The 216,283-nt window shown below is 40.0% G+C and overlaps 2 protein-coding genes, 2 long non-coding RNA genes and 1 pseudogene across 7 annotated transcripts; 2 read left to right on the forward strand and 3 right to left on the reverse strand.

Annotated features, from left to right (window-relative positions):
- Window positions 1-18,385: 18,385 nt before the first annotated feature.
- LOC126951425 (uncharacterized) lies at window positions 18,386-50,555 on the reverse strand. The gene is made up of 3 exons (XR_007724465.1): window positions 43,191-50,555; window positions 21,585-22,977; window positions 18,386-21,124 (listed from the first exon to the last, which is right to left on the reverse strand). It is a non-coding gene; the product is annotated as an uncharacterized LOC126951425 (long non-coding RNA).
- On the forward strand, window positions 39,675-39,891 carry LOC126951422 (guanine nucleotide-binding protein G(I)/G(S)/G(O) subunit gamma-5-like). Its single transcript, XM_050785497.1, is given in 2 exon segments — window positions 39,675-39,746; window positions 39,748-39,891. Coding segments are annotated over 2 exon segments (216 nt in total).
- A 3,237-nt stretch (window positions 50,556-53,792) lies between the features above and the next one.
- On the reverse strand, window positions 53,793-148,805 carry HERPUD2 (HERPUD family member 2). Of its 4 annotated transcripts, XM_050785485.1 has the most exons (9): window positions 113,852-115,637; window positions 113,235-113,678; window positions 91,910-91,987; window positions 89,086-89,199; window positions 86,354-86,508; window positions 63,115-63,237; window positions 59,841-60,164; window positions 59,018-59,135; window positions 53,793-58,555 (listed from the first exon to the last, which is right to left on the reverse strand). In XM_050785485.1, exons 2-9 carry the CDS (start codon window positions 113,379-113,381, stop codon window positions 58,394-58,396), a joined length of 1,221 nt encoding a protein of 406 aa, XP_050641442.1. In that variant the 5' UTR covers window positions 113,382-113,678; window positions 113,852-115,637; the 3' UTR covers window positions 53,793-58,393. The 4 variants fall into 4 exon arrangements, with proteins under 4 accessions (XP_050641442.1, XP_050641443.1, XP_050641441.1 ...); XM_050785486.1 differs by lacking the exons at window positions 113,235-113,678; window positions 113,852-115,637 and adding an exon at window positions 148,786-148,805; XM_050785484.1 differs by having other exon boundaries at window positions 113,235-115,637.
- LOC126951423 (uncharacterized) lies at window positions 135,197-139,550 on the forward strand. Its single transcript, XR_007724463.1, has 3 exons — window positions 135,197-135,291; window positions 136,283-136,567; window positions 138,777-139,550. It is a non-coding gene; the product is annotated as an uncharacterized LOC126951423 (long non-coding RNA).
- Window positions 148,806-182,299: 33,494 nt separating the features above from the next.
- Window positions 182,300-190,868, reverse strand: LOC126950878 (glycine cleavage system H protein, mitochondrial-like; annotated as a pseudogene).
- Between the last annotated feature and the right edge of the window lie 25,415 nt (window positions 190,869-216,283).

A 216,283-nucleotide genomic window follows, 5' to 3' on the forward strand; every position in this document is an offset into this window, starting at 1 on the left:
TGCACTCGAGCCTGGGAGACAGAGTGAGACTCCATCTCAAAACAACAACAACAACAACAACAACACACAGACCAAAAAAAAAAAAAAAAAAAAAAAAACCCGATACTGGAGAACACAGCCTCCCCCATGGGTAGGTGGGTTCTGAATACTGAGTCTTACAATTAAACAGATGCATTCAGGAGCAGGACTGGCCTGGACAGGGGTTCCCCGGCAGAGTCAATGCCTTCTAGTTGGAGGAATTGAAAGAAATGTGTCCTTCCTGTTCACTCTCCAGAGAAAGGGGAGGGGGGTCTTGGCTGGGCTGTGTCTCACCAATCACATTGTCATTCCTCCTTTCCAGGGTACGGGGAGAGAAAGGCAGAGTCTGGAAGGAAACACAGAGTCAGCAGAAACACTCTATCCCTGCCCAAAGCCTCCAGCCAGGCCAAAGCTGGTGGGATCGCAGATGCCACCTGCCTGCCCTCAGCCTCCAGATAACACTCCCCTGCGACACACTCCCTGCCATTTTTTTTTCAATTGATCCATTGGTCCTGGAGGTCTGAGGCCAAGTCCAGGCCTCCCATCCTCCCTCCACCTGCAGATCTAACAGGAACCATAACAAGGCACAGGTGGGCCCTGTGACCCACTCTCCAGGGCTCTTGCCCCCTCGCATCTCTGCCCTGCTATAGCCAAGCTGCCAGCAGCGTTGTGGTTCTTGGAGGTCCACCTCTTCCTGGCTTCCACACATCTGTGGGAAGCTCACGGTGGGTGTTGGGGGAAGAGTGGGAATTGTGTAAACGTGGCCGTCCTGCAGGCCTGCACACGCCTGCTCTCAAATTGCCAAGGAGAGCCCCTTAGCACAGCACCGGCCTCCAGGAAGCCAGGAGCCAGGGCCTTGGCAAAGCTAACCACCCGGCCCAGGGCACACAGCAAGGGGCAGCAGGGCTGGGCAGGAATGCGGGTCTACCAGGCTCTGTCAGGGGCCCAGCTCCTTGCTCACCCACCATGCTCAGATGCAAATGTGCCAGGAGCACTGGCAATAACCTGCGGTAAAACCTCACTTCAGGCAAACCTCCCACTGCTGGGACTCTGTTTGCTTATTTGTAAAATGGGACTAACACTTTCCTACCAGTGGAAATTATGAGGATTTGGGAAGATGATCATAAGACCATGCAGACTAACATATTCTGGAAATTAAAATGTCATGTCAAATATAAGGGATTATTGTTACCGCTCCCATCATGATGGTCCTGAAACTCACAAAATGAGAATGAGGGAAGTGATTTCTAACCATGCCACTGCCTCCCACTGCAGCCTAGAAAGGCCCAGTGACACCGGGGCCTTACCTAAGGGGTTCACCCTAAGGGGTTCAGGCATTGGCCAGCGACACCCCAGGTACACAGTAGAGCCTCAAGGGGAAGGGAGCTCTGGCCCCCACCTACCTGCAAAAACAGAACTTGTCCCACTTTCCATGTCCTTCATTCCAGAAATAGCCAGGCGCCCTCCGTGGGTTGTGGGGAGCACTGTGGGCTGCTGGGTTTTGATTTTCCCCAGAACTGATCAGAGAAGAGCAGTTCCAGAGCCAGCTGAGCAGGAATGGGGGTCGTGTTGAATTCCCCCCACTTAGCTAAACATTTTCCCTTGGTTAAACTGGCTGAGTCTGGAAAAAGTAAATATTTTTTGAAAGTCAAGCCCAGTGATTTTGTTTTCTAAATCTATGCTGGCATGGTGTCTGGAAAGAAGAAATATGGGTTCCGATGGGGTTTAGGGAACAGAAATTGGTATTTGAACACCAACTGTGTATCAGACACAAAGCTGGGCATGTTCACATTCCTCTCCTTCCTTCTCATAGCAGCCTTGGTAGGAAAGATGTCATGGTCATTTTATTGTAGATGAGGAAGAGAAGCTTGGAGAGGCTGGGCGGCCTGCTACAGACACACAGGTGGCAAGCCACAGAACTGGGTCCAGACTCAGCCTGGCTGTTTACCATGCCCATGCCATTTCCAGGACACCCCGCTCTGCTGATCAATTTAAGATACCCCTTTTTTGCCAGATGGCCAAAGAACAGACAGACTGTAGAATGCCAGTGCCTCTTATTTTCTCTCTTTGTCTGTTCAAAAATATAATTTTTCTTGCAGATTAGAAAAGTAGCCCCTTTGAATTAGCCAGGTATGGTGGTACACGCCTGTATTCCCAGCTACTCAGGAGGCTGAGGCAGGGGAATTGTTTGAACCAGGGAGGTGGAGGTTGCAGTGAGCCGAGATCACACCACTGCACTCTAGCCTGGGTGACAGAGAAAGACCCCATCTCAAAAAAAAAAAAAAAAAAGAAGCCCCTTTGGTGGTGTTGACTTTTCCATCTCACCTAATAAAGACATACCCGAGACTGGGCAATTTATAAAGGAAAGAGGTTTAATTGACTCACAGTTCCACGTGGCCAGGGAGGCCTCACAATCATGGCTGAAGGTGAACAAGGAGCAAAGTCACATCTTACATGGCAGCAGGCAAAAGAGCTTGTGCAGGGGAGCTACCATTTATAAAACCATCAGATCTCTTGAGACATATTAACTACCACAAGAACACTATGGGGGAAACCGCCCCTGTGATTCAATTATCTCCACCTGACCCTGCCCTTGACACATGGGGATTATTACAATTCAAGGTGAGATTTGGGTAGGGACACAGCCCAGTGGTTTCAGTGCAATACCTTTAGAAGCTCGCATAGAGGTCCCTAGGTTGCCCTGATTTCATTTTGTCCTCACTTACTAAATTCCGGCTAGCATGTGATGCTGCTGAAAGGTGGAAGACAGATATCAGGGTGAATCAGCCAATTCAGGTGGTGCATCTGTGCCCTGGCCCAGCCATGGTGATCACCAGACGCTCCCTGGAAGAAGCCAGGCCTCTTCACAACAGCAACAGGCCCAATGGTCTCTGTTCCTACAGCCCAGGGAGTGACAGGGGGTCCCTCTTGCTCAGGGTCGCATGTCCCTTTCCTTGACCCCCTTTCCTTGCTGGGACTTGTAACCCAACATGAGAGGTGCTGGGTCCAGTTTAGACTTGAAATGAAAGGGTAGATTTGAAAAGGTCTGGAAGAAAGTGTTAAACATTGTTAAAGAGATTGAAGATGAGAAAGACACAGAGAGAGAGAGAGAGAGAGAGAGAGAGAGAGAGAGAAAGGAGAGAATAGTCACTTTGACCAGAGAAGGAGGACGCAGTTGAAAAGCAATCAACTCCTTATTTTTGTATGCATCGAAAATCTAAGGACTTTACAATAGAATCTTCTTTATGTCATTGGGCATTTACCACATGGTAGACACTGGTTGCCCACCCTACCCACATTATCTGGAGTAAGGTACTCCTTCCAAATCCATACTGCATATGCATTGATGCTTTAGAGAGAAAACAGAGGAATGACAACAGAGAAGAAGAGGAGGAAAGGGAGGGGCAGAGAGTCCCTGCTGCTGTAAAGGAGTCGAGCACTGGCACACTCTAATCTGTTGAGATCATATTTTCCACTCTAAATTATTAATTTGCTGTGCTGGTTTCTACCCAGTGCTTAGTGCTATGTCTGGCATGTGGTAGGCTCTCAGTAAATATTTGTTGAAGTATATGAATACACAATTTTTTTTTTTTTTTACTTAAAGTTCTGGGATATATGTGCAGAACGTGCAGGTTTGTTACACAGGTATACATGTGCCATGGTGGTTTGCTGCACCTATCAATCCGTCATCTAGGTTTTCAGCCCAACATGCATTAGTATTTGTCCTAATGCTCTCCCTCCCCTTGCCCCCTACCCCTCGACAGGCCCTGGTGTATGATGTTCCCCTCTGTGTGTCCATGTGTCCTCATTGTTCAACTCCCACTTATGAATGAGAACATATGTACACAAATCTTTTTTAGTGTGTCTAGAGATTGAAGTTTCTAGATTTACAAACCTTGACCCCACCTTAGTGGGAGGAGGCTTACCCGAGTGGCCAGCAGCAGCCCAAGATGACACCTATGCCTCTTTGTTAACCATCAACACCACCAGTTTCAACAACACAGCTTTCCCCTAACCAAGAAGCCATTTCTGCAGCTGCACAAGAAATATGGGCCCACCCCTCAGAGAGAAGCTGGAAATCTGGACAAAAGACCCTGTGATCTACAATTGTCCACTTAACCCCACAGGGAATAGTCTAAGAGAAAAGTGTTTCACAAAAGCCAAAGCATGTGGCCAAGCTGTTAGTTCACTGAACTCATGCCTGGTGCCTTGTTGCAAGTATGAGTTCAAGGTCTGGAGAGCATTCATGGAATGTGACTGATGGATGCATTTCTTCTTACACCTAATTCCCTCTAACTGCTGTGAAATAGTTCCCAAGCCTTCATTCACTGGTCTAATTTCAAAGCAGATTCCCTTAGAAGTTTCAAGTGGGCAGAATGAAGAAAAGAGTCAAGCATGAGAAAATCCAAAGCATGGTCAGGAACCAACTACTCAGAAACTACAAATATTAGAAATAATGGCCAGGTGCAGTGGTTCACGCTTGTAATTCCAGCACTTTGGGAGGCCGAGGCGGGTGGATCACCTGAGGTCAGGAGTTCAAGACCAGCCTGCCCAACATGGTGAAACCCCATATCTACTAAAAATACAAAAAATTAGCCAGGCGTGATGGCAGGTGCCTGTAATCCTAGCTGCTTGGGAGGCTGAGGCAGGAGAATTGCTTGAACTCAGGAGGCGGAGGTTGCAGTGAGCCGAGATCATGCCGCTGCACTCCAGCCTGGGTGACAAGAATGAAACTCGATCTCAAAAAAAAAAAAAAAAAAAAAAAAGAAAAATAATATTTTTTGGCTGGGTGCAATGGTTCATGCCTATAATCCCAACAGTTTTGGAAGCCAAGGTGGGAGGACTGCTTGAGCCCAAGAGTTTGAGACCAGCCTGGGCAACATAGGGAGACCCCATCTCTACAAAACTAAAAAAAATTAGTCGGGCATGGTGATACATTCCTGGGGTCCCAGCTACTTGGGAGGCTGAGATGGGTGGATGCTTGGGCCCAGGAAGTTGAGGCTGCAGTGAACCACGTTTGTGCCACTGCACTCCAGCTTGGGCAAGAGAGTGAAATCTTGACTCAAAATATATGTGTGTATATATATTTTTTTAACTACTATTTGCCTATATATTTAGATCTCACCTTCTTCCAATAAAGAGATTTAAGACATATACACATACATGCATAATCTTTCCATGGAAGGAATAGTGAGAAGGAAAGATGTTTGATTTAGGAGCAAGACAGCCTGGATTCACATTCTGTTCTCCCCCTAAATCAGTGTATGACCTTGGACTAATGCCTCTGGCCTCAGTTTCCTCATTTGTAAAATAAGGATAAAAGTAGCACCTCATAGGAATGTTGTGTGGAATGAACTCAACTTGAGGCTCAAAAAGAAATATTAATCACCTCTACTGACCATTTATTAAATACCGAGGCCGGGCGCGGTGGCTCAAGCCTGTAATCCCAGCACTTTGGGAGGCCGAGACGGGCGGATCACGAGGTCAGGAGATCGAGACCATCCTGGCTAACACCGTGAAACCCCGTCTCTACTAAAAATACAAAAAACTAGCCGGGCGAGGTGGCGGGCGCCTGTAGTCCCAGCTACTCGGGAGGCTGAGGCAGGAGAATGGCGTAAACCCGGGAGGCGGAGCTTGCAGTGAGCTGAGATCCGGCCACTGCACTCCAGCCCGGGCTACAGAGCAAGACTCCGTCTCAAAAAAAAAAAAAAAATAAATAAATAAATAAATAAATAAATAAATAAATACCGAGACTGTACTAGATACTCTTTCATACTGAGATTCAATACAACTCACAACAGCCTTATAAAGTAGGTATTACTAGTCACATTTCATACACAAAATACTAGAAGCTCAGAGAGGTTGGTAATTTGACCAAAACAACATAGACAAAGGGAAAGGCTGGTATTTGAATCCTGGTCTTCCCAAATAAAAAAAAAATAAAAAATAAAAAATAAACCAAGGCTGTAGACAACACTGCTTCCCAGATCCTGAGTCATCCCATGATGGTTCCTTATTTTCATAATGAAGGGGATCAACCTGCCCTAAATGCCACCCCTCTGAATTCTCACAATTAAGTAATTTCTACACGTGTGGAAGATAACATTCAAATTTAATGCCTAGGTCTGACTTGTCTACACCTACGATATTAAGAAAGACCACATTGGCAGAAACAGACTTTACACAATGCAAGAAGACCACAACCATCACTGAAAACACCATCTTTCCCACTGCTTAGGGATCGCTTGTGTAGGTTGGCCCGTGTTCCAAAGGCTTTTGTCTGTAACGCCCTCAGTTAATTCACGAGCTAGCACAGTACAAGATCGTGTAATAGTATTCACATGAACTCAGTCAATGATAGGCTTTACTATTCACTCATTTTATCTTCAAAACTACATTATGAGATACTTATCTCCATTTTACAGAAGGGGAACCCAAAACTTAGAGAACAAAGCTACTAAATAGCTGAATTCATTATGTATTGCTGTATTACAAATTACTCCAAAACTTCATAGCTTAAATCAATAATCAACATTTATTGCATCACACAGTCTCTGTGAATCAGGAGTTTGAAAATGCCTTGGGTGGGTGGTTCTAGCTTAGGACTTCTCACGAGGTTGCAGTCAGGACATCGACTGGGACCACAGTCATTGGAAGGCTTGACTGGGGATGAAGGATCTGCTTCCAAAGTGGCTCAGTCACATGGCTGGCGTGCTGACACTGGCTGTTGGTGGGAGGCCTCAGTCATACTCCATATGGGCCACTCCACAGGCTGCTTGAGTATCCTCATATCATGGCAGCTGGCTTCCCTCAGAGTGAGCAATCCAAAATTCAGAGAGCTCAATAGAAGTTTATCCTTTTTAGAACTCAGCCTTGGAAGCCACATAGTGTCACCTCAATCACATTCTATGGTTTAGGAACAAATCATTAAGTCCAGCCCACTCTCAATGGAAGAAGTAGACTCCATTTTTGGGGGGGAAGTACATCAGAGAATTTATGACATATGTTTAAATCACCACAGAGGCAGAACTGGAATTTTCATTTCTCCCTTTCTAACTTAGAACTCCAACTCTTTTCTTGATACCCAAGGCAGGAAAAATGTGGCATCGCCATTTCCACAGTTCACCTCCACCTCCGTAGCAGATGTCATGAGCAACCCCAGAACTCATTCGGCCGCAGCTGGACCTGGCCTCAGAATCTCTCTCACGCTGTCCCCATGGAAGTCACCGCCCATCAGATGGAGCTGGCACACAAGTAGAAATGTAGTGCATCCTGCCCATACCACAGCTATCGAGAAAAACTCACAGGTACGTTAGGTTTCAGTATCTTAGAGCCCCTAATCTTATGGATCGCCTCTGAGACACTCTATAAAACAAGATTTGTAATAATAAACCCCTTTCCCAAAAATTCTCTAAAAAGGAAAATGCTTTAGCAAACCTCACGTTCTAACTTTTAGAAGGTCTTCTCAATTCCAGAACTCCACCGTAATTATGCACTCTCACCCCACCCCAGAAATGTCATTTACGCCTGTAATGACAGGAAGAGAGGCCTGCGGGTGGCATCTGCTATTTTCTTAACTTGATATAGTGTTTGCCACCCACAGGTGCACACTGGCCTGGTCCCCATCCTGGAGACTCCGATGTAACTGATATGAGGCCCGGGGACTTCTCAAGGCTCCCCAGGTGATTCTAATGTTCAGCCAGTCTGAGAACAACTGACTTAGCACCTCATTTTCATTGCCAAATAGGTGATTCTCTGTGCATTCATTAAACTCTGCCACCTTGTAGTTGGTTAAATGAGCATATTAATAGAACTTAGAGAGTGATGAACCCCCAGGCTATATCCAACACTTACGGCTCTTTTTCAAAATGTCAATCTCAATTCGACTTTGGATTATCCTTCCTCAGTAGTTTTTTCCATCTCCATTAAATGCACCAACCCATCTGATTCAATAAAAACCCAGTTGTTTTGCGCATTTATGAGACTTTGACACACTCTTTTCAGAATCACCTTCAGAACTACCTCTGTTTCACACAATGTTCATATCCCTCTATAATTCATCCCAGGTCCACAAAAACATAAGATCACCCTGAAGCAAACGTAAAATTCTGCTGATCTGGGAGTTTATAATAGTTTTTCAGTAAACAGTCCTCTCATACCTACATAGTAAACACTTACTTTCCTAGGTTAATAGCTAGGAATTTTTAAATTAGCTCGATAACCTAAATATCAAAATGCCACTCCTCTTTCAAATATCACATCTGCCCTAAAAGGGAGATTTTTTAATGTGAAAAAAAAGTTTTACTGTTGTTTTGTTATTGCTATTGTTGTTGTTCATATCTTTTAACTTCTCTTGAAATCATACATAAAAACATCTTAAGTTTTTTTTAACTTGTATTATTAAGCCAGGGGTACATAGGCAGGTTTGTTACATAAATAAACATGTGTCATGGGAGTTTGTTGTACAGACTATCTCCTCATCCAGGTATTAAGCCTAGTACCCATTAGTTATTTTTCTGATCCTCTCCCTCCTCCCACCCTCCACCCTCTGAAAGACCCCAGTGTGTGTTGTTTCCCTCTATGGGTCCATGTGCTCGCATCATTAAGCTCCCACTTATAAGTGAGAGCCTGTGGTATTTGGTTTTCTGTTCCTGGGTTAGTTCGCTAAAGATAATGGCCTGCAGCTCCATCCATGTCTGTGCAAAGGACATAAACCCATTCTTTTTATGGCAGCATAGTATTCCATGGTCTATATGTGCCACATTTTCTTTATCCAGTCTGTCATTGATGGACATTTAGGTTGATTCCATGTCACTGCTATTGTGAATAATGCTGCAATGAACATACATGTGCAGGTGTCTTTATAACAGAATGATTTACATCCCTTTGGGTATATACCCAGTAATGAGATTGTTAAGTTGAATGGAATTTCTGTCTTTAGGTCTTTGAGGAATCACCACACTGTCTTCCACAATGGCTGAACTAATTTACACTCCTACCAACAGTGTATAAGCGTTCCGTTTTTTAAAAGGGTGGTATTTCCAACAGAAACATTTTCATCTGTACACCTTAGCCAAGGCAAGGACAGACCATCACCGTATGATATTGAAGACTTCTAGGGGTAGAGGATGGCAGCAGTTCCCTTAACACAGTTCCCACATTTTATCACACCTAGAGATTACCTGGGAAGCTAATAAACGTTCCTTCACCAGGTTGCACCTCATATAGTTTAATCAGAATCACCAGCAGCACAAGACAGGCATTTGTGAATTTTATTGAATTTGTAAAAGTTTCCCAGGTGATGCCTACATACCACAAAGTTTAGAAACTACTGTCTTAACTCTTTATTGCTAAATCTTTACAGATCTGTAAGAAACAATTTTCTACATCCCTAAGCTGTTTTAAGAAAAAAATATCCACTCAGATTTGAGATATTTGCAAATAAAAGTTTATTTACTGGAATAGACTGTGTTACACTGTAAGGCACTTGAGAAATCTAAATGTCTCCTTCTTTCCTAAGTTTTAAAATTAAAACAGAACACATCAGAACATATTCTTCAATAAATTTTTCAGTGAATTATTACCCTTTGGACTTGGAGCCTAAACAAAAGTATACTTTATGGTTTATAAATGGGCTCCTCTTTCTCCCTTTACTGTAGTTAGCTGACTTCTCTAGTTATGACATAAATGTTTCACAATTAAAGATCAAATACGAATTGATACCAAATATCAGATATTTAATCACGAAAAATAAATTGCTTAGATTTCAATTGTAAAGGATAAGCATTTATTAGCTTAACTCACAAAATAACCATCTGCATCACTTTTTGATTTTTTTAATCTTAGGCTACTACCTTGTGATTTAATGCATGTAGCCTCTTTATATAATTTATTCTTGTATAGTATCTTTATTTTTAATGTACATGTGTCTTATCTCACAAAGACCTGTAAGAGAAAGGATCATGTATATCAACGAATATTTATTGAGCATCTGCTATGTGCCTGGATCTATATTAGCCCAGAAAGTTTTCCCACAGCTGTATTATTCAATTTGCAGTTTACAAGTTGTTATTCAGTGGTAAAATCAACTTAGTGGCCTAACCACCTTTTTTGTTAATGACATAGTATAAAATGGAAGCAAATAGGAAGGAGTAGCAAGTAGCAGCCTGCTTCTCGCATAGTGAGAATGAGTTTTGACTGGGTGTTGTGGCTCATGCCTATAATCCCAACACTTTGGGAGCCTAAGGCAGGAAGAATGCTTGAGCCCAGGAGTTCAAGACCAGCCTGGGCAATATAGTGGGACCCTGCCTCCACAAAAAATTAAGAAATTAGCTGGATACGGTGGCATGTGCCTGTCGTCCCAGCTACTCAGGAGGCAGGTTGAGGCAAGAAGAATGCTTGCACCCAGGAGGTTGAGGCTGCAGTGAGCTCTGCTCATGCTACTGCACTCCAGCCTGGGCAACAAAGTAAGGCCATCTTAAAAAAAAAAAAAAAAAAAAGAAAGAAAAAAGAAAAAGAAAAAAAGAAAAGAAAGAAAAGAAAAGAAAACAGAGAGAATGAGTTTCATTTAGCAATATTTTGTTTCGCTAAATGAAACAAAGGGGTGTGTGTGTGTGTGTGTGTGTGTGTGTGTGTAGGTAGGTAGGTAGGTAAAATGGATCTCGATGTAAAATATTTTTCTTCATTAAAAAGGTTTGGAATGTATGCTATGGAACAGTATTCTGTGTGTCATAGCGTTCTGTAAGTATGGATTAAATGGTTAAAGTCAAAATTCTTAGAAATTGAATTTTTGTTCATTTATTTGTTTTAGTTTGTTTAAAAAAAAAAAGCTGGCAGCAGCTTCGCAGGCTAGAAGAACAGAAAGTCACCTTGGAACAGATATTCATTTAGCAACTTTGAGTACTTGAGGAGTCTCTTATCCGTATGTAAACATAAAGAGCTGAGGCCTCCTGTTGGGAGAAAAGAGTTCAAGACCTCTGGCCTGGAGGGCTGAGATTCTCTCTGGTGTACAGAGCTGGTTTGCAGGGAAAGTGTGTCTCTTTGTCTAAGTGCCAAGAAGCCACCTGAGACAGTAAGAGATGGAGCCCTGACTTTCCATCTAGAGGTTCAAAAGGCCTGATACAGACCCAGCCAAGGTCCATGGACAGCAGAGGGGAGTCTGGGCTGGCTTAAAGGCTGTAAGATAGAGATGGCCCCTGCACAGCAACATGGAAGAGGCTTTGACACAGAGAAACTGTGCTTTCTGCTTAGCAGGACTGGCGGGACACCTTAGAAAATCACACAGAAAAAATAATAAAGATATAACAGTGATTAATATTATAAACTTTTTTAAATGCATACCAATTATTTGCAGGACTGAAACTTACACACAATCTGTGATATTCAGGTATATTATAACTTACTAATAGCTACTAATTGTCCATCAAACCCTCATCCCCATGATGTACCATGGGAACTTGTCAGAAGGAGTCATGGCACCATCACAAAAAGACAGACCACCAGATCTTCCGTGCCCCTGATAGAAGAACACAGTGGCACCTGCACAGTGGTTTTGTCAAGCAAAAATCAAACCTGAAACTGATCAAAGCATCAGATCTGACTACTAGATTATAGTAAATGTGGAGGAGAAGGGAACAATGCCACAGGTGCACTCCGCAAAATACAGACTGGGACAGGACAGACAGCCCATCTTCTCCAACAAATACATTGTAGGAAAAGAATAGAAGAGAAGACTCTAGATAAAATGACTCTTAAGAGGCACAGCAACGGATTGCAATACTACTCATATCCTGATTTTAAGAAACCACAAAATATAATTTGAGAAATCAGGAAAATTGGAACACAGATTGGATAATCGTTTAATTATGGTAAGGGACTGTTGATTTTGACAGATTTTATATTAGTACTGTGATTATGTTCATAAAGAGTCTTTTAGAATTACATTCTGAAAAGCTATGAATGTAAATATAGACTTGCATCAAAACATGAGGTGAGGAGAAATATCAATGCAAAAACATTGGCTGTGAGTGGATATTAGTCACAGCTGGACATGGGTACCTGGGATTTTATTATTCTGTTTCTATATGTATATGTTTGGAATTTTTCATTTTCCAAAAGCCATAGGCACCCCAGTCTTTTTTGTAGGCAGTGTGGACCATGTCACTTTGCAGCTTCTGTTCTATCACATCCTCAACTCCATCCCCTTCCAACCTGATGAACAAACTCAAAACAAGTATTTCATTTCATTCAGTGCACTGAAGACTGTACCAGAAACCAGAGACTTAAACAAAGTCTAAGAACTGACAATAGGTGTGAAATTCCCATGATTGTGATCAATGCAGTGATTCATGCTTGCTGATGTGCATATAATACATATACTATACACAATTTATTTACACTTTAAATTCATTCAGTGGCTTCACCTCAACGAAATGAGAGGAATGCAGTCACACTCAAAGTCTACCTAGAGTTCCACACAGTGTTTCAGTAAAACGAATCATTCTGTTTCACTGCAAGGCACACCATTTGAATGCTGAAAAGACATGTATAAATTGATTGAACCCATCAATCTCTGGGTGCTTACAATATGCCAAGCACAAGTAAATAAAATATGATTATTTTACTATGGAATTATAATAAAGTTCTACCTGCATCAGTGGTATGTCACAGGAACCATGAATTGCCACATTGATTCAAGAGTAGAGATTCAAAATGTTGGAATTCAGAGAGGACATTACAGTAATTTACATACATTTTAAAATATTACTTGAAAGTGCAAAATGCTACTGGGCTACAAAGACATTAAAGATAAATTTAAGAATAAGCCACCAACACACTTGACTCATGAAGGTGACAGACTTCAGACAGACTATCTGGTTAACCATTTGCATGAATGTGTGATGATGGATAGAATGTGCAGAAATGTATACAGGAATTGTGTATCTGTTTCTATTATGTTTCTTTCTCAAAATGCTTAGAAGTGGAAGGTTATATTTGGCACACTTGCTTCCTTATTGAGTCACTGCAACATTTTCACATAATTTTCTTTCCAAATCAATATTTACATGCATTTTAATAAAATAACCTGCATTCTCCATCGTTTAAATTGCAATGTGAATGTTCAGTGGCCTTCCCTTATTATTATAAGAGGCAATAATTTGGCAACAGGTTTTATTACTGCAAAGGGAAGAAGTGTCTTTGTGGACTTTTTTTCCCATCTATTTTCTTCCTTTCTGCAAACTATCATTTGACAAACACTTAGACATTCTGTGATAAGCAGGAGCGCTTCCTCAGGAACAGGCTCCACAGGTCTGAAAAGTAGCTTTCTTGTGGAGGAATATTACCTTGTTTTTGAAGATCTGAAGAAGGGTTAGGAGAAAGAATTGACAATCACTTTCTAGGCTAGTTGAATTCCACTTGAAGAACCAACTTTGTTTTCAATCTTTGTGCCTCAAAAGATGGGAAGCTTTATTCTTGCCTGGTATTTTTTTATCTCCCTTCCAGGGATAAGTAAGTAACCAGATACCTGCAGTGCATTGAGCTATTTTACCAATATCTGCTCAGGTGTCTTCTCTGGTTCTTCCAGAGTTTTTTTATTTCTTATAGCTATTGTTTTTCTATGCAGATTATAATAATTATAGAAACTTTTAATATTCTGTAACTAACAATTTGTTTTGAGATCAATGTAAACCATAATCTAAGTTCAACACAGCAGTTTAGTGTACAGGAGTGATACGGTTTGGCTCTGTGTCCCCACTCAAATCTCATGTTGAATTGTAATCCCCAGTGTTGGGGGAGGGGACCTGGTGGGAGGTGATTAGATCACGGGGGCGGTTCCCCCACGCTGTTCTCCGATAGTGAGTGCATTCTCATGAGATCTGATGGTTTAAAGTGTGTGGCACTTCTCCCCTCACTCTTTCTCTCTCTCCTGCTGCCATGGGAAGAAGGTGTTTGCTGCTTCTTCACCTTCCGCCATGACTGTAAGTTCCCTAAGATTTCCCAATCATGCTTTCTGGTAAGCCTGTGGAACTATGAGACAATTAAACCTCTCTTCTTCACAGATTACCCAGTCTCAGGTAGCTCTTTCTAGCAGTGTGAGAACGGAGTCATACAATGAGAAAAAAACCAGGACTGGAAACCAGATGACCTGAATTCAAGTTCCAGCCGTATCACTAGCTACCTGTGTGATCCTGAGCAAGTGAGTTATTTCATCTACAAAATGAAGAACTCAGAAGATGTTTTTACCTCCTTTAGATGTTTAGACCTGTGATGGTTAACATTGGGTGTCAACTTGATTGACTTGAAGGATGCATAGATGGCTGGTAAAGTATTGTTTCTGGGTGTACCTGTGAGGACGTTGCCAGAGGAGATTAACATTTGATTCAGTGGACTGGGAGAGGAAGCCCCACCCTCAGTGTGAGTGGGCACCATCCACTTGTTTGCCAGCCAGGCTAGAACAAAGCAGGTGGAAGAAGGTGGGATGAGCTGGCTTGCTGAGCTCTGGCTTTCATCTTTCTCCCATGCTGGATGCTTCCTCCCATTCCTCCTGCCCTTGGACATCAAACTCCAGGTTCTTTGGCCTTTGGACTCTTGGAGTTACACCAGTGGTTTGCTGGGAGATCTAGGTCCTTTGGCCAGACTGAAGGCTGCACTGTCGGCTTCCCTACTTTTGAGGCTTTTGGACTCAGACTGATCCACTACCAACTTCTTTCTTCCTCAGCTTGCAGATGGCCTATGGTGGGACTTTGCCTTGAGATCATGTGAGCTGATTTTCCTTAATAAACTTCCTTTCATATATACATATATCCCACTAGTTCTGTCCCTCTCGAGAACCTTGACTAATATAAGACCTAAACATTTAGTGCTAAAATTATTGATTTTGGCTTAAAACTGTCTCACAAGACCTTTTGCTATACTTTGTGAACGAGCTATTCACAAACAAGCCACAGGTCCCCCCACAACTTCTCTCTCTTTCTCTCTCTCCTCTTCTCTTCTCTCCTCTCTTCTCCTCTCCTCTCCTCTCCTCTCTCCTCCTCCTCCTCCTCCTCCTTCTTCTTCTTCTTCTTCTTCTGCTGCTTCTTCTTCTTCTTCTTCTTCTTCTTCTTCTTCTTCTTCTTCTTCTTCTTCTTCTTCTTCTTCTGCTTCTGCTTCTGCTTCTGCTTCTGCTTCTGCTTCTCTTCTTCCTCTTCTTCTTCTTCTTCTTCTTCTTCCTTTCTCTCTCTTTCTCTCTCTCTCTCTTTCTCTTTCTCTCTCCTTCCTCAGTGATGGGCTGGAAAGCTAACATTCTTGGTTTTCAGACTCCCTTGTGCTTAAGTGGGATGGCCAAGTTCTTTCTAGCCAGCGACATCAGTTGAAATCTCTTGAAGAAACTTTCAGGAAAGCTTTTTTTTTTTCTTTTTGTAAAAAAAAAAAAAAAAAGACCTGGTGTGACATCCCTTCTCCCTTTCATTTCTTCTTCCATCTTCCTGATTGTGATGTGAACATGAGCCCAAAGCCTCAGCAGCAATCTTTGACCAAGAAACACAAATGCGAGGGCTAAGGCTGGACTCTACTGTGTGTGGAGGGCAAATATGAAAAGAGCCTATTTTACAAATGCACCACTAAACCATCATCCCAGACCCAGCTGGCCTACAATCACTATTCTTGTTGCCTGAAACAAATAACTATCTACCTTTTGAAAGCGCTGTTAATTGGGCTTCCTGCAAGCTGCAAATGAGTGCAGCCCTAACAAACCTCAAACACAGTTATTTTTCCAGGATAGTACCAATTTTAGAAAGACTTCATTACATTTTAAAATGAATCCTACTGCTTGGAATCAGTTTCCATTTCCCTTCACCTTTGTTTCAAGCTTCTATAACTCCCACTCAGTGTTCAAGACCCCACTTATGCCCCTCTGCCCTGACTCCTCCAAGTAGACCCCATCACAACCTCTTTGGTGCCACTTTCACAACTGGCACTCACCTTTATTTTTGTCCCCATCGCATTATACTATGATTTATTTAGTCTACTTTTCATCCTATCTAAACCAAGAGTCTCCAGGGACAGATACATTTTATGTTGCTTTGTTTACCACAAATACAGCTCTGAACCTGTTACATAATAGATGTTCAATAAATGGCAGTTTATTTAATTTTGGATAAGTACATTCACTGACTCATAATCATATAATATCATAATCATTTAGCAAACTCATCACTTATGTGGAAGTGACTGGGGACAACTGAACCTCATGTTGATTGTTCTATCCACAGATCTCAATCTGCATAATTCTATATAGACTCACTGCTCCTGTCATCTACCTCTAAATACATTATACACTTAACTTTTTTTTTCATTTATTTATTTTTTTTCTATAGGTTATGGGTGTACAGGTGGTGCTGGGTTAAATGAGTAAGTTCTTTAGTGGTGATTTGTGAGAGTTTGGTGCACCCACCACCGAGCAGTATTCACTGCACCCTATTTTATCTTTTATCCCTCACCCCCTCTCTCACCCTTCTCCCCAAGTCCCTGAAGTTTAACTTTCAAAAGGAGCTTCTTTACAGTGTAAAAGCTATGCTGAACTCAGCCACCCTCCCACCTTTCTGACGCATTGGAAGCAGCAGTAGGATTGATCCTGGGTTTGTTCATTACTTTAAGGGAAATAAAAGATGTTATGATGGCCCTGAAACTCGTGGGAATGAAAAGTGGAGAGCTTATCACAAACAGTGCTCACTAAACATTTATTATGCCTGGGAGGGATGCATTAGGCCTTCCTGGGACAGTGTATATTACAAATGGAGGACACAGCAAGATACTAATTCTTTCTGATCTATTGATTGCCTTGGAACAACACAGGAAGAAGACATTCGGAATTGCAGGATTGTGTGTATTTAGGCAGGAACTATCCTTAAAATGTCAAATAAGTAATTGGGATGTAATAGGATTGTGTGAGATTACATTAAAGCCTACAGTTATTCAGTTTATTACATTTTGCTATAAACCACTAAAATGTCTATCTATCCAGGCAAATTGAAGCTGATTCAGTTATGTTTAAGAATGCTCAGAAAATTAATATTTTAGTGGCCTCATTACTGAAACTATGGATAAAACATGTTTTCTTTCTCAAGTAAAGTGCTCCTGCCCAGGAAAAGATGCATGGTTGAGAAAAACATTCTGAACGTAATTCACATATAGAATTCACAACTTTGGATACAACTTTTGCCAGTACATGAACTGGTTGCTCTTCTTTTAGAAAGTTACTTTTCTTTTTTCCTTTTCTCTTCAAATAAATTTACTTCAAAAGGAATTGCAAACCTCCTACCACAAAATTAACTAAGTGTTTGTGTGTGTGTGTGTGTGTATGTGTGTGTGTGTGTGTGTGTGTGCACGCGCGCGTATGTATGTTACTGCCAAGACTAGGGTCTGATCCTTCTTTTTTTAAAGTGAGATACAAAAGTGTTAGTTGGCTGGGTGCGGTGGCTCACGCCTGTAATCCCAGCACTCCGGGAGACCCAGGTGGGCAGATCACCTGAAGTAAGGCGTTTGAGACCAGCCTGGCCAACATGGCAAAACCCCATCTACTAAAAAAATAAAATAAAATAAAATAGCCAGGTGCGGTGGTGTGTACCTGTAATCCCAGCGACTTGGGAGGCTGAGGCATGAGAATCACTTGAACCTGGGAGGTAGAGGTTGTGGTGAGCCAAGATCACACCACTGCACTCCAGCCTGGGTGAGAGAGTGAGACTCTGTCTCAGAAAAAAAAAAGAACAAAGAAAAGGTTAGTGAGGTGACAGGTATTAGAAACATACTGGTTCTAACTTGAGACTTTTTCATTGACACAATAATAAAAATAACTTATGTTTTTTCATTATATGATTGAACATTGTGTCCATGTAGCATACCATTGTACTATGAAGTCCCTGTAAATACCATTAGATGTGCACACCCTAAGGCATGAGTGCAGTAGAAAGAGCACAGGTTGGCCTGGTGCAGTGGCTAATGTCTGTAATCCCAGCACTTTGGGAGGTCAAGGTGGGTGGATCACAAGGTCAGGAGTTCAAGATCAGCCTGGCCAATATGGTGAAACCCCATTTCTACTAAAAAATACAAAAATTAGCTGGGTGTTGTGGTGTGCACGTATAATCCCAGCTATTCGGGAGGCTGAGGCAGGAGAATCACTTGAACCTAGGAGGCGGAGGTTGTAGTGAGCTGAGATGGCGCCATTGCACTCCAGCCTGGGTGACAGAGCGAGATTCTGAAGAAGGAAGGAAGGAAGGAAGGAAGGAAGGAAGGAAGGAAGGAAGGAAGGAAGGAAGGAAGGAAGGAAGGGAGGGAGGGAGGGAGGGAGGGAGGGAGGGAGGGAGGGAGGGAGGGAGGGAGGGAGGGAGGGAGGGAAGAAAGAAAGGAAGAAAGAGAGAAAGAAAGAAGGAAAAGAAAGCACAGATTTTGAAGCTAGACAGAGCTGGATATAAACTCTAGCTCCCCCACTTACTGTGTAACCTGGACAAGTTCTCTTATCTCTGCGCTTCAGTTTCCTTATCTGTGAAATAAAATAACGCAGTACCACAACGGCATACAATTACACAGTAGAATGTCATCATTTGCAAAAGCATGCTGAAGTGTAAAGTGTAAAGATGACCATAGTTTGAAACAGTTTAAAATATCAACTTGGCTAGGCTGAGCCATGCTTCCCAGAATTCCTTTCTGGTTCAGGTGGGCCTCAAGAGATGTTTTACATGAGATTTGGAGGGTGAAAGTGAAGTGGCAGCCATTTTGATTTGTATGCTCAGGTTATTATAATAGAAAAATCCAAGTAAAAGCCACTAAACAGATTCTACCCATAAGAATTTAAGCAAACCAAAAGCAATGTCTCATTCCTGGAGGGGCTGTAGAGATTAGTGCCACCATAGGACCTCTGAAAGATCAGAGGTGATGATTCTTACCAATCCCCATTTGACTCACTGATTTGACCTGTGCAGTAAACAGAATGGCAGTGAATAATCAGAAATTTAATCAGATGGTGACTCCAATTATCAGAAATTTAATCAGATGGTGACTCCAATTATCAGAAATTTAATCAGATGGTGACACAATTGCTGTTATGCCAAACATAGTTTCAACTGCATATTCCAAACATAGTTTCAACACATCCCTTAGCACCTGACATGCTGCTATTGGTCTGGCGAATACTCTTTGTTTCTCTACTGTTAGTAGACATCATCAAAAGTAATTTGCTTTCAGCTGAGAAGGCCAGCAATTTTCCTTCACCGTCCTATTGCAGGGATATATCAACTCTCCAGCCCTAGTGTAGAGGATGTTGATCACATTTTTCATGCTGCAGAACATTATTCTGGTCAATTGCATTGATGATGTTATGTTGACTGGATCTGATGAAAAGGAAGAAATGACTTCTAGCTGCATTGGTAAGATATCACCAAAAAATCCACAAATAGCATACAACAGCATACAACAAAAAATCATACTATTATGCTACAAAAAAAAAACAGAAATTTCCTATCTTTGTGAAAAATTGAAGGATTTAATGATCTGAGGCATATTCCTTCCATATTGAAGAGCGTGTTGCTGTATCTGGCCCCTCCTACCACTAAGAAAGAGGCACGACCCCTGGTGAACCTCTCTGGGTTTGGCAGGCAATATATTCCTCATTCAGGCATATTATTCCAACTCATCTACCTAGTGAGCCACAAAGCTTCCAGCGTTGAGTGAGACCCACAAGAGAGAGTTCTGCAACAGGTCCAGGCTGATGTACAGGCTTCTCACTTGGGACATAGAACCCATAAGAACTGACGCTGCTTGAAGGGTCAATGGCAAATAGGGATTCTGCGTGGAGTGTTTGGCAGACCTCTCGAGGCTAAATCACAGTGAAGACTCACAGGATTTGGCGGAAGCTCTGTGGCTCTCTGCTGGTAACTACTCTCCTTTAGAGAAACAGCTTTTAGATTTCTGTTGGGCCTTAGTAGAGACAAAACTGCCCATGGGCCACCCATCACCATATGCCTTAAGCTCCATGTCACGTGTTGGGTGCTTTCTAACCCCCCAAGCCATAAAGTTAAGAATATGAAGCAGTGCTCCATCGTCAAGCAGAAGTGTTATATATGTACTGAGCTCCAGCAGGTGCCTTTGCCCTAGTCCCGGCTACACTGGCCCTCAGAAACCCCGGCCCCCTTCCCTTGCTACACTGCATCCTCTCCCTCAACCCATGTGTATGGCCTCATGAGGATTCCTCTATGATCACTTGACAGGCTTGTTGGACAGGCAGTTCGGCCTGATATCTAGACACCATCTGGGAGTGGGCGGCAGCACTACCACCCCACTTTGAGACAGCTCTGAAAGGCAGTAGTGAAAGGAAACCCTCCCAGTGCGCAGGACTGTGAGTACCGTGCCTGTTCATTTTGCCTTGGAGAGATGGCCAGGGGCAGGGGGCGCACCACTCAGTGAGTCCTCTTCAACTCAGGGTGGCTTTCCTGCACGTGGCTCCCCACAGCTGATTCTGGAGGTTAGCGCCCCCTAGAGGAGACTCCAGTGTCTCATATTCCCTTTTATCAGACATGAGGTTGTCAAGGATTTACATATTTCCTTAATCAATAGACAAGTTCTGTGCCAACTGCCTCCCGCTTAACATAAAGCCAACTTTTAGCTAAATAAAAACTTCTGAATGCTTTTTGAATACAAATAAGAGATCTATGAAAAATCTAGCCATAGCTTTACATGTCACTGATTCCCAGGGACAGAAGTAGTCAGAGCCTGGACTTTAGATGTCATAGTCCCTCCCTGCTCACCTTCCCAAGGACCACCACCAAGGAGAGCTGCACAGAGGGCCACTGAAGCCCATCCTCTAAAGGTCCCCTGGAGGAGACTGCTTTGCTATTTAGAATGTGTCTGAGAAAGCAACCAAGGCTTAGGGATGGGTAAGCATCCCCACCTCTTCCTTTGCTCATGGGAAAGATATCCATTTTATGTCGTATTTGACACACAAACAGTCCCTGGCACTGGGAATGCAAAACAGAAGAAATATGTCAGGATGGGTGGGAAAAGGGGGTCAGGGAGAAGGCTCACCACAGTTCCTCCTTCGACTTAGGCCACACCAATGACTGGTTCTCCTCTTCCCCTAGACAGCCAAGACAGCCAAGGACAGGACTAGGAATCAGAAATGCCCCCTAAAGTTCAGACCTGGCCAGAGGAAGGGTGGTGTATACCCACAGCAACCCTTTCACAGAGTTTGCAACATTATTGCTAAAGCTTGAATAATTCACCTATCAAAGGGACAATTTTTGCTATAATTTCTGCCATGTACTACCAATATTATAACACTTTTATTTAAGTAGATGTGTATAAAAAGTTTCTTTATATCCACTGCCATGCATTTTTAAAATATAAAACATGGGCATATGCAAAAATATAGCCATAAATGATAGATAAGTATAAAATTAAATATAAATTTTAAAATACATGATTCAATTTGAGAGAGATCTTGTGCCTGCAATCATTCTACACCTGAGAAGTGCCCTCTGTGCTGAAAAGTGACACAAGGGAGTGCCAGGGAGACGTGAGAAAGGATAGGCACTGACCTGAGGCCTTCTCCTCCACGCAGTCGGAGAGATCACTGTAAAATCTTCTCACAACCTTCAGAGCTAGTGAGAGCTGGATATAAATTTCAGGTCTGCAATTTCCTGTGTAACTTCTTTCTCTGTGCTTCAGTTCCTTTCCTCATCTGGAAAATGAGCTTAACAAAGGACCACAGTGACATATGGAAATGGAGTACAATGTGCACACGATTTTCAAACGCACGCTGAAATGTCAAGTCATCTATTACTTTGAAATGTTTCAGAGAAAAAAAGAGACAGAGATAGAAGTAAATATAGGAAAATGTCAACTGTTCTATCTAGCAGGTACATATAGGGATGTCCATTGTACTAGTCTTTCAGCGTTTCCTTATGTACCCATGTATGCAATTATGAGAGAGAGGAAGGAGGGAGCTGGATGTGCTGGCCAGTCCCAGAGCATAGGTACTCTTCGCTGAATCTGTCCGGCCATCTCCCAAGGTTCTACGGTTCTGCACTGCTTCCCAGGTGCTGAGGAGGACTCCGGGCTGAACCCTTGGGGTGGCTCTGTGGTACATGTGGAGTGTGACCTTGTGAAGCCGTGGCTACAGGATGGTGCTCAGGGTGCCCTCTGTGCAGCAGCCCTTGGAGAATGTCCTTAGGAAAGTGAGTAGGGAGGTTGCCATGACCCCACCCAACCTGAGCCTGACCTTGACTTCCTCCCCTTCTTGTGAGAGTCTGGGACATGTGCAGCCATATGTAGACTTTTCATACCTTTTTTTCTTTTTTCAGATACATTAATCAGCTGAAATCCAACCTTTCGTTAAAAGAGAGACACAGCTGGAAGAAAAACATGTCCCACTGATTCAGGAGAAATGCAAAACCACGGATAATCTCAGCTCCGACAAAAAGGAGGCTGTGGAGCTAGAATCTTCCTTATAGAGCATTAGCCTTTAGGATGTCAGCAGGAACTTGGAGCCTGCCAGAAAACCCCGAGAACTGAAGAGGGTCAACTTAGTTCCTTAGGAGGACCTGTAGGAAGAGAAGTCCAGGCCCAGAACAAGAGGAGACAGCTGAAGTCAGGGGAAAGGTCCAGTTTCTAGAAGAGGAATTATGAGTCATCCCACAGCAAGTAGCTCTTCCAAACAGAGCCGCTGGTGCACAGCTGGTCCCTCACAGCAAGGGGGGCTCCCTAATTGGAAAACAGAGCTCCCCTCCCCTCTGCTCAGCTTCCGCTTAAGCTGCCAGGTTATGCTCACCTCGCTCCTCCTTCCATCCAAGGAACTGTGTATGATATTTCAAGGCCTCATTTTCCTCCTCCCTCCTTGCCTCTTTCTCTTCCTTTCTCTCCTTCTTCCACACGCCGTGCATGGATGCCACCACTGCCACCACCGTCAAGACCTCCCCCAAACTTCACAGCCTGAAAATAGAAATGTGTGCCTGCAAAATTAATTCAGTCTTCAAACAAATCAACTATTGCACTTCCAAAACTACGCCAGGAAACTTGGAGCTTTCCTTTGTCTTGCTTAGAAAAAAATTTAATCGTGCCTCTCTCCTTATTAGTTTATGCAGCTGCTCCTGCTTAAGAGATTATATTTTTTGCTAGATGAAGCTATAATATCCAGAGATTTATAAATGATAAGTATATCATTTACAAAATGATTATACATATAATTACTTTTTATTTTGCCCTTTCGAGAGTATAAAAACTGTATTTTAATTTTAATTATGTGTCCATTATAACCTCAACAATAATGTGAGTAGTATGAGTATCAGTGAGAGAAAATATTTTTCACTTTAAATGTTGTCTTTGTTTGCCCAAATGCTATATTATAGTTAAAAGGCAAGTGTAAAAATTGTTTCATACCTATATAAATATTGATTGGCTTTAAAAAACAGACACGTGAATTATTTTCTTCAAAACATACCTTTCTAATATTACTCAAAGCAGCTCGCTTACACTCTTAGCATATGTGACAAAATTTATCCATAAAATGAAATTACAAAAGGGAATCTTTGTCCAGATCTGGACCAAATAGCCACAATGTATAAAACACAATATCAAAATGAAATTAAGTTGTAAAGTCTTCAGAATGATTTCTAACAATACTAAATAGTTTATAAATACTTAGTCGATAGTTTACTTATCTGTGAAAAGGAACTAGTAATGGGAACCTCTCATCAAGAGAGTCATTGTATAATTAAATAGAATCGTAAAAATAGATGCTATTTTAAAGCATTTAATCTTATAAAACTTCTTTTAATATTACAAACAAAACAGAAAGAACTAATGTATTAATTAAAATCATAACCTTAGCAACTTTAAGACCTAAGACAAATATTAAATTGAATCAAGAAATAATTTTTGATACCTAGACAATTCCTAAGAACAAGATTCAAAAGACTAAATATAATTTTAATTTACCCTTATTTCTTGAGATGGCTACAAATTAACAGGGTATGCAAATGACTTTTATGATTACCTACATTTGTTTTGCTATCTTAAATTTGCTAAAAATGGCAAAATTTTAAAATAATTCAACAGTTTTCTAGTTTGCTTTTTTGTTTGGGGATAAAAGCAGGTTAATTTGGCTACATATAATAATATAAATGGTTGAGTAGACTAGTGCAATAATTACAGAAAAAAGGAATATGTATATAAGATAATTGATGTGATTTGATTGTTAAAAGCATTACAGTGTATTAAGATAGTATTTTATATGTATATTGTTTTAACAAATATCAACAGGTCAATTATATTTTGAAGTTATAGTTAAAATATTTACATTTATCATTTAATTTTATGCTAATTTATATGCATATATGTAAATACAGCCATGAAGGTTTATTTATCTTTCCCTGCAAATTGTTACATAAATAATATATAAAATTAGTAAAATTAGAAGTAGAGGGTTTGGTTTTCCTTTTTTTTTTTTTTTTTTAAAAAGTGACTGTCATTCAATAAGGTCTGTGCTCCATACAGTATTACTCTTAAGTACAAACTACCTCTACAGTGAAGGCCCAAAATAAACTAGTTAAATGGACTAGTTAATAGGGAATTCATGCTATAGTCAACACTCCCTGTGTCATCAACATATGTACAATTGGAGAGATGGAATAGTCTGTGATTGGACTGAAAGAAAGGGTCATGGCTTAGATCCCTACAGCAGACCCACTTGGACTTTGACTAATGTTTTCATGGCCTGGGGTTAGTCACCTGGGCCCCTGGCCTTGGAAAACTAATGAATAGTCATTTTGTCTTTCATAATTGCCTAGAAACCACTTGACTGATGCATCTTGTACTGAGTCTAAAATACATCACCATTGTCATGTGAGATCACTCAACAACTCATCTGATAACAAATGGAGTAAGAGGTACTAATTTGTCCAAATACAAAGAATGTTCTCTAGACAGTCTCCCAACAGGCAGAATCTCAGTAATGGTGAAAAATCTCAATATCATAGATTAACTACCTGTGGCCTAACTTCATCTGCTGTTGACCAAAAGTAAGAATTACAAGAAAAACGTATCCAAAAGCTGTCAGCTTGCACTAACAGCACGACCATGATGTTCTACTGAAGATAAACAATTTCACAGAACACCTACATCAGATCAATTCAACGTGTGACCATGATAGAGTAGGAAAAAAGTCAAATCCCTCTGAAGTTATGTCTGAATACAAACACGAGAATACTGGAAATACTATAAAAACAATCCAATTTCTTCCTCTCTCAGCTCACGAGTGGCCATTGCCTTTTCGCCAATTACATCTTCAGTTCCATTCCATTTCTCCCACTTCCAAGGTAAAACATTAAGTTGTCCATGCATAGATTTAATTTTACTTCCTGACAGTATCCAACCCAGGAGAGTACCCTGCTTCTTCAGACACCCCCCAAAACCACCTAACAGGTTTAAATCCTGAAATGCTTCCTGATTTCCTCATGGTGTGTGGTCTCCTTTGTTGCAGCAAGTAACACAGGCAAATATGTTCCACTGCAGATGTATTCCTTGGGAGTTTTGACTGACAGGCAATGATACCACCAATGACTCAAACACTGAGTCATCTGATCCAAGAATGACCAAAAGCCAGTCAATACAGAAAAAAAATGAGAAACAGCAATAATAATTTTCACACACCAGACATGTGCCAGAAGGTATTTTCACATTTGCCTTTATCTCATGCATCAATTATATGAAAGCGTTCTCATTAGAGTAATTTTATAGTTCAACACATTAAGCTCAGAGAGTATAAAAGACTTGCTTAAGGTAATTTTCATAACACATCTACATTTGCATATGTTTTATAGCATTTTTAGCTAGGAAATGCTAAGGCTAAAATTCAATTTTAGGTTTCTCCAGCTCTCAAATCTTTCCCTCTATAACCTGATACCTCCAAATACTATTACACTGCTTTAATCAGATTCAAGAACAAATTCTTCTGACTATCTTCGTGGCAGCTTCAACAAAAATCCAAGAGATCTGTTAAATTTACTGGTGGAATTCTGGAGGCTAAGAGTGACAGCTGTTGGTAACAGGAAATACGGTGCTAAAGAGACATGTTTGGGGGTCAGAGGAAATTGAGGAACTATATTAGGAGGTGGATAAAGGAAGGAGGAGCAGCCTGGAGCCATGAAAGGAGAACTAAACTTCCTTCTGCATTAGATGATGTATTTAGGATTAAAACTAATGGGTCATGGAAATGGCCGTAAACCATTCACATATTTTTTTCTTTTTTTTTTTTTTTTTTGGAGATCGAGTCTTGCTCTGTGGCCCAGGCTGGAGTGCAGTGGTGTGATGTTGGCTCACTGCAACCTCCACCCCCAAGTTGAAGTGATTCTCATGCCTCAGCTTCTCAAGTAGCTGGGATTACAGGTGCCTGCCACCACACCTGGCTAATTTTTGTATTTTTAGTAGAAACGAGGTTTCACCATGTTGACCAGCCTGGTCTTGAACTCCTGACCTCAGTTGATCCGTTTGCCTTGGCCTTCCAAAGTGCTGGGATTACAGGTGTGAGCCACTGCGCCTGGTCCCTTTCCTATATTTCAATCCAATAATCCTGACCCTGGAAATTTATCTTAAGTAATAATTTAGCAAATAAAATATACATATATATGTAGAAATGTTCATTGTAACATATATTTGCAAAGATTTGGAAATAGCATACATTTCCAACAATAAGGAAATAAAATAGCACATTTTATGCTTTATACCATGCAATATTATACAACATAAAAATATAATTGTAAATAATATATGAATAGAAAAATGCTTAATGCCTAAGGTTCAGTTACACACAAATCAGAAAACAAATAAGCAGGAAAAAATAAAACATATATGAGAGTCACACACAAAGCTGCTGGAGAAACCTTCCATCTGCTCTAAGAAGTCATTCCCTACCCTCAAGGGAGACATCAGTCACCTGGACTAGATGCTTAGCTGCCACAAGAGGACACCTGGAACCAGCCCCAAGAACTTTGCCTGAGGGCATCTGAAATAAAGATCAGCCACCCTGGTCCTTCCCTGAGGTTGCCAGGGCTCTGGGAGTTGCCTCAGTTGCTACTGAGAAGGTCCCACACCTTACATGCTCAACAGCTAAATAATCTACAGCTTTCCTTTGATGGCCCTCCTTCCTCAAAGGAAGGACCAATTCCACTATACCACACATCCCATTTGCTTCAGTCCTCAGCATAATCAGAGACGTGCTTACCCCACTCTGATCTGTAATGCCCCAACTGGACCTAATCACTTCCTCTCTTCATCGTCCCAAATTAACCACCTCTCATCAGCAAAATCACTTTTAATCTCCAGCCATATCCTAAAAGTTATTATTATTATTATCTTTGAGAGGTCTCCTTCTGTTCACCCAGGCTGGAGTGCAGTGGTGTGATCTTGGCTCACTGCAACCTCTGCCTCTCGGGTCCAAGCAATTCTTCTGCCTAGCCTCCCAAGTAGCTGGGATTACAGGCATGCACCACCATTCCTGGCAAATTTCTGTATTTTTAGTAGAGACAGGTTTCCACCATGTTGGCCAGGCTGGTCTCAAACTCCTGACCTCAGGTGATCTGCCCATCTCAAGATCCCAAAGTGCTGGGATTATAGGTACGAGCCACTACTCCCAGCCTGTTTTCCCTTTTTTCTTCTGAGTGAAACGTGGCTGGCACTGGAGGACATGCTTTACCTGGGCCCCCTTAAAAGATGCACTCCCTGATTTTCATTATGACCCTACAAGCAAGTACCAGTGATGCAGGAATTTTTCAGTGCTGCTTGGCCAGCTGGAGATATCCACAGCCGGCAAAACCCACACCTGAGCCTCACTCAGCCCTGGGCTCACAACAGGAGGCACCCTGGCCACTCGACGAGCCAGGCCACACCTGGTTTGTACTCTGGCTGGATCCCGTGTTCACCACAGGATCCACACTCAGCCCACAGCTGGGCCAGTTTGGGGGTGCCTTGACCTGCCTCCGCCCTGTGCACCAGCATTCCAACAAGGGGAATGTGGTGGTGCTTGAACAGGGATGCCAGTGACCCTGAAGCCCCAAAGGGGATGTTATAGCCTTTTTCATACCCACATTCAGCAGGTCTCAAGTTCTTGTCCCATGTCCAAGAAGAATGAGATTATGCTGATAGTCAAAGGGTGAGCAGGGCAGAGAGTTTTACTGAGTAACAGCTCCCAGCAGAGAGGGGATCAAGAGAAGGCAGCCCCCTACCTGAAGTTGGGTAGCTCCCCCCACCTGAAGGCAGGCAGTCCCCACCAACTGTGGCAGAGTCCAGGGCTTTTATGGGCTCAGAATGGGGGAGTGCATGCTGATTGGTTTATGAGTATGCAAGAAAGGCTAAAACAAAGGCACCAATCAAAGGTGGGTAAGAAACACAGTGCAAGAAACCACTTAGGAAAGGGTAGCTATATGCAAAATAGGTGAAAGGTGGGGATCAATCAGAGGAAAGCATGCCAAACGAGAAGAGAGTTTCTCAGTCTGGTCCATGGATTTATCCAAGACTTGTAGCTTGGCTTTCAGGCTTTGAACTGTCTTTGGTTTGAAGGGGAGTTTCACTGGGGACCCACCCCATCTGCCTAGGCATTTGACTGCCTCCTGCCACTATCAGAAGAGTGAGGTGGACCTCACTTCAAGGGCACTGGAGTTGAGGAAATCAAGCATCTGGAGCAACAGGTTATTGGACTCATAATTTGTGGGCACAGTGAGTTGCCCAAAGTTCTACATGAGCAACCATGTACAGAAAGCCAGTGATCCAAATGCTAAATGCACCGATTCAAGAAGCAGAGTGTGGGGTATTGGAAGGTGTTGAGTAGATGGCTGCAGTGGATAAGAGAAAAGGCTTGATTCTTCAGTCTGAGGTTTTTGAAGATGAAATAGCTTGGAATGTGGCATTGAGGAGCAAGTTGATCTCCATGTCTTGAGGTACCTAGGTTGTTGCAGACAAAGCAGTCAACATATGTGAGTGCAAAGTGAATGCCCACATCTCAGTCCCACTAAATCCATGAACTGGTCTGCATTTGTACCCCATATTCCATTTTCACTGTCTAACAAATATCCCTGAGCAAACCAAAGATAATCCTTCCCCTTGCAGTCTGCACCCCATTCTCTCTTGACTTCTCATTGATAAGTAAAAGGTTCTGCCATTATTCCCTCTCCTTCTGGCATCATCCATTTCTCCCACAGAGAAGAATATTCCCATGAGCCTACAAACATATTGTTTTTAAATCTTTCCTAGATTCCAAGAACAGATACAAATTTTATTTTATTTCTCTGTTCCCTTCAACACAAAATTCCTCAAGAGATTTGTCACCATCTCCTCTTCCTCTTTAACCATTGTAATCATGATTCTGTCCCCACTGCACCACGAAAGCAACTCTTATCAAACATATGGTCAAAGTTAATATCAATTTCTTGTCCCCATCCCACTGACTGCAGTTGACACTTTTTTTTTTTTTTTTTTTTTTTTTTTGAGATGTTTGAGACAGAGTCTCACTCTGTCGCCCAGGCTGGAGTGCAATGGCATGATCTCGGCTCACTGCAACCTCTGCCTCCCAGGTTCAAGCGATTCTCCCACCTCAGCTTCCCAAGTAGCTGGGATTACAAGCACACACCACCAAGCCTGGTTAATTTTTGTATTTTTAGTAGAGATGGGGTTTCACCACATTGGCCAGGCTGGTCTCAAACTCCTGACCTCAGGTGATCGGCCCACCTAGCACCTCCCAAAGTGCAAGCCACCCCGCCCGGCTGACACTTTTGGAATATTTCTTCCTTAGGTTTCTTTGATAGAAAACTCACTAGATATTTTGTCTCACCAGTTGTTCATTTTCTCTCCTTCTCTAGACTCTGCTTCTCTCCCAGAACTTTAAATTATTACATTCCCCAGTTCTTGGTCTTCATTTATCTATCTCTTCTCTCTCTCTCTAAGAAATCTCACCCATTCTCACTGCTTTAGAAATTATCTGTACTCTGGCTCTCAAATCTATATCTCCAAACTAATCCCTCCTGATTTCCAAGCTTGTAAATCCAACTGTTGACTCAGCATCTCCACTTGTCTAATAGACATCTTGCACATAAAAGAAATCTTGGTCCACCCTTCCCCACTCTAACCTATTCCATCCTGTCTTCCCCACCTAAGGAAATGAGGCCACCAACTACTCAGTTGCTCAGCCTGAAAACCTCCAAGTCATCTTTTTTTCCCCACTTCGCCTTATAGTCCATGTCCATCAACACACACTATTAGCTCTCCCCCTACAATACATGTCCCAACTGTGACCCCTTCTCACCACCTCCACTTCTCACACTCAGCCCAGCCACCCTTGGATGCCACCTGCAGTACAGCAATGGCCTCTGGATGTGTCTCGCTATCTCCATCCTGGCCCCCCAGTCCCCTCCCACTGTGCAGTTATCATCTTGTCACAGCTAGAGTGAGCTTTACAAATAGAAAATATATATGTATAATATTGAATTTCTGAAAAGATGTTCAATCTCAGCAAGCAACTAAACATTTTGAAATTAAAATAACACATTGCTCAATGTAGTGCTTGGCACAAAGTGACTTCTCAATGAATATTTATTGTATACATGAAAAACAATTTTTCATTTACAAACTGGCAAAACTTTTTAAGTATAAAGCACAGTGTTAGCAAGGGCTCAGAGAAATGGCACTCTTCACACTTCTGGAGAGACTCTGTTTTTTATCAGGAAATTTGTCTCAAAAGTCTCCAAAGTGCCCATATATTTTGATCAATTACTTTCATATCTAAATTTTCAATTTAAGAATTTGACTAAGGATGTGCACAAAGTTGTAGCCTCTGCATCTTTGATGTAACCAGGTGAAACCTTCAGAAACCAGTTGGTGTCTTGGTGTGTCCATTTGCTCGTTTTGTCTGTCGCTCCAGATGGGTCGGGGGTTAAGAAAAAGGATTTTTGTCATGTGACACAGAAACGTTTTCCAGGCCTTTGTCCTAAGAGAGGCCAATGTTTCACAACCCTGACTTGAGTTCATTAGTTCGGGGTGGGGCCTAGGCAGGATATTTTTAAAGCTCCTTACAGAGTTCTCAGAGTAGTCTACTGAGAAGGATTGACCTGGGTTTTCCTCACCCACAGCAAGAAGGGTTGTTCCCCACACTGCAGTTTTCTGAGAGGAGCCCCCCAAGTGACTTTGCCTGCGATGGGCATGGCTGTGTAGGAACTGAAGGGGCTACATCCTAAGCCCCTCTGACTTGACAGGAGCAACTAAGAATCCTGGTTCAGACAATCTGTCATGAGGGAAAAGCCTCATCCACTCTTCACTTATAGAACAAGCCTCTTTTCCATAAAGCAATATTGTAAAGGGGAAGTTTTTTCAGACTCCATCCAAATTGCCATCCAAAATCTACTACCTAAATTAGTTAGATTTTCTGTGAATATTTTAGAATATTGCCTGTCACATGGTGTTATGAACTGAATCTGTACCCCCAACATTCACATGTTGAAATCCTCACCCCTAATGTGTTGGTGGAGATGACTCTCTTTGAAAGGTAATTAGATCATGAACCTGGAGCCCTCACAAATGGGATTCGTGCCCTTACAGCTCTCTTGATCTGTTTTCACCATGTGAGGACACAGTGAGAAGATGGTCATATGAAAACCAGGAAGAAGGCAACGAATCCGCTGGAACCTTGATCTTGGACTTCCCAGCCTCCAGAACTGTGATAAATACATATTTCTCTTTAGGACCTCCAGTTTGTGGTATATTTGTTATAGCAGCCTGAATGGACTAAGATACATTGTAAAAGTTCACTTTACTCTACTATAAAATGGGTGGAGAGTAAAATGGGATAACAAATTGCAAAGTACCTTATCCTTAGCTGGCAACATTTTTCAGGTTAGAATTCCTAAAAGGTTAAGAGTATGAAATCAAGCTACACAGTTACTCCTCCCCTTGCCTTCTTTTCCCCACTGCCACACCTGCCTTGCATTCATTTTGCAGCCTGAGCTTGCCTGCAGAGATGCAAGGCAGGGCTTTGCACAGCCTGCAGATGTTGCTGGATGAATGGCAGGATGGGGATCCCGAGTCAGCTCCTCCTTTGGATCTTCCCCTGGCCTCTCCCACCATTACCACTTCTCCCCCAAGGACATGCAGGGGTCAATTACAAGAGCAGGGTGACTCGTTGGCAGGAAAAACATGGACACTGTGAATTAGAACAAACATCTTTGCCTGTGGTCCTTTGCTCTCCCTCAGGCTGCTGAGAGGGATCTGGAGAGAGCTTCAGGTGGGCTCTTCTGGGCTCTACAGAGACCTGGGGTGGCAGACAGGCCAGGCTGCCCAGGCACTGGGGCACACTATCTTTTGAACCAATTGCTGACTCTGGGTTCACCTTTCCTTGCCATCAGATGACCAGAGACAAGATCAAGGCAGAACAGATGTTGGACCTTCCTAGAGCCTCTGTTTAAAATCAAAGGGGACTTCCTCTTACTGATCCCATCTATCTCTGTAAGAGAAGGAGCAGCTCATCCTCTCTGCTTCTCAAACATCAGTATTTTGGCTAGAAAAACACCAATTTATATTCAGTAATCCAGGCATTTGAGGTGACAATTTAACTTTCCATGTTCAAGGATGGATTTTTTTTGTTTCATTTATAAAAATTCATTATTGAATAGAAAGAAGCTCTTTGTTGTTTGAAGGGTATATTAATGTCCTGTTACTGCTATAACATTAGCCCCCACTTTGAGGCTTTGAAGGACATAAGTGCATTGTCTTACAATTCTAGAGGCCAGAAGTCAGACATTGATCATCCTGGGCTAAAATCAAGGCGTCAGCAGGACTGTGTCCTCCTGGAGGCTCTAGGAAAGAATCTTTCTCTGCTTTTTCCAGCTCCTTGTGGTCCCTTTCCCCATTTTCAAAGCCAGGGGTGGGGCATCTTCAAATCTCTCTCTCCTTTTGACCTCCTCTTCTGCTTCCCTCTCCCACCTTAAAGACCCTAATAATTACATTAGACTTGCTTCAGTAATCCAAAATAATTTCCCAATCATAAGATCAGTTGATTAGCAACTTAATTCTTTCTGCGACCTTCATTCCCCCTTGCCATGTCACACGATATACTCACAGGTTCAGGGGATTAGGATGTGGACATTGTTGGAGGGTCATCATTCTACCTACCACAGGTAGTATACAACATTTTGGTTTGGCTGCTAAGCAAATGATAACCCCACCTACCTACCTTCAGAAGAGCCTTCAAACTTCAAAAGAGGGCCTCGGGCCCCAGACAAGGAGCAAGACTTCCCAACACTATCAGGCCACTTTCTGGTGACAATAGGCAGAGTGGTTAGGAATCAGCACTGATGATATTTAGGTGACTAAGGTAGCATGATCAGAGCCCAGATAAGTATTTTGTCCTTGGAGAAAAAGTAGGTCTGTGTCTACTCAAAGCAGTCAGGAAGGAGGAGGCCAGAGCTTGAGTTGTGAGGCGATCTGAGTATCAAAGTCGGAAAAACAGTTCAAACACAAAATCTATGTGGCAAAAGTAGGGCTGACACTGAGACCAAATCCCTGGCAGAAGCCAAGGGCAATGAGAGTGAAACTGGAATTTAGCATCCAAAACTAAGCCCACTGAGCTAATGCACTGCTGTGTGCCTATTTGCCAACTGCCCTTATGGTGTCGGGCAGATCAGCCTGGCTTAAGGATACAGGGTTTGGCTGATATCAGTTTTCTCAGAGATGACATTAGAACCACATTATTCTTTTGATTCATTTTTGTTGTCTCCCCAAAATTAAAGAAGCTCACTGGTTAGAAGATGACCATGCCCATTAGTAATCCTGATGTGGCAGTGGCATTTGGACATCCTGGCTGGACTTTCTTCCCCACCGGCTCCAGCATCTTTGCAGGTTACCGAAGTGTTTACAAGCTGAAGAGAAATAAAATAAAAACCTGGCATCTTAATGCATGCCACTCATATCTTTTCAAACAACTTCATATTCCATGGAGTCCCCTTTCATCCAGGTATCAGTGCATTTTCTTCGCTGCAATAACAGACTTACATTGGTGAAGGAAACAGAATACTATCAGAGTGATACAGGAAAATCTCCTTTTTTTCCACTGTGGCTCAGAGAAAAGAGGGTTAGCATTCAGCCTCTGACTAATGTGCTTCCTAGATTTGAGAAGCAACACAAACCTCAGCTGATTTCGTGGTAAAGTGTTATCTAAGTCCATGTCTTTTTTATTGAGGATACAAAGAGCTCTAATATTTAGCCATAATTTCTAAGATGATGCAACCAAGGGAAAATTGAATGGAAGGAAAGCAAACCCAAATAAATACAAGGTATTGTACACCAGATATGAGGCTGTGTGTTTCACGTGCTTTTTCGTGCACCCCTCACGCTAATCCTAGGATATAGTGATTATTCTTCCCATTTTAACTGAGCACTTGAGGCTCACACAGAGTATACATGACTTGCCCACAGTGATTTTTTAAGCACATGCCTACAGGCTTCAAATTCATTTACATTTTAGCTAGTAAGGGGTAAGACAAAAATACACACTTAAATCTCTCTGATCCCCCATAACTTTTCCTCTATTACATAATTCTTCTAAATATTATTAATACTCTGTTAGTTTTCCAAGCAGATTCCACAGCAAAATTCTGAATATCCTCAATGGTGGCTTTAGCGCAGATACAAGAGATGTGTTCAGATTACTGGTGGACTTCCAGAAGGGTAGGGGTTGGCTGGTAGTGAGAGGAAGCCTGGCTCTGAGAAGGAGCGTTGGGGAAACGGGGGAGATTAGGGGTCCTGGTGGGAGAGGGAGAAAGGGGAGCCGTCTGGAGCAGTAGAAGGAGGATTGAACTTGGCCCCGGATTCGATGAGGCATCAGGGACTGAAACAAAAGAATCAATGAAATGGCTTTGTACCTTTTATATTCTGATGCAGCAATTGAAATCCTGGAAATGTATCTATCCTAAAGGATAATTTAGCAAATATATAAGCACACACATATACCCAAAAATGTCCATTGCAACATCTATTTATAAAGATTTGGAAACATCATACAAGTCCAACAGTACAGACATAAATGAGCAAATCTTTATACTTTCCCGTCATGCCATGTTCTATTTTAAATGTATAATTTGTATGTATTTAAATAAAGAAAAATGCTTGTAAGATTCACTTTTAAAAATCAGAAAATAGAGAAGCAGGGACGAAAATCTTCACAAAATATATATATGAAAGAGAGTGTCTTGGGCTGTGGAAAGAATCGGCTTCTGCTGCTGTGTGTCCTTCCTTACCTGCAGAGAGAGACCGATCCCCTGAACCAGCTTCCACAACACAGTACATCTCTCCCAGCCCCAAAGACCAGCAGGCCTGGAAACCTGGCCCAGCATTCCTGAGCTTCCAGCTGAGCAAGACCAGCCACCACCTCCTCTTCCCAGCCACTATACCTCAGGCTCCTGCCTTCTCCAGCTCAGAAAGTGAGGCCACTGCCCACTCAGTTGCTCAGCCTGAAAACCTCCAAGTCATCCTTGATTCCCTTCATAGCTCACACACAATCCATCGGCAAATGCTATTAGCCCAGCCTATGCAATACATCCCAAACCTGACCCCTTCTCACGGTACCCACTTCTCACACTTGCACCACTGCAATGGCCTCTGGACATATCTCTGTCTGCCATTCTGGCCCCCTCCCCCTCCAACCATCCACTCTCACCTCAGCTAGAGTGAGCTATACACAAAAGAACGGAGAGGCCGAGGCGGGTGGATCACTTGAGGTCAGGAGATCGAGGCCATCCTGGCTAACATGGTGAAACCCCGTCTCTACTAAAAATACAAAAAATTAGCCGGGTGTGGTGGCACACATCTGTAGTCCCAACTACTCAGGAGGCTGAGGCAGGAAAATCGCTTGAACCTGGGAGGTGGAGGTTGCAGTGAGCTGAGATCACGCCACTGCATCTCAGCCTGGGCAACAAAGCGAGACTCCGTCTCAAAAAAAAAAAAAAAAGAATTATAATTAGCTACCAAGTATATGAAAATATGCTGAATCTCAATGAAGATCGACACACTTTGAAATTAAAGTAACACTGTCCAATGGAGTAATGGCATATAGAAAACATTCAAGAAATATGTGTTGCACACATGCGAAACTATTTTTCATCTACCAAATGGACAAAGATTTTTAAACTGAAAATTTCCAGAATTGGAAGGGCCCAAATAATCACACCTTTTTCACTTCTAGTGAAATTATGTTTTTTTTTTTAAGTGTCAAAAATATCCTGTAACTTCACATCTAAAATTTTAACCTAAGGATTTAATTAAGGAAGTAAGCAAATGGTATCTTCTTCATCTTTTCAACAACAGGCTTAGACATTAGGGAATTAGTGCCTTGTTTGCTCATTTCTTTATCCTTTCTGGCTGCCTTTGGGAGGAAGGGAAGGACATGCGTATTTTTTTCTCCCAGGAGGCCTTTGTCCTAGGACACTTGATGTGAATCCTGGCTGCATTTAAAATAATCTAGAAATGTGAAACATGTATGTATTACCAGGTTCTATCTCCAGAGATTCCAATTTCATTTGGCCTAGGGTGGGGCCCAGACAGGGTATTTTTTTAAGTCTCTGGGGGATTTTCAGCAGCTAGGCTAAGAGGGACAGGCCTGGGGGCCCCTCCTCCTCCAGGGAAACAGGGCTCCTCCCTTCTGCACATTGCAGGTTTCTGACAGGAGCCTCCCGGAGGTGACCAGACCCTAAATGGACACAGCTGCATGGGACCTAAAAAAGGCTGGAACCTAAGGCCCCTACCTTGAGAACAGCCATGAGGAGTCCAGTGGCCAGGCCAGCAGTTGACAAGGAATGTCCCTACAATTAGCTTGCTGTGAGCTTATTTAGACAACGGTGCCAAAAAATAAACCTAGTACCTGGGCTCCACCCGCAGTAGTGGAGGTGGTGCCTAGAGAATGTTCATGATCCCAGGCCTCTCCCAGCCACGTTCTTGAGCTCCAGGTCCTAGATTAATTCAAAGATAATTGATGAAGTCACAGAAAAGTCACTCATACACTCAGCAAATATTTATTGAGCATCTACTATGTACCAGGCACTGATCTAAACACTGGAGATATATCAGCAAATAAAAGACCACAGCTACATCACTAGCAGGCAGAGCCACAGATTAAGCATTAAATCATTAAATGTAATCTGCAAGTAAAACATACAGTCTGCTAGATGGTGATGGGGACTCAGGGGTAAATAGAGACATGTAGGGGTGGGTGTGTGGGGAGGTAAGCTCAGGGGAATAAGAGTAGGTCCTGACCCCTGACCTACTCTTCCTACTCAAGTGGGAGACTGCCAGAGGTGTTCAGGAACCAGCAGGAGGGTAGGGTGGCTAGAGAGGAGGGGCCGAGGAGAGGGCATCATTGGGGGTAAGTCTCAGAGAGGTGCATAGGGGAGCTTTGACTTTTACTCCACGTGGAATGGAAGCCACTGCGAGGTGTTGAGCACAAGAGGAACCAGATGAGAATATTGCCAAACAGAACTTGGGCCCACCTACCCGGCACAGCAAAGCCAAACACTGACATCAGGATTTACGGCAAGAAAAAGTGAGGCATTTATTGCAAAGCGCCAAGCAAGGAGAATTGGGCAGTTCATGCTTAAGACCAGAACTCCCCACTGGCTGACAGATAAGGGTTTTTCTAAGGCAGTGATATGGTTTGTATATTTTCTCCCTGCCCAAATCTCATGTTGAATTATAATCCCCGGTATTGGAGGTGGGGCCTCGTGGGAGGTGACTGGATTGTGGGGGTGGATTTCTCATGAATGGCTTGGGCCATCCCCTTGGTGCTGAGCAAGCTCTCGCCCTGAGTTCACATGAGATCTGGTTCTTTAATGTTGTGTGGCACCTACCCCCCACCCTCCCGATCCCTCTCTCTCAATCTCTCTCTCTCTCTCCTGCTTTTGCCATGTGAGGTAACTGCCCCCCTTTTGCATTCCACCATGACTGTAAGCTTCCTGAGGCCACCTGAGAAGCCAAGCAGATGCCGGCATCATGCTTCCTGCACAGCCTGCAGAACTGTGAACCAATTCAACCTCTTTTCTTTATAAATTACCAGTCACAGGTATTTCTTTATAGCAATGCAAGAACTGCCTAATATAGGCAGGAAGGCAGAGGTTACAGGCAAAGTCATAAATCAACACAATGAAGCTATACATTGGCTTGGCCTAAAAAAGGCAGGACATCTTGAAATGGGGTTGGGAGGACCAAAGGTCATAGGTGAATTCAAAGATTTCCTGACTTGTGATTGATTAAGCTTTGTTTAAAAACTTGGGGTCAGTCAAAAGGAATGTTGAGCTCTGGCCTGTGGGCATGACTTCCTCTGGGCACCTCAGGAAGAAGTTTAGAATAACTGGCAGGCAGAGTTCAGTCCTCGTTCCCCTTATCTGAGATCTACAGGCCGGCAGATGGCATTTTGCATTTGCTGGGGATTCGGGTTTATAAAAAACAACTCAAAGACATATGTGAAGATGTTATCTTTAGTTTCTATAGGGAACCAAAGAGTTTGTGGCTCTAGTTTCCTTGGCTGTTGTTTAAAACTACTATTGGCCAGGCACAGTGGCTCATGCCTATAATCCCAGCACTTTGGGAGGCCAGAGTGGGCAGATCACCTAAGGTTGGGAGTTCGAGACCAGCCTGACCAACAAGGAGAAACCCCATCTCTACTAAAAACACAACATTAGCCAGGGGTGGTGGCGCATCCCTGTAATCCCAGCTACTCAGGAGGCTGAGGCAGGAGAATTGCTTGAACCCGGGAGGCAGAGGTTGCGGTGAGCTGAGATCGTGCCATTGCACTCCAGCCTGGGCAACAAGAGCGAAACTCTGTCTCAAAAAAAAAAAAAGCTACTATTTACCTATTTACTTATCAGGTTGCTCATTTACTTCTCAAGGTGACCTAGGTACCTGGAATTTCCCTTAAAGGAACTAGGATTTTTCTTTATTTCTACGCTTGAGGGCCTCGACAGACCCTCAAAGGGAGCCCTGTTCCATCTCAAGACTGAGCACTAATGGTTTAGTGGAAGTGGGAAAATCAGGTAGGACGTTACTGAAGTAACCTGAGGGAAGAGAGAACAGGGACTGAGCCCCAAGTGGTGGCACAGGAATTGTTGATAAGTGGGCAGGTTTGGATGCATTAGGAGGTCAAAGCCAGCATGCTGTTTTGACAAGTGTCAAGAGGGGTGAGAGATAAACCCTGACTTCAAGGTTTTGGGAGTTTCATGTTTGACATTGGAATTTTCACCATTTGTGATTCTTTTTTTTTTTTTTTTTTGAGACGGATTCTCGCTCTGTCGCCCAGGCTGGAGTGCAGTGGCGAGATCTCAGCTCACTGCAAGCTCTGCCTCCCAGGTTTACGCCATTCTCCTGCCTCAGCCTCCCGCCAGGCGCCCGCCACCTCGCCCGGCTAGCTTTTTGTATTTTTTAGTAGAGACGCGGTTTCACCGTGTTAGCCAGGATGGTCTCGATCTCCTGACCTTGTGATCCGCCCGTCTTGGCCTCCCAAAGTGCTGGGATTACAGGCTTGAGCCACCGCGCCCAGCCTGTGATTCTTTAATACAGAACTGGAACATTTCACCAACCCACGAATCGGCCTGGCCCTCATGTGCAGCATGCCTGGCTCCTCCCGCATCGCCACTATGAAGAAAGTGGTTCAGCAGCTCCCGCTGGAAGCCGGGCTCAATCACGCTCAAACGCGTACAAGTTTCCTAGGCAGCTGCAGACTTAAAACAATTCGGTCTGCAGAATGCTCAACATGACCCTCTGCTGACTGGAGTATCTTCAGGTACAAATCCCTTCAGACCCCAGAAAGTCTGTTCCTTTTTGTAGTAAAATGAATCTTTCAAAGGTTTTCCAAATCGCTTCTTATGATCCAGTGAATATTCAAGAGAGCTAAATTTGAAACCTGCACAAAAGCTTATCCCTGTAACATATGGGCCATAATATACAAAATTCTGCTTTTGTCAGTCCTTAACATCTACCTCTCTGAATTTTCATGAATTTCTATTTCACAAGACTAATTGTTTTATAAACACTGGCAGCAGCATACAATAAAACTTAGTATGAAAAAAAAAAAAAGAACTGGAACATTTCTTGCATCCTGAATATTCCTGTGCAATTCTTATCTATTAGATTCAGGGCGATTCATTAAGGGATTGCTGAGACTCTCCTTGCAGCCCTGAGGACTAATTACAGTCGCCAGCTGTGTGACCAGCAGGAGGGAGACCCTGCTGGAGAGGGGGTGAGGGAGGTGGGAAGGGCTGGATGGAATATATTGAGATCCAGGAGGAAAGGCACGTCCTAACATTTCCAATGAAGGAATAAGGAAATCACAAGTCCAAGTCTTTTTTTTTTTCTTTTGAGAGAGTCTCGCTCTGTTGCCCAGGCTGGAGAGCAGTGGTGCAATCTCAGTTCACTGCAACCTCTCGTCCTGGGTTCAAATGATTCTCCTGCTTCTGCCTCCCGAGTAGCTGAGATTACAGATGCCCGCCACCACGCCCAGCTAATTTTTGTATTTTTAGTAGAGATGGGGTTTCCCCATCTTGACCAGGCTGGTCTCAAACTCCTGACCTCAGGTGATACACCTCCTTCAGCCTCCCAAAGTGCCAAGCCTTTATTGTAAACCATGACTGGCTGCCTGAATTCTAAAATTCTTAGGACTTAAGAAGCAACAAGCCATGATTGACTAATCAGTTAAAATAAAAACAGGTCAAGATGGACCCACCCTGAGGCTCAATCCCAAATGCCAGTCTCCCTTCCTGCACCCTCAAGTGCACCTGTCTGGCTTGAAAACAAATTCCCTGTATTCGGCCTCAAGCTAAGCTAACCAAGCAAACAATTCCTTTTAGCCAGGCCTCTGCTTTGTTCCAGGGCTTGCGTTTTACCCGGGGGGGGGGGGGGGGGGCCACGGCCCTGGAGCCAGCCTCAGGGGTGAGATTTCTCCTTCTCATGAAGGAAGCAGTGTTGAAAGCAAAGTATTTGATTCCTGTTTTTGAGGCCTAAACATTTAACTGTAAAGTATGTAGTGTTCTGGAATTCTGGCTGTGGTATGTATCAAGCTACGAAAACAACATGCCATCTTGTCTCTCCATGTAACACAGAGGTACAGAGAGGCTGAGATAAAGAAACACATAAATAGGTGGTTAGCTGTGATAGTAAAACAAGGGAACCACTGGGAGAATTTCCGTGCTACTGGAAATTAGAGCTGCCACCGTATAAAAGCTGCATACATTTTGACTTGATATCACCATCAGTTAAGCAGTGGTTATAACATTTTGTCCCTGGAAATGTATAAAGTTAAAAGACTACTTGTTTTTCCAGGAGACAGCTTTCTGAAAAACGTTAAAGCAGATTTTCATAAACAAACTATCAGGCACACACCTATTTTTTTCTATAGCAATTATCACTTTTTACCACAATAGATGTACTTATTTACTTATTTTTTGCACTTACTATTTATTGACTGTTTTATATAAATTTACGTAATTTACCTATTTGGTGCATTTATTGATTATTGACTCTTTCCCTCTACTACAATGTGTACAATGTGTAGTTCTTTGAGGCAGATGGAGATCGGTGCATGTGGTAGGTGTTGCTGCTGCTGTGGTTGTTGGCCCGGGACACAGCTGAAAACTCAACCCAGGTCTTCCTGGCTCCACATCTGGAGCTCTATTTTCTCCCCAACTCTAGCTGTGCAGGCATAGGGCGCCAACCCTAATTATTTATCACCCTAAAGGTGTTACAGGACTCTTTAACTCACAAACAGGGAAGAGACTCTCCCTTTACCAAGCCTCTTCTATTGCGGTTCTCAGTTGCTGTGATGTTCTCCACGCAGACATGCCCTGATCTACTATTTCAACCTTAACATTTCTCAACCGCTAATAAATTTTAGTTTAGTTTTGAATCCCAAGCACCCAGGACACTGGGATAGTGATCAAGGAGGAAAGGCAAGTCCTAACCTTTCTAATGAAGGAACAAGAAAACGAAAGCCCAACCCTTTATTGTAAATCATTACGGGGTGCCCAAATCAAACACAAAATGTAATTTTACATTTTACATAAAATTGGGTGCTACTTTTGAATACCACTGGGTGCTTGGAATTCAAACATAAACCAAATCCCTGCATTAATTGCCCATAGAAATTGACCCTGTAATCGATATCCCTCTGAAAATTTACACTAGATCTCTAGCTTTATGCTTTGAATCAATCTTACATTGAACTCGCAACCTGACACCAGTTTCTGGTGTTTGTCTTTAAGATAAGCAGGCATAGGGTCTATACTACTCCAGGTCTCCAGAGTTTTTATTAAAAGTGTCTTATCTTACATGTACTATAAGTGAACAGGTGCTCACATCCCATAGTGCACTGGGAAAAGTATCCTTGAGTGCAAAATGTCACAGGTTGTACAAATCCCATTGTTATTTCAAGGAGACTCCTCACTGCATTCCTAACCAAAAAGCCAAATTGAATTATTACAGAATTCTGGAATAAATCTCCTAATCCTTTCACAAATCTCTGTCAATCTGCTACCATCTGACCACACTGGTGTACTATCCACCCATGTGGAGACTCTTACTCAGACAGATCATTGGAGATTTTTAGTCAGAGTATAATTTATGTGCCAAGTCAAAATATCTATCTGGAAAATATTACAAAAAGTCAATATAACGAAAAGCTTTCCCTTGTCTCTTTCTTGAAATTCTTCTCTAGCTTAACCCAATTTCCTAAGTCACTTAGAGGCCTTTAAACAAAATGAAATCTTAATGATGTCTCTGCCATGAATAATTAATTGTTGGTGTACAATCTTCTCAACAAAATCCATTCTCATTAGATTAGAGGTTTCCGCAAGATACATGAGTTCATTATGGACATTTTTACATTCTTCTTGTATCTTTCTTTCTTTGTCCATTTTATCTGTGCTGTGATCTGGGATTCCATCACCCTGACAGCCTTCCAAAGAGAAGCAGTCGTCAGGCAATTAAAGACCTTTGAGAAGTGGTAAAGTCTTCCTGCTTTAAAACATGGCAGCGTCACTGGACAGGAAACAATGAACAGTGAACGCTTGAACTGACGATGGTGGTTTGGTCTTTCAGTGGGAAAGAGGAGGATCTAGGGACGATAGGCTTACCTGTCCTCTTAGAAACTTCTACATCCATCGGTCTTCCGTCTCATAAGAAAGCCTTGAAGACCAGAAAGTCCTGGGAAGAAAGGAACATTGCACCAACCCAACCTCTTGTGGTTTCTTTTCAGATGCTGAAATGCAAGATCATAGACACAATGGAGAAACTTTAGAGGCCATTTACTGCTCATTGGACAAATAGCTGGACACTGCCATGAGTTACAGGTCTAGCCACTGTGCTTTTATGAACTTCATCCCCATCCCCTTCCCAATCCCTCCTTTTCATTCTTCCCTCCTCCATCCTCACATACAAATGTGTTCAATTGTTCCAACTGTATTGCTGAACCAAGTTAGATTTATTAAATCTGTGTTTGAATTTAAAAACCTAATCTGGAAGAAGAAAAGAATCTCAAACACGTTTGAATTTTTCCTCCTAGACATAAAGTATATCGACTGGATTATGCCTAAATTACTGTATTTTAAAGTAATGATTCAAAGAACAGTTAGGCATAGGATAGGCTTTGCAGATGTCAGGCACAGAGTTCTTTGTTTCATACATTTTTTACATAGCTATAATCACCCAAGAGACACAATCTTGTATCCTGTTCTTGTTCATCTGTCATGTGCATTTCTGAGGTTACAACATTGTTTCTACAAACATCATTTAGAAATATCGCATGGCACTCCATCCAGTCAATATACTCTATTTTAATAAACCATGGCCTTTTCTTTCCGTTTTTTAACTATTAATAATGGTGCAATAAGCATCCTTCTGTAAAAGCTTTTCCAATATTTAGGACTATTTCCTTAGTTCAGTTCTTCAAAGTGGAACTGCTGGATAAAGGAGAGTATTTAGGTTTTTGAGATATACTGTGAAACAGCTTTTCCAAAACACTGTTCTACTTTACGTTCCCACATATACTGTCAGCTGGACCAAAGTGAAAAAGATCAATAAACTTGCAATTTTAGGTGGTCACAATGTACATAAGAGACTGACTTTAAATATTTATTATGAAATGTACAGTACATACAGAAAAGTATATAAAAATTTTGTGGTTTAAAGAATAATAATGGCCAGGCACAGTGGTTCATGCCTGCAATCCCAGCACTTTGGGAGGCCCAGGGTGGGCGGATCACCTGAGGTCAGGCATTCAAGACCAGCCTGGCCAACTTGGAGAAACGCCGTCTCTACTAAAAACACAAAAATAAGCCAGGTGTGGTGACACGTGCCTATAATCTCAGCTACTCAGGAGCTGAGGCAGGAGAATCGCTTGAACCCAGAAGGCAGAGGTTGCAGTGAGCCAAGATCATGCCACTGCACTCCAGTCTGGGCGACAGAGCGAGAATTTATCTCAATAATAATAATAATAATAATAATAATAAAATTAACAGCCATGTACCCACTATTCCGTTTAAGAAATAGACTATTATGACCACATTAGTGGCCCCTCATGTGCCTGCATTAGTGTATCACAGCAGCGACAGACAGATCTCAAAATGCCATTGATGTAAAACACACGTACACATACACTGATGTCCCTCTCACATCACAGTCCATGCAGGCTCAGGAGCTGTCTTTGCCACCTCCAACAGAAATTTAAGACCCTGGCTCTGGCCCCATTGAAACACAAGCTCTGGAACAAATTTAAGACTGTTAAGAGTCTTAACAGTAATTTAAGACTCATCATTTCACCATCTTGGAATTTTTGCTTTTAGTTAAGTAGAATAAATAAGAGAGGACACAGAGAACTTACATCTGCTTTTAACTGCCTTTCTCAAGGAGTGACACATCTCTGCCTTCTTCGGTAAGAGCTGCCACACGGCCTCGACTTAACTCTAAAGGGGGTTGGAAATGTGGCCTTCCTTTATGTCTGAACAACACTGCCCATCACATATTGCCTCTGCCACAGTCAGATACCTTTTCCCCGACAGATAAACCCTTCCTGCCTTCTGTGTTAGTCACTCCCTTGCTTTTCTTTAAATAGTGTTGTAAAAATTGCCTAGGAAGCACAAATCTGTGTAAGAGAAGGAAAATATCAACGCTATTCTACAAGGGTTCCCAACAGAAGAGAAGGTGGCAAAATGGGCGTCACAGGCTGGCTTCTGCTTCCCTGAGAATCTATGAGAGCACTTTCTAGGCATGTCTGCAGGCAAGGTCATGGCTGAGTCATGGAAACCACAAATTAACACAACTGGGGCATCAGACAGAACTGTAATTTGAACCACCTACTAGACACCTGTCAGAAAGAGCTTCGGAGGGAGGAGGCTGCTCTGTATTTTCTTCTAACTTCACAGCGCTCCTCTGTCAGCCCTCAAGAGAAGTTCAGAGCTAACCCAAGCATCAAGGGGAGAGCAGCAGCTTTAATAGCACTGAGCCAAGAGAAGAATCAGGACCAGCCTCCCCTAGACATTCTTCCTCGGGTCTCACAGACGGCACTAAGATAGCAGGGATCTTGCGATGATGGCCCTCAACTCACAGAGGCTGCCTTCCAGCTCCGCTGTTGGCCACCAGCCTGGGAGCTCCCTTCATCATCAGCCTGTGGGTTTCCTTCACCTCTCCCCTGCTTTGAATCTCCAGATTCCAGTGCCCCCAGCTCTTTCTTCCTTGGTTTACTCTTTATCAGTTGTTATTCTTTGAACATAGGGAGCTTTTGTTATTTTAAAGTTGTAACTCATAACTCCAATGTCTGGAGTCCTGAGGGCCTTTTCCATTGTCTGTTCTTTCTGCCGGAAACATACCGTCCAGCAGCTTCTTAAGACATGGTGTGTGAGAGATACGTTTTTTGAGAAAATATATATGCATTTTTGAGTTTGCAACACATTTTTTACAACCATCATAGAATGGCAGCATGACATTCCATCGAGTGTACTATGGTTTGGCTGTTTCCGCACCCAAATCTCATCTTGGATTGTAATCCCTGTAATCCCCATGTGTTGTAGCAGGGACTCAGTGGGAAGTAAATGAATCATGGGGGCGGTTTCCCCCATGCTCTTCTCATGATAGTGAGTTCTCACGAGATCTGATGGTTTTATAAGTGTCTGGCATTTCCCCTGCTGGCTCTCACTGTCTCTCCTGCTGTCCTGTGAAGAGGTGCCTTCCACCATGATTGTAAGTCTCCTGAGGCTTCCCCAGGCATGCAGAACTGTGAGTCAATTAAATCTCTTTTCTTTATAAATTACCCAGTCTCAGGTATTTCCTTATAGCAATCTGAAAATGGACTAACACAGAGTGAATACATCCTATTTTACCATACCATGCCCTTTTTAAATATATTTTATATTGTTTTCCACTTTTCACTACTATTAGTAATGTTGCAATGAGCATCCTTCCACATACGGATGCCCTCCACGGACAAGGTAACCTGGTGGGCACTATGGAGAAAGAGTGAGGACACAGTCTAGTGGGCACAAAACAAGAAAATGACAGCAAAGGGAAGCAAGTATATGTCCACACACACACACACACACACACACACACACACACACACACGCATGCATGCATGCCTAACAGAGAAACATATGATTATGTTTTCCAAAGAGTCTGGGGTACAAAATGGTCTCCCGCTAAAACTAAAGTTCTCTGAGGTCTTTGTGTGTGACTTAATTACACACGCTAATTTTCCATTTTAATCTATAATTATCTATGATGGTTTTGACATTGAATAATAATATTTTAAGTTACTTACCAGTTATCTCATCTGTGGCACCAATTTTAGTTGCTACTTCTCTGAAACCTCCACATCCATGCATTATACAATCCATCTCTCTGGTTCCAGTCTGGCATCCAAACCTGGACCCCTCCTCCTGGAAGTATGTCTTCCACCATTCCTCCCTTTTGCCTCCAACTCATAATATTCAGAACTGAACACAGCGTCCCTGATCCACCTCAAACCTGTCTTTAACCCTTATTCCAGCCTAGGATATGAAGATTCTATTTCCATTATAAATCTACCAGATATTAGCCAATTTAATGAGGTGGAAGACTTTTATTCTCTGGAGGTTTCTCACAAAAAAATCAGTGAAGACGGCTAAAATATTACCAAGGGACTGCTACCCACTGCCCTTTGACAGGAGTGAGCGAAGACTCTTAGTCATTCTAGAGGGGCTCAGAGCACCCAGAGGGCCCCGAAGCCCCAGCAGTGACTGGCATGGGAAAGAAAAATGGAGGGAAGTACAGGATGATGGGAAAAAAGAGTCAAACGCTTCTCTCTGAATGCAACTTTGTAAAAGGACCGGGCTACAAGGAACCCAGTCTTTTATTCAAATTACTTTGCATTACTTAACTGAACCTCAGTTTCCTCAGTTATAAAACAGTAATAACAGCTGTCCACCTTGAAGACATGCTATTGTTTAATTCTTACATCTAATAAATATTTCTAGAATATTATCTGTAGAGTTGGTGCTAAGGATATCACAATAACAGGACATAGTTCCTACCTGCAGGGTCCCTGTGGTCTGCTTGTAAGAGAGACCCAAGGAAAGAGCAATCACAGTATAGGAGAATAAGTGTTTCCCAGGTATGCACAAAATGAGATAATGACTTTATAGTGCTTAGCAAATGCTAGAGTGTTGTACAAATTTTGGCTTTATTAGTACTGGGTACTCCTGATCCTATTCAGGGGTCTCTAACTACTCTTGCTGTGTTCCTCCCCACCAAGCCATGAAGCAGAAGGCCAGCCTTGGTACCCACAGCCTCTTCTAATGCTAAAGCCTCTGCTGAAGGGGCAGGACCAAATGAGCCCTGCAACTGATCCCACCTCACTCTCAGGCAGCAGGTGATGGAACTGCGTTGACACTAAGCCCAGGCAACCAGTCGATACACTGACTTTTGACACATGATATTGTCTAGCAAGAAACTTTGTGTTGAGCCAGTCAGGTTCCTTCTTTGGAGAATTTTAACTGGGAAACACAGTAGGAATCTAGCAGTCAACAACAGGGCTGAAACTGGAAAAATGCAGAGAACCAAGACACGAGGCAGAAATGGGAGGATGAAGGGTCATAGCAGGCAGCTCTTACTAAGAAACTATGAGTGGAGAAAAGTATACCAAGCAGAAGGAAAAACTGAAAACATCTGCAGTGAGAGGGCTGTGGAAAAGATGCACAAAGAAAACTGAGGCTGGCTGGGCGCGGTGGCTCACGCCTGCAATCCCAGCACTTTGGGAGGCTGAGGCAGGTGGATTACCTGAGGTCAGGAGTTCGAGACCAGCCTGGCCAACATGGTGAAACCCCATCTCTACTAAAAATACAAAAATTCCCTGGGCGTCGTGGTGTATACCTGTAATCCCAGCTACTCAGGAGCCCAAGGCAGGAGACTTACTTGAACCCAGGAGGTGGAGGTTGCAGTGAGCCGAGATCATGCCACTGCACTCCAGCCTGGGCAACACAGAAAGACACCATCTAAAAACAAAAGGGAAAAGAAAGAGAAAACTGATGCTATTATAGACAGCTTAGGCCTTGAGGGCAGCCACAGGGGGTATAGCTGGTCCCGCAGGTGACTCTCCACTTTCCCTGCTCCTTCCTTTTATTTATATTTTCCTATCAAAAAAAAGAATGAAACCTTACAAAGCCAAACTGAAAAGATGCCTTTGAGCACACAAAAATCATATTCACTCTAAAGTCTATTGACTGAATTCTCAGATACATTTCTTCTTTCACTGTTTTTACAATTACCGTCTTCTATATGCAAAATCTAAAAGGAAAGATGCAATTAATTTTCATGACATCACGTAGTATTTTACTATTTGTTTGCAGGCCATCAACAAACTTCCCTCATGAGAAAATCCTAACTGTAATCAAGAAAGCAAGTATCTTCCAAAAGCTCTTTGGAAAAATGGCTGATTCTAGCACCGGAGCAGAAAATATACAAGATGAGCTTGGAACATCTTATTATGCCAGGAAATAAGCAAGTGCTCAAAAGAAAAGTCTCAATGATGGGGATATATCAAAGGAACACAACATCACTAATTCACATGGAAATGCAAATCAAAACCACAATGAGCTATCATCTCACCCCAGTTAAAATGGCTATGATCAAAAGGACAGAAAATAACATGCTTGAGGCCTTGGAGAAAGGGCAAGCTTGCACAAACAGGTGAAAATGTAAATTAGTATAGCCACTATGGAAAACAGTGTGGAGGTTCCTCAGAAAGCTAAAAATAGAGCCACCATATGATCCAGGAATCTTGCTACTGGCTATCTATCCAAAAGAAAGGAAACCAGTATACCAGAGATATCTGCACTCCCATATTTATTATAGCACTATTCACAATAGCAAAAATGTAGAATCAACCTAAGTATCCATCAACAGATGAATGGATTAAAAAATGTGGCATATAGACACAATAAAGTACTACTCAGCCATGAAAAGGAACGAAATCTTGTCATTTGCAGCAACACGAATGAAACAGGAAGACATTATGTTAAATGAAATAAGTCAGGCACAGAAACACAAATATCACATGTTCTCACTCTCATGGGAGAGCTAAAAAGTGGATCTCAAGAAGACAGTAGACTGGTGGTTACCAGAGTCCAGGAAATGGTGAGGTGGAGGCAGGAAGAGAAGTTGGTTAATGGATACAAAAATACAGTTAGATAAAAGAAATAAGTTCTAGTGTTTGATAGCACAGTAGAATGACTATAATTAACAAGAACTTACTGTATATTTCAAAATAGCAAGAAAGGAAGATTTGGAATGTTCCCAACACAAAGAAATGATAAATTTGAGGTGATGGATATCCCAGTTACCCTGATTTTAGTACACATTGTATGTTCGTATCAAAATGACACATATACCCTATTAATATGTACAATTATTATGTAGCAATTAAATAGGAACACAAGAGCCACCTGAAAGAGCTCCCAGTGGCCAAAGCTTAAACAATTTTAGCAATAAAACAAAGTCATATTGGATTAAAACCCAATATATAAAATAAATATCCATGAGTCCACACTAACACAAATAAATAGATTGAATAAATAAATAATTGGGAGGCAAGAGATAAATCTCGCCATAGAGAAGAATTCCAAATAACTTACGTAGATACTCCGTCCTCGAATCTGTGAAGCATAACGCCCTGCTCCTTCTTGGCTGCACACAGTGACTTTCTTCCAAAGAGCTCAGTGTGGAAGGCAGGTGGGAATTACTTTACAGTGGGAAAGCCTGACAAACACTACCAGGTGGCCAGGTGACCTTCACCAAGTGGTGAAGGTCAATATCATGTATTTCTTTTTTGAGATGGAGTCTCACTGTGTCACCCAGGCTGGAGTGAGTGGCACAATCTTGTTCCACTGCAGCCTCCGCCTCCTGGGTTCAAGGAATTCTCCTGAGCAGCCTGCCACCATGCCCAGCTAATTTTAACGGCCCGCCACCATGCCCAGAGATACTATGTATTCTTGATATGATGTGATGAAAATATTTGGCACATTACCCCCGGTGTCTTCCTCCTAAAAATACATAACCCCAGTTTAATCATGAGAAAAATATCAGACAAATCCCAAGTCAAGAGACATCCTATAAAAATACTCCACCCATACTACTCAAAAATATTAAGGCCATCAAAAACAAAGAAGTCTGAGAAATTGTCACACCCTAGAGTAGCATAAATAGACATAACATCTAAATTTAATGTGATATCTTGGAATCTTGGAGGGGATTCTGGAACAGAAAAGAGACATTAGATAGACTAAGGAAATCTAAATAAAGTATGGACTTTAGTTAATCATAATGTATCAATATTGGTTCATTAATTGCAACAAATGTACCCTACTAAGGTAACCTGATAATACAGGGGGAACTGGGTGCAGAGAATATGGTAACTCTGTATCATCTTTGCAATTTTTCTGAAACTCTAAAACTGTTCTAAAATTAAAAGTTCATTTTTGAAAGTTAAAGAAGTTAAAGAAAAATTTCAAAAGCATCATTAAGCAATTGGGGCCATCTTTATATGTTTTTGTTTTCGACAGTGATGATTTAGATCCCTGTAATAAAAGAAAAGGTCTGGAAAAAAAAATGTCTCCCAAGAGAATTACTAAGTAGGGCATGGGAATAAGGTGCTATCTCACTAAGCAAATACTATGGCCATAGAGGTGGATTGTCTGCTGATTTGTTCTAAAGTGGAGGCTGTCAAAAATTTAAATAGCTCTTGCCCAAAATATAATGGTCTAATTCAACTACCAGGAGCCACCTCTGGACACAGAGAGCGAGACAACAGCGCTCAATGCTTAACTCCTACAGGAACTTCATTCGTCTGTCTGGTGCCAACAGCACCCTTGAGTCACCTGTAAAAGTGGCCAGGTTTATTCTCTATATTTTTCTATATGTTTGAAATATTCCATAATAATGTTAAGAACATTTTTATAATTTTTATTAGCTTTCAATTTTGAAATAATTTCAAACTTGATGAGAAAAGTTGCAAAAATAGCACAAAGAATTCCCACATACCCTTTACCCAGCTTCCCCAAATGTTAACTTTCTGTATAGTTATAGTACAGTGATCAAAACCCAGAAATTAACATCGAAGCAATAGTATTAGCTCACCTACAGATTGTATCCAAAAGCTACCAATCGTCCCACTGAGCTCCTTTTTCTGGTTCAGGACCCACGGTGCATGCACAGCTGCCATGTCGCCCTTCTCCTCCAGTCTGGAGCATTTCCTCGGCCTTTCTTTGTTTTTCATGACCTTGACACTTTTGAAGAGTCAGTGTAAAATCATTTAAACCCATTGAGTTTATGACAATCTCCCTAAAACTGTTTTGAACTGAAGGCAGCTCTTCAGCGAGCTGCCAGGCCGTCAGGGAGCAACCTTGATGCAGTTTCTCAAGCTGGAGGACTCTGCAGCCTCTGCAACCCTCAGGGTGGCAGGAGGCGCATGGGAAAGTGGCACAACAAAGGCGGGACTGCACTTCACTGGGATTCCGGACAGACAACCAGTATCCTGAGCACCTAACACGGCGCCAAGCTCCTACGTGCCTAGATACCTCCCCCACTCGTAGGAGCATCTGAGGAGGTGGGTGGGTGTGTGCTCCAATCCACTCGCTAGGGCTTGGGGGGACCAGGAGTTCACCGTTGTGTGAGCAAAACCCAGATGCCAGTACTGCACATCCTGGAGTCACCTGGAGGCTACAGTCTCCAGCTTTCCCAAAGTTCGCCATCAGGAACCAGAATATCAGGGCCCGAGAGTGTCCTGTCTTCCATGTTTTTTTCGTGTGTGGTAGTGTAGCATCCTTCCCTCCAGCGTCTCCAAGCCCTGAAGTAACCTTCCTCCAAGGACCACCGCAGTAGAGATGTGCAGTGTTACAGCACCATCTAGTGCTAAAAATAGTACAGTGCAGCCATAGCATCCCTGCCGCTCCAGTCACAGCTCCTGGGGGTGTAATTAACAATTTAGCAACGTGCCAAGATTTAACAAGTTGACTCTAATTTCACGGTGTGACAAGCCAGTGTGGTTTAGCAGGGAAGAGGCATTGGAGTCAGATGAATCCCTTGTCTGCCCTTACCAATGTGCCTTGCTCTGTCTCTGCCGGTCCAAACCTTATTTTCCTCATAGTTAAAATGGGACTAAACACTGTATTCAATATTGTTATAATGTACGTGGATAAGTCCTGGGGTGATAGAAAGTCCCAATAAACATGTATTGCTTCTCATCCTCCTCCCTACCCTCTGTATACAGAGGATTTCCATGACAACCTGGAGCCGTTAAAATGGAAGGGACTCTTCTCCATGAGGTGTGATGTTCATCCAAAGAGCCGGACAATCTGTAAAACCCTGAGGCCCCTCCATGGTTAGGAGCCGGGACTCGGAATCTGAATTGGCTTATTTTGAATACCAGCTCTGACGGTTGCTGGTTTTTCCATCTGTAAAATAGCGATGGTAGTGATGATGCCTATCTCCTAAGACTGTTGTGAGGATTAAATTAATACCTGCAAAGCACTTAGAAGGTAAGAATTTCGTAAGCGTGAACTATCATTAATAACATTTCTTAGCAATCTGGACCCAAAAAAGGCAGGAGGCGGGGGAAGGCTCGGAGCCACCATTTATTTAATTTATAAAAGAAAATGTTCCACTTTTTGTCCTTTTGAATAGTACTCTACCTCTCATGTTTTCCCCTAAACACATACACACACACACACACACACACACACACACACACACACACACACACTTCAAATACTTATTTTGAGTCTGGCTTCTCTTCAACCAAGTCTCAGTTAGCTTCCTGGGCCATCACCAAGGTGAGGCTGGGCCACGAGCAGCCCATCTGAGCTTCACAGACAGCCCAAATACCTCAGCCATTGGTATAGTCCTGGTAAAGTGAGCCCTTTATCATTATGAAATATCCTTCATACTCTAGTAATGCCTGAAAGTTTACTTCGTGTACTAAATACACCAGCTTCCTTTTGGTTAATACTTGCATGATAGTTCTTTTTCCATCCTTTTAATTTCAGTCTTTCTGTATCCTTGTTTAAGGTATGCTGTTTTGAAGTCTCAGATAATTATATTTGTTCTTTATCCAGGGGTGGTAATATTGCCTTTGAAATGGAATATTTAGTCCACATATGCTTGATGTAGAGATTGATGCATGTGGGCGTTTGTTTTCTATTTGTTCCCATCTGTTCTGTGTTGTTTTTTTTTTGCTTCCTTGGGATTATTTTATTTCATATTCTCCTTCTGTTATCTTGTTAGTTTTATATTCTCTTATTCTTTTAGAAAATACTGTAGAAACTGAAACATGTACCCCTGATTTATTCATTTCTAATATAAATCAGTGCCTCCACCATCTTCACTTTCAAGACAATTCAAGGACTTCAGAATACTTTAATTCCATTTACTCAGGGGTCCCCAGTCCCCAGGCTGTGAACAAGTACTGGTCAGTAGCCTGTTAGGAACTGGGCCACACAGCAGGAGGTGAGTGGCAAGCCGGCAAGCATTACCACCTGAGCTCCACCTCCTCTCAGATTAACAGTGGTACTAGATTCTCATAGGAGTGCTAATCCTACTGTGAACTGTGCATGTGAGGGATCTAGGTTGTGTGCTTGGGAAAGGTTTTCCACTTACTAAGAATTCTAGACAGTAAAGGGGCCCTAGAGGCCTTGACACAGGAACCCTGAGTAATTATTCTCTGCTCTCTGTAAGAAAAACATTTCTTTCGAATATTCCATAATTTTTAATAAAAGACTTGCATTGTTCACAACACATTCAAGAAGCATTATCATTGATTTTCCTTTGTGAAATGTTTAAATATTGAAACATCCAAAATATTAATGTGTATAAAATACAACAAACTTACTTTGTACCTATCATGCAGTCGGTTTCTATCACTTTCCCAAGTTGCAGTTCCAATGTGCAGTGCTAGCAATACCACCCGTAGAAGTGAGCCCAAGGAATGATCTGGTAGATGAGAACACCACATGCCAGAGCCTGGCAGTTTTGCAGATCCAGCAACACCATTCCGGATACTGCACGCCTTAGGGTCTGACGTACACCGGACTTCGAAAAAGCTGGTATATCACATCACATTATAGTCTTTTAACAGTGAGGCAAGGCCGGACGCAGTGGCTCACAACTGTAATCCCAGCACTTTGGGAAGCCAAGGCAGGTGGATCATGAGGTCAGGAGTTCAGGACCAGCCTGGCCAAAATGGTGAAACCCCATCTGTACTAAAAATACAAAAATTAGCTGGGCGTGTTGGCAGGTGCCTGTAATCCCAGCTACTTGGGAGTGTGAGGCAGAGAATTGCTTGAACCCAGGAGGCAGAGGTTGCAGTGAGCCGAAATAGTGCCACTGCACTCCAGCCTGGGTGATAGAGTGAGACTCCGTCTCAAAACAAACAAGCAAACAACAACAACAACAAAACAGTGAGGCAAAAACTTCCACTGGGACTGTATATTTGAAACTCCAAATATGGTCTTTCCTCCCACAAATTTGAAAAGCCTAATTTCAATAGCGATGGTAGAAAGAGCCAGAGAAACCAGTTACAATACTGGTGAGCTGTGGCATCTAATTATGTTAACAAAATATGATGCGAATGTCTCCAATTCTCCAGCCCTACAGATCACTCTTTTCTTTTACCCACCTAACATAATCTGACCCTTCTCAATGTAGAAGGTCTAGTCTTTATGGTAATGTATAATAATGTAATAAGTCCTAGCAAGTGTTTATATTCCAGAAACAGGTTGTTACTAGTCACAATCTGGCCTTAAGACCAGTGTTTGGATTACCCCAGCCACCTAGGTACCATCTGGCCCCAGAATGGACACAGTTCCTCCCTGAATCATCCAAAACACAGCTGACATTGGGCTGTAGTTTTTGACAAAGACTTAATGAATGTGAGGCTAACACAAGGGAATTAACAATGTAGAGAAAATAACAGTGGGTCACAAATTCCGTGTTCTTAGAACCTGTGACAACATCCCTTCACAGGAGTTTATAACCAGGATCATTCTTAGGCCCCAGCCTGCTGCTAGGAGGCAGGGACTTGCTCATTTCCTCCAGAGGGGTGTCCCCACAATGCTGCCCACCCTCAATGAGTTCTACAGCTCCAATTCTCTTCTCTCCAGCTCCCAAGAGAAATGAAACTGATCAGTCTCATAATTAACTCAGAATTCTCTCCCCACCCTGTACCCGCTTTAGGCTCTGACCCATGGAGCATTTCTGCCAGCTTTGGTAGTTTATCTACTTAGCTTCCAGGTTAAAATCCAGACCTTTCTTCTGGATGCAATAATTACATCAGTCTTGAAATAAGCCATCCCTAATTATGGACCCAAACAGTGTTCAAATGTGGCCATAGCTCACTCTGCTGAACATCTGCTAATTCTGATTTTTTTCTAATTACCAACAATGCAATGAATATCTGGAAAGCTAAATCTCACACATGCATGACATCCTTTCAAACTTCTGCTGGCACTCATCCAGGACTGAACTAAATACCAGATTCTCCCCAACTTCATCCCTTCTATATGGTGAGAGAAATAAGGAAATAAATGTAAACTGCAACAGTGTTAACGGCAAAGTAATAAACTGTGCTTCCAGGGAAAAGCCTCCCAAAGAACTGGCAATTATGCTGAGATCTGATGAGTCATTAGTGCTAGTGAGGCAGAGAAGGAAGAAACTGTGTGTTTGCAGCAAAAAGAATAGCAATTTAAAAAGTCCGGGGCTGGAAGGTGCTAGAGTTAGAGCAGCCTAGCTCAAACAGGAATTAAGGGGCAGCTCAAACTTACAGGAAGCGAGGGCACAACCTTTCAGGATTTTGTAAGCCATGTTCATTATTAGTCTGATTTGTATTCTAGGAATAACAGGATGACACTGAATGATTCTGTGCACATTTTGAAAATCTGATACTTGCTGGAATGGCTATATTCTATTTTAAATTCCCCTACAGTTTCACCAACACTGAATATCATCTTATGAATTTGGTAGTTTTAACTACTAGATACTTTTTTTTTCATCTTTATTACCCATTTCCTATTGGAGTGCTTTTTTTTCTTCTTTTACTGGATACAAATTTTTTTTTACTGGACTGAATTTAAGACTTCATTTATTACCTTTTCTATCTTTTTCGCTCTAATTATTTGCCTTTAAATTACTTATGTCAAAACATTATATTCTTAGCAATCTTTAAAGATTCTGCTATAAAAGTGTCCTCTGACTCCAATGTTATATATTTACCTATATATTCTTAGTATTCTCATGATTTGGTTGTTCATATTCAATCATGATGTCTTGACATTTATAAATAGAAATTTAACTTTACTTTTCAAATGGTTAACTAGTCATCCCTGATAATTCACTTTTATCATTATAAGTAAACAAATCAGAAAATAATTTGTGTTTTCTTAATCTTCTCTGTTATCTAATCATATACATAATTTTTTTCCTGGGCCAGTACCACACTCATAATTTTATAATGCATTTCATGTGAGATAAAGTTCTCCTGCCCGTATTTCTTTTATTTAGCTATCCCGTAAGAAACTTACTGCCTTCTCATGATACATTAACTTGGCTTTCACAGGGATTTTTAAACAAACTAATGAGGTTTCAGACAATCTAACTAGGAGATATCCATCTGGGATGGAAACAGGTGTAAATGACTTTTAAGACTTCAGCAACCCTTCCAAACAACTACTAAAATTTATATAATTTTTGCATGTAATAGGTGAAGAGTTTGAACAAATACCCCTTAAAACTGTTTACCATAATTGACTTTTTATTTAAAAAATTACACTGAGCAATTTCCAGCATATCTTTTTTTTATAAAAGTACTGCCTATATCAAACATTTTATATCACGTTAATTCCATTGAAGAGCTGCCTTTTTCTGTTAAGGTACTGATTCCAATTGATGGGATATATGCCCTTAAAATAGAAAGTTTCCATTATTTATTCAAATGTCAAAATTAAGATTATTGAGAAGTTTATTGCTTTATGGCTGGGCAAGATGCTACTAGTACATTTTAGGTAAATAATATTCTTTATTAAAAACTATGAGGTCATTCTGTTTAAAACTTTCAAGATAATTCACAGAAAATAGATATATTTATTCAAATTAAACATTAGAGGGCCAGGCTACTAGCTATAGACATTTACATGTGAAGCAGCTCTTTTTTTTTTTTTTTTTTTTTGAGACTGAGTCTCACTCTGTCACCCAGGCTGGAGTGCAGTGACCCAATCTCAGCTCACTGCACCCTCCGCCTCCTGAGTTCAAGCAATCCTCCTGCCTCAGCCTCCCGAGTAGCTGGGATTACAGGCACGTGCCACAACACCCGGCTAATTTTTTTGTATTTTTAGTAGAGACGGGGTTTCGCCATGTTTGCCAGGCTGGTCTCGAACTCCTGACCTCAAGTAATCCACCCGCCTCGGCCTCCCAAAGTGCTGGGATTACAGACGTGAGCCATGGCGCCCGGCCAATGAAGCAGCTCTTTAAAGAAATAAGACATGAAAATAGGTCTGTCCTGGTATACTACACATAATTGAAATGAATAACACCTGGAAGACCAATATTGTTACGCTATGTTCTGTTAGGATCTTAAAAAAAAAATTCAGACATTTAGTAGTCCATTTGTGCTTAAAATATTCATATGCATGAGAAGCCTAAAGAAAAAAAAACACCTCTGTACATGATGATCAAAAGAAAGTTATAAATTTTTTTGAAATTGCACTGTTATTTAAACCACTTTCCTAAAGTCAGACCCTCCTTGTAGCTGGCACAGTTTTTCAGGTCAATTGGCAACCTGGGGAGGCCCCTCTGGTATTAGTGAAGTAAAGAAGGTGGTGATGAAAGACCAAGCTGAAGCCATTAATCCAGGCCTTTGAACTGCACTGGCATCTTCACCTGCATCTTCTCCACTCTCATCTTCAAGCCCATCATCCATAAGACGCTCCTTTCAAGCAAAACAAGAAACATACTCCTGAGTGATGTGAACGAGCATTAGCTCATAATAGAAGACAGTTAAATTCTTTGTAGAACAAAGGAATATGAAGTGGTACATATGTGGTCATTAGAAATCTTTAAGGCCAAAATTGGTAAATTCCTCAGTGTTCTAGTTTAAAGGGGACAACTGCCAATGCAATACAATAAATTCTTACCATGTGTATAATTTTATTTATTGACTATTTTCAAGAAAAAAAAGTTACTTCTTCCTATTTAGTTATAATATATGACTGATTTGGTATTATATTCTAAGCTCTCCCAAATGAAACCATCACAATTTATATGTTAGCTTTCTTTCACGTACCATTTCACAAATACTTATGGAACATCCAATCTTCTTTCATCACACTGGTCCCGCACAGTGCTGGGAAAATCTCAATAACTTAAGTATACAAAAGCTTCAATCACATACCATTTCTTCAAGTTCCAAGTTGTTTGCATTTTGCCCATCATTGTTAACTTCAGCATTATTGTTGGGAGCCTGTTGATGACCTCCTTCTTGCCTAAAAGGAAACCATCCAGCTTGGTGTCTGTTCAGTAAAATAAAGAGAAAATAAAATAAGTCACAGTTGTTTTTATTTGTAACACTATAAAATGTTATTAGTGTCCTATAAGAGAAAAATGATTAGAACTACAATAAATAAAAAGACCAAATCTCCCACTTCAGGACAGGGAACCACCCTTCTCAAAGCAATGACAGCAAAACAAAACCAACTCAAATCTCTAAGTCTATCATGGACTTCACTGGCTCTATGTTAGTTATTAAAACATATCAGGAATCATAAATCTCTTTTGGTATTTTTCAAAATGAAATACAACTTAGATATCTGTTTGCCCCTTGGAGAGAAGGGAGCAGGGGAAAAACAGTCTACTTATGAAAAAAATCTGGCTTATACCTATAGGACTTACTATTGGTAAGTCTAATGAAAGAGGACAACCTTATGCAGGAGTGCATCATACACTTCTTAAGTTCTAAATAACGGATAGAGTATATCTCACTGAATGAACAATTTTTATAAAATACAGTAAACAAAAAATCTGCTTCTAAATAATTCTGACAAACATTCTCACTCAACAAAACCTGCCCTTGCTTTTGGCATCAAAAACATGCCAGATATCTAAAGTCCAGCATTCAAATTCCTTCACTCAACATTCACAACAGACTACCCTACACCAGATTCTGTGCTGAATAGTTTCAGACATTAAACCACAAAAAGTTAATGAACATCACTCACAAATAAACCAGCAGCATGGCTCCCATTACCATGATAAACCGACTAAAAGAAGAATAGAAGTATACAATGCTAAGGAGAATCGCAGCTCGTGAGAACGTGTACATCCAGTCTAGCCAGTCTCGATTGAAGTCTTCTTCATTTAGTACTGGACCTCCCTGTGCATTCATTTGAACATTCTCATTCATGGGTCGATTTTCTTGGGCCACTAGGTTTGGAGCTGGTGGGGGTTCTTCTCCAGGAACATGTGCCAAATTTAGAGGCTGTGAAGTAGTAGGCTGGGTTGGGTTGACATTTGATGTGGCCTGAGCTGAAACTGCAGCTTGACTGAAATAGTCACCAAAATAAATATTAAAAAGAAAAAAAAAAAACTTTACCATACCATATTTTTTTAAACTTCTTGGGGAGCTATATGTATTTTTCATAAACCTAATATGGAATATCCCAACTCCTGTACCACATTTCTTAGGTAAGCACAAATTCCAATGGAAAAGTGGAGCCAAGGTTGATGGTAGATGTCACACAGGAAAGGATGTTCTCTTAGCCTGGTAGTGTAAGATGACAGGGGAAAGGCAAAAGATGTGAGAGCAGCCATGTTAACCACTACTCTCTCTTTCAATCAATTACCTTATAAGCTAATGAGATGTCCAAACCTTTTCATGAATGCCCCCTTTTGTTATTCTACATGGGATGAATACTCCCAAGCTCACCACCTACCTCTCCCTCAGACCCATGTTTTGAAAGGCTTGTCTAAAAATACATGCTATTATTACATTGTGTGTCTACTGCCAGTGATAAATGATTTGTACTAGTATCCTAAAATCCTAAATACATCTCAGGTAACAACCCTTTCACCCCAATACTGATTTGGAAGAACTCCAACTGGGGACCACTGGTCCTTGTCAAGTTAGAAAGAATTGTGATTCTGAGGTTTGCTTATAATTTGATTGCTTAAAATTTCCCAGTAAAGAATAAATTTCCCAGAAAAGTGATAATATATCTTGGATTTGCTTTAAATTATCCAACAGAAGGAAGAAAGTTGTAAAATAAGACTAACATGAATTGATAAATGTCAAAGCTGGGTGATAGGTACACACAGATTCCTTTTACTACTCTACCTTGTTATGTTTTTAAATTTTTCTACAATAAGAAGTTAACAATCAAGGGAGCACAGGAAAGTTAAATAAATGGTTTCCAGGCTACAAAATCCTATTTAAGCCAGTATGCTAATATCTTGTATCTGTATAGGGCTTTTTAGTTTAGAAAACACTTCCTACTTCATGAATATTCTGATACACAGGTGAGTTACTTTATTTTAAAGGGGAGAAACTAAGGCTCTGAAGTTAAATGATGTGTATAAGAGTATATGATTTAGCAGCAAGCATAATAAGCTCCCCTTATCTCACATAGTTCTCGTAAGGTTCACAAACGAGACAAGGTGGGGTACAGCATCCAGCAAAGTACTGAGCACAAAGCAGTCACTCAAATGATAACCATTACCATGGCAACATGTAAGGTACGAATATCCTGCCTGGAGCCAAGGGCTTATGAAAGAGAGCCTTAGGATACAAGGTTCATAAAGCAGCTTAGCTTTATGGGGAAAAGTCTGAGGATGTAGACTTCACAGTGGGCAAGAGAATCAGAGGATATCTGGGTGGCTGCGGGAATGACTGACTTAATTATGTGTTAAGAAATGTAACCTGGCAAACCGGGCATGGTGGCTCATGCCTGTAATCCTGGCACTTTGGGTGGTCGAGGCGGGCGGATGGATCACTTGAGGCCAGGAGTTCAAGATCAGCCTGGCCAGTGTGGCAAACCCCTGTCTCTACTAAAAATACAAAAGTTACCCAGGTGTGGTGGCATACATCTGTAATCTCAGCTCCTGGGAGGCTGAGGCATGAGAATCGCTTGAACCCGGGAGGCGGAGGTTGCAGTGAGCCAAGATTATGCTACTGCACTCCAGCCTAGGCAACAGAGTGAGACTCTGTCAAAAAAAAAAAAAGCGGGGGGGGGGGGGGGGGAGGGAGGGAGGGGGGGGGAGGGAGGGAGGGAGGGAGGGAGGGAGGAGGAGGAAGGAAGGAAGGAAGGAAGGAAGGAAGGAAGGAAGGAAGGAAGGAAGGAAGGAAGGAAGGAAGGAAGGAAGGAAAAAAAAAAAAGTAACCCAGCAGTAGTATAAGGAAATATAGTGAAAAGACTAAAAGGAGAAACCTATTGAAGTCAAGTGGACTTAGAATGAGAAAAGACCTGGTGAAACATTGGAGGTAGCATATGGGGAAGGACAAAAGCTCTATTAACTCATCTTCATAAAATACTTCTTTCAGGAGTAACAGAAGCCAGAATCAAAGCTGTTTACGGTTAAGAGCTTGGGTAATAAGAAGAGAGCTAGTATCACTGACAAAGAAGTGAGAAAGGAGAAGGCACTTAAAGAACAGAGGAATCGAATTTTAGATGCACTGAATTTGAGGTAAAGGCTCATTCCCCTATGGAAATCTTCCAACAATAAAGCAGAGACACAGGATGAAGCACAGGAGATGAAGAACCAGGATTCATTCACAGAGAGCTAACAACTAAGGCCATACAAAAAAGAAATCCAAGAGAACTACCCCACAACTAAATCCCATCCTCTCTACCGACTATGAGTGCTGAGAAGCACGTAGTAACAAACACATGATGAACTGAGAAAGATATGTTAATAAAATGAGCTATTAAAGGACACAGAAAGATAAAAAGATACGGAAGACAAAAGAATCACAGAAACAAGGAGAGGAGAACGGTAAAGAGAAGCTAATCAATGTTAAATGAATGCAGAATGAGTTGGGGAGAATGAAGGCTGAGAAACTGTCCTCAATGCTAGGACTGTTCCATGCTGACCAGAATCAAAACGGACTAAATACTGAGAGTCCAGTAAGCATATTAGCCACATTTGAGCCCTACATAAGCTATGGCCTCCTGACATGATTCTATCCCTTTTTTTATTTGACTAACTCTTCATGTACATTTGCTGCCTTCCAGTGAAACATTCCTAAGTTTTCTCCTCTTGAATTTATAAAATGTTGTATTAAAGAATCTGAATACTGCTAAATGTAATTAGGGAAGATAGGGAGGAGCCAAGGGCAGGGTTAGCTCATGGGAACTGGAGGTGAACCCTTTTTCCTTTAGTCAAAACAACATTAAATACATAAAAAAATGAAATCCCAAATCAACTTACTTAGGATAAAAAGAAAATAAAGCAAGTAACACAGTGAGTAACTTAAAAAATGAACTCAGATTAACTTACTACTGCATATAATACTGATGAGCATACATCTGTTGCCACCACAGCATCTGCAGTGGGCTAAACGCGGGATACACTGGGAATCCAGGTGGAGCAACTTGCCCAGGAAACTGGTTGTCTACATTTCTGCAAGAAATAAATAATGAGCTCTTTTAATGCTCTAGCAGTTAAAAGTATTATTCTAAATTTTCATTTCTGAACCCCAAGTCAACCATTGACAGAATATATTTAAATCTCACTGAAAAGAAAAATACTTATTTTCAACTATTCTTCAAATAAGATAATATGTCTTACATAGGTTGACCCAGGGCCCAACTATAGAGAATAACTAACCTTTTAGCCCAGTTTTAAAGGGAAAACAAAGAGAAACACCACAAAATATAGAGCCAATCTGAACATTTATTATCTTTTCACTTCATCACATGAAGCCAAAAATACCTTCATTTTAAGTACATTTTCCTTAAGAAACAAAGCCCTAAGATAAATTTCATGACAAAATATTTTGGGGAATGGTGAAATAGACAAATAATATTTTATATTAGTAATAAAATGTTATTAAAATACAGCAGTTATGAGCTGTAAAATAAAAAATGAACATTACAAAAACCTGTAAAATATTCTGTAAAGAGACAAGATTAGCAGAACATATTTACATATACATTCTTAAAGTAGGCTAAAATTTTCTTTTTTCTTTTTTTTTTTTTTTGAGACAGAATCTTGCTCTTTCACCCAGGCTGGAGTGTAGTGGCGTTATCTTAGCTCACTGAAATCTCTGCCTCCTGGATTCAAGCAATTCTCCTGCCTCAGTCTCCCAAGTAGCTGGGACTACAGGAATGCGCCACCACGCCCGGCTAATTTTTTTTGTATTTTTAGTAGAGACAGGGTTTCACTGTGTTGGCCAGGCTGGTCTCGAACTCCTGACCTCAGGTGATCCTCCCGCCTTGGCCTCCCAGAGTGGTAAGATTACAGACATGAGCCACTGCACCTGGCCAAATTCTATTAATTCAGTAAAATTGTAGAAGGTCACATTTAACTTCTCTACAGTTTCCTCACTTCTAAAATGGATCTAATAATAGACTCTTCCTCACAGGATTCTCACCCTGTATTCATGAAATGTTAGCTAGCTTTATTTTTATTCTTTCCCATTCCAACACCGAACACGATGCCAAAGTGTATAATGTGAGGTTTGTAGAAAATCACATATATCAAAACAACTACAGAGATAAACAGGTAAGTAAATGCAGAATTCTTTATGAATTTGCTAAGTCTTCTTCACATTACTTGATTTTTATCTTTAGCTAATACTAGTTTGGTCTATCTGGAGTGAGACAAGAATAATTAAATTCATTAGCTGTAATTTTATATTCTAAAGACTGTTTACACATACAATTGGTAATAATTGATTATAGAAACCTAACTTTAGAAGAGCTTGGGGAGCTAAGCCTGAATAGGCTATACTTAAGGAAACCTGGTGCTAGGTAAGGCATCACCTTCCCCACATATTACCTGAACTTTCCTTATTCTTGATGGAGCTGTGGCAGCCACAGAGGGTCCCATCCTCAAAAGACCCTTCAATCTCCTAATATTATATATATATTATATATACCTTCATATAGGGTCCTGTATAAGGGGGAAAAAACTTCAGCTCTCTTGGACACAGGACAACAGACGACACAGCACCTCCCCACCTAAAAAAAAGCAAATCTCAACCCAGCTATTCCTTTAAAAAGATGTCAGTTAGTGATCAACTCTGGAGAGAAAGCCATACCACTGAGGCAGAGAAGTATTATAAAAACATTCGTTTTATACAATTCAGCATTTACACCAGGGAGCTGATGCATCTCTGTGCAAATCTATAAAACTACCCAAATCAAGTATTACAGCAATATGCTGTATCTAGGTGTATATTTTAAATTTTATTAGTATTCCCCATTATGAAAAAATCCATCCCCTTGAAAGTAAATCTCCACCAATCACTATCATTAGTAAGAATGTCAAACAAGTCTGTTACTTCAACTGTAAAATGGGAAGGCCGGACTTTGTCACTGTTTTTAAAGCTCAAGGAAGAAAAAGAAGACACTAACAATTACTTTTTTAAAAAGTCATAGTTTCCCACCTCACCCTCCTGCATGCTGCCCAAAACATATGGAGAATATAAGGTGATTACTGAAAATACGTTGCCAAAATAAACAACCTGCCCAAAGTATTCTTCCCGTTTTCCCTAATAAGTTAGAAAACCACTGGACAATATAATTGCCAAATACATCCCAGACCCAAGATGACACATTATAATTTTCAGTTGTGTTCATTACCCTCAGACAAGATGGTATGCTCCAGAAACAAGGAATAAAAGATCTGATGCTAAATTATAAAGTTATTAATAAAATATATAGGAATAGATACAATGAAACACATTACTTAAGAATTTAATATATTTTAGAGGATGCATCATTAAACAACAAGTTAAAGAGAATTGTTATTTAGTGCTAGGAAAAAAGATTACCAAATTTGTGGGAGAAGGGAGTTTAAAAAGCTTCATCTCATTCTATATATTCAAATAAGAGAGATGAAATAAAGTATTAAGAGTATAACCACAGATAGCCTAGAAGAAACTAGAATTATTTACCAACCCTTTGGAGGAAGGATTTTCCTAACTTAAGTAATAGAAGAAAGCAGAAAAAAAAAAAATCAACCTATTTGACAACAAAATTTAGAGAGAAATGGCTAAGAAATGTAGTTTTACATTTCTTAGAGAGAAAAAAAATCAACCTATTTGACAACAAAATTTAGAGAGAAATGGCTAAGAAATGGCCAATAAATTGTAGTTAATATCTTTTCTATATAAAGAACTGATAGAAACAGAATAATCATTAGGATATCAAATACTAATTAAAGCAAAGATAGCATTTTTAAGTTTATTTGCCAAGGTAGAAAAGATTAAATAAAAATATCCATTATTGGCAAGAGGTACAAGTAAAACCTAACTCTTTGATTGCTAGTGGCAGTATAAATTGGAATAAGCCTTTAAAACACGATTACAAAATTAAAGACCTTTAAAAATCTTTTGCTCTATGGAAAAAAAAAATTCTAGCTCATGGATAAGAAGAATCAATATCATTAAAACGGCCATACTATCCAAAGTAATTTGTAGATTCAATGCAATCCCAATGAAACTACCATTGACATTTTTCACAGAACTAGGAAAAACTATTTTAAAATCCATGTGGAACCAAAAAAGAGCCTGAAGAGCCAAGGCAATCCCAGACAAAAGGAACAAAGATGGAGGCATGATGTTACCCGACTTCCAACTACTGCACGGCTACCAAACCAGCACTGTAACTGGTACAAAAACAGACACACAGACCAATGGAACAAAATAGAGAGCCCAGAAATAAGGCTGCACACCTACAACTGTTTGATCTTTTATAAAGCTGACAAAAATAAGCAATGGGAAAACTATTCAATAAATGGTGCTAGGATAACTGGCTAGCCATATGCAGAAGACTGAAACTGGACCCACCTTCCTTACATCATAGACAAAAATCAACTCAAGGTGGTTTAAAGACTTACATGTAAAACTGAAAACTATAAAAATCCTGTAAGACAACCTAGGCAATGGGCAAAGATTTCATGACAAAGATGCCAAAAGCAATTGCAACAAAAGCAAAAACTGACAAGTGGGATCTAATTAAACTTAAGAGCTTCTGCATTTAAACAAACACCCTACAGAATGGAAGAAAATATTTGCAAACTATACATCACACAAAGGTCTAATATCTGGCATCTATAAAGAACTTAAACAATTTTAAAAGACAAGAAAAACATTTAAAAAGTGGACAAAGGACACAAACACACACTTTTCAAAAGAAGATATACATGTGGCCAACAAGTAAATGGAAAAAAGCTCAACAACACTGATCATTACAGAAATGCAAATCAAAACCATAATGAGATACCATATCACACCAGTCAGAATGACTACGATAAAAAAGTTAAAAAATAACAGATGCTGGCAAGGTTGCAGAGAAAAGGGAACACTTCTACACTGTTGGCGGGAGTGTAAATTAGTTCAACCATTGTGGAAAGCAGAGTGGTGATTCCTCAAAGAGCTAAAAACAGAACTACCATATGACCCAGCAATTCCATTACTGGGTATACACCCAAAGACATATAAATCATTCTACCATAAAGACATATGCACGTGAATGTTCATGCAGCACGATTCACAATAGCAAAGACATAGAATCAACCTAAATGCTCATCAATGACAGACTGGATAAAGAAAAAGTACATATGCACCATGGAACACTACACCGCCATAAAAGAGAATGAGATCATGTCTTCTGCGGGAACATGGGTGGAGCTGGAGGCCATTATCCTCAGGAAACTAACACATGAACAGAAAACCAAATACCGCATGTTCTCACTTATTAGTGGGAGCTAAACGATGAGAACACATGGACACAAAAAGGAGAACAACAGACACTTGGGCCTACTGAGAGTGGCGGGTGGGAAGAGGGAGAGAATCAAAAAAAATTACTGGGTACCAGGCTTAGTACCTGGGTGACAAAATAATCTGTAAAACAAACCTCCATGACACAAGTTTACCTATGTAACAAACCTGAACATGTACCCATGAACCTAAAAGTTTTTTAAAAAGCTTTGCTCTTATGCCCAACTGCCCAAATAATTCTGCTTTTGAAAATTAGCTTATATAGAACTATGAAATAAGGAAAAAAACTTCACATCTCTGCCCTTTAATAAAACCTTTATACATACTCCCACTTCCAGCCCGCTGTCCTCTAGTAATAGAGAGAAACTGGAGACAGGGACAATAGTTCATTAATTTTTTAAAAAATAGAGAATGTTATAGCACTTACCACCACATTGAAGTTGCCTTTTTAACTGCACACCTATGTAGGCATTTACTCTCTGACCTATCCACTTTGGCCCATTCCTACTTTAAGACAGAAATCTACCCTAAATACAGCAAGGCCAAAACATAACAAAAACATGAAGGGATGTTTCCACAAAACTATTCATCACAACACTATTTATAACAGCAAAGATTGTAAATAACTCAAATATTTGTCAATATGAGGTTGGATGTCACAGTTTACGCACTGAATGAATTAGTATGCAGCTATAAAAAGGAATGAAGATCTCTCTCTACTCCTATGGAGTGACTTCTTAGACATTTACATGAAATTTTGTTGAAAAACAATGTTAAGAATATGTATAATATTTGTATAAGAATGAGGATATATTTTTATGTGTGTGTATATATACGTGTGTGTACACACACAAACACACACATTTTCATGAATTTTCCACAAAGAAACCAATGGAAAAAATATATATAATAAAAATAAAATAATTATTATGGAAAGGAAGAGAAAAAGAGGAGTGAAGAAAATGAAAATAAGTCTCTCTGAATGTATCTTGTTTTGACACTGGAACATTAATAATGTTTTATGTAATTAAAAAAAACTAAAAAGAAAAAAATAGAAAGCTGGAAAAAAAAAACTAAAGAAGTTTCAAGTTTAATAGTACAACCATACAGATAATTATTCTACTGACTTCAAAATAATATTTTAACTATCCCTAGTAGGGTAAATACTAAATACAAAAAGAACAATAAAAGTTTTAAATCACACTCAGTGATCTTACAAAAGTGGAAATAGTATTGCTATTTTAAAACTATTTGAAAAACATACGCATATATACATACAGATAAAGCAAATAAGTAATTATGCTAATTCATTAGGGACTAGGATGTTTTAGCACAGAAGATATATAAATACACATACCCAAGATGATTTGTGAAAACTCTTTAACTTTTGGCCGGGGGCGGTGGCTCAAGCCTGTAATCCCAGCACTTTGGGAGGCCGAGATGGGCGGATCACGAGGTCAGGAGATCCAGACCATCCTGGCTAACACAGTGAAACCCCGTCTCTACTAAAAAATACAAAAAACTAGCCGGGCGAGGTGGCGGGCGCCTGTAGTCCCAGCTACTCGGGAGGCTGAGGCAGGAGAATGGCGTAAACCCGGGAGGCGGAGCTTGCAGTGAGCCGAGATCAGGCCACTGCACTCCAGCCTGGGCGACAGAGCGAGACTCCGTCTCCAAAAAAAAAAAAAAGAAAAAAGAAAACTCTTTAACTTTTAACCTAAATTTGAAATATCGGTATGAACTCAAGATTTTTTTTTCCTTTTTTCTAAAACATACATAGCACCACCCACCCATGGGAGAATTCCTTTTTAAAAAAAAAAGAACAAAAAAGATGAACCTTAATTGAATTTAATCAGGCCCTAGATCTAACTACCAGTTTACAGGCAATATAGGATAAAGAAAAATGCTAAATGACACCATGAGAACTTAGTCAGCTATATTTAGACCACTGTGGAAAATAACACAGAACAACTACAGAAAGAGTATGAAGTAAGAAAAGGAAGGAAAGGGAATTAGATTAGAAAAGCTTTAAGAAACATCAATCTGCCAGGCGCAGTGGCTCATGCCTGTAATCCCAGAACTTTGGGAGCCTGAGGCAGGTGGATCGCTTGAGGTCAGGAGTTTGAGACCAGCCTGGCCAACATGGTGAAATCCCATTTCTACTAAAAATACAAAAATTAGCCAGCGTGGAGATGTGTGCCTGTAGTCCCAGCTACTCAGGAGGCTGAGATAGGAGAATCACTTGAACCCAGGAGGCAGAGGTTCCAGTGAGCCAAGATCGCACGCCTGCACTCTAACCTGGGGGACACAGCGAGGCTCTGTCTCAACAACAACAAAAAAAAGGAAACATCAACCAAATACACCATGCCACTCTCTTCAAATATTGATTCAATCTGAACACAAACTGAATACTAGATGATATTGAAGATTTATTTTGTTGAGTTTTCTAATGGTATTGTGATTAAGATTTTTTTAAAGCCCATAGCTACCATATCTGTTACAAATACACACTGTTTAAAGATATAATTATAAGGTCTAGGTTTTGTTTTAAACTCCAGCCCAAGGATAAAAAAGGAAACAGAAGAGGAACTAGATGAACAATGGTGGTTTGTTGATTGTTGAAGTTAGGTATTAGGTACACTGGGGTTCATTACAGTATCTTCTGTACTTTCTGAATGTTTAAAAAGTATAATAAAGTCTTTAAAAATAAAAAAGCAGTATATAAAAATACTGACTGTTTAACTTAAATATCCATCAGCAAGGACTGGTTCATTAAAGTATAGTAATCTGTATAATAGAATGCTGTGCAATTAATAAAGAATGAGACAGCTGGGCTACCCTGTGGTCACAGCTACTCAGGAGGCTGAGGCAGGAGGACTGCTTGAGCCCGGGAGTTCATGGAAGTCTGGGCAACACAGTGAGACCCCATCTCTAACAAAATTAAAATAAAAACTAAAAAATATATATTATATAAACAAAGAATGGTACAGCTCTTGTGTATTAATGTGGTGCAGTTGTTAATATACTTAGTGAAAAAACAAGATATTGGCTAGTGTGTACAGTAAGTCCTCACTTTCATTGTCAGTAGGTTCTGAGAAACTGTGACTTTAAACAAAACGATGTATAACAGGTCCTTGAATAATGTCATTTTGTTATAACATTAATGAAAAAAAAGTTGGTTTTGCTAATATTGTTTCACTTAAAATTGCAGTTTCCAAGACCCTATCATGATGTTAAGTGAGGACTTCTTATATAGAAAGTATGCTATTATGTGTTAAAATAAACACACGTACACATGCACGCACATACACATATACTTGTGTAAGCACATTTTATCTCTAGAATAATACAGGGGAAACAGCTAATAATGGTTGCCTCTAAGGAGGGCAAGTGGTATAAGACATAGAAATGAAACTCTTACATACTTTTGTTTCGTTTTGTTTTGAAGATGGTACTACTCATCACATATATTACCTCTTAGAAAATAATTTTAAAAATAAATTACCTACTATTTAAAAAATAATCTACTGTCTCTCTGACCAGTCTCTGTGTTCCTAAGAACAGGGAATGGGCTTTATACATTATTACTATATCTCTAGCATCTACCACAATAAATATGTATTGAACAACTTCATATGAGCATTACGAAAATATTGAAAATAAAATACTGATTATAAGCAACTATTTAATCTAGTAATTTGTAAATTCAACTTAATTATTCAACATTAAATGAAAACATGTAAGGTTACCAACACAGTAAAAATTTCAACTATATTAAATAAAAACATTTACAAAGTAAAGGATACTGAGCTGGGCATAGTGGTTCAAGCCTATAATCCTAGCTACTTGGGAGGCTGAGATGGGAGGACTGCTTGAAGCCAGGAGTTTGAGACCAGCCTAAGCAACATAACAAGACCCTATCTCTAAAAAAAAAAATTTCAATTAGCTGGGCATGGTGGCACATGTCTGTAGTCCCAGCTACTCAGGAAGCTGACGCGGGAGGATCACTTGAGCCCAGAAGCTCAAGGCTGCAGTGAGCTATGATGGCACCACCACACTCCAGCCTAGGCGACAGAGCGAAACCCCATCTATTTAAGAAAAGAAAAAGAAAGAAACAAAGAAAGGATACTGGAAGAAAACACAAAATGTTAAATTAATTGTCTTCTTTTTTTGGCAAAAAGCAAAATAAAATAGCAGAAACATGGGGAAAATAACTATTTGGAATGTGTAATATGCCTGTCCCCATAGAAAATGTCATATTCTTTATGCAAGGAAAAGTAAGATGATAACCTGGTTTCTCCCTCTGCCCCTAGGAAAGTCACAGTGAGGAAACAGCTGAAATAAACAAGCTGGAGGAAATCACAGCTGGTGCCAGAAGTTCTGACAGCTTTTTTTTTTTTCTTTTCAGATAGGCTATACTAGTTAGCACTGTAGGATAATAACTAAACACAAAAAAAGGAGCAAGGCAAATTCACTGAAACCCATAAAACTGGTGGAGTACTATAGAAATTATAAAGAATAAACAAGAAGTAGAAAGACTGTTATTCGCAATTATATACTTGAAAGCTATACCAAAAGACACTCTTTGTAGGTTTTAAAAAGTTAAAATTACAGAGGAGAGGAGATTAAAGGAACTGGAAACTTCAGGAACAAACTTTCATAGGAAACTCGTCAAATTATCCTTGCTTCCCCCACCACTCCATACAAGCGACCAAGCAGCAACCTCATGGAATCCCACTGTGTTCCCAGAAGCCTCCTTTTCAAGACTCTGCACTTGCTTTGTTCTCCCTATTAACACCCTTAAAGACAGCTCAAACGTTATCACCTCTGAAGCCCTTCCAACTCCTCCAAGCAGAGATAGTCCCTCCCTCCTCCAGGCTCCCCCAGCATTTTTTTCAAGGCCATGACAGCCCATCAGCAGATGGTAATTCATTTGCCTATCTGACCTACTTCCAGTGAGAAAGTACAGAATTCATTTTCCTCTCCTGAGTGCCTAGCACAAAGCAGATTCTAAAGTAAATATTTACTGAATGAAGTCACAGGGTCTTCATGCAAATAGATTTGCTCACACAGTCACTAATACTTAAAATCTGACTGGTAGATCTGACAAGAAAAAAGTTTTGAATTGTGGTTGGAGGTGGGACACCACCATTACGAATAAAGTTAAAATACAAATGATAACCTAGGAAAAAATAGTGAAACAAATGATAGACAAAATAGTCACTTCGGCAATGCTGTTAAGAATATAGGCCTCCAAGTTAAAAATGGATTTGAATTCTAGTTCTGCTACTGTGAACTTAGGCAAGCTGTATAACCTTTAAGTCTCATTCTCCTCATCCATAAGCAGCAGATAACAGTGCTGAGACCAGAGTTTGTATAAAATATGGTGAAGTAAGGCACATATAGGTGCTTAATACAATGCCTAACTTCTGCTAATGCTCAATAAGTATTAGTTATTAATATCCTTTTGGATAAAGTGTGGTAAATGAATTTTTAAAGATACCACCACACCAACAAATAAGAAACTCACAAATAAAACATAAAGAATGCCTCTTTATCATGTCTCAAATTAAAACATGGACATTCCAACTTATCACTTTAGCAAGTACGTATCTGTACAAGTAAAGATACTCAGGATCTTTAACATTACTGAGAAAGTAAACTAGTACAACTTTACTGCAATTTTGCAAAAGTCTTTAAGGGCCTCAAAAAGTCTTAAGAACACTTTGAACACTTAAGAAGACTTAAAGGTTATGCAGCTTGCCTAAGTTCACAGTAGCAGAACACTCAGGAATTCCCCTTCTCACAATTTATCCTAAAATAATAACTGCTAATATGTAAGCACACATATTTAAGAATGCTGATTATGGTAATATTTCGTGGGAAAAAAGACTGACCCAAATGTTTATGGTAAAAGATTGCCCCAATTCTTCAGTCTTCTATAACAGGATTATACATGCATACTATCTGCCACACAGTGGCAAAACTGGTTTACGCTGGCTCATCTAGCTCATAACAGCACACTGCTGAGCCATGATGGGAGTATTTACACCATAGAAATCAGCAAATGCTACAAATCTAGTGCTTTATTTCCCTCACCCCCCAAAGCCAGCTGGTAAGCATTTACCAGCACAGCACCGGATGTAATTTTGCAATACTTCCCCCTCTAAACGCAGCTGAGCTGTTGAGAGTGGTCACGTGATTGCTTTGGCCAATGTAGTATTAGTAAATGTGACAGGCAGAAGACTTCAAATGTGCTCAGACATTAGCTTGCCCTCTTGTTTTCCTGTCATTTGCCATGAGAAGAATGTGTGCTAGGAAATGACTGATCTACAGAGAATGAGAAACTTGAAACAGATCTGAACTCAATCTACAACCCAAGGAAGAGCTGTACCAGTGACTAAAAGATCTGTGAGCAAGAAAAATAAAATGTATTGTAAGCCACTGAGATTCTGAGGTTATCATGCAGCAAAACTAATACATTCTCCATCAATATATGTGTGAACAAATTAGTAAATCTACATAAAGAAAAATCATACAGACTTTAAATGTTGTAGATTTATGGCCAGGTGCAGTGGCTCATGCCTGTAATCCCAGCACTTTGGGAGGCCGAGATGGGCGGATCACGAGGTCAGGAGATCAAGACCATCCTGGCTAACACGGTGAAACCCCATCTCTACTAAAAACACAAAAAATTAATCGGGCGTGGTGGCGGGTGCCTGTAGTCCCAGCTACTCAGGAGGCTGAGGCAGGAGAATGGCATGAACCCGGGAGGCGGAGCTTGCAGTGAGCTGAGATCTTGTCACTGCACTCCAGCCTGGGTGACAGAGCGAGACTCCATCCCAGAAAAAAAAAAAAAAAAAGTTGTGGATTTATATTTGACCTGGAAATATGTCCAAGCTATATTACTTTTTTTTTTAAGTTTACAAAACAAAATAAACAGTATGATGTTTCTATTTTAAAAGTATACGTAGAAAAGTGTTTAGAAGGATAGTTACTAAAATGTTAGTAATGGTTGTCAACAAAAAGTGTCAAATGGTGTGAAATATTTGAAGAGATTTATTCTGAGCCAAATAGGAGTGACTGATGGTCTGTGACATAGCCCTCAGGAGATCCTGAGAACACGTGCCCAAGGTGGTCAGGGAATACCCTAGTTTTATACATTTTAGAGTGACATGACACATCAAATACATGTGAAATATACATTGGTTTGGTCCAGAAAGGCAGGATAACTCAAAGCAGGGGCTTCTAGGTTATAGGTAGATTTTTTTAAAATATTATTGGCAATTGGGTGAAAAAATTATTATCAATAGAAAGGAATGTCTGAGTTATGATAAGGGGTTGTAGAGACCAAAGTTTTATCATATAGATGAAGCTCCAGGTAGCAGTCTTCAGAGAGAATAGATTGTAAATGTTTCTTATTAGACTTAAGGTCTGTGTTGATGTTAAATGTTGGTCAGCTTTTCCTGAATTCCAAAAAGGAAGAGGGTATAATGAGGGATGTCCAACCCTCCCTTCCCATCATGGCCTGAACCAGTTTTTCAGGTTCACTCTGGAGTGCCTGGGCTAAGAGGAGAGATCCACTCAGATGGCTGGGGGACTTGAGAATTTTATTTTGGGTCTATACGGTTATTTCTGAGTGTTAGGCTATAAAAAATTTTTACTTTTAAAATTTCAGACAATAGGGATTCTAAGAGGGGCTTCAAGATGGCTAACTAGAGGCATCTGATACTCACTTCCTCCACAAAAAAGAACAAAAATACTGAGTAGATAATTACACTTCCAGTAGATCACCAGAAAGCTGGAATTCAATAGAGAAGTGACAGGAAACACCTAAGGCAAGGAAGGAGAGAGAAGCAAGGCAGCCTGCTGCACTGGATGGGCTGGGAGGCTGGAAAGGCTCCCCAGGGCAGGGAAAGGTTAAGTGGGGACCCCCAGCAGTCTACATTCCCACTGCAGACTCCTGTAATCCTAGCCACAAGAGAGACCCTTAACACACACGGCCCCGAGACTAACAGGAGACCACGCAAAGGCGCTGCTCAAGAGGAGTTCACAATGGGTCCCACACACCTCCTAAGTCCTAAATAGCTACAGCAAGGTATCATTTTCAGAGTCCAACCCCCATCGGGCTGCATCCTGCCCTGGGGCCCAAGAACCCCTGAATCTCACATCCCTGGAGCCTCACTGAGATCCCCTGTGCACTCCCAGGTGGTGCTGCTAACTGATGTATCTTGGGCCAAAGTGCAAGACATTGTCAGCAACCCCATACCCGTGAATGGTGCTACTGAGCATTTACATGTACCCTGAGGACAGGCTACAAGCTTGCAGCTGCCATCTGAGACCAAAGTGTACCCCCCACCAATTTATGACTGTTGTCACTGAAAGCAAGCCAGCCTTCCCAGTAACAGGCTACAGTACATCTCCCGAGCACTGTGCTGGAAGTCTGGGGATCATGCCATCCTCGCCTACCAGAACCAGCAGCTGCACAAACCAACAGGGGGCCTGAAGTCAAGCCAGCTTGGCCCAGTTCCACCCACCTCCAGTGACTAAGCGTGCCATCCAGGGGCCTGTGGCTTACCCCATCCGCAACTGTTGGCACCTGAGTACTCCTCCCAGAGGCCTGAGGACCCAACCTGCCACTATTACCACAGCAGACACCCATGTGCATGCACTATCTGTGGGCTTGGGAACTGGCCCATCCAACCCATTGCAATCATCACCAACACCACTATAGACCGCTTGGGAGCCAGAGGTTTGTCCCACCACTACTACTGCCATAATCCATGGCATATCCACTGCCTAGGGGCCTGACGACATGCCAAACTGCCCAGCTCACCACTGTCACTGATGGCATCCAAACAAACTGGCTGGAGGCCCCCCAAGAATTGGCCCACCTGGACCATCTCACACTGGTGTCAGCGTATGCCACACTGGGGCCTAAGGACAGGCATACTCAGCCTACCACTGCCATCGCTAGGACCTAAAGATTGGCCCACCTGACACCCCTGTCCCCAGCAAAACTTCACCACAGCCTCCACTAAAAACTGCACCCTGAGACACTGAGGAAATCAGACACTACTGACACTGTTCCTGACAAAATTCATACAGAGACTATACTATGGTATATATACAGAATCAAAGCCAAAGTGGCCTACCAAACAACAGCATAGACACATCTTTAGGAAAATGCGCCCCCCCTACAAAAGCAAATTCAAAAAACTGAAGAAGGGACTGTTATACCACATGCACAAATATCAACATAAGGATAGAAGAAACATGAAAAAGCAAGGAGATATGACACTTCCAAAAGAACATAATTCTCCAGCAATTGATTCCAGTGAAAATAAAATTGTGAAATCCAGAAAATGAATTCAGAATAATGATATTAAAGAAGCACAATACAAGAGAATTCAGATAAACAATATTTAAAAATCTGAAAAACAATTCAGGATATAAATGAGAAATTTACCAAAGACACTGATATCATTAAAAAGTACCTGAGGAGTGAAAATCACCTGGTGACCACTGAACAGGCCCGGAGATAAAAACTTCTTATCTGAGCAATTTAAAAGGGAGCAAAGACTACCTGGTGACCATTAAACAGGCCATCCAGAGGCAAGACTCCTTATCTGGGGAATTTAGAGGTAATCAAACCTCCCTAGTATCTAAAGTCAGCATCTGATTCCAGGCTTCTTTCAATTTTTATAAGTAACTAAAATTTCTATACATCTCTGGAATGCCATGCTGAAACTAATTTTACAACCCTAAGCTACTGTCTTAAAGTCTATAAATGCTCCTCAGGAAAATCCACCACGGTGCGCTCAGTCCTCTCACTGAGGCACCCCGCTGCACCATTTTGCAGCATCCTTCCTTTCTAATAAAGTTTCCTTTTTCAAACCTGTACTGTTGTTAGTAAATTCTTTTAACCAACCTGTGAGTTGACCACTTCCTGGTGCCAGGGCTCTGACACCTCACCCAACAATCCTCAAATAGATACAATTCAAAAAGGTCTTCTCCACAGCACATTATAGTAAAACTGTCAAAGTCAAAGAGAGAATTCTGAAAATAGCAAGAGAAAAGCATCCAGTCACTTAATGCTTAGAACCCCCAGCAGACTACCAGCAGATTTCTCAGCAGTAACCTTACAGGCCAGGAGAGAATAAGCAGATATATTTGAAGTGAAGAAAGAAAGAGAGAAAAAGAAAGGAAAAAAGGAAAGAAAGGCAGGAAGGAAAGAAAGGAAGGAAAGAAAGAAAAGGAAGCAGAGGGAGGGAGGAAGAGAGGGAAGAGAAGGAGGGAGGGGAAGGGAAAGCAGAGAAGGGAGAAAAGGAAGGAAAAGAAGGAACCTCTCTGCCAAGGATACTATTCCCAGCAAAGTTATCATTCATAAATGAAGGAGAAATAAAGTCTTTCCCAGACAAGTAAAAGCTGAAGGAACCCATCACCACTACGCTGGCCCTCCAAGAAATAATCAAGGGAGCCCTATACCTGGAAGGAAATACATCAAAATATAAAACCGACTGGTAGAGCAAATACACAAATAAAAAAGAGAAATAATTTAAATGTCATCACTACAGAAAACCACCAACTACAATGAAAAACAATATTAGAGAAAGAAAGGAATAAATGCTACACAAAAACCAGAAATCAATTACTAAAATGACAGGAATAAGCCCTGTCATATCAATAATAATTCTGAATATAAATGAATTAAACTTTCCACTTAAAAGATACAGAGGGGCTGAAGAATTTTTTAAAATGATCCACCATATGCTGCCTACAAGAAATTCATCTCATCTGTAAAGACACAGACTGAAAGTAAGGGATGCAAAAAGATATTCTAAGTGAACAAAAATCAAAAGCAAACAAGAACATCTACCTTTATAACAGATAAAACAGACTTTAATTTAAAAACAGTAACAACAAAGAAGGTCATTATATAATGATAAAGGGATCAATTCAACAAAAAGATGTAACAATTCTAAACATATATGAACCCAACAACAGAGCACTCAGCTCTATCAAGAAAACATGATCAGACCTAAAGGGAGGGACAGAATCCAATACAATAAGTGCTAAGGACATCAACACCTGACTCTCAGCATTACACAGATCATCTAGACAGAAAATTAACAAAGAAACACTGGATTCAAACTGCACTTTAGACCAAATGGGTATAACAGACATTTACAGAACATTTCATCCAACAGGTACAGAATACACTCTTCTCATCAGCCCATGGACCATTCTCTAGAACAGACCGTATGTTAGGCCACAAAACAAGTCTCAACAAATTTTTAAAAATCAAAATCATATCAAGTATCTCTTATGACCACAATGGAATAACACTAGAAATCAGTAACAAGAGAAACTTTGGAAACTGTACGAAATACATTAAAATTAAACAATATGCTCCTAAATGACCATTGGGCCAAGGAAGAAATTAAGGAGGAGATAAAAAATGTTTGTGGTGTGTAGTGGCATGTGCCTGTAATCCCAGCTACTCAGGAAGCTGAGGCAGAAGGATTGTTTCAGCCCAGGAGTTCTGCAGTGAGCTAGGATCACACCACCACACTCCAGCCTGGTCAACAAAGTGAGACCATCTCTAAAACAACAAAAAGTTCTTGAAACAAATGAAAGTCTAAAAACAATATACCAAAACCTATGGAATACGACAAAGAGAGATGTTTATAGTAATAAATGCTCACACCAAAAAAGTAGAAAGATTTCAAATAAACAATCCAACAATACACCTCAAAGAACTAGAAAAGCAAGAACAACCTAACCCAAAATTAGTAGAGGCAAAGAAATAATAAAAATCAGGATAGACTGAAAAAAAATACAAAAGATCAACAAAATAAAAACTTGGTTTTTTTAAAAGATAAAATCAATAAACCACTATCTAGGTAACCAAGAAAACAAAAAGACCCATATAAATAAAGTCAGATACGAAAAATGAAACATTACAATTGATACCACAGAAATACAAAAGAGAAATAATCAAGCTATTATGCACAACTGCACACTAATACACTAGAAAATCTAGAGAAAATGGATAAATTCTTAGACACACACAGCCTGCCAAGACTGAATCAGGAAGAAACAGAAAAACCTGAACAGACCAATAATGAGTAATGAGATTGAATCAGTAATAATAAAAAGAAAATCTCCCAACAAAGAAAAGCCCAGGATTGGATGGCTTCACTGCCAAATTTGAGCAAAACTGTTTTTTTGTTTGTTTGTTTTTTGTTTTAAGACAGAGTCATGCTCTGTTGCCCAGGCTGGAGTGCAGTGGCGCAATCTTGGCTGACTGCAACCTCCACCTCCTGGGTCCAAGTGATTCTCATGCTTCAGCTACCTGAACAGCTGGGATTACAGGCATACACCACCATGCCCAGCTAATTTTTGTGGTTATTATGTATTTATTTATTTATTTATTTATTTATTTATTTGAGACAGAGTCTCATTCTGTTGCCCAGGCTGAAGTGCAGTGACAACAATCTCAGCTCACTACAATCTCCACCTCCTGGGTTCAAGCGATTCTCCTGCCTCAGCCTCCCGAGTAGCTGGGATTATAGGCATGCACCATGACGCCCAGCTAATTTTTGCATTAGTAGAGACAGGGTTTCACAATGTTGGCAAGGCTGGTCTCAAAACTTCTGGCCTCAAGCGATCCACCCACCTCAGCCTCCCAATGTGCTGAGATTACAGGCATAGCCACTGTGCCCAGCCTTGACCAATCTTATAAAGAAGAACACCAATTCTCCTCAAACCATTCCATAACACTGAAGAGGAGGGAATTCTACAAGGCATTACCCTGATACCAAAACCAGAGAAGAACACAACAAAAACAACAAAAAACTACAGGTCAGCCATGAACACAGACACAAAAATTCTCAACAAAATACAGCAAACCAAATCCAACAGCACATCAAAAAGGGAATACATCATAATCAAATGGGATTTACCCCAGGGATGCAAGAATGATTCAATATATGCAAATCAACAAACATGATACATCACATTAACAGAATGAAGGACTAAAACCATATGATCATCTCAACATCCCTTCATAATAAAAGCTCTCAACAAACCTAGGCATAGACAGAACATCTCAACATAAAAAAGGCCATATATAACAAACCCACAGCTAACATCATACTGAATAAGTAAATCTGAAAGCCTTTTCTCTAAGAGCTGGAAAAAGACAAAGATCCCCACTTTCACCAGTCTTTTTCAACACAGTACTGGGAGTCCTAGCCAGAGCCATCAGGCCAGAGAAAGTAAGAAAACGCAGCCCAATTGGAAAAGAGGAAGTCAAACCATCCCTCTTTGTAGATAAAGACTCCACCAATAAACTCTTAGATTTGGAAAGTTACAGGACACAAAATCAAAATACAAAAATCAGTAACATTTCTACACACCAAAAACAAACTAGTTAAGAAAGAAATCGAGCTGGGTGTGGTGGTTCACGCCTGTAAATCCTGGCACTTTGGGAGGCCAAGGCAGGCAGATCACCTGAAGTCAGGAGATCGAGACCAGCCTGGTCATAATGGTGAAACTCCATCTCTACTAAAAATACAAAAAATTAGCCCAGCACGATGGCAGACACCTGTAATCCCACTTACTTGGGAGGCTGAGGCAGAAGAATTGCTTGAACCAGAGAGAGAGAGGTTGCAGTGAGCTGAGATTGTGCCACTGCACTCCAGACTGGGCAACAAGAGCAAAACTTCATCTCGAAAAAATAAAAATAAAAAAAGAAAGAAAGAAAAAAAATCGAGAAGACAATCCCACTTACAATAGCTACAAAAAAAATAATAATAATAATAAAATACTTAGGAATAAATTTAACCAAGTAGGTTAAAGACATCTATAAGGAAAACTATAAAACACTAATGAAAGAAATTGAAGAGGTTATAAGCAAATGGAAAGACACCCTATGCTCATGAATCAGAAGAGCTCCTATCACTAAAATTACCATATTGCTCAAAGCAATCTATAAATTCAATGAAAATACCAATGTCATTTTTCACAGAATTAGAAAAAAAATCCTAAAATTCATAAAGAACAAAAAAGGAGCCTGAACAGTGAAAGTAATCCTGAACAAAAGAACAAAGCTGGAGGCACCACACTATTCGGCTTGAAAATATATTACAAGGCTATAGTAACCAAAATAGCATGGTATTGGTATAAAAATAGACACAGAAGACCAAAGGAACATAACAGAGAAGCCAGAAATAAATCCATGTAGTTCCTTTTTTCTTTTTTCTAAATGTTTCTCAAAAAGCCAACCAATTTTCAACAAAGGTGTCAAGAACATACAGTGGGGAAAGAACACCCTCCCTTTGATAAATGGTGCTGGATAAACTGGCTAGCCATATGCGAAAGAATAAAACTGAACTCCTTTCTCTCACCATATAAAAAATTCAACTCAAGACAGATTAAAGACTTAAACTTAAGACCTGAAATATGAAACTACTGAAAGAAAACAGGGGAAACACTTCAGGATATAGGTCTCATCAAAGATTTTATGGCTAAGACATCTAGAACACAGATGACAGAAACAAAACTAGACAAATGAAACTATATTAAACTAAAAAGCATAAAAGCATAGCAAAGGAAGCAATCAACAGAGTGAAGAGGCAACTGCTGAATGGGTGAAAATACCTGCAAACTATTCAGCTGACAAGGAACTAATATGTAGAATATATAAAGAACTCATACAACTTTTCTTACAGTTAATAAAACAAATAATCCCATTAAAAAGTAGGCAAAGGACATGAATAGCTATTTCTCAAGGAAGACATACAATGGCCAACAGGTATCTGAAAAAAAATGCTCAACATGACTCAGTAGGGAAACGCAAATCAAAACCACAATGAAATTTAATTTTACCCCTGTTAGAATGGCTATTATTAAAAAGACAAAAAACAATAGATGCTGGCTAGGATGGGGAGGAAAAGGACCTCATACACTGTTGGTGGGAATGTAAATTAGTACAGCCACTATGGAAAAACAGTATGGAGATTTATCAAAAAACTAAACACAGTTTGGGTGTGGTAGCTCATACCTGTAATTCCAGTACTTTGGGAGGCGGAAGTGGGAGAACTGCTTGAGCCCAGGAGTATGATCATACTGCTGCACTACAGCCTGGGCAACAGAGCAAGACTTTCTCTCAAAAAAAAAAAAAAAAAAAACATACTACACATAAAACTGCCATATGATCCAGCAATCCCACTACTGGCTGGCTATTTATCCAAAGGAAAAGTATGTCAAAGATACCTGCACTCCCATGTTTACTACAGCACTGTTTAGAATAGCAAAGATGGAATCAATCTAAGTGTTCGTTAATGGGCAAATGGATAAATAAAATGTGCTACATATACACAATAGAATACTATTTCACCATAAAAGAGAATGAAATCCTGTCATTTGCAGCAACACAAATGGCACTGGAGGTCATTATGTTATGTGAAATAACCTAGGCCAGAAAAACAAATATTTCATATTCTCACTCATATATGGAAGCTAAATAAATTCATCTCATGGAGGTAGAGAGTAGACTGATAGACACAAGGGGCTAGGAAGGGTGCTGGGAGTGGTGGGGGTGAGGTGATGAAGGGAAGATGAGAAGTTGGTTAATGGGTATAAATATAGCAGAGTAGGCTGACTACAGTTAGCAACAATGTTGTAAATTTCAAAACAGCTAGAAGGGCAGATTTGAAATGTTACCAACACACAGAAATGATAAATACTCCAGATGATGGATACCATAAATGCCCTGACTTAATCATTACACATTCTATGCATGTGTAATGATCATCACATGAACTCCATAAATATGTGCGAATAACAATTTTAAAAATAAATTCTAACAAAACAGACAATATAGATGGGTACAATAAGTAACTTTTCAGATTTGTTATAAAACAAGGCTGTTAATATTTCAGCAGGAAAAACTGAATGTACAAAACTGGGTGTTTTATAAACCAGCCAGTAATTGTTAGAGTAAATAAACAGCACAACAGACTGAGTCTAAAAACCGTCAAGACTTATAAATGGAACTTTGTAAATGAACAGACAGTGTGGTAGGTGATGTATTGCTTTGTCCTTCTCATGTTTTCTCAAGAGCTAGGTAGGCAAACAATCAACTACATCAGGATTTCCCAAAGTGAGGTTCCCAGGATATTGTTAGATTGGCAGACTTCTGAACGCCATCTCAAAACTAGTGATTCAAAACCTCAGGAAGCAGGGACCAGAAATGAGCAATTTTCAGTTTTAATACACTCACTAAATATTGAGAATACTAACCTACATGGTGGTAAACAACACATGCAGACTAGCTAAATATAAGCTATACTGAAGTTTGAAAATAAACAGCAGAGCTTTTTTATTTTGATAGCGAATTCTTCAAGGTCACTCAATTACTGCTCTTGCACATTTTAAGGCTAAGACTATGTTAAATAAAATTTACTTAAAGACAAGTATAAAGTCTTCATTAGTACAAAATGACAACTATGAGAATAAGTTAAATCATGTTCATTGTTGAACTGAATAACCTAATTACTGAACTGTCACATCAATTGCTTCATAAATCACAAAATACTCTCTCCAAATATAAAGCCTTATTTTCTGGCACCTAACACAAGCATTCATTCGACTGTTTTAGTGTACCATACACAGATATGCTTATAAATTTGTCTGCTGAATGTATAACATTCACTTATGAGGATGAAAGAATTTATAAGTAATTGCTAATACATCACTACGTGCCAGTTACTGTTTTAATCACTTTATATACACTAACTCTTTTAAACCACATAGAAATCCTGTAAGAGTTCCATTATCCCTCAAATAATGAGAAAACTGAAGCACAGTAGAGAAGAGACTTGTCCAAACTAGTCACTAAATTCGGACCCAGATTCACAAGATTCAAACCCAGACAGGCTGGCTTGAGAATCTGTACAATCATTAAGCGATACTGCCTTCATTATTTAAAATAAAATATTATTCATCTAGTAATAGATTCCCTAAGTGAACCTCAAATATCTTTGTTGTTCAGTACTTTAACATTCACTTTTGGCAAAATAAACACTATTTCAGATTTTTCTAATCTGCTTAATATATTTCGAAGAGCTGAATGCTTTTGTCTTTTATGTTTATTAATTTTCTCAATAGCCTAGTTTAGAGAAATTATTAATCTTTTACCAATGTATCTATGGTCTTATTCTGAAGACCTGTAATCTTATAAGCTTGATTTGTTTATTACAAAATATATTCACTACAAGTATGAGAAAGAGTTAAAAATTTTATCCAGAGATAACCACTATTAACGTGGCACTATATACTCTTCCAGGCTTATTTATAATCCCACCTTCCACCACTACCACCAAATAAAGTAAGTAAAATCACTCTATAAAAACTGAGAGGAACTTACTCTGTAAAAAACAAAGGAAATGAATTACTGTCATAAGATAGGAAGTATTTTAAGCTACTGTTCCATAATATAAACCCTGAGAACACTGCTTTTTACAAATAAATCTTGGTTTATATTAATAGTAATTACTTTCTGAAAACAAAAATAGTTTCACAGGTACTTTATGAAAGTCTACAACCAGCCTCATCTAAACACTTATTTTGAAAGAAAAGGCTTCACATTCAAGAAATCTTAGACAAATTAGTTCTCTTCTATTTGCTATATATTCAGCTTTGTTTTTCTATATTAATAACTGAATTAAGTTAAAAGTTCTAACTAAAAAGTACCTGAGTGTTTATGCTATCCTGTTTATTAGCACAGCAGTCAATAGCTACTCCTTGGCTACATCACCTACATTACAATTCTGAGGTCCTAGCCATATTCTCATTTCCTGCTCCATCATCATGGATCCAGACCAGTGACACACACTGCAGCCCCGTGGATTGATATGCAACACAGAAATTATCACTACCTGTTACTCAAGCTTCCTTTAGCTCAAAAATGACAAACAATAATACCCCAGTAAAACAGTCTGCTTTCGACACAACCCTGGTCCAAACCATGTTCTCCAAGATCCTACTCTCTGATCTGCTTTACCTGTGGCTACATTTCCTCTAGAAGTGCCTAACCCAAAGGGCCTGCTGTAATTGCTAAATATAGGGTGACTGTGGCAAGCTTCTTAAGAAAACTGCTTTATAAAACTATCAATACAACAAAGATCCTGGAAAACATGCAGCGGTTAGCATATCCCTGTAATACATCATGGTTTTACTCTAGCACAGCTGTTACCAAGTTGATCAGAAACACTTGTGGAACTTTTAAAAACTTTTAAAAACAGATTGCTGGGATCTGTACTCTTCCAAATATACCTTCACTCAACCACATTCCCCTGAAGACTAAATTGAGTAGATCTATAATGAGACTGAGTAAAAAAAAAAAATTAGTTACATAGATCCTTGCTATTCAAAGTGTGGTCTAAACATCAGAAGCATCAGCATCATCTGGGAGCTTGTCAGAAATGCAGATTCTCAGGCCCCATCATACCTATTGAATATAAACCTGAAGCTCAGCAAGGTCTCCCAGTTATTAGGACAAACATTCAAGATTGAAAGCGCTGCCCTACATGATTCTGATGTGCAGTCAGGTTTCAAAAGCAGTGCTCTTCTTAACCCTCTAGTTCTCAAAATATAAAATCAAATATATGAATAAATTTAAAATGTACTTTAATTGCTGCAAAGAGGCTATGGTAAAAATCAAAAGGAATTCATTTTTAGGGGGCCCCAATCACTTTCCACAGCTACCACAATTTCACTTACCCTTGCATTACATATGGAAACTGGTGACTCTGTGTTTGGTCAGTTTGTGCTTGTGGAAGGGTACGCTGCCTCAATCCTTCCGAGGAAGAACCCGCAGCTAAAGACAACATTTCTTGACTAGATGATGGAGTTGTTGATCCTGAATGATCTGAACTCTACAAACAAAAATGTGTAATCTTTAAAAGGAGATTTAGTTCTTTACAATCATAAAATTACACGCACATTACTAAAAATGCATTCATGAAATCCCTCCACAAAACAACGAAATTTCAGAAATTTACTGTTTTAAATCTTGTGTCCAGTATAAGTACTTTAATTTTGATAAGTCAAAACTTATCAAAACTGCTTAATTAAATTAAAATATTCCATTTTTTCAACTAGAAATGGCTGAGGAGCAGAATAATACACAAAATCAGCATATTAAATTCTGAAGATTAAGTTAATGCATTAAAAAGCTCTTTTCACATGATTAAATTAATGCAAAGCTCCTTTCATGATGCCTAACACATATAAAGTGTTCAATAAATGGTACTAATTACTGAGTCATTTAAATAGTTACTATGTGCCAAGTACTGTACAACATCCTATTGGTAACACATTGGTTTAAAGTAATGAGAAACAGGCTAGAAATCAAAAGATCTAAAATCTAGTGTTATCTCTGACATTAACAAGAAGTATAACCTTAAAGGTTCACTTAACCTCTCAGAGTCTCCACTTTCCTACAGAAAATGAGATTGGACTAAATTTTCAAGATTCCTTTCAGTTCTAAAATTCTATTAGTTTATAGAAATCACCAACAAATATTACTTTTTACAAAATGAACTATGAGGATCAAAATGTTAATCGGGATTTTTTTATTCTCATGCTCAAATTTTTTTATTCTCGTGCTCATGGATTCAGTAACCATAAACAACATAACTCCCTGAAGACCATCCCAATTTGTTTAAAAATAGTTTGTCAAGTGTTTCATGTACATTTAAAACACAATTACATTTTACATAAATTACAGTTCTTCCACTTTAAAAAGCTAGGTACAGTATTACTTTAACATCCTTCCTTTAACAAGTTTATTAAATTGTATTTTACCCGTACTGCCTTCCTATTGACAGGATGTCTTTTTGCATGACTCCCATGCTAAGTCCTGCCATGTGAAAGGTCCAAAGCAGTCTTTTGCAAAACAGCCCACACCAGTCTTTTGCAAGACTAACAAAAACTTACTTTAAAATGTTACTTCACACACATTAGATATCAAATATCTTACTAAGGAGTCTGGATTCTTAGGAACATAAACTGGGAAAGGCTGCTTTTTCGGTAAGATTTCTCATTAAATGGGCCATCATAATATGGTGTTCATTAATACAATTATTAGAAGAAAAGCCTAGTCATTTGGCAGCACAACCTAATTTCTCTAGAACTAATGATTTCTGACCTTATTAGGTAATTATTTTATGATTAGATCTTTAAAACATTTTCAACTCCCTTGAAATTTCTGAACCATGAAAAATTAAGGTGAATTCAACTTAACATTCCTTTGATACTTTTCAGGCTTTCATAACACTCTGAAAAAAACAAATATACACACTAAAGATACAAAATCATGGCTGAGCAACCCACTGGACAAGTCAAAGTCAGAGGGTTGTTTCTGAACAAAAATTGGAGCAATGCAACTGCGTCCGACAACTACAAAAAAAAACTCTATGCCAATGCCAATGTCTGTGCCTTTCCATGCCAAGGCAGGAAACATATAAAGACCCGTGGGTGTTTTGACAAGGCATATTATATTTAGTTTAATGTAAGCTAAATTCCCATGGCTGGTACTAGGAAATACTTACCATTAAGAGAATACTAATTAAATACAGCAACTGGAGAAGCTAGTTTCTTAAAGCAGCAGTTAACTAGTATCTATTGAGAGAGCTTTCAACTAGTTCCCACTTTGGCTGGATTCTTGACAAGGAAAGCATACTTAGCAGTATACAAGTTCCCTGCCTGCTCAAGAAGTTGAAAGCAAGCTTCCACTCATCCAGTCCTCTTACCTGCAAAGGTGTCATAGAAAGCCTTTATGGGAAATCAAAAATAACATAAGAGGACTGGAGACAATGTCTTTGAAATTTATAGAAAATGTCTAAATTGAGAAAGTCAACTATTACAAAACATTTCCAAAACAATTTCAGGCAGATGGAAAAATAAGGATGGAGGAATGAATACCCAAGTCTGAAAAAAATTAGCACATTAAGTATTACCTCCCCAAGCAGGTGGAAGGTACACCCAAATCCAGTCATTTTTAAAAAACAAAATCCTTGACCAAGTCATCTACTTCAAGAAGATTTAGGGTACTTAAATTTTAAACAATTTAATCTACCTTGAATCAAATATACTATTTTAAATACCTGGCATATTCTGAAACATCATTGGCCTAAGAATTTATATTATATAACCATAACATAATTCCGTTTTCTAAGTATTCCAATAATTAAACCTTTGAAGATGAAACCTATTACTGACCTGCCATACAGCAAATTATAACTCATGGTGAATAGACTTCAAGGGATAACACTGCATATTAGACCTTTCAAAATCATAAACTTTACAAAATGTCTAACTTTAGTTCAAAACGCAATCTCAAAATCCACAAGCTCCAATTGTTGTTTTTCATTTAGTTTTTAGAGGCAAAAAATAAGAAGAAGATGAAGAAGAAGAAAAGTTCAATGTTTACTCCTCCCAAAACAACTCACAGAATTGCTGCTGGATGCCAATGCTTCACGACTTTCTCTATTGGTGCTGGATTTTGGAGAACTGGGAGGAGTCCGAGAAGTACATACTAGATGAACCATATGATACTCATCTTGCTAAAATTAAAGAAGATTACATTTAAAGGGTAGTACTACAAAATGTACAGTTCAAAAAGTCAGTAGCTAAACTGAAATACTTAAAACTTAGATCCCTTTACCGCCTAGCCATTCTATTACTGATAAACTGTTATCATTTGAAGGTAAATCTGTCATTTTATTTGGGATCCTTTTGAATTCAGTATCTTCTCCATACTTGGAAAATGATCTAAATACTCTAATTGCTGTATTAAAAAATTATTTTGCATACAAAGCAGTCTTAAAGCAAACAATGTTGTGAAAGTTGTATCAGCACAATCTATCATTTCAGCATGAAAACATCTAGCACCTTAAACTTTTTAGTTTATATATTTCCATCAATTGAGGCTTAGCAACCATAAAAGAAACTCAAATAACTTCATCATAATCACGTTTGCCTTAATTTTAGCAAGGTGATTTTCTTACTCTTTTTGGAGTCAAAAACTATTTTCATCTATAACACCTATACACAGATATAAAGCATACATTTAAACTATATTCTGTAAATATCCCATGTTTTTCCATAAACCTACAAATATGACTGAAGAAAAATGTTACAAATAACGATTACGGTTGGCATTTTAGCTTAGTGAGATCATGAGCATATTTATTTATACTTAGACATAAAGCTAGCAAATAAGATGGGGAAAGGAAAGAAGGAATAAAGGAGGACAGAGAACAATGAGGGATGAGTCAGCAAGTTTTTAAAAAAGAAAAGAACAGAATGACAAAGAAAAAGGAGCAGAAAGAAAGATACCCAAATGATGAGAAAGGGAAACAAAGTTACTAGAAACTAAGAATGTATCACTTGCCTACCACGAACCTATAATTGTGCTTAATTTGGAGGCAAATCCAAGAAAGGGTATAACAGGCCCTTCCTTAAAGAGGCTCATGACATTATTAAGAGAGTAGACTTGTGCACTACAGCACAATTACAGAAATAGAGAACAGTCTTTTTTGCATGAAACTGAGAAGTCCAACCTTAATTACTTTAGGAGTTTGGAGGAAGAAGTTACTAAGGGTTAGAATGCTAAAGAAAGGCTTCAGAGACAGCACGACAGAAGGTATGCCTGGCAAAGGAGGTTGAAGACACTCCTAATTTTCAATGCCCCCCTTAGCTTCTTAATACAGAATATTAACAAGCATACAAGTATAAGATGTTGATTCTTAGAAACATAGTTCCAAAAGGTCATTATTAATCACAATTAATTCACAGAATTTATTTATCTCGGGAATGTTTCCATAAAACATTTTGTGACTAAATAGGTAAAGCTAATGGCAGCATTTAAACTGAAAAAAGTAAAGGGGTACATTGACTTTAACAAAAACAGTTGAAAGAACTATTTAAAATATAAACATATTACTCAACATGTTTTATATAGGGGCACAAGAGTTCTTTGACTGAAGCAGTTTTTATTTTAAGTTGTCTGGCCTGAAACCATTTCTGGCAGCAAAAATGTTTTAAAAAGTCTTCATGTGCAGATTTAAGCTATCCTTGGGGTAAAATAATTAATATATCTGTATTTCAAAGAGCAGATGGCAGAAAGGACTATATTGAAATATATTTTATTTCTGAGTACCAGCATAAAAACAAGAAAAAAAAAAAAAAAAAGGACAGCCAGAACACAGAGGTTTTCAGGGCTATTCTAAATGATACTATACTGGTGGAGTCATTATATATTTGCCAAAACTCATAGAATGTGCAACACAAGAGTGCACCCTAAACATAAACTACAGGCTTTGGGTAATAATGTATGTCTTTTAAAAAAAAAAGAAGAAAGAAAGAAAAAAGACAAAAAACCTGCTGCAAAATCCGCTATTTTTGAGGGAGTGGGTATTGTACCATGTTAGCAATTTGAAACTACATAATTCCAATAACAGCAAGAAGTCACACTGGCAAAGCTAAAATGTCAACTGTCTAAGCAGAAGGAATATACTAATTTTTTTTTAAAGTTTCCCACAGGTGATCATAAACATACAGGAGAAGATACAGATCTTCTAAATTAGATAAGCAATATCTACAACAACAGTTTAAGTCAAAGAGCTAAGGCAAAACATAGAAGAAATTCAATTTTGCTATACTCACCAACAAAAAGCAACATTTCAAATGCTGAAAAGCTCTATAAGTATAAATTCCACAAACGAACATGAGCTAAAAGCTACTACTAAAATAACTAGCCTTCAAGCTGACTTTATTGAAAATATTGAAATATAAAAATGTATTGAAATATATTTTAGCTCTGAGCACCCACAAAGTTTGCTAACTGGTAGACCAGTTAACTTCCTCCTGAAATTAAACTCCCAACTCAAGCAATTTGTATAAAAATATCATGCAGCTGGCAAAAAGGAGATTTAGAGGAAAGATTGTTATCAATGAAAATCCGTCACCACTACTGAACATTCTACTTCTGCACTACTGACGTCAATAGCATTTTCTTACAAAAAATGACAAATACCTGAACACAAATACATAATCCTACTTTAGATTTAACTATCAGATGAATATACAGAACCGTTACCTAAACTAGCAAGAAACTATCATGTTACTTTCTAATTTATCTTTACTTGTTATGCTACCCAAAGGGATTGATTTTAAGTATCTAAAAACTGAACTGGTTGAATACAATTTCAGAACATATCTCCTCTCACATTCTGAATGTATCTGGTATCAAATAGTGATAGAAAAGCTTACTTTTCTGAGAATGTCTTTCAGCTGCAGATGATCGGGAAGCAGTCTGCCCGAATACACCAATCTCTGATCCTTCGTCAACTAAGAAATGGGACAAAGAAAAGAATTCAACTTTTCTAATTATGCAAATTGAAGGCTGGGAATAACATGCCTAATTATGGGTAAAATAAAACTCCCTTTAGGCACAAGTAAGCAGAAAACTGACACAATTTAAGAACTTTTGTTTTTCCAAATTCTACTTAAGAAAAAACATTTAAGAGTTCAGCAAATGGTAATTTATCTATTGCAGCTATAATAAAGTACAGATAATACTATCCTGGCGGGGTAGGGGGTAGGTAAATTGGAAGTCTGTCTTTTCAACTATAATGCAATGCATATATGACTATCATTAAAAAATCTTCAAGACTATATAAATGAGAAAGGGGTTGGCCTTATATTAATAGTCAACAGTAGGATAAAATTTCGAGGTCACCAGAATCATTTTGCCTTATTTTGTCAATTTTTCATCTAAGACAATATATGACTTATTTTCTTCCTTACTAATATTGTGCAGAACAATTTATTGGTTTTAATTCAAGAGCCATTTAGATTTAGTTATAAATTTACTTACTATTCTAATTATTATTCCTACCACTCTCACAAATACCTTTGTTAAGCTTTTCAAAAACACAAGACTAAAGAAAAATCAACACAAGTGCATGGAGAGTCAGTTGCCATCTCTATATGCAACCAAAATATGAAATTATGTAAAATTAAAGCATCTGTATATACTCCACATAAGGCCTATTTAATAACTGCAAAACAGGTGAATGTTCTTTGCATTTTATCAAAACAAATACTAGCCATATCAGTAATTCTTAAATATGCCAAATCCAAGCCACAACTATAACAATTTTTAAGATTATGTATTCAACATAGCTACTACAAAAGGGTCTTCTTATATTAAAACTAGCCATAATAGAAATTATCATACTAAGATCCGTGGTTCAGGCATCCTTACACACCAAAGGTATAGCTATCCTTCCAAGATACTTAACCATTACACATATTCCAGTTTCTCCTGGAAGCATTTTGGAGCGTACCATTCCTCAAATGCACATGTACAAACTCCTATATATAAACAATCAAATACAATGCACAGGTTTTAAAATCATAAGTCTTACAACCTTTATATATATATAAAGGTTTATTATTTATATATAAAGGTTTCTGTTTATATAGAGAGAGACAGAGAGAGAGAGAGGAGCACTGTGGTATTGTAAAATATATTTGGTTTTCATGCTGTTTTCTGCCAAATAGCTCCTAAAATCCTTGGAATCTTCAGAAAGATGAGTATCTTTAGTGTGCTAATAAGACAACTGGTGGCTGGGGGACCCCACACTGCCTCAGGATGGGGGCTGGTTGCCAGGGGAACAACCAAGTAATTAGAAGTTTGCAACTTTCAGTCCCACCCCCACCCCCAACCTCCAGAAAGGGAGAGTGGCTTAAGGTTGAGTTGATAAACCAACGGCCAATGATTTAATCAATCATGCCTACCTAACGAAGCTTCCATAAAAACCCAAAAGGAGAGTTCTGAGAGCTCCAGCATAGGAGAATGAGTCGAAGTTCCTCAAGAGTGGATGGGCCCAGAAAGGGCATGAAAGCTCTGAGCCCTTTCTCCCAGACCTTGTGCTATGCATCTCTCTTCCATTTGTATCCTTTGTAATAATATCCTTTATAAGTGAGCAAATGTAAGTAACATGTTTCCTTGAGTTCCGTGAGCTGCACTAACAAATTAATTGAACCCCAGGAGGGGGTCATGGGAACCCCTATTTATAAACAGCTGGTCAAAAACACAGGCCACAACCTGTGCTTGGGACCACATATGAAAGGGGGCAGTCTTGTGGGATTGAGCCCTCAACCTGTGGAATCTATCTCCAGGTAGATAGTGTCAGAAGTAAACTGAATTAAAGGACATTCAGCTGGTGTCCTCCGGAGAATTTTCTGCAGAACTCCTTATTGTTGGAGAGAAATCCCCACACATTTTGGTGACCAGACATTACAGAAGAATTCTGTATTGAGTGTTGTGAGAGCATAAGAGAAACTGAGTTTGTTTTTTCCTATATCCTTATAGGCACTGAATGGCCAACTATATGACCATAAGTTGAATGCTAAATATACACTCAATGATTTAATTCCTGCCCAAAATGAATTATGCAATGCTTTATAAATCTTTATAATGTACTTATTACAATTGGAACCTAAAGAAGTTTCTTCAATAAGTATTCCAGTCATCATAAACTATCACTTTTTTACCAGACCAAACATTTAATAGATAGATACTTTTATGTCATATCATCACTCTGCATAAAGGACATCGGTGTCTTTTTGTGAATTTTTTTCCTTTATAAAAATTCTCAAACATACATACAGTTGAGGGAATAAAATGAACCCCCAGGTACCATCTTCAAGAACTCTCAAGTACCCAGCTTCAACAATTACCAAATTCTGCTATTCTTGTCTCATCCATCCCTCATTTCTTTTTTTTTTTCTTCAAAGAGAATACTGCATTTTAATCTTTTTAAAAAAAAAAAAAAAAAAAGAGAGAGAGAGAGACAGGGCCTCACTCTGTTTTCCAGGCTGAAGTGCAGTGGCTATTCACAGGTGCGATCATGGTACACACTACAGCCCCGAACTCCTGGGCTCAAGTAATCCTCCCACCTCAGCTTCTGGAATAGCTGGGACTCCAGATATATGCCACTGTACCCAGCTGAGTACTGTATTTTAAAGCAATACGACACATCATTTCTTTTCACCTGTACAAATTCAGTAAGTTTTATAATAACCATAATGTTACTACATTCAACAAATAATTCCTTAATATGTAATATCCAGTGCAGTTCAACTCTTCCCACTTGCCGAAAAATGTTTTTTAAAGATGATTTGAATCGGAATCCAAATAAGGTTCACACACAAAATTTGGCTGTTATGCCTCTTTTAATCTTTTAACAGTTTCTATTTTTAAAAAATTTTTCCCAGGCTATTTACGTGTTGAAGAAATTGTTCGTCTCATAGAACTTTCCAGTCTGATTAGGCAAACTGTATCCTCCTGGTATTGCTCAGCATGTTCCTGTAGTTCCTGTACAATGTAGTTAGATCTAGAGGGCTGATCAGATTCCAATTCCTTTTTGTATGACAAGAGGACTTTTGACAAGGGGGACCTCAAATTGCACCATTTTTTACCACTAGGAGTCCCTACAAGGTGGCTCCTGCATTTTAACATGACCTCTGTCATCTCTAATAGTAGCTTCCTTGCTCTCAGGCACAAAATGCCCCAGAAGTTCATCTTACACATTCCATGCCCCAGACCTAGAATCAGCCATTGCTCCAGGATTCATGATTCATTTTAATGGGAAATGGTATCTAAAGACCAAAATCTAGGAGCTATGAATACTGATTTTTACTTGTCATTACTTCTTCAGTAAGCAGAGCTAGAAAATAATGTATTTTTATAAAGAGAAACTTAAATCCTGAGTTCACTATGACATTTCCAATTAAATAGTATTCACTCATTTTATTTGTATCTTCTCACCCTGAAAATCTTTCTTGCTAATGACATTAATAAATACATGCCATTAGCAAATGTACTTATTTGTTTTATCCTACTATATGTAATCTCAAAATAACAATAACAAGATTGTTACTAACAATATTGAACAAAGTTTAAGATTTCTTATTGATCTTCTCTGTCCTTAGGATATAGGTCACTAGGCAAAATACAGTGTTTCAAAGTTACTTGAAATAATAATTCTTGTAACTGTGTCACCATCCTGACGTTTTTTAATTCTTGTGTTTTCATTTAGAGATTTCTCTATTTTTTTATAATTATATATAACAAAAAATGGCGATAAGGTAAAAACTATAAACAAGGTGCATTCAAAGAGGCTTTAGTTCTGTCCTTGTCCCCTCTATGATTTTGGATTGCCCTTACAACGCTTAACAACAAAGCTGAATACACACATACTCCTATTTTCCTCCTTTTCTTACATAAAAAGTAGTACAATACACTTACTCTATTGCATCTTGTTTTCTCACTTAATAAGCCAGGGAGATTACTGCTTAGCAGCATAAAAATATTTCCCCATTCTTTTTAACAAACGCACAATGCTCCATTATATGAAAGGACTATAGTTTGTTAATGGATATTTGAGCGTTTCTAGGCTTTCGTTATTATGCACAGTGTCCTCCCTTCATATTATTCTATTTATCTCTGTATCTTCCCACAGCATCCTGCAACAAGGAGATCATTAATGACATTGATAAAGGTAATCTTGGTGGTGTAGCAGAATAAAAACCTAACTGGAATTGATTCAAGAGAAAAGGAGAGACACATAAAGACAGCAAATATATACAACTTATAAACAGTTTTGCACTTAAAGGAAGAAACAGGACAACAGCTAGAAGGGAAATGGGATCAAGAGAGGGTCTTGCTTTTGGTTTGTTTTATTCTTTTGTGCTTTTGTTTATTCAAGAGAGAAATAACATGTTTGTATGCCAATAGGAGTAATTCAGTAGAAAGGAAAAAACTGATGATGCAAGAGAGAAAAACAGTTTCAAGAGCAATGTCCTTCAGTAGCTAATAAGGGATGGGGGTCTTGTGCAGAGGAGTTGGACTTACAGCACAATATGACAGATGTAGGTAAAGAGATGATAAGAAACTTATACAATATCCCATCACCAGCACTCTGTGCCTCGATTTCCTTGTCTGTAATATAAGGGCAATAATAGTTTGTATCTCACAGGGCTTAATTTTCGTAACAATGGAAATGCACATAAACTAGAACAGAACACAATGCCTACTGAGTATTCAATTAACATTAGGTGCTAATTTCTAGTACCTGCTCCTCCCACATCATGCAGTTTCATGAGGCTCTAATGAGATTATGGAAAAGTACCGAAAAGTTGAATGACTAACAGCAGGCTGTGTATGTTCATTATGCATAAGAACATGATTTGGATGCTGCTAAAACAGGTTGGGTTAAAGTTGCAATGACTGTCACTTCATGTGATTTAAAAAAAAAAACAAAGTCCCAATTCACATTAGAACTTTGAAGTCTCAGTTTTTTTGTTTTTGTTTTTTTGTTTTGAGACAGAGTCTCGCTCTGTCACCCAGGCTGGAGCGCAGTGGCACGATCTTGGCTCACTGCAACCTCCACCTCCCAGGTTCAAACAATTCTCCTGCCTCAGCCTTCCGAGGAGCTGGGATTACAGGCATGCACCACCACACCCTGCTAATTTTTGTATTTTTAGTAGAGACAGGGTTTCACCATGTTGGCCAGGCTGGTCTCAAACTCCGCCTCAAGTAATCCGCCCACCTCAGTATTCTAAAGTGCTGGGATTACAGGCGTGAGCCACCATGCCCAGCCTAAAGTCTCAGTTTAAAATGACATCTATAAACAACAAAAGGAAATCTTTTAATTAATTTTACCTTCTCTACGAGAAAAAATACTTTCATATTAGTCAAAAGAAGTCCATGTCCAAAACATAAGTTATCTAACTTACGCTTTTTTATTTTTAGTGAAAGAATGTAGTATTTACCAACTACTTCAAGATGTTAATATATTATCTGCTTTCTACATGGATAATCTCCATTTTCCTATTAAACTGTAATAGTAATGGAATTTGTCAGATATTTTATCACAAGCATCACTTCTAAGCAAGATAGGGAAAAAATATTCTGGAAAACTCAGTATTTGGGACTACTGAACAAAATATACATAAATGGCGCACACTGACAGTCCTACTTAAAATGTTTACTCCCATAATTTGTTAGTAGACAGGTTTAAAACAAATTTTTCACAGAAACAATAGGTCATTTTCAGTCAGAGACTTCAAAAGCCAAAGCTTGGAAAACTTTGCAATGCAATACAAGTTAAATAAATTTAGGAAAACCATTTAGTTAAAAGTAGAGGTACTGAAATCTCATGATAGCTATAAAGTGATTATCCAGATTATTGATAATATTAATTTTTTATCAAGATAAAAACTCAAAAGATTTTGAGAATTCCTAGTCCTGGAACTATGGGTCGCACACATACAAATAATTATTAAATTTAAAAGCTAGGCACATATTGTATTTAACCCAAAATATAGCTAACTAAAGTAGTATGACTAGTATCCCAGAAAGAGACTGGTAATCCCTTATCTCCAAGTCCTTCTTTTTTAAAACCACCTACACCTACTAAACAGAAAGGTTAGGCAATAGCTAAGCAAGTCCGTCAGCAGTAGGAGGAAAAGATGCAATAGCACCCAGCAAAAGTTTCTGACTTTTGCAAGGAGAAAGAAAGACACCACGGTCTTTATCATTTGCTTCTCTAGAAAAGGAATCAAGGTTTAGAAAAACCATTAGTAGGCATATGTACATTTCATTCATATCACTGGTTTTTGCCCTACCAGAGTCTTTGCTAAATTTCTCATCCAATTCTAAACGTTAGGGTTCTTCAGACAAGTCGCAAATTTGTCTCTCTGTCCAAGGCCTCACCCTCTCAGACCCAGATTCATATACCCAACTGTTAAGAGATTTGACATCTTCATATATTTTAATAGGCAACTCAAATTCTACAATGCACTTCAATTCCCAATTCCCCAAATCTTTCCTCTTATTTCTTCCCTGTCCTGTAACAACCTGTGACCAACTGTTTAAGCCAAAAACCTGGGCATCATCCTCAACTTTTCTTTCTCTTGCCTTGCCTCCCATATCTAACCACTGTCAAATCCTATAGACTCTATCTCCGTAAGTCCCTCTCAGATCAGTCTACTTCTTTCCACCTACACTGCCATTACCCTAATCTAAACCATCATTTCTTGCCTGGTCATCTGCAATAACCTTTTAATTGGTTTTCTTGCTTCCATTCTACAGTCAGCAGCTCTAGTGATCTTTTAACAACTTAAATCAGCCAGGCATGGTGGTTCACATCTGTAATCCCAGCACTTTGGGAGGCTGAGGCAGAAGGACTGCTGGAGCCCAGGAGTTCAAGACCAGCCTGAGCAACATAGTAAGACTCCATCTCCTCAAAAAAAATTTTTAAATGTAGCCAGGTTTGGTAGGGCATGCTTGTAGTTCCAGCTGCTTGGGAGGATGAGGTGAGAGGATCACTTGAGCCCAGTAGTTCAAGGCTACAGTGAGCTATGATCACTCCCACTGCACTCCAGCCTGGGTGACAGAGGAAGACCCTGTCTCAAAAAAACAAAAAACAAAACAAAACAAAACAAAAAAACTTAGATCAATCCTGTCACTCTCTGATGGAGTCCCACTACAATGGATTTAATTCAAATTCCTTTCCACGGCCAGATCTGGCTTCTGTCTCTCTCCAAACTCCCCAGTAGTATTCTTTCCTCCTTATGAGCCAAATTGACATTCACTTAGATCCCAAGCTCTTTTCCAATTCAGACACCCTGCCTGCTGTATTCTCCCCTAGCTCTTACATACCTGACTCTTAATCACCTTTCAGATTTTAGTTTTAAAATCACTCCCTCAGCGAGGTCTTCCTTGACTTATAAATCTACAGTATAGTATTCCCTCTCACACATCCTGTTTATATCCTTCGTAACACAAACCACAACCTCTAATTATGCCAACATGTGTTTTTTTTTCCCTTAAATAAAAGTGCCAAGAACAAAGGGTCCATAGCCATCTTGCTGTCACTGTGTTCCCATAGCCCACTACTGTGCCTCACAGAGTACATGCTAAGTGTAGATTTATGAGGTGTCATGAGTCCAAAACTGCTTACACAGACTTGGAGAAACCACCTAATCTGAAGTTTGTTAAATAAGTTATTTTACATGTAATCAGGAAAAACAGAAATGAAATATTCAGTCTATGAATTACAACACTAACTTAAAACACTTGCTGGTGCTAAATTCATCTGATTCATTTCTACAAATGATACTGATATTAGCAAATTATGATAAAGAAGCAATCATATATTAGTATTGTAGTATTTTTTTCTTTAAATTAGTAGTCAACTTTGAAAAAATGGTTTTATCTTTCCACAGCAAGGTCACATCAATTTTCAGAAATGTAGAACATAAAAATGTAACAAAATTGCATAGTATCCCCCAAAATACATAAAGCAGAAACAAATATGGGCAAGGATGCAGAGAAACTAGACCCTTCATATGTTGCTGGTAGGAATGTAAAAGGGTGCAGCCACTGTGGAAAAAAGTTTGGCAGTGTCTCAGAGAGTTAAACATACAGTTGCCCTATGACACAATATATGCCCAGTTCCATTGCTAGGTACGTACCAAAAATGATGGAAAACATATGTGCACATAAAAACTTGTACAAGAATGTTCATAGCATCATTATTCATAATAGTCAAAAAAAAGTAGAAACAACCCAAATGTCTATCAGCTGACAAATGGATAAACAAAATATGGTGTATATAAATATATGCACACACGGAATATTATTCAGCCACAAAAAGGAATGAAATACTGACACATGCTATAATGTAGATGAGCCTTGTAAACATTATGCCAAGTTAAAGATAGCAGGCACAAAAATCCATATAACTATGATTCTATTTATATGAAATGTCTAGACTATGCAAATTCATAGAAACAGAGTAGAAAAAAAAAAGAAACAGAAAGTAGATTAGCAGATGGAAGAAAAAAGAATGGGGAGTGACTGCCAATAGGTATGGAGTTTCTGGGGTGATGAAAATATTCTAGAATTAGATAGTGATTATGACAGCACAACTTTGTGAAGTACTAAAAACCATTGGGTCATATACTTTAAAAGGGCAAATTTTGCAGTATGTGAATTATATCTGCATTAAGAAAAACTGTTACTTTCAACTGAATATTCAAATGCCTTCAAATAATCTGAAGTTTTTGGTTTTTTGTAGCCCAGGCTGGAGTACAGTGGCATGGTATCAGCTCACTGCAACCTCTGCCTCCTGAGGCTCAAGTGATCCTCTTACCCCAGCCTCCTGAGTAGCTGGGACTACAGGCATGTGCTATCACATCTGGCTAATTTTTGCGTGTGTATGTATATATACATATGTGTGTATGTATATATGTGTATATATACGTGTGTGTGTGTGTGTGTGTGTGTGTGTGTATATATATATATATTTTTTTTTTTTTTTGTAAAGACAGGGTTTTGCCATGCTGCCCTAGTTGGTCTAAAACTCCCCGGCTCCAGTGATCCACTAGTCTCAGCCTCCCAAAGTACTAGGATTACAGGTATGAGTCACCATGACCAACTACAATGAAGTTTTTTTTTTTTTTTTTTTTTTTTTTTTTTTTGAGACGGAGTCTCACTCTGTTGCCCAGGCTGGAGTGCAGTGGCGCGATCTCGGCTTTCACCGTGGTCTCGATCTCCCGACCTTGTGATCCGCCCGCCTCGGCCTCCCAAAGTGCTGGGATTACAGGCGTGAGCCACCGCGCCTGGCCCACAATGAAGTTTTAAAAGGAAAGATATTCTTAACAAAATACTAGCTAACCAAATCCAATAATATATCAAAAAGATAATCTACCATGATCAAGTAGGTTTCATACCAGGGATGCAGGCATGGTTTAACAAACCCAAATTAATAAATCTGATACAACACATAAACCGAATTAAAAATAAGATGATCACATGATCATCTTAATAGATGCAGAAAAATCATTTGACAAAATCCAGCATCGCTTTATGATTAAAACTCTCAGCAAAATCAGCATACAAGGGACATACCTCAATATAATAAAAGCCATCCATGACAAACCCACAGCCAACATAATCCTGAATGGGGAAAAGTTGAAAACACTCCCTCTGAGAACTGGAACAAGACAAGGATGTCCATTCTCACCACTCCTTTTCAACATAGTACTCGAAATCCTAGCCAGACGAATCAGACAAGAGAAAGAAATAAAGGGCATCCAAATTGGTAAACAGGAAGTCAAACTGTCGCTGTTTGATGATTATATGATCATTTACCTAGAAAATCCAAAAGACTCCTCCAGAAAGAAAGTTCCTAGAACTAATAAAAGAATTCAGCAAAATTTCCGGATACAAAATTAATGTACACAAATCAGTAGCACTTTTATATACCAACAGCAACCAAGCAGAGAATCAAAATAAGAACTCAACCCCTTTTACAATAGCTGCAAAAAAAATAAAATACTTAGGAATATACCTAACCACGGAGGCAAAAGACCTCTATAAGGAAAACTACAAAGCACTGCTGAAATAAATCACAGACAACACAAACAAATAGAAACACATCCCATGCTCATGGATGAGTAGAATCAATATTGTAAAAATGACCCTACTACCAAAAGCAATCTACAAATTCAACGTAATTCCCATCAAAATACCACTATCATTCTTCACAGATTTAGAAAAAAAAATTCTAAAATTCATATGGAACCAAAAAAGAGCCCACAGAGTCAAAGGAAGACTAAGCAAAAAGAACAAATCTGGAGGCATCACATTACCTGGTTTCAAACCATACTGTAAGGCCATAGTCACCAAAACAGCATGGTACTGATATAAACACAAGCACATAGACCAATGGAAGGAATAGAGAACCCAAAAATAAACCCAAATACTTACAGCCAACTGACCTTTGACAAAGCAAACAAAAACAAGAAATGGGGAAAGGACATCCTTTTACACAAATGGTGCTGAGATAATTGGCTAGACACATGTGGAAGAATGAAACTGGATCCTCATATTTCACCTTATACAAAAATCAACTCAAGATGGATTAAGGACTTAAATCTAAGACCTGAAGCTATAAAAATTATAGATGATAATATTGGAAAAACCCTTCTAGATACTGTCTTAGGCAAGGATTTCACGACCAAGAACCCAAAAGCAAATGCAATAAAAGCAAAGATCAATTGTTGGGACTTAATTAAACTAAAGAACTTCTGCAAGGCAAAAGGAACAGTCAGCAGAGTAAACAGACAACCCACAGAGTGGGAAAAAATCTTCATAATCTAATCATCTGACAAAGGACTAATATCCAGTACCTACAAGGAACTCAAACAAATCAGCAAGAAAAAAAACAAAAAATCCCATCAAAAAGTGGGCTAAGGACATGACAGTTCTCAAAAGAAGATATACAAATGGCCAATAAACATATGAAAAGATGCTCAACATTACTAATGATCAAGGAAATGCAAATCAAAACTACAATGCAATACCACCTTACTCCTGCATGAATGGCCATAATCAAAAAAATCAAAAAATAGTAGATGTTGGTGTGGCTGCGGTGAGCAGGGAACACTTGTACACTGCTGGTGGGAATATAAACTAGTACAACCACTATGGAAAATAGTGTGGAGATTCCTTAAAGAACTAAAAGTAAAACTACCATTTGATCCAGCAATCCCACTACTGGGTATCTACCCAGATGAAAAGAAGTCATTATACGAAAAAAGATACTTGCGGCCAGGTGTAGTGGCTCACGCCTGTAATCCCAGCATTTTGGGAGGCCAAAGTGGGTGGATCATGAGGTCAGGAGATCAAGACCATCCTGGCTAACACGGTGAAACCCTGTCTCTACTAAAAATACAAAAACAAAATTAGCTGGGCTTGGTGGTGGGCACCTGTAGTCCCAGCTACTCGGGAGGCCTGAGGCAGGAGAATGGCGTGAACCCAGGAGGCAGAGCTTGCAATGAGCCGAGATCATGCCACTGCACTCCAGCCTGGGCGATGGAGCGAGACTCCATCTCAAAAAAAATAAAATAAAAAGATACTTGCACACACATTTATAGCAGCACAATTTGCAACTGCAAAAACGTGGAATCAACCCAAATGCCTATCAATCAACAAATAGATAAAGAAACTGTGAGATATCTGTATCTATCTATATATCTATATCTATCTATCTATCTCTATGATGGAATACTACTCAGCCATAAACAAGAATGAATTAATGGCATTTGCAGCAACCTAGATGAGACTGGAGACTATTATTCTAAGTGAAGTACTCAGAAATGGAAAACCAAACATTGTATGTTCTCACTCATAAGTAGGAGCTAAAGCTATGAGGATACAAAGGCATTAGAATGACACGATGGACTTTAGGACTCAGGGAGAAAGGGTGGGAAGGGGGTGAGGGATAAAAGACCACAAATAGGGTGCAGTGTTTACTGCCCGGGTGATGGGTGCACCAAAATCTCACAAATCACCACTAAAGAACTTATTCATGTAACCAAACACCACCTGTTACCCAATAACCTATGGAAATAAAAATAAAATAAAGTAAAGTAAAAGGAAAGGAAAGGTATTCTTTAATTTTACAGTAATTGAAAACAGAAAAACTGGCCAGGCATGGTTTCTCACACCTATAATCCCAGCACTTTGGGAGGCCAAGGCAGATGAATTGCTAGAGCCCAGGAGTTCAAGACCAGCCTGGGCAACATAGTGAGACCCTGTCTCTACAAAATATACTAAAGTTAGTTGGGCATGGTTGTGCATGCCTGTAGTCCCAGCTACTTAGTAGGCTGGGGTAGGAGGATCACTTTAGCCCAAGAGGCAGAGAGGTGAGCCAAGGTCATTCCACTGTCCTCCAACCTGGCAACAGAGGGAGAGACTGTCTCAAAAAAAAAAAAAAAAAAAAAAAAAAAAAAAAAAAAAAACAACAAAGAAAAGAAAACAGAAAGATTAACTTACTAATTTTTTCATGTGCCTAAACTAGGTAAAAAGTAACACTTGGAATTTTTTTTTTTTTTTTTTTTTTTGAGAATCTTGCTCTGTCACCCAGGCTGGAGTACAGTAGCATGATCTCGGCTCACAGCAACCTCCATCTCCCAGGCTTAAGCAATTCTCGTGCCTCAGCCTCCTGAGTAGCTGCAATTACACTACACCCAGCAAATTTTTTTGTATTTTTAGTAGAGACAGGGTTTCACCATGTTGACCAGGCTGGTCTCGAACTCCTGACCTCAGGTGATCTGCCTGCCTCAGTCTCCCAAAGTGCTGGGATAACTGGTATGAGCCCCTGTGCCTGGCCGGATATTTTTTATGCCATTAAAAAAAAACTGCCTCTTCAGTTTAAATACCAATGAATTTAATTTAAATATCAGGGCTGAGAGCGGTGGCTCATGCCTGTAATCCCAGCACTTTGGGAGGCCCAGGCAGGCGGATCACTTGAGGTCAGGAGTTCGAGACCAGTCTGGCCAACATGGTGGAAATCTCATCTCCACTAAAAATACGTGGCAGCAGCAGGTGTGGTGGCAGGTGTGGAAGGCTGAGGCTGGAGAATCACTTGAACCTGGGAGGCGGAGGTTGCAGTGAGCCAAGATTGCACCACTGCACTCCAGCCTGGACAACAGAGCGAGACTCTGTCTCAAAATAAATAAATAAATAAATAAATAATTTAAATATCAGGAAAATCATGTGTTAGACCTAATAACAAATGACAATAATCAACTGAATTTTCAACTAGTTATTTTGGTATTGTAAGCTACAGCATTAGGAAAAGCACAGATTTTGAGATGTCAATTCAATTTGACTTGTAAAAAGTAATATAATATTATTTACCCAGCCCTGCTAAAAACATTATCTTTTGGCTTGATTAAAAACCCATTTCTGGGCTGGGGCGGTGGCTCACGCCTGTAATTTCAGCACTTTGGGAGGCCAAGGGGGGCAAATCACAAGGTCAGGAGTTCAAGACGAGCCTGGCTAACATGCTGAAACCCCCATCTCCACTGAAAATACAAAAAATTAGCTGGGCATGGTGGCAGGCGCCTGTAATCCCAGCTACTCAGGAGGCTGAGGCAGGACAATCGCTTGAATACAGAAGGCAGAGGTTGCAGTAAGCTGAGATCGCCCCACTGCACTCCAGCCCGGAAGACAGTGTGAGACTCTGTCTCAAAAAAAAACAAACCAAAACAAACCCGTTTCTATATTAGTTAGGGTAATGATAGTTGCTACGACAAATCCCAAGATCTCAGTAGCTTAACACAATAAAACTTCGTTTCTCAATTTAAAAAAACATTGCATGGTACCCTTTTAAAATAAGAATTCAGAAGGCTCAGCATTGACAAATCTAAAAGTACTAGTTAAATTGTCAATTTAAAGATTCTACTGATAAGATACTGGCTCCACAGAGTAATATATAAATATAATTGGCCTCTCCATTAACACCACCACTATTCTTCCTGGTACTCACCCCTACATCCGATAGTCAGCAAATTCTATCAGGTTCACTACTTTCACCACCAATACTTCACCCTAGATGAAGCCTAGTCACATATGGCAGTGCAGAATCAGCCAAATAATAAGACAAAGAACAAGCTGGAAACATCCTGATATATCTGGCCCAGAAACAGAAATAACCCACTCCAAATAACCAGCTGCTTAACAACTGGCCAAAAAAACCTCTGCTACCCACTTAACAGACATTGCTAAAAACCAAGGTGAGGAAAGCTCACTTGCTGGTATAACAGGTGAAAATAAGTCCTAACCTGGACTTTTTTGTTGTTTCTAAAAGGTTCGTGTATATGCCATTATTGAAAGTGTCTGACCCTTTAATGTTTAACTAAATATCAGAAACAGATCAAATATCATACATCTCTAACACATTTAAATTATCTCCTGCAGTCTGATAAATGAGTTTAAAGCCAACAATTCTATATTTCAAGAACGTCACTTAGTATCAAATGATTAAATTTTTTATGTCAAGGATTAAATGGGTCTTTCAATTGTGTATGGCTTAAAAATCATGTTCCTAGTATATCCAACTTCAGCATAATCAAACTTCATATGCTAATTTAAAAATATTAATTAAAAAAATTTTAAATACCTATCATCTTAATAGTTCAGTAAATCAATCTTCAACTTACAGGTTAGTTCAATGAACTATAATCTAGTCCTTTAAAAGCAGTAACTATTAAGTACTTACATAGAGTTCAGTCACAAATATCAAATAGCTTTAAAGAGCTGGGTCCCAGGAAGTGCACAAAATATCATTTCTGTGGGAAATGAATTCTGTAAAATTGTACTAGAACACATCTCCTTCCCATTTCCCACTAAAAGCATTCAATCTAAAACCCCTGAAAATTCAGAAACACTATAAATAGAGGCACAGTCACCCAAACTGCCTCTACCCCTTATCTCCTCGCAGTAACAGTAAGCAAAACTGTACATACAGAATATTACAGAGTAATGTTCTCTGGAACTCCAAAGAGACATTCCCAGTTTAACTGCTTCCACTCATGGGTGGAGATATATGATATTCACACAGCAAGTGATGTACACCTCTGATGTACAATAGAGCATGTCAAAGTATATGACTATGGTTCACACAAACTGGTAGACTGTGAAGATAGGACAAAGATATGTGCACTGCAGTCTTCAGATATTATGCATCCAATCTTTCCTATAATTTCTCAGAATAAAGAGAAATAACCACACATTAAGCTAAGTGTTAGCACAACAGTAAGGCTGTTATCCATTTATCTTCAGCCTTTAGACAACAAACCTGCCAAACATATACATCTCTTTTTATAGCTCAACTGGTTCTTTTTAGTTTACAAGTATATACCTGAGATGGCCGAGTCCCTAATGCCTTTCTTCATTTTATTATATACAACCATCATATATAATGTGTACAGTAAGTCCAACCTGAGTTCAATTCTAATTCTACTCCTTAGAGTCTGACCTAAGCAAAAAAAAAAATCACCAAGCCTCGGTTTCTTCATCTATAAAGTAGAGCTAATTATAAACCTTACATCATAAGAAGTCTATGTAATAAAGCATATCAAATGCTTATTATAATGCCTGGCACACATGGCAAACACTTAGTAAATGGTAAAGTCAGAGCAGTTAAATAAAAGCATTCTAGACAATCAAAGCAGAATTTATTATGTTAAAAAAAGTAACTTAAGCTAAAAGTTCTACAAAAATCCTATCTGGAAAGTATTGATAAATGATTAAACATTACCTTGATAATAATGTTATTATATTTTCCAAAAAGACATAAGGCTACAAATAACATTAAGCAGTAAAATTTTAGTGAGCAGTCATTCAAAACTTTTAGTCTGGTTTTCATCAACTTTAACATTCAATTTGATAGTACCCTTTGTTCAAAAGAGGTTTTAAAATCTTGAACTATATTTCCCGGTGACATGAAACCCTCTTAAATGTATTAAAATCTTCTAAGACAATAGTTTTATAAAACAAAAATTGTTTTGTTTATGGATTGTTTTGTTTATGGATTAAATCAACAATTCCAAAGTGGTTAAACAAGTAGACTTTTTTAAATGACCTAAGTAAGGTAATAGGAAATTACAAAACTAAGAAAGATAAAATTTCAAATGATATAAGCTATTTCTACCTATAATAAAAGTAAGACTTCTGATTGCAGGCAATTTGGTTATGGAGTGTTATAATCTCACAATAGAACCTATATATACAATTGGTTCTATTCTTGCTTCTTTAATTCTAATAGAATCTGAGAGTAAAGGAACAGTTTGAAAAAACAGCACAAACCTGCCTAGCTGATCAGGAGAGGTAGATAAGAAAATGACTGCTTAGTTTAACAGCATGAATGGCAAAGACAGAGGAAAACTATCCAGAACTGAGGGATACAATCAAGAGGTATTTTGACCCCAAGACTGAAAAATGGAGAGCCAAGTCATGCAAGCCCCAAAAAGGTTTGCCTTCAAAATTGAATTCAGAGTGAATTAGGTCCACCTTGGTGACTGCTTGTTCACAAGAACAGATACAGTAAGAGAACGAGAAAGGTACCTAACGGGACTTAGAGATTGATATTTTTAAAATTTTCTCTAGGATGATCCATCTATTATCAACCATTTTGATATTTACATCTCTAACAACTAAGTCTAAACTCAGATTAAAGTCTGAAACTCAAGTAAAAGTGGTCTTCTTGCCAAGTATCTTTATCACCAAACAGCAATTACCTAAATGTTAGAATTATTTCACAGTGCAGGCCAATTTCAGGATCTGAAAAGCTAGTCATGAAGTGATGTCAAATGTCATATTACAATACAACTCACAATTATCTATATATTCTATTAATATAAACTAGTGCACTTCCCATTTCCTAAACCAAGTCCTAAAGCAATTATCAATATCATTCAAAGTTAACTCCAAAAGAGCTGAAAACTCCACATCCGAGGTTTTTAATTATGACTTTGTATGGCAACTGCCTAAATTCCTAACTAGAAAACACCTTTCCCTTCATAGATCATTAAGGATCTATAATCTTTTTACCTAATACTGTATTACTAAGTAACATACTAATATAAAACAAAGTCATCAGTGCAAACATTAACTCCAAAAGAATAGTTAAGGCCAGGAGTGGTGGCTCATGCCTGTAATCCCAGCACTTTGTGAGGCCGAGGTAGGTGGATCATCTGAGGTCAGGAGTTTGATACCAGCCTGACCAACATGGTGAAACCCCATCTCTACTAAAAATACAAAATTAGCCGGGCGTGGTGCCACATGCCTGTAATCCCAGTGACTGGGGAGGCTGAGGCAGGAGAATTGCTTGAACGCGGGAGGCAGAACTTGCAGCGAGCCGAGATGGCGCCATTGCACTCCAGCCTGGGCAACAAAAGCGAAACTCCGTCTCAAAAAAAAAAAAAAAGAATAGTTTAAAAAATGAAGCTATCAGAGTGTGATTCTTGTCTGCTTAAAACTGTAAGCAACTCTTGAAGAAAATGTAAATGTCCCTGTGAATCTTTTCTTGAAACAGCTACACATTCCCCTAACCCCTACTCCAGACACAACCATTCCCTTCCTGTGCTCCTATGCAGCACACAGAACACCCCTCCTGTATAACACTAGTCACATGCTATTATGGTTATTTACTTACATGTCAGTGGATCTGAGCTTCATAAAAGCAAAGGACTCTTACCATCATCTTCACACTTAGCATAAATATTCAAATGCTAGGCCAATAAAATCCTAGTTAAATAAATAAATGAAGACAAAAAAAAAATGTGCTTTGAGGGGGAGGGGTACATTTGTTCTAAGTTTACTAGGGGAGGAAGAAGCGCATTTAACATATCCATATGGAGACTGTGATTAGTCAAATCAGTATCTGACCATGAAACTAGGATCCTAGGATTTTACGACTTCACAGAGTTCAGCCAGAATTCCATTAACAGCATATAGACATATGACCTATCCTTGCAGGATCCTAAAAGGACAATCTCAAATTTTCATTCTTTCCCCTCTAGCAGCACCAATTTATTTTCCTAGAAGCCACTGCCCACAGGCACAAAGGCCCTCCACCTACCCCTGACCCATCAGATCCAATTAGAGCAATGTTAATGACAGCCATCAACTTTTTACTTACTGGCACACTCCTGTTCCTACAAAACACTGCAGCTCTACTCCACTAAGTCCACACACTGATAACGAAAGTAGGCATATTTGCAAGGAAGATGCACAAGAAATTATCTCTGTTAAACATAACAGCACTTGAAAACTAAAACACAGAATCAATGTTTAGTCATGGCAGGTGGTCAGAAAAACCTAAACTTCCTTTATAATATTACTTAACAGCAAACTGTTCTGAATTCTAAAAAATGACCTTACAAAGTAAACTTTTAGGACTCCAACTCCTATGTTGAGGACTACCTATGGCTTTGCGATACCATTAAACTGCTGCTCAATAACTGTGATGCTTCAAATCAATTCTCTTGTGATAAGAATGTAAACTTAGTACATCTAGTAACTATACAAAGTTTTCAGTGAAATTCTATGACGATAAGCACACATACCCGCGCTGCTCCAGAGCTCCACCCACTCTCAACCTAGAAATGAAAGTTAGCCATTACAATTCACTTAAAGAAAACTTGTCAAAGGAGAAAAAAAGGTTTGCCATGTTAATCATTAATAGGCTGCATAGTATTTGGTTTAGCCTCCAAAAGTGCCTCCAGTGTGGCTATAAGAGGCAGGCAGGTTGTGAAGGAGAAGAGAAGTTCTGCAACAGATCTCATCCTCAGACAGCTAACTAATGCACAGCGGCACTGACATCCTCCACTAGTGATCAGTGCTGCACAGACACACCTCCTACCAAAAGCAGACCTCTTCAGGGGTAGATAAGGCAGACAGGCGTCCCACTCCCGTCTCAGGTACTTTTTTAAAAAACAAAGTTTTAGAAAAGTGATAAATTGGTCTATAAACTGCAGACTAAGTCTCCTTTGGTTTAATAGTACAATGTAAATAAAGATCTTGCCTAAGTACATACCAGAGCATATATTTGTTATGAACAGTATTGTGGAAGTCTATGACTTTCAATTGACTATCCTAAAAACCTATTTTCCACTTCAAAAATGTGTAAAACTAATCATATGCAACAGGAAATCTTTTGTAATCAAGATATTTTCAAACAAATTGTTACTCCCTGTGTAAATCTTAACTTTCAAACAAAAGATGTGAATAAACAGGGGCTCTAACTAGTTTGTTTCAAGTACTTAAATTCCTCAGGGTTTTTTTTCTCCTCCTGCTAAAAATATTTGTATCACAAAGTACTGATAAACACTGCTAACGCCAACTAAGAGTTGTTTTTCTAAACCTCCTGTTTTTGCAGTAACCGCCCCATTTCTGTGGTTCTTCTGCAAGCCTAAAAGCCTAACTAAACTTAATACAACACTGAAACGGTCATAATTCATTAATATAATATAGATCAAGTGTCTTCCTTAACTTAGGTGCATAAAACAAGCGTTAAGCATAGAAAGCATAGTCGCCTTTCAACGGATCCATGCTTAAACGTGCCTGATTCCAAAAGTATTTCCCACCCTAAAATCCAATCCTTTTCATTAAACAAAAGTTTTAATAAACACTACTTATTCAAGAATTAAAAAATGTATACAATGGAGAATGTGAAAGCCTCACTTTCATATACAGTACTCTACATGACAGTACACTCACTTCTTTTCTAAACTATTCCAAGACTCCTTGATTAACAACTACGTCCTTTCAAAACTGACTTTGGGGACAGATGGAGCTGTACTGTATTTTATTTATTATCTTTGCAATATCCAGACATGATTCAGAATGGAACACAGAACAGAAAAGTCATATGAGAAGAATGCACCAAATGGTGGTGGGGTGGAGGGCAGTTCTCTTTAAAATTAATGTCCATGTACCCTCTACAGGAGAAAAATGTTGAAAGGGGTGGTGGTGAAAATGAATCTACTTATAATTCTTTGGTCCTTGAAATATATATAGTAAACTTGAAAGTATTTTTTTTTTTTTTTTTTTTTTTTTTTTTTTTTTTTTTTGAGACAGAGTCTCGCTTAGTCGCCCAGGCTGGAGTGCAATGGCGCGATCTCGGCTCACTGCAAGCTCCGCAAGCTCCCGGGTTCACGCCATTCTCCTGCCTCAGCCTCCCGAGTAGCTGGGACTACAGGCGCCCGCCGCCTCGCCCGGCTAATTTTTTGCATTTTTTTTTTTTTTTTTTTTTAGTAGAGACGGGGTTTCACCGTGTTAGCCAGGATGGTCTCGATCTCCTGACCTCGTGATCCGCCCGCCTCGGCCTCCCAAAGTGCTGGGATTACAGGCGTGAGCCACCGCGCCCGGCCACTTATTTCTAAGAAAAAAAAAATCTTCAATTTCTGTTTAAATTTCTGGGTCAAGTGTTGAAAGTAAAAAGGAATGTTAGTCTAAGAAGCAATAAAAGCTCTGATACGGGTTGTAGTGCTTTTATCTTTTTTTTTTTTTTTTTTTTTAAGAAAGGATCTATCTCTCACTCCCATATTAGGTTGATGACTCTAAGTCCAAAGAAAGAGGTCCCTTTTCCAGGTGTGCCAAGTCTTTTTTTTTTTTTTTTTTTTTTTTTTTTTTTTGAGACAGAGTCTCACTCTGTCACTCAGGCTGGAGTGCAGTGGCCTGATTTTGGCTCACTGCAACCTCTGCCTCCCGGGTTCAAGCGATTCTCCTGCCTCAGCCTCCTGAAAAGCTGGGATGACAGGTGCAAGCCACCACACCCGGCTAATTTTTTAATTTTTAGTAGAGATGGGGTTTCACCATGTTGGTAAGTCTGGTCTCGTGATCCTGACCTCGTGATCCGCCAGCCTCGGCCTCCCAAAGTGCTGGCATTACAGGCGTGAGCCACCGCGCCCGGCCTTGCCTGCCAATTCTTAAGGCCCTTGACATTTCTGCTTTCTCTTACTAATTAACTGAATCTAATCAGGAAAATATTAATGATGGTTCGAACACTCAGGAGACACAACCTCAGAACTCAAAATATCTCGCGGTCTACCAAAAGAGACCTATTTGATTCAAGACTGGAGGGGAGGAGCAGGAAAAGGAGGGTACACGGCACGAAAAGCTGCTGGTCAGAGCAGCTGCCCCCAGCTTTTACACACTTACTGGTTTGCTAGGGTAAACGTTAGATAGATGCGTTTTTAGTTTCCCCACGGTCCAGTTCAAGAAGCAGCTAATAGTCTGGTCACTGTATTTCTGATTCGGTGCTTTAATGATGAGGGTCACAGGAATCTCCATCCCACTTTGGTCCATGGTGCCCCCAAAGTCAGACAAAGTCAAGAGGAGCAGCAGTTAACCCCAAAAGAGCCGAGGTGGTCACCGCCGGCGCGACTGGGATGCGGCCAGAAGTGAGTTCTTAATATTCCGTGTCCAAGTTAGTTACAAGTGCACTGGGCGATACGAAGGCCATTGCCGGTACCAAGGATGGACTGAGGTGGTGGCGACGGCGACGGTGGGGTCTAGGTGCTGGGCCGTGGATGCACCTCTCCCCGCCAGGTCCGGGCTCCGCCGGGCTCCAGACTGTGAAGGCAGTCGCGAGGAGAGAGGAAGCTATAAGAAGGAAGGGTGGGAGGGATGAGGGCACGACGGCCGGCCAGGTGTCACTGCCCCGCCCCACCGCGACCCCCAAGCTGAAACGCAACAAGGCCCCTACGCCACCGCCCCGCGGTGCGGGTTGGGGAAGGGGCTGGGCCGCTCAGGGCGGTCAGCCGGGAATGGGGTACCTGAGAGAAGGCCGCGGGGCCCGCCACCGCCGCCCTCCGCGCCCAGACAGGGCCGCCAGCCACACCGTCCGGCGGGGCGTTCTCCGCGGCAGCCGCTCCCTTCCTGCTGCGCGGCGGCGGGCACGGCCCAGCCCCGGGTCTCGCGAGGAGGCGCGGGTGGCAGGGAGAGAAGTTGACCCAAGGGCGCGGCCCGGCTTTCCGCCTGACCCTTCAGTGTGGACAGCTCAGGGTGGCGCAAGGCAGGGCAGGGCCGCGGACGGCCCAGGCGACTGCAGGTGGCAGGAGGGCGGGGACAAGAGCCGTTGGGCCGGCCTCAGGCGCGCTGGTTTTGTTGTTATTGTGAGGATAGTCTGGGGCCCCTTTAAGCCGGAACAGGCAGGGAGGAAGTGCGTCACCGGCGGCACGCCCCTGCACATGGCCCTCCTCCGTCGCCGCCCGCCCTGCCAACCGTCCCGCTGTCGCCCGCTGGCCGCGCTCGGGCTGCCCGGGATTCTAGCTGCCAGGCTTCGCGTCGCCGAGCGGCAGGTCAGGCTCCTCGGAGCCTCTCCCTCCTGGCCCTTTGCTCGGACTCGGCCCCAGCTGCCCTGAGGCCTACCCACTAACTCGGCTGGCGCTAGCCTACCCTGTCTTGACCGCACCCTGAAGATTTAGGAAGTCTTTCTCCATCCCAAGAGTCGTCTCTGCAAAAGCTAATGTCCTTCCTGGTGCTGAACCACACTTCTGCTCAAAATCTGTTGAGCGCCGTCTGTCTACAAAGCAAGGTGTCAAGAGCTTTGGCGGAGAAGCCGTGGGGTACATGCATAAAGAGTACAGGCTTTTGGTAAAACCCGAAGTTCTCCTCTACTTTCTGGGGGACCCTGGCCGTCCTTGCTGGGCCTCCCTTGACTTCTCTAATGGGGACGGTAATGCCTACCTGACCGCAAGCTGAGTAACTGAGCTATGAGAGCAAACTGTGGTGCAATTCTAGCGTGTGCCAGCCTCTCAAGCGTCAGTTTCCGTCTCGTTCCTCTTAATCTTCACTAAAATCCACAAGTATTCATTGAGCACCTAATGCGTGTTTAGTATGGTGGGAGATGAGGGATGACTGTATTATTTTTCTATTTTTATACGTTAGACATAGGAACAAAAAGTTGAGTCTATTGCCCATAGCCAACCTTGTCTTCATTTTCTGCTGTGGTTTAGGAGTCGGTATAGTAAGTTAAGGGTTGTTGGAAGTGCATTTTCACAGCTCCCGACTTCCACTTAAGAATAGATAATACAGGGGACTTTGCGAGCTGGCTTCTTTCCCTCTCACTTTCAGAAGGGCTTCGAGGTAGCCACCACTGAATTAGTTGAGAGACAAGGTACCCCTCCTGAGGAAATCTCAATTGCACAACCTCTACTATGCCCCAACTGAGCAGGAAGCAGTTAGAGCAGTGGTCAAACCTCCCTAACAGCACTTGGGTTTTCCTGTTGAGAGAGGGGACTGAGAGCCAGGACTAGTTGGATTTCCTAGGCTGACTAAGAATGCCTAAGCCTAGCTGGGAAGATGGGCGCATCCACCTTTAAACACGGAGCTTGCAACTTAGCTTACACCCGACCAATCAGGTAGTAAAGAGAGCTCACTAAAATGCTAATTAGGCAAAAACAGGAGGTAAAGAAATAGCCAATCATCTGTCGCCTGAGAGCACAACAGGAGGGACAATGATCAGGATATAAACCTATAGGCATTCGAACGAGCAACAGCTACCCTCTTTGGGTCCCCTCCCTTTGTAAGGGAGCTCTGTTTTCATTCTTAAATCTTGCAACTGCACACACTTCTGGTCAGTGTTTGTTACCGCTCAAGCTGAGCTTTCGCTCGCCGTCCACCACTGCTGTTTGCTGCTGTCGCAGACCAGCAGCTGACTGCCATCCCTCTGGATCCAGCAGGGCGTCCACTGTGCTCCTGATACAGCGAGGCACCCATTGCCGCTCCTGATCAGGCTAAAGGCTTGCCATTGTTCCTGCACAGCTAAGTGCCCAGGTTCGTCCTAATTGAGCTAAACACTAGTCACTGGGTTCCATGGTTCTCTTCCATGACTCACAGCTTCTAATAGAGCTATAACTCTCACCACATGGTCGAAGATTCCATTCCTTGGAATCTGTGAGGCCAAGAGCTCCAGGTCAGAGAACACAAGACTTGCCACCTTGGAAGTGGCCTGTGACCATCTTGGGAACTCGGGGAGCAAGGACCTCCCAGTAACACAGTGACCGGGGGAGATTCTTCCTCTCAACAGCTAATGCACCAGGATTTCTTACACCCTACACTCCCTCACCTTGCTCTTCACGGTAGAACACATACCATATCTTAGCTGTACTCTATCAATTGCACATCTGAAGTAAATAGTGAAGTCTCCTTTGTTTCCAGTCATGGAGCAACAACTTGCTATGATACTGGCCTTCTGTAGCAGACTCTTCTTTATCTACCCAGGCACTCTAATGGAACTTTAATTCTAGCTAAAGTTATTTTCTCAGACTCTCTTGAAGCAAGGCGCAGCCATTTGACACACTTCTAGCCAGTGAGTTGAATGTTGAACTTACTGCTGAGGCTTCTAGGAAAGCGCTTAGATGGAAGGGCTCTGCAAATCAGAGCTCATCTTTGCCCTATACCTGTCTTGAAGAGCTACAGCACTGATAGTTCACTCATGAAACAACAAACAATGGCCTGCATGCCAAGGATGGCAGAGCGGAAAAGTGTAAAGAGGCTGGGCATTTAATGCCATTGTTGTGCCACCAGACAAGCCCTAGGCTATCTTCCCTAAGACTTCTTGTTTTGGGTCAAATTCCTGTTTAAGCCAGAAAGTTTTCACAACCTTCACCACCCATTCCTGCAGCTGTTGTCTCATGCTTGTGACTCAGACTTCCAGGAATCCTTTAGAAGTGATGTGGTGATCTCGTTTGGCACTATGCAATGTACATTATTAATGAAGCTACCCTAATAAATATTAAGACAGAATGTGCATTTCACAGTGATTCAAATACTCTTTAACACTCTAAAACAGAGTCCATCAGCGGTTTGCTAACACAGAGAAAAACATTTAAAATTGTAATAAAGGCTGGGCGCAATGGCTTGCCTCTAATCCCAGAACTTCGGGAGGCCAAGGCAGGTAGATTGCTTGAGCTCAGGACTTCAAGACCAGCCTGAGCAACATGGAGAAACCCCATCTCTACAAAAAATTCAAAAATCAGCCGGGTGTGGTGGTGCACACCTGTGTTCCCAGCTACTCTGAAGGCTGAGGTGGGAGGATTGCTTGAACCCAGAAGGCAGAGGTTGCAGTGAGCTGAGACTGCATCCAGCCTGGGTCATAGAGTGAGACTCTGTCTCAAAAAAGAATAAAAAGTAAAAATAAAATTGTAATGAACATTGAAGAAATTGAAATATATGGGTACAAAGATGTTATAGTATCAGAAAAAATGACTTTTTTTTAACTTTATAGCCACTTGAATTAAGTTCCTAAAAATGCTTTTGATGCTGTTGAGCTTGGCCATGATAACAGTATGTAAATATCCCACTGTTGTTAAAATATGTATAAACAGGTATGTGTCCAGAGCAGTGTATGAAAGGGTGGTTCCCAGAATATTGATAGTGTTTAATGTGGAGTTTGGGCTAGGAAAAATAATTACCAATGAGGAGATACAAGATAGCAGCAGTTAGGGAGAGGCCGTCCATGGAGCTGCTGATTTAAATCACCGTCCATTTTAGCAGATAAGAACTGGAAATGTCAAAGAATAATTGCCAGCTCAGTTACCATCTGTTACTAAAGATAGCCCCAGCCAGGTGCGATGGCTCACACCTGTAATCCCAACCCTTTGGGAGGCTGAGGCAAGTGGATCACCTGAGGTCAGAAATTTGAGACCAGCCTGGCCAACATGGTGAAACCCCGTCTCTACTAAAAATACAAAAACTGAGCTAGGTGTGGTGGTGCATTCCTGTAATCCCAGCCACTAGGGAGACTGAGGCAGGAGAATTGCTTGAACCCGGGAGGCAGAGGTTGCAGTGAGCTGAGATTGTGCCACTGCACTCCAGCCTGGTCGACAAAGCAAGACTCAGCCTCAAAAAAAAAAAAAAAAAAAAAAAAAAAAAAAAAAAGCCCGTAATGAGAACTCTCAAGAGTACCATGGTAATATAATATGGTAATAGATAATAAAACAGTCATGATCATTAATAATAAATAGAATACTTCTACTTCAACTGAGGAATGGAAAACTAAACATCATATGTTCTCATACGTCCCTAAGCTATGAGGATGCAAAGGCATAAGAATGATACAATGGACTTTGGGGACTTGCAGGGAAAGGGTGAGAAGGGTGTAAGGGATAAAAGACTACAAATTGGGTTCAGTGTATACTGCTCAGGTGATGGGTGCACCAAAATCTTACAAATCACTGAAGAACTTATGTAACTAAATACCACCTGTTCCCCAAAAAACTATGGAAATTAAAAATTAAAAAATAAGTATAGTACTTCTCTGCTTTAGCCATATTAACTATTCAGCACACGTAAGTAAGCTTAGCAATTCAGTGATTTCTGACTGTTGGGTAGCTCTCTTTGTTAACAAAATATAAATTTGAAGAAAGTTATTTGTAAATAATAATAATGGATTTCTGTGAATTAATGGGATGTTTGTTTACTTCCACTTCTTTGAGGTGTAAAAGATAACAGCTAGAAAACACATATTGTGGCTGGGCATGGTGGCTCACACCTGTAATCCTAGCACTTTGGGAGGCTGAGGTGAGCAGATCACCTGAGGTCAGGAGTTCGAGACCAGCCTGGCCAACATGATGAAACCCCATCACTACTAAAAATACAAAAGTTAGCTGGGCATGGTGGCACGCACCTGTAGTCCCAGCTATTCAGGAGGCTGAGGCAGGAGAATCGCTTGAACCCAAGAGGCAGATGTGGCAGTGAGCCAAGATCACACCACTGTACTCCAGCTTGAGTGACAGAGTGACACCTCCGTCTTGGGGGGAAAAAAAAACACACACACATTGATTCATTCAGTGGGATTACAGGTTCCTTTAAAAATTCAAAGAAAGTGCTTGTCACTGAGCTTTTCTTACTGAAATTTGGAGTGCCTTCCAGGAAACTAAAATACTTTTATGATGTTGAGTAGCATAGTTTGAGTTTGTTTGATAGCTCTCTTGGAAGGAAAGACTTCAAGTGATGACCTTGCAGTTTCAAGTTTCAGAGATGATGTTGGCCATCTGGCTTCTGATTCCATTCATTTCTACTTTCACCATACTTGTCATATTTTAAAAAGACTGTGTCACAAAGCATCTAATCAAATCTTAATCAAGTTTATTGTTTTTAAAAAATGAAAACCTACACTGGAAGCCTAAGAAAATTAGCTCATTTCAACACTCCACTTTAAAAATCATAAATGGTCCCAGATGTTTGATCACAAGCCATCTTGTAGGAAATGAAACAAAACCATTCATTAAATGCCAAATGGGTGTTTTGAATTATATGTCATCTAATGAATTCTTAGAACAGTCTTGAGAGATAGTGAGGACACTGAAGCTCAGAAAGGGTAAGTATCCTGCCCAAAATCACACAGTAAGTTCCAAATAGAGTTCTGTCTCCACTGTAATGCACACACTTTCCACTACACTGAACTTTATTACTTAAAGATAATCATGGGTAACAAGACATATTCAGGAGGAAAAGGCTTTCAGGAACATCTTAGAGGTTACCTAGATCAGTCTTCTAGGTACCTCCAGAATGAATCAGTCTTGCCACATCTCTGAAGGGTGATTAGCCAATTGACTTAGCTCTTTCTAGAGAGATGGATCACCATAGTTTTTACTGCAACATGACAGGTTTTAAACAGCCATGGTAATTATAACTGAATTGAAATTTGCATTCCTATAATTTGTCATTGGGCCTACAATGATCAATCCAAAATGTGTTTACTCTTATTCCACATACCAGCCCTTCAAATAGACAACCATAAAATGCTCTTTATATCTTCTGCAGACTAAATAGCCTTAGATCCTTCAACAATTCTTTAGTTTCCAGATCTCTCAGAATAGTGACTCACCTTTGAACATACTAGTTTGTAAATTCCCCCATAAATTATGAACACAGTAAGCACAGTAGTTCATACATACTGTGATTTCTCTGTAATAGTCTTCATAAAGACACATCTATATTTCTATTAGTTTGTTAATAGAAATCTACCTAATCTGGTTTAGCAGTTGAGTTTCCTGCTTTTCAGGAACTCTATGTCTAGTCAGTATTTACAGTGAACATTTGGCTAAGGAAGAAACCTCTTGTTTCTCTGATGATTCAGTCTAATGACTTATTTAGGATAAAAATTGGAGAATATTGTAGCTAAATACCATCTCACTGAGGCTCTTTTAGGTGACCAGAGAAGTAGTAGGGGAAAGAGGGAAAATCATTTACATTGTTCACCCTTTGAGAATTTTTACCTAAGTGTATGTGTTAGTTGTCTATTGCTGTAAAACAAATTGCCTCCAAAACTGTGGGTCAGAAATTTGGGAGCAGCTTAACTGGGAGTTCTGGTTTGAGGCTCTCATGGCATTGCAGTCAAGATTTCAGGTGGCATTCAGTCATCTGAAGACTTGATTGGGACTGGAAGATCTACTTTCCAGATGTCTCACTCATAAGGCTGGCATGCTGGTGCTGGTTACTAGTGGGAAGTCTCAGTTCCTCCCCATGTGGGCCTCTCTGTAGAACTGCCTGAGCATCCTCAAAACATGGCAGCTGGATTCCCCCAGAATGAGAGAGCCAAAAGACCAATGCTTTTCATGACTTAATCTTGGAAATTACATGAATACTGTCACCTGCATTGTGTTCTTTAGTCACATAGACCAGCCCTGAGTCAGTTTGGGAGGAGAGTAAATATGGGCATGAATACTTGGAGATAAGGACTATTAGTCTCATATTGGAGGCCAACTAACCAAATGTACTTTATCAAAGCATGGCAGGTCTAATAGATATCTCTTTCCTTCTATATAGTACTATCCAATTCCAAATCCCAATACCAGTGTTGCGATTGTTTCACATCTGCTTGCCCATCCACTGGCATTCAGCCTCTCTCTTTCTAAAGGCGTTTCACCAATTTCCTCCTCCAAATTTAGAACTATCTTAACATTATTCCATATTTCTCACATGTTTGTTTTTATTGCTAAAAAGGAAATATAGTTTAACAGTTTGGAAAAACATTTCCTACTACATTCAAATAAAGTTAAGAAAATATCACTAAATTGAAATGAACCTGGAGAAGAGTCATTGGCCTACCCCAGGGGTTCTTCATCTGGGTTCAGAGATAGATGGCCAACATGTGTATACCCCTGTACTGTCTATAGTACTGTGTGCATGTGTACACATGGCATTGATCTAAAGGAGAGCCCATAGCTTTTATCAGCTTCTCAAAGAGGCCATTCGTAATGCCTTTCAGAACCCCAATGAAATTCAGTCCTCACTGTGAAGTTTTTCCAGTTAAAGGAAATGTATTACATGAGCCAATTACCAGATTATGCCCTCAAGGCTCCAAATATACCCATCATTGTCTGCTTTGTGATAATATAGATAAGTCATAAAAAATTCTTTTCTGGCAGGCATGACATTAAGCTTTGTTAGTAGAGAACATTTGAGGGGACGCTAGAAAAAGAAATTATCTGTACAGTGTAGTGTGCTTCTTTAGGCAGGTTCTTACAGTGCATGTGGCCTCTGTAGCACCCAGTTCCAGCAGAGACCAGTGGCCAACAGTGTGTAGCACCTCCCATGAACAACTGCTCCAGGAACCCTCTCAGGTAACTTTTCAGGCAACTGCTATGAAGAGCTTTCCCTTGGCACCCTTCAAGTGGCTTTGCAGTGGAGTTCCACTAGTACCACTAGTACCACTGGTATAACACCCTCCATTGAATGGCTTCCCCTCACACTCCTTGGCCAGCTTTGCATCCTCAGCAAATTCTCTGACATTCAATGAGCCTGAATCACTGAACTTTGTCAATGAGAGCCTCTCATCCCTAAGGGCAGTGGCTGATCCCTATATCTGCTATTCCTATGTTCTTTAGAATTTGCTTTCCTTCTCACTAGCCATCTCCTCCTTATTACTGTGTTCTCTGTTATGTGATAATTCTTTTTTTTTTTTTTTTTTTTTGAGACGGAGTCCTGTCACCCCCAGGCTGGAGTGCAGTGGCATGATCTCGGCTCACTGCAGCCTCTGCCTTCCAGGCTCCAGCGATTCTCCTGCCTCAGCCTCCGGGTAGCTGGGATTATAGGCACATGCCACCATGCCTGGCTAACTTTTGTATTTTTTAATAGAGACGTGGTTTCACCATGTTGGCCAGGCTGTCTCAAACTCCTGACCTCAAGTGATCCACCTGCCTCAGCATCCCAAAGCGCTGGGATTACAAGCATAAGCCACTGCGCCCAGCCTGTAAGTGATAATTCTTTATACTTAACCTTCCATGTTCAAAACGTGGTGTGGTTTCTCTTTTCTCTCTCTTAGTTGGACCCTGGTTGATACAGCATTGGTATCAGAGGTGGTCCCAGGAGATGGACAATGAAGATAAAATTTAAGAATTGGTTTGGTCATTCCCTTTGGCTGAGCTCTTCCTCAGAGGGAAATTAGATGCTAGAAATCCATGACATGCAGGGGCATTACAATTGATCAGACTACCATCTGTGGTTGATTGTGATGACATGCCAACTGAAGCAAGTGACTGCCTCAGCAGTTGATGCATTTCACAATTAGGGCAATGAAGATGATAATAAGGACGGTGATATGGGATAGATCCTTCTGAGTGCCCTTAAGCACTTGTAGATAGAAAATGAAATGTCTTTCAACTCTCAGCTCAAGTCACAGACTACGACCAGCACTACAAAGAACCTTTTAGTTCTTGCAAGCATAGGGGTGATACTGTTGAAAATCAAGCACCGAATTTCATTTTAAGGGTTGCTGAATTATAGTAACAGTTAAATTCACAGTCACATCACTATGTACGTGTATATGTATATGTAATATACACATATACACATATGTATATATATATTATAAGTCACTGATTGGAAAAGAATGGAGACCTGAAAATTGGAATGGGGCTATCTCCTTAGGCCCAGATGATGCTAACAATCTTGAAACTCCAAGTCACTCTAAGCTTTGCCTATTCGTGAAAGTAGCTTGCCCTCTGGAGACTAACCTTTCTTTACCTGAAAACTCTGTGATAACCTCACTTGGGGCAGAGTCCTTAAAAGAGGATGTTCCTTCTCAAGACCTATCATAACCACTCGCTATCGCCGCTAGACCTATAACTACAGCTACATCTCAGCATGCCCCACAGGGACAGGTACACACTCTGACCCAGGAAGAACTAGCTGACACTCCAAAAGAATTGTAAGACTTTGCTAATATATATTGGCAGAAATCCGGGGAATATGTGTGAGAGTGTATCCTAAGGGTGTTAGACCAAGGAGGGTAAAATATAGAGCCAGCTTGCTATGCTTGTACTTGCTAGAGATTCCAGATTTCATGTGTTAGCTCATGCAGCTGAAGGTGGCTCTTACAATTTATTGGTGTATTGACTGAAACTTGGACTCAAAGACAGCCTACATTTAATACAGCTGAGATGCCAGAGCTTTCCTGGCATCATGTGGAGAAAGCAATCCAAGGACTTAGGGAGATAGGAATGTTAAACTGTATCATGTGCTACCAGCACACCCTTCCCCCTCCACCATTCCATGAGAAGGCCCATAAGACACTCTCTTCACTAAGGTATTGAGAGGGCCATTAGTAAGGGGGAGCACCTGAATTTTTGTAAAGCTCTGTGGTTGCCCTTTGTAGACCAGGTGGGGTATAGGGATGCCATTTAAATGAACCTCCTAGTTGTGCCACTTGAGAGACAGCATTATGGAAGGCTGGGGATATGTTTTACAGGATGAAGTATATTCTTTGAATTCAAGACCATTGTATGCAGAGAGGCGTGCAGATTCAAACTCGACTGCAAAAATTTTTAATGTCCATTATTTACATTAATATTTGTCTCAGTCACTATTATAGAGGACACGAAGGATAGCGAGATATACTTGCCTTCAACGAGTTTGCAATCTAGTAGGAGAAAATAAGACACACATGCAAGTGACTATAAAACAAAATAGAGTAAAGGAGGTATCCCAGGCCCTTGTGTACATCAGCCACCTTATGTCTCAGCCAAAAGTGGAAGAGGGAAGTAAGGAAAGGGTGTACAAGATTCTTCCTTTCCTCAGTCTTTTCCAACTTTTCCTCACATTTTCCCAGAGTATGCCTTCCTTAAAAACCTCATCTACTTTTTTTTTTTTTTTTGAGATGGAATCTTGCACTGTTGCCTAGGCTGGAGTGCAGTGGCGCTATCTCGGCTCACTGTAACCTCTGCCTCCCAGGTTCAAGTGTCTCCTTCCCTCAGCCTCCCAAGTAGCTTGGATTACAGGTGCCCGCCACCACACCTGGCTAATTTTTTTTTTTTTTTTTTTTTTTGTATTTTTAGTAAAGACAGGGTTTCACTATGTTGGTCAGGCTGGTCTTGAACTCCTGACCTCATGATCCGCCTGCCTTGGCCCCCAAAAGTGCTGGGATTACAGGCGTGAGCCACCACACCTGGCCAAAACCTCATCTACTGCCCTTCCTCAGGCCCAGCTGAGACTCCTTTAGTTTGGCCACCGGGAAAAGAGACCCAGCTGTGCCTCAGGAAATAAGATGGACCCCATATGACCGGGCGTACATATCTACCTCCCCCATATCAATGTCTGTGTCCCCACTGCCATTATTAACAACAACCTCATTCTTTTTCATCACACTCTGCACTGTCTCCTCCCATGTCACTTCCAGTATCTACAGCAACTTCTTTAAGTTGGTAGTGCCTTCCTAATTAATTTTGTTAAAGTTCTGAGACCAGATCTAGGATCAGCAGAATAACTGGTTAATTTGACTGACAAGGGTAAGGAATGGGGAATGACAGCTAAGTCAAGTACTTCAAATACTACATGCTAGAAACCCGTTTCATTCATTCATTCTAAGGATTTAGCGCTCCAGAGTTACAAACTTTTATACTTCCTGTCTTATCTTGAAAAATTTCCAAAAACATGCATAACACATTTTAAATAGTTACATAACTGGTCAAGAGAAAAGGTCAAAGTTCTTGAGAAAAATCTTGGCTGAGTTCGCATTTTTTCTCCATCTTAGTTTTTTTGTGTATTTCCCTTCATGACTCCCTAGGGTTTGTAAAGTAGGTTGAATCTTTGAAAAAGCAAGCTAGCTTTGACTAAGAAAACTTGTTAAATTTCAGGCTTTAGAAAGTAATGGGACAGCTTCCTGAGTATAATGTTGGTAACATTCATTTTTAAAGAATGCAGGAGTTTATCTCCCTGAAGGGATTTATGTTTTACAACTTTGATATTGTCCAGTAGTAAAAATGCTCAGTTCTGTTGCAAGAATGTGTAATTAGGATAAAACAACTTAACATTAGTGGAGTTCCTATTACAGATGTGGAGTGTGCTAGGTGTTTTATGATGATCTCTTTGAATTCCTTTAAGATAAGCTCTGAGCCACCACTTTCAAACTTGTCCTATTCTGTCCTTAGACACTGTCTCTGTGCTTCCGTGTGAAATCTAATAATGCATTTACTATATTTTAATGACTTTTTTTTTTTTTCGAGATTGAGTCTTGCTCTCTTGCCCAGGTTGGAGTGCAGTGGCATGATCTCAGCTCACTGCAACCTCCACCTCCCGGGTTCAAGCGATTCTCCTGCCTCAGTCTCCCAAGTAGCTGGGACTATAGGCATGTGCCACCACACCCAGCTACTTTTTGTATTTTTTTTAGAGATACGGTTTTGCCATTTTGGCCAGGCTAGTCTCAAACCCCTGATCTCAGGTGATCTGCCTGCCTTGGCCTCCCAAAGTGCTGGGATTACAGGGGTGAGCCACCACACCTGGCTTGTAATGACTTAAATCTGTCTCCCTCACTAGACTATGTGCTCCCTGAGGCTAGATATTGTGCCTCAGCCATTTCAACATCATTGTTGCCTAGCACAATCCTTTTTGCAGAGTAACAGTAAATATTACGGACTAAATTATAATACTTATTTTGCAGAGAGAAATGAGCTATAGGGAAGTTATCTGCCTAAGTTCTCCAGTTAGTAATCGATAGAGCTGTTGATACAAAAGCCCTTGACTTTTTCTTTCTTTCTTTTTTTTTTTTTTTTTCTTTTTTTTTTTTTTTTTTTTTTTTTTTTTTTGAGACAAGGTCTCCCTCTGTCACTCAGGCTGGAGTGCAGTGGCGCGATCTCAGCTCATTTCAACTCCGCCTCCCGGGTTCAAGCAATTCTTGTGTCTCAGCCTCCCATCACAGCTGTGCACCACCACGCCTGGCTTTTTTTTTTTTTTTTTTTTTTTTTTTTTGTAATTTTAGAAGAGATGGGGTTTCACCATTTGGCCAGCTGGTCTCAAACTCCTGGCCTCAAGCAGTCCACCCGCCTTGGCCTCCCAAAGTGCTGGGATTACAGACATATAAGCTACCGCACCCGGATGCCCTTGACTTTTATTGGCAGTGTTTCTATTTAACACCATCCTAGCTGCAGTTCTGTAGGATTTTGTGCGGTCACATCCTCTATCTTGTGAGCAATAATAGTAGTATGTCTGGGAGAGTCTGAGCCACATTGAGGAGATTTGGCAAAAAGAGTTAAGGAAAAAGCCACAGAAGCATCATGGATACAAAGTTTAGAAGTGATGGGGGGGACATCGGTCTTTACACATCTGTTAGGAATCTCATGCAGCTAAAAGCAGCATCCCTGATAAACTTGTTTGTTATCTACTCAGCAAAACAGAGAAAACCCATAGGAATTTCAGCATTGTACCTGTCTTATCTCTTGTACACATTCCTCTCTCATTTAATGATTGGCCGTACCAGAGGCCATTTTCCTGCTAACTCCTTCTCCGCCAAACTAAGTATTTTAATGTATTAGTTGTTGTTGCACATATGACTAAAATCTCCTATAATTATTATATATTTGTAGCTTTTCTCTTGTGTCTATGAAAGTCATTCTTTGGTTAACATAACCATCTTTTATTCACTTTCACCCAAAATTACAGTTCATAGCATACTTCAGGAAGGGAAAATGTTGAGGCATCCTCTTTATAAACCACCTAAATTTCTAAGGATGCCAGGGAATCAATGGTGGTAAATGAGCTTAAAGAAAGAAAAAAAGTCTCAGCTTAACTTGAGACTCAATTTTGCTCAGATTCATCTGAGAGATGACACTTTTTGATTCCCACCATTTATATATATTAGTTTCTTTTTCCCTTTCACTCTTCTCATTTTGTTTTGTTTTGTTTCTTTTGTGAGATGGAGTCTCATTCTGTCACCCAGGCTGGAGTGCAGTGTCGTGATCACAGCTTACTGCAGCCTCATCCTTCTGGGCTCAAGTGATCCTCCCACCTCAGCCTCCTGAGTAGCTGGGACTACAGGCACATGCCCCCACGCCCAGCTAATTTTTTTGTATATTTTGAATTTTTTGTAGAGATGGGGTTTTGTCCTGTTGCCAAGGCTGGTCTTGAACTCCTGGGCTCAAGCCATCCACCCACCTCAGACCACAAAATGCTGGGTTACAGGCATAAGCCACCACACCCAGCCTAGTTTCCGGTCTTTTCATATTTCCTTTAGAAATCTCCATTTTTTATACATAATCTCATTTTTACTTATCATGAACAAAAACAAAAACCATTTTTAGATGACTGTTTTATAGGCTTTTAAAAATCAGCTATGGGCCGGGTGCAGTGGCTCACACTTGTAATCCCAGCACTTTGGGAGGCCAAGGCCAGCGGATCACCTGAGATTGGGAGTTTGAGTCCAGCCTAACCAACATGGAGAAACCCCATCTCTACTAAAAATACAAAATTAGCCAGTTGTGGTGGCACATGCATGTAATCCCAGCTACTTGAGAGGCTGAGGAAGGAGAATCACTTGAACCCAGGAGGCGGAGGTTGCAGTGAGCTGAGATCATGCCATGGCACTCCAGCCTGGGCAACAAGAGCAAAACTCCATCTCAAATAAATAAATAAATAAATAAGAAATAAAATAAAGTCAGCTATGTAGTGCTTGCAGGAATGTAAATGAATACATTTCTGGGGAATAATTTGATAGACATATCAAACTCCTAAAAGAGGACTGTAATAAGAAGGGATGGGATGCATTCTGGAGTACCAATAATGTTCTGTTTCTTGACATGGTGGCTACATGGTTTTTCGCGTTATAACTGTTAAAAAGCATATATGTAAGTTCTATGTACTTTTCTGTATGTTATGTTGTATTTCACAATTCAAGAATTATTTTAAAATGTACATATGGTTATTCACTTTAAATAATTCTTCCTACATTTAAAAAGAGTGTAAGTGGCTATTTCAAAGCATTGATTATAATAGCAAATACAACAGCAAGGGTTTGGTTAAATAAACCATAGCATATCCAGATGATAGAATACTATGCATCTTTTTTTAAATGACATATAGATAAATATATGCTGAGATACAGGCTGTTCATAGCACAAAGGGGAAAAACAAATTGCACAAACTCTGTTCAGTAAGATCTTTTACTTAAAAAATTATACAATCGGCCATGCACTGTGGCTTACGCCTGTAATCCCACCGCTTTGGAAGGCCGAGGTGGGTGGATCACCTGAGGTCGGGAGTTCAAGACCAGCCTGACCAACATGGAGAAACCCTGTCTCTACTAAAAATACAAAATTAGCCGGGCGTGGTGGTGCATGCCTGTAATCCCAGCTACTCAGGAGGCCGAGGCAGGAGAATCACTTGAAGCCAGGAGGTGGAGGTTGCGGTGAGCCATGATCACACCATTGCACTCCAGCCTGGGCAACAAGAGCAAAACTCCATCTCAAAAAAAAAAAAAATACATATATATATATATATATATTTTCCGTGCATTAAGAAGAATTTCTAGAACTATATAAACCAAAGTATGGAGTGAATTGTAGTGGGCATTTTATTTCCTTTTGTTTATATTTTCTACTTTTTCTAAGTGAACTCATTTTGCTATTTTGATAAGAAAAAAGCTATTTAAAAGAAATTTTAAGTTCATTTATTCCTTCATTCAGTAGCAAGTCTTGGGTGAAGTCAGGGAAACATTTTCAAGTTTAAATTTCAAGTTTCAAGTGTTAATTTCTATATAAAATCCTTTCCTAAATCAAAATTTGTTCTTCAATAAAAGGGATCTACCTTTATGTTTTGAAAAATTATGATTTTTAAAAATAAGTTAGGCAAGATTGAATATTTTTCTTTTATTGTATTTTTAAATGTTGCTTATTGACAAATCCTTCCATCCTTTAGATTAAGGCCTAATTTGTGAGTAATATTCAAGTCATTAATTTCACAATTACTATTACATTATTAAATTTCTATTTAGAGGTACTTAGCGCCATATTTTCAAAAGGAAATAGATACATCTAAAACAGGAAACGGAGGAAACGCAGCGTGAAATGTACCATTGCTGTGATTAACCACAGTAGCCACTGGGTGTCTCCACTGCTTCACACCAGTCACTATCTCTGATGGAAGTTTCCAACGAAAACAGGAGATGAAGAGCAAAGCTTTATTTACAGAATTCTTAATTAGGAACTGATGCAGCATTTACATGCCAGACATTTTATTTAGAAACATTTCTGCTCGTGTAGGCAATATTTTCTTGCGTTCTTTGATAACTGAGCATTTGATTTGCCAAGGAGAGGAAGGGAAACATTTATTATTTTTCTTAACATCCTATCATTTCCTATTCCAATTTTTCCTTTAAAAATTAAAGGAAACAAAAATTCTTCATTTGTGACATCTTGGCTATTTTCATAGCTACCATTTTCAGAGTTCTGTAATGAAATAACTTCACTAAACCAAGAAAATTTACCACTAGACAGGAATATGGTATGTTTTCCTTTTGGAAAAGTAGGAAACTACATTGCTGGTAGCTTTCTACCTCTGAGAAATGTCACTGTGTCCCAAAAGGGCTAGCGAATAGAAGAAAAAGACAGGAATCAGCTACAGAGTAGTAGAACTGGCCTCTGGGTAGGTAATCTTTAAAGTTAACTCTCCACCAGGCAGGGTGACTCATGCCTGTAATCCCAACATTTTGGGAGGCTGAGGTGTGCAGATAACTTGAGCTCAGGAGTTCCAGACCAGCCTGGGCAACATGTGAAACCCCATCTCTACTAAAAATACAAAAATGAGCCAGGTGCGGTGGTGCACACCTATAGTCCCAGCTATTCAAGAGGCTGAGGTGGGAGAATTGCTTGAGCCCAAGAGGTTGAAGTTGCAGTGATCATGCCACTGCACACCAGCCTGAGCGACAAAGCTTGTCTCAAAAAAAAAAAAAAAAAAAAAAAAAAGCTAACCCTTCCTGGGATTGCAGATCTAAACCTTGGGACTGACTATAATTTAGAAACTTAACCTTAGTTTATATTTCTAGATGCCATTAAATTTGCAATTTGTTCATTTAGGGTATATTTTTTTCTTCATCTTGACTTCTTTTAGTTTAATTTTTCCACTCCAAACCTACTGCTTTCTTCTGTGTTCTCAGTTTCTTCTGCCATCTACCATTCTCACTTTTATCTTTTCTTTGCTGCCCCTTTTCGTTTGCTTGGTTGAGTAGATAACTCTTTTGAATGAAAGTCATTGTTTTTAAAAAATCCTACCTTAGCCCCAAATCATTCCATCAGAAGAGAGGAATTCTAGAAATTTAATATAAATTGTTCAAAGTTTAAGATGCTCCCTAAACACAAATACAATTGCATACTTCAGCTAGTATTCACTGTGATATAATAAATTAGCTATATAACTGATTTACTTATCTGCTTAAGGAAACTAATGAATGGTGGAATCAGAAGAAAAAACTTTGAATTCAAACAGCAGCGAAATTAGAGAGGACATATTTTTGATTCTACAAACTACAAATAGAGTAACTAAACACAGAACTTGGTGTAGGTGACAGAACTTCAAGTTGGAAAGTAGAATTTAAATATCAAGTTCACCTTATCAGGAAAACATATAGTCATGAGTTAAAGAATACACTGTTTTAAATAGTCAAATAAATGAGAAGGAATAAGTAATATAAGATTATGGATCCGAGATTTGACATTAATTTCATATCACGTACTTAATTCGCAGAGTTCTCTGCAGAAGGGGAAAGGATTAAGGAATCCCCTAGGTGATCAGGAAAAGAGTGGATCTCAGCTATCTTCTACCAAGTGAACACAGATCCACACAAAACCCTACATAGCCTTCTGCAATTTGCTATTTTTACCTAACATTTTGTTTTTAAGATTAAATGCTACATTTATTTTTTAAAATCTAGTAATGCTACATTTACCATCAGTTTTCATTCGCTTTAATTTAGACCCGAAGCTCAGTTTTCCCTACTTTTGCTTGTTCACTGGACAGTCTGGCCACATAAAAATTTACATCTACTGGAGAAAATGAAGGATTGCAGACAATTTCTTGAAATGCAGCTATGATTTTAATCTCATCTGTTTAGCATGAAGAAACAGATTACGAAAAAAGGCATATTTTCAGAATTTATTATATAGTTTTGAAAAATAAAGACATATGTATGTTTATGTTCATCGCAACACTATTCACAATAGCAAAGACACGGAATCAACCTAAATGCCCATCAACGGTAGACTCGATAAATAAAATGTGGTACATATACACTATGGAATCCTATGCAGCCATAAAAAAGAATGAGATCATATCTTTTGCAAGGATATGGATGGAGCTGGAGGCCATTATCTTAAGTAAACTAACACAGAACAAAACGCCAAATACACAGTGTTCCCACTTATAAGTGGGAGCTAAACAATAAGAACACATGGATACTAGGAAGGGAACAACAGACACTGGGGCCTACTTGACGGGGAAGTGGGGAGGAGGGAGAGAATCACAAAAGAATACTGATCAGGTACTATGTTTATTACCCAAGTGACAAAATTATTTGTACAAAAACCCCCCGTGACACACAGTCTACCTAGACAACAAACTTGCACATGTATCCCTGAACCTAAAATATAAGTTAAAAAAAAAAGCAAAATAGAAATAATCTAAGCTATTCAAGTAATGACCCAAAAGTTCTTCCATATGTTATGAAGTCCAGTAAATGCATTACTAAGCAGTTAGGCTGAGATAAGGGTGAGAGAGAGAGAGGTTTGTTGCTAGGATTTAGTGGTCCTGTAGTCTAGTCCTGACTCTGCTGTCACAGTTTATTTAACTTCTTTGGGCTCTCAATTTTCTCATCTATAACATTAATCAGTTGGCCGGGCTCAGTGGCTAACGTCTTTAATCCCAGCACTTTGGGAGTCCGAGCGGGAGGTGGATCACCTAAGGTCAGGAGATCAAGACCAGCCTGGCCAACATGGTGAAACCCCACCTCAACCAAAACTACAAAAATTAGCCGGGCGTGGTGGCATGCGCCTGTAATCCCAGCTACTCAGGAGGCTGAGACAGGAGAATCGCTCGAACGTAGGAAGCGGAAGTTGCAGTGAGCCAGGATCACGCCACTGCACTCCAGCCTGGCAACAGAGTGAGAATCTGTCTCAATAAATAAAATAAAATAAAATAAATCGGTTGGACCAGATGTCCTTGATGCTAATTTTCAACGATCTGTGACCTCATACAATAAAAACTATAAAGACCAAAAATTTATTCTAGCTCACATGCTTTCATTTTCTGTATGAAACAAATTTTCACTATGATATGTTGGTGAAAAAAGTACATCGTGTATGAGTACCCATTTCTCAGGACATAGAGTATATTTAACTATTTAGCTTATATAGCCATGTAATTTTGCCTACATTGCACACTTTGTTCACATCTATAATTTATTTACTTCTGAGTCCTTGCTGATAGGCCCCTCCCCTGATTATGATATTGCTTTTGGGGTGAAATAGGATCCACTTCCATGATCTGTGCCATGGAGATTCAGGAGCACATTGTAGAAACTTCTCTATGTAGGTGAACGATAAGGACTACTGATGTAGGCATACTGTGTTAGAATCACCTGCAGATTATTTGGCAGTTTTAAAAATTATTCCTGGATCCTTCTGTTATAAGGATAGGGCCCTTTACTAAAGCTGCAAGCTGCAGAATCCTCCTCAATCTTTTAATTTTTTTAGCTTTTATTTTTTTAAGCTACTCCTGCTGGAATGGGAACCTCCTCAATCTTCGTCAGAAAAACAACAACAACAATTGAATTGTAGAGGTTTTTTAAATTCCTGATCACAGATACAAATAATTAGTGGTCTGGAAAGTAGTTAAGTGTAATAAAAAATATAATGTCCCTTATAACATTGAGAGCTTTATAGTAGCACAAAGGATGCCACACCCAACCCACCTCCCTCATCCTCCCACTATTACCAACCCTGGTCCACAATTTCAAAAGAGACGGCCTAAAATTCTTTTTAAGCCATCATTTACATTGAAGCCAATTTAAAAGTGTGATCAGGGATATAGACAACACATGTGCTAGAGCTATAAAATAAATTTTGGTGATTGCCCAGTCATTTAGTATCTTTTTTTAACCAATATTCCCTTTCTAAAAACATAAATTTATATGAATAATGGATTATTTATAATGATTTGCCTGTGAATAACCCATTTCCCCTTCTTTGTCATGGAGGGAATAATCCTAATTTATTGCTGGGGGAGTTGTGGTATACTGTCTTATTTCAAAAAGAAACAATCTACTTTTGTGAAAAACCATCCTAGCATGTAACATTTTAGCACACTGTTACTCAAGATGTTTGCACTCATAGACACCAATTGTATCATGTCTTTGGGATGTGATAAAATTATGTTTAAAATTCATGTTAAAGCTATAGGTTTTTTTTTCTTTTCTGATCTACATATCAGCCTTACCTCCATGGACTTCACTAATTATATTTAAGGAATTAGAAAACTTCCTTCCTTAATTTTATTCTCATTAATTTTTCTAGGACATTTATCTATTAAATAAAATGGGTTGTTAAAGTATGTTAAGTGTGTAAGGCATGTAACCAGTCAAATGTCAAGGTTCTGAGTAGGTTGGATTTCACGATCAAGGATAATCTCTTAATATTCACAATCTCATTCTTACGTATTCCCATCCCCCCGAAGTCTTTCATTTCACTTCTATTCATTCTTACTTACTCCTACTAATATCTCCATTTAGATTCTCTCATCTGATCTTTCCCATACCTCTTGCTCCACAGTAAGTTTTATTTTCCCCACTTACATTAATCACATCTACTCTGATCTGTGGGCATTTTTCACCTAAAACCCAGCAAAGGAAACATTGTCAACCTGTCAAAAAAAAAAAAAAAAAGTGCTGCGATTGTGGAGGACAGATAAGCAGGTGGTAATAAAAGCATTCTAGTGAATCTGAACCAGGGAACCTGCTGGGCTGGCCTGACTCAGAGGTGGTAAGAGAAGGCAACAGGAGGCAGGAGGCAGCCCCATCACTGTCCGTTCCGAGAGCAGAAATGAGGTGGGTGCTCCCTACCTCAAGGTAGCAAGGGGGAAAATTCTCTAAGGAAGAGTCCCAGCAAGATCAAGTATCAGTGCCATGTCCAAGGGGTCAGAGAAATAACCAAAGTCAGTGTGGTAGGGCCATGAGTTTACCTTGTGGTTTGGCTTTATGTGGGTATATGGAAGTGCCAGCAGCTGAGCTGAGAACTGTCAAGAGAGGCAGAAAGCAGATGTGTCAGAGATTTAGGGCCTTAATGGAAGTGAAATGTGATGGCAGAAGACACCACAAGAGTTGCTGAGGCGTCAGTTAGGAAGTGAACTGCAGAATTGGCAGAGGCTGCTGGGCCTGTTGAGGCACCAGGAGTGACAAAGAAGACTGGCAGCTGTAGAGCATAGACCAGATTGGCCAGTACAACAGCACAGGGCCATGCTGGGCTTTGACTTAGGAATCCTGGTGGAGGCAATGATGAGAGAGAAAAGATGAGACCAGTAGGTAAGCCAAGGTAGTTGTCAGGATAGGAGACAGGCAGGCCAGATGGCTGTTAACCATGTGGTGTGTCCCGACTTTCCAGCATCAATTTAATGGCCAAATTAAAATGTTTAAGTCAACTTAAGCCAAGGTCAATTTTAATCCTATGCTTTGCTGGTGACACAGAATCATTAACTGTATCAATAATGCCCACATTCAACTCATTCTACAATGGGGGCAATTGTAATTTTGGTCTGGTTATGTTTAACAAAATGGAAAGGAAGAAGGCACAACCAAGGAACTTTTTTTTTTTTTTTTTTTTTTTTTTTTTTTGATGGAGTCTCACTCTGTCGCCCAGGCTGGAGTACAGTGGTGAGATCTCGGCTCACTGCAGCCTCCACCTCCTGGGTTCAAGCAATTCTTCTGCCTCAGCCTCCCGAGTAGCTGGGATTACAGGTACGTGCTGCCACGTCCTGCTAATTTTTGTATTTTTAGTAGAGATGGGGTTTTATCATGTTGGCCAAGATGGTCTTGATCTCCTGACCTCAGGTGATCCGCCTGCCTCGGCATCCCAAAGTGTTGGAATTATAGGCGTGAGCCACCACGCCCAGCTGGAACTACTTTTTTAAATCGATGCACATTAATAAGATTTCGAAAGTCTTGCAATTTAACAGACAGTGTTGAGATTCATGTAACTTTATGTTGAGAATTCTCTTTCCAGGAATTATTTATTTCAATTAGTCACATTTTTATCTTCTACTGAAGTGTAAACTTAATTTAGTGTAAATAACTACCATTTGAATAGTAACATAATCTTTTTCTTTGTATAAAAAATACAAAAAGATTGTTTATGTGTGTGTACACATACGTGTCAAGACTAAAAATTAAGCACGGGGTAAAGGTCTTTGGCAAAGGACAAACAGTTGGCAAGTTCACAAATTAGAACTTAGAATTCCATCATGAAGTTGACTAAATTGTTAGTTTAAAGAAGATTGTGAGTGTCAGCACATAAAAAGGTAATCCTGTCTCAATTGTAGCTACAGATTGCAAGTCCTGTGTCAATTCAAATTTTTGCCAACAGATACTAATTACTTCACTGAAAGCAGATGTTTAGAAATGAAAGTGTAAACACAACCCCGGTTGATTAATATGCTTATTGTATTTCCTTGTTGTAAGTCTAGTGAATATTTGATTATCTTTAAATTGATCCATAGTATATTCAATCGTCTCATGAGAACATAATTTTTGTTGATGATTTGTCCAAAGTTTCCATCAATCCATCCTAGCAGCAGAGCCAAGTGTTAGAGTTATTGCTGCCTGAGTTATAACAGCTGCCCTGGGAATCTTGTCTGAACAACAAGTTAACTGCTGTTCCCAGTTATATCTGGTCTTTCCCACCCCCAAACATACACAAAAGATTTTTGTCATTCTTGGCATTGGACAGCAGAAGTGGTAAGACATGCCAGCGGAACTCTAAAGGCAGAATGTCCTTCCACCTGTTTTATGCTGTAAGACAAACTTCCAAGTGCGAGGCAGTGTGGAGGACTGTTTCCTTGAATGGCAACTGAATGCACCAGCGGGATCCTTGGCAGCAATGCCCAGGCACTGAAGCCGGGCATTCAGGAGAGCTAAATGGAGAAAAAAAACTTGAGCAAACTGCTTCCTGGAACACTGAGAACCTGAATGGGAAATTAAGAAGAACCAGATTCTTTCTATTCTTCCACCAGCCAAGGTCAGATTTCCAAACTCCTATTGATTCTAATCTTTCCCAAACAGTGCTGTGGCAATTTATGAAAGTAATAAAAATAATCCTTTTTCTGTTAAAAAAAAAAAATTGCTGTTACTTGCTGTTTTGTTATACTTTTGCTCGAGAACATTTCCCCCCATCTTAAAGCAGCAACTTCAGGATGGGGGAATCAAGCAAAACCATGGTGAAGAGATTTAAAGAGGACAAGTGACTTATTCTACATCTCAGGAGACAGTTCCTTAAGGTGAGAGGTGTTGGCTATGCCAGCTTGCTTATGGCCTCTTTTGATGTTATCTTAGCAAAAAGCTGGGGTGAATCTTCCCTAGTTTGGGAGACTTTGAGGCAGGGATAACTGCCACAGTAAAAGACCCATTAACAGTAAGGAGGGTAAATGGATAGCAAAAAACCTAGGAGAATCCACAGGCCTTTGTTAATTTTACCCTATCTGCCTGGTGTTTCTGGAACTCTAGTTTCAAACTTAGAATACCCAGAATCCCAACAGCTGAGGAAAGTAATAACCAGTGTCTGGGGGCGAGGGTGGGGAGGGAAGCAAGGGTAGAAAGAGGATGAGAATTCTTCTAGTTATTTTCAGTTTTTACTGAAACTGAAACTTTAAGTTTTAGGAAACTTAAAGATAATTGTTTGTTTACTTAAAATACAACCTCAAGGATACTTTTAGTTAAAAAAAAATTTCTTGACTCCTTGATTTCCTCTTGGGAAGATTATTATTTAACAAAAATATGTAATATGTATTTATAAACAAAATCTTTCAGAACAGGATTCTGTGGAGGAAATAGTCTTAAAAGGACTTTTCAGCAGTGATAAGAAACACTGCTCTAAAGAAAATTGTTGGCTGGGCGCAGTGGCTCATGTCTGTAATCCCAGCACTCTGGGAGGCCGAGGAGGGTGGATCACCTGAGGTCAGGAGTTCGAGACCAGCTTGGCCAACATGGTGAAACCCTGTGTTTACTAAATACAAAAAAAGAAAAAAAAATTAGCCGGGCATGATGGTGCATGCCTGTAATCCCGGCTACTTGGGAGGCTGAGGCAGGAGAATCACTTGAACCCGGGAGGCAGAGGTTGCAGTGAGCCAAGATCACACCATTGCACTCCAGCCTGGGCAACAGAAGCAAAACTGCATCTCAAAGATAAATAAATAAATTAATTAATTAATTAAATTGTTTAAGGGGTGTCATTTTCCAAATTGTTTTTATGAAAAATTTACAAACAGTGGCTTGTACTATATATCTAATTCAATAAAAGTACTGAAGATTCAAAAAGATTGTTAGAGTGGTTGTGGGAAATTCCACAGTTGCTGTCACCACCAGCAGAGCCTTCCTTTACAGAGTGTCTCAGTGCCAGTATAACAAATCCCAGACACTGACTTTATTGGCCAGTGGTGCGAGGAAATAGTAAACATTCAATAAAAATATTGCTTGAACCAGGAAGCCTCTTCATAGAGCTGTGGACTCTTCAGAGAGGTTTTACCAAAGTAGGGGCAGAATGTGCGTACTGTCTTTCAGGGATTCAAGAAACATAGGCACCAATGTCTATTATTAGCCCTCCTGTCCTTCCATGAGCAAAACCAAAATTACTTATTTTTAATTGGCACAAAAGCACATTCAATCATTACATTATCAGACATTGCTCATGTACCTATCGTATGCCAGGCTGTGTGCTAAGAGCTGGGGATCTGAAGATGAATAAAACGTACACTGCCACAATCAGGATTGGCAACAACTGACCTAGGATTGGCAACAACTGACCTAGGTGGCTCACCTGCATTGCCTGCATAATAAGCCCGTTGGCACCTGAGGCCCCCAACCTTGTCCCCACAGGAGGGGTTCGCCCAAACTGCTCATGAGACCAGTTTCTCCCTTCCACGGATCCCAGTGCCTTCAGGTGCTGAACAGTTGACTTTCCCAGGCAACTCAGAGAGCCAGTGTCTAACCCCACACCGATGTTACTCAAGAAGTCTGATTATCCTCCCACTCACTAGGTTGTTCTCACTCTTGCCCTATAAGAAGGAGAGCAGCAAGGGGACAAGGAATGTCCACCCATGGTGTGTCCAACAGATAACTTTGGCCCATCTCTTATCTTTATTTGTTAATTCTTGCTTTGTCATTTTCCCCCAATAGAGTCCATGAGATTTCATGGAAATCATCACAAAATAACAAACCTTTTTGCGTGACAGGTGGTGATCATAAAAGGATCCATCTTATACAGTGCTTGCCATCTTCCACAATACTACTCACCACAATGCTGAAATCACCTGTTCCAGAACCAATCCTGTCCTTTGACAAGAAGAATTTAATTATCAGTTCTGGTGGGGACCGGCTGGAGAGGGAAAACACTTCAAGGACTCTGCCACCATTCCCAGATGGAGAGTGCAGAGTTTGTACCATGGAACTCCTTCTCTAACAGTTACTCTGTGGCAGTGCCTATTTTGAACCTCCCTTAACTTCTGATTGTATAGATGTTTGTTTCATTTGTTCATCTGTTTGTTCACTTAATCAGAGCTGTCTTAAGCCTTAAGAGAGATAGTGGACTAGAAAGTGCCTTGGAAAGGTACAAAGCTCAATCCAAGTAACATAACTTGAATATCAAAGATGTATTTACTATAGGTTACCAGTTCCGCTCTTTTTGTTTGTTTGTTTTTAAACTAGGAACTTGTGAAGCCTAAAATATAAAATGTATATACATGGATATGCTCTGAAGTGAGGTAGAGGGGTAGAAATCAACATTGTGATACTGTACTATAGCTTTGCAAGATGTTACCACTGGGGGAAAATGCTTGAAGCACACACAGGATATCTCTGTCTTATTTCTTACAACTGCATGTGAATCTACAGTTATCTCAAAATAAAAATTTAATTAACAATTAATTAACAAGTAACAGCATGAATTTCTTATCCTGTCATTTTCTTCCTGAAATTGCAGAATAGCCAAACAGAAACCTACCCATGACCATCATCTGAGACTCTTTGGTGCCCATATTAGTGGACATAGGCAGGTGAATCAGGAGGCCTCCAGTTATGCATAATGGAAGATACTGACTCAACTGATATAAGCAAAGGAAAATACAGAGTATTATATAATGAGACATCTTGAGTAGGGTAGTCCTAGAGTCAGTTAATTCAGCAGCTTGATTCATAATCAAAGGCCCAAATTCTTTCCCACTTTCTACCCTGCCATCCTCAGCCTATCAGTTTCGTCCTCCAGCTGGCTCAAAGGTAGCTGCAAGGTGGCTGCTATCATGCCATGCAAAATGCAAATGCAAAAAGTATGCAGACACAAAACGTATCTCTTTTCATAAGTCTCATTTTAAGGGGAAGGAAACACCTGCAGGCCTTTCTGCCAGTCTCTTGACCCACTTACTTAATTGTAGAACAAGTCACAAACACCTCTTTAAGTGGATCACTTGGCCAGGAGGGAGAGATTGCCATTATTCTTAGATGGAGGAGAATGGGGGTGGGGGTTGTTATGCCTGAACATAATCAGTGCTCTGCTGGTGAGTAAGAGCAGAGATGGGGTGATTAATAGGCAACTCCTCCCCAAGGAGCCATGGTGAAGCTTCAGGCCAGCTCAGAAGGTGATGAAGATGGAAAGGCTCCACAGCAACCAGAACGACCAGAAGGAACACACTTTTAGAACTTGCTTCTGATTCCACACCACGAGGTCAATGGGTCCAGCATGCCACACTGGTGCGGGAACTTAGAACTAAGTAAGAAACAAGGGAGAGAGGCTGCTATAGCCGAAACCCAGAGAATGAACTTTCTCCCAGGAGGTTGCAAGGGCTGTCCTTGTAAAAGATCCTGTCCTGGGTTTAAAGGTTAGCAAATTTTCTGTTTTGTTTTGCTTTGACTGCATGAGGGTTGAGTTAAAGCGAAATAATGTTTAAGGGTTATTTTTTAAATACGATATTTTAAGTTTGTTTGTTTGTTTTTTCCTGATCGGTAGAGACAGGGTCTCACTGTGTTGCCCAGGCTGGTTTTGAACACCTGGGCTCCCAATCCTCCTGCCTCAGCCTCCCAAAGGGCTGGCATCACAGGCATGTGCCACCACACCCAACCCCTTAAAAGTCTTCTTACAAATAAGAACATGAACAGTTGCCTTTCAGATTATTTATTTCCTGGTCATCACAGATTTCTCTCTTTATTTACACAAAGGGGACAGGGGTCAGTCTGTGTTTTGGAAGATGTGCCCATATTTGGTCACATGTTGGAGGAGTACAAAACTGCCCAAATAAGGGATATTTATTGCCTTCCTGACTGCAGACTCAAGGAGGCAGAAACTTTGATATTTTCTGCAATGCCTATCTGTATCCACATTGCCTGTAACATAGTATATGCTCAATAAATACGGATTGAACTAATTAAAAAATTTCATTCTCTACTCCCAAACTATAAAAACCTGGAAGGGTATATTCTTGCCGGATGGGAGCCTAAAGAAGACAGGAAGGGAGTTAAAGATATCTCTCTCAGTCATTCTCTGTGTCCTTCATATGCCCACATGTATAGTCCTAAATGCCACTGTCTCTCAGTTGGCTTCTATCAGGACCCAAGCCCTGTAGAGACAGCAGCTTGCAGAGTCTCAATCCCAGGCAAGCAACGGGTGGGCCAGATGGAATCCCCCAGCACAGGGAAGGTCTTCCCCATCCATGTATTTGAGGAAGGAGAAAGTGGGACAGTCATTCACCAGTCTAAATCTTACTGCTAAAATTCGACCGAGTGCTACATCTCCAAACCTGGAGGGCCAAGATATCTGTCACACAGGCAGGCCAAAAATTGTTCTTCCAAGGGTGTGGACAGTGGAAGCCATATAAACACTGACCAATTAGTTCATCTACATTTTTAAAAGGTGCAGAAAATTGTTGTTCCTTTCCCCTGGAGGAACCTTACAAATGACCTTGACAAAAACCTCTCAAAACCTATAGAACCAAATTTTATTACAACGTTCTTTTTATTCCCTTGCTTCTATTTCCTCTTTTCTCTTCTTTTTCTATTTCTTTTCTCCCTTTCTTTTTCTTTCTCTTTCTTTACGTTTCTCCCTCTTTCTTCCTGCTTGTCGAGCTTTTCTTCCTCTTCCCCCTTTAAGGTGATACTTTGGAACTTGAAGTATATTTTAATAATTATCTAAAGCAGTTGTTTTTTTGTTCATGGCTCCCTGACCCTTCACAAAAAAATAATTCTTCCATCCTAAATTGACTTTTTTGATAGTTATCCAAAGATTTAAAGATCCAAATATGTACAAATCAAATACAATAAAAGGAAAAAATAATCATTTAAAGACTAACATTTAAGCATTTCAGCCTCTACTATTTTAAAATTAGAGTTCAACTTGATGCCATTTATATTTGAACTCCTAAAATTACAACCATCATCTGTGTTTTACAGGCTTCCTCTATCTATGCAGACATTTCCTGTTCTGTCTTCTCTTTCCCCAGAGACCCATTACAACTTGCTTATTGTTGGTTAGAGGTTATATATAGGGAAGAGGGGATCAAGGAGAAGTGGAGGAAAGGAGGAAGGCATGAGATATTGGCCCTAACCTAGATTGGTATGTTTATTCTCATCCAACTGGGTTGACTTTAGAATGAAAATATCTTCCCACTTAATTAATTTAAAATTAGTTATTCAAATATGTTTTTCAAAACTCAGTACAATTATGTATGTCACACTTTTGCAGAACATCACCAATTCTCAAACCCCAGATCCACAGATCTGAGGTCAGCAATTCCAGCTAACCCTTATACAGTGCTTCCCATGTGTCAGACACTGTGCAAAGCTCTTCATGTGTATCGACTCATTTCATCCTTCAACAGCCCTACAAGGCAGGTATCTTAGTCAGCTTGGGCTGCCATAACAAAACACCATGGACTAGGTGGCTTAAACAACAATCATTTATTTTCTTACAGTTCCAGAGACTGGAAGTTCAAGACCAAGGTATAGTAGAGCTGGTGTCTGGTGAGGGCTCTCCTCAAAGGTGGCAGACAGCTGCCTTCTCACTGTGTGCTCACCTGGCCTTTCCTCTGTGTTCCTCAGAGTGAGTGAGCTCTCTGGTGTCTCTTCTTATGAAGATACTAATTTATGGGATCAGGGCTCCATCTTTAACACCTCATTCAACCTTAATTACTTTCTTAGAGCCACCATATCCAAATACAGCTACACTGGGGGTTAGGGGTTCAACATATGCATTTTGGGGGACACAAACATTCAGTCCACAATGGTAGGTAATATTGGTCTCCCCATATTTCAGGTTAGGAAACTGAGGCCAGACTGGTTGAGTAATTTGCCCAATGTCACACAAATAATAAGTGGCAACACTGGGACTTGAACTCCAGCATCCATACTCTTAACCACTATGCTGTGCTCTCTCTCATCATGAGTCATGACGATGATCATGTTTGATCATGTTAGATGATGTTAGATCGTAACTCATCAACATCATCAACATCTAACAAATCCAACGCTTTGAGCCCATTATAGAATCATCAGAGCTTTGCCATGCTTTTTAGAAAAAATTTCCCTACAAGAATACAATATCTCACTATTATTATATTAGAAATAGATTTCTATATTATCAAATTTAGAGAAAATAACTTATATTTACTATCAACTAGCTCTTAAAATGATTATACATCTTGATTAGTAAACAGACCTCCTTTATTTCTCTCTATATTTAAACTATTAAAACTCAAAAATAAGAAAACAATTCCTTTGAATAGTGGGCCAAAGAGCTTGACAAGACACATCATCAAAGAAGATACGTAGATAGCAAATAAGCATATGAAAAGATGCTTCACATCATCTGTCATCAGGAAAATGTCAATTAAAACAACAATGAGATACCATTACACACACCTATAGGAATGGCCAAAATCCAGAATATGACAATCCCAAATGCTGCCAAGGGTGAGGAGTAACAGGAATTCTCATTCATTGCTGGTGGGAATGCAAAATGATACAGCCACTTTGGAAGACAGGTTGGCAGTTACTTATAAAACTAAGTTTCCATATCGTAACACAAGTAGATATAAATATAACCAGTGGTAGGGTTTTTTTAGAGGCTGTGTTATCTTTTAAGAATTTAAAGCTTTTAACCCAAATTTCTACTCAGAAAGATGGAACATTGTAATTTGATGAGATTACCCTTAGAATTCTTGCCAGTCAATGACTGCTTTTACACCAACTTACAGATTGCGCTGTGTTCAAATACGTACTGACGGGAATTTGATGAACTGACTGGCAAAAGTCTTAGAATTTTTAATTAAAGGAGATGAAGGGAACAGTGCATCAGATAACAGCAAAAGTCTCAGCATCTGGATATCCAGGTCTGAATCTTGGCTCTGCTGTGTCCTTGAGCGAGCTGCTCAACCTGTCTACACCTCAGTTTCCTCATTCATAAAATGAAGCTATGGTAGCTTCTACCTTATGTGACAATTGACTGAGAGGCTCCATGTTGAGTATAAATTAAACAGTGCCTGGATAAGTACTCACTAAAGAATCGTGTTGGTTTTTTTTTTTTTTTAATTGTAAATTTCCAAAGAGAATGTTTATATATATATATATTTTTTTTTATTTTATTTTATTTTATTTTTTTTTTTTTTTGAGACCGAGTCTCGCTCTGTCACCCAGGTTGGAGCGCAGTGGCGCGATCTCCACTCACTGCAAGCTCCGCCTCCCGGGTGTACGCCATTCTCCTGCCTCAGCCTCCCAAGTAGCTGGGACTACAGGCGCCCGCCACCTCGCCCAGCTAATTTTTGTATTTTTAGTAGAGACGGGGTTTCACCGTGTTAGCCGGGATGGTCTTGATCTCCTGATCTTGTGATCTGCCCGTCTCGGCCTCCCAAAGTGCTGGGATTACAGGCGTGAGCCACCGCACCTGGCCTATGTTTTATATTTTTTTTAAAGTATTTTTATTACCCAAAGCCCCTAACAGGAAGTGACACCATCATTGTTAAATGAGAAAATGATAAATGTTTTGAGAGGTCACCGTCCCACCCCAACTCATTATCAGTATTACTATTTTCACCAGGAAACAGTAGAAGTGACAGGAGGTGGACAGAGAAGTGTTGGGTAGAGAAGGGCAGAATTCCTGGCCAGGGCTCCACCCTCAGGCTTGTGCCCACGGACCTAAGTGAGAACAGGCACCCCGTTTTCATGCCCAAATGTTGCATTTTCCAAGACCACTCTGGCCCACCACACCCCCATCCTGTGCCCATAAAATCCCCGAGACCCTAGTGGGCATGGACACAAGCAGTTGGACGTTGAGATGAGCAGAGGTGCAGAAGACCACACCGACAGTCACCAGCAGACAACAGCAGGCCCTTAAGACAAGATGAGGCAGAAAATTCGGTCGGGGCAGTCAGAGGAGAGTCTGGCCGCTGGACAGCCTGACTCCAGGGGAAGACCACCTTCCCACTCCAACCCCCTTCTGGCTCCCCATCCACCTTGCTGAGAGCAACCTCCACCACTCAATAAAACTTTGCACCCATCTTCCAAAGCTTACGTGTTATCCGATTCTTTCTGGTACACTAGGGCAAGAACTGAGGATACAGAAAGCCCTCTGTCCTTTTGATAAGGCAGAGGGTCTAATTGAGCTGATTAACACAAGTTGGCCTGCAGATGACAAAACTGAAAGAGCACACAGTAATACACGCCCACTGGGGCTTCGGGAGCTGTAAAGACAACCCTAGGCACTGCTGTTAGGTCGGAGCTCCATGGGTACCTTTTAACTAAAAGTTTCAGCATTTCTTTTCAGGGAGAACTCATGGCTGGAAATATGGAAGATGAACCAAGGACTCGTCTTTAACACTCCACGCTCCTCTACTAAAGACGGAGAAAAATGTCAGTTGTTCGGAGCTCCCCACGACCTGCCTGTCTGCACGCTCCCCCTAGGGGTTTGAGCAGTGGAACACTGAACAGGCGAACCGCACATCTGTCGCATGTCCTGCGAGGGGGCTAAGGAAACTTTCTGTTTCAGAAGTTCTACTTTGAGGCAAAACCAGGCCTCACATGTGCAAGAACATTGCTAGACCTCAGGCCTTGTTCGTAAACCACAGCTACGTACCCCAGCCCTGCACGGGAAGTGGGGAGGAGCTCTTGTTTCTTCCCACAACAAACAGGTTCTTACCCGTTGGCAGCTCCTGTGAATTACATGACATCAACGTGTATGTAGGTTCTGTCTTTTGGGGAAAGACATTGTAACGTGGAGCTTTTCTCTTCAGAATCTACTTAAAACCAGATATTTCAGTTATTAGAGTGAATTAAAACTATTAAGTAGCATATAAAATATATTTTGACCAGTCCAACCTAATTGTAGACTGTTAGCATAGACACCCATCAGCACACTTACATGCTCGCAGACACAAGAGTATCTGTTTGTCTCTGTTGATATGGTTGGGAAGTTTTGCTTTGTGACCTGGGGAGTAGAACCAAGTGTTGCTGAGACAGCTGAGAACCAAGAGGAGGAGGTTGGAAGGATGGTATGGATTCTCTTCCTTCCTAGCTCTTTGGATTTGGTTTTAGACCCCAATGGTTAGATGCATACGAGCCAGAAAGTAGGGAAACTGTCCACAAAAAAACCCTTTATGGTTCTCTGTTCCAAGCATCATTGCTTCAGCTCCCAGGTGACAAAGCGTAGCTCAGAGCTGAGAAGAGAGGCCATTTTCCCTGCTTGTGCATAAAACCCCCTCTGCTCTGACAACCTGAGGACTGGCTGGACTGGCAGGCCACTGCAAGATGCATGGCACTAGCTTCCTTTTCTTAGGTGAGAGTCACCTGGGGTATGGACAGTGGGTCCAGCACTGGGGAAAGCATGGCAACTGCCCTAACACACTCCTCCCAGAATCTACACACACTTCCAATGGACCGGCTTCCCCTCACCCCCACCAGGCAGCACAGGGCAGCACTGTGTTTTGAGCTTAATCAGCACTGCTTTCATGATGGGCTGTGACAGCACTGAGGATTTCCATGTGGCCCTGCAGAAAGGAGACCAGGAGGAACCAGAGCAGGAGAGAAAGGACCAGGTAGATTCATGCGGTTATGGCAGCTGGTTTATAAGCATGAATGACACACCCCATTGGAGACGCCTAGAAATAGCTGGAGGACACTGAGGTCAAGCTAAGAGCATGTTGTTACCTTTGTAATTTGGACATCAAAAGGAAATGTAACCTGATTTTATATGGTCTGGAGAGACCTAGACATGCTGTAATTAAACTATAATTGCAATTAATGGGCTACTTTATAAGTAATCTAATCTCATGAAAAAAATTGGTGGCTTACAATAAAATAAGGAGATTGGTGAAAATAAGGAGATTAATAAAAAAAGGGGATGACAGCCATAGCCAAAACATCTATAAATTTGTTAAACCGAGACTCAAGCAAAAAACGTTTGAATTGAATTACGCAAAAAAGAGGAAAAATACAAGCTCTGGAAGAATGAAACCTGTGCCATGAGTACCTTTTAACCACAAGTTTCAGCATTTCTTTTCAAGGAGAACTTATGGCTGGAAATATGGATGGAAGATGAACCGAGGACTCATCCTGAACATTGTATGCTACTATGCTAAAGACTGAGAGAAGTGTCAGTTGCTCCTATCAAAGGAAGAGGGGGTTGATAGACATCAGCACCTTTGGCATCATTGTTGATTCCAGAGTGTCCTTAGCTTTTGAGCCACCTTCAAACAGCCTTGTCAACCACTGCAAGATGCATGCCACTGGCTTCCTCTTCTCAGGCGAGAGCCACCCAGGGTGCAGACAGTGAGTCCAGCATTGTGGGAGGCATGGCGACGGCCCTGACAGACTCCTCCCAGAATTTACACACACTTCCAATGGACTGGCGACCCCCACACCTCCACCAGTTTCCAATGAGAAACACCTTCTAAAGAACTCTCTCTTGTTAGAACAGCTTCCCTGAGCATAGGAACCAGGGAAGCAATCAGCATCAGCTCAGCTTGACTGTCCCCCACTGCCTGTGCGTGTCTCTCCAGTAACTAAGCTGTTTTTACTCAGTTTTGGGTGTTAGCTGGTGAGTCATGGCCTCAAGGAAGCCTATACTGCCTAGATTAGGCCTGGTGTTGCCTTCTTTACTTCTTCATAATGAATAAAGGTTGACACAAATTGTGTATTTAATTACTGCAGATAACACAGGAGGGATCATGCCCATATTGTTCACTGATAGCCCTTCAAGGCCTAGCATAGTGCCTGGAACACGGTAAATAGTAACATTTATGAATGTCAGCAGCTCTGCAGAGCTTTCCCTACATGGCTTACAGCTTAGGCTAAAGCACTTAATATATTCCCCACTTCTGCTGTTAATATTTTTAACTAGTTATTTTTCATATTATATAAACAACATGTGAATACAAGTTCATTGTAAAAAACTCAAACTCATATAAAAGCTACAGTCTTTTACATGTAAATGATGCCACAATAAAGCTACTTTTTAAAAAGCCATGGTCCCCCTTCACAACTCCACACCAGCCCAGTCCCATTCCTTTCCCAGACATATGCTCCGCTCTTAACAGTTTCATGTGTAAACTTCTAGATCTTCTCCTGTGTGTTTTCATACATGTATATATCTTCATACATTATGTGCTTTCATACATGTGTATTCAGATGAATACTCAAGTATTTGTGGTTTTGTGCAATTCAGAGTGTTTTAGTCAGAGTGCAATCAGAAGGCAGAGCTGTGCTAGATATGACATTGCAAACAGAGGGAATTTAACACAGATGGTGGGGGAGTTCAGTGGCCAGAGAACAGCAGGAAGCCACTATCAACCCTGGGGCTGGAGGGACAGAGGGAGGAAGCGGAGTGACCAGAGCCCAGGAGCTTGGGTCAACTGGAAGAATCTGGGACCATGGCAACACTTCCAGCTAAATCGGGAGCAGTGGAGGAAGAGGCTATCTGGCAGTAGGTGGAGACATGGACGAGACCTATCAGACATCATGTAAAGCAGGGAGAAAGGGAGACATAACCTGGCTTCTTCTCACCCTCATTCTCCAGTGTCTGTCACTGGCTCTCTTTAGCCGGTCTGGAAATGAGCCTGGAAAAAGTAGTTCCCAAGGATACAAAGCCCAGATAGAGGATGGTCTGGAATGGATTTGAGAGCAAGCAGACAAAAGGCCGGCATATGAAGTTTAAAATAAAACACATAAATAGCATCACGGTATATGTAATGTTCTAAATTTATCACTTACCATTTTTACAGAGATAAAATCTGGTTAAAATGGCCATTGAGAGCAGGCTTGATCCATAGAACGAAAGGTACAGCAGGAGAGCACACAGGCAGATAGCAAGGAAAGACATACTACAGAAGGGCAGCCCCAGGGGCTGGGATGGGTGCAGGTCTTGTTCCTTGGGAACCAGGCCTGATCTGCTCTGCAGAGTGGGAGGAGGGCAGGAGTATGAGCTGACCATTGCCCAGCAGTAGAATCAAAGACTCAGAGAGTTTAGAGTCTGAAGGAAACTTATGTCTCCCATTTCAACTCATGACTTCTATAGAATAAGGAAATGAAATGCCGAAAGTGATGGGCCTGGCAACCCAAAGGTATCTCAGCTAGTTTTTTTTGTGATTTTTGGTTTTTTGGTGCATGGTGGAGGAGGTGTTAGGGGACAGTTTAGCACCAATGCCTCCTCTTCCTGCTGTGAGTCACCGAGCAGCCTAGCAGAAAAGCTGTGAGGAGAAATGAGGAGCTCAAGCTCATCTATCCTGCTGGGGGTGGGGGCAGTGTTAGACACCTGACATGTCTTAAAAGTGGAGTCACCAAAGGACATCTTTTTCTTAGAAACTCCCCTAGCCTCCAGAGTCTGGTTTTAACTGTCTGCGGCATAATCTCAGAGCCTCCAGTAGGTCTCAGGGACTGTGCTCGATACAAAGATGAATGAGATAAGATAATGAACAAGAGATATGTTTCCAGGACCTCTGAGCCTCACAGGGAATCAGAAGTGAATACAAGGAAGCATGATGTAACATGATAAATATAATAATACTTTGCACAGAAGAGGGGTGGATGATTGCTGGGGGAGGCGAGAGCAGGGAACTGGGAAAAGAAAGTTTCACAAAGGTAACAGCAGGGAAGGTGTTGAAGGAGAAATAGGAACTTTTCAGAACACTAACCCTAATGTTAATAACTGAATTAGACCAACCTTCCCCAAAGACCACTATTATTCCTCAAGGATTTACACAGAAACTGTTCTTATCCCATTTACCTCTCATTACATAATGGGACTCCCCCACCCACCCACACACACACACACATATTTGAAAGTATATGATAGAGGAAATGAGTTCACTGCCCTATCAGCCATGATCAGCAGGGCCAGATTAAGACCTTCAGAGACTCTGGGCACTGCAAAGTTGATGGTGCTTCCATATGTAATTTAATGTAGGAAACAATGCCATCATGCACATGCCTATAAGGAAGTCCAGCAAAGTTCTGGTTTTTCCTACAAGGACACATTTTAGATGTTTTTGAAAATATCAAATAGCCAACTATTACCCACGTAATGTTACTCTGATTCTTTTGGTGCCCCTGCTCTGCCAGTGCCCATGCCTGCTTATGGTTGACCCTGCACTGATGAGGCAGCCCCTTCCCACATCAGAAACCCCAGGTGAGGTTGGCCTCATAAGTTCATATTCCTATTCTTAACCAAATGGACTAAAGTTGTTCTTTCACTTCCCCATATATCACATGCATTATGACTTTGTTCTTTACCCCTTTCTGTCAACAAACACTCAACCTGCAACCCAGGAAGGCCATCTGAAGCTCTAGTGGTCTGGTTAACCATAAAGAAAGACTGGTGTGAGAAATGCTATTTTCTTATACTAAGCTCAGCTGCTTGTAGCAAGAGGAAGACAACATGACAGTGAGGTGTTTATAAGCACAGATTTTAAAAACAGCCATGGCTTGGCCGGGCACAGTGGCTCACGCGTGTAATCCCAGCACTTTGGGAGGCTGAGGTGGGCAGATCATGAGGTCAGGAGTTCGAGTCCAGCCTGACCAACATGGTGAAACCCCATCTCTACTAAAAAAAAATATGATAATTAGCCAGGCATGGTGGCATGCGCCTGTAATCCCAGCTACTCAGGAGGCTGAGGCAGGAGAATCTCTTGAAACCTGGGAGGCAGAGGTTGCAGTGAGCTGAGATTGCACCACTGCACTCCAGCCTGGGCGACAGAACAAGAGTCCGTCAAAAAAAAAAAAAAAAAAAAAAAAAACAGCCATGGCTGGGTTCAACATTTGCTCTTTCACTTAACCATACAATCTTGGGCAAGTTACTTTACACCTGTAAGTCCAAATTTTATCATCTACAAAATGTGCTTAATAATAGCACTGGCTGGGCACAGTGGATCACACCGGTAGTCCCAGCACTTTGGGAGGCCAAGGCAGGCGGATCACCTGAGGTCAGGAGTTCGAGACCAGCCTGGCCAACATGGTGAAACCTCATCTCTACTAAAAATACAAAAATTAGCCAGGGGTGGGGGCGGGTGCCTGTAATCCCAGCTATTCGGGAGGCCGAAGCAAGAGAATCACTGAACCCGGGAGGTGGAGGTTGCAGTGAGCCAAGATCACACCACTGCACTCCTGTCTGGGTGACAAAAGTGAAACTCTGTCTCAAAACAAAAAAACAAACAAACAAAAAAAACATAAAACAGCACCTATCTCCCTACCTCATGGAGTCATTTGTTGAACAAATATTTAGTATACTCTTACTATGTGCCAGGCACTATCCTTGAACAGGGGATACAGCAGTGAGCAAATAAAATCTTTGCCCTAGAGCTTTCGTTCCAGTGGAAGAAGATAGACAACAAAAATAAATAGATATCATATATATATTTAATTATATATAATTATATATCATGTTACAAGGAAAGAGCTCGGCAGCATTGGGGAGGGCTTTTATTTTAGATGGAGTGACCAACAGCCTGAGTGAGAAGGTGACTCTATGGACATGAAAGTGACAGGTAGACACCAGGCGGACAGCCTTCCAGGCAGAGGGAACAGTCTGCACAGAGGCCCTGAGGCAGAAGCAAACCTGAATGTTTGAGGAACAGTGAGTGTGGCTGGAGCCAACCGAAGGTGGAGCACAGTGGAGGGAAATGAGGTCAGAGAGTAGGAGACTGGCGGGTTTTGAGCACAGGAGTGGCATGGCATGACATACACTTTAATAGAATCTCTCTGGCTGCTGGGTTGAGAATACGCTTAGGAAGGTAAGGGTGGAAACAAAGAAACCAGTTAAGAAACGACTACCATGATCCAGGTGAGAGATGATGCGTGTGATGTCCTTATCTTGGCACCTGACATGCAACCAACTCTGGATAAGGATTCTCATTAGTGTTCTATTGTGACCTGAATCCACACATGCATAGCTAGCAAAGGAAGATCTCAGATTTGTTTTCTTTTCTGCATCTTTCTCAACCATCCATCTACTACCATCATCATCATTTTCCCTAATCTTCTTAAACCCCATCCTTAATATTCTTCCCCCTTTCTTCTCTCTCTGCCTCCTTCTCACCCTGTTGTCTTCCTTTTATTACTATAGTGTTTTTATAAGGGCACAGTTTTGAAGGTTTGTTTTGAATCTTGAAGAGACAGCAGCAAGCCTTTTGGCCTATGGATTCCAAGAGTCACATTCCAACAGATGATATCAGAAGGACAAGGAAGCAGGGAGGGATGACTTGCAGAAGGTGCCCAGTGAGATGTCTCTGCCATGAAGATTGTGCTGATACCACAAGCAAAGCATTTGTACCCCTCTCATCCACAAGAGGAGTCCCTCCAGGTATTTCAGATGATACCTGAAAGGATGATAAGGCAGGGAATCAGAGGCTGACTCCGCTAGTGGATGGACTGGGGGAGTGAAGATCAAAAGGTCATTTTCAAGAAAAAAAATATTAGGAAGTACAGGGATAAGAGAGAAGCCACTACCAATAACTCCACACCTACAGCTCCAAAGCATGTGATTCAGAAGGATCCTTGTTGATAATGGCCATCACCTTGTGTCACAATATCAGGTGAGTTGTCACAGCGGAAAGCAGGGTTATGCCCAGAAGCCATTCTGACAATGGGACTACTAGAAATAACTATACACAGAAGTGTCTATGAACCACATAAATATATCCCACAAAAGTCAAACTAAATATGTCTCCAACTCAACTTCCCCTTGGCCAAAGCCCCAGGATACCCTTGGCCACTCTAATCCCCCTGACAAGATGATGAAAGGAAAGTCAGAGGCCTCGAGTAATTGTGATTTAAAATCCCTTTTGCCAATTTTACAAAAACCATCTGACCCAGTGTACACATTGCAAAGGCCCGTCCCAGGGCCTGGGAAGGGGTTCTGCGAAGGAGAACTGCAGAAACTTAACCTTCTCATAGAAAATCAGCCTTTGCCTAGAACAGAAGTAATTTACCTTCATGACCAGAGAGCTGATTCTATTATAGGAAGGGGATTTATTAGCCATTGTTTGTAGCAATAATGTTTTATTCAGCTAAGAACTTGCTAATAATATTACTAGATGATTAATTAATACAGTTTGAATTACTAGATAATAAGCCACTTTTTGTAACATTGACACTCTCGCTTCTGATTAACTCCCTTTTAGATCAGTCAGTCCCAAGCTTATTCATCCAACAAAAATTTATTGAAGGCATACTTTCTGCAGCCACTGTGCTAAACTCAAATGGTGGGGAAAGTAAACACAGATCCTGCCTCCATGAGACCCTCAGGGAGGAGATACATAAACAAATAATCAGACAAGTATATAGCCACTGGGCTAGACAGGAAAAGTTCAGGGTCCTATGACAGTAGGACAGGGGGTCCTAATCTAGTGGGGGTGACAGGAAAGACTGAGATCTGAAGGATTCATTTCTTCAACAATTATTTTTGAGTGCCTACCATTTGTCCAAACAGTGCTAAGGCCTGGAATAAGGTAAGCAAAAGCTGCAGAGTTCCTGTCTTCTGTCTTCCTAGAACCGGAGGAGACATTGTCAGAGAATCCGATTGCATCTATCTGTAAATTACAACCTAATAATGGCCTCCATGAAGAGGGATGCAGGTGCATATGTGAGGATATGTAAGGAGGGTTGGCACAGCAGGGACAGGCTTTCTAAAGGGGGCCACAGGGTTCTGAGAGCCACAGACAGAGTTAAATGGATGGGAAGAAGGTGGGAGGGCGTCTGGGAGCATTCCAAGCAAAAGGATCTGTGAGCAAGGGCCCGGGAGTGGGAGAGAGCACGTAGGAGGAAGAAAAAGACAAAAAGAGCCCTGCGTGGCTGAGGTGGCTCCAGGTGAAAGTACAACTACATGGAGCTGGATAAATAAGAATGGGCTGGTGTGCCTCAAACTGATGGGAGCACCAGAAAGGTTCAGAGCAGTGGAGAGACATGGCCCAACTGGCATTTAAAGGGAACACTCTGGCTGCAGCAAGAATATTGGATTACAAGGGTTGCTTTGGCAGTAACTGCATCCTAATTACTTCCCTCTTTCTCACTTTCTTTTCCAGTGGCCACAGAGATTTAAATAAATGCCTCCCAGATACAGAGTTAAAAGCATGCCAACAATGAGGGCTGTGTGGTTTGGAGAAGAGCGTAAGAGCACACTGCTTTCAGTCAGGCAGAGGCAGATTAGATTGCCTGCCACCTCCAGTGGGCTGGTGGCTCCAGACAGGTCACTCACCTTCTGTAAAACCCGTCTCCACCTAGTCTATAAAATGCAGAGAACGATGCCTACTCCACTGAATTGTATGAGCATTAGAAAGGGTGTGTGCAAATTACCTGACATTTGGCAGAATTCATTACCTGCCAGCTGTTATTGAAAGTAATTGCAATGTTGTCAAGCTAGTCAGAGGAAGATTTCTAACCAAAAGCTATACTAGCAAAAGCACTGAGAATAGAGTGCAATATCTCCTATTAAAAAACATATACGTGTGTATAATACATGTATGTAAATACTCAATATTTTTATAGATAGTGGTCTAATGAGATCTTCCAAATGCTAGTATTAGAAAACAACTTTATATTACTTATATGATTAAAATATATACATACACACAATAAAGTAGAAAAGTTTTCTCAATAAATTTTATGGTACAGGAATTGCCTTAGATTTGGGCTTTTCCTGTATGCTATCATGCCCTGGAGGAACTGAATTCATATCTTAGCCTGTCTATCTATCTCCAATATTAACTTCTCAAGAATGATTTTATGTATCTCTTTCTCCAGAGCCTACTACGGAGCCTGGCACTCAGTAGTAGATGCTCAGTAAATACTTGCAGAATGGAAAAATAGCTAAAGAACAAATGAATAAATTTATTAATCTGTCAACTGTATTTTATGAAACCAAATCAAGATACATCATCTGTTATACTGAATATGAGTGTCTTAGAGGGAATTTGGCATGAAATATTTGAAATTCAGACTGTCCTAGAAAATTAGGACATACGATCAGCATACATCCTCAAATAGCTGAACATCTTTTAAAGGAGTTGCAACAAATAGCTATAACAGGTTCTACTGTGGGCTTGTGTTACACTTATTTTTGAACATAAGAATTGTTCCAAGTCCTATGTTCGTGGTGGAAGCAACAACCTAGAAGATTTTAAAGGAGTTCTGTTTAACCATGACACAAGGGCTCAGGATCAGCTTTTCTCTTATCTTGCTCACTACAATTAGTTGCCTTGATCAGACCTCTACTGGCACAAAAAGAGCAAGTGAAACAGCCATACATTTTGTTTGTTAAGCACAGCTGAGGCTAGCTCAACAGAGTGTCAATTCAAGGGAATAAAATATGCAGCAAAGTTGGGAGAATGGGAACAAAGAATCCAGTATGACAATTTACAGGAGAGCTAAACAAGCTTTCAAAACAGCATCACAAAGGTAAAAAGCCTCAATAATGTAGAAAAGAGATAAATTGGATAAGAAAGCTTGAGAGAAGTTGGAAGGACTAATTTAAAATCAATGAAGAAATTTAAGACTTTGTTTTAAAGGAACATTTTTTAAAGTCGGGTTTATTGAAATACAATTTATATACAACAAAATGTACCCTTTTAGTGCTATGAGTTTTGACCATTGCATACAGTTGCATAGTTGCCATCACAGTCAAGACACAGGAGAGTATACGTTTTCTAAAACTATATATGTGTATATTATCAGAATGTTTGATAATGAGATTATGTTACTTTTTAACTAGAAAAAATACTTACACTCTTATAAATACGTACTAAATACATACACACAAGGTCTGATTCCAAAGCCCATTCTCTTTGCTGAGCAAAGAGGAGGAAAGGTAGGGGACACAGTTTAGAAGGAAATAAAAGAAAGGCTCCTCTTAGCAACTGGGATCCATTCAGAAATGAGAAACCATGAATCAAATTTACCAAAAGACCCAGAGCACAGCCCTGCTGTCTCTAGAACTCATCACAGTCTAACATCTCAACCTTCAAATGGTTGTCGAGCACAGATATTCTTCCAAAGTGCTGAAGATGAGCCCTGGAGGCCTATCAAGCCCATTGAGACCACTCCAGACCCACAGACCATCCACATAAGCATCTTCCTGTCTCTTCCCACATCTCCAGAAAATCAGATAGGAACAAGCTAATCATTATTATGGGCAAGTGAGTGCATGGCAGTCTTTCACTGTACTGAGGAGGCAGGAACATGAATAATGAGGCCAAAGCCAAAGGGAACACAGATCAAAATACAGGTCACATTTGAATACAGAAGCAATCCATAGACAGAGATAAAATATTTGCAAATCATATGACAAAGAATTCATATATAGGATATGTAAAGGGCTCCTATATCTCAAAATTAACAACAACAACAAAAAAATCAACCTGGATTGACTTTAACAAACGGTTCATTAAGGAAGATACATAAATGACCCATAACCACTTTAAAAGATGCTCAACATTGTTAATCATTAGGTAAATGCAAATTAAAGCCACAATATGATAACTACTGCCCACATGAATGGCTAAAATAAAGAAAACAACTGCACTAAATGTTGAGACAACACAGGACAACCTGAACTCTCATACACTGTTGGTGGTGCAACCACTTTGTGAAGAAGTCTGACAATTTCTTATGTGACTAAACACATACCTGCCCTGTGACCCAGCAATTCCTCTCCTAGGTAGATAGCCAAGAGTTACAAAAGCATTTCCACAAAGAGACTTACACAAAAACCATCATAGCAGGTTTAATTGCAAAACAAACTAAGGAATACTCATTTAATAGACTACTACTCAACAATATAAAGAAACAAATTCCGGTACATGTAATAGCGTGGATGAATCTTTAAAACATGCTGAGTGGAAGAAGGCATATAAAAGCATATACTGTGTGTAGGCCATGAGTGGTGGCTCATGCCTGTAATCCCAGCACTTTGGGAGGCCAAAGTGGGTGTATCACTTGAGGCTAGGAGTTCAAGACCAGCCTGGCCAACATGGCGAAACCCCATCTCTACTAAAAATACAAAAATTAGCCTGGTGTGGTGGCGCATGCCAATAACCCCAGCTACACAGGAGGCTGAGGCAGGAGAATCTCTTCAACCTGGGAAGCAGAGGTTGCAGTGAGCCGAGTTCGCGCCACTGCACTCTAGCCTGGGTGACAGAGCAAGACTCTATCTCAAAAAAACAAAACAAAAACAAAACAAACAAAACAAAAATACATATAGTGTGTGATTTCATTTATATTAAGTGCTAAAACTGGCAAAACTAATTTATGGTGGGGAAAAAATCAGAACAGTAGTTGCCTCTGAGATTATAGGGATGAGAGAAGGGACATGAGGAAACTTTCTGGAATGATAGTAATATTTATTCTATGTCCCTGATGAAGATTTGTGTTACACAAATATTTCCATTAATCAAAAAAAAAATCAATGAATGGTACACTTAAGGTATGTGTACTTTGCTGTATGTCAGTTTTACCTCACTAAACAAAAAAGAACTGTACATAACCAAATATTGAACTCCGGTTAATAATATGCACACTAAAATGTTTAGGGGTGAAGTATATAGATGTTTGCTGCTCCCTTTGAAATATATTTTTAAAAAATAAGATGGGGCTGGGCACGGTGGCTCATGCCTTTAGTCTCAGCACTTTGGGAGGCTGAGGCAGGCAGATCACTTGAGGTCAGGAGTTCAAGATCAGCCTGGCCAATATGGTGAAACCCCATCTCTACCAAAAACACAAAAATTACCTGAGTGTGGTGGCAGACGCCTGTAATCCCAGCTACTTGGGAGGCTGAGGTAGGAGAATTGCTTGAACCTAGGAGGTGGAGGTTGCAGTGAGCCGAGATCGTGCCACTACACTCCAGCCTGGGCAACAGAGCAAGACTGCATCTCAAAAAAAGAAATAAAATAAGATAGGTTGATGATTGAAAAGAGGGATGGCTACATGGATAGTTATGTGAGAAAGCAAGTACAGAGAAAGGTTAATTGTAGAGACAGATGGTGGATATATGGGTTTTAACTATGAAATCATTTTATCTTTTCTGGATATTTAAAAAATTTATTTAAAAATGTTGGGAAAGATAGGTTAAGAGTTAGAAGAAAAGGAAAACGAAGATCAGATTTAAAAGGATGAAGCTGATATTATAACATAATGAAGAACTACAGATCTGCCTTTGAGTTTCCTAAGAGCCAAACAAAAAGGGGGCAGAGGAGGACAGAAGAGGAAGATGAAGAGAGAGGAGAGAGAGAGGAGGGAGAGAGAGTTCAGTTACATAATTAGCAATGCTCATGTGATTTTTAAAGTTGTTCTAGTGAAGCACCACTTTTCCTGATACTAAGTTTTCATGAAGAGGAGACTGGACATTGCCATTCTATTAAGAGACTTTACACATTAAACTAGCAAGAAATTAATTTTCTCTCTCACATAATGGACCACATTATGAGAAATGCAAATTAAAGCCACAATATGATACTACTGCCCACGTGAATGGCTAAAATAAAGGAAAGGCTGACAACACTAAATGTTGAGAGAACACAGAACAACCTGAACTCTGATACACTGTTGGTGGTGCAGCCACTTTGTAAAAATGTCTGACAATTTTTTATGTGACTTGAGGTAGTGCTCGGGATGGCACTGTGGCTCTGTTTAAGGGACCACAAGGGAAACAAGGTGATTGGAGCTCTAAAATTCCACAACATAAAAAATGCCTGGATGATTTTATCCAGGAAGAAAAAATTATATAAAAAGATAGAAAGAGCCTTAAAAATCTCTAAGAAACATATTCTATCCCTATCTCATTCATCTATGCCAATGTATCCTGCTAAATTCATTCCTCTCTGAACATATGCCATATGCTAGATACCATAGGGAATGATAATAATAGATTTTTATACAATATTTCAACAATTCTAAGATGTATGATTTTTTTTGCACATTTTGATATTTCTGAAATTGGGATAGGTCTTAAATCAATGACATGTCATAACTGGTAGAATTTTTTCCTTCTTAACGGTACATAAAATAATTGCACTTCTTAAAATCAATGATATCTTAGATTTATTAAAACACAATCTTTAGTGCTTCATAGTTCAAAGCATTTTCATCTTATTTGATCCTCAAAACAACATGCTTTGGTGACATGGGTAGTTACTCCTACTCTAAACCTAAAAATCGAAATTCAGAGAGACTAAGTGACCTCTCTGAGGTCCTCCTTAGAGACTTTATGATGAAGCCATAACTCTAATCTAAATCTACTGTTTTCTCCCAATATCCCACTGAAAACTCCATGGAAAAAAACACTTGTTTCATTCACTTCTGTGACATCAGAACATAGAACATTGCTTGGCATATGGTAGATATTTGATAAATATTTATTGAATCGATGTATTACATTATAGAGGTGAATGAAAGTCAGAAGGGAGAGCACTCTGTGGGTAGCAGTGAGCTGCGAAATTTATACAGAGGGTGAGTATCCCTCCATCTTTTCTCCGCTTTGATGAACATCTCATTTATTACTCAAATATCTTCTGTTCCATGATGCCTTCCTCAGGTTAAGCCAAACGTATTTGTTTCCTAATGACTTGAGAGGCAACCTAGTATAGTACGAAGCATACTGGTTTTTGCCTCAGAAGAAGTGGGTTTAGATTCCTTCTGACTTTAACCACCTACTAGCATAATACTTTGGAAGAGATTGGATAACTTTCCTGAGCCTCAATTTACTTATCTGCAAAATTGAGAATAAAATATAGCAGATTATATCATTGTGAGGCTTAAATGAGACCAGATATATGAACACACCTGGCACACAGTAGGAGCTCAATAATATTGGTTCCTTTCTCTCCCCTCTGCCATGCTCCACTTGGACTTGGTAAACACTTCAACACATTTTTTCCCCAAGAGACTGCAAGTTTCTAAAAGAACTCTATGCAGATGAGGGTACTTAGTGAAAATAAATAAATAATGAAAGAACTCTGTTTGGTTCATTGCACCATTCCAGAGCTTAGGAGAGTGCCTGACACATTCTAAGTGCCCTTAAATATTTTCAGAGTTCATTCATTCACTTATTTCATCTTTATGTATCATGTGCCTACTACGTGCCAGGACCTCTCCCGGTTGCTGAGGATATTGCAATGAATAAAGCTAACAAAAAGCCTTGCCCCTCATGGAGACAGATGAACAAGACATGAATAAATAAACAATGTATAATGATAAGTGACATGGAGGAAAATAAAACAGGGAATGGAGATAGGAGGTATAGAGGCAGGCAGGGGTGACTTGTTGCAATATTAATTTGGATGTTAAAGAAAAGCCTCACTCGTGGTGACATTTGAGCAGAAATTTCAAGGAAAATTAGGGGAAAGCCATACAGATACAGATACATGGGTTAAATTTGAAGAGCAATTTAAATATTATAGAAAAAGCAATGAGAAAAAGGTAAATGGAACATTCCAAAACATGGGAACATTTGATCAAAACCTGATGGAATTATGTAGAAGGCTGACTTCGGCAATATTAAATGAAACAGTCTAGCTGGAGTGTCAGGACTTAGAATATCAGGAAGATATTTACATTTCATGTTATAGACAATGGTGAATCATTGAAGACTTTTGAGCAAGATGACGTGACAGGAAGCTTCATCTGGTAGAACAACGCATGCAAGAAGTATTAAAGGAAAAAGATAGCAGTTCTGTTTAAGAGATCTTGAATTTGACATCATAGTACATACACCATGGAATACTACTCAGCCATAAAGTGGAATGAAATAATGACCTTCACAGCAACTTGGATGAAACTGGAGGCCATTATTCTAAGTGAAGTAACTCAGAAATGAAAAACAAAATATCGTATATTCTCACTTATAAGTGGCAGCTAAACTGTAAGGATGTAAAGGCATAAGAAAGATACAATGGACTTTGGGGACTCAGAGGAAGAGTTGGGGGGTAAGGGATAAAAGACCATATATTGGGTACAGTGTACACTGCTCAGGTGATGGGCAACCAAAATATCAGAAATCACCACTAAAGAACTTATACAAGTAACCAAAAATCACCTGTACCCCCAAACCTATTGAAATTTTTAAAAATATGCATATTTATTTATTTACTTATTTTCAAGATGGAGTTTTGCTCTTGTTGCCCAGACTGGATTGCAATGGTGCAATCTTGGCTCACTGCAACTTCCGCCTCCTGGGTTCAAGCAATTCTCGTGCCTCAGCCTCCAGAGTAGCTGGGATTATAGGCATGTGCCACCACGCCAGGCTAATTTTGTATTTTTAGTAGAGACGGGGTTTCACCATGTTGGTCAGGCCGGTCTTGAACTCCTGACCTTAGGTGATCCACCCGCCTCTGCCTCCCAAACTGTTGGTATTACAGGTGTGAGCCACCGTGCTCGGCCAAGTATGCATATTTAAAAAATAAAAAAAGAACTGGGCAGACTTGCCTACCTGGTCACACAGCGTGCTGAATGCTTGCTGGCTTCCCCATGGAGCCTGCCCCAGGAAAAACGAAAATAAAAAATAACATAACCTGTTTGTCAGACAGAAATACAGGCCTAGAGTTAAGAGAGAGATGAGGGCTTGAGATTTGAGAAGCATAGCCCACCTAACTCCTGACAGATGATTACAGTCATCTTCTAAGGATTGCACTCTGTCTGTGAACAACAGACCTTGCTAGAATTTCATTTCTGGCCTAAGAACTCGTAGAGCATTCCCCTTAGGAATTTTCCAAGCTCAGGCCAAGACTAGACAATCAAAGTCAGCAGTAATGAGAATGATATGCAGGACCTGACAGGGAGATATGCCAGCAAATTAAGTCCTGTGTAGGAAAAATACCTTGAAAGGTGGGGCACAATGTATCTTGGGAAGCATAGGCTCAGGAGAAATCGGGAAGAACATATATCATGACAGATGCTTCAGCCTCGTGGGAGGGCTTTTGTTTAAAAGTGTGCTATGTAAAATGATATAGACACTCTACAAAAAGCAACATGCCAATGATTTATCTTGTCTACAAAAACATACAGACCCTCACATTTGATTTTCAATCCAACACTAATTGAAGTTATCAAAAAAAGAAACAAAATTATCTCTGTCATTTGGAATGACTTTTCATTTACCCACCAACAAGCAGGAAGGGGGTCTGTGAGTGCTCCAAAACTGAGTAGGGGGGTTTGTAAGCTGCAGGGAGAAAGGTTGCAGAAGCCAGATGCATCTTTATATAAGATTTTGGAGTCCTACTGATGTGTTTGTGACTTTATGACAGTGGAAATCTACCACTGAGAAAAGAGAAAAGAAAATGCCATTGAAATAAACTTGGTTCTCACCAACAAAGCCTGGAATTCCAGCCAGGTGTATTGTGTGCCTATAATTAGCTGTTGGCTCTTGGGAAGGAAAGGAACTAAAGGGATACAAAAAGAGAGGGCCTCCTTTACTTGAAATATCTTAGTACAAGGATCTTCAAATATTTTGCTTACATAACCCCCAAAAGAATGTTGTAAAGCGATGTAACTCCTCACATTTTTTAAGTTGACATCTAGCATTTTTCATCATAAGATAAAAATAAGATGATAGACTGTAATTGGGATAAATATTTCATGAAAGTATTTGATAAAAGACATTTTAACTTCACAATAAATAAAATACCCCAAATCTGAAGGAAATCATGTAAAAATTTTATGAGCCAGTTTTATCCAATGTTTCTCAAAAAACTTGCTTATTGTAAGACATTCCAGTTGACTTTAAGAGAATCAGCATCACTAATTCATATTGTTCAGCTGTTCCAAATTCAGAGCTTTCCCCACAAAGACCAATTATTTCATTTCTAATGACAAGCTTCACCTGTAACAGAAATATGTATAGGTCAGGCAAATAAAGCAAGCCCCATGGATGTAAGGCAACTTGATTAATAATAACTGAAGATGTCTCCATCAAACCAATATTTTGTGCTTGGTTTTTTTTTACTTCAATATATATCCACAAAAAATAAAAACCTTTTCCTAAATAGCCCAAATAACACTGCCACACAACAAAAATATCTAATCCATATTAAAATGTCTCACATGTCCCTCATGGCTGGTTTTCTAACCCAGGATAAATCCTGGGCCATATACTGCATCTGGTTGTTATATCCCATAAGTCTCTTTTAATCTAGAACATGCATTCTTAATGCGGGGTGGGGGGGGGGGGCGGTAATATTATCCCCCAGGGAGTGAAAACTGGTTCTTGAGGAATGAAAAAAAATGCACCCTTTTTTATGTACAAAGCACAGATATATGCATAGTACATAACCTGTATGTTTACAGTATACACACATACACCAATGGTATTTTCATGAATAATTAAGGGAAAAATGTCTAAAAAGATTCCTTTTAAATGTGTGGGGTGCAATAATGAAGAGAGGTTGAGAAACACTGGACTAGAAGAATCCCATCTTTCATGACACTTATGGATTGATGAGGCCCCCAAATCAACATTTCAATATATCCACTTGTTTGGTTTAAAGGGAAGTTTTCATAGCTTGGGGCAATATTCCTTTGTAAGATTTGGGATGAGAGAGGTGGCAGATGTGGAAATGTGCTGCTCAGTTCCCCCTGCAAGAAAGGCTCGCTCCTCAGCTGGGAGGAGTGTGGCTAGCGGACACCCTCCAGCTGTTACATTCCTCAGGATCTGCCTCAGCTTTCCAGCCAAGGCCATGCTCTTCTTGAGGCAGCCCCAGCCAATAACTAAAGGAAGCTGGTTACGTGGGCTTGGCCATTTCCACCCAACATGAGAACTTCTAAGAGGCAGTCTTGGCTCTGGAGCTCCTCCACTGAGCTGGCCGACTTTGTGGGGTCTGCATTACAGTCAGACGACCCTAGCTGCTTAACTCTGCTCTTTCCCTCATTTCCCAGATGTTACTCCCCAATAAAACACTTGTGTTCCTAACTCTCTCTCTCTCAGCATCTTTTTCCTGGAGAACCAAACTGGTACAGTGAGGGCAAACATGGGCTTATAGGCCAGTGTTAGGAAACAGTAGACAGGAGACAGAAGATCTAGGAAATGATCTCCTTAAAATTATCTGTAGTCTTTAAGTCTTCACTTACCAAAAGTGTAGGGGATCAGTCAAGGTTCAATTAGAGAAGTAGAATACTAGGAGATAGATAGGTAGGTAGGTAGGTAGGTAGGTAGGTAGATAGATAGATAGATAGATAGATAGATAGATAGATAGATAGATAGATAGACAGACAGACAGATAGACAGGTAGATAGATATAGTAGGGTATTTATTATAGGGATTTGATCTTTTACTTAGTCCATGTGAGGCCATTGCATCTGTGTTTGGTGCTGAAGCCTGAAATCCTCAGATAAGGCATTTAGGAAAGAGAGATGTCTGTGAAGTTGGGGAAACAAAGGCAAACTGGAACCCACGAGGAGGGACTGGAATCTGCATTCGTATCCTACTGCCTTCAAGCTGTCAACTTCAATGGTCAGGTACTCTGTAGGAGAAGCTGGTGTCCTTCATCATGGAGCTAAGGACATGTTGGGTCTGGAAGTCAGAGAGGCTGGAGAAGCTGCAGGCGTGGCTACTGTTCCACATCACAACGCAAGTCAACAGGTAAGGAACAACATGAATGAGATGCAACAGCACCTGTGACCTGCACCAACCTTTCAGGTGTAAAAAATGTCTGTCTGCTACTTCGCTGCTTTAATTTTGGTTTCTAAATCTCACACAAGCCTGGGTATGGTGGCTCACGCCTATAATCTCAGCACTTCAGAAGCGTGAGGCAGAGAAGGGAATTTTGGGCGCCATAGTTTTAGTATAGCTGAGTTGATACACAAATCCACCCAACAGGGGTTTCTATATCCTGTTTAAGAATCACTGACTTAAATAACAAAGGGCTAGAGAGCCCTTCTGAAAGTTGTGCTTGGGAGTTTAGGATTAAATATATAGCCTTGTTGCATATCCTGAGAGTAAAGCCTTCGGTCTTACAGGCCTAGATTTGAGGGGCTGATGGCTGCTAACCTCTCTGAATTTCAACGTCTTCATTCATAAAGGGGCTGATAATACCTACTGTGCAGGATTCTGTGAGGATTACATTGTGGCAGCACACACAAAGTCCAGATACACAGTGCTTCTTAATAAATGGCAACTATTATTTCAAGGGTGTCTTAGAGCTTCCAGGTTAATGCAATCATGTTGAGAGTTCAGATCTGCTGAACTTTTAGAGGCTTATACAAGCCAAAGACTGGCTAAGCCAGAGGTTAGAACTCACAGAACCATCAGCTTACACCCCCTAAAACCAGAGTTCTCCATGTCCTTGAGTTGTGCCAGTAGGAGGAAAAGTCTGATAGTCCCAATTGGTTAGCCTTTGATTGATCAATGACATCAATAGCTGCAGGCCAAAGGCAGCAGTCAATAGGAAACCATGCCTTATGTTGCTATTGCAGTTCAGCATTTCCTAAAGGCAGATGCCTCCTTCCTGGTCCTTCATGCCTCAAAGAGTTGGAATCGACCTGATAATCACGGAGGCAAATAAAGTTGTGAAGGATGGATAAAGGCCATTTCTGTCCTGTCATAATTTGATTCTCTCCACCCCCTGCTCTCTTACTCCAATATGTAACTTAAGGGCCACAAATATATTTCATGATTAAGAATGCACGTGGTCCTGAATTAGTCAAGACTATGGTTGCAAGAAACAGAAACCCAAGTTGAACCAGTTATAAACAAAGAAACAAATAAAGAAAGAAGTAGAAGGAAGGAAGGAAGGAAGGAGTAAGATTATGATTTTTTAAATATTTAAGTATTTATTTTTTAATTTTGTTTTTTATTGATATATAACATGTACATATTTTGGGGGTACTATGACAATTTAAAACATTCATATGCCTTGTAAAGATAAAATCAGTGTAATTAAGATTCCCACCACCTTAAATATTTGTATTTTCTATGCTAGAAACATTCTAATTCTTCTCTTCTAGCTATATTGAAATATACAATAGATTATTGTAAACTATAGTCATACTACTGATCTGTCAAATACTAGGTCTTATTTCTTCTATCATACTGTATATACATACCCATTAATCAACCTCTCTTCACCCCTCTCCCCACTAAGGTTATGATTTGTTGTATATTTGGCACAAGTAATGGGTAGTTGTAGTTTAGGGGAAGTAGATCTTGTAGACCTTGGTAGGGATTGCAGGGACTTAGCAGTACAGTCAGATCTCTTTCTCTCTCTCTCTCTCTCTCTCATTCTCTCCTCTGCTTTTCTCTGGGCAGGGATGTATTCCTACATTCTTTCCTACCACAGATGAGCTTGCTCATCTTGCTATGGAGAGGAAGCGGAGCATGGTCCAGACAAGCACTGGTTTTGTCATCGCTATCTGGTAACATCAGAGAAGAAAGATTCCTTTTCCCAAAGTCTACATATAAATTCCCAGGGAAAGGCTCTTATTGGCTCAGTTTGATGTAGCCAAGTGGGTGGTGACTATGGTTAGTCAAGCCTGGATCTTGTACTTACCCCGTAGACTGAAGACTGGTTTGGCAGTCCACTAAAACCTCAAGGAGAAGAGGTAGAACCTTTCTCTCCAATGAAATAAGCTGTTGTGCTGGAAGACAGGTGGGAGAGGAGCTGCTGAACAGACACCATTGATAGGTGTCCATTACAGATCCTTCATGTCTCAAGATTTCGTTTTGTTTTCAACAGAAGTCTCTGAAAACAGAGGACTTTTACAATTGCAAAAGAAAAACTCTTTGTTGACAGAAAGAGGAGAACGTGTACAGATGACAGGAGCTGCGTAAATAGACTGTCATCAAAGTCTCTTGGAGAGTGCATCATCTCCTCGTGACTTCAGGTATTTAATCTCCATATGACTCTCATATATACTTCTCCCAGCCTCTAACCCTCAGGGGATAAGAGTAGCACCGACCTCACAGGGCTTCTGTGAGAACTATTTGAGTGAATGCAAGTAAAACACACAGTACAGAGCCTGATGCATAGAAAGCTTTTTTTAAATATATATAAATAATTGTGTATATTCATGTACTACGCCAATCCTCAGGACACACGGAGGGCTATTTGCTGCAAATACCTGCAACACTCTGCCTAGGGTTATTTTTCTGGCACAGGGAGACCCATTTGGAGAGTTAGTGCCCCTCAAATAAATTCTCAATTGACAAGAATTAGTGGATAAATACTTCAACTTCCTGATCCCAAGGCGGGACTATTTTGAGATATCTTCTCTACTCTCTTCCAGTGTCTCCAGCATGACTGCTCTCCAACTCATTCCTTTGAGAACATGCCCTTTATTTTTTTGGTTTCCTTTCTTTTCCTGTCTTACTGCCCCACTCTCCTACCGGTGTTTCCTGAAATCACTTCCTCAATAAGTGGTGTGCACTTAAATCCTCATCGCAGGATCTGCCTATAGGGAACCTTAAACTAGGACAATAAAATATATGAAAGAATGTGCACCAGATTGTCTGCCAACATTATCCTATGACTGGTAGGATTGTAAGTTATTATCCTTTTTGTTATCTGTATTTTAAGCATTTCCACAATGAACACAGATACCAACTAATTGATTATTGAAACAATCTAAAATCTTAAACCGGATTTTTAATCTCTGCAGGACCCGACCAACTTTTTCTTCTACCTACTTCTAACTCTGTATTCACAACAAACAAGTCTTCTTACTTTTGGACCAAAAAAGTCCATTCCTATCTCCAGGCCTCTACACATACTTGACCTAGCATTTTCTATTACTTTTATCTCTTCCACAAGGCCTCCCCTGACTCACTCAGCCCATGATGCCAGTTTACGTTCATTTCTTCTACATATCATTTAATCAGAATTATCAGTTCTTCCCATACCCTGCACTACTTTAAAGAGATGTGTGTAAAGTACTTCTTTGCCATATGGGTCTCTCAAGTTTCTAGAATATTTGGATCAGCCATAGAAACACTTTCCACGTGAAAATGGCGTTACACCAATTCAAGATAAAATGCTCCCCCCAAAATTATTCAAGATAATATCTGAGCGGCATCTGCTGTTTCAGTCTGTAACAAAGAGTCTTTTTACAGGACAGCAGCAGTGGGGAGGAGAAATGGAGAGAAACAGAAGCTGCCTCTGATGCACTGATCCCACCACCCATAAATGATCTTTTCATGAGCCAATAAGGAGAGAAGGAAAGACAAAAAGCATTCTTGACTTAGGAATGGAATAGTTGCTCCTCCTCGGTGCCTGATTCAGTTATTTAGAATGGCTTTCTTATGGCTGGGCCTCTTGTGAATTATGAGTCTCTCTCTCTGTCTTCCCCCCCAGGCTTCATATTAAAGACAAGACACAGCTGCCAGGGCCTCCAGAGATTTCCCAGCAGTCTACTATGGTGAAATAAAATACCATGTTATGCTGGAAAACTAGCCTGTCCTTTCTGCACCATGGGCTGTGCTATTTTCATGGCCAAGATAAAAGATCCCAGGCCCTGGACACTTACTGCTTCTCTTGAGATTTGTGGCTTGATCTTCTAGATAGTACTCGATTTCGTGTGTGTATTCCAGCTTCCCTGCATGATATTGATAACTATCTTCTAAAGGGATTGGATATGTTTGCACAATATATGTATACTCTTCCTTCTTGAAATACTGTCTTGAAGGAGGGCATTTGGTTACCATTAAAGCAACTATTTTGCTTCCAAGTGGTGAGAAGTTCTGTGGCCCTGGTGCCACAGATGACTTGGGACTTTGACCGGGTTGTGATCATCCCTATAGGCATGTTTTGTGTCATTACTACCAGAAGGATTGCATTATACAAGTGGGCTGAGGTTTGTACATAATGATTGGTTGAACTGCTTCTGATGTTGCAATCTCAGCTTTATCTGCCTCAGAGTAAATGGAGCCAGCTGAAATAGCTCTGTAACCCTGCATGGAGATTTGGAGTATACTAGTGAAATGTTGGGAAGGTGTCAAATTGGAGACTATCTTTTTTTTTATTTTTTTTTTTATTTTTATTTTTTTGAGACCGAGTCTCGCTCTGTCGCCCAGGCTGGAGTGCAGGGGCGCGATCTCCACTCACTGCAAGCTCCGCCTCCCGGGTTCACGCCATTCTCCTGCCTCAGCCTCCCGTGTAGCTTGGAGTACAGGCGCCCGCAACCGCGCCCGGCTAATTTTTTTTTTTTTTTTTTTTTTTTGTATTTTTAGTAGAGACGGGGTTTCACAGTGTTAGCCAGGATGGTCTCGATTTCCTGACCTCATGATCCGCCCGTCTCGGCCTCCCAAAGTGCTGGGATTACAGGTGTGAGCCACCGCGCCCGGCCAAAATTGGAGACTATTTTTAGTCAAATGGTTTACACCCTAGTAGAGATCAAGACAGAAGGCACACATGATGCTCCATCCTCATATTTTGATTTCAGTCTTCAAATAATAGGATAAATTTCAAATCCCAGCAGTCTTACATGAGCCTATAGTAAAGGAGAAGAAGAATCTCAGAAATTAAAAAGTTCTTCATACTGATGACAGGAGCTCTCCAAGTGTTAACAGACAGCCCTCCCCACATATTCCTTTCTTCCTCTCCCATTTTATCCTAATTATAAGCTGGCATATAGGATAAAGGAAGATACCTCTCCCTATTGGATATACCTGTGTCCAGAGATCTTTACTAAACTAAAATCATCAGAAACCAATTTCTAAGAATCCAATTTCTTTCTAACCTAACTATCTGCATGCTGTAAATGGGAGGGTAGGTAAGGATCTAATTAGTGATACAAATGTCATTTGTATATTCCATCAGAGAAACAGATCCCTTTGGGAGTACACAAATAAAATCCCAAACAGTAGAATTTACCAACTGAAGGACAAAAAGAGTCTTGTTTACTTTGCTATTATGCAATAGGTAGGTGCTCAGTAAATATAGTTGGGTTGGATTATTAAATTGAAAAAATCCATGCCCACTTTGAAGAAAATAATCTGAAAGGGAATTATCAAATGCCATGAATACGTAAATTATACCTTGAATGACTTATCTGCTTCTCAATTGTGAGGCCAAAATGCTTCCCAAGTATAACTCACTAATTTTTACAAGTTGTAATAGTCCCTGAAGGAAGAGAAATAGCAATTGCCATTATCCCATTTTACAGATATGAGAACTAAAGTACAAGCTGCTCAGCCAGGGATGGTGACTCTGTGAGTAAGAGTCAGAGTAGAATGATATAAGACTGGGACAGAGGGAGCAGAAATGCTGCCTAAATTTACTCTGGGGCTCGTATTCTATCTCCTTGCCTCCTTTGACCAGATAACAACTTAGGAACCCCTGGCATTGCACTCTCATACACCAGGAGAAGCTTCCCCTGCCCATCACAAGGGCAGCGGAAACAGCCAAATTGCAGGACTCATGTAGAGCAGGGACTCTGTTTTGTTTACCATGGTGGGCCTACCTTCACCCTCATTCCCCAGTGCCTACCTAATTCAGCACTTGCATTGGCCCTAGCAAACAAGGATCAAATGACAGGATGAATCAATGAAAGCCTTGTGACTCCCATTTTTGGTGTTCAACCCATTAAATCAATATTTCTTAAAACAAGCTGGTCATGGTGGCTCATGCCTATAATCCCAGGGACTCAGGAGGCTGAAGCAAGAGGATAGCTTGAGGCCAGGAGTTCGAGACCAGCCTCAGCAACATAGAGAGACCCTGTCTCTACAAAAATTAAAAAGAAAAACATCAGTCAATATAGTAGTCCCAGCTCCTCTGGAGGTTGAGTCAGGAGGATTGCTTGGGCCCAGGTGTTTGAGGCTGCCTTGAGTTATGATTGCTGCCCCACACTCCAGCCTGGGTGACAGAGGGAGAGGAAAGAAAGGAAGAAAGAAGGAAAGAAAGAAAGAGAGAGAGAGAGAGAAAGAAAGAGAAAAAACATTTTAAAGACATTACAGTCTACCCCTTTAGAAGAGAAAATGTCCCACAGCATCACCTACCTGCAATCATTCCTGCAGAAATAGCAGAAAGACTCCATATTTCAAGGAATCACATGCATCTGGTTCTAGTGATGCTCCTTCCCAATAAAACAAATACTCCCTAAGTAGATAAATAAATAATCAAACACAAATAAATACCATATATGAGGAAAGGTCTTCCATATGTTTTGAAATAAGGAAGTTATAAAACAGCATGTTCTCTGGGCTAAGGGCTGTTAAATGTACTATCTCATTTGATCCTCATAAAAACCTTGTGAGGTAGATATTCTTTTTATTCCTTCTGTTTTTGAGGCGGGGTCTTGCTCTGTTGCCCAGGCTAGAGTGCAGTGGTGTGATCTTGGTTCACTGTAGCCTCGAACTCCTGAGCTCAAGCAATTCTCCCACCTCAGCCTCCTGAGTAGCTGGAACCAGTGGTGCACACCCGGCTTATTTTCGCATTTTTTCTGCAGAGATAGAATTTTGCCATGTTGCCCAGGGTGGTCTTGAACTCCTGAGCTCAAACAATCTACCCACCTCCGCCTCCCAAAGTGCTTGGATTATAGCCATAAGCCACTGCACCCGGCCTCTTTTTATTCTTATTTTACAGATAAGGAAACTGAGACTTAGGTTAAGTAACTTGCCTAGAATCACACAGCTTGAAAAATATTTAAAATGAAATCTGTTTGAATTCAGAACATGGTATTTTACTCTTCTCTCTGGTTCTTGCTCCCACTCTGGCTTCTTGTCTCCTTTCCCCTCCTCTCTTCCTTCTCCTTTTCCTCAATTTCTGTATCTCTCTATCTCTCCCCCTCTTTCCCCTTCTCTCTCTCTCCTTTACCATATAAGTTTATCTATGCATAGCTTTCTTCACATTCTCCCGGGTTTCCATAACCCACAAAACCTTCATTTCCAGGAAGCTTTGCCAATCCCAGACTCAAAGGCCAAGCAGGGTGTCTGATATTCCAGTTATGAGGCTATTGACTAAGGTCACTGCCCCACTACTGGGCATGTCCCACACTCACACATTCTGCCAAGTTGGGACTGTAAATGCATTTCATCACTTGGATATGAAAATGGCAATTACAAAAGCAGTATTTAGAAATGGTTTCCACTTAGATTTTGGTCAACTAGTTTGTATAAACATGTGCTATCAATATAAATAATTTGCATCAGAGAGGTACATGGCTTCTTCTGTAGAAACATTCTTCATGCTCCAGAAATTGTGTCATCAAAACATTATCCAGGTAGCAGTTGAACTTCCTTTGATTCAACATGTAGATATATACCTCATAACTAACATTTTGAGTAATGACTGTACAAGCATATGCCCAGTGGTTCACATCCATAATCTCATTTAACCAAGGCTTACAGGGTTAAATAACAGCCCAATTGTCACTTACTAAGTTGCAGAGCCAGTTCTCCAATAAAGGTGGGCCTCCTGTCAGGATCTAAGTTCTCAAACCTTCTGCTCTCAGTGACAAATATAGGGCCATCCCCGTGGAAGATAAAAATGAAATGGCTCAGTCAAGCAACATAGAATCCATTAGCAAACATTTTTTAAAAAGTTTTACAAACATAATGGTAAAGGATAGAATACAACCTAATAGTACCTTCTCATCCAACCAACAGATAAGAAGTAGTAATGATATCTTAGAGAGAGCAGACCTTTAATTTGTGAGGGATGCTTTTTAAGAGAACTTAGAGAAAAGAGGAAACCACAGAGCATATTCAGAGGCAGTCAACTCTCCAAACAATTACTTCTGTAGAGTCCAGTCAAGACTGAGTTGAGACTGATGGGGTAAAAGTCCAGAAAGTCAGTGGTGGGGTTGGGTTTAAAACTTGTATGTGCATCTGGAGATAAAGAGGTCAGAAGGGCTGAGGAAAGATTAGAGTTAATGATCCACATGAACTAGAAATCCTCTGTCAGTAAATAACCCCTGACACCAGGGGGTGGCTGCTACAATCAGAACAGCACAGACACTGAGAAGTCAAAAACTAACCATTAGTAAATACGATAGGGCTTTTGAAGGCCAAGACTCCTCCCTGCTTTATTTATTTATTTATTTATTTATTTATTTATTTATTGCTATAGATAATTTCCTTAATATATGATTGTTCTTAGGATAGTACACACTATTAACTTATAATCATTATTAGTTTGAGAGAGAAAAACACAAATTAAACATCACACATAAATTAAAGTCTGTTCTCTTTAAGAAATTATTACTACTCCTTATCTGTTGGCCTGAGAATGTAATATTAGGTTGTATTCTGTCCCTTATTCTTATATTTGTAAAATTTGTATACAAAAAGAGAAGATTCTCCCAAACTGTTTTCTTTAGACACACAACTGGAGGAGCGGGGAAGGAGTCAATGCCAGTAATTGATTGCCAATTTTTTTTTTTTTTTAAGACAGAGTCTCATTCTGTCATGCAATGGTGTAGTCTCAGCTCACTGCAACCTCTGCCTCCCAGGTTCCAGCAATTCTCCTGCCTCAGTCTCCCAAGTAGCTGGGATTACAGGCAGGCACCACTTCGCCTGGCTAATTTTTTAATTGTTCATAGACATGGGTTTCATTATGTTGGCCAGGCTGGTCTCGAACTCCTGACCTCAGGTGATCCACCCACCTTGGCCTCCCAAAGTACTGGGATTACAGGTGTGAGCCACCATGCCCGGCCTTGGTTGCCATTTTTGAAGGGTTGAAATCACTCTGTCATGATCTAATCTCCAACAGTTTTCAAATGACCACAAACTCCAGTCACACTGGTGATGGAGAGGTCTCTCCACCAAAATTCTAATTTTAATAAATGTCTATCCATCTTTACTTTCAAACATTTTAAAAATGTGGGGGCCGAGCGTGGTGGCTCACGCCTGTAATCCCAGCATTTTGGGAGGCCGAGGCAGGTGGATCACAAGGTCAGGAGTTCAAGACCAGCCTGGCCAAGACGGTGAAACCCCGTCTCTACTAAAAATACAAAAGGTAGCCTGGCATGGTGGCAGGCACCTATAATCCAGCTACTCAGGAGGCTGAGGCAGAGAACTGCTTGAACCCAGGAGGCAGAGGTTGCAGTGAGCCGAGATCGCGTCACTGCACTCCATTCTGGGCAACAGAGTGAGACTCCATCTCAAAAAAAGAAAAAAAAAAGAAAAGAAAAGAAAAGAAAAAAAAATGGAAGAATGCAGAACCGGGGTTCTGCAGCTTGGTGGAACAGTTGTAAGGCTTGACTCCTTTCGATAAGTGTTCATCAAACACTGATTTTTCCAAATGAGGAGACTTATTCTGCTCATTTGCTGCCTGCAGTCACATCTCCTAGGTGGGGTGCTGAATGGAATGATAAAAGCTATAATGCAAATATTTCTCAGAAAAAGAAGTTCATTTGTACTCTATTTGCCCTTTAAGGGTTATCTGATTTCAATCATCTTTTTCCAAAAAATCTTGCTAGAACTTGCGAAGTTCTAATAGAAATTGGTATGGAGCAGTCAGGCAATGGTAAGTACAAGAGGGAAAAAATGAAGAGTCTTGACTTTGAGAAGTATTTACGTACATTCCAGAGCATTCTAAACACATGAAGAATAAACTTAGCAGGGAAAGGCATTCCATGCCTAAAATTGTGTCATTGAAACCAGGATCTGAGTGGAAGAAATAAGTTATGTTATTAATATATGGTGAGGAACAGAACAGAAATTGAAGGCTCAAATTAAGTGTTCATGGAAGATTCGTGAGAGAGAAGGGCAAATATACACCAAGTAGATACTTCTCCTAGGGACATGCTTTGCAATTTGAGCATTTTTGAGCTTGCAATGGAATTTTAAAGCCATCCAGAAACAACAGATGTTTGAACCCAAATGATCCAATGTCTTGATGCCAAAATTAGGGCTCTGACGAGGAACATTAGAGTTGGAGCATATGAAAAATAACTTCAGTAACTCCTCTAGGGCAACAGTTGAAAGATTTATTCTATGGCTTGGTGACCTACCCTTTTATCTGTGCCCATTTATATATGAAGTGATAAAAATCTCTGTCAAATGGGAGTATTAACAATCAAAATTCGAGTCTCTTTTCTAGGTCTGACTTCAATCTCTTCTCTCTCCTCTCTGAGCATTCAATCTCTAAACCGAATTATGAAATCAGAAGGAGGGTCCTTCTGAACATTATTTATTCCCAAACTTTTGCATATGAAAACCAATAATAGACCAATAATAGATTATGGCTGTACCTACCCAGCACAGAATTAACTAGCTAATTTAATAGTTGTAAGCAGCCAAGCTAGGTATTGTGAGCCAGCAAACAAAAACCAATCAACACCAACTCCCAACAACAATGAATAACCAAACTGCATTTTGCAAGCTACTTTTTTTTCCAGATTAAATCAGTAACTGATAAATGCTAAATCTCTGCTTTACTTGATTTTTTAATTTTTATTTTGAGACAGGGTCATGCTCTGTTAGCCAGGCTGAAGTGCAGTGGCATGATCATGGCTGACTGCAGCTTCTACCTCCTAGGCTCAAGCAATTCTACCACCTCAGCCTTCCAAATAGCTGGGACCACAGGTGTGTGCCACCATGCTTGGCCAATTTTTGTATTTTTTTGTAGAGACAGGGTCTCCCTATGTTGCCCAGGCTGGTCTTGAACTCCTGGGCTCAAGCAATCTTCCTGCTTTGGCCTCCCAAAGTGCTGGGATTACCGGTATGAGCCACCATGTCTGGATTGCTTCACTTGATTTAAAATGACATGTCACTTAATCCTAAAACAAGAATGTTGTTTTTTCATTAGTTTGTTGGGTTTTTTTTTTCCTCCTGCCTCTCTGTTAAATAAGGAAATGCCATTTAGATACCAAATCGCTTTACTCAGTTTCCAAAGAAACTTCTTATATATCTCATTTACCATATAAACTTCTCTTCCTATGGCCAGGCACAGTGCCTCACACCTGTAATCCCAGCACTTTGAGAGGCCGAGGTAGAAGGATTGCTTGAGCCCAGGAGTTGAGGACCAGCCTGGGTAATATAGTGAGACCTCATCTCTAAAAATAAATAAATAAACACCAATGAAACTTCCCAGCCAGGTAGCAAGGTTTATTTGTTTCCAGAAAAATGCAAGCGTAAAGATATTTCTTAACTCAGCCACTCAAATGCTGTAAAATAGCACCTTTGAGGAGAAAGTGGCAGTATGATCGTGGTTCTAAAAGGCAGCCAGGAACTCAAATTGTAACTGCATTTTAAAAATAGCGTCGCAGCTATGATTACAATTTAGCTCCATAGCACGTAAGCGTGGTATGAACAGGAAATGGGAGTACATCTTCAGAGCCTGATAAGATTCACTAATGTAAGACATATGCTCCGTTTCTCAGCTTGCAAGCTAGGCCCAGCCAGAAAGAAGGAAAGCATATATGTTTATCTTTAACCTAACGATCAAATTTAAAAACCTTGGAAGATTTTTTGAATTGCTATTGAATTAAGCGATGAACTCGAGAAATGTGCAGCATAGATTCAATTGTGAATTTGAAAAATAAAGATTTGAAGTAACTTCCAAAGGAAAATTAATTGTTAGCTATGCATCACAAGCCTGGGTTATCTCAGGGCAGCCTCAACAAGGCAGAACTTGTCCTTAGAGAAATCACTGCTAATCAAGGGGACATTCCTAACAAAAGTATCTCCATTATCTATAAAAGGCCAAAGTTGAGTTCACCAAGGATGGTATGTTTTAAGAACATTCTACAGCATCAATAATTATTCAGAATTCTACTTAGAACAAGTAGAAATATGTCAGGATGCCTTTAATATGACTCATATTTTAGGAGGGAACTGATGGTTTATTTGCCTCCAGATTTGTTTTAGAAAAAGTAGAAGATAGTGCAATGCGGTTCAACAGTGGACACACAGCAGTACGTTTATGCACAAACTAATCAAATCACCCAATTTTACAGTCCACATTAAAGACAACGGAAAGGAGCTAAATATCAGTGTCTATCATCAAATACAAATTGGATTTATAATCCTTTGATATAGATAATGGTAAAGAAAAGTTGACACATTTGGAAAATAACACCCCTCCCCCACTGCCCCCCACCAAAAGTATTATGATTTAGATTTCTAGTTTCTATTTCTTAGCCAAAAAAGTCTAGGTTTTTCTCGTTATTCAGAATAAGAATAAATTCACTCATTCCACAAATGTTTATTGAGGGTTTCCCTTGCATGAAGCACTGTTGTAATTGCCAGAGATATAGCAGTGGGAAAGACAGATAAGAAGCTTACATGCTAGTAGGAGAAGTCAGCTAATAAATAAATAAATAAGAGTTCTTCAAGGGTAATTAGTGCTGTGAAGGGAATGAAAGAGTGATGTGTAGAGAAAGACAGAAAAGGTGGGGACTATTTTAAATAGGATGGTCAAGGAAAGGCTTGTTTGAGCTGAGACCTGAAGAGAAAGAAGCCAAGTAAGTGAATATACCGGGGAATGCTCTGGAGTAGAGGCAAGAACTAGTGCAAAGTTCCTGAGGCAGTAACAGGCTTGACTTCTTCAAGGAACAAAAAAAAAGGCAGCAAGGTGATAATTAATGAGGAGAGGGGAAAAGATCAGCTTGGAAAGGCAGGCAGGTACCAGATCACATGGGACCTGTTGTACCTTGATAACAGGTCGGGACTTTATACGAACAATAAAAAGCCATTGAAGAATTTATCAGTGAGGAACTTTGATCTGATTGATATATTATAATTAAAATAAAAATAATTTATTTTAATTACACATTTTTTTCAGGCATCTAAGAACTTATAGACAACAAGAAAAGGGATACCTTCAATTAGATTCGGTTAAAATCCCCATGGTACTCTTCTCAGTCCTATTCCCCTCCCTCTTTAAACGTATCTGCCTTTATGCTTGTAATTTTCTTGCATGTTTTTGTGCTTTTACCACATATACTCATACATATCTATAAACAATATGTAGCACTGCCTTGCATGTTTTTAAACTTTATATGAATGGTACCATACTGTGCATATTCTTCTGTACTTGCTTTTTTACCTTCAGTATTATGTTGCTGAGATTTATCCATGCTCATTAATCCTTAGCAACTATTTAGCATTTTCTTGGATTAACATGTCATGATTTCTCCATTCCTTGGTTGAAGGGCATTTATGTTGTTTTCAATGTTTTTGTTCATATCTCCCTGGGCAGGCAATGGAAAATAGACAAGAGTAGAAACACATAAGCCAGTTGGAAGACTATTCAGTAGCCCAGCAGAAAGCCAGTGGAGGCTAGGATTAAGAGAATAGCAATCGAGATGAAAAGAAATGGAGAAACTTGGTATATGTTTTGGAGATGCAGCTGATTGGACTTGCTGATGAATTTGATAGGCAGGAGGGCTTGCTGAGAGGAGAAAAATCAAGGATGAATACTAATTTTTGGCCTTGAGCAATTTTAAAGCCATCTAAAGGCTGAAATCTAGAACTCGAAAAGGTCTTTTATGATGTGGTATTTTAATTACTTAAGGTTAGTGAAAATCTTATCTTACTTATACTTGTGTCTCCTCTAGTGCTTTGCAATGTATAATATTAGGTACCCCATAAAATTTGTTGAACAAATAAGTGATTGAATTAATAATAGACTTTACAATTGGTTATCTACGGTGCATACGAATTATATTTAGATTTAGTCATATGACAATCTTGAATATTATCAGAAGAAAATGAAATGATGCTAGATTTTATTAAAATAATGCAGGAATAAATCCATTTACCTTTGGGAGTTATTAATAAAGCAAGATTGGCTATATGTTAAACATTTTTGAAGCTGAGTAGTATATGAGAGTTGACTTTTTGTGAATGTTGGAAAATTCCATGATAAAAAGTTTAAAAAGGCTGGGTGCGGTAGCTCATGCCTGTAATCCCAGCACTTCGAGAGACCGAGGTGGGTGGATTGCCTGAGCTCAGGAGTTGAAGACCACCCTGGGCAACATGGTGAAATCCCGTCTCTACTAAAATACAAAAAATTCGCTGGGTGCAGTGGTTGGTGCCTGTAGTCCCAGCTACTCGGGAAGCTGAGGCAGGAGGATTGCTTGAATTCAGGAGGTGGAGGTTGCAGTGAGCCAAGATTGTGCCACTGCACTCCAGCCTGGGCAACAGAGTGAGACTCCAGCTCAAAAAAAAAAAGTTTAAAAAGAGATTTTTAAAAATTTAGCCATTTCCCCATCGAGAAGAGAACTGTCCCCTATTTGTCACTTCAAATATTAGGTTGGTGCAAATGTAATTGCAGTTTCTACCATTAAAAGTAATGTAAACATCCAAATAATAACCACTCTAAGGAAGCAGCTTTTCAGAGAATTTAGGAATTCCAGCCAAGTTCTTAACTTCTTGGGGCTTATAAACCCCTGAGAAAACATGATGAAACATATGAACACTGTTCCTGGAAAAAAAGCATGTATATACAAATTTGCATAAATATAGCCAGGTGTTTTTGACATTCTTTGAAGCTAGTGCCATAGACCAGATTAAGAAAAGAAGGTCAGTTAAAGACCTGCATAGAAGTTCTGATACTATTATATGAGTTCTTAGGTAATTTGTTAATGTGAAATTTTGTCACATTACTTTTTAAATTGTTTGATATTCTACTCCACAGTTGGTACTTACATTCCTACCCAGAGTTCGCAGTCAGACGATTGGGGTTTGAGCATTCCTTTTGCCACTTTTAAGCTATATGATCTTGGAAAGTCACTTAACCTTTCTGAGTCTCAGCTTCTTTGTCTGTAAGTTTGAAATAGTAATAAATACACTAAGTGCTATTGTGTGATTAAAATGAGCTAATATAGTTGAAAGTCCTTCATAAGATTTAAAGAGCACTGTAAATTGGTAGTCATATTTTATACCATTATGTGCCAGAAATTCTTCTAAACTTTATTTTTTGAGATGGAGTTTTGCTATTTTTTTTAACGAAAAAGTATTTTATTATTTTGCTGCAAAGCTGTTGCTTCATATGTAAAAATAGCACCAGCAAATGCAGTATATTGCAAAATTAAGATAGTGTTGTTCTTCATCTGACACTGTACAAGCAACAAAAACTTTTTCACTCCCTGTTATTTCCAATGGAAAGATCATTAAGTATTTCAACCCAAATCCAGGTACGGATATACACAAGTTACAATATTATAGAAGGCTTAAGAATAACGACGTTATTTTTGAATTATGTAATTTTTTTTAAAACTTTAAGTTCTGGGATACATGTGCAGAACTTGCAGATTTGTTACATAGGTATACACGTACTACCATGGTGGTTTGCTGCACCCATCAACCCGACATCTACATTAGGTATTTCTCCTAATGCTACCCCTCCCCTAGGTCCCCACCCCAGGACAGCCCCTGGTGTGTGATATTCCCCTCCCTGTGTCCATGTGTTCTCATTGTTTAACTCCCACTTATGAGTGAGAACATGCGGTGTTTGGTTTTCTGTTCCTGTGTTAGTTTGCTGAGAATGTGGTTTCCAGCTTCATCCATGTCCCTGCAAAGGACATGAACTCATCACTTTTTATGGCTGCATAGCATTCCATGGTGTATATATGCCACATTTTCTTTATCCAGTCTATCATTGATGGGGATTTGCATTAGTTTCAAGTCTTTGCTATTGTGAACAGTGCTGCAATAAACATACATGTGCATGTGTCTCTAATGATTTATAAGTCTTTGGGTATATACCCAGTAATGGGATTGCTGGGTCAAATAGTATTTCTGGTTCTACATCCTTGAGGAATTGCCACACTGTCTTCCACAATGGTTTAACTAATTTACACTCTCACCAACAGTGTAAAAGCATTCCTGTTTCTCCACATCCTCTCCAGCATCTGTTGTTTCCTGACTTTTTAATGATTGCCTTTCTAACTGTCGTGAGATGGTATCTCCTTGTGGTTTTGATTTGCATTTCTCTAATAACCAGTGATGATGAGCTTTTTTTCATATGTTTGTTGGCCACATAAATGTCTTCTTTTGAGACGTGTCTGTTCATATCCTGTTTCCACTTTTTGATGGGGTTGTTTTTTTCTTGTAAATTTGTTTAAGTTCCTTGTAGATTCTGGACATTAGCCCTTTGTCAGATGGATAGATTGTAAATATTTTTTCCCATTCTGTAGGTTGCCTATGCACTTGGATGATAGTTTCTTTTGCTGTGCAGAAGCTCTTTAGTTTAATTAGATCCCACTTGTCAATTTTGGCTTTTGTTACCATTGCTTTTGGTGTTTTAGTCATGAAGTCTTTGCCCATGCCTATGTCCTGAATGGTATTGCCTAGGTTTTTTCCAGGGTTTTTATGATTTTAGGTCTTATGTTTAAGTCTTGAATTAAATTTTGTATAAGGTATAAGGAAGGGGTCCAGTTTCAGTTTCCTGCATATGGCTAGCCAGTTTTCCCAGATCATTTATTAAACAGGGAATCCTTTCCCCATTTCTTGTTTTTGTCAGGTTTGTCAAAGATCAGATGGTAGTAGATGTGTGGTGTTATTTCTGAGGCCTCTGTTCTGTTCCATTGGTCTATATATCTGTTTTGGTACCAGTACCATGCGGTTTTGGTTACTGTAGCCTTGTAGTATAGTTTGAAGTCAGGTAGCATGATGCCTCCAGCTTTGTTCTTTTGGCTTAGGATTTTCTTGGCTATATGGGCTCTTTTTTTGGTTCCATATGAAATTTAAACTAGTTTTTTTCTAATTCTGTGGAGAAAGTCAATGGTAGCTTCATGGGGATAGCATTGAGCCTATAAATTACTTTGGGCAGTATGACCTTTTTCATAACATTGATTCTTCCTATTCATGAGCATGGAATGTTTTTCCATTTGTTTCTGTTCTCTCTGATTTCCTTGAGTAGTGGTTTCTAGTTCTTCTTGAAGAGGTTCTTCACATCCCTTGTAAGTTGTATTCCTAGGTATTTCAATCTCTTTGTAGCAATTGTGAATGGGAGTTCACTCATGATTTGGCTCTCTGTTTGTCTATTATTGGTGTATAGGAATGTTTGCAATTTTTGCACATTGATTTTGTATCCTGAGACTTTGCCGAAGTTGCTTATCAGCTTAAGGACATTTTGGACTGAGATAATGGGGTTTTCTAAATATACAATCATGCCATCTGCAAACATTATATAATTTTTATACCTAGTTTTTACCATGGATAATTTTATGAATTCTGAATACTAGAGCCTAGTATACAAAATCATAAGGTATTGTAAAAAAAGAAGACTATTATGTTTATCTATAATCATTTGAAAGATAAAGGGCATTTTCTTTCATTACAAAATCATAAGGTATTGTAAAAAAAGAAGAATATTATGTTTATCTATAATCATTTGAAAGATAAAGGGCATTTTCTTTCATTAGTGTTAACAGTAGTTTTTCTCCCATCGGTAATGCTAAAAGTTGCCATTCTAAGTCTTCTATCTACCGCTAATTTAAGACAATTTTGCTGGGTTGCATAATTTATACTAGTTTATTTAGGGGTTCCATTATCACTCCTCAGTAGATTTCATGTATTCCTCATACACTTCTTCACTCATGAGTTCATCTAGTTCTGAAGAGTTACTCAGTGTCATCTTGATCAGCCAACCATCTTCATAACAAGATTTGTTGACAAGTCCTGGATTTTCTGCAAGAGCTTCATTAATTTAAGTTACTTCTCCTGAATAAAGAGAATAGATTTCACTAGCAGCTTTCACACTTTCCAAAGCACCAAACTCATCTTGTTTGTTCAATTTTGTCCCAACTTCAGGCAGACTACAGTAAACAACATCTCCCAAAGCTTCTTGTGCAAAATTATTGATTCCCACTGTTCCAGTACCATTTTCTGTTGTTATCCATTAATGCTTCTCTGTGAATTCAGGAACCCAGAGCAGAACAGGTCCAGTGCGCAGCGTCCAGATGGCGCCCGCCCCCAGCTGCCAGGGCCTTGGCAGGCAGGGCGCGGCAGATGCCCTGAGCGCGTGCAGGCTGCAGAGCACAGCCCTCATGCTCCGTGCCGCTCATAGCGCCACGTTCGCAGGAGTTTCGCTCTTGGCGCCCAGGCTGGTGCAATAGCGCGATCTTAGCTCTCTGTAACCTCCGGCTCCCGGTTCAAGCGATTCTCCTGCCTCAGCCTCCCACGTAGCTGGGATTACAGGTGCCCGCCACCACGCCCTGCTAATTTTTGTATTTTTAGTAGAGATGGGGTTTCACCATGTTGGTCGGCTGGTCTCGAACTCTTGACCTCAGGTGATCCACCCGCCTCGGCCTCCCAAAGTGGTGAGATTACAAGCGTGAGCCACCGCGCCCGTCCTAAACTAAGTACTGTCATTAACTTCATTTTTACCCATTAGAAAATTGAGGTTGGGAGAAGTCAAGTAACTTGCTTGGTGTCACACAGCTAGTAAGTGGTGGAATTAGGATTTTAGCCCAAACATTCTGACTCTAGATTGTCTGCTCTTAATTCTTATGCTGTGAATTACATTATTATTCACTCAAAATATAACGTCCCTCCACTGCCCCATGATATAATGTTTTGATCATCTGATTAATTCTACTAACCTAGCACAGTGAGGAAAACTTTAATTCAAGTGGCAGTCAAATTCTAAGAAAAAAAAGGTATGCCACTTTCATCTGTTAAACCTTGTCTTGGTTTTTAAAACAATTTTTAATTAAAGTGTTTTACATTTAAATGTCATATTCTTAATATTTTTTCTTTCTTTTTTTTCTTTTCTTTGAGAGAGAGTCTTGCTGTGTCACCCAGGCTGGAGTGCAGTGGCACAATCTTGGCTTACTGCAACCTCTGCCTCCCAGGTTCAAGCAGTTCTCCTGCCTCAGCCTCCTGACTAGCTGGGATTATAGCTAATTAGACCACCAGCTAATTTTTGTATTTTTATTTTTATTTATTATTTGTTTTTTGAGATGGAGTCTCACTCTGTTGCCCAGGTTAGAGTGCAGTGGCACAGTCTCTGTTCACTCCAACCATTCTCTTGCCTTAGCCTCCTGGGATTACATCACACCACCATTCCCTGCTAAGTTCAGAATTTTTAATAAAGACAAGGTTTTACCATGTTGGCCAGGCTGGTCTTGAACTCCTGACTTCAGGTGATCCTCCGGCCTCAGCCTCCCAAAGTTCTGGGATTACAGGTGTGAGCCACCATGCTCAGCCCTGTTTAACTTTTATATTGCAAAATTTTACTTTATTTAGGACTTTCTTTGGAGAAGTGCTTGTAGAGGCTGGGGCAGGGAAAACACAAGGTGAGTCTGAGGCATCACGTGGTGCCAAAAAGTAAGAAGTGCTCAAAAAATAATGGGGGCATGTCAGGAAGACATAGGGGCCAACCAGAAAGAGCTCCCAGTGGCCACAGCTGAAGCAATTTGAGCAAAAAGTAAATAACAATAGCATTGGATTATAATTCACATAATAAATATTTATGAATTCATACTGACATTAACAAATAATTGAATTTCTAAAAACTAATGAGACAAAAGAGACAGCCTACATAAAATTCCAATTAATAAATATTAATTGGAAAAAAATGAGGGAAATAGAAAATTAAAAACAGAACACCACACTAATATTTGTTGTTGCAGGCAAGATCCATTAATGAATGCTTAAAATCAGTGGAATAGAAGCAGGATATTTTCAATTTCAACATATCTTCCCCAAGATATTTATTAGTGATAAAGGTAAAAATAGTAACTTTGTAGTGGAGAAACCTGGCAAATAGCACCTTAACCAAGTGAAGGAGACTAGCATTACTGTAATAAGACATATTGGTATCATGAATCCCCGATCATGATGTTGTGAGAAGGGCCCATCATTTCTGTGTATGCTTGTCAAAAAAGGCATAAACTTGATTTAATCATGAGAAAACATCAGACACAGAAAACTGAAGAGCATTCTACAAAAACCTGACCAGTACTCTTCGAAAATGTGAAAGTCATGAATGTCAAAGAGACACCAAGTCTACATAAAGTCATAGTTGACAATACATAGTTGGCAACTAAAAGGACATAACAACTAAATGCAATGTGGGGCCGGGTGCAGTGGCTCATGCTTGTAATCCCAGCACTTTGGGAGTCCAAGGCAGGAGGATCACTTGAGGTCAGGGTTTGAGACCAGCCTGACTAACACGGCGAAACCCCCTCTCTACTAAAAATACAAAAATTGGCCAGGTGTGGTGGCGTGGGCCTGTAATCCAAGCTACTTGGGAGGCGGAGGTAGGAGAATCACTTGAACCCAGGAGGTGGAGGTTGCAGTGACCCAAGATCATGCAACTGCACTCCAGCCTGTGCGACAGAGAGAGACTCCATCTCAAAAATAAAAAAAGAAAGAAAAGAAAAACCAAAAATAAGTAAATAAATGAACACAATGTGGGATCCCAAACTGGATCCCAGAAAAGAAAAATGATGTTGAGAAAACCAGGGCAATACAAATAAAGTCTGTAGTTTAACTAATAATAGTATTATACCAATGTTAATTCATTAGTTTTGACAATTGTAATATGGTTACATAAAATGTTAACATTACGGGAAGCTGGATGAAGTGTACATGGGAATTCTTAGTTCTATTTTTGTAACTTTTCTGTAAGTCTAAAATTATGTCAAAATAAAATGCTAAGAAGAAAAGTAAGCCCAGACCCTGCATTGTTTTAAAAAACTGTTTAAACAATCTAGTCCAATATTTTCCCAAACTCAGTCATTTGAATATAAATTTCAGGATTTTTGACAATCTATGTAATAATAGTAATATCAACAACAACAATCAACGTGTATTGAATTATCACAATATTTGACAAGGGAGGAAAATGAGGCACAAAAAAGTAAGCAACTTATTCAAGGTCACAGAACTAATAGGTGGTAGGACTAGGATTCAACCTTAGGTAATTTGATGTAGCATTCATCTTCATTTCTCCTCTATAGTATCTCTCACCTGTATCCTATGCCGCTACGATATGTATCATTATTTACTTGCTAACTTAAAATTAAACCCATTTTTAAACTTAAAAAACAATAATTAAGCAAAATAATAAGCTATGTTACAGGGTCCTCAGGACAGGAGTTTTTGTTTTATCCACTAATATTTTATTCACAAGTTCGTTGAACAGTGCCTGGCACACAGAAGGTACTCAACAAATATTTGTTGAGTGAATAAGTGAATAAATAACTTTATATCACACCTATAAGTAGCAAACCAGCATCATTTGCCAGAAATAGAAAGTTATCTTCTAAGTAAATATGATGAAAATAATATAATATTATTAAATGCAATTGCTTCCTGAAGGCTCTGGACCTGAGCCCAGTATCTCTATATTTAAAAAGTAATGTAAGTGTTAGAAGATATCAAAAGAGGTTACCAGTTCCAAACAGATGGATTCAAAGAGAATAATTTTCTGAGTAAACCAATTTTATTTGAAGTCATATCAGTATGCCACCTAAAATCATCATACAGAAGACTAGGGTAAGGCCCTATTCTTTAGGAAAGATGGCCTTCTTCTAAAGGGACCAGTTGAGTCAGGGTTCATATAATATTAGACAATTCAGTCTCTCTCAATCTTTTTCACTCCTCCTTAAATATCATCTTGTCTGTAATATCCTACTTCCTCGTTTTTACCTCTCTATTCCTACCACCAATCTCCTAGATAATTATTTGTCTCTGTTACACTCTTTGTGCATTTCTCTTTAATAGCACTTAAAACATAAATTTGTAAATTCATAATTATCTTTTCCTAAGTCTGTCTCCTTCACTTAAATTATAATTATATTGGGCATCAGAGAGTGTGTCATAGCATGTTTACATCTCCAGAGCTCATACCAGTATCTAACAAGATGAAAGGCCCATAATAAACTGTTGACTTATTAAATTAAGGAAATTACAGGAAAAGAGAGAACTGTGCAATTTTCTTCTATCCTTGAAGCCATGATTTTGTCATTGCCTGCATTTGAGATGCTTATTCTTGAGATCATTCATAAGATCTTCCCAATACACATGAAGGTTCTACATGAAGATGAAAAGTACACACTGATCCTTTCCTTCAAAATACTTCAGAATTAATTTACTTCCTAGGGCAATTATAATACAGTATCTTTCTCCCTTTGGTAGAATAAATGCTTCGCCCAGGATGGGCACCTCCTTTGTAGATGTGACTGCAGCATTTTTGCAGCTTGCCGATAAAGCGGGATAGTGCTAAGCTCACTTTTTTATACCTGGGTGATGATCTCTGCTCTCCATAGAAAAAAATGATGGAACAATACAGGTCCTAGCTGACACGAGTAAGAAAGGTACAAGATAGTAAAGGAAACACATCACAGATCAACATTTTTACTAGAAACCAGAGCTGCAACCTTCCTTAGACATCTCTTAAGATGGCTAGTAACAGTTTCTTGGAAACAGTTTCTTGGAAAATAACCAATAACTATTGCATTTGAGAACAGGATTCAATATATGAATACAAGCCCTAATATAGAGGCACATGGCAAGCATCCCTAAGATACTGAGCTGAAATCATCTCCATATTGTGAAATTATTATTCAGAAAGCAATAGCTTTCATATATATATATAATATATATAAATATATTTATATAATATATATAATTAAAATATATATATTTTTTATATACATTTATATATACATTATATATATAAAATATAATATATAAATACCTAGAAAAATAGAATGGAAAAGAGTCTATTTATAATAAGTGTTAATAAATATAAAATACTTCATCTTCATTCACAATCAGAGAAATGTTATCAAAATTGTAAAACCACACAGATAACTAGTTTTCTTCTATCAGACAGGTGAAAATCTAAAAGTTTTACAACATGCCCTATTGGCAAAGCTGTCAAGAAACAGGCACTCTTATGCATGCAGCATAAACTGGCAAGATTCTTATGGAAGGTAATTTGGTAATAATATCAAAATTACAAATGCATTTACACTTTAACCTGCCAACGTCACTTCTGGGAATTTATCCTTTACACCTGCAACATGTGAAATTACATGTATACACTGTTATTTATTGCCTCACTGTTTGTAATAGCAAAGGATTGGGGAAAAAAGCCAAACATCCATCAAAAGGGCTTTTTTTGTACAAAATATATTTGTACAAAAATAAATTAGGCAGGCCTCAGTGGCTCACGCCTGTAATCCCAGCACTTTAGGAGGCTGAGGCAAGCGGATCGCCTGAGGTCAAGAGTTCGAGACCAGTCTGGCCAACATGGTGAAACCCCGTCTCTACAAAAATTACAAAAATTAGCTGGGCATGGTGGTGCATGCCTGTAGTCCCAGCTACTTGGGAGGCTGAGGCACAAGAATTGCTTGAACCTGGGAGGCAGAGGTTGTAGTCAGATAAGATTGTGCCACTGCATTCCACCCTGGGCGATAGAACAAGAATCTGTCTCAAACAAAAACAAAAACAAAAATAAATAAATAAAATAAATTGTATAAATCTCAATTGAGAGAAACTTTACAAAATGTCTGACCAGTACTCCTCAAAACTGTCAAGGTCATCAAAAACAAGAAACTTCCACAGCCAAGAGGAATCTGAGACACAATGACTAAACATAGTATAATATTATGAAACAGGAAAAGATAAAACTAAGGATATCTGAATAAAGTATACACTTTAGGTAGTAATAATAAATCATTATTGGCTCAATAATTGTAACAAGTGTACCATACTAAAGTAAGATGTTAATATTAGGGGAATCTGTCTGCCTGGTGTATGAGAATTCTCTGTACTATCTTCACAATATTTTTGCAAATATAAAACTGCTCTTAAAAATGAAGGTTAGTAGGCCGGGCGCGGTGGCTCACGCCGGTAATCCCAACACTTTGGGAAGCCGAGGAGGATGGATCACCTGAGGTCAGGGGTTTGAGACTAGCCTGACCAATATGGTGAAACCCCATCTCTACTAAAAACACAAAAATTAGATGGTCATAGTGGCAGGCGCCTGTAGTCCCAGCTACTCTGGAGGCTGAGACAGGAGAATCGCTTGAACCCGGGAGGCAGAGGTTGGAGTGAGCCGAGATCGCGCCACTGCACTCCAGCCTGGTGGACAGAGCAAGACTCTGCCCAAAAAAAAAAAATAAAAAGGGTTATTAATAAAAATATATAAATTACAGGATAGCCATATAATAGAACAGTTCTATACAATACTCAAGAAAGAACAAAGAGGCTCTGAAGTAACAACAACAACAAAAAATCTTCAATGTTGTTAACTGAAAAAAACAGTTGTGTAAGGACTTTTATTTGTCTAAAGAAACCCTGAGGTCGGGTGCGGTGGCTCACGGCTGTAATCCCAACACTTTGGGAGGCCGAGGCGGGCGGATCATTTGAAGTTAGGAATTCTAGACCACCCTGGCCAACATGATGGAGCCCCTTCACTACTAAAAATACAAAAATTAGCAGGGCGTTGTGGTGGGAGCCTGCAATCCCAGCTACTCGGGGAGGCTGAGACAGGAGAATCATTTGAACCCGGGAGGTGGAGGTTGCAGTGAGCAGAGATGGTGCCACTAGACTTTAGCCTGGGCTACAGAGCAAGACTCCGTCTCAAAAAAAAAAAAAGAAAGAAAGAAAGAAAGAAACCCTGCAACCCTACATGCACACACATGCATCTAATAACAGTGGCCATCTGTTGAGGTAGAGTGATGAAGCAAAGTGGATGGAGCACAGGGTGAGAAAACACACACACACACACACACACTAACCGTGTAAATGCAATACCTATTTAATTAATTTTGTTAACTCTTGTCTATATGACTGTATAAATAAGCAGTGAGATGGACCCTGGGTAAAACGAGATCATAGTTGAGAAGCAAGCCTTTTCCTCAAATGCTACATCTTCCACTCTTGTATCTCTATGTATTCTTTTCTTTTCTTTCTTTCTTTTTTTTTTTTTTGGAGACAGAGTCTGGCTCTGAGCCCAGGCTGGAATGCAGTGGCGCGATCTCGACCTCGGCTCACTGCAAGCTCCGCCTCCCGGGTTCACGCCATTCTCCTGCCTGAGACTCCAGAGTCGCTGGGACCGCAGGCGCCCGCCATCGCGCCCGGCTAATTTTTTGTATTTTTAGTAGAGACGGGGTTTCACCGTGGTCTCCATCTCCTGACCTTGTGACCCGCCCGCCTCGGCCTCCCAAAGTGCTGGGATTACAAGCGTGAGCCACCGCGCCCGGCTTTTTTTTTTTTTTTTTTAAGTGTAAAATGATTTGAGCCTGGCAAACCTGTATGAACTAATCTCCTACAACCAAAACTCCTAACTGCCTAAAAGATCATGCTACCCTTCCACAGTATCCTGTTTCCTTTTATGTAAAGTGAGGGTGGGCATAAATAAAATTTTCTGTTCTGAAAAGCTCTTATTATCAAAGAAAGAGAGATAATTTATGGATAGAAAAAACAGGAGAGTAAGTACAGAATGGCAGATCTATAAGAAATTGTTCCAAATGAAAAGAAAGCTATGAAAATTTGTATTTGAAAAAGATTAACAAAGTCAATCTCTGTCCTACCTCTACTGCAGTATTCCTTCCCTGAATATTTTAACAACAGATATATAACAGGGACAGAATAATTTGAAATCAGAAGTTACTCATTTAAAAAAAACTAGTGATTTAAAGAGTAAAATTCATTTTGCCTTGATTCCAAAGAGCTGTTAGAAACACAACTCTCATGGAAGGACATTTAATTACATGAGCTTCACAATAACATGATCTTCAAATCAGGCCTACCTGCTAACTTTTGAGGGATCTGAGTCAAAAGCACATATTGAAGTCAACATCTCATGTTGACTTTAAAACTCTAAGTATTTTAAAGTTACAAACAAAGCAAAATAAACTGTTACATAAATACTTAAATCCTCCTGCCTGGACACCTTTATAAAACCCTGAAAGATTAGGTTTTAATTTAGATTTCTCAAACTCTTCAAAGTTCCATACCTTCTTAGTCCCCAGTCCATGGCTATCTACCCTTGGGAGGGTGGAGGTGCAGAAGAAGTCATGGAAGTTGCTTGGGCCGTGTGAGCTGGGAATTCCTCCATCCTGGCTACCCCAAATGTGGTCTGATGAGGGCATACAGACTCTCTGAGTGAGTACATCCCTTTAGCAACACAGACACCTTACCCCATGAAGAGGGGCAGGGCCCAAGAAAGGACCGAGTGGAAACCTCAAATGTTTGGGGTTCAGGCTCGGGGGACATTCTCACTCTGGCCTAAGGATTATACTGCTTCAGATACTTCTTGGTGATGAATCATTAGATGAGGGAATAGAGAGTAAAGCTTTCATTCTTCTGGATCTTTTGGAATATTACTTTTAAATGTAGATTTTTATTATGACATTAGTTGACAAATCAAAAGCTGTAATGATTTGTCTTTTGGATCGCCTCTCAGCCTTCTGGCTAAGATCAAGCGTGATTTGTCTTTTGGCATCATGCAGCATTAGAATTTTCTGAAATTCAAGGTCATATACAAAGTGAAGTGGAGTTGGTTGATTCTTATGATTATTTTGTGTGGTTTTTACATAATGTGCAATCCAAAAGATAATCTCTAGGGAGGAGTAATAGGAGTAGAGACAATGGAAAAGCAGACTTTTACCCTTCAGTTGATACCATTCTGAACTGTGGGATTTTCTTTATCATTTGGATATATCACACTTACATTAACACGACAAAAAATTAAAGATCTTTTAATAGTCCCTTATGCAAATATAGAAGTTTGAATGCTGAATTTAATGATTAGGCATAGGTCTTTTGGTCTCCAGATGAAACACTGCCAACTCAACATATTAGGTAATGTGATAAATACAGAAATGCTATTTTTTCTTAATGGCAACATTCACATTTGAAGCAAGCTGTCAGTAGCAAACAGCTTTGCTCGAGTTGCCTGGTTTAGCAGATGTCTTTGTTAGGAATGTGACAATTACCACCATTGTTTATTTCACTGAATATCAAGTAGTACAGAGGGAAGCCAAGTCCTCATCAATAGTGCACATGGTTAATTGCATCATGATAACTTCTCACATGCCTTACTCTTTGTTACTTGCTCTTGAAATTATGAAAAGACATATCTGATTCTGACTAAAAAGGTGAATGCAGTTCAAAGTCAATATCAGCTGAAACACAAAAATATGTAAACTACATGGGAATAAGCAAATTATTTTTTTCCAGCTACTTTACTTGCTGTATCAAAATAAGAGGTAACATTTACTGAGCATCGACTTTGTACCAGATAATTAGGAAACACTTTACATACATGATCTCTTTCAATTATAATCAGAAGCTTCCCTGATATTTGCATATATTCTTTCACATGCACTGTGTCTTCCTTTTAGCATGTTATTATTTGCTAGATTGCCAATGGCTTGTTTTGATATGATGAATATCATGACTTTTTGTCCACTAAATAATTCCTATTATGGAAGTTCCATTATAAGGAGAAAATATATTATAATAAAGACTAAATTATTAAGGAAAACAAAATAAAAATCTTGCTCTCCAAAATAAGCTAAATTGATTCTTAATTCTATAAATTAAATCAAGTCAAAGCTTGATATAGAATTCAACAATTCAATAAACAATGAGACACCTACTGTGGGAGTGCTTCACATTCATTGGGTTGGATACAAAAATGAATTAGGCTGTGTCCCTCTCTTCCAAGATGTATGCTTTAATGGAGAAGAGAAACACACATGTGGGTGCCAAAACAGATTGTACTCAGTTCTGTGTTCCAGATATTAACCAAGCATTTGATAATGCAGGGTGACTCTTGTTCTGACTTTGGTGATGGAGACAGAGCATTTTGAAAGAGAATGATTTGAATGACGTCCCTGACCATGGGCCCTGAATTTTTCAGGGTCCCACTCTGTCCTTCTGGGGGTCTACAAAAGCTGATCTAGGAGGAAGGCCACCAGACAGAGGTAATAGTCTAAGAAAAGGCAACTGAGACCCTGGTCTGTTTGAGAGACTTGCCACAGACCAGGCTGCAAGAATGGAGTGGAGATAAGACGAGAGAGATGGATTCAGACCAAATCATGGAGATCTTTGACTACAGAGGAAAGGGGTAGGATATAAAAGTCTTTGAATTGGAAGTGTGACTTGGTCATATCTGAACCTTAGGAAGATGACACTAGCAGCAGTGTTCAAAAATGTGACATTCGAGGTGACAGAGAAAGATAACTACGTAAGCCAAAGAAAGACAGTTCCCTTTCTCTCTCTCTGTCTCTGTCTCTCTCTCTCTCTCTATCTCTCTCTTTGACAGAGTCTTGCTCTGTCACCCAGGCTGGAGTACTGTGGTGTGATCTCAGCTCACTGCAACCCGCCTCCCGGGTTCAAGCGATTCTCCTGTCTCAGCCTCCCGAGTAGCTGGGACTACAGGTGCATGCCACCACACCTGGTTAATTTTTGTATTTTTAGTAGAGATGGGGGTTTCACCATATTGGTGACACTGGTCTCGAACTCCTGACCTTAGGTGATCTGCCCACCTCAGCCTCCCAAAGTGCTGGGATTACAGGTGTGGTGCACCGTGCCCGGCCAAGAAAGAGCTTTCTATAATATGAAGAAATCACTGTGAATGGTACAGTTATTTTGCTATTTTTTGCTAACTCGAGGAAGACAAACTGAAACCAGAGAGACTTTTTTAACATGCTATTGCAATAGTCCACAGAAGAGTTAATGAGTTTCTGAAGAAGGGAGTGAACAGAGAAGATGGATTTGAAAAATAATCGTGGAAGGAGATGCCATTGGATTTATTAGCCAAGATCAAAAACACACCAGTAAAAAGTGATGAGTTGAATTTAGATCAGTTTAAAGTGTCTGCAATGCATCAACATGGAATGCTCAGCATCCAGTTAGAAATAAGGGTCTGATTAGAGGAAGACAGATGAGGGCTAAAGGGACAGAAGTAGGAGTCATTCTCACAAAGGTAAGAGGTAGAGCAATTGAACAATTGAGTCATAAGATAGGATGAGGTTACCAAGGGACTATTGAGAGTTAAAAGAGAGGACTGAACACTGAATCTTCAGAAAGCTTATATTTAACGGGCCTATTCTAAAGGGGGAGAAGAGGAATCCTGAAAGGAAACTACACAGAAGCAGTTCACGAAGCAGTAGGAGAAGAGAATGCAACATGAATTCCAGTGAAGATGAGGGTTCTAGTGAGAAAAGGGTGGTCCATGTTGTCAAATTCTGCTGAAAACAGAATTTGAGCAGAAGGTCTAAGAGGTTTTTGGCTCTTGAACTTTTCAGGGGCTGAAGGTGCTTAGGATTAAGTGGGAGAAGAAACCAAGATGGATGAAGTTTGTGGATAAAGAAGAAGGAGAGAGACAGAAATGCAAAGAATGGAAATTAGAGTCCACGGAGAGTCTCCTTAGGGCAGGAGAGAAACAGTTTGCAGGTATTAAGGGGAGGACTGGAAGAGAGCAAGGCCTAGAAAATGTAAGGGGAAGAGATGATTGATAGAGCAAAGTCAAAGAGTACATGGGAAGGGAAGAGAGTAAAAGGGTAGATGAAAACACTGGCTTTAGAAGAAAATCACAGAAATTCTTCAGAAACTGGGGGAAGATAAAGTCAGCAGGTAATAATTTGGACAAAATGATATTTATAAGTTATTCTTATCAGATGACCTCCAGATTCTGATAAATTAGGTGGCAAAAGAGGTTAGAAGTAGATGTAGAAATCTGATGAGACTGCAGAGGAGTGAAACAACAGATAGAACTATTTTAAGAGTGAATGAATGAGAGGTGAGAAAAGGAATGTCCAGTGTTGTTGAGTTCCAAGACAAACTGGATAGTACAACTTTTAGAGCAGTCAGTCAGTCTGGTTATGGTATGTTCTCCAGAAATGTTCAGCTGCCAAGAAAAGGGTAAAGAAGATACAGATGGTTTCCTTAACTAGGGCTGGAAATTGGCAGAACAGGTATGACAGAACAACAGTGAGATGAGTCATTAGAATGCTGGCGAGGGCAAAGTGAGAAAAGTTGTCCTAGGGACTCATGAGGTGCCTTATGATGTCCTGTGAAATCAGGAAGACTAGCGGATGGGGAAGAGCAAAGGGACTGGATCTAAGGATGTGAAGAATGGGTCAGAAGGTATGAAGTTATAGGAGAGATAGAAAGATAGGGAGTGGTCAGAGGAAACTTTTCATGTTTGACAGTCTCAGATGTGGAGAAGTTGAGGGTGATGGTGAAAACTAAGGTATGGCTGGCTACACCAAAGAGGATCTGAGGCAGAATGAAAGTCACAAAGATCAAGTTAAGGAGCCAATAGTTCAGAAAGTTAGAAAGATTATCAACATGGATTTTGAATCCCCCAAAATACTGTAGTTGGTAGCTGAGATTTCTTTAATGTGATGAAAGCCACACATTAATATGATATTAAAACATGAGTCACTAGAAAAGTATCTGGAAGGGGGTCACTCAGCCTTGCTCCTTCAACAAATATATATCAGGTAATACAATGGGCTTAACATGAAACTACATTCAACAAGCATGATATGATGCATATGTTTTTAAACAATGGTTTAATTAATGTTTAGAGTTTAGTTCCCACTGTCAGAGTACAACTTAGCACCTCATGGATGACTTTGCACTAAAAGTAGAAAATACAAATCAGTTACTATGAAGAAGGAAAGAAAAGGTAGAGAAGCTAAATCCAGTAATTAAGAAACATCACCATATATTTAAATAAATGGTTGGACCAAGTAAATAATAATAATGTTCAAGAAATTACTTGTATTCATCATGAAACTGCTAATTATTCCCTAATGTTTTGCCCTAAGACTATACATTTTCACACTCAAGGATTCTTTTTACAAACAGTCAATGAACCCAGAAATGCAAGCTTTCTCACCAACTTGCCTTCTAGATTGTCATAAGACTAGCTTGGTGGTGGCACATCTGGAGCCATCAAATGCAGGAACCACAACAAATGGGACTCACTGGTTCTTTGTACCCCAGATGGGAACACAGACACAATTTTCTAAAGTTCTGAAAATAAATAAATTGTTTTTTTAGAGACAAGTACAGTGACTCTATTATATACACTCATCAGGAGATTGTGCAGAGTTTGGGATGTTGTAATCACTTAACTCAAAGAGGAATTGTTAGCCAGATGTCGAAAAATACATGTAAATGGGCTCTGGGAGTACATGTTATCTCTAAATTTTCCCAAAGAATGTTGACCTAGTTCTAGAACATTTATTTACATATGCTTTTCAAACAATCCTTAAAGTAAACTGAGAAGCCCTATTTTGCATTACTTTGGTTAGTCCAATACAGATAAAACATTGATAAGTGTTGAAGCTGTGTGGTGGATATGAGGGTTTATTATACTCTTCTCTCTTTTGTATATGTTTGAAATGTTTCATAATAAAAGGTAAAAAATATATATAAAATGAGAGAGGAGACCGTCACCTTATGGGGCTTGTATAGCTGGTGGTAAATGAGACTCTTCTTTTCTTCTTCCTGTTGACACACTGTAACCTGTGAGAAGCTGCTTACTCAAGTTCCATTTCAAACAGAACAAATTAGAATGCACTGACCCTAAGATATGGATGGTATAACATCATTATTTTTCCTCATATTCCTTCATGCTTCATAAAATTCTTCCACGTGCTGTCATTTCATTTGCTCCCAAGGAACTTCTGTATTCACAGGCTTCTCCCAAATAGTTGTCCAACATCCATCCTGAATGCAACAGGTTTTAATCATTCATGAACCAATCTTTATTGAACGCCTAGTAAGTGCCATTATTTTAACATTATTTTATAAATTCCATGGCTAATTATTTTTGTATGACAAAAATATCATCTAACAGAAAGCATTTATTTCCTCAATAAACATCTATTAAGCACCTACTATCTGCAAAGTAGAAATCAAGGCCTTGGTTATAAAGCTTACTGGAAACTTCTGCAAGGAAGCAAAAATGGTTGAAGATTAGTGAGGTGAGGGCCTGGTACAGTGACTCATGCCTGTAATCCCAGCACTTTGGGAGGCCAAGGTGGGTGGATCATGAGTCAGGAGATTAAGACCATCCTGGTTAACACGGTGAAACCCCCGTCTCTACTAAAAATATAAAAAATTAGCCAGGCGTGGTGGCATGCACCTGTAGTCCCAGCTATTCAGGAGGCTGAGGGAGGAGAATCACTTGAACCCAGGAGGCGGAGGTTGCAGAGCCTGCCACTGCACTCCAGCCTGAGTGACAGAGATTCTGTCTCAAAAAAAAAAAAAAAAAAAACGATTAATGAGGTGGCCCTTCTAGTGAATAAATGGGAGTATTTAAAAATGCACATCCCCATGCTGTTTTGCTTACTGTGGTCTTGTAGTATAGTTTGAAGTCAGGTAGCGTGATGCCTCCAGCTTTGTTCTTTATTGTCTTGGCAATGTGGGCTCTTTTTTGGTTCCATATGAACTTTAAAGTAGTTTTTTCCCATTCTGTGAAGAAAGTCATTGGTAGCTTGATGGGGATGCCACTGAATCTATAAATTACCTTGGGCAGTATGGCCATTTTCACAATATTGATTCTTCCTATCCAGGAGCATGGAATATTCTTCCATTTGTTTGTGTTCTCTTTTATTTCGTTGAGCAGTGGTTTGTAGTTCTCCTTGAAGAGGTCCTTCACATCCCTTGTAAGCTGGATTCCTAGGTATTTTATTCTCTTTGAAGCAATTGTGAATGGGAGTTCACTCGTGATTTGGCTCTCTGTTTGTCTGTTATTGGTGCATAGGAATGCTTGTGATTTTTGCACATTGATTTTGTATCCTGAGACTTTGCTGAAGCTGCTTATCAGCTTAAGGAGATTTTGGGCTGAGATGATGGCATTTTCTAAATATACAGTCGTGTCATCTGCAAACAGAGAAAATTTGACTTCCTCATTTCCTAATCGAATACCCTTTATTTCTTTCTCCTGCCTGATTGCCCTGGCCAGAACTTCCAACACTATGTTGAATAGGAGTAGTGAGAGAGGGCATCCCTGTCTTGTGCCAGTTTTCAAATGGAATGCTTCCAGTTTTTGCCCATTCAGTATGATATTGGCTGTGGGTTTGTCATAAATAGCTGTTATTATTTTGAGATTAGAAAGGTGATCATAAAAAGTCAAGGAACAACAGGTGCTGGAGAGGATATGGAGAAATAGGAACACTTTTACAGTTAGTGGGAGTGTAAACTAGTTCAACCATTGTGGAATACAGTGTGGTGATTCCTCAAGGATCTAGAACTAGAAATACCATTTGACCCAGTGATCCCATTACTGGGTATATACCCAAAGGATTATAAGTCATGCTACTATAAAGACACGTGCACATGTGTGTTTATTGTGGCACTATTCACAATAGAAAAGACTTGGAACCAACCCAAATGTCCATCAATGATAGACTGGATTAAGAAAATGTGGCACATATACACCATGGAATACTATGCAGCCATAAAAAAGGATGAGTTCATGTCCTTTGTAGGGACATGGATGAAGCTGGAAACCATCATTCTGAGCAAACTATTGCAAGGACAGAAAACCAAACGCATGTTCTCACTTATAGATGGGAAGTGAACAATGAGAACACTTGGACACAGGGTGGGGAACATCACACACTGGAGCCTGTGGTGGGGTAGGGGGAGGGGGGAGGGATAGCATTAGGAGAAATACCTCATGTAAATGACGAGTTAATGGGTGCAGCACACCCACATGGCACATGTGTACATATGTATCAAGCCTGCACGTTGTGCTCATGTACCCTAGAACTTAAAGTATAATAAAAAAAAATTGTTTTCATTGTGTGAGGGATAAAATACTACAAATTGGGTTCAGTGTATACTGCTTGGGTGATGGGTGCACCAAAATCTCACAAATCACCACTAAAGAACTTACCATGTAACTCAATACCATCTGTTCCCCCAAAAACGTATGGAAATAAAATTTTTTTACAAATGCAGATTCCCAGGTCCTGCCAACAGAGATTTAAATTTGAGGTAGTCCCAGAAAAGGCTGAGAACCACTGGTCTAAGTCACTAAGTCTAAGGTGCCCAAGAGACTCTAGTCTGACTTAAGCTGGCCTTCAACTTGGAGTGTAGTTGGCAGGTGTAAGCAGGCAGGATATTTGTCTGAAGCTGCATCCTGGTGCCGGAAGGAATCTGAAAACAGGGTCCAAACCTAGAGAAAGAACTCAGCAGGATTTAGGCAAGGGGTCAGGACTCAGAGCTGCCAGGGTTTAGGTTTAAGGCAATGCTTTGGTTCTGGTGCAGTACTAAGCAAGGATCCTGAAAAGATCTGCTGTATATTTTGTCCCAGTTGTGTAGCAGGCACTGTGCAAAGCTCTTACTCACGTCATCTCATTGAATCCTTAAAATTAGCCCTGTGAGACAGGTTGATTTGCCCAAAGTCAAACAGCCAGTAAGAGGCTGAGTTGTGATTTGAGCTTAACTCTATTCTACCTGCAAAGCCCCTCTCTTTTTGCCCCTTCATGGTGCCTACAAGGACTGGGGCAAAGGGTCGTCAGGCTCACCCAGGACAATAGCAAGGGAGACCATTCGAGTATAAGGGGCTCTGCTCATGTAAGCCTTCAGGCCTCTGGCTATTTCCACACTCCCCTCACTAGTGGGTGAAATAAACTCCCAGTGACTGATAGGGTTCTCTTGATTTCCAGCATTATGTCTCAGGCAACATAGGAAAATTGGCAGGTTTCTCTTTGTGCCCACAGCCTTCCTGATTATACCTGTTTCTTCTCCAGTCCCTTAGGAGGGGCCTACTATCCTCATGCTCTTCACCTCCATTCTCATTCAGGAATACATGTCTGATGACAGATGAAAACATTGTGCTTTTGGGACCTATTGAGTTTGAACAAAGATGAGGTACTTACAAGAAAAAAAGTGATATCAAGAGCTGGAGATAGGAAAGATTTGGAAGATAAACTTAATTCCCAGACATCACACTTATAAACAGGCTATAGCACATTCAAACTGCTCCTATTGCTATCTGAAGAGAAATGATAAGATTTTGGGAGATGAGCTGATCAAGAGTTCTGCTGCTTCAGAGATTCTCTAGAAGTACTTTTCATACCACTGTACAGGCCTATGTATACAAAGTCCTCATTTTTCACAGGGAACAATAAGTATGTGTACACTTTTCACAAAGACAGTCATGAGTGCTCACAACCCATCAAAGCCTCTTTCTTTTGATAACTGAAGTGATAGACCCAGTCACTGCTTTATTAGTATTCCAAATACCAGCACCACCCTACCCTACAATAAACAGAGTCAACAAGAGTGGCTCTCCTGGTACTCTTCACCTCACCAACAATGAGAGCTCAAGACCATGGAATTTTCTTCTGCTTACCAGTGTATCACTTGTGAGTTCAAAATTGTCCTAGCAAATACTTCTGACTAATGGCTACCAGACACATTAATATATATTTTAAAAGTTACCAGTGGTAGTTTATTTGCTGAGGGAATACAGTAATGAACTTTGAATGATATAATAAGATAATGTCAAACTGGATGACAATTTTTCTTTCTTTTTTGAAATGGAGTCTTGCTCTATCACCCTGGAGTGCAGTGGCGTGATCTCAGCTCACTGCAACATCTGCCTCCCAGGTTCAAGTGATTCTCCTGCCTCCCAAGTAGTTGGGATTACAGGCACCCACCACTGCGCGGGGCTAATTTTTGTATTTTTAGTAGAGACAGGGTTTCACTATCTTGCCCAGGCTGGTGTTGAACTTCTGACCTCAAGATTCTGCCTGCCTTGGTCTCCCAAAGTGCTGGGATTACAGGTGTGAGCCATGGCACCTGGCCACGATATAATTTTTAAACATGAGTTCAGACTATATACAGCTTTCTACAACTTGAGGTTTTTGACTTACCATGGACATCTTTTCAGGCCTGGTGTTATTTATATGATTGGACTGCAATTTATGATACAACTGTCCTATTAACAGACAATTAGGTTATTTACTATTTTTGCTGTTTCAATCAGTGCTATAGTCAGCATCCTTACATAAATATCTTTTGACGCCTGGCGCGGTGGTTCACACCAGTAATCCCAGCACTTTGGGAGACAGAGGTGGGCGGATCACTTGAGGTCAGGAGTTTGAGACCAGCCTGGACAACATGGTGACAACTCTATCTCTACTGGAAAAAAAAAAAAAAAAAAAAAAAAACAAACAAGAATTAGCTGGGCGCAGTGGCGGGGGCCTGTAATCCCATCTACTTGGGAGGCTGAGGCAGGAGAATTGCTTGAATCCAGGAGCGGAGGTTGCATGAGCCAAGATCGTGCCATTGTACTCCAGCCTGGGCAACAGAGCAAGGCTCCATCTCAAAAAACCAAAACATAACAAAAAAATCTTTTGATATATGTACTAGTTATTTTTCTAGGACAAACACCTAAAACAGGAATTGCTGAATCAAAAGGTATACATATTAACTAGACTTTGGTAGCTTGCATGGAGAATGGTATGGGATGAACTACATCCCTCAAAAATTTATATGTTGAAGTCCTAACCCCTAGTCCTCAAAATGGAACTGTATTTGTAGAGATAAGGCCTTTGAAAGGTAAATCAAAATGAAGCTGTTACGGTGTGCCCTAGTCCAATCTGACTGGTGTCTTAATAAGAAGGAATTTGGACACACAGAGGTACACACACAGTGGGAAGACCACGTGAGGACACAGTGACAAGGTGACCATCTGCAAGCCAAGGAGAGGGGCCTCAGGAGAAACTTAATTTGCTAACACCTCGATCCTGGACTTTTAGCCTCCAGAACTGTGAGAAAATTAATTTCTGGCATTTAAGCCACCCAGTTTGTGGTATTTTGTTATGACAGCCTGAGAAGACTAATAGAGGAATCACTATAAAGACCTGGGTGGACCCCCAGGTGATCCGCCCGCCTCAGCCTCTCAAAGTGCTGGGATTACAGGCGCGAGCCACTGGACTCGGCCTGGATGAAAATTTTTCTATATCCTGTATACACAACAGGATAAAGTAATTTATTTCTATATCGTATACACAATAGGAGAAAGGTAGCATGATAAGGCAGACCAAGTATCGGGCTTTGTTGCTTATTAGCTGTGCAACTTTTGCAAATTACTTAACTTCTCTGAGCTTTGTTTTCTACCATGAGAAAACAAAAGAGTAATACTTGCCCTGAGAAGTTTTTGTGAGGATAGGGCATAACATATGTGAATGTCTAACAATATCTGGGATTTAGAGAGTTGATGTGGGGCCCCTGTGGTGTGAGTGAGCTGTTCTAGACACTTGCTCTCTCCACTCGTGTCCTTTGTCCCTTCCTTCACTTCCCTCATCGCCCTTACCCTCCTTGTTTGTTGCAATTTCTTTAACACAGTGTTTATTATAAACCTTGAGGAATTTCAAGGATCTTTGGAGGTTTGTGAACGATTTGTTTTTTGATGTATCTTATTCTCGCATGGCAAGGCATTAAGATTACAGGAAGAAGTTATTAAGGTATTTTCCCATTCACTTATCCCCACTTGTCGTGATATAAACTATAAAACAATGAGAAGAAAATCAAGAATATCTTTCCCTTATTTCTTTCTTTGATTGATGGGAGTAAATAGCTCACCTTTAGTAGGTCATTTTAAGTATATTAGTCTTTAGATTAAGACAATTAAATCACCCTAGATCAACCTAGTGGCTAGGGTAAGTTAACACAACCTTTGCAACTGAGCCTTAACATATTCCCTCTTCCTGACCATGCCTCCTCCCTCAACTTTCACCATATCTGATGCATGTGCTTTTTTTGAGAAAAAGGTAGGCAGGAAACTTGAAATGACTTGAGGATCTACATACATTCCATTCTGCAGCCATCCTCAATTACCTTCACATACTTGACATCCTTTCGATTTACCAAAGAAATTATATACCTAAAATGGCACAGCTACAGTAGCTGGAATGATTGGTGTCAAGGTATAATATTGTTTTCTTCCTTCAGCAAATCATTTTTTTTATTATTATACTTTAAGTTCTAAGGTACATGTGCACAACGTGCAGGCTTGATACATAGGTATACATGTGCCATGTGGGTGTACTGCATCCATTAACTCATTTACATGAGGTATTTCTCCTAATGCTATCCCTCCCCCCACCCCTTCCCCACCACAGGCTCCAGTGTGTGATGTTCCCCACCCTGTGTCCAAGTGTTCTCATTGTTCACTTCCCACCTATAAGTGAGAACATGCGGTGTTTGGTTTTCTGTCCTTGTGATAGTTTGCTCAGAATGATGGTTTCCAGCTTCATCCATGTCCCTACAAAGGACATGAACTCATCCTTTTTTATGGCTGCATAGTATTCCATGGTGTATATGTGCCACATTTTCTTAATCCAGTCTATCACTGATGGACATTTGGGTTGGTTCCAAGTCTTTTCTATTGTGAATAGTGCCACAATAAACATACGTGTACAAGTGTTCTTATAGTAGAATGATTTATAATCCTTTGGGTATATACCCAGTAATGGGATTGCTGGGTCAAATGGTAATTCTGATTCTAGATCCTTGAGGAATCACCACACTGTCTTCCACAATGGTTGTGCCAATTTACACTCTCACCAACAGTGTAAAAGCATTCCTATTTCTCCACATCCTCTCCAGCATCTGTTGTTTCCTGACTTTTTAATGATTGCCATTTTAACTGGCGTGAGATGGTATCTCATCGTGGTCTTGATTTGCATTTCTCTGATGACCAGTGATGATGAGCATTTTTTCATGTGTCTGCTGGCTGCATAGATGTCTTCTTTTGAGAAGTGTCTGTTCATATCCTTTGTCCACTTTTTGGTGGGGTTGTTTTTTTCTTGTAAATTTGTTAAAGTTCCTTGTAGATTCTGGATATTAGGCCTTTGTCAGATGGGTAGATTGCAAAAATTTTCTCCCATTCTGTAGGTTGCCTGTTTACTCTCATGGTAGTTTCTTTTGCCATGCAGAAGCTCTTTAGTTTAATTAGATCCCATCTGTCTATTTTGGCTTTTATTGCCGTTGCTTTTAGTGTTTTAGTCATGAAGCCCTTGCCCATGCCTATGTCCTGAATGGTATTGCCTAGGTTTTTTCTAGGGTTTTATCATTTTAGGTCTAACATTTAAGTCTTCAATCCATCTTGAATTAATTTTTGTATAAGGTGTAAAGAAGGGATCCAGTTTCAGCTTTCTACATATGGCTAGCCAGTTTTCCCAGCACCATTTATGAAACAGGGAATCCTTTCCTTTCCCCATTTCTTGTTTTTGTCAGGTTTGTCAAAGATCAGATGGTTGTAGATGTGTGGTGTTATTTCTGAGGCCTCTGTTCTGTTCCATTGGTCTATATATCTGTTTTAGTGCCAGTACCATGCTGTTTTGATTACTGTAGCTTTGCAGTACAGTTTGAAGTCAGGTAGCATGACATCTCCAGCTTTGTTCTTTTTGCCTAGGATTGTCTTGGCAACGTGGGCTCTTTTTTGGTTCCATATGAACTTTAAAGTAGTTTTTTCCCATTCTGTGAAGAAAGTCATTGGTAGCTTGATGGGGATGCCACTGAATCTATAAATTACTTTGGGCAGTATGGCCATTTTCACAATATTGATTATTTGTATCCATGAGCGTGGAATATTCTTCCATTTGTTTGTGTTCTCTTTTTTTTTTTGTTGAGCAGTGGTTTGTAGTTCTCCTTGAAGAGGTCCTTCACATCCCTTGTAAGCTGGATTCCTAGGTATTTTATTCTCTTTGAAGCAATTGTGAATGGGAGTTCACTCGTGATTTGGCTGTTAGTCTGTTGATGGTATATAGGAATGCTTGTGATTTTTGCACATTGATTTTGTATCCTGAGACTTTGCTGAAGTTGCTTATCAGCTTAAGGAGATTTTGGGCTGAGATGATGGGGTTTTCTAAAGATACAATCATGTCATATGCAAACAGAGACAATTTGACTTCCTCATTTCCTAATTGAATACCCTTTATTTCTTTCTCTTGCCTGACTGCCCTGGCCAGAACTTCCAATACTATATTGAATAGGAGTGGTGAGAGAGGGCATCCTTGTCTTGTGCTGGTTTTCAAAGGGAATGCTTCCAGTGTCTGCCCATTCATTATGATATTGGCTGTGGGTTTGTCATAAATAGCTCTTATTATTTTGAGATACATTCCATCAATACCTAGTTTATTGAGAGTTCTTAGCATGAAGCACTGTTGAATTTTGTCGAAGGCCTTTTTTGCATCTATTGACATAATCATGTGTGCTGTTTATGTGATGGATTACGTTTATTGATTCCTTCATCAAATCATTTTACATGTAAAGTGAAAGATTGCTTTGCTGGAGATTGTTGTGTATCGGTGACAAAAGGAGAGAGGAAGAGAGAGAGTATCTGCCAGTGACTGAAGAGAAGGTTTTACTTTCATCATCTTTTCCTTCTCTTTTTTTCTTTTCAGAGTTCACCTTGATTGATTAAGCACCATAGGGGGCTGGGTGTGGTAGCTCACGCCTGTAATCCCAGCACTTTGGGAGGCCAAGGTGGGCGGATTGCCTGAGATCAGGAGTTCAAGACCACCCTGGGCAACATGGTGAAACTCCGTCTCCACTAAAAATACTAAAATTAGCCAGGTGTGGTGGTGGGCACCTATAATCCCAGTTACTCGGGAGGCTGAGAATGGAGAATTGCTTGAACCTGGGAGGTGGAGGTTGCAGTGAGCCAGGATCACGTCACTGCACTTCAGCCTGGGTGACAGAGGAAGACTGTCTCAAAAAAAGAAATTGGGAAAAAAAAAAAAAGCGCACCATATGTCTGGGAAGGCTTGTGCATACTTTTCACTAATAGGTTAGTACATATCTTGGGAAGCTAAGAGTCAGGCCTGCCTTTTGTCTAGAACTGATCAGAAGGGAGAGGGGCTAGAAGCAGCTGAACGGAAACAAGAAAAGTAAAAAGTAAAGAGGGATTTGTTCTCTTGACCCAACCTGGCCAATGGCAGAGTTAGCCAAGCCTTTCATTTGTCTGTCATGCAGATGCTAAAAACAGAGAAGTCTCTGCCAGATTTGAAATCTGGGGGGAAATTGTGTAGGAACTGTTGTTTTTCCTTTTTTCTCAATGTGTTTGTGTGTGCATGCAATGGAAGCTGGAGATAAATTAAGGAGCAACTATGAAGATAATATAACAATTTCTTCCTATTTGCAATACTTAAGTTCCACTTTTTTTACTTTTTTTTGGTCCCTTTTTGGTGCTGTTTTTTCTACTCTATTTTCTAAACCACATATAAGCCTCCAAAATATATGCAATTATTTCCAATAAATATTTGAGTGCCTACTATGTGCAAGATATTATGCTAGGTTCTGCTTCAGAGAGCTAAGATTTAGTCTACTCCATGGTCTGCAGTCTCATAGCAAAAGTAACCCATGGTCATGCTTTCTCATAGATTTGCAAAAACAGCTAGAGTTTACAAGAGAAAACATTTTAGTTGTCAGCATTCATTGATAGCATCTGCATGTCATGGACATTTAGCTCAAAGCAAAAATGTATTTTGAAATAATGAACAATTAAATGAACACTTTTATCAGAAACAAAAATTTCAGAAGAGTTTGCTCACTTGTGTGTCATAAATCGTGAAAGGGAAAGGGAATTATGTCCACACCATATGTGAACCACAGTTAGGCAGTAATATTATATCATCTGCAGTACAGCTGCTTCATTTAAATTCAAACTCTAACATTTATAGTTTCAATAGTTGTTATTGTGGGCTGTATACATGACATTAAAAAATCATATTTGAGGAAGTTCTTGAATTTGGTAGCTGATTTAGAATTATAAGGTCTCTTCCAACTCTAAGACATTAGAGTCTATTAGGACACAAATGTAGTCTTGGGAATAAGAACCTGAAGGGGAAATATCCAGAGTTCAACATCAGTGTTTAATGCTGCATTGCTACCATTTTGGATAATAAAAATGACAATTATTTTGGTTTTATAAAATCTGTTTATCTGTTTATAGTGTTTGGCTGGCAAGATGCTATCACTTACTGCCAAATTTCTAAAAGAAAATAAAAGAAAAAGGAGTATCAACCAAAAACCATAAATACATCATAATCATGATTCCGCGCATGAAAAGGAACACATCATGGATAACAATCACAAACACCATCATTTGCTCTTTTTTAAAAAAACGGATGCTTCAGTACCTCCCTAAAATAGGATCCAATCAATATCAAATGATTAGAGATACAGTACAGGAAAGAATCTCTGAGTTGTTGGGAGCCTCACGAAGGAGGGGAGTAATGACACATTATAATATTTTAATTATTGCTAAGCATTTGTCCTCTACCAGTCAGTCTCCACGGCAATCCAATGCAACTGCTTTGCTTAAAGCAAGGCACAGGCTAATTTGCTTCCTCTCCAAATTTCCTGTTTTCCTGGATATGAGGTCTCTGAAGTGCATCTTCAGGAAACAGTCACTCATCAGAGGTACGCTAGAAAGGACAACTTGGAGAGAGCAGGTTCTTATTGCTTGCTGAAATCATAGCCTGGCTCTAACCTCACGTTTCATCTACATAAAATTACTAAAGTTCAATTCAGTTCACTTTCAGGAGTCTCTTCTAGTGCAGGAGGCATTCAATTATTGCCAAAGTCAATATACTAAGTCTGGTTGTTGAAGGCAGCTGGTTTCCCGTAGAACCATGTGTCCCTGTTTCCTATTTCAGTTAGTTTCTGAGTCAATGGTAGGAAAATGCCAAAGGGAGTTGGCAACAATGGCCTTTTCCACTTATAATAGATTTTCTTTGATGTATTTTGGATTTTTCTCCAGTATTGTGTTTAGCGGTATTTCTACTGTGTAATCAGATTGGATAGTTCTACAACAAGGCACTGATTGGCAAGAGAATACCGAGGTAAATGGTTTCGTCTCTTCCTTTGGTCCCTGAGGCAACCGTGCTGCCAGTCTATTACCAGTGATACGGAGTCTTCAGAGGGAAGTGAGGCTCTTATCTGCATTAGAACTAAGGTTCCAGAAGAGCCCTGGAATTTGAAAATTCCTTGAGCCTCCAGTGATAAGTTGAGATAAATCTGGCCCCCTGGGGCAGTCTGGATTCAAACATCCTATTTCTGCACTGCTTCCTCCTCCTTCCCTCCTTGGCTGGTGGGAAAAAGAAAAACTCTTCCTGAGGTGACTAATTTAAGAATGGGAGTTATTTGCTCTGCTTTTTTGCTGTTTGTTTAAATCTCTCGGGCTTCAAGCTGCATGATTCTCTCATTTTATTTTCTTTTGTTTTGTTATTATTACTATGTCTTTTGGCTTTTCTTCCTTTGTGGGGTGAAGTTTGATTTATTTATTTATTTATTTATTTATTTATTTATTTATTTATTTATTATTATTATACTTTAAGTTGTAGGGTACATGTGCATAACGTGCAGGTTTGTTACATATGTATACTTGTGCCATGTTGCTGTGCTGCACCCATCAACTCGTCATTTACATCAGGTATAACTCCCAATGCAATCCCTCCCCCCTCCCCCCTCCCCATGATAGGCCCCGGTGTGTGATGTTCCCCTTCCTGAGTCCGAGTGATCTCATTGTTCAGTTCCCACTTATGAGTGAGAACATGCGGTGTTTGGTTTTCTGTTCTTGTGATAGTTTGCTAAGAATGATGGATTCCAGCTGCATCCAAGTCCCTACAAAGGACTCAAACTCATCCTTTTTTATGGCTGCATAGTATTCCATGGTGTATATGTGCCACATTTTCTTAATCCAATCTGTCACTGATGGACATTTGGGTTGATTCCAAGTCTTTGCTATTGTGAATAGTGCTGCAATAAACATACGTGTGCATGTGTCTTTATAGCAGCATAATTTATAATCCTTTGGGTATATACCCAGTAATGGGATGGCTGGGTCATATGGTACATCTAGTTCTAGATCCAAAAAGAAAGCTATGAGGCTTTATTTAAAAAAAAAAAAAAAACTTTGTTCATTAGTTCTATAGCCTTGCAAGTGTCACTTGACTTCCTGTACCTTACAGATTCTTAATCTATAAAAGGGCATGTCAATATTCCCTTGAATTTACAGAACATTAACATTGTCAATTATTTTAGATTCTTTGATCTCAAGAGAACTTTCCTCTAATAACTATGCTATTTAATCATGAACTTAACATTAGAATGTACAATTTTCAAATATTCCAAAGTTAAATATAAAAATATTTAAACCATACCTACCTTGATTCCTGGTGTATTTCATGACACTTAAACAAGATTTTGTGAATGGCAGAATATTTCTCTTGTGTAATAGTTGTCTCTCAGTATCAGAGGGAGATTGGTTCCAGGACCTCCCATGAATGACAAAATCCTTGGATGCCCAACTCTATGAAATGGTGTAGTACTTGCATATAACTTATACACAACCTCTCTTACACTTTAAATCATCTCTAGATTACTTACAATACCTAATAAAATGTAAGTGCTATGTAAATGGCTGTTATACTATATTGTTTAAGGAACAATGAGAAGAATACGTCTGTACACGTTCGGTACAGACACAATTAAAAAAATTTTTTTCTGTGGTTGGTTGAATCCATGGGTGTGGAACCCACAGATACGGAGGGCTGGCTATATCTTGAATGAAGAGTTTTCATATTTTAAATCTGATTTTAAAAAATTAATTCATATGGAACTAAATTAGTTTCAACTTTTTTTTTTTTTTTTTTTTTTTTGAGACGGAGTCTTTCTCTGTCACCCAGACTGGAGTGCAGTGGCACAATCGGCTCACTGCAACCTCCGCCTCTTGGGTTCAAGCCATTTTCCTGCCTCAGCCTCTCCAGTAGCGGGATTATAGGCATGCACCACCACGCCCAGCTAATTTTTGCATTTCAGTAGAGACGGGGTTTCACCATGTTGGCCAGGCTGGTCTCAAACTCCTGAGCTCGTGATCCACCCGCCTCAGCCTCCAAAAGTGCTGGGATCACAGGCGTGAGCCACTGTGCCCAGCCCTAGTTGCAGCTTTTATGAACAAGTTACATATCTTTAATTTTCACGAGAAAAAAGTTTTAGTTAATGGCTCTTTCTTTTCCACATAATTTCTCAATCGTCTTCCAATATCTTTCAAAGGAGGAATATAAAGCACTCAAGGGCTTTTTGGATACTTGGATATTACTGTTAATAGCAAAATATTGTAGATTGCCTAACCTGGTTCATAAAACACACACCTGAAGTCTCAAGCTTCACCTCCACCACTCAACCTGACCATGTGTGCTAATTTTTGGTAATGTAGAAAACAGGACAGATCTGTTCTCTGAGAGGTGCCATCTCATTTTTACTGTTATGTTCTGAGTAGGCCCTCAAATTGAACCTTCATATAGACCTAATATCATTCCCTGGTCCTTCTTCTTGCATCAAAGGTAAAAAAGTACCTGAAAATTGTAACAACTATCTTACCCTCTCACCAGACTAATGTCCAGCAAATAAAGGATAGGATTCAGGACAATAGGGAAATAAATCTCTTCACCTGAGATCTCATGTATTGGAAAAGTATGAGTTCTCTGAACCTTGTCTCAGAGCCTTATAAAATGTTAAGACCTAAAAGGAAATCATTTCATTTCTTTGAACTTTGCTTTACTCAATTAAAAAGTGGGTTTAATACCTATTTCATAAAATTGTTACATGGATGAAATGAAATTAATGTTTGAAATGGCTGGCTATAAAAATTCTCAGCTTCAGGTTATCATAGGCAATCCTGGTTCTACTACCAGCTAGAATATTGGTCCATATTTATCATAGACAATTACTAAAACAAGAATATTTGCATAACACTCCATAGTTGACAAAGCACATTGACCTCAAGAATACTTTCACTTTGCATATTCAAATATTAAATCTGGGCAATATTTTTACCTGTTCAGATATGAAGTCTGGGCATTTGGGAGGTACTTTTATTAAGAAACATTAAGCAGCTGTGTGCCGGAGTTTTGGCAAACTGACATTCACTAATTATTTAACACGTCTACATTGAGCTCACATATGTGCTAGTGCAGCAGTTCTCAAACTTTTGGTCTCAGTACTCCTTTACATTCTCAAACATTATCGAGAACCCCAAAGAGTGTTTCTTCATGTGAAATATATCTATTGATATTTACTGTATTAAAAATTAAAACTGTTTTAAAATATTACTTCATTAAAAAACCAATTCATTAAAATTCATCAAATAGCAATAAACCATTACATGATAATGTAAAAAATATATTTTGATGAAAAATAACTGTATCTTCCAAAACAACAACAAAGAAACCGTTTGGAGTGTCATTGCTTTGCATTTTTGCAAACCCCTTTAATGTCTAGCTTAATAGAAGGTAGCTGGATTATTTTGTTTTTGCATTCAAGCTGTTGCAGTATCACACTTCGCAGTCTCTGGAAAATGACAGTGTGCTCACAAAAGAATGGGAACGAAAAAGGTAAAAAATACGTCTTATTTTTGTAATTAAGACATTGACCCCTTGGCATGTCTCAAGAGAATCCCTCTTGAGGTTTCCCCATTCCACACTTTAACCACTGTGCTAGTGCCTAGTATCCAATTATTACTCAAGAAGCAACTGTTGAATAAAGTAATGAATACTATATCCTGGGCCAGGTGCTGAGGTTACAGAAATGGACAAGACAAGAGATCCTGACTTTAAGGAGTTTAGACTTAGACTTGTCTCTCTTAAATGGAAGAGAGACAAGTATTTACAAACTCTGCTACTAGAACCACCATAGGAGTAAACACAAGATACTATGGAAGGTGAGAGGGTGCCTAGCCTAGTTTTTAGTGATCAAGGAAGACTTTTAGAGAAAATGGTGGTTAAGCTGAGACTTAAAGGAAAAGCCAGGTAAGGAATGAAAGTGTAAAAAGGAGCGTGAAGTGGGAGCAGTAGGGCGTACTAGGATTTAGAGTGAGCAAGGTATAGCAGATTAGCCAGAAATGAGGGAATGTGTCATGCAAGTTTCCTCAGGGAAAATTTTAAGATTTTTTTTTTTTTTTTTTTTTTTGAGACGGAGTCTCGCTGTGTCGCCCAGGCTGGAGTGCAGTGGCCGGATCTCAGCTCACTGCAAGCTCTGCCTCCCGGGTTTTTACGCCATTCTCCTGCCTCAGCCTCCCGAGTAGCCGGGACTACAGGCGCCCGCCACCTCGCCCGGCTAGTTTTTTGTATTTTTTAGTAGAGACGGGGTTTCACCGTGTTAGCCAGGATGGTCTCGAACTCCTGACCTCGTGATCCACCCGTCTCGGCCTCCCAAAGTGCTGGGATTACAGGCTTGAGCCACCGCGCCCGGCCAATTTTAAGACTTTAAACAGGGGACTGACATAGTTAAAGTTTAGAAAGGTCACTCTGGGTACAATGTGAAGGATGAGTTGCAGTATAACAGGCCAGAAAAGCTACTGCAAGGAGTTGAGGCAGGAGATAATATTGGCTTAAATAGAATAGTAATGAAGCGGAGAGAAATGGAAAATTAGAGTTGAGAAGGAAAAACTGATAGGACTTTCTAATGGCTGTAGGAGGTAAGAGAGAGAAAGGGGCTGAGTATTATACCCATATTTCTGGTTTACAAAATTGGGTTGATGATACCACTTAGAGATTAGAAAAATAAAAGCTGGTAAAATAAAGAGTTTAGTTTGGGATATTTGAGATACCTTGGAACATCAGGACATATTTTGAAGGCAGTAAGACATGTAGATTTGCAGTCAGAAGAGAGAACTGGACTAGAAATTTGCATTAGGAGTTACTAGTATACATATGGTGGCTGAAGCCAGGGAGGTGAATGAAACCACATAAAGGAGAATGTAAAAAGTGAGACAGAAACAAACTGCACACAACTTTGGGGTTCATGGATATCTGACAGCCAGAAGGGGGTCCTGAAAGGTAAAATAAAGACACAGAGATCTAGGAGAAAAACTAGGAAAGTGTGGTTTCACAAATCAAGGCATATGAATGCAGAAGGCCAAGGGTTCTCGTATCAAATGCTGCAGAAAGGTCAAGGAAAATAAGACAAAGGGTCTACTAGATTGAACACAGAGGTTCTTGGTGACCTTGTTGAGAATTTCAGTGGAGTGGTAGTTGCAGAATCCAGAAGCTTGTTGAATAAAGAACCCATTGACTGCAATTCCTGGAAAGGCAGGAGGAGTGAGAATCTAGAGAATGAGCACAAAGAGATGGAATACAGGGAACTGGCAGAGATATGTGCCTCAGACAGGGGGGTACCTAATCTATTGTGACACTTGAAAGAATGAGTATGGAGGCATAAAGTTGTTGGAGTTCCTCTTTTTTTTTTTTTTTTTTTTGAGACGGAGCCTGGTTCTGTCACCTAGGCTGGAGCGCAGTGGCGCGATCTTGGCTCACTGCAACCTCCGCCTCCCTGGTTCAAGCAATTCTCTTGCCTCAGCCTCCTTAGTAGCTGGGATTACAGGCACCCACCACATCTGACTAATTTTTGTATTTTTAGTAGAGATGGGGTTTCATCATGTTGGCCAGACTGGTGTCGAACTCCTGACTTCAGGTGATGTGCCCACCTTGGCCCTTCCAAAGTTCTGGGCTTACAGGCATGAGCCATCATGCTCAGCCTGAGTTCCTCTTTGATGGTTTCTATTTTCTTCTATTCTCTTATTTGAGAATAAGTGAGGGGAATGGTTTGAAAAATAAGGAGAAAATCAGAAGTGGCTGTTGTGGAAAACAAGAGAGACACAACTAGGGGAACAAGCATTGCTTGGTAAAGTTGAAGGCCCACCTGAGTTTGGACACCGTAAACATGTGGTGGAAACCATCTATATGGTCTGTCCAGAATTCAGATCAGTTTTTTAAAACCAGTTTCTGAATCAGTAGGTTAAAGTCTAGGCTGTATTTTATTAACAAATATAGTAAACAGTGCAATAAAGAGATCATAAAATCAATACAATTATCTTTCCTCATGCACCACGTATAATTTCCATAACACACACGCGTATATACATTATAGAACACTGGCTATTAAACCTCCCTACAAAGAAAGTTCCTCAGAATATCATTATTTCATTGCCTGTAACACTCTGTATAATTTTCTTTTTTTTCTTTTCTTTTTTTTTTTTTTAAGAGTTGCTCTTGTAGCCCAGGCTGGAGTGCAGTGGTGCTATCTGGGCTCACTGCAACCTTCGCCTCCTCGGTTCAAGTGATCCTTCTGCCTCAGCCTCCCGAGTAGCTGGGATTACAAGTATGTGCCACCACACCTGGCTAATTTTTTGTATTTTTAGTAGATGCGGGGTTTCACCATGTTAGCCAGGCTGGTCTCAAACTCCTGACCTCACGTGATCTGCCCACCTCGTCCTCCCAAAGTGCTGGGATTACAGGCGTGAGCCACCGCGCCTGGCCACTCCATGTAATTTTCGGTGAAAAACAGTGAAGCTATCATAGTGTGGGGTGGAGTTTGTAGGAGACCATGAACAAACCTTAGGCAAGGAATTTAATATTATTTATATTAAGAATTTATCCATTTTCATAGCACAAAATAACACAATTCACCTCTTTCATACCCATTAAGAGATCTTCCTCAAAGAAATATTATCAATAGAGATGGGAGGCAAAGATTTACTTCCTTTAAACTATTAGGTTATATTAATAAAAGTATTTGCTTTAATTTTATATTTTAAAATAATCTATATTTAGGCAATATTTACTAAGCATTGACTGAGCACCGTGTTCATGTATTAGTCTATTTAACTCTTATCAAAATCCTGTTAGATAAGTATTATCTCCCTTTACAGACAAGGAAACTGGATCACAGAAAAGTTTAAGTAACTTGTTCTTGGTTGCAAGCCTAATAAATAGAGAGCTGGGATTTGAACTCAGGCAGTCTGACTCCGGGTTACCCTCCTTGCTACACCGCTTTCTTTCAAAAATAGAAATTTAACAACATTTCCCAAAGTAAAAGTTCATTTGAAGTTTCAGAAACTTAAAGCAATGATTGAACAGATAAGTTGCAACAGACTTCATAACCAGTTCAGTAAAAATGTAGACTTACGAAATGGCATAAATAACAAGATACAAATAAGTTGCTTCTGTAAGTTTCTTTTCTTAAAAAAAACTACTCGGAAATATTTCAAGTATATAGAACAGTAAAGGAAATAATTACAAGTGAACACCCATGTGCCCTCTACTTAGCTTAATGTTTTGCCACATTTTCAAGATACTTCTGGTAGAAAATAAACGTTACAGATACAAATGAACCCTTCTTGTTACATTCCCTTCTGTTCCTCTCTGGAAGTAACTAGTATTCTGAATTTGTTATCTATCGTTTCCTTATACGATTTTTAGTTTGATCTTACCTTTTTGTAATTATTAAACTTTTATTTATGGTATGTCATATATACATCTTCCTGCAACTTGCCTTTTCCTTTCTTCCTCAATATTGGGTTAATGACTCTATCCATATGAAAACCGGTAGCTTTAGTTCACTGATTTTTTGTTTAGTTTATGTTCAATTCGTTCAACAATGACACTTATTCATCCATTCTATTAGTAGACATTTATTGTTCCACTAATATAAGCTATTCTGCTCTGAACTTTCTTGCACGTGCTCACAACTTAGAAATACACATACTTTTTTTTTTTTTTTTTTTAACATGCAGTTAAACAGGAACATACACATTTCTTTAACATGTACTTAAACAGGAAAAGTAACACATGTGCATGAAGAATACAACCGAGAGCCATTACGTTCAAGAAACGTACAAAAGACCACAGGTTATTCCGAGTGAAGAAAGGCTTTCACTAGAAGGCACTTGGGGAAGGTTCCAATGACAGCGACATTCATCGCTACAGTAGAAACTCACACAATCGTAGCCCTTTATTACTCTTTTCTTATCCAGTAGTTTCCTGCGTCCGTTCATTTTCTCAACTGGAGCGTGAGCTCCAAGAGGACTGAATCGGGCCCCAACAAGGTGAGCCAATACGAAGGTGGCAGCAGAGTCCGCAATGGGGGCTACAGCGGCCGACCTCTGAGGCTGTGCCAGGCCACCAGAGTGACAGCGAGAGGGAAGGGTCGGGGAAACAGGGCCTAACCTCACTTTTCACACCGAAAGTCAAGGTAGCCGAGGAAACAGGGATGAATGGGGGCACAGACACCTGCCTCGAAATGTCTCCTCACTTTCACTCACAAAGCCGTCGGGTCAGTAGCTACAAGCCGAGGGGCGGATGCGGCCCCCGCCCTGTGGCACTTTCTCAGTCTGGTTCTTCCAGCCGCGCCTCTTTGCCTTACGCCAATTCCGTAAGGAGGGGCTGAGGCCAACCGGGCGGCTCCCGCAGCTCCAAAACTTGACGTGAAACAGCGCGGGGCAGAACTGACTGCGGCCATCTTTAATTCGGGCAAGACCCCACCCTCGCACCCCACCGACTAGTCCTTTTCAGCGTTACCAGGATTTTCGGCAACAAATGTAACGCGGTTAACCTTAGA

Source organism: Macaca thibetana, chromosome 3 (assembly GCF_024542745.1).
Source record: "Macaca thibetana thibetana isolate TM-01 chromosome 3, ASM2454274v1, whole genome shotgun sequence".
Taxonomy (NCBI): Eukaryota; Metazoa; Chordata; class Mammalia; order Primates; family Cercopithecidae; genus Macaca; species Macaca thibetana.

Excerpts from the sequence above, each read along its gene's own strand:
- HERPUD2 (XM_050785485.1), bottom strand. The coding sequence starts at position 113,381 with ATGGACCAAAGTGGGATGGAGATTCCTGTGACCCTCATCATTAAAGCA. Across the intron at positions 63,238-86,353 it reads TTTCCATATGTAATGCAAGG|AAATGTAGACAACCAGTTTC; the intron begins GTAAGTGAAATT and ends TATTTCTTGCAG. Across the intron at positions 60,165-63,114 it reads CATCAGTATTATATGCAGTA|TCAAGCTGCAGTTTCAGCTC; the intron begins GTAAGTTAATCT and ends TGACTATTTCAG.